Source organism: Xiphophorus maculatus, chromosome 15 (genome assembly GCF_002775205.1).
Source record: "Xiphophorus maculatus strain JP 163 A chromosome 15, X_maculatus-5.0-male, whole genome shotgun sequence".
Taxonomy (NCBI): domain Eukaryota; kingdom Metazoa; phylum Chordata; class Actinopteri; order Cyprinodontiformes; family Poeciliidae; genus Xiphophorus; species Xiphophorus maculatus.
The window spans coordinates 22,259,001-22,547,358 of NC_036457.1; the positions used below are offsets into that span (position 1 = coordinate 22,259,001).

The 288,358-nt window shown below is 40.4% G+C and overlaps 7 protein-coding genes and 1 long non-coding RNA gene across 17 annotated transcripts; 2 read left to right on the plus strand and 6 right to left on the minus strand.

Moving 5' to 3' along the window:
• Positions 1-3,215: 3,215 nt before the first annotated feature.
• On the minus strand, positions 3,216-8,749 carry traf3ip2 (TRAF3 interacting protein 2). Of its 6 annotated transcripts, none has more exons than XM_023347243.1 (10): positions 8,663-8,740; positions 8,186-8,216; positions 7,609-8,070; positions 6,581-6,677; positions 6,301-6,485; positions 6,139-6,227; positions 5,993-6,061; positions 5,810-5,914; positions 5,592-5,666; positions 3,216-4,093 (listed from the first exon to the last, which is right to left on the minus strand). In XM_023347243.1, the coding sequence occupies exons 2-10, from the start codon at positions 8,199-8,201 to the stop codon at positions 3,947-3,949; spliced, it is 1,245 nt and encodes a 414-aa protein (XP_023203011.1). In that variant the 5' UTR covers positions 8,202-8,216; positions 8,663-8,740; the 3' UTR covers positions 3,216-3,946. The 6 variants fall into 6 exon arrangements, with proteins under 6 accessions (XP_023203011.1, XP_023203010.1, XP_023203014.1 ...); XM_023347242.1 differs by having other exon boundaries at positions 8,186-8,219; XM_023347246.1 differs by having other exon boundaries at positions 7,609-7,978; positions 8,663-8,718.
• A 3,020-nt stretch (positions 8,750-11,769) lies between these two features.
• Positions 11,770-16,133, minus strand: LOC106699830 (probable G-protein coupled receptor 139). 2 transcript variants are annotated; one of them, XM_023348088.1, is made up of 3 exons: positions 15,798-16,133; positions 15,274-15,378; positions 11,770-14,474 (listed from the first exon to the last, which is right to left on the minus strand). In XM_023348088.1, the coding sequence occupies exons 2-3, from the start codon at positions 15,350-15,352 to the stop codon at positions 13,465-13,467; spliced, it is 1,089 nt and encodes a 362-aa protein (XP_023203856.1). In that variant the 5' UTR covers positions 15,353-15,378; positions 15,798-16,133; the 3' UTR covers positions 11,770-13,464. The 2 variants fall into 2 exon arrangements, with proteins under 2 accessions (XP_023203856.1, XP_014326884.1); XM_014471398.2 differs by lacking the exon at positions 15,798-16,133 and having other exon boundaries at positions 15,274-15,393.
• A 2,695-nt stretch (positions 16,134-18,828) lies between these two features.
• LOC102237794 (tyrosine-protein kinase Fyn) lies at positions 18,829-92,911 on the minus strand. Of its 4 annotated transcripts, none has more exons than XM_023347652.1 (13): positions 92,734-92,911; positions 73,740-73,819; positions 45,936-46,192; positions 37,425-37,521; positions 32,231-32,329; positions 31,890-31,993; positions 31,663-31,812; positions 27,266-27,421; positions 25,279-25,458; positions 24,488-24,564; positions 23,664-23,817; positions 21,596-21,727; positions 18,829-20,049 (listed from the first exon to the last, which is right to left on the minus strand). In XM_023347652.1, exons 3-13 carry the CDS (start codon positions 46,180-46,182, stop codon positions 19,841-19,843), a joined length of 1,605 nt encoding a protein of 534 aa, XP_023203420.1. In that variant the 5' UTR covers positions 46,183-46,192; positions 73,740-73,819; positions 92,734-92,911; the 3' UTR covers positions 18,829-19,840. The 4 variants fall into 4 exon arrangements, with proteins under 4 accessions (XP_023203420.1, XP_005806078.1, XP_023203418.1 ...); XM_005806021.3 differs by lacking the exon at positions 27,266-27,421 and adding an exon at positions 27,701-27,865 and having other exon boundaries at positions 92,734-92,910; XM_023347650.1 differs by lacking the exons at positions 27,266-27,421; positions 73,740-73,819 and adding an exon at positions 27,701-27,865 and having other exon boundaries at positions 92,734-92,910.
• Positions 92,912-96,272: 3,361 nt separating this feature from the next.
• On the minus strand, positions 96,273-115,146 carry LOC102220276 (organic cation transporter protein-like). Its single transcript, XM_005806039.2, has 10 exons — positions 114,532-115,146; positions 113,751-113,854; positions 113,479-113,633; positions 111,705-111,873; positions 111,199-111,322; positions 106,930-107,036; positions 100,130-100,341; positions 99,892-100,000; positions 98,904-99,142; positions 96,273-98,451 (listed from the first exon to the last, which is right to left on the minus strand). Exons 1-9 carry the CDS (start codon positions 114,904-114,906, stop codon positions 98,923-98,925), a joined length of 1,575 nt encoding a protein of 524 aa, XP_005806096.1. The 5' UTR covers positions 114,907-115,146; the 3' UTR covers positions 96,273-98,451; positions 98,904-98,922.
• Positions 115,147-128,131: 12,985 nt separating this feature from the next.
• On the plus strand, positions 128,132-139,157 carry wisp3 (WNT1 inducible signaling pathway protein 3). Its single transcript, XM_014471397.2, has 5 exons — positions 128,132-128,257; positions 131,315-131,594; positions 134,367-134,603; positions 136,462-136,634; positions 137,587-139,157. The coding sequence occupies exons 1-5, from the start codon at positions 128,210-128,212 to the stop codon at positions 137,866-137,868; spliced, it is 1,020 nt and encodes a 339-aa protein (XP_014326883.1). The 5' UTR covers positions 128,132-128,209; the 3' UTR covers positions 137,869-139,157.
• A 61-nt stretch (positions 139,158-139,218) lies between these two features.
• Positions 139,219-163,155, minus strand: tube1 (tubulin epsilon 1). The gene is made up of 12 exons (XM_005806041.2): positions 163,019-163,155; positions 162,798-162,871; positions 160,330-160,382; positions 160,196-160,253; positions 155,296-155,411; positions 152,995-153,116; positions 150,936-151,123; positions 150,662-150,834; positions 149,895-150,035; positions 144,900-145,040; positions 140,454-140,628; positions 139,219-139,692 (listed from the first exon to the last, which is right to left on the minus strand). The coding sequence occupies exons 1-12, from the start codon at positions 163,041-163,043 to the stop codon at positions 139,534-139,536; spliced, it is 1,425 nt and encodes a 474-aa protein (XP_005806098.1). The 5' UTR covers positions 163,044-163,155; the 3' UTR covers positions 139,219-139,533.
• A 1,096-nt stretch (positions 163,156-164,251) lies between these two features.
• Positions 164,252-204,741, minus strand: lama4 (laminin subunit alpha 4). The gene is made up of 40 exons (XM_014471392.2): positions 204,318-204,741; positions 196,831-196,929; positions 196,624-196,751; positions 195,664-195,744; positions 195,279-195,493; positions 193,552-193,652; positions 192,487-192,667; positions 191,088-191,168; positions 190,850-191,001; positions 189,818-189,928; positions 189,178-189,289; positions 187,805-187,969; positions 187,053-187,246; positions 184,064-184,180; positions 183,132-183,280; positions 182,360-182,501; positions 182,178-182,271; positions 181,977-182,093; positions 179,776-179,961; positions 179,526-179,665; positions 178,642-178,806; positions 178,000-178,145; positions 176,997-177,159; positions 176,770-176,903; positions 176,094-176,265; positions 174,580-174,711; positions 174,355-174,497; positions 174,122-174,251; positions 172,384-172,521; positions 171,952-172,085; positions 170,973-171,137; positions 170,678-170,828; positions 169,605-169,798; positions 169,301-169,490; positions 169,055-169,210; positions 167,780-167,939; positions 166,337-166,464; positions 166,162-166,255; positions 164,878-164,997; positions 164,252-164,805 (listed from the first exon to the last, which is right to left on the minus strand). Exons 1-40 carry the CDS (start codon positions 204,429-204,431, stop codon positions 164,660-164,662), a joined length of 5,640 nt encoding a protein of 1,879 aa, XP_014326878.1. The 5' UTR covers positions 204,432-204,741; the 3' UTR covers positions 164,252-164,659.
• Positions 204,742-245,934: 41,193 nt separating this feature from the next.
• LOC111611460 lies at positions 245,935-246,899 on the plus strand. Its single transcript, XR_002754059.1, has 3 exons — positions 245,935-245,966; positions 246,208-246,376; positions 246,508-246,899. It is a non-coding gene; the product is annotated as an uncharacterized LOC111611460 (long non-coding RNA).
• Positions 246,900-288,358: the final 41,459 nt, after the last annotated feature.

Here is a 288,358-nt window from a genome sequence, read left to right on the forward strand (position 1 = left end):
CACCCTGCTTGCATACACTTCTTCATCTCTTGTCCACACTCTCCATTGAACTGGACCGTTTAAATACTTAACATCTTCTCCCTTATTTACTTCTACCCATCCCACTTGTGCTGCTCCCATTTACACACATTATGTCTTTTGGCGACTAATCTTCATTCCTTGCTCTGCATTTAGTTCCATCCACTCTGATCAGCTTCAATGTCCCTGCTAGAGAAAAGGATGATGTGCAATGTTAGTGTTTCGCCTACACCTACAGTTCCATTGTTGTCTAATTTCAGTGCTCAGTGAAGATAATCAAAGTTTAAGATTATGCAATTTCACAAAGGTGCACTACACTGGATGTTAATTAGGGGCTTTCAGGGATTTTTATTAAGAACTAAACTAAACCACATACTCTTTTCCTTTTGCATCCAATTTGGGTACTGCTGAAGTTGGTCCATCATATAAAATTGGGGCAAAATGAATCAAAGTAATATACATTTAGAAAGCTCCATACATTGAGAGAATGTTAATGTAATGGCACCGTTTTAGAACATTTCTGGTCCTCCAACCTATTTTTTCAGTCTTGTAATTTACATGACCGATCCTGGGTGGCTTTAGAGGCTGCTTCCCTGGCACAGCTGCCTCTCTGCCTCTTCAAAATCCCACTCAGTCTAATGTAGCAGCCTGGAAGTGGCAGGAAGCAAAGCGGGGCGGGTTGGTCTCCCTACTCTCTCCCCTCTCCACTGGAGGAGCCGACCACCTCTCCAAACAGCTGCTTCATCCCGGGGACATCACGTTTAACGACTTCATGGCGATGAAAAATGCCTCATCAGCATCTTCACATTGATGGAAAGGGAATCTTAACCTGACAGAGAGTAGGCTGACCTTGAGTGAGAGCCCGGCTCTCTTAATGAGCCAATCAACAAGCATCTGCTCAGGTTTGCCGACAGCCAGTCTGAGGGCTGAGAGCGCATCTGAGGGACAAATTTACCATCAAACTAATCTAAAAAATATGATATATGCCACAGTTAATGCAGTGTTTGGTGTGAGCTTTTATCTAAAGTGTCTCATAGTACACCGAGTGCAGATGATTTTGGCATGGTTGGTCCCAGAGGGAGAGGAGCCATTTTCTGCTCAGATAAGCCTTTGGATTTAAAGAGCATGTCACAGTGATGGAGATGGAGATGAATCCAGGATGGAAAGGGGCAAAGTTCTGACTCATTGTCACAGTTTTTTCCTGAAATGAAAACTTGTGGATATGCTGATAGGGTGGAAGTTTACCAATAGTACCTGATCCAGAAATGAGAATAGGACAGGTAATTTGGATAACTTTGAGGCTATAATTGTACTAATCAAACTTTGTGAATTCCCATCTTTTGTTACAGTACAGGTCTTCTATTGTTTAAATGGGCAGTGTTAAGTATTTTCCAAGAATATAGTGCCTTTTTATAGCACATTTCAAATAACTATGTTACCTTCAGTTGTTATGAAAATGCTATATAAGTCAAATAAGACTTTTTTTTTTACTTTGCAATTCAATACATTGAAATTGGGCCTCTGTCTGTTTAAAAACTCCAGCTCTTTCTGAAACTCTGCCTTTAGGATGTCATCACAACATGGCTCCTTTAATAATGTTTTACCAGCGTCGCACTGAGAAGTAGCTTGATAATACGCTCAGCAGATGCACAATTCCACGAGTTGTTTGCTAATTGTTGCTGGTCGTCTGAAGGAGCTGAGTGGGGAAGTTGGGAGGAACCCAGCAGACAGGTTAAGGAAGAAGACATGAAGAAGTTTAAAGCAAGGTTAGGCTCTGAGACAATATGATCTGAATTTCTCAGAGAGCTCTGAACATGGAGAGCATAACAGAAAACCTTAAACTCACTCAAGACACGTAAACTCACAGATCAGGGCAAGAAGAGCATCACACAGAAAAGAGGATGGATGAACTCTAGCTTGACAACCTGTTGACAGTGTTACTATGAGTTATGCACTCCAAAAATATGGCTTTCATAAAAGAGGAGAACGGGTAAAACTATTTTCGAATGAAGTCCAATTTAAAGTTTGTAACAAGTCATGTAGGGGGCAAGAGTAAGAAGGTGTAGAAATGGAACTGTCTTACCTACTTATACAACTCTATGTGTGGCACAATAGTATTGCCACACATACTATGTTTCGCCGTTCCCACAGTGAAACATGATGGAGGAGGGGTCATGGTTTGGGAATACTTTCCTTCAGCAGGAACAGGGATGTTGGTCATAGCTGATGAAAGAATAGATGCAGATAAATGAAGGAAAACCCTACTAGAAAATTTATTTGACGGTACATAAAACTGAGTGAAAGTTTACCTTCCATGAATGGTTCACATCACTGCAGATTCATCTGCCAGAATGGTGCAGTCTAAGGACCAGGTTCTAAATCAAATTGAGAATAAATGCTTTCTGTTTGATCAAACTGAGTTCAACAAAATCTAAAAACAAACATATACAAGTTGTGATATGCAAGTTTGTGGGAAAAGCTGGAAGCAAGGTCCAGTTCAAAAATGGGAAAAATGACTGCGCCTGATAAGGCTGCGTGGAGCGTCCAGCAACACAATAACAAAGGCTGGATTTATTGGTTCTGGCTGCATTTGTGCTTACATTAAAAACACCTGGTGCTGATAACACCCACAGAAACACCCACATACATCCACACACACATACACACAATGTAGAAAGAAATAGGTCCCCACAAATATAAAAACCTGGTTCACACATCCTTATACTTCAATACAAAGTGAGGACTTTGTATTGACTTCCATTCATTTTAGTAACTGCATTTATGCCTAAACCTCTTTCTCTCTCACACACACACACACACACACACACACACACACACACACACACACACACACACACACACACACACACACACACACACACACACCCACGCCCCCCCACCCCCCCCACACACGCCCACACACAGAACAATAGCAGATGTAAGCAAATCATCCGTTGCTGGCAGATTTAACAACCTTCTGAGTGAGTCGGGGCACAGCGGCAGGGCAGGAGGATGAAGTCCAGGTCGTTGCAGGCTCCCCACACAATGCAGCCTTATCAGGGCGCTGGTGTGGAACATCTGGACCGGATGTGTGAGCTGTGGCTCGCCTACTGAACACGTTAACACGCTGATGCTTTACTAATCCACTTATGTTTATTTTTTTTCTTCTCCCGCAAAATAAAATCCAAACATTTAGCTTCCATTCATGATTTTATTACTACGGCAAAGCGAAACAGCACAACAGTTAAGTGGTTCTTAGTTGTTGTAGTGTTATCATTGATGCATACTGCCACCTACTGGTCAATCATCCCAAACATTGACAGAGTGTAAAATGAAGCTGATAAATCTATTAATGATGTTATCTATAATGACATAATAAACATGCATATGTAATCTGAGAAGTCTCAGAAATTTAACAGCAGAAAATGAACGACGTTGCTGCAGTTCCAGTAAAGGTGAGTTTATGCTCAGAGAGCTTCCTTGGACCTGAATGGTCAAATGTTTGATAAACAAAAGAAATAAAAATGACTCCACAGAAATATACTTGTTTGTAAATGCTGATACGTTTGAATGTATGCTTAACTGAAAAATTGTTTTACCAAAGAATGTTGTAAACTAATCAGATTTGAGCGTATAGGTTCTTCTGCTGCCCCCTGGTGGTCAAAAAAATAATTATTTCCAAGCATATCAATAATCAATGATAATAACAACAACTTTAAATGCTTAGGTTCTTGGATTTTCCTGTGCCTGCTTTCATCTGTTCTAAGAGCTGTATTGAGTAATACATACTGGAGGTGAAGCCACCTCAAATCAACAAAACTGTGAAAACAGAGGAACAGACGACAAAGATTCAATCTGAATTGTTTGATTTTCTATGTCTGGCTTCTGGGAAGGAAACTTGTTTTCTAAGAGTTCATTTCTTTCATCATCACAAAGGACGAACAGTGAGGGTGATGTCAGGGCCCCGCTGCGGGATGACGTAGCGCTCCTCCCTGAGCAGACGCAGCAGCAGGTCCTGGGTGTCGCTGGGCCAGCGGTAGATCCTGGTGTTCTGGAGCCAGCTGGGCACGTGTCCCTAACAGAAACAGAGGCAGCAGAAGACTCTTGAAGTCTCTTTATCTCAGCTCTACACACTCCCAACAGCTCAGTCCCCTTTTCATCCCAGCGCTCGTCTGTTTAGTATGGCTCAAACATAAAGAAGAACCAAACACATTTTAAATTAGGATGAAGACGCTATGTGGTCCAGAACAAAGACAGAGACCATCCATGCTGTTATCAGCTACAGTCCAAATTCCATTCTTTGTGGTGCTGTGGGAGTCCCCGGGTAGTGGTTTGAAAACCACATTTACTTCACTTTATTAAGTGACAGAAGAAGGGGAGGGTACTGGTCCAGTGCATCTGCAGTCCTGACATCCCTAAAGAAAGTATGTGTGGATTTTCAAAATTAAAAATAGATTTTACTTTACCATTGGTAGAATTGTACCATTAATAATTCTACCATTGGAAGATTAATTAGAGTATTTGCCCAGACAATGGGTATTCTAGGCAAATACAGTAGCAGACTTCTGCTATCTTCAACCAACCTTTTAGAAAATGATTTTATAAACCTCTAAATCATCACATTTGCAATGAATTGCCAATTGTCTGGTTCTTTTTGCCTGGCTAAGTGCTTTGAGAGGACTTTTGTTGTGAATTGATACTAAGTAAAAAGTGTCTATAATCAGAATATGCAGGCTGTGCACAGAGGTTGTTTTAAAATATACAACAGTGTTTAAATCAAAAAGGCACTAAATGTAATGTTTTCTCTGCTATGTCAGGTTAGATGGTGTCTCGGTTTTTAGAACTGTTGTCATGCAGTCAAGTCAAGTTTATTTGGCACATTTCATCAAGGCAGTTAAAAATGTGTGAACAACAGTTTTCATACGTTTTTATGAAAACTGTATGACGTTTTCATAAAAACGTCATACAGTCACCAAGTATGAAAAAAGCAATAAATGTTACATTTTGTCAAATGCCTTCATCAAAATCAGTAAACATGCAGTAAGAATCTCCTGGGTTGAATCCTAACCTGGGATCTTTCTGAGCTTATATGTTCTTCCTGTGCATTCATCGGTTCTCTTTGGGTATACCAGCTTCCTCTTATGGTCCATACAGAAACATGACTGTTGGGTCAATTGTTCACTCTGAATTGTCAATTGGTAAGAGTATGTGCGTTTCCGGTTGTCCTTTGTTTCCCTGTGTTGATCTGGCCAGTGTGTACTCTACCTCTTCAGAGTTCAGATCCTGGACTTTGTGTATAGAATTTGTAAGTTCTCCCTGTCCATGTTATTTGGTATTCAAGGTTAACTGGACAATCTAAATTTCTCATTGGTGTTCTCCTGATAGTTTGCTTTGAGTTCTTTGATGAATTGGCAACATGTCCAGGGTGCACATTGAACACTGACAACTTGATAAGGGCATTGGCTCCTCCTGACATGCAGGAGTTGTGCCGGTGTTAAAGCTGGATGGATCTTAGGAGATGTTTAATAGTCAGAAGGAACAACACAAAGATTTTTGTGAAAGTCTGTTCTTACCTTAGTTGCATTGGGAAACAGTACAGGAACCAGTCTGAAGTTTAGACAGCCTTGTTGGATGTACTCATTTTGAATCTGTGGAAGAGCAAAGGATAGATAGTGGTACACCACAACTTTCCCACAGGCTAACTAAGCTATCTATTTCTTGTTTTTTTTTTCTGTTAGGAGTATCACTGTCCAGCATGACTGGAATCAGATCCTGTGCACACCCAACTGACCTGGTTGTAAATGTACTTGGTGTGGAGGCCGTGGTCGTCGTCTCCGCCTCCCTCCACGTCCTCCTTATACTTGGGGCTGATGACCACGATGATGAGCACTGATTTCTGTCAAACACCACCGCTCTGTCAGCTTTTCGAAAGTACTGTTTGCACAGGTATTGACAGGCCATCAGACAGACTCACATCATTCAGGTAGCGATCCATCCACTTATTAATGCCCATTCTTCGGATCGGATTGTCAAAGATGTCGATCTGTGGAGATTCATGCAAGCTCAGTGTGTGAAACGTCGGATTGTCTCAAACGTTGATGGAAAGGTTAGGAGACTTACAGCTGGTTTGAAACCCTGGCTGGTCAAAAATCCGACAAAATTAATGATTTCACCAGCGGTATCCACAGAATATGTGATAAAAACATTCCCTGGAATAGAGAGGTGAGTGAAACGCCTTTTACCAGGAGAGTGTGACATATGCTATGTAAGGATGTAGCTTACTGCTCTCCTCAGGCAAGCTGATGGTCTTCCTGATCTCCCCAGTGACCGCTCCTGCACCTGCAGCAGCAGAACAACCCACGCTGACTTCACGCATCACATCAACAGGAGGTGGCGCGCACTGAGGCATTAAACCTCGAGCAACATATGGAGCTTCTTTCAGCTGAGGAGTGCTCTGTGGGGCATTCCTGCAGAGGAATACCAGACAAAATCCACCATGAAGACAAAGTGCAGAGAGTATTATATACCCAACTGCTAACTAAGTAGAAGTCCGAAAACAAACTGTTGTTGGTGGAGTGGAAGGTCCTGATCGTAACGACAGTAATTCTTCTGATGATGAGGTGCGGGATGGTGATACTGTCTGTGTACTGGAGCAGGGCCTGCAGGGTAGAATAGCAGAACAAATATGAGCCTCTTGTATATAGGCCTGTCACAATAAGCAATAAATCAATTAATCGCATAATAAATTAGAATAAACTCAGTCATTTACATTTGCATAATTTATCAATTTTCCCTTTTCTCTCTCTTGCCACGAAAAACTGGATGACAACAGTCGGTGCTTTGATTTCAACTATTCCTTTTTTTGAAGAATAACTTTGTTCACAGAGTCTTCATAATTTATTTTGTTTTGTTTTTTTAATTTTAGATATTTAAAGAGTTCCAGTGTTAAGTGTTTGTTCAAATTTACAGTTTATTGTTCTTTTAGAATGAGTTGTTGCATTATTATGCCATTAACATTATGCTACTTGAAAATGGTCTCAAATGAACAATGTTATTGTTTATCGCAATAACGTCTGGGACAATTTATCGTCCAGAAAAATCTGTTATCGTGACAGGCCTCCTTGTGTAGACAGTGTGTATTTCAGCCACAACAAAAGAACCTTTCACACAAACACAAAACTGTTTATCACAGATGGTAAACTTTTGAAAGCTGATACCAGATGTGTTCAGTAACCTTGAATTCATTTCTAGAGCAACGCAGAAGTGGCTGAATTACATGACAGACCATATAAATCTATCTCAACGTGGGTCTTCACTGAGAGTCTTTGTGTTTCATGATATGTTATCAAATTAACATCATCGATATCGAATTACATATGGGTAAATCGAGAACACGAGTTACTTTGGAAGGCACAGTATGCGTTGCCTTTTCCCAGACTTAATTTTCTTACTTACCTAAAAGGTTAATTATTCAAAATAAAGGATTGGAAAGAGGTGTAAACAAAAGGTTCTTCAGTAAATACAAGTGCACTGTGTTTACCCTTACTGTTAGAGTGGACATTATGTTGAATATACAGCAGTTCCACTGACCTGGCATACGTGGTTGGTGTTGTGGCACATTGTGGTGAACCCAGTTCATGTTTGACATGAGTGGTAATGGAGGCTCCAAGGATTCTGCTTCTTCAAAAGAACAGCCCAAGCCCCAGTCTGAAGGGCCTGTGAGGCCCTTCCTCTGACCATTCATGGGGTCCCGTTCGTAAAATGGCTGGCGCTCTCTGACAGGAGGACCTGGGTGAGCCGCATGTTGGGGCATAAAGCGAGGATCAGCACAAGCCTGAGAAGCTGCTCTTCCTTCATACTGGCACAGTCCCTCAGGGAGCCTAGAGGGGCCCACCCCACTCACTTCCCTATCACAGCCATGCTTCTCAACTTTCCTGATCCTCTCTTCATGTCCGCCACACTGGTCACAAGGAGGAAAAGAGACCAAGTCAATACCGGAGACTGTCATCTGCTCATCCGTCTCAACAGGAATGCTCCGATGAGAGCAAGGACCTAAGAGAACAAGCCAAACGGAAAATAAGTTTTCAGTTTACAGGGAATTACTTTCTGATCAACAAGACAGATCTTCCTCAGACACAACAAGACTGAGGAAGAAAGTGTTGCCTACCTTTGTGACTGTCCATTTTCTTCACAGGAAGCTACTTTAGGGGAAAGGAGAACAACATTTCAGCAATCAAAGAAAACAGAACACCCATCATACCTTTCTACCCAACACAGAGAGACAAACACAGAAAGTTGCTTAAGAACTGCCGTGACAGTTTTTCTGCTTACCCAGAGTCAAGATCAACAAACAGAAACTGCTGCTACTACTGAAAATATCACAGAACGTGGAAAAGCCTATCCCAGGAGCACCTTTACTAGGTTATTAATCATTGTCACTGAAGTGTGTGAAGCAACAACTCTACCTGTTCAGGCTGGCTGGAATGTAATGCGATCACACAGAAACTAGTACAAAGGTGAGAAATACTGATTTGAAGCTAAGGCAGGTGCTTCTCCCAAAGAAGAAGAAAATTTCACAAGTTCTCGTGTTCAGGACTACAAAACAAGAACAAAAAAGAACAAAGCCAAATGTGATCTTACCCACCTTAACTCCAGTCTTCCGATTCCTCAACTACTGAGCAGACCTGTTCTGAAGCAAACAGGAAACATTCCTTCTTCCTGGTTTATGTAAAGTTTTTCAGTCTCGTGACCCATTTATGCAAATGGCATTGGGCAATAAGTCCAGTACTGCCCATCAGGTTGTTTCTACAGCTACACTGTCAGGTGTAACTGTTTACACCAAAAAGTTTCACCTGATATTTAAACAGAAAAGAACAATTTAATAAAAACCAAACAAAAAAAACATACTTTTAAAACAACTTATTGGATATATCTTTCTCAGTGATACATTCAAAGAGAGTTTATTTTACTTCAACCTTCACTAAAAATATAAAAGTTTTACCGTATTAGAAAGATTAAAACAAAGTGCACAACATAAACTAACTGCTTTGGTTCAAAAAACAAACTTGCCAGTCAGCTTAGAGTTCGTCAACAACAATTTAAAAACAGGTTTACCTTAATAAGAATAATTTATGATTCTACTCCTGTCACACTGAGGCTGTGTGTCAGCCTCAGGAAAATAACTCACACAAGGCCTTCCTGAAGTTCACTGACTATTTACATTCTTGCAACACATGCTGCCGTTTTGAAGAGTTAGGAAATCTAAGCTTAAGGAGATTTTGAGGAACATTAAGAGCTGGCTTGTCTTTGAAGTAGGTATTGTAATGTTAAAAGCAGAATCAGCCAGAACCCAAAACGCAGCCACAACAAGAGGATGTTTCACCAAAGGTTTTATTACAAAAGTAATTGGTGTAGAAGGGTGTGGTCACACTGGTGGAGTCAGGGATGGGGGATCCACAGAGGTCAGGAGTCCAGCCAGGGGCAGGTAGGGTAAATGGACAAGGGGAGATCTGGGGGGGGCTCAGGGGACAAGCAGACGACAGGGACAAAATCCACCAACCAGAAGCTGAGTCTTGAAACGGTCCGGGGTCATGCACAGGAGGGTCTCAGGCAATAAAAATCCAGAAGGCAGGAGGCAGGGTCAGAGACAGGCAGGGTTCAGCAACAGGACTTTCAACAGCAGAAGGATTAGGCAAAACTCTGTGGTCAAAAACAGGCAGGACCACAAACCAGAAAACTCTTTGGAACATGGGACAACAAGGCTTGAAAGCTGTGACAGTGGCAACAGACGATCTTGCACTGAGCTGGTGACGAGCAGCTGTTTAAATAGGAACCAGCTCAGTGCAGGTGAGGGCAATGAGCAATCAGCACAGCTAAGGCAGAGCTGAAGGGCTGGAAACATGACAGGTATGTGGCCTTTTGCATGAGCCTGTTTTCAGCAGGGTGGAAATTACAGTATTCTGCTGTGTCAGAACTGGGTTCGTTACTCTTTATGGCCTTATCTTCAAGTTTAATAATATAATATAATTATAATATAGGCTCAGCTGACCATGTGGGAATAAAATACTATTCTGAGGCCTCCGAAATAGTCTGAAAATTGTAAATAAAATGAATAAGGCATTAAGCCACAGTTTGAAATTTCAGGCTTTCTGGTGAATAAAGCATTTTGATAACTTTGTGTGAGATTAAATGATGTTATCATTTGGATCTTTGCTGCAATGTTTGAGTCACAGTTTTGATGTGTGAGGGATGTAATACCTGTGTAGTGGTATTTTCTTTTGTATATATCCAGATAATCTATGACAGATTTGCAGTCGTCCTATGGTGATCAGATTGTATATGCTGTAGCATTAAATGCAAAAGTAGATGATGATATTTCCAGTGGCTTCATGTTAACTTAAGCTAAAGACTGGTATATGGGCATCAGATGTGACATTGGGTTCATGATTACCACATGAGCCAGACTGCAATGGAGCTTCTGGAATTGGTCAAATATTCCGGCACATCAGAGTTGCAGCTCTTACATAACACGTATGACACATGTACATCACTCTGATACGGACATGTAACAGACATGACTGACTGTAAGAGTTACTCCATTTAATCAAATAAGCATTTGATTATTTGAATCAAATGACTAAAACACAAGACAGTCTCACGTTATTCTTTCCAGATGCTTCACTGTATCTAGGATACCAATTCTTGAAAATGAAAATGAAAGAGATTTTTAAATTAATTTAACTCGTTGTGATCTGACCACACAGGTGTGTTCATTGAACCTTATTTACCAGTTTGCCAGATTGTAAGCTGGTCTGTTAATATGACAAAAGAAGCAAGATTGTAACCACATGGAAGAGTAACAAACTCTGTGACCACACAGCAGAACTCAAACATAAGATATACACACGTTAAGACGTTACAGGACTTGCTGTTTCACAAAACCCTCTTCCTATCCTCATTTATAGATCCACCAGACACATCATTTTCAGTCTACTGGCATACAGTCCACAGTAAGATGGTAAGATCAGTGTGACAGCAACTACAGTTTCTATATCATGGATAACTGTGCTTTTCATAAAAGGAAATATTTTTATTTTGGTCCTGTCTGTAAGTATGAGAAAAACGGAGCAGGATTCTTATGCCGACCAGCAGTGGGCAGCAACAGTACTGTGGTATTTTGTGTTATTATAACAATTTTTAAATATCTAACTTTTACAAACTATATATATATATATTTTTTACATATTTGATAAAGCTGTCACCATGTCATGACAGTATAATATGCAACACATAATCAATGAAAAAAAAAAATAAAGCAGAAATACACCACTCTCAATCAGAGCAAGAAGGAGGACATAAGCACTGGCAATCACCCTAGTGTATGCGCTACTAACACTCTCCCCCTTGCTCTATGGCTACAGCTAGTCCCCTCACCAGAGCCTGTTGTGAATGCTCAGACTAGATGATGATGGATAAACAGTTTTCCTGGAATGGTGAGTTTTTTCTGCCATTTACACAGCTGCAGAGAATACATGAGCGTGATTGACAGCGTGACAGCATTAAGACCCTCCTCCTGGCTCTGATTGGTTGTTTCTGATCAAGCTGTGCATGTCTGCAGAAGGCTGTAGAACCATATGGAGGAGCTCAATTTTTTCACATCTGTCTTGTGTTACACTACTGTGACATGTTGACAGTTTTAACAAATATGTAAAAACTCATATTGTTTATAAAAGTTACATACTGCAGCTTTAAAATATATGACAGAAATGTTTAAACTTTAAAATTGTAACATGTTAAAACTTTTGTATGCCTTCATACTGGTAACTGGCCCGTTTTAAGATGAATGGAAATTTCAACTTGGACAAAATGAAGTGACTGAAACCACGTTTTATTCAGCAACAAGACAATCTCCAGTTCCTTTTATTATGTTCAATGATCTACGGAAGAGCCTGAATAAACTCTTAACAACACACAGGTTAACAGTTTTAGCCATGCCAGATGTTACTATCAGAAATATTTCAGCTCACAGGGTTTCAAAGTGTGGGAGAGCTAGCGCCCTCTCAGAGAGCGAAGCTAACAGCTCCCCCCCCCAAACAATAAACTTTCTGCTGTTTGTATTCTAGATGCTCCAGGTTCCATTTGATGTTGTTGGGCACCACACAATGTTAAAAGCACTAAAAGTAGGAACTACTCTGATGTGACTGTAGTTCATTTAGCTTCCTGTAACAAAAAACAAACTCACTGCAGCAGTGGAGCATCTTCAGATCCCAGACATCAAAATCCCAACTTCACATAATTATCGTCATACTTCCTCCTTCATTTTTGCTTGGCCCAGACTGTGTCTCCTTAGTTATGATACTTCAGGTACTAAAAATTGTTTCATTTTTCTTCTGGTGTAGGCTTGGCGAAGTTGGCTAAATGCTTGCAGTTACTTTTTCTGGTTTATTTATTTTCCTCAAGTCCCTAAAGAACTCTCCCTCTCCTCTTACTTTCCCTTCATGCAGCGAGGCGTGCCCTACACTTTGAAAAGCCCTGCTTTAGCATATTATGCTAATATTTTCAAACTATAACTACACATAAAAACAGTGAAGTTAAACATATATGTTGTCATACACTTCAGACTGATTAAAGAAATTACCACCTGATCGAACAGTGAAGGCATCTACAAGACAAATGATTTGATTTGGACATAATTTGGTACATATGTAGACCAAGGATGGAGTATAGAAAGCCAGGATTAGAAAAGTACACCCGTTTGGAGGTTAATGCAACTTTCAACATTTTTCAGAAGTTGGAGGTTACATGTCTAGAACAAGAATCGGAGGGCAGAAAGAGGCAGCCAAAGACTCCAACAGTCAGTAAAAATCACACTGCTGGACTCAGTGTGATTTTCAGACGGTGCCACATGCTTGTTTGAGACTTCAATACTAGCACTTGACAAAGTTGGAAGATATTAGGAATGTGGGTCTACATGATGTCAGGACGCGGTGTTCAATAGCCTAGCATGTTGGATGCACAAGCAACATGGTGGCTCGATGTTGGAGCCAATGTTTGAGCTCATCCAGAAATATTAAGCAAATCTGCATTGCGCTGTAAGTCATTACATTTTTGGCATTACCTGGTACAGGCATCCTCAGGGCAACCCAAAGTGTAACCCCATCAAACTTTGTCAGGTGTTAACGAAGCATGCTCAGTGTCTGGTGGCCTTTACTCACTGTTTCACAGTCAGTCGGTCTCTCTAGCAACTGTCTGGCTATCATAATCCCATTGTGATACAACCATTCATCTTGTCTTGGGTCTACTAGATGTCCAAGCGTCTTGTAATTTAAGTTATTGCGTTATAGGACAAGATTGGAGGACTGGATAAAAACCATGTTAGCATACTAATGGTAGCATCATAGATATCGAGTCTATGAAGGCCAAAATTCAATGGAATTAAGTTCTATTCTATTCTGTCTGTTTCAGACTGGTTAACACCACAGTCACAGGGCTGCTGGATAGTGACGCCTTATGATTTACAACAGAGAAAACTTTCATTGTAGTGTGGTTCAGGAGAGTACTCAGCTCGCGGGCCTTTGCCTTGCAGGTCATAGCCTGTACCAGCTCCTGTCTGAAGCGGTGGCTGACCATGCAGTAGAGCAGGAAGTTGGTGGTAGAGTTGAGGTTCTGGAGCATGTTAGCTACGTCCCCGGCTACGTTGATTGGAATGCTGTAGTCGTTCCTGTTGAAGCTTTCATCATTGTACCTGGTCCTCAGGATGCAATATGTGACAAAGCGAGGAAGACTAAGCACGACAAAGGCCACAGAGACAGTCCCCAGGATGAAAATGGTTCTTGTCAGTGTACCTCTGGTGTTCCTTCCATACATGATGCGCCGTTCCTCCTTAGTGAAGAGGTTGCTGGCCCGGCACAGATGGTACCCAATGAGGTAGTTGAAGATGATGACCAGCACAATGGGGATTCCTCCAGAGAGGAAGGTAGCTATCCAGACTATAACTGTAGAATAGGTGTGATTGCGATATCGACAGCGAGGGAGTGTCATGTTCTCTCCATGCACGGTTAGGTTTACAGGTGTGACAATGTTGATCCAACCCATTGGCACTGACACCAGGTGGGACAGCAGCACTATAGCTGTGCAGAACATTTTAGTGTCCCATGTTTGAGAAAAATTCTGTTTGGAAGCCGTGCTTCTGAGGACAAGGTAGCGTTCAATGGTGAACACCACCACAATCCAAGAGGAGCTGTAGAGGGAGCCATACTGTAGGAATCCAAGAATACCACACCATGGGTTGGAGTGCCAGAAGGGCTGCACAGTCCAAAAGGTCAGAGTCAGGTCCAGAAGTATAACCCACACTACGTAGAAGGTGTCCACAATGGCCAGACAGCTCAGGTAAACGATGGCCGTGTTGGACATCCCACATTTACGAAAACAGATCATATAGAACGTAAAGAGGTTTGCTGGAAGAAAACACAAAACCAAAAAGCCGTGTTGTTTACCTCAGCTCATCAATGCCCTTTATTTTATTTCTGGAATTCTGTTGACCCTGTATTCAAAAGCAGATTGTTTTTTACTTTAAATGAATAATTCTTAAAATGGTTTTCAGGTTATTCTTTTCAATTTATATTTCTTGTTTTGACGCTATAACATTCTACAGCAATAACCTTGTAAATATTAGTTATAAATAATCTGTTTATGTCTGCAGTTAGAACAAAGTAATGTAGAGAGTAACATAATGTAAACTATTAGCTGGCAGTTATTCATATACTTCAAGCGTTTATTTTTTAAATGTTTTATTTAGCTGATCATAACTCAGTTAATGAAAATCCCCAAATTCCAACTTCCAATGAACAAACAATAAAATAATAAAATAGAATATTACATAATAAAAAAACCTTAACTGTCAAAACTCAAATTTCAGTTTGAATTTTAGCAACTATACGTCCCTTAACAGTCAGTTTCAGTTAAAGGGCCATCATGACACAATTAGCAACTGACTTGCATATCATTGACATGTAAGTCAATGGCATGAAATTATATTTATTCCCCATTTGAATTATTCTTCTGCTTAATACGATGCAATACTTTTCTTACAACAAGACAACTTAAATCATTATGGAATAATCACATTTTCTGTGGAACTGAAGTTTGAGTTTTGTTATCTATAAGCCACGATCATCAGATTAAAAAGAAGTAAACATTTGAAACACACCGCTCTGTGTGTAATAAATCTATAGGCTTTCAGAAATGACGACAAACCTGGAATACCCACGATGCAAAGCAACGGGTAGTAGATTTTCTGCATGGTGACAAACACAGAGATGCTGGCTCCCTCCATGATTCATCCACTTCATACAGTAATCCCTGCAATAAAGCCAGTAAGAATAAATGAACTACATACAGTCATATTACTGAAAAATTTAAATGCTAAATTTATGAACATAATCACGGGCTCTTACTGAGCCGTAATCTAAGACACTGTATATTCTTATGAATTGAAAGAATATTTAGCTGATGACTCATATGTAGTTTTGTAAATATGCTGATATTCTACTGTTAATTTCATCTGTCAGTGACTAATGAGGAGGAAGCAGTGGAGTAAATTCTCCTAGCAGATATTTTTGGCTGCTCTACCTGGGAATTTGATCACCTGGCTTTGTAACACAAAAACAGTAGAAAAATAGTCAAATAATACCGTTATTGTCACCTTAACCAAAGCTGGCTGATCAACCAAAAACAACATTCCTACTTTTTAATCTCTAATTGTTTTAAATCAGTCAAACCTGTTGGATCTCAGGCGGTGCTCCGTCTAGCTAAGCTCCTGCCATAAACGAGTCTTGCACAAAAGGTACAGCCAGGCTGACTATGGCTCCATATGGACCAGGCTTTGCTAAACAGAAGGAGGGATCTAACAGACTGAAGAAGGAGGGATTCATTCTCTTTATGAAATGTGAATGGAGGAGAATGTTCCTAAACTGATCCTCACCTGATGCTAATGACCATGGAGACAGAATGGTAGAGTGAGCCATGTGTTTATGGTGGAGGTTTTATTTGATACTGTGAGTCTGATGGATCCAGAGATTCTGGGGAGCTAGCCATATTTTTCCCAGGATACAGAAGGAAATGTTGCCACCTTCTTAAAATAACAGCCTAAGTATTTTTATTTATTTATTTTTTTTTTACCAAAAATGATTTTGGGGGAAAAAATCACCAATTTTTTTCTTGTCTAAAGATGATATTGGCAAAAAAGAAAAAAAAAATCACTTTGATATATATAGCACTATTGAAAACTATCCATCAATTATCTTCATCTTATCTTTGGTCGGGTTGCCAGGGCAGCAGTCTGAGCTGAGAGACCCAGACTCTCCCATACCTCTGGGCCAGCTCCATCGTCCCTCCAGGGTGACCTGGGTCTTGCTCTGGGTCTGTTCCAGGTGGGATGTACCTTAAACACCTCACCAGGGAGGCGTCCATGCAGCAGGCTAACAAGATGCCTCAGCCACCTCAACTGGCTCCTCTCGATGTGGAGAAGCAGCAGCTCTACTCCTGTTCCTCCTGCTGACTGAGCTTCTCATCCTAACTCTAAGGGAGAGCCCAGACACCCAGCAGAAAGCTCATTGTATCTGCAGTCTTGTTCTGTGATGACCCAGAGCTCGTAGCCATAGATGAGGGTAGAACACAGATTGACCGAATGGAGAGATTCACTTTTTGACTCAGCTCTCTCGTCTCCACCACAGACCGCTACAGCACTTGGAGCAACAATCCGCCTGCCTATCTACCGCTCTATGTTTTCCATAATTTATGAACAAGACCCAGACATACATAAACTCCTCCACTTGGGGTAGGACTTCTTCCAGAACCTGAAGAAGGAATTCTACCTTTTTCTGGCTCGAGACCACGGTCTCAGATTTAGAAACACAGATTCTGGTCACTTGACACTTGGCTGAAAACTATATCAGCGAAAGTTGTGAATCATAATCATCTGCACATCTGCAAAGAGACGTGCTCCTAAAGCCACCAAAGTGGGCTCCCTCAACTCCCTGTCTGTACCTAGAAATCTGTGGCAAAGAGCAATGTTGGTGGAGTCCAACTCTCATGATGGCCTGGTACCCCATGCTCCTGGTGGACCCCCACAGGATTACACAGGAAATGATTACTTCTCCTTAAGCTATTGGTCAGAGGAGGGCTGGCCAGGTTGAGAAAGACAAGCAAGTTGGAAACACATTGATTGGCCACTCTTGATTACATAGTGTGTTTCAACCAGAGAGCCTGATTCCCTGTTGCTTGGGAAACTTTGACTTTGGAATAGATACTGGAACAAGGTGTAAAGACGGCGCCGGTCAACAGGCTGTCAAACAAGGTCAAACAGTGCAGGAGGGAACCAGCATGCCTGACGAGTGGCAAAGCAGGGAAAATTTCCATTTTCTTTTATGACTCCTACAGCTTCAACACAGAAGCTTGGAGATTTATGCTAAATCATCGATATCATTTTCAAATAACTTGTATTTTGTTTTGACAAGAAACAAAACTGGTAGAAAGCCAAACCCAAGCAGTTCTGCAACAGTACCCAGGTAACAGGGTTGTCACTTAGCACATTCTGACCCTTCACACACATGGAAAATATCCTCATGGTGCATGTAGATAAGTGAGAGCAGGCTGTTATTCCACATGAATGGTGTTCTCAAACCATTGCATGAACGGTTTTATGACCCTTAAAGTGTTAAAATGCCTGCTTGCCTGATGACACTTATCTTTTAAATGAAGGATTTTATGTTACTAATTGAGAAATACAGAAAAGTCCCTTTAAGGACTCCATGATTATTAGTTTAGATGATTAATTGCTGTGATCGCAGGGTGTTTGAGGTTTGGGTTCAGGGTTAGAATAGTTTTGAGGTTTTTATTATGGTTTAGTTTTATTTCATTTTGACTTTTTGTTTGTCTAATTATCTTAGTTTTAGTTCATTTTAGAGTGTGTCAGTTATTAAATATTGTTTAGTTTTTTGTAGTTATAGTAGTTTTAGTTTAATCATACTTTGGTTAAATTTTAGCTGCAGAATTAGAAAAGGTTAAAGTATTACAATGTGATTATGTTTACAATAATTGGGTAATGAACAAGTAACAAAGAATAACAGTTTCAAAAAATGTATTTAGTTATTATTGAACAGCTGTTTTGAAAATGTGTGTGAGGGGAAAAGACTGCAGACTGATCAGAAAAGACTGTCAGCTTTTAATCTAAAGAAAGTTTAAGAAGATTCTCTGTCTGGTCATTTAGCAAAGCCAAATTATTTTGGTCATCCTTACTGAAATAAATTTGAGAAAGTTTAGTCCAATTTCATCTGAAATCATTTTGTTTTTATCCAGTATGTGCACAGATGTGGTTTCAGATGTAATTCCAGTCAGAAATGAGTCTCAGGAAGAGTGTAAAATGTTTATTCGTCTTTTCTGAATTTCAAACGCCAAAAAAAGAGAAAAGAAAAAAAAAATCACCGAATTAACAAAACAAGAAATGTTAAAAAATGGAAAGGTCAGATACAAAGGAGTGAGGTCAGCCACACTTATAAATCATTCAGCTGTACAACTGAAGATAAAAACAGAGGACTATTCAGCGTCTCTGGGCTGAATCCTCATTTCTACTGGTTCCACATTCAGACTTCCTCACACTTTACCTGAATTGGTCCCCGAGTTTTCCCGACTCAACATTACAACCACGTCTTTAAAGAACCACCTGGAACAAAGACTCTGAATAATACAAGGAGAGCAGAAAGAAGTAACTCAGCAGGTGAACTGGTCTGGGCTCAGCAGCTGGAGAAGATGGGACATCTCTCCCAGCTGTACCAAAAGAAGAAGAAGAAAAAAAAGAACACTTAAATAAGAAGAAGAACATGTGCAGACTCCTCTTTGCTCACACATGGTCCAAAGAGCAGAAAGAGAAGAAGCAGCACGGCCGAGCTGTGATTGGTAGAAACATAATCATCATTAAGGAGCGCACAGAACTTCTTGAAGCTCTGTGCGCTTCTACAAGAAAAAAAAAAATCAAAATACAAATAGGGATGAAGTACAAAGATTAGGCCCACTCAAAAAAATTGAAATAAAAAATTCTGACTTTAACCTCAAAATTCTGACTTTTTTCCTCAGAATTTCCATTTTAATCTAAAAAAAGTCAGAATGTTTTATTTTTTTATTTTTTCCACCGGCCCTAAATCCTCTTCTGTAATGAGGCCATGATTTACGGGAGGATTTTTTTCTTTCCAGACAGAAAAAAAATAGAATGAGGCATCAGATTTAATCTTAAAAAATAACACTGGAGCTTCTGCCTGATCCATGCGCTGCTCGCTGCTCCTCTCCCTGCTGTTTTTCTTTTCATAATTATTTTTGTGCAGGAGAAAATAAAATCTGGAACAGAGGCAGACAAACTAAAACAAGCTTTTCTTATTTACAGAGAATACAGGTTATTTCTTTGCATGAGCGCTCCCCTCTACTCAACCCCCTCACCTCCCACGTCCCACTTCAGTTTGTGAGCCTTCATCTGCCGGGTTCAGACACCCGGGGAGTCAGAGAGTCGGGTTTTTGTTTTGTTTTTTTTGCAGGAAGGAAAATCTGAGAGGCTCGAGTTGAGCTGAGGAAGCTGAACAGATCCCTGGAACTAGAAGCCTGGCTGCTCCACAGTCTGTTGGGTTTTCTTATCTAAACACAGCACTTCTGGAGTCAGCCCCGCCCCCAGCAGCAGTTCCACCTGAGCCCTGAAGGGCCGCAGGGTTGGAGGGGGAGGACATGGGGACAGCGGGTGTTTTTTTTTGTGTTTTTTTTGGGTGGGGACTGCGGGTGTTTAGAGGTTATCCCCAGGCTGGTACTGAGGCTCGGTGGCTGTGAAGTAGTCCTCCAAGAAGGCCTGCAGGTACTCGAAGGTGGGCCTCTCCTCGGCGTCCTTCTTCCAGCACTGCAGCATGAGCTCGTGCAGCGAGCTGGGGCAGTCCTGGGGGCACGGCATCCGGTAGCCCCGCTCCACCTGCTCCAGAACCTCACGGTTGTTCATGCCTGGGGAGCCAAACGAGAGCAGAGTGAGGCCAGACAAGGCTCCTGAGCTGATCCACATGTTAAGGCCGTTCAAACGGGCCGTTATCAGGTCTCCCGGGCAACCCGATTGCGTGAGCAAACACCCAGTCAGCAGTAAAACACACTAACATTCTCTGAATCCTGCAGATCAGGTGTTCAGAGGAGCAATATGATAGAAAGACATGAGGGAATATGAATCTGTGGTGTTGCAGAACTCGGTGTTCCTCTGCAAACTAGAGATGAACTGATCCACTGTTTCACTACCGATACAGATACAGATATCGGAGGTTTAGTATCAGCCGATACGACACAGAAAAACAGCTGAACTGACTGAAAATGTTTCTTTTTTTACATACATAAATACATAAATGTACTCAATTTCATTTATTTGATAACTGCACCAGCACAGCACACTGACACACACCAACAGCTTCACCAGTTTGGTCAAACATGTAAAAACAACTTTAATTTGTTCAGTCAGTGGAATTACAGCAGCCAACGGAAAATTCTATTTTCACTGATGGTCCAGAGCAGGGCACATCAAGGAGCAACACAACACACCTGTAGCTAATTATTAAGAATGTTCTCATTTAAAGGGACAGTGCACATTAATCAGTTTGACTGGAATGGCTTTGATTTGCCTGGGAAGATCTATGAATGGCGCCATGTCTGAGCTGATGTGCTAATTATTGTGGTGCTAACTACTGTTAGCATACCAGTCGATAGCAACACTCTCCATTATATGAGGGGCGTGGCCGAACCAGGACAAAAAAGAATTAGGGAGGAACCCCAAACCAACCAACAATAATAAAAAATATGTATTTGTTTTATTGATTGGACTTCACATTTATGTCCTGTGTGAGGGGTGGCCATGGCCCCCTGTGGGCCCCCTGAGGGAACCCTCTGTGTTTAGATTTAGATTATTCTTGTTTTTTCTGACTGGAAACGATAATAATTGAGTTGCATCAACATGTAGAACTCTGTGTAGAACTCTGTGTAGAACCGGACCTGCAGGGCTAGTCGGGTTCTACTGAATGATGGCTGGGTGTTTCATCACGTATCATCAGAGCCTCCTAATGAGCCAGTAGCTGTGTGTGCTAACCTTCATCACCTCAGCCTGTGGAACAGTCAGTCACACAACATTATCCAGACAAACATGACACCCCCCTCCCACAGACCTCCCAGAACCCCCAGGCCCACCAACCAACCCAGTCATCCAACCTTCCACCTCCCAGCTTGATTGACACTCAGCCAACCTCAGGACAGACTGTGCCATCTCCTCCTCTCTGTTGGACATGAGGTCATCTCAGAGGCCAGCGGCGCCAATTAGCCGTTATCTCCCCGTCTTCCTCTGGCACCGAGACAAAGGTTAGCCAGGCTGAAAGGAAGCTTTTACTCCCATAAAGAGCAGGAAGGGCCAGATGGACCAGTGTGTGCTTTAGAACCAGCTCTGTGTTCTGAACAGGACAGGCTTGTCCTTCATCACCACAGATCAGTGAAGGCGGCGCGGCAGGCTGAGAGTTCTCACCTGGGTACGGCACGCGGCCCTTTGTCACCAGCTCCGTCAGCAGGATGCCGAACGACCAAACGTCTGACTTGATGGTGAAGCGGCCGTACAGCGCCGCCTCCGGGGCCGTCCACTTGATGGGAAACTTTGCTCCTGAAAACAAAACAAAAACCCAACAGATCATATAAAATCGTTTTCACACAGAACTATCTTCCATCCCTTCAACCAACACGCTCCGATATGAGCAGCCGACACCAACTTTGACACAACTATTGCTGGAGAACTCCACAAATCTGACCTATAGGGAAGTAAGAAAGTCATTACTGAAGCAAAACTGGGAGAAGTCCCGTCTGCAGGAGACCGAGTTCCCTGAACGCACCGTCTCCATAGCGCAGCACGATGGTGGCAGCATCATGCTGTGGAGGAAGCTGCAGTTAGAAAAGCTGTTAGAGGCTCTAAACAACTCGAGAGTCTTTTACAGCATTCTATGTCACAGGATTCAGACAGGTTGCCATGGCAACGCAGAAAAAAAAGACTGATACCTCAGTGAAACTTAGAAAGACAAATGAAGCTGTGAGCATATGGACCTGGCTCTAGATGTAAAAATCAGGTGGTAAAGCATGAAAAGCTTCCAAAAGACCTGCAGCTGTTCTGCTAGTAAACGTTGGTTCTACGGACTGAACACGAATGTATGCCACACTTTTCAGATTTCTATCTGTAAAAACATTTTAAAAATAAAGAAAACCTAAGCTAATGCCCTACTTTGTTTTCACCCATCATACTGAAGCCTGTGAGGGTCACAAGAGGAAATGAGTAAAAGTTTAGTGGAATGCATAATTACCAAGGTGCTTTGTGATGGCAGAACAGCAGAGGTGAGAAGAACTTTAAAGAGGATGAAATGTATAGGAAGAGCAGACAGAAGGACAGAGCTCACTGACAGACTGAAGCTCAGTCTGATTCTACAAGCTGCTGCTCCATGGTCATCAATCACTTATCTATTTCTGATCAACAACGAAGGCGTAGCGTCTGCTGTGTGTTTTTGCACACTTGAGGCCAGACTGAAAAAAAATGAACACACTGATTTCTTAAAGAGGCAGAAGTCTGTATTTTCTAGGTACATTGTGCCATTTTATAACAGAATAAAGTAACTATGTTAAACTTCTATATATCAAATATGACTTAAAAGAAATTTACCTTTGGCTTCAAATTGGGCCTCTGTCCCTTTAAAACCTCCTGCTCTTTCTCCCACTCTGCCTTCAGGAAGTCATCACAACATGGCTCCTCTATTAACCCTTTAACAACGTTTTTACCAGCACTGCTCTGAGAAGCAGCTCTGCGGTTCCACCAGGTGTTTGCTAATTGCTGCTGGAGGAGCTGAGTGGAAGAAGAGCTGCTCTGTGAAGCGGAAGCTCAGAAGCTTGGAAACTGCAGCTCTGAGAAGGAGCCGCTGGGTTAAACTATGTGTTTTGCAGAGCTGAGTCGTTGCCATGGAGATTGAAGGATTCCTCAAACATGCATTAAAGGATCAAAGCAACATTCCAAGTATGATTTTGATGAGAGAATAACATGATGACATGATGAAAAACTCAAAAAAGTAGCTTTTATAGAATACCACCCCTTTAAGTTTCTGTTGCTTCCAACATGTCCAACATGTGGGCTGAATGCCAGCCGTGTTGTAGGTGGGAGTCTTCAGGATGAAGAACATGTGTTCAGCAAAATGACTTCATCTGTTTTAGGTTGTGTTTCCAGAAGCAGGACCGGATGTACTTTATGCTGCCAGTGTTAAACCTCTGTTTTCACCACCGCTTGTTCTTCTCCCTTATTCTAACAGCGTTCAGGAGAAAGACCTGATGACTAAAGCTAAAAAAGTTCATCCTACTAAAAGGCTTGTAAAATATGTTCATCAGCCAGATCCCTGGCATTCTGAGCTGAGGTAAGGAGGAGGTTCTGGTTCTGTGGAGCTGTGAGGAACTACTGAGATCTGCAGTGGGTGTGCTGTGTGTTTATCTCTCTAAGTGGATTTCCTGCACACAGTCAGGCTGCTGTGGTGTGTGTGACAGCGTGAGCGGGGTGGGGAGGGGAGCCCCACCTTGCCGGGCCGTGTACTCGTTGTCCTCGATTAGCCGGGCCAGGCCGAAGTCGGCGATCTTACACACCAGGTTGTCTCCCACCAGGATGTTAGCCGAGCGCAGGTCTCTGTGGATGTAGTTCATCCTCTCGATGTAGGCCATGCCTGCTGCCACCTGAAGAACAGAGGGGGAAAAATGCATTGGAAAGTTGAGTGGAAGGAAAAAAAACTGTGGTGGAAAGAGGTGCTAAAGCAACAGGGTTATCTGCATGACTTTGATTCTGGATTTGGAGCTTAAACAGTCGCCACACTGAGCGATTCAGGACATGCATTAGGAACTTCACAGCCAATATATTCAATATATTTTTAGCTGCAGATGAATCATTTCCAACAAATCATCAAGTGTTAGAGAACTGCTGTTGCATTTTTAATAAAATGTCTATTTTCTTATTTAACAAAGAAATTTCAGTATTTGTTCATTTCCATATTTTAATCCATTCCATAATATTGGATAGAAAAGGCTTAAATGAAAAATCAGCAGAATGTGCCACTTTGAAAAAAATGGGATTAATCGTCAGAATAATTGATGACTGAAATAGTGGTTGGTGGAGCTTTGCATTTACTGCAGAGGAGGACCCCAGCCTGTTTGGCGCCCTGGGTGAACTACCTTTTCGGCGCTCCATGAACATTGTTGGGGTTGTTGTTGGTTGGTGTGATGGTGTAAGAGCGGGTGGGGGGGGTGCAGAGCACTAAGCCACATGCCCATGTGGTCCATATCAGAAACCACCACTGATTTTATGATTAAAAGTACATGTAGAAATATGAGTGTTGAGGTCGATACACACCTGTGCTGCCATGTCCACCAGGTTGGGCAGCTTCAGCGCTCGTCCCTCTCCGTCCTTTAAGAAGTCCAGCAGGCTGCCTGCAGCACACAAACACATGCAGCTGAAAAAGGTTTCCTGTTTCCTGTTACCTTAACCCAAACTTGCTGTTCAGCCTCCACAAACCGCATCTAACAAATCTGACGGCCGACTGAGCCTGTGGGTTGAGACTGTCTGCTTCAGGTCATCAAAAGCAGCGACGGCTCAGAGGGACAAACAGGACTGGTGGCTTCACAAAGTTTACAGAGCTTCAGCTTGTTTTAAAGAGACACTCGAGCATTTCAGGCTGCAGAGATGGATGCTGATCAGATGCGGTGACATCAAAGCTTCCCTTCGTGCACGTCCTCGGCTCGCTCTGCGTTCTCTCTCTGAATTACTGCTCGGATCCTTGGCTTTGATGGTCTTAACGATCTGCAGTCCATTTCACCAGACCAGAGCGGTTGCTGCTCCGCAGAGGAACAGAAGCAGCTCAGACTAAAGGAAACAGACTTCACAGAAACTCCACTGGTTCACTGTTCTGGACTTTTTACTGGGCTGACGCGTCAGGCTGCAGGTCTGGGTAAAGGTCAGGCCAGTATGAACATCCGGATCAATTAAAAAGGTTGAACATTCATTATTTCATCTGTGAAAATCAGATCTTACAGAAACAAGACCTGAAACCAGCTAGTTCCATTTAACTGATATCTACTCTTGCAAACCATGTGATCCTCCCCAGCGCATCTCCATGACAACCAAGCTTTCCCATGTGGCGGTACCTTTGCTCATGTACTCTGTAACGATGTAGATGGGCTCCTCAGACACCACGGCGTACAGCTGCACCAGCTTGTCGTGGCGGAGCTTCTTCATGATCTGAGCCTCCTCCAGGAACGACTCGGGGGACATGGTGCCGGGCTTCAGCGTCTTCACCGCTACTTTGGTGGTGCCGTTCCACGTTCCTGCTCACACGCACACACATACACACACACATACACACACACACGCATACCAGCGTCAGCACAGCAGGAGCATCTGCTGCCATTCACACCGAGTCAGGTACACAGGCAGAGTCGACGGGAGGCAGGCATGCACATGGGGGGAGTCAGGAGGGCTTTTTTTTTTTTTTTTAAATGTCATGCAATACAGAGTGAGATCAGAGATGATGTGATTTACGTTGCTTTCTGATCACATAAACACAGAAAACTGAACCTTTACTTTGAGCTGGGGTTCCTACATGTTTTCCAAATCATCATTCCAGACTTTTGCTCACTCAGCAGGTCTTAATACTCAGTTCTTATTTTATGATATGATTTATTCATTCTCTTTTTATTAATTTTTTTGCTTGCTTGTTCATGTTTCTGAATGATGTGACCGCAACGAGGGTCCTGTGTGAGCAGTTTACGACCCGCATGATCAGAGGAGGAATGTAGACGTCACACAGCAGCTCTGTGAGCCGCCTGTGGATCAATGTTCAAGTTATTGAGCAGCGGGAGCTGATTGTATCATCACAAGAAGCTAATAAAAAGAAAGCACAACTAACAGTCTCTTCTGTAAAGATATGTTTAGATGTTTATTCAGAATCGGGAGTGTTGGGATTGCGATGAGATGATATGAGTTCAGAGTTTCCATAATTAGAATTTTTATCCTTCGTTTACGTCCAGATTTCCTGCGTCTGTCTTCTTCTGGTGCAAAATTATGATGCATGTCTCACATCAATGACAGAATGTGACATGATCATTCTGACTAACTGAATTAGTTCTATGGATGAAAATGGGACAGATCAGATTTTTTTTGTGAGGTTAAAATATGGGAATTGGGCTGTTCAGATTACCATGAAAAATTCGGCTCAGGCTTTTATAGGGCAAAAAAACCAACAACAAAATAAAAACACAGGTTTGGTTGCCATTTTCCTGCTGAGTGACTGCAGCCTGCTTCTCAGATGGGTTTAGAACCGCTTAATGTTGACGACCCGATCCACAGTCATGCATTAGAAACATGCCGCTATGTGAACCTGAACGTTTCAGTCAACTAATAAAAACATCGTCATGGATTTGAAAAATTCTCTTTTTTGCTTAAAATCCATAATTAAATTTACTTTTCATTTAATTTGGTCTAAAAATGAAACAGAAACCCAGATTTGTTCCAGACTTTAGGAACCCTACTGTCTGGAACTCACAGACCTTCTCCTCTGATCTCACTCTGAGTCAAACATACACACTGGAGTGGGGATGTTAGTGTGGCATGAACTGACTAACTGAGTCTGGAATGAGTTGGAGGAATTTATTCAGTAATCACAGTTAGCTGCTGTTAGCGGAGCAGCTGGGTGGAGGTCTCCTGCTGACCAACAGCTCACCGCCTGTCCTGCTGGGAGTGTCGACATTCAAACATCTGCAGTCCCCTGAAAAACTATTCACACCCCTTGAACATTTTTTGCATTTTGATTGACACAACCACCAACTTCAATGTGTGTTATTTAGCTACAATAGAATAGTTGGTAAAGAGAAATGGTGAAAAAAAAAGTCTTGGTCTTTAGGAGAGTAGAGTGTGAGGGAGGGGAGGCCTGCTGTGTGTTGGTGAATCATATAAAACTCATCTATACTAGATATAATTAGCTCCCCCCTAAAAGGAGAAAGAAAACAGTGCAGCTCATATTTGGATGTGTAGAAGTTGAGGAACAGATTTGCTGGTTGAATTGAGGAGCTGAAACTCTGTAAGGAATATTCCAGACACCCAGATCTCATTTGGATTTTTTTCAGGTTTTCTTACCGTAGAACACTTCGGCAAAGCATCCCGTCCCCAGCTGCTCCTCCAGGTTCAGGGCGTCTCTGCTGATCTCCCAGGCATCGTGGCTCAAGCCCACAGTGTCGGGGATGTAGTTCATGCACACGCCCGTTAAATTAAAGCACAAACCATCCGCACTCTCTACATGGTTGGGGGGGGGGAAGGGAGGCAAGGCACAAGGGTTAACTACGGGGAGAGGAGCATGCATGGAGGCGCACATGGAGGGAGGCCATGTTGGTGGGGGAAGCAGAGTCTCCTGACACACTCTGTGTTTTTGTGATTTAGAGTCTTTGCTTTATGATTCTCTCAGCTTCCACATTATTCATGATTCTCCTGTTTGGATTTCAAGGTGTGTCTGGAGTCTCTGCTCCCGTCCCCACGCCCCCCCGGTGTGACCTCCGGAGACGGCTGGGTCCGTACCCATCCAGACCTCCCCAAACTGCCCGTTCCCCAGGCGCTTGATGAGCTGCAGCGACTCCCGTGGGATCTCCCACACATCTTTGGTTTTCACCGACAGGTCGGCGAGGCGGGGCATCCCCTTGTGGCAGGGAACCACCAAGCGACAGCAGAGGCCCGCAGCACGGTCTGCAGCGCCACGCAGCAGCAAAGACGAGCAGAGGGAGACATGTGCAGAGAGTTAGCAAAGAGTCTGGCCGGGCGGAGAGGACAGAGGATACAGAAGACATGGAGGCAGAGGGGGGGGAAAAACACGCAGCAGGACGGAGATAAAAAGGTTTCTGTTGAAGGAACCTGGGAAAAAATATCCAGATCAGAGAAACAAACAGGACAAAGATGAACCAAGAAGAATTTATTTCACAATTCAACAGGAGCAGAAGCTGTGGATCAGTTCAGATCACCAAACTGGTATTGAGACCAGATACAAATGATCTGAGGAACCACAAAAAGGAGATTTCAGGAAGGAAATCTTTCCAAACCAACCTGATTCTATGTGAAAACGTAACGGCCCAACAAACCCAGCCACCAAGCATTACCCAACAACCAGAGCCTTACACTGGACTGGTTTAAATAACCTGCTGTACAGAACAGTTCTTATTGGGTCTAACTCCAGACTTTGACTAGGGCGTTTTCATGAGGCTTTTAGAGTTAGAGTTATGTCGTGGCTTCACTTCACTACATAAACTAAGACACCCTAAATTATTATTATTATGTATTTTCCATTTTATATCACAATCAAGTAACAATTAGGCCTGTCAGGATAACAAACTTTGCTGGATGATAAATTATCCCAGAAATTATTGCAATAAATGATAATATTGTTGTTTTCAGAGCATTTTCAAGTTATTTACTGGTTATGGCATAATATGGCACATTGTCGAAGATCAATAAACTTTCAATTGTAATGAGCATCTAGCATTTAACACTGGAATTGTTAAATATGTCCCACTGTTTATTTATTTCATTTATTTATCCAAAATAAATAAACAAAAAAACAACAGAACTAACTAATAAAAACAGACACTTTATAAAATGAATTATAAAGTGCCTGTAAACAAAATTGTCCTAAAAAAGGGTCTGGTTGAGACCAAAGCACCAGACTGAAGACTTTTATCATCCAGTTTTTAGTAAAAAGAGAAAAACGTTAAATTATGCCAACAGAAATTATTGAGCTTGCAATTTAATTTTAGTAATTTTTTCCTATTTATTATGCGATTAGTTGATTTATTGTTTATTGTGACAGGCCTAGTAACTATGATACCTTCGGTTGTTATACAAAATGCTGAATGTATCAAACATGATTTTTTTAAAATTAACTCAGGATTGTTTAATCATTTAATTTAAACCCTGAAAATACATTTGATCTGACATTTTTAGACGTTTAAAACTTTAAACATTCTGCTCCTGTGGCGTTTTCCTCTCTCATATCGGCTCTCAGCCTCATATGCATTTTATGGTATTTCCTGCTCTTTGTGCCAGTGGAACATTGCGTCCTGGTTTGGGTCAAACATGAAGCATTAGCTTCATGTTTGTTTCCATCCCACTGACCTCACATCAGCTGACGACACCACGCTGCCCCGGATCATGGAACCAAAACACCACAGAGCTCTGCTGTTTGCTCAGCATTGATTAAAGCAGTGGATTGGAGCAGAGTTTCCGCCGGTCCCTTCATGCTGATATGTAGAGGACGCCCCCCCCATCAGCCCCCCGCCCATAATAAGGCCCTCAGGTGTTTGCACACAGCAGTAAAGACAAGATAAAGGGCTGGATGTCTCCTGTGGGAGGATTAATGCTGCGGACCGGACCATCAGAGCCCATCTGGGCCACCTCAGCTCCACGCAGTGATCGATACATCGACACGCCGCTGCGTTCACTCCACTCATAAAACCCGTCAATGAGAGGCGGGTTGCTACGCAGCGAGAGTGAAAGCAGAGCCCAGGGAGAGATCAATCTGAGATTAGCTCTGAACTCTGATAACTGCTCTGAAAAAACAAGAGTCACTCAAAACGATCTTTAGGTAGGAAAAAGTCCAAAAGAATCATGGAATTTTAAAGGTAATGAAAGAAAACAAATTAAAAAATCCAAGCTGATTGCTTCAAGTCATTTTGATCAGAGTCTGAGTGGAGCTGGAAATAAAAAACTAAATACTGCAAATGATCCGTCGTGTTTATTAATCCTGAAACATTTAGAAGGACATAAACTTAGTCCCAGGACATCACTGCCATGCAGAACTGCCTTTACTATGGGGGATGGGGCTCTCTGTCCAGGGCGGCACAGCTGGTGGGGTCAGCTGAACCCACAGCGAATGTTTGTTACTTATCTACATGTCCAGTGGACAGTATCAGAACTTTAAAAAAAAAAGACAAAAAAGAAAAACAAACAAAAAGAAAAATACAACTCTCTATACAGGTGGCTGATGATGCTGAAGCTGGCATCTGATTTGAAGCTGATGTCAATTGGTGAAAAATGTAAAAGCTACTTCAGTTTTTAAAGGCATCTCAACTGAAGGCATTTCCTTAACTACCAGGATTAATACATATTGATAAATGGACCTGGTTTGATGTGGATTGGCAGAAAGACGGGCCTACCCACAGTCCTACATTAAAAACATCTGCTGAACACCAAAAATAAACCGTTGTTCCAACAGATCTGCTGCAGGTACAGTTCTGATCCTAAATCACAGGAAATGTTTGAAACATGCCAAGCTTGATAGTTTTAAACCTGAGTATTTTGAGCATTTGGTTTTATTTACTTTCAGTTTTACTACATAGGCCAAACAACAAGTATGTTGTTGCTTCTGAAAGGTTTAAAGAACGGTGTCTGTATGTGACTGTCACAGAAGAAAAGCCAATTAACAGCAAGATGCCAAACAAGCAGAAGCCCTGAAAAGAGTCAAGGTCATAACTTCGTCTGATGTGGATCCAGGGGTCACCTAAAGTCGATAAGATGCAGAAGGATGGTTAGAGAATCAATGGGGTTGACCGTACGGGTCGATGAGCCAACGTGCCAACTAGAGCGAGTCAGAAAGAATCTCCCTTTTCCCCATGAGGGGGAGCCAGTGGGTGGGGATGAGAGACAGTAACCAGCTTAAGACAAACAGTCACATCAGTGACTCCAGCTGGATGGACATATAGGAACAGAACAGAGTGAAAAGGATGAATGAAGACTAAAGCAGTGAAGGTCTAATACTCCATCTCTGAGCAGCTCACAGCGATGGAGCAGGAGAACCTTTATAGTCTACCACAGTGAATATTGTCAAAGAAGAAGAAGAAGCTGACGTGGAGCCGTTTGTAAAGTTACAGTCAAAAATTAACAGCAATAATCTGGGTTACTTTACGGTGGCTGACAGGTCCAAACGAGCTGCAGACACATGTATGGTGCCAACTCCAGAACACGAAAACACAAAAAACAGATGCAACAGAAAAACGCTGCAAGCACAAAAAAATATGCTGCAACAAGATAAAATAGAAGTAAAAAACTTCAATCGACAGTTTTGATGATGCTGGAATCACAGGAGAAAGGAAAAAGGGGGGGAAGTACTGCAAATAGTAAAAAAACAACTTTTAATGCAAAGTTGCTCTAAAAGTTGCATTGAAAGTCCATTAAAAGTGCCAACTTTGCATTAAAAGTGTCACTATTTACCGAATGACACTTCATGACAACAGTCAGACATTCATAAATACTCCTTCATGTTCATGACAGTGTCAGGTCACTCTGTCAAATAAAGTGTTACTGAGTTTATTTATTCAGTGGTTGAAAATAACCAGTGGAACAATTACTGGTTCTATTACTAAAAACCCGAGTAGAGAAAGTTTTAATCCCCAGTTCTTAATGTGTCATACTGCGCTGAATACATCAAACATTTACTGTACACTGAACAGTTTCCTAATAAACTGTAAACATGGAAGAAATGCTCTTCGTTTTACCTGAGTAGTGCTGAACCAGCTGCTGCAGCGTGTCAAACTGAGCCCTGGTGGTGATGTAATATCCTCCGCTGTCCAGCTTACGAATCTTATAGTGCTTGACGTGATCTCCTTTCTCATCATCCCAGTCCCGTATGGACAGGGAGAAGGCCCCTGGAGGACAGTGGGAGTTAGGAGGGAGGAAAGGCTCAGTGTGTGTGTGGGCGTGTGTGTGTGTGTGCTCGCTTTACCCTTAGTGGTTTCGCTCTCTCGGATCAGATAGGTGCCCCGAGGATTGCTGGTGGACAGCAGCTGTCTCTCTGCATCCTTGCGGCCCAGTTTACCAAAGTACCAGCTGCAAGAAAACAGTCAGCTCAAACGGTCTGGATAACTTTTCCTTAATTCATTCCTTTAATTGTATAAAATTCTAGACTAATAAACTCTGATTCACTGATTGATAAGGTGGGTGGAGCCTAATCTAACACCTCTCTGAGTGGCCTCACAGTGCAGGCTACCCTAACTGATTCAAACCAGTCACATTCCTCCATTCTATTACAGCCTCCCATTAAAACCATTAAAGACCAGAACTTACTCTTCAGCTTGGATGGAGTCTACTGGAGCCACGTAGTTACTGGGGATGTAACCGCTGCCCCCGGTGGTCAGCGAGCGCGCGTCCCACCAGTCCCCCTCACTGAAAAACACAGACATCATTGTCATTGGTCGGTTTGGAATGCAAAATGAAGCAACAAAGATTCAACATGTGTATAAGTCAGATTTCCATATGACCTAGCATGACTTTCTTACAAACTTCTGTCAGAAATGATTATATTGTTACATTCCATCCTCTCAGTCCTTCTCCTGTATTGTTCTTAAAGTCCTACTTCCTCCTATTTCCTAATAGTTAGTCTTCAGTCTATACTGGAGAACTCCAAGTAAAAAACATGGTGCTGTTTATCTTGAAGCTCTTTCGGCTTAAAACAAAACAAAGATGCAATTGTCGTCTGAAATCTGCCTAAGTTATTACATTGATAGATGTTTTAGCAGAAGATACGGGGCTGGATGATAAAAATAAAACACCATGTAAAGGCGGCTGACTGACGCTCAGACACTCTCTCAGGATGTTGCACCAACAGGGTAAAAGCAGGAAGGAGTCTCAGCTGATGGAGGAACATCTTTCCAGAACAACACGGCCGGGTTTTAGTGTCTCTTTCTCAGATTTTAAAACACTGCTTCCTTGTGCTGCACGTCTCTGTCAGAAAGGTCTTCACGCCAATCATGTTGCTCAGAACTTCCTCCAGTTCTAAAGGAGGAAAACACATTTGAATAATGTGCATCTCTGTCTCCATCTCAGGTCAGGCTCTAAAAGAAGCATTAACAGGGTTTGCTTCATCCAGAGCAGCTAAACAATAAGCTGCTTCACTTGTCTCTGGAATAATGTCCACCTGATGGGTCACATGTGACCCAGTGGGTCACATGTGTTCCTGTGCAGACAGTAATGAGCTCAGTGAGAACTGCTGGCTCTTCTCCAGAACCTAGCAAAGTGCACAAACCACCTTCACTTCTCAGTAGTAACTCCAAACTCAACATTCCAGATGTCAGTCACACATCCATTCTAACAGAGATATTTACACTGGATATGAAATTATCCAGGACTGTTTGTGTTTTGTTTTTGTGTTTCCTTTTCGATCATTATTAACATTAAGGTTTTTCCGTATGCCGTTCAGTTTTGTGTTCATTATCGTCATCAGGGTCTTACTATATTTTATTATTATTACTTCTTTCATCTACGTGTTTTGGTTCAGGCCTTTCTGTTTTCAGTTTTCTGTTGCTGCTGATCACTTTGTGTTAATCAATCTCCATTCCTCAGTTTCTTTTCTGTCATCATATGTCTGTCTCATCATGTTCCTTTGTCTTTCTCCACTCCTATATATTATTTTTCATATATTCTCTGTAACTGTACGCGGATTCAGTGGGTTCGTCCTCATGTTTGATCCGTGGTGTGAGAGATGATGACAGACTCGATCGGGACAAACCGGGGAAACTTTGACTTTACCCTCTAACAGTCAGATCATAGAAGGTTTTATTTCAGGGACACTTTTCGGTTTTGTTGTTGTATGGACTACTGCATGAGTTGTTTCATGGTGATGGAGTGCATAAAGATGAATGGAAGTAAGGAAGACCTCAAAGACCTCAAAGAATAAAAGTAAGTAGGAAACAATGGGAGAAAGAAATGAAGGAGACGAGGAAAGAAATAATGGTTAAAAAAAGACGGGATAAACATTAACAGAAGGAATCAAGGAATAAAAGACAGAAGGATACAAAGAAAAATGAAGAGGAGAAAAGAAGGAAGAACATCAGAGAGTGAGGGAGGAAGGTAAGCTAGAGGGAAGTTGGATAGCGGCAAAAAAGAAAAGACAAATGGATCCAGTTAGATGATGGGATATGAAAGAGTTTTCTCTACTTTTCCCAAACTGGTCTAAACTGCAGAAACACTTAAACTCTGATTGCTCTCCAGACAGTGCAGGACGTGGGGCGACCTGAGCAGGTGGAGCAGAGTAGAGCTCTTTCCCCTTCAACCATCTCTGCAGCACCACAAACAGAAAACAACAACAGCAGTGAACCAGCAGCCTCCTGCTGCCTCTGATGGACCCAGAGCCTCTGCAGACCTCAGGGCTGCAGACTGGGACAGGCCATCACAGCACCGCTGTGTTTGTCCACAGCAGCCAGTCAGACCAGAGCAGCTCCGGCTGAGCAGCAAACAGCTCAGATGTTTTTGCTTCAACAGGCAGGCTGAGAGCCGAACGCAGCAAACGCCTCAACCTCTCCAGGGACGCAGGTCTGCTTCCTAAAGGATGTCAGCACGCAGCAAAACCAAACATCAACACGTCTGAGGCTCTGCCTCACTTCCTCACACAAGGGTGGTCCCTTCCTACCAGCTCTCACAGCCTGGAGCAGAGGAGTTCTAACTTTTTTTCTTTTTTTTTTGGTTGCTGTTTTCCCACAGCTGTCCAGCAGGTGGCAGTGGAGGGCAGCTCGACGAAGCCCGGCATTTGGGCAGAGAGTGGGTGGAGGGGAGAGGGAGCAAAAGATGCAACTCTGTCTGGCTCCTGCTGAGGAAGAGGAGGATGAGGAATGACAGAGAGGAGGAGGAAGAGCAAGTTTTCCTGTCTCGGCTGAGGTTGGCTGGGGGGAGCAGTGTGTATACGGGGGGCAGCTGGGACTGAGGCGTGTAGGAATGTGAAAGACGGCAGCTGAGCTGGGACAGGATGCTAACTGGGTGTGGTGACCTTGCAGAGCTAAAGGCTGAGGTGGCGAGGCGGTCAGAAGGAAAGTGTGAAGTCTACAGCAGGCTGATGGACTCACATTTAGTATTCAGTGTGCACCAGCTCAGGAGATAAACACAGCAGAAATATTAGCAAAAGTATTCAGTCCCTAGAATATTGTCACATCACAGGAGGGGTGGCAGATATGAAGTTTAAAGTTTTATCACAATGTTTTGTGGTATTATTGTGATAACAATAAAAGTGACAGTAAGAACTACTCATTAGTTCTCTTTTAGGTAACTGTATCACTAACACAGCAATCACAGCACAAATGCTCCTCTTGAAAAACAAGAACATTTGTAATGCACTTCTGCAGGACACCAGTCACATAAAGAAATGTCATTTGTATCACTAAACTGCATTGAATCATATCTTCAATTCAACTGGAACTTATAGTGACGATAAATCTTAATTCTTATGATTCTAAGAAATTTATCACGATAAATGCTAAACGATACGATATGCCTACATTACAGCCATAATTTGAAGTGAACTGTTTATGTGTGTGGGGGAAATAAATAGATTCATAAACACAAAAAAACTGAGCATATACTATGTATTATTTCAGTATGTTTTCTGTTAGTTTCATTACAGCAAGACATAGTTCCAAAAACTTACTGTTTTTTCCCATCAATTAACATTATTTATTTATTTATTTCAGCTAACAAAAAAGTGATCTCAATTTTCAGTTTTCATTATTTCGTTCGTTTTAGCTAACTACGATAAACTTGATATAGACGCGGCGTTTTTTTTGTGTTTTTTTTTACAGCAACTGCAGCAGAGGTTAGACGGCACCTCAGCGTTCTCAGGGTACAGCGGAACAGAAAGGAGAGCAGGGTGACAACGCTGCCCCTGAAACTTCCCCCCTGCCTCCTCAAATGTCACTGCACTGCTGCAGAGTGCTGCGCAGACAGAGAGACACGCGCTCCGACTCAGCCTGCTGGAGTGAAAAGCATCCCTGGACTGGAACAGCATGGGGGATGATGGTGCATCCACTCTGAAACACACACACACACACACACACACACACACACACACACACACACACACACACACACACACACACACACACACACACACACACACACACACACACACACACACACGCAAGGTCTGCACTTCTGCCGACTGGAAGGAAGACGAGCCAACATCCCTGTGGGTGTAACTGGGCACTTCCTGCTGGCGTTCAGATGGAAGCCTGCAGCACTCTCCTCTGCTCCACCCTCTGCAGGCCCAGAATAAACTTTGTTTACTCCACGTTGTCATAAAGGGTGTGCAGGCTGTCAGTTTAGCCTCATGAAAATCGCCAGTGGATTCAGTGAAGCCGGAGCCAGTACTGTTTTAGATTTAAGTCTTTTTTTTGTTTTTACATGCGTAAACCTGAAAATACCCTGGCGATTTGAACCAAACTGAATAAGCTCCACTTTGTTCCAAATGCTACAAAACCACCAGGTTTAACAACAAAAGGCCATTTAGAATCCTTTGAATGTCTATGGGAGATGGGAATTTTTTTTTTTTTTTTTTGCATTTTCTCATAATAATGTATTTGGTAGTCAGTTCATGCAGCATCTTAAATACTGAAGGTTTTTCTGCTGCAATAAAAAGGCTTTAGTTAGGTTTGCCCATGTATATTAATATCTTATGAGATATCTCAAGTTTTTATATACTTTTTCATTAAGTCCAGTTTATTTGCCTATTTCAGCAACAGTCTGGAAGGTTGCTACGACAACAGCAGCAGATCTGTGATGTATTGTTGTGCTTAAGCCGTTCAGTGATTTATAAACTAACAAAAGAATTTTAAAATCTGTTCTTTAGGATATAAACCCACAAATCAATGTTGAAAATGTGGGAGCAGAACCGGTCAAACATGGGCTTCTGTCCCGACTCAGAGACATAAACATACATACAAACTATTTAGAGTATTTAGAGTTAGTGACAGTTTTGCTGGTGTCTTTTTCGTGTCGGTAGTTAATAGATCGATTCTCTACCTGCATCTGCACCAAAGAGTTAAGAATGTACAAACATGTTCTCACTGAGGCTTGTACAGATGTGCAGTTTTTAATTGACATTTATCATCCCTATGACTCTACATTTGCTCATTTATGGCCTCTAGGGGTTTCCATACACGTCTCTCTGCCTGACATATGGCAGTGAAACACAACAACAGTGTTTTCCTTGTGGGGCCTCTCGTCCTAGGCTGGTGTTATAGTTAAACATGACATTTATGGTTTTCCAGCTCCACAAACAGCGGCAGGCTTATTCTGGGCTCTGTCCTGTCCCAGATCATGAAAGGAAAACCTCGGCCTGCCTGGTGCAAGCCGCCGCTTTGACCCCAGCTCAGTCGGGGAGCACGCCCGCTCTCCTCCCAGCCGCCTCCACTAACTCCTTCAGCTAAGAGATAAGGGGTCGTATTTGCATCCCGCCTGCATGCGGACGCCATGATAAGCAGCTGCCGGGACTTACGTGCTGTTGAGGATTTGGAACCTTTCTCCTTTCCTGAAGCTCAGGTCATCCTCTGTCCGCGCCTCGTAGTCGTAAAGTGCCACAAAGAGAGTGACTCCTGCAGCGGGGGAAAGCAGAGAAAAACACAGAGTCAGCTCTTGGAAGATTAGCAAGAGAAAATGAAGCTGAAGAAGTGAAATGAGCTCCAGGACACTGAGCAAACAGCAGCGTATCTGCTCTGGACCAACAGGAAGGCAGTCATGGTGAATGTTCCGGCAAATCATTCTGGTTAGCAGGGAGAAGAGCCGTGCTATGTCAGCAAATGAAACAAATATAACACTATGTATGACTGATGGGAGGAGTGTATCAGTTGTGATTAACCTGCATTTTCTGTTGTTTTTTTTTCTATCATCACAAAATTTCCACCTATGACATCACATCAGGTTGGCTGAATGGCAGGCAGAGAAATACATGACGCAAGAAATATTATAGCCTCTCAGATTCTCAGGTTCCTGACGGCCTCCATCCAGGTGTCCCATCTTCTTCCCCCTGTGAATTAGCCAGACTGATCAGCCTGCAGCCAACTAGTTTCACAGAGCACACCTGTTAACGGTCGCTCCTTCTCTATTTTACAACGTGCATTTGTTATTGAACCAGGTAGGTTTTAGTGACTCAGCGAGTCCCAAGGATGATGTTTTACATTTGGGCTACCAACAACCTTTAAAACATTTTCCACTTTTTCCTCTCCAGAATCAAACATCACAGCTATTTTACAACCATCAAAGAACCTTAAGGTGACTCATTAACTGAATGTCCACAACATCTTTTAGATTTTCTTTATGCTAAATATTTTATTAGTAAGGCATTTTTGCAAGGGTCAGTACAGCTTAATTCAGTAGCAGAAATAATCAAATAAGTAAAATCAATCATCTAGTCTATCTTTCCCTAATGCTGACACTGAGAACTAAAAAGGGAACCTTTGAGAGAGACGGACGGAGTTTGACGTTTTGAACCCCAGACCTGGCTTGATGATGAAGAAGGTGAGGTAGCAGGAGGAGGAAGTTGATCGACGAAGGCAGGCCACTTCTTCTTCTTTGTCTTTGGGGTCTGATTGCAGCTGATGAGAGAAGTGTGATTTGAAGAAAACATGTTGTGGGCCTGACCGGTTGGTCCCCATACGCAGGACAGTCTTCGGCTCTGTGGCCCCGGCTCTTCTTCAGCTGCAGAGTTCTTTGTCCATCTCGATCTTGGCTCGAAGCTGCCTGGAGGATCCAACCAAAAGTTCCTCTTTTGCACCCACCTTTTTTAGGATTTATCCACCTTTTGGTGCGTTTGCATTGGCTAGCACTGATGCTGTGTTTATTTCATTGGCTGTCTGCTTAGACAGATGAACTCATATCCATCACTGTCTTAAAGACATTCTGTCCTGATGTCTGTGCTAATGTCTCAGGGTTGCTCAACGTTCCTCCTACGTGAATTGCTTGCACAACCTTTTCTCTGAAATGTTTAAGTTGTCCAACAATCTGCTTCCAAATAAGGCGTTGGTCATTTCTGCTCTCCTGTTAGTTCCCCTTCTTCCCCTAACCTTCCACCTACCATCTACCTCCAACATATCAGTGATCTTTAATTGCAGTTACACCTTTTCCACCATCTCAAGTTCAATGTCGAAATCACATTTATAACTTCTTTAGCTTCTCTGATTTAGCATTCATTTATAATTTTATGACAACCATAACTTATTAGTTACTCTTATTATAATCTTAATGTGAGTTATTACAGATGTTTTCTGAAAAGAAACCAAGAATAATCCATGATTTTCATACAAGCATACAAGGCCTTTGACTATTTCAGGGAAAAACGTGTCCTTTATGGTTGACTCTGGAGCAACATCTTCAATTATGAGGAAAAAAAGAATGCAATATTCCACCAAAACTTAGTGGGAACTATGTCTATTCAGCGTCTGCCTCAGGTCATGTAGTAAAGGAGAGAATTACTACTCCTATTGCATGTAAAACTTCTCAAGGATTCTCTTTCAAACATTCATTTTTGTTGACAGATATGCCCATTAAATCTTATTGGACGAGATCTGATGTGCCGCTTAGGGATTGATCTTGTCTCAACACTCGAGGGTGTAAAAGTTGCATCACATTCTGATTGGACTCACACAGCTGTGCAATTTGACTCGTCTGCTCTTGAATGGAAGCTTCCAAATTCATCTCTTTCACAAAAACTTCTTGCAGAAGTGAAAACAACACGATGAATTAAGCTGCATTTCAAATGTTTCATTGGGAGCGGATTGTGATTGTGAGAAGCGATGGTTCCGAGCTCCTTCTGAGAAACTGTCAACATCTGCTTTGTTTTGGAACACACACACACACACACACAGCGGGCTTGGTTGTCTCTCTCTCTCTCTCTCAGCTGAGCAGAGAGTTTTTTGTGTTCCTAACTCTTACCCACACATTCCTTTGGCAAAATTGCAAAATTTGGAGTGGAATGATGTAGGGTCATTTATTCATGTGTGTAAACATGAGACTAATTGGATTATTTCACCTGCTGACCCAAATGTAATGTTTTCTGAGCGCATGTCAGAATTCAAAAAGGTGTTTCATTGTATAGAGCACTGTAAAAAAAACTGTGGAATTGGTTCCTACCACAGATCTAAATTTTGAAGCATGCTTTTTATCTCACAGATCTGTCTTCACTACCAAAAGCGCTATCTAAAGTTCCTGATGACTTACAGTTACTCGTTTTACTTGTAAGTGTGCCCACAAATCTAAGTGTAAATGCAAGTATTCTTACAAGTAAATCAATATTAATATAAGTATTTTAATTAGAATTTTATCAAATTACTCAAAAATGTTTAGATTTCATTATTTAAAACTTTCATGCTTTGAAATAAGGAATAGTCTCAACTATTTTTATAAATCTGCAGGCTGGAAACTTACTTCCTCTTTTTCCAGGAAACCTGCTCTTCATGTTTCATGACTCTCTCTGTCTGACTATGATTTCTGATGATTAGATAAAAAAAAGAAGTAGAATTAAAGCAAAGTTTGCAGGAGACAAGAACAACACACACAAAAGGATTGACTTTATTGAAGTTTAAGTCTACTGTTGGGCCTATATGTCACTTGAGTGATTAATTTTAATGGTAACTTTATTTATTGTTACTGTTAGACTAAAATCTCCAGCATAGGGAAGTGGAATGAGCTTGGGTTTTCTTGACAGGAATGATTTTTTTTTGCACTTTGACAGTTCATCAGGACCGGATTTAATGTGTATTAAAGGAATATGAAAATGTTTTTTACAGTTTAAATATTAACCAGGTTAAAATGCTGCCTCTTTGTTAAAGGTTATGTGCAGCAATTTTGACTTCTTTATAACATCTTACGGCACAGGTAAAGCTTGAAAGAAAATTTCATCTTTGGCCGTCATGTTTTGAGAAAGTTGCTGCAAAATCAATTTTAGGCTGCAACAATCACAAAACAGCATCGCAACAGCCTGGAGCGACGACATAATGTGAACCATCAGCGTCTTTGACAACAGACTGAGAACATCTTGAAAATGCTACATACATCTTTTAATGTATGTAGAAATATTATTTCTTTAAGTTAAACAAATCTGCTTTAACTATTTTTTGCACTGGATAAACACTTTGGTCAGGTTTAGTGGAGAGTAATAGTATTTCTAATGTATAACAAATGGCTTACATGAAAAATGTTTTATATGCGATTAATTGTCTGTATAAGTAACAGAATCTGCAGAATGTGTCAAATTTTTTTTATTTGATTAAAAGATTAATCGTCAGAATAATAGATAGAACAATCGACTACTAATATAATCATTAGTTGCAACCCTACTTGTGTTAAATCTGAAACAAAGTCTAAAATAATACAGTATTTGATCCATAACAAGGTGATTTCCAAAGAGTTACAAAGTCAAAACCTGGTTAGAGGAGATGACCTAACTAAAGAACCTCACAGCTCTCCGCTCTTTGCTGGATGATCAAAAACATCACAATACTTTCAGTTATTGATCATCTTGATGTAGACAGTTATTGGAAGTCTTCTGTTATTCTTGCATCCTCCCCTCTCCATCTTCCAGTCAGGTCTGATAAAAACTGGACAGAGTGTAAACGAAGACGTACTCAGAGACTAAAGCAAATCCTCAGGCCTGGACGCTATGAAACTGCTGAGCACTGCCAGCTTTCAGTGGGGTTTAAGACACAGGCCCACTGAAACCGATAAACTGTGACAAAGTTGCAGCAGGTTGCAGTGATGCAGAGGGGCAGTGGTTAGCACCCTGCAAGCATTTACAATAAGAAGCTGAGTGTGTTCTCCAACACATCTTCAACAAGCTTTCATTTTTACACATAGCCTTGCTAAGATGGAGCATTTTTAGTTTCTAAATTTTTCACCAGAATTTTATTTCATTTATGTTTTTTTATTTCAGTACTAAATAATAAATATAAAAAGTTCATGCAACAACTAGAAGAAATCATGAAGGAGCAGAAAAATGTATAAACTTATAATATCTGACACCTTTTCAAGTAAAAAGAAAATTTGTTTTTCAACTCAGAAAACTATTACAGATGTTTCACATACACAAAAATACACACAAAAAACACAACATGATCTTATTTAAGGCTGTATCGCTTCATCATAATAATTTTCAAATTTCTTTGAAATGCAGAAAGAGATTTTGATTGTTTTCTCTCTGTCAGGATAGTTCTATAAACTGACATCTTTAGATGAAATGCATTATTCTTGCCGTCCTGAATCCAATTTCTTTTAAATTCCAGTTTCTTTTAAGTTGCATTTGCTTCATCTCTTTACAAATCTGCTTTGAAAAGCTCAGTCTATCTATGTATAAATTTTTTACAATATGTTGTGGTTTTTAATCTAAAACTGAGCTGCATATGTCTCCGTTCATGTGAAGAGTCCAGCCTGCTTGGAATAAAATCCTGACCTGGGCTGGAGAGAGTCTATCCTTACAGGACAGACGCTGAGTCAGTGCGGCCTGAATTCGATCACCCCGGGCACAAATGTTTCAGATAAAGAGCAGTGGCCTGAAAAAAAACCTTTTCAGTCACTCCAGCATTATCCAAGTCTGGCTGAAATAGAGCAAGATTGTCCCCCACAAAGCCTCCAACGGCAGAAAGACTGTGCTGACAGAGACGAACTGCGCCAGCCGCATTTAGGAAGAGTCTGACAGCAAACTCTTAGTAAGACTCCATGTGAGGAGGTCGTGTGAGGCTAAAGGGACTGCACAGACTGGAGCTGATGCTGAAGCAGGATGATGGAAACCCTTTAGGGTGCAGCGCTCCAAATGTTCTGAAACTCATTCATTGATTGGCTTCTGTGTTGGAATGTCAGTCAATGCGTTGCATAACGTCGTGGCACTGGCTCCGTATTCCAGTTTGGGAAAATGACATCAGCAAATCCGCTGGTCATCGATAAGATGGTGGACACACACAGGAGCGTGGAGGCAGCCTCCTGCTTACGAACTGGAGTGAAGCCAAGGTTTACGTCTAAACGTCTCCCACCAGGATGAAGCTAAAATAAAGAATAAAAAAAAAACTCAGCTCAGCTCTTCTGCCTCTCTGTGGATTTACATCACAGAGAGGCGAAAATCATCCACACCTTGAGTTCAAGGTGTTGTGTTAGGATAAGTTCAATAGAAATGCTGAGTTCCTCTGCAGAGCAGCTCGGCTCAGTCAAACAGAAAGGATTTCCTGAGTAAGACAATTCTCTCCCTAAACAATGAGCTCAGAGCACAAAGACGTGCGCTGATGTCAACTGACAGGACCGGTCTGGGGTCAGGGAGAGAGAGAAACCATCATGTGATCACACCAACATGAAACTCTGTAGTGACAGGAAGGAAACCTCAAAAATGCAACTTTATCCGACGTCTCAAAAGGTACCACTAAAATAAAACACTGGAATTGTATTTCCTAAAATATTTTCATCATATTTATGTGACAGGACATTTGCATTTCATCGAGGAGTCAAAGAGATTGGCTTTCTTTTCACCTAGTGGTGGAATTTGTTTAAAAAGCAGTTCGGCATACCTCAGGCAACCGTAACCATGGCAACAAGAACTACGTTCTTTATAATGGTCAGCATCAGATTCCATGATGGACCAGATACCTGTTACTGGTGGAAATTCTGTTTCAGCTGCACTCCCAGTGTTTTGTTTTGGGGGTGTAGAGGGGGGGGGGGGGGGGGGGGGTACCAGTTTACAAAGTAATATACAAATATAACTATAAACAAAGTCATTTATGAATCAGCTAGGACTTTAAGCTTTGTCTACACATGATTAATTCAATTCCATTGTCCTGTTACAAGCCGAACTATCAACAAGTCATATCAAAACATGCTAGCGTTAGCCTAGCATTTCCACAATCTGCTTCATCTCCCATAAGGCAGCCATTCAGGGGGCCTAATCTCTTGCTCTCACAAAGCACCAGATATGTCTACAAAGCTCCTTCATTGAGCAGACTCCATCTTTGCTTCCTCCTCAGCCCTCCACCATGCATCCCCGACTCAGCTCCTCCTTTTTCCTTTGTCGTTTGAGTTCTAATGGCAGCTTTATAAATTCAGCTAACATGTGATCTGTACATCAAAGCCGTTCTGCAGAGTCTCTGGTTGGGACAAAATACCAGTCACTATGAAAAAAACTACAACGGACACTCCGGCAGAGACTGAACATTGTTGGTAAAGACTCACGTGATCCCACTAATAATGTACCCCATGTAATACTGGAGAATAGATATAATATTGTTATACTTTTTTACTTTGTTTACATAACATTAGATTTAATGAAGGATCAAATTTAGAGTTGGCAACCAAATCTCCATTGACAACTTGACCATCACTGTGAGCGTCCATCTTTGATCCATCAGTTTAATCCTTTGGCTCTCACAGTGTTGGGACAATTGCTGTAGTCACATTGCCTTGTGACTTGGAATAGGACGTTCTGAGTCAGACTCCCAGTCTGTGTAATCCTGTCTTCATCTTCACAGTTTGCTTTTTGTTGCTTAAATGAGCTGAATTAATTCACAATAAATCATTCTGCTGCAGATGTTTATCTTTTGGTTTCTCCACTGGGCCTGGTGCCTGAGTGGATTCAGGTCAGTCTTCCTTAGGTTGAGTCATAAAGCTTAGGTGGGCTTCTAGCAGTGTGAATTGTGTTAAAGCCACGCAATGCGCCACGGTGACTCATCGTTTTCTGTTAAAAGTAAAATACTCGACATTTGAGGCAGCGCTGCTTCAGATGTTGCGTCCCGCTTAACGCTGGAAGGCTCGCTGCTGCTGAGCTTACTTTGACTTTGCTACTAAAAATCCAGTTTGCTAATAAAATCTGCGAGTCCTGAGAGGAACCCAAAAGTGATAAAATGATATAAATTATATAAAATTATACAATTATAAAATTATAATTATGCTACTTCCAGTCAGCCTCAGGGTTTCTATAGGAATGCTTTAACAGAGAAACCCCAGATGACCTGCAAAATGTATTTTATCAGGGTTTTAAATAGCAGATCACTAAATGCAGAGCAGAAGAAAAAATAAACAGTTTCAACATAAGAAACTAATCTGAAACTGTTGCATGTGTTTGGATTCAGCTCGCCTGAGTCAATACTTTGTTGAACCACTATTCCTGCAGTTAATAGCCACAGACTGACATTTATCTGACAGCTTAAACTCAGATCTAACAAAAAGAATCTGTGAAGATTCCTTTTAAAGTCTTGCCTTATGTTAGTTTTGGACTTTAACTGGTCCAGGATTAATAGGTATTCTTCCTTTGTTTACTGTTTCATCTTCATCAACTCTGACCGGCCTGCTGAAGAACACCATGATGCTGCCACCACCACATTTTAATACGAGGACTGTGTGATGTGCAGCGTTATTTTTGTTTTTCTACCCACCATAAAGGTTCAGTTTTAGTTTCTTAATGTTCAGTATTTTTCTTTGCCCTCCAATGGCTGATACTTTTAAAACAGGCAACATTTGGCAATTAAAAAAAAATAAAATCCATTATTAACTTTGGTAATCCTAACTAATCCAAAACAAGATAGGTTTGGTCTGATTTAACTTCAAGTGTATTTATCTTTTTATTTGGTGTAAACTTCAGCTTTCAACTGTACATACAATAACCAAACAGCAGTAGCAGCAGCAGGAATACGTCAAATCAATTAGCTAAAATTATAGATTTTGTTTTGAAAATTTCAGGCAAATAAAATGATTCAGTGGAATTTTTACTCAGGGTCATCTATTCCGAGAATCTCACACTCTCCGACAAGCAGACGTCAGTAATTCGCCGTCTTCTGAAGGAAATTGGTTACATTAGCCAAAGAGGGCTGAATAAAAATGTATACAAAACAATGTAATTTAAAAACAGAACCCTTCTACCCTAAAATGTGCTACTTTTTGTTGGTTTATGTCATAAAAAAATCAAACAAAAACCACTTTAGTTTGTGGTGGCAAGGTGATGTGGGCTATGAATACATGTGGAAGGTGCTGCCGGGTCCCTTACCTGTCCCTCCACGGGTCCGCAGGGTCCCGGTGTGAGAGGAAGTGTTGACCCCCCCAAAGACGGTCACCCCCTGTCCGACGGGGGCGTGGAAGTTGTTGTAGTTGGGAATGGCAGTGACCCCGAAGCTGGGATAGTGCTGCGGCGTGGGGTCGGCCCCATAGCAGTACCCGGCTCCCTGGGAGATGCTGGTGTCTCGGTCGTCTGTGAGTTTGGTTGCCTCCTTATCCTTGCATTGCACACAGCCCATTATCTATAATCTGGTGGCAACAAACACACAGAGACAGAAAGTTAGGCAGCTGAATGAAGACATGAAATAAATAGGAGTGTGTGCTTGTGGCTTAACGAAAAGAGTCAGGGGGAAGTTCACATCAATGATGTCAGATGATCAAAAGGTTGGAAGTGAAAAAGATGCAAGTCAGCTGATAATGTCAACCTGAGTCCTCCCAGGCCAACAGGTGCAGGAGAGGGAGCCAAACAACGTCAAGGTTACTTTTTACACTGATTCCTCTACAGTTGGCACCTTCCACTGATCCTTGGCTCAGAGAGACAGGGATCTGCCTCTGAGAACTCGTCCACACGTATATCGAACACAAATATTGTTTGAACAAACGAATATCGTGTGAGCAAATAACATCGTACACACAGGATCGGTTTGAGAAAAGTTTTCATCCACATGAAGCCAAACAAATCCACCTCTCAGTGTTGTTAAAAATATGCCAAACCCATATGGGGCAGTGCAGCGCCCCCTATGGGCCAGCCAATCAGATTGCTTCAAAACAATCATCACTTCCTGTTAGAAATTAAACATGGTTCATTTGTGTGGACAAATGTATATGTTGAACTACTTATAAATAGCATGTTAGAATGTAAAGTTAATAAAACACAAGGCGATGTTGATAAAGAATCATGTTAAAGCAAATATGTGGATATTATAGAATTATTTGTCACAGACTGTAATGAGCGGGATCCTAAGACTCCATCCACACTGGAGACGATTTTTGGTGAATCTGCAAAGGTTTTTGCAGATTCACCAAGGTGTGTGTCTACACGGATTTCTTGTCTTGCGAGATAAAAAACTATCATTTTTTAAAACCGAGTTCCAGAGCAGATAAATTTGGTTTTATCTTTCCATTTGACCATGCGAGCTGCGTCTTTTTGTTGTTTTAAATGATGATGTTACAGCTCTGCCTCACTGTCACCACCAACAAACAAGGTTCCATTCTGTGTTCTGCATCATTCTCTGGCAGTGTTACAGCGCCACCGCTTGGCCCGGCAGACCTACTACATCATGTTCTACGCCGCTGCTACCCGTCAGCAGATGCAAATTTTTTCTAAATCATTCTACAAAAATATAATGTGTTCTTCTCTGGATTAAATCTCTTATTTGTTAAATATCCACTTTAGTTGGGGTTTTTATGAATAATTGCTTTTAGCAATATTAAAGAGAGATAATGTGTGGATGAGAGGGCAAAACGCATAAACATGTATTTGTTTGATATCTGGCTAAGTGTGGACCAGACCCTCTTCTCTATGTGACTCACATAAACCCATAAAAATCTGGGCACCACTGTGTGGCGGTGCAGTGACGCACATCAGCGCTGTCAGACCCTTCAGGCAATGGCTGCAAGCAGAAAACTGATTTCATCCCAGAACCCTGACCGGCCTTTTAATTAGAATCTGAACCAACGTCTTCCCTCTCTTTCACCCTCTCCACAGGTGTCCTATAGCAAGTCAGGGCTAAGTTCCAGCGCCAGAAAAGACCCAGCAGGAAGTGGAACCAACAGGCTTCTTTAAAGATCCAACTTATGAGTCAATACAGATTCACCAGAGACACATTAGGAAATGACAACTCAATATCTGGGCAGCAGTGGACTCCCAAAGGACCTGATAGCATCTAATTGTGAGCATGTAAAATGAAAACAGCCGCAGGAATGACAGAGGAGGTGACTTTCTTTCTCGCCATGTCGTCTCGCTCATCTGCCTGCAGTGAGCCGCTCATTACCCGCTGTGCAGAAAGTTAGAATGAAGCGTTCCCCTCTAACGGTGTCATCTATGAACAAGTGGAGTGTTGGACGAAGCTTCCGTCTTATCAAAACGATAAGATCACAGGACAACCTCCTGAGAAGCAGGTGAAGCCGTCAGACTGCAGGACAAATACAACCCAGCATGCCTTACCAGATGGAACCCCTCATTAGCATCCATAACTGTCTTCTTTGGTGCCAGAAACCTCCTTGCGCTAATTATTACAATATTTAGGCATAATTACTTCTAGAGCAAAGAAGAAGAGATACAATTTAGTCAAGAAGTTGACAAATATTGGCTGCTGACCAGAATCAGCTCGGTGAACGGATTATTGAAGGCGTAAAAACAGTAGGAAGTAGAAACGTTGGCCTTTTGTAAAACTCAGCCGAGGTAAACCTTTTACATTCTCTAGGGAATATACAAAGAAAATACAGTTGTAGTTATGATAGCAGAAACCATCTCCTATGTAAAAAAAACTTCACATATAAACAACATAATCATGCCTCTTCATAAAACTGGTCAACCCTGTGTAATAACGCCCTAATACACAGATGATGCATCCACGCCTATTATATTATTATTACAAAGAGTGAAAATCTCACTTTTGATGCTCTCTTATGTCATAGATCTTGAAGAAAATCCGAATTTGAAACTTGAATCTGCCACAATTGGTACTAAAAGATAATAATGATATTTAGGAAAAGTAGGTAAAAATAAAGAAATCAGAAATATGGTGGACAAAATGAAAGAGTAAATTATTATAGATTTATTCGGGTCATTATGATGATAAAGTAGCATGGAAATCTAAAAATATATAAAAGTCTATTTATTTTACTGTTCTCTTACCATATTTCAGTTATTGTGGTAATTGAAATGTTAATGACAACTTCACTACAGTCATTAAAACACTGCTAACATGAACAATAACAGTAATCAATACGGTTGGTTATCTGGATCATACAGACACATTATTCATAAAATCTAAACTGCTCAAATTTGCTGACATAGTGGAATTACAAAGAGCTATTTTCTTGTTTAAAGCCAAAATAATTTATTACTGGAAAAATTCAAGAGCTTTTCTTATGGAAGGACTTCATAATTTAAGAGAAAATGCACATAGGAATGCATTGTATCAGTTATAGATATGTAAATAGAAAATACTAATTAAGAAAAATTTTTATAACTAAGTTAAGATGAATAATCATTTATTAGATGATTCTGTAGATGTAAGAAGGTTGGGTGTAAAAATAAGCTTCTCTGAATGTGTAAATACACTTCACTATTGTTTGCCTTTGTTTTAAATGCACTTTGTATATGTAACTTTGTTTATTCTTTTATTATATGTTTAATGAAATCAAACTTCAAACCTAAAAGACAGAGGAAATCAGAAATCAATCATAAAATCGATCAGTGTCAGATTTTGTTTCTTGTTTTTACTTCTTCTCTTCATTTGGTGTCTTAAGTTAGAATCAGTGATTGAAGATCATTTAGTTTAATCCAGATCAGAGGCCACTGGCACTCTGTTAGCGGCCGTTGCTAGAGAATTAGCCCCACACTGAATAAGCCGCCATCACAGTGTTTCAATGTGATTACATGCTGATCTCCCAGGCAGGAGAGTTCAACTAGTGGAGAAATCCTGCCTCTTTATTTACATGTTTTTACTGTAGTGAAAGATTAGGGACTTTCAAACTTTTCACTTCATATTTCATGTGTCATTTTTGACGTTTTTGGCTTTTTAATCGAGAAAATGTAAGATTTGTTGTGCAATATAAAGTCTGAAATGTCAGCGCGCGTCATTGCACTTGCATAAGGACTTAGTGGATCCATCTCAGGCAGAACAGACGCAATCATGAGGAGTGCGGTCAGAGCTTTGTGCTCGCTCTAATCAATTTGGTTTTGATCTGTGTCAAAGCCATGAAACAAGCAGGCAGAGTGAAAAGCAAAACTCACACTCCCAGTCAGGGTGTTGCATACCCAGATATCTCTGTCAATAAACTCTGTAATCATCTGTGACAGGATGAGGGGAATGCATGGTGTGTGTGTGTGGAGGGGGGAGGGGGGGCAACAACAGCAGCAATGCTACGATCAGTCCAAAACTGCAGAGCATAATCGCGTCTGCTCTCAGCAGAAGCCGACAACTTGCTGAGAAAACAAACTGCTTCTGCGTTCAGACTATTTCTATAATCCTTAACCGGCAGAGACGGACTGGAGCCGCTTTTAAAAAGATGGGGAACTGTTCTATTGATTCTTCTGAACGCATGCAAAGCTGCTCCTTTACTGCTTCTGCGATGTTAACCTGGGACGGATTGGATCAGAACCGTCAGTGCAGATCTCACAACTCCTCTCGGTGTCACCCACAGCGACAGCATGCAGGGGCTTCAGGTCGCCTACGTGAAGCGTTCCTGTCCTGCTCTGCCTCAGATCTAACGCAGGTGGACCAGAGAGAAAAACCTGACAGTAACCATTTAGTTTCCCATCACAGGGCAGCCATGGAAAAACACAACTTCCTCAGTTAGATCGCTTGTGATTTCATTGGTTTAAATTGGTGCAGTCAATCGATTGAAAAATATGATCAGAATAATTACATTCTGGCACATTAATCATGATTAATCACAATGCTTAACTTTGTAAGCTTGAAATATAAATATGTGCACAGCTGTTCAAGCCCCTCCTGCGGCACTCCAACCAATAAAATGCAAGAACTGATTTGATTTTGCTGAGGGAAACTTTCTCCACTACTACATGAAAACAAGTAATAGCAACTTTTTCAGGGAACACCTGACAGACAAAATATATATTCTATTTTCTGGTTCTTGGGTGCCCCGCCCCTCACTGACGCCGCCCTGGGCAACTGGCAATACAGCCAATATCAAAAACCGCCACTGTATGCACAACTTCAAAGAATGTTTCAGTGTCTAAAACCAAACATGTCTGAAGACTCTCGGTTTTCCAGGTTTTAATATTCAGGAAGATACAACCACTAAACAGAGATGCTCAGAGAAATCAGCAGGCGGTGAAATCACCTCTACCAGACCTGGATACTGAGCATTCATCCACAAACACAAAAATCTGACCTTTTTTTGATCAGAGAATGCAACAAACCACACCATTAACAACCCTCTTAGAAAATAAAATATATCTTATCTCATCTCTTGGTTGTTGCAGCTACACTAGTGTTTATGAAGCTTTGTACTATTATTGCTACTATTTGTTGCTCAGTTTTCCTCCAAAACTAGACTCAGGTTCTAAAACAAAAGAACAATGACTTCTTATAAGGTCAACAAAAGCAGTGGTGTGCATCACTAAGTAAAATGTTAGTTGCCATAAAGCACTAATTATAAACACTAGTTCTGCTAACTGTAAGAGACTACAACAGTATTCATCAGAAGCTAATGCTAAAGCACTAATTTCAATTCATGTCATCTCTGCCAGAGAAAGACTACAAGCTTTGGGCACCAATTTAATTTTGACATTATAATTTACATGCTCTGTAATGTACTTCAATACAGTATTTATGTTATATAAATAACTGTTATTTATCTCTACCGTCTGTTTTCATTTCTTCCTGTATGTTTCTTGTTAGAAATAAAGTTATTAGGGGAAAAAAGAATGAGAAGTGAGGAGAGGAAACGGAATTGCTACACATTTCAAAGTAAGAGCATGAATATAAGTGTGTAATATAAGTGTGCTCAGCATTTTCAAAGCTAGCAGAAGTGATAAAGGAAACATTTGCTCTGCTCTTAGCATATTAGCATTATAGCAGTAGTGTGCCCACCACTGCTGAGGAGCCCTGATGTCACCAGAATCAGGCAGTTCTGAGGTTTGATTGGCTACCTGTGCATCAGACAGGAAGGGACAAAACAACTCAAGGATTTGATAAATGACACAAAAAGCTCTTGAACAAAAATCAATATGTGATGAGTGATGACAGGTTGCAAACACATTTTCTCATTTGATGAAGTGATGGGGGAGCTTGGTGTAGAATCATTTAACAAGCACCGACATAATCCTAAAAAAAATCACCACACAGTATCAATCATTTCTCATATTTCTGCTGTAGATGAAAGCAATCGCTAAAGTTGTCTGATTCTTAAAGTGGCAAAGTCTGCGCTCATAAAGCCGGATTCCTCTCAGGCTGCTGCGGGTCCAGTAAGGGCCGGGGTAATCACTGGCTGCTCTCTTTGAACTGAAGCCTCTTTCATCTCCTCTCTCCCCACTTCCTGCCCTCTCCTCTCTGCTGATTAATTATTCTTCCCTTGCAGAAAGAGCTGGCACCTGCTGGCTGGAGGGGCCGTTCAGCTGCACGCTCCCCCGCAGGGAAGCCTCGACAGAGGCCAGTTTATCACCCCCTAACTTCCAGCATAGTACAAACATTTCAGGTCAGTGTGAATCATTCCCTTGACATTAGAAAAAAAAAAATGAAAGAATGCCTAAGACATCTTTCAGATTCACAGCAGACCTGGAATCTTCTCACGGTTCATCCGTTCTCAACATGAAATCAATCAACACTAAACCAAAACCCATTAAAACAGCAGCATAGAGCTGGGGCCAGAGCCGGGGCCAGAGCCACATGTACTATTAGTTACTGCAACAGGCAGCTCATATAACACTAGGGCGCTACGTTTATTAGCTTCTCTAATTAGAAGCAAAAACCTGAAGCACCTAAAGGACTAAGAGGTTAGGAAGAAGAAGACTTATTAAGTCAGAGCAAAATAAAGGGCTGTCAAGTAAAACAGTGGAGGGGGCTGATCAGAGCCCCCCGTCGCACCATGGCCGTGTGCCTGGATGAATTATTAATTGGCTGGTTCTGCTGACCAGAAGGTATGCTGCTGCATCTCAGGGGAAGATTTTAAAGGTGTGGGTGGGATTCCCTAAATGTAGGGGAGAGAAGGCTGAGAGTGGCTGATGGAGGAAAGAGGGTGGAAACAACGGATAAAAGCTGTGCTGCCTGTTGGAAGGCCTAATAAAAGAATGAAATTTGAGACTACTAAAAAGGAATGAACCGATGTGAAGATTTGGGGTAATATCAATTCCGATATTAATTATATTGTGCTGAGGCCAACTGATATTTACCAAATTTATATATAGGGGTAGGGATATACACTACTCCTACTGTGATACTATATATATATATATATATATATATATATATATATATATATATATATATATATATATATATATATATATATATATATGTGAAAAATGAAAATGAAAATGAAGAGCCCACTGCACTGAGCTCCACTGAAAACCTCCTGGTTCTTCCACCAAATATTGATTTCCGAGTTGAAACATTAGTATTGTTGTTTCTAAATGAATATAAATTTGTTTTCTTTGCATTATCTGAGGTCTGAAAGCACTGCACCTTTTTTGTTATTTTGACCATTTCACATTTTCTGCAAATAAATAAATACAAAATTTTTTGCTTGGAATTTCAGAGACATGTTGTCAATAGTTCATAGAATAAAAAAACAACGTTCCTTTTACTCAGACATATAACTATAAAAAGTCAAATCAGAGAAACTGGTAACTTTAATTATTCTCTTAATTTTTTCCAGAGCTGTATAAAATAAATATCTGCTATCAATATCTGCAAATTTTTACTTATCAGACCGATACTGAAATGTTAAAAAATGTCTGCCATTAGCCGACACCGATTGTAAAGCTAATATAATGTGTTATTTTCTATCAAATCCATAAAAGTTTGGAATACAGGTTTATTTTAAAACTGAAAAAAGTGGTTGGCTGAATAATTGCTTCCTGTGGTAAGAGCACAAGAAAAGCAGTTTAAAGAAAAAACTTACAAAAAGATGTACCTTTCTAAAATCTAAAACATGATGCACAGGGAGAACATGCAAGCGTCATGCAGAAAGACTCCAGTTCAGGACACAAACGACTTGACCTGAACGTCCAACCAGAACCGCTGCTCTGTAACCCAACAGCTGACGGTTTCTGCTGATGCAGGAGGGTTAGCCGTCTTCCATTTGAACAAACTTCCAGGGTAAAACTGTGCTGCACACTCGCTAGAACTGTCACTACCCGCTTAGAAAAAGTTAGTGAATTATTGAGCCGCTTTGACAAAACTGACCTTTGAGAAACCAGAGAGAACCAGAATCCACTATCATGACAGCTGGGGGACGCCTCCCACCGGTGGTCAAAATGTCAAGAGACAAAGCGTCCAGCGCTGCAGATTTCTGCCCCGGCTGTGTCTGCAGTGTCCTTGTTTGGCTTGTTCGCCCAGCAGGACTGCGGACAGCGCAACCAAAGCTGCCGTTTCTCACCGCGCTGTCAAACAGGCATTAATTATTCTCTTCAGTCTGTATCCGTGCTGTGTCCTTCATCACATGATGAACAGGAGCAGAGGAGGAGGAGGAGGAGGAGGAAGGCAGTTTGCAGTAATAATGATGTAAAATGAAGAGAAAAGCAACACGGGGATGTATCTGTGGCAGGAGCAGTGAAGGTTTAAGACACTCTGAGATTTGATTTTTGTTGGAAATTGTTAAAAGAAAATACTAGGTACCATTTAGTCATAAGATTATGACTATCTGCTTCAATTCTTTAACATAAAGTACTACTTCCACTTGCAGATTATTTCACTTATACGATATCTCCCATGTTTTATGTGAAAATATCTGCCAATGTAAATGATACTTTTTATTTACACTATATTAAAGAATTATTGACGTTAGAACAGGCTCGTCTAATTAGCAGAAAAGTTACTTGTAACTTAGTTTTGTCTTATTTTAAGTCTTCAGAGAAAATTGCACTAGAAAATAGACCAAAATACTTGGTATGATTTTGTGTTTTTGCAGGGGGTGCTATGCTAGGTTATAGTTAACTAAAACTAATGAAATTACAACAACTTTTGTTATGGATATATGATTGTGTGTCTTTCCTCTGTCTCGTTTATTGGCTCACATGCACACTGCTGCACCCTCACATAACCATAACATATCAGACTGGTGACAGTCACAGTAAACAAAGACTGATGAAGCAGGCCAACACCCCGAAGAGGAGCTGCAGAATGAGGAGAAGATCAAAGCAGAACTCTCGCTACAATCTTTGCTTCACTTGGTGTGACCCTTGGTGTGACCCTTGGTGTGAGCTGAGTGAAGTGACGGCGGATGTCCCTCTGCATCTGTTCCATGTATGACTTGTAACATTTGACCATTTTTGGCATTAAACCAAATCTCATTACTCCTCAAAGTTATGAGTCTGATTGGTTTTAGTCAGGTCCAGGAACTGCTAAACGGACCTGAGTGTTGCACAGAGGGGACAATGAGTGCATTACAGAATTTTAATTCAGGAAACATTTTTGTTAACTGAAATAAATAAGAATGTAATTAATATGGAAAACTAACTGGAATATTGTTGTGCATTTATAAAACTAAAATATACAGAAATGACAGATATAATGTCCTTAGATTTCATGTTTTTGAATCCATTTATTAGCCTTTCAAATTGAGGCCTTTCAGATTTTCCCCCCACTCAAAAAGTTTACATCAGCTGTCAGCAAGTTACCAAACTCCATATTCCTCCTAGCGGCGCTGAAGCTAGTCCATGAAATTGTGACACAAAGCTGTTCAACAATAATTGAATACATTTTTGAAAATGTTATCTTCTGTTGAGTTTTCATAACCCAGTCAATGCAAACAAACACAATAAAATACTTTTCTTCACCTAAAATTAACCAAAGTATGAAAAAACTAAAACTAATAAAATCTAAACTATAACTAAACAATATTTAAATAATAATCACTTATAAAAACTAGCAAACATGTTCTAAAGACTAACTAAGACTAATGAATTAGTCAAACAAATAGTCACAAATAAATAAAACGAAACTATAATGAAAAACCCCAAAACCATTCTAACCCTGGTGCTATGATGGAGAGAAATGATCCGTGTTTATTTTGCCTGTCAGTGGTCATAATGTTATGCCTGATCACTGTACTATACTATGAACCTCTGAGTGTCACGCTGTGCTTGTTGTAGGCCACTTCTTAGAGACCGTTCTTGTGTTATGACAACAGAAGAGGATTCTCCTTGACTCCTGTCAGAGCGCGGGGCCCGGGTTCCGCCCGGGGGCCCCGCTCCACTCGGCAGGGGTCAGTGAGGGCCACCTGGCAAAGAACGGAGGAAACGCTGCGGGCTCGGCAGCAGCACCTGCAGCCGGTCCTGCCTGGTTCTCCTTCACCTACACAGCGGAACGGAGCCGCTCGGGTCTGCGAACCGACCCCGGCTGGTTGGGAGCGAGCGGGGAAACGGTTCTATTTACGGCTGCCCTGGAAACTGGCAACAGCTGCTGCAACTGTGGGATATGATTTACGACCAAAGGACGGTATTAATAAAACAGAATAAAAACATTTCCACAGCCTCTCTGTCTGGAGCGTCTCTAGAGCAGATGGAGCCGGCTGGGCGGAGCTACTGGTGTGACGTTCAGGAACCATCCGATTCTTTTGAAACTGCTCTTTACCCTGAAAGGCAGGGCTGCTGTCTCAGTTAATCACTTACAAAACGCAGTAGTTGTTATTCTGTTTAATTTATAAATATATTTATTTCATGTGGGATAAAGTAAAGTAGGAGAAAGGAGCTGGAATTTTATATTTTATGAAAATACATTTTTTCTTTCTGTACTGCGGTTATTTACGTGATAGGTTAATCAACTTTTTTTTGTTAACTTCACTCGCAAAAACAATTAAAATAAAATAAAACTGTTTTTTAAGAATGGCTTGTTCTTAGAAAAACATACATTTTCAAAACCTGATCATTTGACCGGCTCCTTGATGTGAACAGGTCCTTCACAAGTCCCACCACTAGGTGGAGCAGAGTGTGGGAGGCTGACGTTCTCAGTGTGTCACCCTCTTCTCTGCTCCCCAGAGCCCCAACAGGAGGGCGCCTCAAACAGCCGTCATTAAGAGTCAAAGAGTGGATCCTCCGTCTTTCATCCCCGCCCTGAATGTCAGCTTGCTGCTTTCAGACTAGCAGCCAGAAAGCACAGAGGAGGGGAAGAAGTCAAATTTGGCTGTTATGGATCTATGTTTTTAAGATGCTCCCCATATTTTAGTGCACAGCATGTGGTTTCTGGTTGAGATTACAGGCTTCAAGCTGTCAAAGCTGGAACAATCCGTCCTGCCGCTCTGTTTAAGCGTAGCTCAGCTGGAGGAAGCGGCGAAGTCGAGCTGAGATCACAGAAACACAGACCTCCTCATCTTTATCTGCTCCAAACTTTCTCTCCTACCCTGTTTGCAGCTCTTCCCGGATGATGCCCAGGGTACGGTGGTGGTGGTGGTGGTGGTGGGCGGGGGGGTCTGTGGCTTCCAGCTCCTGCCAGTCAAAACAAGGCGAGGTGGAGTCAACCATGACACCATTGTGTCAGGATGGCTCAGTGTCAGAAACAGCAGCAGAGGGGTGAAGAGTTCACATGTGGACAATAGAAAAGAAAACTCCTCCAAGGTGGAGACTCCAAGAACTCCTTATAACAGAGTCAGCCGCAGGACCAAGACTTTAACAGGACAGAAGCACAATGTCCTTGATGACTTTGGAGTGAAAATAACTCTTGATGATGGCTCCTACAGGAACAGCTCCAATCTGGCTCTGCCTTAGACTTCCAGGTGAAGGAACAGGTGAAATAACAGAATCCTGATAAATGAAAACACATCTCATGTAATCCCTTGCAAGTCTTACCAGGGGTGCACCGATTTATCAACCTGCCGATTTCCTTTTGTTTGGGGAGCTCAGTGATTGGCTGATACTTCCATGTGAAGCCGATCTTATTTACCTCACCAAAGGTCTAAAAATGAATGACTGTCCTATTTTCCTTTGCTGTGAGACAAGTTTGTCTGACAGACCAGCCCACCAGGTCATGTCTGCACCTTCGCATTTAATACTTATCCCAGTGTTGCCAACTTGGCTACTTTCTTGCTGTATTTAGCTACATTTCAGACCAAAGAAAATTGGTATCGGCCAAAATCAGAATCGACAGGTCAGGTTTTTTACAGATCGGTAATCAGGGATTGGTCGAAAAACTGCAATTGGTGCAGCCCTATATGACACCGATCTTATCTTCCTCCACAAATAATCAGCCACTGTCCTTTAGCTCAGCAGAGAGAGAGCTGACTGACTTAATCCCCTGACCCACGTCTACACAACCGTGGCTAATGATAGTCAAACACAGACTTAGTGACTTTTCAAATGAAAAAAAATCAGAATCAGCAAGTCAGGCTTTTTAAAGATAGGTAATCTTTACTACTGATCAACTGTAAGACAAAGTTAGATCAGGTCAGATTTAATACTGAGAGCTGAAGAGCATCACCAACTCCAGAGTGACTTCATCAGACTCTTAATGCGTTTATTACTCATTATTTTTAATGCATCAACATCAGTTCAATATTGTGGCATTAAGGACTAATTCCATTTGATTCCTACACTGTGTGGTGATGATAAGCCATGTTAATAGAAAATCTGTCCATCTCATAACCATTAAAACTGTAAACTCCATGCTGTTCCAATGGATGAAATCTTTCTCAATAAAAGATGTTCCTCTGATTCTGAGAAAACCGGGGTGTACCACAAAGCTACGGTCTTAGAACTTTTCTTTTTTTCTTAAAAAATAAAAAAAAACAGCAGTCTGGAGACAGTATTCCATGTTTTTGTCACATCCCTGCTTGGAATAGAAGTGCTATGAATATGACAGCAAACACTCAGGCTATTTTAAAAGATAATGAAAGTATTTAGACTCAGACTAAGACTCAGGTTAATTTTGAGTTTTCTGCTTTTATTCAAGTTTAATTTGAAAGAAACAAGAAAGCCCATGAAGAATTTGACATTGCTTAGAACTATATCAGCAATGTGATCAGAAATAGAGCTGGAGTCTGAAAGGAGGAAGAAAGTTATTAAGATAATTGTTTGCTTTATATGTTTTAAAATGATTCTGAAGAGACTAATTCACTTACTTAATCAATAAACATATTTTTTATGCCGTTGTCCTTCAGGTTGTCCTTATCTTTAGTAAAGGTTTTCCTCTGTGTGGCTCTCTGTTATTAAAGCTAAAAGTGTGAAATGTGAGGGGAAGCTCTCCAGGCCTTCATTAAACGGCCTAAACCAAGTCAGCCGGAGAGCCAGAAATGGCCCGAGCTGCTTGATGTGAGCCCTGCAGACGTGTGCTGACAGCTGACCTTCTGTTCTTCTGTTAATAATGCAGCTGTGTCCAAGACTTGACCTGGCAGCCCCCGCACTCCAGCGTCCCCCTGGGCGCCCGATGAATCAACACCAACACTAATGGCTTCCTCCTCCCTCTTCATTGCAACGAAAATACAGACAATTATCATTTTATTACAGTCAATTGCTTTTGAAAGTTTGCCTCAGAGGCAACAAGAGACTACGCTCTAACCTCACTTTGAGGTCTGCTGTAAGACTTAATTCTTCATTGTCAACTAGGGATGCACAGCGTATCAGCACTAACATCTCCCAATATTAGTCGTTTTTTAATATCGGTCCAATATATTAACAATTGATGTGTATTTCCGTCTTGTTGCCATTTGTTTGTGGACAGGACAGGAGGAGGCTGGTTATTATGTGACAGTAGTAGTGCAAAGGATTGTGGGAAGTTTAACAGAAGCAGAGAAGCAGTGGTGAAGTCTGCCATGTGGCTAGAAATTCTGCTGGACGATAAAATTGTCTCAGTAATTATTAAGATAAACGATAATCTTAAGCTTTGAGAAAATTTCAAGCAATATATTGATAATGGCATCATAAAGCAAGTTTGCCCTCTCAAATACCAACAAACTTTAATTTAGTAAACAACACTTAACACTGGAACTGGAGAATATTCGGAATATCCCAAAAGAAAACAAACGCAAAACCAGAAATAAAATGGATTATTGATGTATCTGTAAACAAAACTACCATTCAAAAATATGAATTATCAGAATGGACATTTCTGAGCTCTTTTTAATTTATTATGCGATTCATTCATTGGTTAATTAATTGCTTATTGTGACAGGGTTAAGTGTGGCTGTTTATTTCAAGGTGTGGTATTGAAATATTGATCATATCTCTTATCAGCAATAACAATAACATTAATATTGAACATCAATATTGACCCTAATTTTCATATGGGTCACCTACTGTCACCAGGACAGCTCAGAGAAAATGATGGAAAGATCATGATATCTCAATACACTATTCATTTTGTTTTTGCAAAAAAGAATGCAAATATTTAAATTAAAAAAATTATAAGTGTAATTCCCAAGTAACTACAGGGAGTCTGACTTTTACAAGATGCCTGTTTAAAAAAAACATAAAGGTGTTGGTGAAAATGCCAGACTGAAGACTACAAACGGTCGTCTCTGGGACAAAACGGTCAGGATCGTTTCAAAAAATCCCCTCAGAGGGAAAAGGAGACATTTTCAGTTTTATATTATCTGCACCAAACAGGAGAGGGCAAACGGAGAGGTTGAACATCTGCTGATATGACTTGCTAAGAAAGACGACTGCTGGACTAACATTTGAAAATGCCAAAATGATTTGAGGTCAAGGCTGTTCATCTTCTGGAAGTCTGGATGGACAAAACGAAGATTTTAAATCGGCTTTGGAAGTAAAATCAGAATCATGCATGGCACATGCATGGTAAACCAACTGCAATGCAGAGATGTTCACTTCAGGTTGCAGACTCCAGGTGAAAGCTCAAGTCTCTGGGGCTCGAGTCTGAGTCTGAGTCTGAGTCAAAGTCAAAGTCCGGGCCAAGTCCGGGTCGCAGCCTACTTATATGTTGTGTCTGCTGCCATGATCCAGACACAGCATATAAGTAGGAACTGGAGGTATTATTAGATTTTCAAACCTTTGCAGAGGAAGATAAGATCGGTTTTACATGCAGGTATCAGACTATGGCCAGAATGAAGGAAATTGGGGCCAATTTATGGGGGCACGACTATGAGCTATACTGGTATTACTCTAAACAGAGTATCAAAAACATAATATTCTGCTCAAAAAATCATTTAAAAAGTTATATGAATACATTTAGTGGGTGATAATTCTGTATTTTCACTTTGGTCCATGAATCACATTTTAAATAATCAGACGTTACTGGATTTTGTTAAAAACCTTGTTCTTGCAAATATACCAGCAGAAATATGTATTCCATAATTTTAACAGAATAACAGGGAGATACCACACATAAACACAACGCTCTTTTTTTACTATTAAAACACAGGAGAGGTTTTACTAGGAACTTTTGCTTTATTGGCCACTAACTTTATGTCCCCAGCTGTAACCTTTCCAGAAGAAAACAAATGAAAGAAGATTATAGGCGTTCAGAGGTTGTTTCATGTGCAGCCCTGTGTGGAAAAAGCTAGAGGGAGGAGAATCTCCAACAGACTAACAACACCATTCATTAAAACTAAATTCTGACAGCAGACTCTACTGGAACGTATCACTGAGTGAATGGAGAGAGAGAGACGAGTGACAGCAGCATGCCTGCTGATCAACATCACAAGTGCCGCTTTTCAATTCACTTCAGTGAAAAACAAAGGGGAAGCCGCCTGTCAGGAAGACGTCCTCTGATTACAGAGAGTCTCCTGAGGCGGCTGCCGCGCTGCAGGAAACGGAGCAAATAAAGAGCCGGTGCAGTTTCCCCGACATTCAGGGCAGAAGAATCACAGTGGGAGCTTTCAGGGTTGCAGGTTCTGTTTCGTCAGTCAGTAGAGACAGACAGTGATGGACGGAACCAGGAGCCTTTTCTGGCTCTCCACTCTGTTGACTGTGAGTCAGTACTTTCTAGAACTGCACCTACTCACATCAACAGTTAGGTCTTATCACAGATTCTCATTTAGATTTTGCTCTGGACTTTGACTGGACCATATTAACACGTGACTATGCAGTGATTCAAACTGCTCCTTTGTAGCTCTGGCTGCATGTTAAAGGTCTTCCTGCTACCTCAGCTCCAGTTCTATGTCTTCTGTTTCCTCCAACAGATTATCTTCCAAGATTGTCCTCCTTGAATGATCCAGTCACCCTATCTGCTGACGTAAACCATCCCCACACCATGATACTTCCACCCCCATGTCTGATGGTGTGGATGGTGTTTTCTGTTTCTTCCACAAAAAAGGTTTTGCAAAAAAAAATTATTTTAGTTTCCTCTGACCAGAACACCTTCTTCCACATATTTGCTGTGTAATTATTTTTAACGATCAATAGATTAGTCTGATGATTAATCAATTAGTCTGACGATTAGTCAATTATTTTGATTAGTCGATTATTCTGACAATTAATCAACTAAATTGTTTAAGTCTTCAAATAAGAAAATACTCTTTTTTTAGCTTAAAATTAGATAATACAGCATTCCTTTAGTGCAGCGTTTCTCATTCAGGTCCTCAGGCCGCCCCGCCCTGCAAGTTTTAGGTGTTTCCCTTCTGCTACACACCTGGATTGAATCTGTGGGTGATCAAAAGGTTTCTGCAGCACTTGATGGTCATGCAAACATTTGAATCAGCTGTTCTGGAATAGAGGCACATCTAAAACATGCAGAGCAGGGGGCCTGAGGACTGGAATTGAGAAGCACTGCTTTAGTGGAATGCATCACAATTCAGGACGCATCATGTGAAAAGTTCGGCCCATTCTGTAGCATCAATACAGTTTAGGATTGTGCTGGGGATCTTTTATTTCTTATTAACCCAATAATAATTGAACAGTAACAGGAGATTATTTTGCAGAGTTTGAAACAGGTGAAGCTAAATCTGCCTCTTGAGTAGTTCTGGGTAGGACAGATTTACAGACAAAAATATAACTTTTGTCTGTAAATTTTTATCTCAAATATAAAGTGGATGTATTTTATTGTACAGTTTTGCCTTAGTTACTACTGAGTGTTTTGTTCTTGCAGCAAATGGCCTGTTTTAGAGTCTATACTCCCAGACTCTCCTCACTTAGTGATGATTAATTGAATACTAAATTAGTTAACAGTTCAATAATTGTTTCATCACAATTAATGCAAACAATTGTTTCATCCCTACAACAAACATAACTTCTTATAGCCTTCCTTTAATGTCTTTCTGCTGAGTTCCTTGTGTTGGTCTATTAAATAAAACACGTGAAGAAATTAGAAAGCTTTTCTAAGGCACTAATTATTTAGTTTGTGTGTGTGGGACTCATCTATAATAGAGCTGATGTTTGATGAAAAAAAAGACAAAAGAGAAGAAAGGGGGTTATAATTCAGCTAGTGGGTGATGCATCTTCCAGCGTGCAAATGCAAATGCAAAAAAAAAAAAAAAGGTGCAACCCTGTGCTCTACAAGCTGACAGCCATGTCAGCGTCATCACGGCCTGCAGGATGTGGTTAGAAGCTTCAGATGCTAAGTTTCCATTCAGCTCAGAGAGCCTGGCTGCTGAACTGAACCGGGTTTCAGCGGTCCTCATCATGAAGGGTCCTACTCCAAAACCAGATTCAGCTTCACCTGCTTCAAATTATGTAAAATAAAAAACTCATATTTAGCTTCTTCTGCCTCTGTCTATGAATAGTCTGAGGAGGCCTCTGGACTGGCCAGGGTTCAGTTCCATTTCAGGTCACTTATTTATATTATGATTCACAATTCACAACAAATAATATGTCAGAGTACTCCGACATGTTGTGTTTTATTTCGGATGTTTTAAACAGCTTCCAGTTTCAGTGTTCTTTACAAAATTAACTTGCATTGTTATGCCTTTGTCATTATATTACTTCAAAATGACGTCAAAGCAACAATATCATTGTCTATCGTAATGATTACTGGGACAATTTATCGCCCAGCAGAACGTGTCATCATGACAGGCCGACTCAGTCGTCACGTTGCTCTGTACAGCAACAGCCAACTAAAAGCTCGGTGTGACTGAAGCCTTGATGTCTGCAGTCGCAGGTTAAACACCTGAGAGAAAGCAGAAGCAGAGGTCAAAGTGCCGGGTTAAAGAGCAGGAAGCAGGGCTAGCTATGACTGACAGCATGTGAGACACTCGTCACTGACCTAATGCACTGATCTGTCTCTCCGAGCCCGTTGCTAGGTTACCATGTTCCCGAGCACAGAGCTATAAGAACGCTTTGTGTGCCCGAGCAGCTAGACCCGAGCTGGCAGAGCGGGGGGTGCAGGTGCGATGCAGCGGGTGGGCTGATTTAAGGGCCCATCGAGAATCAAATACAAGAAAGTGGAATATAAATGACATGTTGGAGCAGGAGGGTCCAGGGCCACGATGCTGAGAATCAGAAAAGATGCAACTACTTGTCCCAGTGAGCAGACTGACCTGCAGCTCCAGGAAATACTCTGATCCAGTAGAGTATTACTGACTATTACTGTTTGTATTTTTACATGGCAGCCCTGTGTAGGCTCCAGCATACAGCATGAACAAGCTGGGAAAACCCCTAAAGACCATCAGCTCTGCACAAATAATAATGTTTTGTTTTGTTTTGTTTTCAGAAAATCAGCCCCAACAAATGTGTTATATATGATACATGCATATAGGATATAATGTAAACAGCACTGTCAGAGATGTTCAGACAGTGCTGAACAGTGAGTGTATAACAGGTGTGTGAATGATCTAATCATCCGAGTGTTGATTTCAGCAATGCCCCAAAACCAAATATCTCCACCGAGAGAAAGCATGAGACGACAGTGGAGAGAAACAACTTCCCTTTAACAGCATCGTATGGCTGGGACTGCAGAGGACAGAAGAGGTTCAGCAGTGTTTGAACTAGTCACCCTCTCATTTCTCCTCATTTCTTCTGTTGTTGCCGTGGTGACTGCCTGTAGGTGGAGCCTCTGGAAAGATGTTCGCAGTTCCATAGAGTATGAGGATGATTAACCCGCCTTCAACAGGTGCGTGTTGAACTTGCATCCGTTGTCATTTTTACAGTTTCCCACATATTGAATAACAAAAAACAAACTAGCCTGAAAAGGAACACTTTTGTGATTATAACAGGAGTTATCACCTCCATCCAGAGAAAGCGTTAGGTGAGGTAAGGCAACATAAAAGTTTTCTATGCAACTTTTTCCACAACTCTTGGTCAGATTAAAACACGTCTGGAAACCAATCCCCCCCCCCCCCCCCCCCCGCCATTGTCTCCATGAAATCTAAACATCTCCCATGTTGGCAGCTGCTACAAACACTTAAGTTTTGCAGCCTCAAAACTGGAGTGACTGGAGCTGATTCCAGTCAGTAATGACTGGAATCAGCTCCAGTCAGTAATGAAAGCTTGAGGAAGAAAGAGCTCAAATAACATGGCAACATCTTTACTGCCTGGAAGCAGCAAGAGGCGGTAAGAGCTCTCTGGTCTGTATATGAACATGCAGACTTTTTATGGACTGTTTACAATAAAATCAAGCTCATTTGAAGGAACTATAATTTTCTGAATCTGTTATTATGCTTGTAACAGCATACTGTGACGACCTATCACTTCGTTTGTTTATGTGCTCAGGTAAGTTTCTTTTCTGTTGAAGAGCAGAATTTAGATCTATAACAGAATCAAAACTCCCCCATGTGTCCTGAAAACAGCCACCAGTGAGCAGAAAACGGACTAAAACTGTGCTCTCAGTTTCCGCCAGCGCCCCACTGGGATGACGTGTTGCACCTTTGGCATGGTTTGACAGATTGTTTGTTTCCTGTGCTCAAGTGGGGCGACACGAAGAAACCTCAGACTGTATCACTAGGGCTATATTTATATATATATAAAAAGCAGAGCCTCTAATTATAGCAGTAGTGGGCCTGAGATATGGGGCCGTATCTAATTTGTCTCCTGCTGTTTACTCTTTTGTTTTCATCAAAGCTATAGAAACAGCACGGCGGGCGGGCGCCTTTAAAGTCAGTCAATAAATTACTGTGAACTGGAGCAGCATGACGACGGCCAGTCAGCTTCCAGGACTACATGCTGAAGGCATTTATTGGATTCTGTTACAAAACCGAATAAAAAGCTTTATTTCCGAATAAAAACAAATACAAAATGCATACGTCTTTTATTTTTCTTTTTTTTTTATGAGTTTTATTTCCTTCATTAACAAAAAAAAGAACATATACAGCTCTGGAAAAAAAATTAAGAGACCACTTAAAATGATCAGTTTTTCTGATTTTACTCTTTATGGTTATATGTCAGATTAAAATGAACATTTTTCTTTTATTTCTATGAACTACTGACAAAATTTAGTATTTTTTTTTTTTTTGCAGAAAATGTGAAATAGTCAAAATAACAAAAAAGATGCTTTCAGACCTCAAATAACGCAAAGAAAACAAGTTGATATTTATTTAGAAACAACAACACTAATGTTTCAACTCAGGAAGATTTCAGAAATCAATATTTGTTGGAAGAACCTGGAGGTTTTCAGTGGGGCTCAGTGCAGCGGGCTCTTCATTTTTTTTCAGAACTATATGATTACAAAGAGAAAAATAGAAACAGAGTGATGGCAGATCTTATTATAATCTGAAGGTTGCATGTTAAAACTGGTAGGATAGAAACAAAAGAAGTTGAAAAGAAAATGAGATTTCTAGATCAAACTTACTACAAAGGTGAACCAAAAGCTACTAAATCCTTAGGAAATCAAATTGATAGAATTTGTTGCTTTCCCATCAGTAAAGACAATTTAATAAGAACAAGCAGCTGCATGAACAGACGACAAACAGTTGCAGGGAAGGTTACATTGATAGAAAGATAAGGTTGTGGTAATCGGGTCATGCTGCCTTCCTCCTGAAAGCGTCACATAAAAACTGTGCATGTGGCTGAGTGCAAAACACAAATCACTACCACAGTTTTTGCAAGATTTTTAAGGATATTATTTCAACAGTTTTGAAGTTGAGAAAATGGAATCACCTAACAGGGCTGCAACTAATGTTTATTTTAGTTATTGATCATTCTGATAATTAATTGGTTTAAAATTCTGCAATTCTTTATTTAACCACCCAAGTCTTTTTTGTGCAATACTAAAAGTACATTAAAAAACTACAAATAAATAATTCAGATTCTATTTTAAACAATAAAAGGAGCATTTTATGACATAGAATGCAGTAACACAGATTATTCACGGAGTTTCTCAGCCAAATTCAGTGCAGTCGGCTTCTGCTGCTTACACACTTCTGCTTCCAAAGTTCACACTTTGATCGCTAGACAGGCTTTAAAAAAAACTTTGAAATCAGCCTTATATGAAGCATATGTGTAAACCAACATTGAAGATTTCCCCGTGGATGCAAGAACAACACAGCCATGAAGCGAACTAGGGACGTATGATATTATTGGCATGGTATCGGCAACGGCCAATATCGGCTGTAAAATATAATGGGACATCGGCCATTCCATTAAAATAACAGGTGCTGTTTTTATATGACAAACCAGTGACAATGATGCCTGCAGCACAGAATGTCAAATTTGTGTTGTCATTGTCTTAGAGAGAGCAGATGTCATGAGTAAATTTGACATTATGCAATAATGCATAATGCAAGTTGAAAGTGTTGCATCATTTTCAGCTTCCTTTTTAGCACTTAAATTTGGTGCTAAAAAGCACCAAAAATTTGGTGCAGGCTAAATTGACAAAGACAAGGCAGTATTTTAATTCCACAGCCGAGAGGGCCACAAAGTTTCAGTAGTTAGGGACAGGAAAAAAATATTGGTATTGGTATCTGTTACTGACCAAAAATCTAACATCGTGAATCCCTAAAGCTAACTAGCTTCACTAGTCCATACGGGGTTCAAAGTTTAACAGTATGAGTGAGCAAATGAAAATAAGCCTGAAAGATCTTGGAACTGTTAGACGTTAAAGGACCGTCAGGGAAGTAAGACGTGTTTCTGTTTTCTCTGGCTGAAGAGCGGCAGACGTGTGCAGGGCAGAGACAACCCGTGGCGGTCTGGACGTCCCAGCTGAGAGTCAGACGTGGTTTCTGTGCGGCGGTCAAGATCATCTCTTTGTTTACCAGACTGAGTCAACACCAGGACGCTCAGCAGTTTAATGAACGGCCCACCAGTTTTATTTATAGGCCACAGCAGTGAAACGGCACACATTTCTGACTTCTATTTTGAAAAAAATGTTGAAAAGTATAGCTTTGTAGCAGAAAATGGTTGTGCTGTTTATTTATTTTTTGCCTCATTTCTGACTGGCTCCTGGGATTCAGTCTCTCGATTTTTTTTTCTGCTTCTGCAGCATTCTTAAAATAAACAAGGAAGCCATTGTGTTATTTGTCCCCTCCATCCATCCCCTCCATTGCTCTCTGGAAGCAACATGCACACAGAAATGTGAGCCTTTCCTTTTCCACACTCGTATAGAAATGTTACAGCCAAGCCAACCGTGTTTGTTTTTATCTCCAAGTGATAAACTGTGGTCTGAAATCCCTCTTGAGTGGATGAATTGTACATAATCTGTAATTAAAGTTTGGTGAGAAATATTTTGTGGGACTGCATAGACTGAAATAATCCAAGTTATGTCTGGGCCTGAATCTCAGGGGTGACCAAGATGGAGTCTGGGGTGGGATGCCCGTCTCCTCCCCCCCTACAGGCTACACTCTGCGGCGAAATAAAGCAGCATTAAATCCTGGTGGGACATTCATTAAGCTGCTGCTTTAGCCCCAGGGGACCGGAGGCGGCATATGGCTGCAGCCCCACCCCAATTAGAATTAAAGCCACAGTACCGCTAAACCTCCAACATGTGGGGGGCTGATGGAGGCTGTGGCTGATTACTGACAGGCCGAAGTTATCTCCTGTTGGTGTTCAACTGTGGTGAACCACTCTGCAGCCCTGTGTGGTGTAACTGGTAAATAAACCTTTATGACGAAGCAGAGCGTGAACAGAGACAGCTTGGACCAAAGCGTCTGCTGCATTCAGAAAGCTGAACCTCAGTCACTACATCTGCTCAGATAACCTTACGGTGACCCTGAAAGTTTAAGAGCTCTCCTTCAGTCAGGAGATCTTTCCCTTCTTAAGGAAAGTTGGTTTTAAAATCGTGATGAAATAAATAACTGATGCAAAAATGAACCGATAAGAATCATCAGAGGAAGCAGCAGAGAAGTGATCAAACACACTGAACGGATCCTGTGAGTTTCTCCACAGTGTGAAAAGTGTCAGGTCTTAATTAGGGGTGAAACTAACAATTATTTTAATAATTGATTACTCTGATGATTTAATAAAAAAATCTCTTTCTGCTGATTTTTCATGTAACCACTTAAGATTTATTTTTTGTACAATATGACTATGAAATCTCGGTTTGAACACACACACAGTGCGCCCGAGTATGTGAGAGTTGTAAAGGTGATCCGATGTAGTCCAGGTTTCCCACAAACCGTGAAGTAGCCCTTTTGTTTACTGGAGATTAGAAACGACAAACTTTGTTGTCATTAGCGGCTGATAGTTTTCTAGTGTTGGTATTTTCATCCTGCTCATAAATCATTTGAATCTTATCTGTCAGCATTTGTCTCTTCTCTAAAAATAGATGAGATCAATGATAAAAATCAAACCCATTATCTCATCAGAAACACCTCAAATTAACCCAAAAGCCCAGCAGTGGAGGGGTGATGATGAGGACCAGGAGCTCCTCTGTATGCTGAAGTAGTTGTCCACAACGTTATCGATGTGAAAGATCAGAAACTCTAAGCAGCAGCAAGCCGACCACAGAACAGCTGAAAAATCTCAGAGCGAGTCGCCACCCAAACGGCGGCGAGTTCCCTGCTGATCTCAGCAGAAGTTAGCATGGAAGATAACAGCAGCGACGCAAAGAGAACAAGGAGCGCCTCCGCTTTACAAGGAAGCGTCTGCCGTCTCCTGCCTGTGTTAAAGGGAGGGCAGGTTGAGAGGGTAACACAGGAAGAGGTTAGGGTGCTGCACCATCTGCACAGTCACACACCAACATGAGCCTCACACCGCCACTTACAGCCTGGATGCTACCCAGAAACACAGGCGGAGCTCTGCAGTAGTCGGCTGTTTGTGAGCTGCAGCTGAACTCTAAACACTCTCAGCCAAACAGCAGCTAAAATCAGCACCAGCAGATGACACACTCCACAAACATCCAACCTCGGCCGGCTGAGTGCTTTGCTTTCTGCAGGACAACCTTCCTGCGTTTCGGGCGACGCTGGGGATTCAAAGACACACCGTTGACCTGGTGTCGGGAGTAAAAACCGGATCAAATCCTTCTCTGTGGATGTGAGGGTTGAACTCAGGAGGAACATTTCCTCTGCTGTGTTGGACAGAAACACATGGGCTGTTGCTCCAAACAAATCTGCAGCAACTGAGTGAGGATCATAGGCCGCCTCGTCTCACATGGCTGTTTGTATCTGCGTACAGCAGGACAGATGAGCGAGTTTTATCCTCAGGAGCCTGAAGGTGCCAGGAGGCTGCACCAGCCCTGTGGAGCTCCACAGAGCTCCCCCTGTTATCTCGCCTGATTCCTTTTCATTTTTCCATGATGTCAAAAAAGTTGTAGCCCTAAAATGCATCCAGCAGTGTGCCTCCACTGGCCTCAAAAGCTGGAAATGAGCCCACAGACTGATGACATCATCACCTGGCCTCTCCAGAGGCAGTGCTGTCCAAACCTTTAGCAGCTCGTTAAAGGAACACACAAATTGTCTGATCATGTTTTTCCTTGCGCAACAATAAAATAAACACAATATTTTAATGAAAGCTCATTGTTAATAGAAAGTAGAGAATAAATTATTGCAGGTTCCAAAAAAAAAAAAAAAAAACAGGGCTTGCCTTGATAAAAACAAAGGCAGACAGTTTCCTGATTTCTTGGATACAATGTCTTGTAATGTTTAGTTTATTCCCCAACTTGCTCTTTTTGCTATTTGCACCATTTTCCCTTTAGATTCTATTTATGGTGGTGGCAGAATTATTTTTCCTTCCTTCCTGCTCCTGTTTCGTCCAGCTTTCATATTAAAAGCCTTCCCACTTCACAGATATCTGATATAACTCCACCATAGATATTACAAACATACGTTTCAAAACACAGGTGAAAATGACTGAGAGCTCGCTCCGTCTCTGTCTCTCCTTTGATAGTCGTAGTTAGCAAAGACAGAAATAATCTTTGTGACTTTGTTCAGAGCCAGCATGCAGTGACAGTCATATAATGAGTGTGGAGGAACAGGAAGGTGTCAGCAGACAGATCATTTCGGTTCATGTTGTGGGGGGAGAGAGACGGTAGCACATGAAAAAGCCATACTCTGTGACAGCATAATGTTGCAACGCTTAACAAGGTTCATTAGTGCTGCTCTTTCTGCATCTCGGTACCATGAGGCAAACTGGGTTACAACAACAGCGACACATGGGCCTGGAGCTGCTAACATCCAGTTGACGCTGAGCCAGTGTGTGTTGGTAGAATCACCAGGCCTGGGATGAAACCAGGATAATTACCTCTGCTGTCTGCTGATTTTCTCCTGCGCGCAGCGGAAACTCTCAGAGACACCAAGAAGCGTCTGAGTCGTACAAGATGATTGGAATCTGTGACTCATTTGCTGCTTCTCAACAGCTTTGCTACATTGCAGCCCACACACACACTCACTCACACACTCGGGCCCAGGTTCCCACAGAAGGGCTGCATTTGATGTGCCAACGCTGCAAAGCCCCGTTAGGCTTCCTCTGTCACACGTCTTTTCCTTTCACTGTGGCACGGCGAAGGCCGGCGCTCTGAAAAAGTCTGAATCACACTCAGAACGGCGACCAGCCCACACTGCAGCGCCGCTCACCGACACACATGCACCCCCCCACACACACCGCATTATGAATACACCTTCTGAGAGTGGAAGACAGAGTTGGAACCCCTCCATCAAGTTACTAACACTCAGTTCTAATTCCTATCACCACGAATAATTGTCCCAGGAATTAATGCAATAAATGATAATGTTATTGCTTTGAGACCATGCACAATATTAGTAAATTAATTAATGATAACCATATTATTGTCATTAACTAAAAAATTGTCTGCAGTTTTTTGACTATTTTAGGGTCATGTTGATGAGCTGAATCCAAAAATCACATTGGTTTTTCTCAGTCAGGTCAACTTTCTGAACTATGGAACAACATGAGCATCAAAATGCAGGACTTGTTCTCACATCTGGAGAATCTGGATCAATGATGAACAGGAGGAGAGACAGAAAACAAACGGAGAATTTTACACAATGAAGACAAAATGTTCAATTTACATGTACTTTCTCCTGTCAGTATTATTCAATTTACAGAAATACAAGTTTATAACATTTAATTAATACATTCTGTTAGAAAACATTTTTTTTCTCCTAAAACCTTTTTTTGGATGAGAAATATTAACGGAAATGAACTGATAATGTCACAAAAATCTAATCAGAAGGTCAGATTTCTCTAAGTCAAATTATAATAAAAACCTGACTGAGAAAAATGGATCATTTTTTGATTCAGCAGTGCAAAATAATCCTAATTCAGTTGAAAAAACAAAGACAGCTTCCAAAAAATAGTTTTTGTAGCCCAGTGTTATTGGTCTTTGAGAGTTTGCTCTCTTAAAGACCAAGACATTTTTGTAGAGAGTAGTTAACTAGAAGAGATTTTAAATATCCAAAATAAAACACAACCAAAAACAAAAAACAAAGTGTTAAAAAACCCCCAACAACTTACAACCAAAATCATAAATAAAATGGATGATGATTTCTGTTTTGCATTAATAAATTATTCTTATTTTTCGGGCTGGTGCCCAGGGACCCACCACCTTCTAGATCTGGCCCGGTTTAGACCTGATGTTTACAGAGCAGAGCAGAGTCGGCATTGCATCCTGGTGATTAGTAGGGATGGGAATTATCATATCGTTTATAAATTTCTTGAGAATTTTGATGTATCATTGTTAATAAGGTTTAAAACCTTCTGAAACTATCTGTACTGATAGTTTTACTATTTTCTCCACTGTTTGTTCAATGGGAGAAGCAATGAATATCTGTATGTCTGAAGATATGATTAAATGGAGTTATTGTGTGCAGCTAAGTGATACAAATCATACTTTATGTGTCCTAAAGAAAACGAATGGAGTGTTTTCCTTCCTGGAGTACACAGGAAGAAAGATATGATGACTTTTATCAAAAGTACCATAAAATACTGTGATAAAGTTTTAAGTCCATGTCTCCTGCCCCTGGTTATCAGTGTAGAATTACAGTAGCTCAATAGAATTCAAATGATGTCCAAATCAGAGGGAGCTTGTAATGTCCACACAGATTTCCAATAATTAAAGTCTGCACTTTGTGTTCCAAAGGAGCATTAACCACAATCCCAGAGCATTCACTCGGAGAACACACTACCCCGTTCCCTCAAACAGATTTGGATCATTTTCCTTTCTGCCTCCGTTTATTCCTCAGACTGGTTTTTATCTAGTGAGGAAGTCAGAGTGGACGGGAGCTGAGGATAAAATCCAGACAGCCTGCGGCAGAGGAGGGATGGAGTGCGTTGCTCACTGCTAACCTCACATCAGGTCTCCGGGCAGCGGGACAGGTTGACCTTTCTGACCTTTACCAAAGGCAGCGGGAAAGCATGGAGCTCCAGGTCACAAAGGAATACAACGCCTGAGCTTTTAGCTGCTCGCATCTGCTGACCTGTGAGTGAGACCTCATGAAAGCCACTTCAGTAAGAGGAACGAACCTTTTGTGAAGCACACCCTCCTCAAACACACTAACATCCAACAGGTATGGAGGGAGCAACAGACCAACAATCTCTGACCAACATCCCTTTAAAAAATAACACAGACTCTCCCCAGAAGGAGCGGCATGACCGTCTCCTGCTGCTCGCCATATCAGTCAGATCACATCTGGATGGGGTGTGTATTTGTGTGTGTGTTAAGAGTCATACCTCTGGTTTATGCGCCGTATCACGATCTTTATTTCCTCCACATTGCTTTGTGCACCGCCAAAAAAAAAAACACACAGGCCCTGCGGAGCACAGAGGAGATCAATTATTCATCGCTGCATTCAATAAAATATGAAAAATCATCCCGCGTGTGCCTGTAGCAGCTACTCGTCGCTTCTTTGTGAAAACGGAACGTGCTAATTTCTTTTTGCCCCAGAATGCTTTGGGAAGGCCAGGGCCTGTCGGAGCTGCTGCTCCAGCCTTGTATCGGTGGATTACAGAGTTTCCATGTTACACAGGAGAAGACAGACATGGAAGCTCAGTGAAGGCAGATTAGAGCAGCTGGGATGAATAATCCCATCCACAGGGGAGAATCAAAAAAAATCCCACCAACATGGAAACATGTCAGCACCAATGATTCTGCCGGATTTCATCTGGTAAACAACAGGTAGCAGCAGAGCATGCACCGGTTGTTAAAACCTCGTCCAATATTCAAAAAGATCAGTGCAACATGGTGCGCACCCAGACAGCAGTTTATTTATCACTGAAGAGGAGAGAGAGGAGAGCATTTTGAAAAACAATACTAAAGTTTATGCTTTTTTGTCATGAACGTCCTACCTGGAGGCTGTGCCTGTTTCCCTGTCTGAGCCTAATGATGAATGTATTTAGAAGAACATGTTCGTTTACAGACTTCATAGTCTGTTTTATTTGTCTTTGGTTTATTTACTTATTTTGGATATTTAAAATGTGCAAATATCTTTTCACTTGAAGTAAAAGAAACTGACGAGTAACGTTTCAGCAAAATAAAACCTTGTTTTAAGCCAATAATTATTTAATATAAAGAGTACCGTAGTTCCACTGGCATACCATTTCACTTATATCATCAGAAAAATGCTTTGATCAACATTGAAGAATTATGGACTTAAAACAACCTCCTATATCTTTTTGCAGTGTGGTTGGTTTGCCCTTCGTCTCTATCCTTTATCTACCCGTCCAGAAGACAACGCTTCAAAAGTCTTGTGGTTCATTCAGGTACAACGTTGCAACCCTCTGTCGTGCTGCTACATACAGTAGTTCTACATGGTCAGAGGACTTTTAATTTTTCTGCCATTAGTTTGATCTGACCCATGACCATCAGGGAAATTTACTGGGACGCACTTCTTGGAGGAAGTTCAGTGTTTTGCACAATCTATTGAGTGATAAAGAAACTGAAACTACACTGAGTGATGCAGTTCTGACGCATTTTGAGCTTCAAAAATGTAGTGAAAGTGACCCACTGTGTTCTGGATAGTTTCAATCAGAATGAGAATCAAATGTTTATTATATAATCTGTATTCCAGCGTAACTTGTACACATATTATTCTCCAAAAAGCTTAAGTTAAGCTTTGAGTTAATTATTCCAGTCCAGCAGGATCCCTGACTGCTTCCACAAACTCCCTGGAACAAAGTGGCAAAAAAAGAGAAATTTATGATGTGAACACATGGCAACTTTTGTTCAGAAGATAAATAAAGTTTTCAGTCGCTGCCAGCTAAGTGGGCACAGTGGAGACATTGTATGGCAGAAGGGCCAGGGTCAACTGCACAGCCTGCCACCCAGCTGACCTTTATTTACAAAAGATGCGCTGTCACTGCTGCCAAATATGCTCAAAGTCATTAGCCACTGATTTGACTTTAAAGATCAGCGTCGCTAATCTACTTTAATCTGCCTCTGTAGATTCACCGTTAGCCGGAGCAGAGCATTAATGGAGGCGAGATTACGAGCAGGCTTTGCTGTAATGCAGTAGCAGACACCTGCACAGAGCTGCTGCTGCTGCTGCTGCAGCTGGTTTGTTTGTGAGGGTCTTTCACATGAGCACATAAGGCCGGAGGAACTCACTCACACTGAGGACACGAGAGAGAGAGAGAAAACACAGATATAAGGAGGACAACAGGATGAGGTGGTGTGAATTTGGTTTGACAAGTTTCCTCTCCAGACGGTGGTGAAGTGTTCTCACATATCAGAATCAGACATGTGGACTGCAGAGCGGCAACGCGCCACAGCAGAGCCATCTGAAAGCTTTCCAGACTTTACAAATTAAAATCTGAAAGGTGTGACGTACATTAACTTGACAATTGTCTTCCTATCCAATTCCACCCGATTCTCATCTCCCTTCAGTTTACCATCTGGGCTTTCTTCCATTGACATGGATTTCTATTGCAGATTTACTTTTTTACAGGGCCAATCAGCGAACGGAAGGAGAAGTTGTGATCGATGACGCCGATTTTTAGAACTGTAGTCTGCCTGTAGTTTTAGCAGCGGCAGCAGTGAACAAAGCCGTTCAGTCCATGATGGCCATGCTTATAAATATTGAATTAACATTAACAGCCACTTCGTTCAGCTCTGCACTTTTCACAGTGGAGAATGACTGTTGACATCTCGGGGGATTTCTCGTCAGCTTCACAGTGTCAAACTGCTGCTTTACATACGTCATAGCCAAACGCTAGCGATTGGAAGCAATTGTATCTCAATATCCGGGGGTTCAGACACTTTGTATGAAGCAAAGTACAGAACAAGGGGTTGCTTTTTACCAGGCTAAGCATACATTTGTAGTCAGTCTGAGGGCTCGAAACATGGAAGGCAACAACGGTTCCTCTCTTGTGTGATGAGGCGACAATCTCTTTCCCTCCTCAAGCCAAACTACCGGCAAAACTGGTGCATATAAAATTTGGAGCTGGTATATGGGAGCTAGTGTTGCAACACAAGAAAGTTGAAAAGGATGTCACTGCTGTCACCATCATGTCCCATATGTTTGGCAGAACCCACCACCGTTTCCCGACTGTTGAAACCACAGAATGTCCGCTTCAAGTACCTCTGCAGGGTGAAGTATGCCTGAGTATGTAGGGGCCTTTAGAGATCATTGATGAGCAAAAAGCATCATAAAACCCAAGGAACACAGCAGGCAGGTCAGAGTGGAAGATGTGGAGAAGCTTAAAGTCAACAACCAAAGCTCTGACCCATCTCCCAGAGTTCTGTCCAATCCATCATCTGAACATGGAGGGAGGACGGAGCAACTGGGGACCTACCACAGCATGGACCACCTCAACTGAAGCACTGAGCGTGGAAAACACTAGCCTGTATGTAAAACTCTTAGTGGTGGAAAACTATCGCCACACATCAATCCTGAACACTTCACCCCCCTGACAAAGCATGGTAGGGGCAGCTTCAGGCTTTTGGTTAGCAGGGATATTCGTCTGAGCTAGGAACAGCTGAGTCCTGGAAGAAAATCTGTGAAACTTTGGCAGAGGTTCACATTCCAGTGGGAAGCATTTTAAAATGGCCTAGTTAAAGTCCACACCCAAATGCAATTAGAGGGCCTGAATAAAAATATAAAAGCCTCATAAAACAAATAAATAAAAAAGATAATCATCATCTATTTCCTCTCACTTCACAATCATGCACTGAAGTTGAACATTTGGATACTGTTCTTATTCAGAGGCTTTCTAGCCTCAGTGATTGAAGTCTTCATTAGCATTAGAAAAGCATCGCTGTTATTTGTCTGCTTCTCGCCTGTGTTCTCACTGTGTCGGTCCGGACAGACATGGTGAGGGGCCGCTGCGCCGACTCCTTTCAGAAGCAGACCCCTCTGGTTAAACATAAAGGCAGAGCAGCTGCGGGAGGGGCCGCGGGTAAGAGGAGGGGGCTGAGGTTTATAGTTCTTCATCCTCAGAGCCGTCACAAGGCAGTCCACGCCACAACAAGCCGTCTCATTCTGTCCTGCTGCAGATCCAGTCAGATGTGTGGGCTGCTCAAATGGCTGAACACAGCAGGACTCAGAGAACAGAGCCCAGACTCTAGGTGTTGAGGGGCCAGCAGGTTCCAAACATTTTCGGTTTCTAAAGGCACCTTGTATTAAAAGAATTTCAATGATGTTAGATACATTTGATGGATGAAAGGTGGAGTATCTGGTCATTTCTATGTGTTAAAAAGAATTCCGTTTATCAAAAACAATTTTTTTTTTCTCCTGGAAAAAAATTGAATCACCATCAGACCAAACTTTATTGGGGTGGGGGTTTCTAGCAAACAGAAACCAATTAAATGACATTAGTCACAGTTTTTTTTCATCCTGACCTTTAACCAGATTGGACATCTGGCGTTCTGAACTGTGTGGTAGATGGTTGGTTGCTACAACCTTGGTTTGTTTAACCAAAACCAGCGTTTGAGAAGAAGTCCAAAGCTTTTCATATGGAGTCAGCGTTCCAGAGAAACGGAGCAGTCATCTGAATTCCTGGAGGCAGAATTAACGGAGAAACATTTCAGTCACAAGATGAGCTGGAACTTCTGTATTTCTGTAATCTGACGGAAAAGTGAGTCACAAATAACTGAATAAGCTCTTTGTAAAACACATCCTTACCAAGCACTGGTGCAACATTTCTTTATAATATGTGAGCAACACTGAATCTTTTTTTTTTTTTTACATGGAAACAATCATTTGAAACTTTAATATGACAGACAAGCATTCAACCAACTCTGTAGCCAGTCTGTCAGACAACAGCAGCAGAGAAGCCCATATGAAAATTTGAGATCGCCATCTGATATTAATAGTGCTGCTCTGGCTGATAAAATATATTTACCAATATTACATATTTATTTCAGTTCTTCCAGGATGTTACATTGTTTGTTATTTTTGCGGCCTAAGATGACTGATTCAGTGGCACCTTTTTCATAAAGGTGTCAAAGTTGTGATTTTTTTAAGCTTTATTTTTGTCACAACATGGTCCAACAAAAAAGATTAAAGTGCAGAACATATGTTTCCCAGAAAGACACAATTTCAATAATTGTTGATATTTAAAACGTAAATGACATTTTGTAGCACCTTATTGAAATAGCAGCTTTAATAAAAAGAATTCCATATTGGTCATTAAGGTTAATATGAACTGTATGTGCAGTATAAGCAAATCCTACAAAACAGTTTTATTTATCAGATAATTACAAACATGTAAAAAAAAAGCTAATATCAGAAGATATTATCCATTTTTGTGCTGATTTGCATCTCTTTTTTAAAGAGCTTTAATCCTCTGCCCCCTGGACATCCAGTGGGTCCAGACTCCAAGCTTATATTAAGAATGTAATGCAGAAAAACGGAGAATTCGCCAAACAACAGAAAATCACACTAGGAAAGTAGATTCTGAGATGGTTTGACTACTGAAAAAACACACATGTTCAGTCTGACACTCTGCACAGCTTCCTCCCGTCTCTTTTCACTTTCTGTGTTTCCCCATCTCATTTCCTCTCAGGTCCTTCAGTGAGCCAATGCAGCAAACGATGAAACACGCAGGAAATCTAGAAGTCACCATCCCTTTTTCGACCTACAAAAATTACAACACTAGCTGTTCTCTTGTGAGGATTCTGGCTGATTCTGAGGCTTCCCTGCTGGGAAATGAACCTCAGTCTGCAGGCTGGTGGGTGGCTGATCAGTTAAACATCAAGGTTAGTCTCTGAAGAACAAGTCGGGCCACTTCAACACCAGCTAGACGTGTAAGACATCCAGGCTGCAGCGCTCCTGTGGATTTCCAGTAACCCTGCAGACTGTGTGCTGGAAGAGGCGTGTTAGAATAATCAGCATCTTTATATCTTTCTCTAAAACTGGGACGCAGCGTGAAGCTATTACATGCTCCCGTGAGCCCAGATCAGCTGTGATTTGATTGACACATCACCCGCTCCTGAGGGCGGCCAGCTCTGAGTGGAATACTGAGCAGCAGCGGCTGCTGAGGAGCGGATTAATCCTCACTACACTGGGGGGGATTTGCAAGTCGATTAAAGGAAGGCCTTGCTCCGGATCAGGAGTTCAAATCCAGAATTCCCAACGTCTTTGGTTATATAACCTCCCTGTCCCTCTGGTTGAGCGCTTTTATGTAATGATGAGATCTTTATAGTTCATACAAATATGTGTAATCTAAGGCCTGGATCAGTCCAGTGACGGTGGTGTCATCTGCAAACTTTCGGAGTATCACAGATGTGTGAGGACAGAAGACACCACTAGGGGGCAGTGGTTCTGATAGTTGTTGCGAGGAGTGTACAATAGGACAGGTCAACTCCAAAGTTGGAAGACACGTGAATGTTTATATCTTCTAATAAGGGGTGACGCTAACCAAATATTTTCCATCTTTGACTGACTTTTTTAAAATGATGACGAAAAAATCTTAAGTTTGTCATTTTGAGAGATTAGAATTCACACCCCAGATCACTTTGTACTAATCTGGTAAAAACCAGCAGCTCGTTCTATGCTTTGCTTTGTACAGACGGTCTGGGCTATAAACTATTGAGAAACAACAACTTGCTGGAAGCATGGACTCTGTTGAAGTTTGAAATTTCACACAATTGCTAACGAATATCCGTGACATATTTATAATTCACCAGTTAGATGTTATGAAGCTTATTAGAAATTTCCTGCACTGAATGGAGATGAGAATTGAGTAGAATCGTGTAGGAAGGCAATGGCTTTGGTGCAGACATTTTAAACTGTTTTCAAAGACCATATGTAATTAAATCGCACAAAATAAGATTCCCGCAAGTGCTTGCAGAATCAGTAATCGCCTCGTTCTGAAAGTGCTCTGATCACTTCAACTGAAAAATTGTTCCCCGATTTCAAAACTTTGGATGAAGTGGTGCTTGTAACTCCAGGCCCCAGTGTGGCAGCAGAACCTGCATTCTGCCTCCTGATCAACATCAACACCCCCATGAGAAGTCATCTGTAAAATTGAATTGTTCATAATTTAATTGCAATTGGTTATTTTCATTATTCATATGAGGTTATTGAGACCACAGTCAGTGGTGTTTTGTCACTGCGGAAGAAAAGTTACATGTAGCCTACAGTAGTCATCTGACTGACGTATGATGGATTCTCTGTTCAGCTGGAATATTAATTAAGATTAATGAAAATGAAATACCGTTGAATATATTATATATATATATATATATATATTTTTTTTTTTTAAAGATTAAGATCTGATTCTTTGGACCCCATGAGTCAAAATGACACACAATGAAAAAGTCTGGATCAACATTTACTTCAAATAGAGATTTTGTAAATTCTAAAATTTCTAACTTCATTCAACACAATTTTAGTCCAGATGTAATAAATTAAAATGGTCCATTTCGACTAGTTTCTGCAGTCTGTGAAAAACATTGATGAAAAATGTTTGGGTATAATAGGAAACAATAACCTAAAGCTTTAATATGACATTTCAGCATTCTGTAGCCTAGCCATTACATTACAATGGGGGGGGGGGAAATCATATATTCATATCAAATATTAATGAGTACTTTAAGTCCTCTTATTGCCACTGTGTTGTCTTTTGGGCACATAAATACACCTCTGTGTTAAACCACCTTCGAGCCGCTGTGGTAATTCTTTTGACCAAACAGAAGCAGCTCGGTTTCACATCGGTGTGTTAAAATCCACACTTCCTCTGATCTCTACAATCATCCCGGAATGAGAGCCGCTTGGGACCAAAACGAGTGTGTGTTCAGTCCTCCATGAATCTGTGTGTGATCTAGGCAAGTCTGTACAATCGGTCAGGGAGGATGGTTCAGTAAGCTTCTGCAACCAAGCAAACGCTGGAAAAAAAGACGTCTCTCAGCAGCTCAAAAAAGGTTAAGATTTAAACAATCTGTACTTAGATAATGTTCAGTACTCTTAAAGTTGAAGGTGCATCAATTGCAGTTTTCTTGACAATCATCGATCTTTAAAAAAAACTCACCTGCTGATTCCAATTTTGGTTGATATCGTTTTTCTTATTATTTAAAAAAAAAAATCTGGGCAAATAAATCAGCTGGATAATCAATCGGTGCATCCCTACTTAAAATATTACTGTCATGTCTTTTCTAATCAATTAATTAGCTAGTTCCACTTTGAATACTCAAGTCAAGTGCATTCAGTCACTTGGCATTCACCAGTGCATTGGGACTGCCATCCTGAGCTATGATTTTCTTCGTCTGCATCTTAAATCCGAGTTGGGCAATGCAGAGAAAAGAGGCTGCAGTCAAAGTGAGGAGCTGAGAACACACAGACCACGAGGCGGGACGCTGCAGAGGGAGCCGGCTGCGACATGCTGCTGAGACACGGCTCATTTCAGAGGTGAGACGCCGGTTAAAGCCTCGCTCTGCTCAAGCTACAGCTCAACATGCATCCATAAGATTACAGGAAGCACATTGGCTCGTCTGTCACATCCAGGCGTTGTTCAGTCAGACTGCAGCGCTCGTCACTCCCCCTCACACTGTTAATCACTGGCGCAAAAAAACCCCAACAACCTCACAGCAGGTTAATTATGGATGAAATCTCTCTGAGCGATAAACATGCACGCATAAAGCACTGTTGTTTTCCCCTCCAAACCCAAACAGCAGCCATCAGCCCACCTCCCACAGCATAAACATATCATCAATAAGTAATGAAACAGCCAGATGTACGATATAACCCACCTGTTTGAGCAAACACAAGAAAGAACTGCAAAACACAGAGAACAGGGAGGTTACCATGTGCTGCTGGAGAGATGGATTATGAATCTAAAACCCAGATATCAGCTGACCCATAACTGCCCTTTGACCCATCAACAGCTTGACCCCATAGCAGTTAATGATTTAAAACACTTCCAAGAAGACTGATTGAGATTCTTTGAGGGTTGTAGTCAAGTGGAAAGCTATGGCAGCTATGTGTGGGCATGGCATTATTACATTTAACATGCTTCAACCTCTCATCGCTTGCATTGGAGTTAGGCTTATTAGTTTCCACAAACATGAGCATGAATGTCATCTAAATGTTATTTTTGGAAGATTTACTTGAGTTGTTCTTCCAGGGTGGAGCGAACACGGGACATCGTTTTAAAAGAGTCGCAGTTTTAAAAGTCATGGTGCTCAACTTCAAGGAATGCCACCGTCACTGCTTTTCTAAAGCACAGCTAGCCTGCACTAGATAGACTCAACTGGATTGGCTAGTTATGGCTTCTTTGGGTGACTAAAACCAGGAAGATAGAGCACATGTAGTACCAATGCAACAACTCAACCACAAAAACTTAGAAGAAATGATAAAACAATTAAGCTCCTCCCCCTGCCGTCTTGATATACTACACACAGCTTTCCTTAAGAAAGTTCTGCCCATCACTGCATAAGACCTCATTCAAATGAAGAACTCATCCCTCTCAGTTATCAGTCATCTTGCTGTCTAGTTGCTGATTGTTTGCTGTTTAGTAAAAGCAAACAATCTGGACAAATCAGTACTGCAGATTTACAGGCCAATCTCACCTGTGGTGGCGCTGCACCAAGAACCACTGAAGGTAATGACACAAAAGTGTCTCTGAAGAAGACAACTTCCTTCTTCACACAATGTAAACTAAAATGGAGTGTCAGACTTTAGCGGTTGTAAGATTTCTCTTTGGCATAAGACCATAAGCCATTTCTACCGCTATCAAATTTATTTACCCAGAATGCCTTGTGCCGTAGTCCACTTTCTGGTTTTGGTGCGGTCTCTGGTCTGCATGGCGTTTGTATATGCATTCAAACAAAACCAGAGTTCAACCGCATCAGAGTTTGATCGACCATTCACACTTCCCAAAACCAACCGGAGTTTGTAGGTAAACAAACTAGAGTTTAATTGGAGCGGACTAAACAGGCGGCTGGTGTGAATGTGAATGGATGACATCTATTTTACCTTCTACCCCACCAGAAGAACAGGTTCAGGTTCAACAGAGTCACCTAGTAGATTATTTGCCTGAGAAATACACCAGTCAAATTTATGTTATAGTTTTTTTTCCCAACATAAATATGCACTGTAGGATTTTTCCTCCATTTTCATCAGGCTGCTGCAGTGTGACATTTAACAATAAAAAAATATGTTTTATGTCTGCTAAAATGTACTTAACGCAAGCACAGAAATGTATCCCACAAAGCTCCCAATCAACTTACAGTTTATAAACTAAGACAGAGGTTTCATCTGCAGTTCAAACATCTAATTATATCTTTGTCCAGTTCAGACGCCCAGAAGAAGCAACTGTAGCTGCAGCTAATTACCACAAGTGAGCTCTTGAGTAAAATGTCTAAGCTTCTGGTAAGTTAATCCAAAACACCTGAGTTACATGTCGGGTCAACGTGGATGTGTTTTAATGTAACATTCTGTACGCGACATCATGGGACTTTCAGAGGAAATGAGAATGGATACAAAAGGAGAAGTGTTGAGCTTGATTCATTCGTAGGAGCAACTTCCAGATCCAGTCATCTGTTCAAATAGCTTCACACAAATATAAGTGCGATGGGAATGTCTGGCCATCACACCCAGGAAGGAGAGAGGTTCTGCATCCCAGAGATGAATGTGTTTTAGGGTGACATGAATTTATCAATCCCCAAACCATGTTGCCTTTAACACTGCAGTTTAAAGTGTTCTCATTAAAAGAAAAAAAACAACTTGTAAATGGCTAAACAACTACGTAAACATAAAGTTGTTTATCTGAGACAGAATCATAGAAAGCAGGTAACTGCCTGAAAAAGCGTTTTGAGTCAATCTGCTGAAATTTTAACTGAAAAACCTCCAGATAAAAAAATGTTTTAAATAAAATAATGAGATAAATTATGAGTGAAAATGTTATAAGGGTTATGAACATCTCAAATCAAACATGTCATCATGCTCAAGAATATTTCTTATGAAAAAATGCCCTCAGATAGTCTATTTTTTTGGATTAACTGGTTAATAATTGGATAGGAAAAGGTGCTTCATTGGAAGATTTTTTTTTTTTATACACGATTTGAATCATGTGAAGTTAAAACTTTCACTCAAAGAGTTCTGGGTAGAGCATATTAATGAATCACTGCTCTGTTATTTCAGCACATTACCTTTTTAGAGTCTGTACACTCCCGCTAACAATTCATAAATTATTAAATTACTTGACGGTTATTTCAAAAATCGATTCAGGCCTATTTACAATCGAAGATCGTAGGTTTTTACTCCAGAATATTGAAGAACGGATGGAAAAAAGGTAGAAATGTGAGACATCGCCAGTGATGCTGATTTTAATCTAATTTTTCTTCCTATACTTCAATGCAAATCAATCTCTAACATGTAAAGTACCTACAATAAGAAAGGTTTAACACTGCTGTCCACTATGGTGACCACTAAGTGCATTAAGGTGTCAGCGTTCTTCCTTCAGGTCTTTTCAGACACTAAGAGCTGTCCATTAATTTTCCATCTGTTTTTTATTTTCTAAAGTCTTAGAAAAATCAGCAGTAATCACAGATTTGCAGAGCCCAGCCTCCAACATGTGGCTGAAACATGTCTCCATAACCTAGCATTAGCTCTCCTCTGCCTCAGCAGCGGTACAAACTTTCAAGCCAAATTAAAAGACTTCTGCTCAATTTATTCAGCTTTTAAATATAGAACGAGGCGCTCCAGTGCACTGCTGAACTCCTGAATACGGGCTAAATGGACTTGAGAGCAAAACGGAATTGGAGCGATTAAGTGGGAGGAGAAGACAAAAAAAAGAAAGCAAAGGGAGATTAAAAATGGAAAAATGTTGGGCAGGGTATGAGAGGAAGCTCGGCTTGCCTGTGCACCAGATGCAAACGAGCAACTCTGATTCCTTTCAGAGGAAATGAAGCCGCAATCGAAAAGCTCTGACTGACTTTGCACGCGTAGAGCACGTCGTAATCAAGCAAGAAGCCGAGCTGTGGCAGGTGGAAGTGCAGGGCCGACGATAAGTGAGCGCGCAAACAGGATGTGTGTCAGCTTTTGAAGCAAGACAAAAGGCTAATTGAATTGAGAGAAAAGAAAAATGAAAGAAATGCTTACATCACAAACATCATTCACTCATTCCTCCCTGGATATCACTGTGACACTACAAGCGTGTTTTTAGTAATTGTAAAAGTAACTTTTAATCAGCAGCCACTTTAGAGGCAAGATGGAGAAAATGAAGGAACTGCAGTCCAACATAAGTCCAGTTATTATAGTTAACTAAAAAGTACAAAATAACGAAAACTGAAACTGAGAAAACATTTTTGTAACTGAAATAAATAAAAACGGTAATTAATGGGGGAAAATGAAAACTAACTGGAACTACTGTACATCATGCATTTTTAAAGCTAACTAAAGCATACTGAAAGTATGCAGTATACTGTACGTTGTTTATGAATCTATATATTAGCTTTTTACACCAGCTGTTGGTAAATTATGACACTTATTAATCCTCCTGGTGGAACTGAAGCTGGTCCTTAAAAAAGGCAACAGCAAAAGTTGGGAGAAAACACCAATCAGTTATTGTTTGACAATAGATGAATACATTTGTTGAAAATAGTCTCATCTGCTGAGTCTTCATTAATCCTACTGATGTATCCATAATTACAATAAAATACTGTGACCTTTTCAAATTCTGCCACTAAAAATTTACCAAGGTATGAAAAAACTAAAACTAGAACTAATAAGAACTAAATTGAAGCTAAACAATAACTAATAAAAACTAGCTAGCCCACTCTAAAAACTCATTAAAACTAACTCAATTAGACAGAACGTCACAACTAAATCAAATTAAACTATACTGAAAAGCCCAAAACAATTGTAACCCTGCTGCAGAGTCAGAGATGGTCATATGATGGTAGCTCTCCAGCAGCTCTGTGACAGCTCGCATTCATCCGCGGCGCACTATTTACTCGAGTGTAACAATAACTTCTCTTGAGCCTGAGCGCGGACCATGACTCAGCAGGAACGACAGAGAAAGAGAGACGGATGGAGAGCGACTTTCCCCTCCACTGTAAGCCTGACTCAAAGAGCAGCATTGTAGCGGTCCCTGTCTGACGTCGAGCGGCTGACCGGACCTCCAGTTGTGAGCGCGCGAGTCGGGTTCGTCTGACGCCACGCCGGCTCTGCGTGACGACATCACGGCTCGTTAAGGGAACAAATTTTCATCTGCAGAAGGACTTGAGCTGGAAGCCACATCTGAAGGAGTCGTCTATGAAAGCGTTCTTTGATGTGGAAATGATCGTATTTCTGAGAAAAGCTCCGACGTGATATTATCCAGCTGGTTTTGTAGTTCTGCGCTTCAGGCTGGGACCATAGAAAGGTTCCTGATGAACAGAGTCATTTAGCCAAAATAACTGAGCCATGCTTGCTTGTCAGCTTGGCCTTGTTGACTCTATTTATTCGATATCTAATTTTTAGTTTCTAGAGTTTCTATGTATTCTACCCTCTTCGGAAATGCATATAAAAATGTATGTCACAAGGAATATTCCAGAGTTTGCTCCACCACTTAGAGAGAATTCATGAGCACTCCACAAGTCCGGACTTTACAAAGACGGCAAGATGGAGGCTAATATTGAAAGGAAAGCAGACGATGTTTGTCACATCCAGGACACAACAGACTTGCTGTGAACACAAAGACCTAAAACTGAAAAGTTTGCATGACCCTGACTGCAGGTGAAGAATGAGGCAAATTTGGTCATCAGGCATATGGAGTCGACTCCTGTGAAGACTTTTGGTAATTATTTTAGGGTTTATAATTTAAACCTCAAATGAAATGTGAACAACACAAAAAAGCTTTTCTTTTTTGGTTTTTATTTAATTGAAATAAGCACACGTTGCCTCTGAACGTGGGTCGCGTCACCACGGCACGCCCAACTAAAACATTTTTATAGACCAAGAAAATAGAAACTAAATGGCCCAAAAGATTAAACTAATGTGAACATTAAGGCAAATATACTAATTTATTTAATTCATTGTTGTGCAGGTAAAGGAGAAATAATTCCCAATAATACTATTTTTGCATTTTTTATGGTCAGGAAAAAGCTCATTTTGGTCCTGGACTGTCAGATTGGGGTTTTTAACCCTTTGTCCAAAAAGTTTGGACACCGCTGCTCTAAATATTCACATAGTGAAACATGGTGGAGGCGGCATCATGCTGTGGAGGTGCTTCTAGTTGCCAGGGTTTGTGTTCAGATGGAAGGACATAGACACAGGGGAATAACAACTGGTTAGAGGCTGAAAATGACTTCTGACTGGCGCAGGACAAACAGCCAAAACATCCAACCAGAGCTCTGACAGAACGGCTCAGATCAAGATTCTGCACAGAGCTGACTCAGCGGGCTGGATGCACATGTACGTCACTGTCTGCAGAAACGTTTGACACAGCTTGGAAATAAATTCAGGGGCAGCATCTCGTTATAGTGAGAGAGTTTTTTACTAAAAGAACGTTTTTGCCAAAATAAGAAATTTCTTCTTAAAACAAGAAGTTTCTCACTATGAGATGCAAAGTTTGTAAAAAAGAGGAGGATTCTTGCTTTAGTGAGTTTTATATCTAGTTATTATGGAAAACTTTCTCATAATAAGATAGAAAAATACACCCCTCATACAGATTACAACTTGTTCAAAAGGCGTAAAGCGGCTCACTACGTTCATTCCTCTAACCTGATTCTTTTAGACAACAGCAGAAACTCGCCAGAGGTGTTTCCATTTTACGCTTACGACATTTCTTATTTAAACGAGAAGATATTTTTGTTTAAATAATATCTCATTGTAACAGTTAAAAAAAAATCTCATTAAGGCAAAAAAAAGCCTTCTATTTCTAGGGAGTTTTGCATCTTGATATGACGAGAACGTTTTGTCGTTTGGCCTAGACGCTGCTCCTGAATCCATTTCCCAGCACTGGCAGTTAAAATGCTTCTGTACTTTCAGATTTGTATTTGCAGAACATTTTGAAACATCCTGCATCATTTTACCTCTGCCAACTTTGTGTCGCTCTGTCACATAAAATCCAGATAAAATGAACACGTTTGGACACGTAATGTGAAAGAAATGAGAATATTTTTTTAACAAACTGTAGGTGTGAAGAAGTTCCAAGAAACACAACTTGCCTTGATTATAAAAATGTATCTTGTTAGTATCTAAAGCTATCCAAGCAGAAAGCTTTAGAAATACTCTGACTGCCAGGGGAACTGATGGAGTCGCATGATGCCAGTTCTTGCCATCATGCATCTTCCCTCACAATTTACTAAATTTGACCTCTATCAAGTGTGTTCACATTGATTTGACCCCTGCTTCAGAAAGATTACCAAGCAAGGAACAGGCCTGATGCCTTCATCACCAAGGCAACCGTCACCGTACTGTGTGTCAGCTGTTCCGTGTTCACATGACTGAATGAAGTTCATTATCAGCCCTTGAAGTGGGTTCTGGTATATTTCATAATCACGGCAACATTTTTATCATTCTTCTCATCGCTGGTAGAGACTTATTCATATTGCTACAGGACTAATTAAAGTGGAGCAGCTCCTCCCTGTTGATCGGGGGGTGGAGGAGGAGGATAGCAGAGATTGTTTGGAAGAAAAGACTGACCGCTGATGAAAACAGGGAAAACCACAAGAACATGACAGCAAACACACTGCAGACTATATCTGCTCTGGTTTATTATCTAAGCCTTTCATCTCAGCTCAACATGTTCTCCTGTTTCTCTCCATCACGGCTGGCAGAATGATGTGGAAAACCTGAGATGTAGAGATGAACTGACCAATCAGACGGATGGAAACTTTCAATTTACTCTTGATTTAGTCATAGGAGATGAAAAATCTTTTTCTATATATTTACTAGATACATCAAAACTAACAGCTCCCATCGACTCATTAACAAACAGGAAGTGTTTTATTGAGAAATGTTGCTGATGGTTTTTGGTGTGCTCCTAGCTAAAAGGCTAATTTTGCTAACATTAAAGCACTAATAATAAACACTAGTTCCACTAACGGTAAAGAACTACACCAACATGGTGTTTAGCAGAAGCTAATGCTACAGCGTTAACGTCAAAATATACCTGCTCTTTAAAAAGAAACCACTCTTGATCAACAGTTTTATTTTGACATTAGAATTTCCATGTGTCATAAAAAAAGAGAACAGGAGGAGAGGAAGTTGAGCTGGTCCATAAACAGACTTCACCAACTTCAAAATAAGAGCATGAATATAAATATCTAACTACTTAAACAATTCCTGACAGTCGATGACCAACACTTCACCACACATGTTGAACTATATTCAACTGAAACTTTACAAAACAACCAAGTAAATTTGTGTCATTTAGGGAATTTTAAGTGTGCTAAACGTTTTCAAAGTTAGTGAAAGTGCTAAAGAGCTAAATGAAAAATTAATTCTGCTCTTAGCGCGTTAGTAGAAGTTTTCCCACCTTTGGTTTCAAGCATAGATGGGGAGAATTCTAGAATTTATTTTTAATTAGGTTGAAATTAAAATGAGTGAATATATAAGTAGAAAAATTTGCTGCACAAGTTGGGAATCAGTATTGGACAGGAAACATGTAAACATGACATGTTTACTGACATGAGAGGATTTTATTTCAGACAAAAAACATAAAATGACTATGTATCTGCAACGTTTTACAAAACCTGTTTAATAATAATTAATGCCGCCATTTCACATGGAATAATGAATGCATAGCTTTAAAGCATAAACTCCTGTTCTGCTGTACAGGTCTGCTGGTTGTGCGCAGAGCTCACCCTGCCGATGAATCCACCTCACCGATACCCGCTGCACCTACAGCACCTGAACTCAGCGTGCTTCACCGCCACATGGCTGGACACCACAACCTGCTTACACTCTCTGCAGCGAGAGGACTCTGTAAAACTTTGCAAGAAGCCGGTAAAGCCGAGTGACCTTCTAGTTTTTCTGCAAACCCAGCTCCTTGAACAAAATGGCTGTGATCCAGACCTGGTGGGGTTTTATCCGCTAAGACAATAGATGGGGGAACACCCAGCACTGTTCTCACAGGAAACGGAGGTGATGAGAATGTTTAACCCCAATTAGAAACTGTAGAAAAAAGTGCTGCTGTATGATGGAAAGATAACAGGAAATAATATGTTTACTCGCGGTTTACCCTCCTTCAAGTGTAGGAAGGAAATAGAAAGTCAGGTATTACATTTTAAAACACAAACTAACTCAAATGAGAGACGCAAATGCTGACAACCAATCCCAGCAGATAAGGTGGTGATTAACAGCCTGTAAGTGTCAGCCCTGCTGCAGATGAAGAACAAACTAAACACAAAGACTCTCACACTAACGATAAAGCACGGGAGAGAAGGGATGATGGCTTTGATCATTTGAAGCGACAATATATGTGCAACATGCTAGAAAAAGAAAAAATATATAGATCATCACACAAATAATATTTAGTTAGAATTTATTTGCTCAAGTGGTTTCGCTACAGACCACAGCATAAATATAGATACTCCTGCTAAGTTTAGCTGCATGGACTGAAATAACTTCATCGCCTTTTATAGAGCCTCTAGTTTCGCTGAAGAGTTTTGTGAAAATGAAGCCGAATGCAAAGCTAATTAGCACAAACAGCCAGAAGATTTCACACTTCTAGAGTATTCTAAACCCACCGATAATTGTGAAGAGTATTAAAATAAAAACAGACACAAAACAAAAGAAAATGAAGAGAGAAAAAGTGCAAGGTATACTGACTGACATTTACTTGTGAAGTCAGGAGTTTCATCCAGAATAAATAACCAACATGCAAGTCCAGAAATCAGTAGGATTTATCTGTTGTACTCAACGATGCACATATTTACTGTACAGAAAAATCCTATAAAAACATGTTCACAGGGTTTCTGCACGTGTTTGTGTGTAGAATCAATATAATGAACGATGAGAAATGCAGATAAACTGTTCAGTAATAAAGTTATTGCTATATTTTAAACACACATCAGCCATGAGGTTGCGGTCGGTGTGCCACCTCCGACTTTCCCTCTTGGAAGCAGCCAGTTAGCATCTGAAAAGCTCATTTAATATCTGACCTATGACCCCAAATCCCAGAGGAGTTCAACAGGAGGCTTCATGGATGCAGAGCAGAGAGAGGAGAAAGTTCAATATCCCCAACTCCAACATCTCTGAGCTGAGCCATGAGACTATCACACAGAAACAATCTTCAGTCAGAGGCCTCTGTCGATTAGTTGCAAGGCTGACTGCTAGTGGAGATCCTTCCTGCGCACAGCATCCCATCCACAGCGACTCTTTGTGGATGGAGTTACCATAACATTTCATTTAACTTTGAGGTAAATCATTTTGAACTGAATTACACTGAACAAACTATAGGCTTTTCCAATATTAGGAAAACTTTCAATACCAACTACAATTAAATTGAATTTCTTGCTTTTCATAATCACAACGTCCTGTTCTTTCTCAGGTTTAGCGTCTAGGTCAGTATAATCCACTGGAAATGTTCATCTGATTGAACATTAAAAAAAAGAAGAAGAAGAAGACAGATATTAGCCAGTCAAACACAGGATCCAAAACTATCCTTTGGGGCCGCGGTTAAGTACTATTAATGTGGGGATGGCAACTGGAAGCTGGACCACAAACTGGTTGAGAGGAGTTGAGCAGCAGCGTGGTGTTCCAGCCTCATATGATTCACGCACAGACACATTTAAAGCTGCACTGCACCGACCGTGGATCCAGACTGCTGCCCCCACCCCCCCAAAAAAACCTGCAGCATCACCAGAAACACACAGCAGCCGAATTATGTGTCCTTCATCTGACTCCACCAAGCATCGATATGAGATGTTGATGGTTTGATGGGAGGAAAGCCGGGGATGGAGGGGGGAGAGGGAGGGGTGGTAAATAAGAGGATCAAAATGCGTCAGTGCTTGGAGAACTAAGAGCCCCCCCTCCACCCCCTTCAAACCCCCACCAGCACCAGCAGCTTAATTAGCTTCGTGTCGATTCTTCCATTAAGTCACAAAGAGGATGGGAGCCGCTGGAGCAGCGACCAGGGCATCACGTTCAAACCAGGACGACGCCTCAGCTCCACAGCCCCGCTGGGGCAGCAGCAGCAGGAAAACACTGTCCGAGAGAGCTAACGCTGCCTAAGTGCCTTCATGTTTAAAGAAACGCCAATAAAAAAGAAACACTGTCTTAAATCCCAGCCATTCACTCCGCTTTGGAGGCAGGACAGAGCAGAATGATGTGGAAAACCAGAGCAGAGCGTCACTTACCGATATAAGCGGCTCTAATGTCCCACAGCTCCGTATTCCATCGCTTTAAGCTGAACGAATGTGTCGGTAATAAAGGCTGAGCGGCGGCGGCGGCCCTGTTGTTCCGTCGCCCTGCTGCTCCGTAGTAGCCGCTGCGTGTGATGGCGTTAGATCTACAGGGCCACAATGAGACTGGCGATGCCTTCACGAGCTGTCGGAAATATTCCCATAGATAGCAACGGGTAAGCAAAAGTCGGCTCCAGAGGTCTTTAGGGGAGGGTTGGGAAGGGAGAAGCGAACTTGTTTTTCCCCTTATTAAGACGTGGTAAGTAATGATGTACACAAATACTCCGAAAATTGCTTTACAACGTTTTATAGTGAGCAAACTTATTCAAACTGGAGTCAATTTAAATCGGTCCCATACAACTAGACATATCCTAGTAAGTTATTAGCTTAAGCATGTTTCCAAATATTGTGACCAACTTATAACGCAGTTCACCTTGGAGTATTAACTTTCCAGACCCTTTTTGGATGATTACCTGTACGCTCTCACTTGCAGCTGGAAAACCCGAGCTGTATAAAACTAAACAACCAAGTCGTGACGTTTGAGTGGCAGCTGGTCTGTCCAATCATTGCTGGTGCTCGAGTGAAGCTCTGGATGTAAATACACAGATTTCTATATCACAGATGTCGGGTAAATTTGGAGATAATGCTATTTATAAGTCGAGGAAAGCAGTAGCCAAAAGCACGTGTTTGTTGTAGTAACTTATATGCATTTTTTTAAAGTCTGAATTTGTCTAAAGTGCCGAATGAGATGCTGTTGTTACCTCTGTCTGTTAACCAGCTAATAAACAGGTGTGTGGACCGCAGTGTGGGCTTTCCGCCATCTCCTGTCTGCTTTGAGTACTGCACTTTTCTGCTTTTGTTTAGCCACAAACCACAATCTCGCTGAAAGAACGTCCGCATCAATCTAAAGTCATTTAAAACACTACCACAGCATGATGCTGTCACCACCATGCCTCACTGTATGAATGCAGTGTTCAGGGTGTAGTGGCGTGTGTTTGTTTTGCCTCATATTTAGCGCTTTTCTAAAAGCGTTGCTCTCATCTGACCAGAGCAGCTTTTAACTTGTTTTCTGTAGCAAACTGCGCTGTTAGTGTGTTCGTCTCGTCATTTCCCCCCCGGAACATGTTTTTTAACACTTGATCCCATCTGAGCAGCAGAGCTATGTAGCTCTCCCAGGGTGACCATGCAGGGACTTCTTGGCTGCTTTAACACAAACCTTACAATCCAACGAGCCATTTCTTTCTTTGTTCATAGTCTGCCTGTCATACTCTGCATTTATTCTGAGATATAGTTAACCGACATTTAAACAAAATCGTTTGCACTGAAGCTGGTAACATTTGTAACATGACATTTGTGAGTGCATGGTGACTTCTGGACATCGGCTCAAGGCCCCTGAACTGAGTGTGTAGAAAAAGAACGGATAGATAGGCGGGTGGACTCGTTTTACAGGTTATAACATTTGGGCGCCATCTTCTGTCTACATTTAGAATAACACTTTTCTGCTTTGTAGAAGCACAGTATGCAGGTGTTACTTCTGGACAATATTCGGGCATTTTCAAACTTACTTAAAAAATATTGTAATTACAAGCATTTATTCAGATAAAAGCTGTAGTAGGCTATGTAACTTTTTTAAACAATATGTATCTTTCCCCCTATTTGCAAAAAAAGTGCCACTATGTTGAGCGAGTACGTTCTGAGACAGATAATCTGTGAAAAAAATCGAGTTTCTCTACCTCCTCTCTCTGGTCCTACAGCTGTCTGCAGAAATACACCGCTCACGGTCAGAATTGACCAATTAGAGCCAAAGGGAGGGTCTTAGCACTGTCAATCAAGCTTGTGTCTCTGCTGCAGTTGTGCTAATGGTGAAGTAATAACATTACAGGAAAGCTAACAGAGCTAATCAGGCTCTGTTGTGTGTTAATAGTTGTTGAATAATTTACCTGTTATCCTTTTTACTAAGCAGGATAAATTATGACAGCAGTGCACTGACAGCCCACCAGTGGGTGGTGTTGTGGCTCTGTGGCCCCTCTGAGCCTCAGTGTCAGCTGCTGTGTGATGTCTGTTTCAGTAATGACAGACACATTTAGCCTTTGCCAGCTAACCACGGCTCAGAAGCTAAAGCGGTTCCCACTTGGCATCAGAGAGCACCTCCCATTGATTACTTGCCAGCATGTAAGCAACCCCCGTCTCATACAAGGTCTGTCTGCTAAAAACTCGGCGGGAGTCGAGGAATTACAGTGCCTTGCAAAAATATTCATACCTCTTGACTGCGTTTTATCTTGTTGCAGCTACAGACTATTTTCTACAGGTTTCTTTGGAATTTTATCCAATAGACCAACAGAGGGTGGTACAAAACTGTAAAGTCAAAGTTCAGCCCAAAATTATTGATATCCCTGGGGATATTTTATCTTGGCAAACAAGTTTCTCCTTACTGCAAATGACATACAGTAGGTGTGTGTTAAAATATAAGAGAAAAAAAATTCTGTTCAACTTACTTTACCCATAAAGAGCATGTCTTGATGTTTACTCCTACCACTAAAAGTGGCTTTTGGTAGGAAGCCAAAAGTGACACATGTAAGACTGATGATACGAGAGACGATGAAGAGTCATAGGATCCAAGCCATCCTGAAGAATTAGGCCATGCTGGTGGCGACATCTTAATGCACACAGCCCAGCAGATGCATCAGACTGCTGGTTACCATGGAATCAGACCAAGGAGGAAGCCACTTCTCTGAATAAGGCAATGTGTATACCCAAATTGGGTATGTTAATGCAACCTTGATTTAGCAATAAATTGAAGAATCGTTCAATCCCAAGAACACCACCTCATTTATCAAGCACGGTGGTAGGAACGTCATGCTTTGGGGATTTTTTCAGCCAATGAGAAAGGTGATCTCATCAATGTGAACAAAGACAACTCCACAAAGATTCTTAGCAACAACACTGGACAGACCGCAGAGAAACCTGGGCTTGGGGAACACCAGAGACTCCAGCAGGATCATGAACCAAACCACAGATAAAATGATTAAGACATGCTTAGCAGAGAAACAACTGAACATTTTGGAGCAGCCTAGCCAGATGCTGAGTTCAATCTTACAGAGAGGAATGTATCTATAGATTAGACTAATGGCAAAGAGCAGATGTGCTGGTTGAATTAAAAGATTAATTAAACCCTAAACCTGCCTGGGACATAAATAATTAGGCTCATCTGTTACTGAAAGAACAACATATCCCTCCAGGCCTAGAATTCCTTTGGATCCTGAGGGAAACTAATGTTGGGCTTATAGATAAATTCTATTTAGATAACAGATAAAGTTTCTTTTAGATAAAATCTATATTTTGTAGTCTTAAAACAGTTGCTTCTGATTATATAAAGCCCTGTTCCTACAAAATATATCACATTGGACTTTTTACACGCCTAAGCTTTAAAACGACTGGAGTACATTCTCAAATTATCCAAAGGATTTCCACACAAATACCCAGTGACACACGCATGCTCTCAGACGACCTTTATTTCGCAAAGTCAGTAAAAATATACAGTATCAACAATATAATCTGAAAAATAATGTGAACGTTCATAAATGCATGGATGAGATGTAAAGCACATTTTTCACACATCAGATACTGGTTGAGCTGCCAGAGAGGAGGTGACATCCTCTATCCACCAGAGAGTGTTTCCTCAAAGATATGTTTTGCTGCGAGTTATCACTGTAAACATGGAAGAGCTTCCCACTCCCACCTGCCTTTAAGTGGGCCAATGGGAGGCAGCAGCGATGCGCCAGCCGTAGCTCAACTGACCTTTAGGTCTGCAAATGTAGCAGCAAACCCTTCAGCAAAACTACATGCTGAGGCAAAACAAAGACAAAACTAACTCTGGCTGATAAGTCCTCCAGCTGCTGGATGCTTTGAAGATTAGAACTCCCAACAAGCCGGAAAAAGTCCTTCACAACAGTCTGGGAAAGCAGTTTCTTCACAGAGACGGCTTTGTTCACAGGCTAACAGCCATGATTAGTGAGGAAGGCGCCGATAAATTACTGACAGCGAACTGGGAGAACAATACTGAATAAAATGTCTCTTGATCCCTTTATTTTAACCATATAACCTTCAGACAAAATAATGCAAAAAACAAACAAGAAAATCTAATTGCACAAATACCATCTGATTGATACTGTCAGATGAGAACCGTTTGCTTTCACACAATCAGAACCGAGCTGTGAGGTGAAAGTGTCTCAGGATGAAGGGCTCAGTTAAAGTCTGCTCTCCATGTAGCTTCAGGCACCACCAACTCATCATCAGGCAGAACTTCTTGCATTGCCTGACAACAAGTACTGCCTGATACTTAAATAAAACTCTTACAAAGTATAATACCTTACCAAATAAAATGCCCTGCTTTGTAAAGATGTGTTAAAAAAGATGAAATTATCTTTTGAAGCAGCCAAATAATATCACAAAAAAAATACAGTCTGTTATAAGTGCATTAATTCAGTGGGGTAAAAATCCCATGATGAGGAATAATTATATTTAATAAAATTAGCTGTGGCAAAATTATTGGTTCCCCAAACATCTACTGTCTACATTCCTTTCATTGGTACTTAGTTCAAATGGTGGTTTAGTGAGAGACGTGGAGAAACCTGGACACATCGCTGGTCCATCACTGGACAACACAGGACAAACAGCAACACACACATGCGCACCCTCACAAGAACAATTAGAGAGACTAATTAACCTGACAGTCATGTTTTTGAACAGTGGGAGGAAGTCGGAGTACCCAGAGCAAATCCATGCATGCACAGGCAGAAAATGCAAACTTCACACAGAAAGACCCCTGCTCAGGATTCCAACCCAGGACCTTTTTGTTGCCATCAACTGTGCAGATAATTCTAAAATCAACAACAAAAAAACCCTCTTTAAATTAAAAGCAACAAACGCAATGTTGAAAACCCAACATTAATCATTTCTACATTGATCAGAGTATAGGAACTCCAATAAGTTTCAGTTTCTCTAGGGAAAAATATGATGTGACACAAAGGCCAATTTCTTTTAGCCAGTAGGCAAAACAAGGAGCCAGCAAAACGTGACATTCTGGCTCCATGGCAACCATTAGGCTAGTTTGGGAATGGTGCCAGAAAAAAAGAACCTTCCTGTCTTACATCACAAATGTAAACTCGGTCGTCCAAAAGTGTGCCACCGAGGAGATTGTAAAAACAATTATTCCTCAGAGAATTTACTTTCAGACTGAATAAACACACTTTACATTAGAAATTTGAGTTTTCTACATTCTTCTGTGATGATATGCTGCTGCACTGGAATCATTTATTATAAGAATTTTACACATCTTTACCAGAATGACACTTTCTATATTCACTAAATTTACCACGCTGGAACAAGAGAAATTACTCCATAAAAAAACATACAAAATTGATCAAGAAGGAATAAAAACACTTTCATAAATACCATTATTTAAAGAGTTTGGGCAGCTTGTAAAGACCCATAAACACAAAGTCTAACTGAAACTTCCACTGGAAGTAAAGACTTATAGAGACATAAACTGAAATATACTGAATGTCACATGACATATGCCAGCCAGTGCTGAGATGTTAATCCTTCCTGGGGGTGTCCATGGTAACATTCCTCGGATCAAAGATGGCCGCCTTCACACCTTCCTCCTAATCACTAATGAAAGGAGAGGGAAAAAATAAAGAAGTTTTGTACATCAGATCTTTGGAGCAAAACTTTGCTACTTTTTTCTGCTACTATTTTTATTTGATCACATACAGCGCCTTGCTAAGGTAATCAGAACTCTAACTTTTACACATTTTGTCAAAATCACTCACTAAAAAATACCTTATTGCTTCTATGCTACTAATGAAACAATTAGTCGGATGAATCGTGATGAATCAATCTTTGAAATAATCGTCAACTAATTTAGCAATTGATTAATCATTAACTGGAGTATTCAGTCTCAAAAAGGCCATTTGCTGAAAGAACAATTAACTCAGAGTGATAAGGAAGATAACACTATAAAAAAAATCTATGTTTTGCATTTAGGATAGAAAAAAAACAACCTTTGACCGGAAAAAAATATTTTACCTAAAACTCCTCAAGTGGCATAGTTTTAATCCCACCTGAACAGAAGAGTAAAACCTATGAAGTCAGACTTTCTCCCTCGACGTCCTCGATTGTGTCCGGTAGAGGCTTGTTGGCCGTCTCAGGCAGCAGCAGGGTCAGTCCAGCGCCCAGCAGCGGGCACAGGCCAGAGAGGATCATGGGAGCATGAGGATTGATGTTCTTCAGAAGGTGCATCATTGGAGCCAGGACACCGCCGATCCGCGCACACATGGAGCCTATGCCAATCCCATTTTGCCTGTAGATCAGAGCAGTGAGGGAGCAGACCGTCTGGTTAGACAGGCTGTTCACAAAGGAACTTCATTAGCATATGGCAGCGGTTCCCAAAGTATGGGGTGCGCACCCCCAGGGCGCGCGCCCCATACTTTGGGCCCTGGTATGTCAACACTGAGGTAAGACAGCACTACAGCTGAAAGATTCCCTTGATAAGGAAGATGTAATGTGAATAAATTTTAACTGACATTTGCAGGTAATAAAAAACTGGACACACTTTACTGCCTTAAACAATCAGATAAAAACCACATGTCCACATCATGACTCCTCCACCACCATAAAAGCAAACTAAATGTTTATGCTTTTATGTGTTTGGTTTTCTTCCAGTGTGCTGATGAACAGAATTACTAAACACACCACTTTCATGTATTATCTGATAGTAATAAGAAGGATGTTAGACTATTGGCCTCTCAATCAAATTTAATGGTGACTTTAGATAAATTGGTTGTTTTGACAAAACCTCACAGCCGAGCTGCCATAAACGTTTTTCATTTCTACTTATCCAAAACAGTTCCCATTAAGTAAAGACTGGCTGGACTGGATCAAACATCTGTGTGAGCGTCTGGTTTCTCTTACAACACACTGGCAGCTGGCTGTCTTTCAATGTAAATCCTAGATGGCATTGTTAAAACAGATCTGGTTTGCTGAGCAAAGGGTTTTAGGATCTTTTTTCACCAAACAACACACAGAAATGCACTGCAGGGCAACACCCACCTGATCACTGTTGGAAATATTTCAGCTGAGTAGACATAAATGATAGACAGAGAGGCTGTAATCCCAAACTTCCCAATCATGGCCAGGACCGTTCGGACAACGGACAGGTCTAAAGAAAAAAACAGATGACACAACAGGTTGTCACCACTCAAAAAACAGTGTTTAAAAGGACTCGTCTTTTTTAATTTTATTTGACTAGACAGATTAAGTAGAGTCTGTTTGCACTGTATCTATGTACCGCTGGGGATGCAGGTGGTCAGCAGGCAGGCAGAACCTCCCACTGCTAGGAAAGCCAGCTGAGAGAACTTGCGTGAGCGGTTGAGGGTGAACAGTGTGATGGTGCGTGCCGGCATCTCCACCAGGCCGAAGATCATCTGGGTCAGGTAGATGTTCATTCCGAAGTCAGAAATGTTGAGGGACAAGCCGTAGTACACCAGGACGTTGACGAACCTGGAACATGAAAGATGACGTTAGGACGCTTCTTTGTGACCAGCGAACAGAAAGAGACACGTTAGCACACAATCATTCTAGATGGAGATTGTTCCAAAATGACATGAAGTCCTGTGCTTAGGTTCTGGCTGTTAAGCAACTGTTTATTGCTTTCATGTCTCTTGCTCTGTTTTATGTTTCTGCAGTCTAAACAAGAGCAATTTTAAGAGGTTGTTTTATCAGCCAGTTCAGAATATTTCAAATCTTATGTAATTTTCCAGCTGGATATCGTCTTCTGGACCTGATCAGTTCTTACTGTGGCTTAGGATCATTGGAGTTTCCTGAGTGCTGATCTAAAACATCACACAGTCATTGTGATTGAATTATTTATGGATTGTTAGAAGATATTTCTCTTGGAAGGGGTTTGATTCCACTTTTCATCATAGCAGTGCTTTTGGACAGAAATGATGTTTGAACATGCGGCGCTGCTGTGATCGGATCAGGACTGTTCTGTTGGTAGGATTCGTCTTTCCTTCTCTGGGCAAATGGGTTTAAAAAACCCCTTCTTTATTCTCTTGTCATTTCCTAACAGCGTGGTTTTTTTGTTGGAAAAAAATTTGTTTCTCATTTTATTCAAAATGTCATTCCTGATATGACCACAGGATGGCGACAGAGAAGGAAATTATGAAACCCTACATGTAAGAACTTTCATAAGCGTATTTTGTAAGGTGTTTTTTGTGGCTTTCATAAATAGTAGTTCATTCAGCTACTGCTTTGGTCATTTTGTTGTTTCATTCTCTTTCATAATGCAGAGGGGGAAAAGTTTTAATGCAAATCAAATATAAAAAAGGCATATTACACAAAATTTTCCTCATTTTTCTTGACACTTGTAATTTTGAAGGTAAGCAATGTCATACTTTCTATTAAAGATATTACATAGTGTAAGAACAATAGATTGCTATCACTCTGCCAGATCACAGAATCCAAATTCAGAGCCGTGGTCTGAAACTGAAGCTACTTTTTTCTTTACATTCAGGTTTCATTCAAACTGTTGTGTTTCCAAAAGGAGTTCTTGCTCTTTTTATTTTTGGGCAACATGTTCTGTGAATTTATCAAAGAGAATAACGTTATCAAAGAGATTATAACTCAGCTAAACTTGAATGTTAATTTTAGTTTACTAATTTATCGTATGCAATTATGAGTTTTTCAGTTCAGAGAACAACAACCCACCTGGTTATGCACTAGTCACTTGTGGGCGTGGCAGAGAGATCCCAGGGCTTTCTGGCACTAAATGTTCTGGCACCAAATGTTGCTAAATGTGGCACATTTTGTGTCACATTTAGCAACATTTAGAAAAACTAAATATGACAGAGTTACATTTAGACCAGTTTTACTTAGAGCCTACCGTGTAAAGAAGGTCCTTATGCAGCTCAGAGCTCCCATTTTAACAGCTGAACAAAGGGACGTTTCAAAACACACCCTAACCTTGGGATGGAAGTATTCCACTTAATAAAAATAACCATCTAGTGACTTCGTTTTTCCAACTTTTCTTAGCGTGTCATCTGTGTAAGGACAGATAGCAGGTCACAGGAAAGTGTTTGCGACCCCATCACTTCCCGCCTGCTACTCTAATGAGTATTTCACGCACACTCTGTTTGAATTGGCAGAGAGGTAAAGGAACAGGCTGCGAGGAAAAAGATACAATAATCCAGATCTCGGCTAACTGGATGGGACGCCAGGCGTGAAGTCTGGTTCACTTGTGAACACCTAAAAAGTCTACAGTAACAAGCTTCGGCTTACAAGCTGTATTTTCCTGGGAAACTGGTTCTTTCTAAAGCTTTGTGAGAGCAGGTCTGGCAGGTTGAGACTGTTCACTTCTGTTTACGTTACCATAAGTACTCAGAATCAGAGTTAGACATCTGAAGTGGTGCCACAGCACATCCAGTGGATTCTAGTACAGAGCATATAGTTAGTCTGACCAAACATTATCCTGGCTGACTGTTCCAACACTCACTGTCCATGAAAGTGATATTGGATGGAATTATATGAGTTGGATTGCAGGTCACTGGATATGAAGTAGGCCTGCTTATTTTTTGCACCAAGAGCATTTCAACTTTCTATGATATTATTTCAGTAATGTAACGTTTCTTTTAATGAGAGCATTGATAATTTCTCAGGCTGCAAAGAATAATGCAGTGCTCCCGATTAGCCCTAAAGATGGCTGCTTGTTGCTCTTGAGCTCACAAGGCAGATGAATTTGCCTAAACAAACATTCGCTCATGGTGTGGAAGCAAACTTCAGTAAGCTAAAAGTTTATTGAAGTTTGCACTCTTGTGCATTTTCTATAAAAAATCTCCCAGCAGGCAGAACACAAAACTCAGATAGTTCAACCAGCTAATTGCTAGCTAGTTCATTGGCTAAAGGAACTGACAGAAATATGGGGTGGTCAAGAAACCTTGGTGTTGGGAACTTGAAATTTGTACAGCCACATAAGGTCTGTTTCTACATCAGATATCTTCATCTAAATAAAGCCAGAATAAAACTGGTTTCCTGACAAAAACAAGACACAGAAGAACTAGTGCTAAATCCTGAGCAACACCAGACAAACAGGTCATATATGATCCATGTTGATGCCTCAGCTCTTCAGAGCTTCCAGAACCAAATCTAAACAAAGTCAGACAACATTTAGTTGTGATACTTTCCTGGTCTGAACAAAAGGAAGTAGTTTGATGTTTGTGTGAATCTCCTGTTATATAATACGTTAAAATATTATTTTTAACCACAGTTGTCATACAGTGAGGATCTCATACCTGCTAAAGATCAGGAATGTTTTTCAGAATAAATAAAGTGTTTCCCACCCGGCCATGTGTGCTCAGTTCTGTCTGATCTACCGTTGACTAGGACATGCTTCAAAGAGTGTTGAGAGTCATTTGGAATCAAGTTTCAGTTTGTATGGTGCAGAGGGGCCAGGGGTCATGGGGCCTATGCAACCAGTAAAGAACCCGTCTGTGGCAAACACTCACAATGTTTTGGAACTGCATTCACACCCAATTAGGTTTTTGTCTCATATAGTCTTGAAATAAATAAAAGTTTCCACGTTTGCTCATTAGGATTTTATGAGGCAAAATAACACAGAAGGCAAAATTTCAGTAAATAACTTTTCAATAGAACATACTGTCAACTTCCTAAAATAATGGCTTGCGTCAGTTATTGCCAGAAGTGTTTTTTGTCCAGAACATCTTTTGGAAAGATGGCAAAAAAATGACTTGTGTCATTTACTTTAGGAAGGTGATATTACAAAATGTGACAAAAGTAGCTTCTAGATCATTAAAAATGACTAGAACTCTGCAAACTTTTCATGACTTTTTAGAGAAATGTGAAGCAAAAACTAAAAATGAATCAAAATTACAAAGTGAAACCCAAAAGAAGGGAATTTTCTTTCTGTGCCCTACTCTCTCTGCTGGTTCTGTCACTTTGATTTGTTTTGCTACTGCTCTTTTGCACTCAATTTGATTTTCCTGCAGCGGTCCAGAACCTGACCCAGTTGGGGGGAAAGCGAGTAGATGGGAGACGCTTCCAGACTGAGAGGAATGTTGGAAGGTCATAAAACTCCAAGAGCTTCCTTCTCTTTTTCATAGCAGAGCCAGAGAACTCCTGCTGTTTGGCTTGGAAATTTTAAAATGCAGAAGAGACTGAAAAATGAGTTCACGTCCAGAAGAAAGCTTCTAATGCAAGGTCAAATATGAACTTTCCAACATTTATATTTTATTCCTGTCTGTTTTCTTACATATTAATAAGATTACTGTATTAGAGTCTGGTTAGTTTGAAACCACGGCTGTAAAATCAAGATGTTGTTCGATAAGCAGAAAAACATCCTGCTGGTGGTGTGACATTCCGGTCCGCTGAATATGCTGAATGCAGACGGAACAAGGAAATACTTTAAGAGGCAAAAAGTATCACAGCATCGCTGCGTTTCACCGTCACAAACAAATATTCTGTTTCCTCAGAACAACCCAAGAAAGCAAATACAGACCCAGATCACACAACCAAAGAATATTCAAACCCACATCTTGTGAAATATTTAATGTGTCATCTTGCAACCATATTTCATGAATCAAATTATTTCTGACAGTTATTGCTTTCTCTTGGCACCCTGCTGTTTTCAGCATCAAGTTACAGTGAATGGAGGTCTTGTTAGCGTAGAGTATAGAGGCGAGATAGAGAGAGAAAATATGTGATCCAGTTAGACAGAAATCACTCTCTGCTTCGATTGCATAGCACACCGTGGCACAACGCTCTAAAGCGTGTCAGATCCATCAGCTTATCCATTCATTCATTCTTCTTCTAGGCTTCTAGTTTTAATACACCTACTAATTATAAGACTAGTGTAAACCTAAGATCCACTGCTGGATCACTTTCAGAGGAAACGTTTTGGAATGAGTGTTAAAGTCAGAGCAGATATGACATGAAAAACTGGTTCTGTTCTGTGACCACTGGGGTCCAAATGGCCGTGTTTCTGAACTGTGGGAGGAAGCTGGAGTACCCAGAGAGAACATGCAACCTAAATGCAGACAGAGCCTGGACTGTCCTGCTGCTAGCCAACAGAGTTAGCATCTGCTCCACCATGCAGCCAGGAAGGAAGGAAGGAAATCAATCACTAGATGTTTCCCTCTTTAGGTAAGAAATCTGATATGGAGAGCCGCTTCAATCAAAATGAAACAATTAGACAAATACAGTTATTAATTTTTCAGAAATATTTTATGAACGAAGCTAAAACATAAAAGTCCATAAAATACGGAGAGTAGCTTAACAAAAAAGTCACAAAATCAAACACCATTATGAAATGAATAATTCACAAATAAAGAAATAAATAAGAAATAAATAAATACAAGAAACAAATACATTTGAAAATAAATAAAAAATAGATAAAAAGATAAATTCTATTTGAAAATATTTATTTTGCTTTATTTAACGGAGTCATGTATTTATTTCATGGAATACTTATTATCAGTATTTGTTAATTTTTTTCATTTTGAATGAAACAGCTCTGCTTTGACTTGTTAAAGATCTCAACACTACAGAAGAAAAACAGCAACAGGTCTGTGTCACTCCAGGAAGAAGTGAGGACTGGGAAACAAAACAACTTCACACCCTCTGGCAGAATACCAGTTGCTGGTTTTGTTTTTTAACAATATTTCAAAAAGGAAATGAATGATGACATAGGAATGCTTCCTTCCTCCTTGGTGAGGCTTTTTATTTCAAGCAACTAAGTTTGCTTTCTTGAAATCAGAATGAAAAGAGAAACTTGACTCCTGGATTAGCATTCTGAGCATTTCGACAACTTGAGTACACATTCTTGCTGTAAACAGGGTGAGACAAGAAGCTCCCTGCTAGAATTTCCTGCACACATAAAAATATATATTGTAATCTATACTGCAGGCTATAACATCCACCTAACACTCACCATGCAAAGCTTTTATTGAAAACCACTAAAGCAAATATTCAACAGTAAGTGAGCAACTTTCTACTCATCTGACAGAAGCGTGTGATGGAGGGACTCATTCACGATTATACTGCTGGGGTTTTTCTTAAAGTGCATTTAAAACAACAAGGCAGAAAAATCTAAAATTTTTTGCTTTATAACCAAATTTCACAGTGATCTACATCTGGAAGCTAATATCTGGTAACTGGTAATGGAAAAGTGTTCAAAGCAGTCCGTTTCCCACAGCGCCCCCTGGAAGGCATGTGGGAATTTTCTTTTCCTGTTATGATACCTCGCAAAAGTATTGAATTCCTTTACAATAAATTAGCAAATACAACCTGTTCTAGTTTGCATACAGTCACAGTCATAATAAAAGTTTATTTAGAATTAGAATTGCTTATATATTCTTAAACTCTTTGGTGCAGAAAACTGGTTGAAAATTGATCCATTAACTGTGAGTTTATGTTTGTTTGTGTAAGGTGGAGATGGGACTGCCCATGAAAACCACTCAGACTGCCAACATGAAAAAGACGTGAGCAAAACTGTCACTAACTCTAAATACTCCAAATACTTTGGATGTATTTTTTCTATCCTTTCTTTCTTCCAGAAAGTTTCTGTCGTCTTCATGTCTCAGAGAAGGGATGTAGACCATGTTTGACCGATTTTTCTCTCACATTTTGCACATCAGGTTGCGGTGCGCTTGCATCCTGATATCTCAAAAATGAGATATTAACATACATGGACAAACCTTACAAAAACTTTTATTGTAGCAGGAAAACTTTCAGTATTCAAGATGCATTAAAAGCTGAGGAGAAAACACAAAAGGAAAAAAATCCCCCCATGACCCTCAGGGGTTTCTGAAGTTTTCTCTCTAACAAACTCAGTAATATTATTTTCAGTATGGTTTTCTATTGTTTCTGGCTTCAACGCAACCAAGAATAAACTCCTTACATGACGACGAGTTTAAGACAATCTAAAAGGTGCTCTAGTAAGACGGCCCAGCCTTGTACATGACCTGACCTTGTCTGGTTTGGAAGTACAGCGTCCCAGTTTTGATCAGACCAAGGCTGTTTCAGATAAATCCTTCTGTAGAGGAGATAAAGAGGTAAAGTTCTGCGAGTACTCACCAAAGATAAAAGACGATCAGGGACTGCTTCCTCATTGTCGGGGTTCGAACGAGGTCAACCAGGGAGTGCTTTTTCTTCAGCTCGGTTTTCTCGTCAGCCTGATAAACCTGGTGAAAAGACAAACGGGGGGCGACTGAAACATCCAGCTCTCAGAATGGTTTGCATGTTCAAATGAGAGCCTGTTATCAAACGAATTTATTCAAAGTCAGAACAGAAGCCACTACGGTGTGCAGTAGCAGTGCCACACGGTGAACGAGCCGTCGCTACAGCAACACTGTCAAGAGTATGCTGCTGATTTATGTTTGGTAGCAGTTTATTTAGGTCATCTTCTCTAATGGATCTACCTCATTTCATGCACTTCCACTCTGCAGCCCCACTGAGTGAATGCACAGAGTCTGGACTGGGAATGTAACCCGAGTAGAACCAGATCCACACACCTGTGTGTGTGTGTGTGTGTGTCTAGACTGGAGATGGTCAGGTACTGCTGGTCACAGGCAAACTGGCAGAATTGATCACATATTAAGCGCAGCTTTGCTCATAAATCACAGAGAAACCGAGTTGAGGCATAAAAATACATGGTTTAGTGGGTCGTAGGCAAACCACGACCCACGTATGGAGGCCTTAGTCCTCGTGGCGGTGGTTGCAGGTTTGATTCCCGGCCTGGTGACATTTGCCGCATGTCTTCCCCCTCTCTCATTACCCTGTTTCCTGTCGAACTACTTTCAAATAAAGAATAAAGGCCACTAGAGCCAACAAAACCTTAAAAAAAATACATGGTGCATTTAGTTCATGGACCAATCTAGTGGTGGATTTATTTGGAGCAAATATTTGACTTGAAATAAATGTGCTGTCAGAATGAAGTCAGAGATGTTTAGGATAACAGCAGCGCCCCCTCTGGCAGAGAAAATTCACCTGTCTGACTCTGGATTCCATTCACTGGAAAAGAACCTGCCTGAATTCTCTTTTTTTTGTGTGTGTAAGCAGGAGAATGATTGGTTCTGCTGAGAAAACGCTATGGCAAACATTTGGCCGTGCTAAAAAAAACGGAAAGAAGAGGGAGGGAGGCTAACCATCGCCTGTAGGATGAGGCCTGATGTGGAGGAGAGAACCAGATGTTTCAAACACAGGACACCTTTCTGACTATTCACACTGAACTCTGATAACTCCAGGATCGTAAGTTGTCAGGTGTAAAGTGTCATCCTGTCTCTCTTTTCTCCCACCTCTGAATTTTTACTCTCAACAGCATCTTACAGAAAATGTTTTTACAGTTACACCTTTCTATGGAGTTCGCAGTGAATTGTAAATTGGTTCTGTGACAGAATCAATAGCTGTAGTTTTATTGTGAAATTATGCCTTTTAATTTTCAACTGGACTTTACCTTCTACTCTTAAAGGGGCAGTATTATGTAAAATCAATTTCTTTGAGCTTTGCATCATGTTACGATGTTATTCCCTCATCAAAATATACCTGGAGTATTGCTGTGATTCTTTCAAACATGTTTGAGAAATCCTTTAATCTCCATGGCAACCATCCAGGTGTACAAAATGCCAACTCCTTCAGACTAGCCAGCAGCAATTAGCAAATACCAGGTGGAACTGTAAATCAGCTGAGTTCATCATAGGAGCTACTTCTTTGTGCAGCGCTGGTAAAAAAAATGTTTAAAAGGTTAACAGAGGAGCCATGTTGTGATGACTTCCTACAGGTGGAGTTTCAGAAAGAGAAGGAGATTTTAAAGAGACAGAGGCCCAATTTCAAAATGTTAAATTACAAAGTCAAATTTCTTTTAAAACATATTTGATATACACAGCATTTACATAAAAACTGAAAGTCACTGAAACTGAAAGTTACTTGACTGTGCTATAAAATGCCATTATGTGGCTGGAAAATACATAATACTGTCCCTTTAATCACTAAACAAGACCTAGACTGAAGTGGATACAGTGGGAGGCGTTACTGCTGAGAGTCACTGACTCTGTTTTCACTTCACTGAGGAAAGGCTCAGAAAAAATCCTCCAGGGTCACTGACAGTTCCAGGGAAAAAAACGAACCAGGTGCCATTGCTGAATTATGTCTAAAATGTGAAGTGAAAGCGGAGGGACTTGAGGGCTTGCTCAATTTTGCTAAACTGTATGAACCGTTACTGTCAGCTCCAGCAGTGAAAATTACCCTGAAAGTCTTCTCTCTGCAAACATATAAGCTTGGTCACGGGTTTTATGAAAAGAAAACTTTGTTTACAGCTCCTGTGTCCTTCCCTTCTGGATCAAAACCACTAGTTGCTAATTTGAGCTAAGGCTAACATTGGCAGCTGAACACCAACCTGCTGCCATTAGCCACTAGTTGTTCAGTCCAACAAACCAAAGACATCTCTGGTCATTTGAAACAGCAGCTTTAAAGGAAATGTGGATCTACACTATACCTGTGTGTCATTTACTTCTGCTGTATGTTTTCATTTATGGAAGCAGAGTCAGAGTTGAGATGACATCACATGTTGCTAGGGTAAGGGTTAGGGTAATCACTTGATTGCTACATTAAGAGAGGAAACCCCAGTACACTGCAGGTGGGACGCGTCTCCCTGTTCTTCTTTTTGATTTGAAATCCTGCAGTTCAGTCTGATCTACTGATGTCCCATGATTGATACTTTGCAAAGAAGGAAGCTAATACACACATCATACACACATCACATGAGTGAGGGAGTGCTTAGTCACCAGTGTGGATTATAAAGTTACACAATCTGAGACCACAAAGGGAAGAACAACTTCCTCCTTGGATTAAAAACATGTCGCCAGTTGTATTGTTTTTAATTTGTGGAATGAACAAAATGTCTTAAATGTTACCTAAATGCAGCTTGACACCCCTTGAATTTTTTCACATTGTTATTTTACAACAAACTTCCTTGTAATCTACTGGGATCTAATTTCATTGACCAAAACAAACCAGTGCAGAATTGCACAGTAAAAGAAAAGCGGTGCGTGATTTGCAAAAACGTATAGTGTCGCATATAGAAATCAGACAAGTGGTGTTCACTTGTAAAATCTCCAAAAAGCTTTGTACATCTAGAGACTGAAATGATTCTGTTTGCAAAAGTCTGCATGCTCAAATTGGATGGAGAACATCTGTTAGCATCAGCTTTTAACTATTGGCAAAAAAAATTCTCATTTGGATTTAGATCTGGACTTTGACTGACCAGTTCTATCCTACAAACATGCTTTGTTCTTAGTAGCTCTGACTGAATGTTTGAAGTCAAAATTATGCACTACTTTGAGTTTATCACATAAAATCCCAATAATTCACAGTGAGGTTTGTGGTTGTAGTGCCATTTGTAGCGGTAGGAGTATTTGTGCATGAACTCATTCAGAACCAACCACATGGAAAAAATCAGCAACGAGCTAATGTGAAACCTTTTTGAGCATTGTAACATTTGGTGTTTTGTTCATTACTGATTATTTATTAAAGTTGCAGTAGGTTTTATAACAATATGTTGTTTTTTTACATATCTGTTAAGACTATCACTATGTAATATGAGAATATGAATCTGTGAAAAGACTGAGCTCCTCTGCATTCTCCCTGTGGTCCTACTGACATATGACGAAATACACCGCTTACAGTCAGAAACAACCAATCAGAGCCAGGAGGAGGGTCTTAGCGCTGTCAATCATCTCATGTAGACGCTGCTCACACCCTACCACATGTTTTCTGCTGAGTGAATGCTGAGTGAAGGATAGTTAGCATGAACGCTGATAATGGTGGATAAACAGCTACCTTAAAACGTTAGGTTGTTTCTCCATCATTAGCCCAGCTGCAGCAAACAGGCAAATTTGCATACATGAGCATGATTAACTTTGTTAAGACCCACCTCCTGACTCTGATTGGTTGTATCTGACTGATTGTTGTATTTCTGCAGATGGCAGATGGCAGTAGGACCACAGCGAGAATGCAGAGGGGATCTATTTTTTCACAAATTATCTGTCTCATGTTATACTGTCACAACAAGGTGACAGCTTTACCATATGTGAAAAAAATGTAATAAAAGTTACCTACAGCAACTTTAATAGAAACATTTCCAGTCCAAAAAAAAGAAAAGAAAAGCGGATTATCATGCCATACAATTAAAAGTCAGAGACTGACAGCTTCTAACAAAAAAAGGTTGGACTTGGTTACAGTTGGTAATTTCTCAGCGCAGGTTGTGACACATTTTATGTCAGTATTCTGTCAACATAGAATGAATTGTGACTCTGGTAGAAGGAAGAATCACTGAAGCCACATTCCTACCTGACACATCTCCATGTCCTTACTGATGGGCTTCCCATTCATCTCGGCTGCCTTCTGGATCACGTCCCATGCTTCCTCCTTCCTGTCATTGGCCATCAACCAGCGGGCCGACTTTGGCAAAACCCTGGAAGGAAAAACACTCTATGTCAAACATTTATCTTAAACATCACCTCAAAGTCCTTTAGGGCATTTTCTGACTGACTTGTTCCAGAAACTCACACCTTTACTGGAAGGAAGCCATTACTCTGTTTATCTCTCTCTCTCTCTTCCACTCTCTAGCTTTCTCTCTCTGCTTTTGCATATGTCAAATGTAAATGAGAATCATAAATAACTTGCATGGCAAGAGGCATGCGAGGCAACCTCAAAGAAGGTCAGCACATTTCCTCTGGTCTGAGGAATGCCTTGTAGACAGAGAATGAATCGCCATAATTCACAAGCAGAAAACAAGTCAGACAATCAGCTTGTTTTTTTATTTTCTATGCTTGTGCAGTCTGCAGCAAACTCACCAAATGTAGACGATGAAGAGGAAGCCAGGTGCAGATATAGCCAGCTGCAGCTTGCGCCAGTCCCTTATGAGGTACGCCACCCCGGCCAGGAGGATGTACCCGAATCCGAAGAAGTAGTCTGTGATAATCCCGGCCAGCATGCGCTGTCTCAGGCCCGTCCATTCAGTACCTGGGAGGAAGGGACTGATGAGCACACAGCAAAGCACGCGCTGACCTCTCAACCTTCACCTGTGTTTCTCAGTTCTGGTCATCAGGGAGAACAGCTCTGTGTGTTTTAGATGTGTCTCTGCTCCAGAACACCTGATTCAAATGACGGCATGACCTCCTCTGCAGATGTTAGGGTGTTGTACCTGGTAGTCCAGTAGACTGGGTTCGGTTGACATGTGTTACATTTTTAGGTAGTGCACTTTGCTTTCACACTGCACTTTGTCAAATGATCCAAACCCTTTGAAAAACTAGTTCCCCACCCTCACCTGTGGGGGCGCTGCACCAAGTACCACTGGAGGAATGACATGAAAACCTCAGAAGACGACACAGAGCGCAACTTCCATCTTTATGAAATGTAAACAAAATGGAGTGGCGACAGATTTTAGCAGTTAGCATTTTCTATTTTGGCAAAAAAAAAAAAAAAAAAGTAAGCCATTCCTTCTGCTAGCGCTAGTTTCTCGTATTTGTTTTGTTGTATTTACCCAGAATGCCCTGCGGTGTAGTCCACTTTCTGCTTTTAAAGCAGTCTCCAGTCTGCTTGGTGATTCACAAAGAGTTGAACTCTTCACTCTTATTCAGGTCAGGTGTGGCAGAAGGGAAACTAACCTAAAAGTTACATGGCAGTGGCTCATGAGGACCGAAACTGAGAAACCGTTACCTACACAATGACATCTAGCCAATTTTTCAACATACCCCTTGTCAAACTCTTGGTTCTGGTATTTTTGACAGCGACCAACCCATTGACCTCGCTAATAAACCTATTGAGTCTCAGTCTGACCTCTGAGGCCCCAGTCTACACCCCACAGCACCTAGACAGTCCAAAACAAACACCCCAGTGCCAGAAACACACAAAGGTCCTGAGACCGTGACCCAAAAGGTCATGGATTCATGATTGAGTTACTACTTCATGGCCGACATTAGATCAGTAATTTTAGTCTTCATAACCATCTACAATTGTTAAAGCTCTTTAAATACAAGTATTTTTGCCGTTCCAAAACATTTACCTGGAGGTTTCTGTGCTACAGCATTGATATAAAGAGGAACAATTTGTTCCGTGTTGGTTTAGAAAAGCATTAGTTTGGAATGCTGATTGCGTTGGTTGGTATCTGTAGTTATCTATGATGTACGTAGGAAGAATCAGCAGAGTTCTGGAACATCTTATCGTGGGTTAACCTTGTAGGCGTCATCAAGGATTTGTTCTCTTTAAATGCACCAAGCGAACTTTTCCTCTAGACAGAAGGAACGGATAAAACTTTCCTCTCCAATGGGCCACACATTATCTCTGAAGATTGTCAACAATACACACCACGTTTTTTAATTCTGATATCAGGTTTTTCAGTGGGTGCACTCATCAAGAAGATCCTGAATCTTGAACAGGTTCTTTCCACATGGATTCTTCTATGCATTCATGGTTCCTCCCAAAGTCCACAAACATGCAAGTGAGTTTAATTGACCTGTCCAGGGTGTACCCGCCTCTCTCCCACTGATTACTGGAGATATGAACCAAACTCCTGTGATCCTGACTGGATCAACCAGCCAACAAGCTGAGGTTCTGCAAGATACTAACCCAAAACAAAGGCGTTCATGATAACAGCGGAGATGGACGTTCCCACCATGAAGCGAAGGGCTGTGTAGACGTAGAAATTGGGAGCGAAAGCAGCAGCCACGCCAAAGGTCACTTGAATAGCCAGGCCAATGAGGATGATGATCCGGCGACCATATCTGACAAACACAAAAAGACAAAAACTGTTCTAGAAATCAATACATAAAGGACTAATACCACTCATCAGGGATGACCTAGTTTTTTTCAAGGAAATATTTGAATGGTTATCAACTTACTTATCAGCCAAGTAACCAAATAAAACAGCGCCGACGAGGAGTCCGAACATGTAGACGGACGAGCCGAGGTTGTTGAGGCTGGAGTTGGAACAGACCAGGTTCCACTGGAACACAGAAAGACAGATGTAGGTGAAAAAGTCTGAAGCTTTCTGCAGCGGCTCTTTAACTGGAGCAGGGCTGGAGGGCATTAGTGATGAAATCTGTAACTGATTTCTGTTTGAGCGAAAGGACAGTGAACTAACAGCAGCAACACAGAAAAACAGGTTTAGGTTTTCATGTTTTTGTGAAAACTCAAGAGATATAAGGTCAGAGTTGAAGCTCTCCAGTTCCTCCCTTTGGTGGCTATTACACTTTTAGTGTTAAAGTGTGTATAAGTGTGAATAACTGGTGCAGAATTCTGAAATACATTTGTAATTCAGAACAAATATGTCTGTATTTAAAATAAGAAACGATTTAAGTCAGTCCAGATGTTTTTCTGTGTCGGATCGGTATCGGTAACCTCAGATATCGGTACCGGTATGGGAAGCGAATAAAGTGGATTGGTGCGTCCCTATCCAGGACGAACATCCGTCACCGTCACGGGTCATAATCACACTCTGTCTGAACTGCATGTGTCCGTCTCCTCTCCCCACCCACTGTCAGATATCACACAGTCGTCTGTGGTAAAAACCTTCCACATTCCAGAGCTGCACCACTTCTTATGTTAAAGACATTAATGGAAACTGGATGATCAGAACCCTGAGGACGCATCTCCAGCTGCTCTGCATGGTGTTCCACTCACCTCTGTGACAGTGGTGCTTTGGAACGTCTCCTTGCTGTACTCCCAGCCGTCCTGGCAGCTCGTGGTGGGGTGCCTGTCTCCGGGGGCCGCAGCTCCTCCAGGGGCCACGGTGACGCCGCTGCTATGATTGAGGGCCATGTTGCAGGACAGCTCAGATCGGCCGTCTGGCTCGCTCAGAAGGCTGAAGTTCAAAGCGGCAGGGGTGGCCCCTGAGGGCCAAGCGGAGCGGCACAGATGAGGGGGAACGGCCCCGGTGAACACGGACACCAGCATGTGGAACGCCAGGAATATCTGAGGCACACAGATCCACACATACAGGAGCTTCTGGAACTTCCCAAAGCCTCCAATTTTACTCAAAATGTCATCGAAGTTCATTGTGCTGGTCGGCTGGAGATGCACACCTCAAATGTTTCTAACCAGTCTGCTCTGACAGAGATTATCCCCAGATGATAATACACTCAAACTGGCAAACAGGAGAGCTCAACAGCAGACAAACGTCTGGAATAGAAGTCTGCAGCAGGCAGGTGATTAGCAGCCAGTCGGCATGCAGACGCAGTCGCACCTGCTGGGCTCTGACAGCGACCTGTAGCTGTGCAGCGCGGGACGCTCTGAGGCTGCTCTGACCTCAGAGTGATGGGGGAGAGCTTAAAGCAGGAGGGAGGGGCCTGCAGCTGCTGGGAGGAGCCAGTGGAGGATGCTCCGCTGTCCCTCCGCCCTCCCTGAAAGAGTTTCATAAGATTAAATTAAGTAACTGGCTTGGAGGTGAAACCGGGAGTTTGTCATCATGTGGGGGGAAATGGAGGTAGAGAGGAGGGCAGGTCCGTTCTGACGAGGATAAAAGCAGAAGCATCAGATGACTTGTGTGTAGTTTCTGAGATTACACTCCAGTTGTTCTCTGGAGATTCCTCCTGGTGTTACGTTCTGAATGTTGCTGGGTGGAGTGAGGCCAAGACATAAAGACAGCAGAGAGATAGCAGGGCGAGATTAGGACTGCATTCACTTCTTCAGTCATCACATCCCGACCTGCCTTGGTCAGAGTGGGTACTCCTGCATGCTGCTGGGTTTAAAGTGACTCCTGTAAGAAGCATTCAGAAAAGTGGAGCAGAGCCCCCGGGGTAATCTGAGAGCTGTGGTGTGTGTCAGGATCAGGGATCCTGCCTCCATGTGCTTTAAAGAAAATTCTACAAATCTTACAGAAAAGAGTTCCAAGAGTTGGGGAACCAAAGTAGAAAAGGACGAGGTGGTGAGGAGTGGGGGGTCATGAGGAAGAGACAACTCACCACAAACTTTCTGTTGAAATTAAAAGCAGGAAATGGAAAAGCGAGGGCAGAAAATAAATGTTTATCTCCCAGCCTCCTGAAACACAGGAACATGTCGGCTAAAGACATTTTAAAATAAGTTTCCATCTTATTTTATCTCAACACTCGGGGAGTTGTGGATAAGACCTGCAGCGTGTTGATTTGAAACAAAAAGATGTTTTCACTACTTTGACTACAGCAGATGGATCAGGGCCGTGTGCAGCCTGAGCGCGGCTCTGACCGCAACATTCCTGAAGGAAAACCTCTTGAAATTTCACCAGATTCCTGTCAGCACGCTGATATGAAAATGACGTTCAACTTCCCATGAATGCGCCAACACGGTGGCAGCCACCGTGGCGTCATCACAGCAGCTGGCACACAGCAGGCTCCGCCCCCAACAAGGTCCTTTAAGTAACCAGCGCATGTTACACAAGGGCTCACGTGTGTGTCTGCATCAATGATGTAGGCTCTGGGGTGATCAGATAACAAAGCTTAAACCGTACTTTGACGAAAATGGCAGATGAAGTTCTACTGTATGTTAAAATGCAAAATGTATTCCTAAAAATAATATGAAATAAAAACCACAGCATCTAAAAGAAACGCTTAGAAATGTCAGTGTCGAAAACTTTGCACTGCTTTGAATCAGTTTGTGATGAAACATTTAGAATCAGACAGCTTAGATAACCAGCAGCTGCTGCTAATGAATATTTTAATTATCAATTATTTTATCGATTTGTTGGAGTAAAAAAAAATGCTGTACGGATTTAACCTCTTAAGCTTTTTTAAGGCAATATTAGAAATGCAGAAGAAAATGCAAATATACAAACAATCAAATAAGAAAGTAAACAGATTATTGCCTAAAATCCAGTAACAGCATTTCTGTAGTGAAGACTGGATCATTTGTAGCAGAAAAGGCATCCGCAGCTCAAAAAATATTTCAAACATCAACATGTCAAAAACTCAGTTTTATCTGCTGGACTTAACATCAATACGGCGTAGAGCTGATCTGGTGATTAGTTTTTTGATTATTTGATTACTGGATAACAAAAGGTGACCAACAAGAGAAAATCTATGACAATGAGGAGTTCTGGTAGAACATAGTTACAGTTTGTCATATCAAAATGCAGAATGCCAATATTCTTTGTATAGTTCTGGATTAATGACTTTGTTCCTTCAGCAAACAGTTAGAGCAGTGGTCCCCAAACTACGGTCCGCGGGCCAGATGCGGCCCGCCTCCACATTTGGTCCGGCCCCCTGAACAATACCAGAGTATTTTCATATATGTGCATTTTTATTTGATAAGTTGGACTTTTGCAATAAAATAAATGTTAGTAATGAACTTTATTTATTATTAACTACTAGTTAGTAACTATTTTATACATGCATATAATTGATCCTATCCCTTTTTGTTATGTGGAGAACCCAGTGTTATTTGGTTATTATTTATTTCATAAATAGTGTTATTTACTGACTTTTGTTCTCTGAAGAATCCAGAAAAGGTTATTTGATTGTGCTTTCTGAAAAACAATACATTTTTATGTTTAGCACTCTTACAATCGTCACACTTTTTCTGTTACAAACTGACCCCGGCCCCCCATCAGAGAAGGGACAAGTTATGTGGCCCTCACAGGAGAAAGTTTGGGGACCCCTGAGTTAGAGTCTATACACTCCAGTTAACAGTTAATACATTTGTTGATGATTATTTCAAAAAGCAATTAATAATGACTGATTTGATCAATCATTTCAGCCCTAAAAAATATAAATGCCTTTCTATGTTTTTTATAAATAAAATTGTGTCTCTAAACTGCCTAAATAAAATCCAGTGCCTCCCTTTGTAAATAAAGAAACCCAATTTTGTGTCAGCAACAACTTTTGCCCCTAACTAAATATTTATTCCATTAAGTTGTTTCTTTTTGACAAAGATGCTCACAGATATTATGAACTACTGCTAAATGCCATTCAGACTCTGGGCAGAGGTCACTGCCCACAGTGATGCTCTCCTTTCTGACCTCTGCAGGCTCTGCCACAAGTCAATGATTTCAGGTCTCAGCTTTTATTCATTTATACTAGTGTGGAAAAACTGTAGGGGGAGATAGAGTCTTTTTCACATGCAGAGCTCAAAGTTTAGGGAGTTCAACATTTATAAGGCTTTCAACTTGTGTTGGCCACATGGAGGTCCTTTCAGTTTATATGCAAATGAGTTGAGAATGAGCAGAGGCAGTCACATATAAATTCTAGTTGGTCTGCTGGTTTTGCTCTGAAAAATGCACAAATGCTGAAAAATACCAAACCAGCTTAGACAAGCAGCAGCTGGAGAAAAAGATCATTCTGACCAAATCTGAAGGGATTTCTCCAAGGACCAGAGGAACCGTTCAGCCTGAATAGGAGGAGAAAGCACAGCAGTACAAGTTTTTGATGAACCCGCATTGAGTGAAGTGGACTCAATTCACTTCACTTTACTTATACATAGTGCAAATTCACAACACATGCTGTCTCAAACATAAAAATAAATAAAAATCATTTGAATTCAATCAAACACACATCCCAATAAAATTCTGTAAAATCAGATGATCTGAAAAGACACTTGAGATTTATAATGCATCATAAGCAAAAGGAGAGGGTGGATGGTCAAGACAAAACCTTTAAAGTATGGCTCAGACTTATTCTCACTAACAAATTACATAGATTTTAACGCGTAATTTTTTTTAAAACAATTAATCTCGGGAATATGAAGGTTCCAGGGGAACCTTTGTATTTCCGTGTTTCTGGTACTCCTGTAAATGTGACACACAAGCGACGTCCTCAAACAGCGACGGACGCTAAAGCTGCTTCTCAAAAATACAGTAAACCATGCTACAAGTTTGCTGAGCCTCTAAAATACACTAAGTTAAAACACACGTTCTACTTCGTGTTAAAACTCTTAACATTTGTTCGGTGTGACGAAGTGTTGCTCACCTTCTCTGTGAATGAATCCGTGTCGTCTGAAAGTGGAGTCCTCCACAAGAAACGTGGAAACATTGCGTCGGCTCGTGTCCTGTGTGGTCACAGAAGTTTGGAAAATCGGCCTACAATCCTTAAATCGTGTGAACCAGACTTACAACTCCAACCGCTGCCCTAACGCGCTGACTCTGTTCGCTATGGTAACGTTTACATATCCCTTCAAAATAAGATACAGATGCGCCACAAAAACAAACATTTTATTTTCGTGAAAATTTTAACTCACGATAACGACGAATAATGGACAATGTGGGAAATCACCTCATATCCACTGTTTAGCATGATGCCAGTTTCTCTCCCAGCACACTAGGGGGCAGTGTCTCAAGAACTCTGAAATGAGTGTACATTTTAATTAGAAATCTGATGGATTTTACTAGAAAATTTAAACAGGGTGATTAAGTGTGGCATCTTTTTTTTAGAATAAGAAAATGCACACTGAAAAAAGAAAATATGTGATCCAATCCAATCCAAATAAAATGAACTTTAACATCTCCATTTTTGTGTTCCCTCGCAATATGCTTACTGCAATATTTGCTGGTCTGTATCGTATACAGTCACAAATGTCAATTTAACATTTCAAATACAGTAAAGAGCCTCAGTGTTTATTCTTAACTCTTTGGTGCAAAATGTTTTATTGAAAATCGATTTATACGCTGCATGTCTGCGTCTGTCTGTGTAAGGTTGAGATGGAACTGCACATGAAAACAATCCTGCACCATTCAGAAAACCAACACAAAAGAGACACAATCAAACCTGTCATCTGTCTCACCACGCCATCATAACTCAGAAATAGTCCAAATAACTTGGATGCATGTTTTCTTTCTTTCCTACTTACGGAAAGTTTCTGTTTATATCATAGGTCTGTAACGCTTTTCTGTCCTAAAGAAAAATATATATAACACTTCAGATATTTCACAACGAGATATAGCATGCATAGAAAAACCTTACATTATAGCAGAAAGTACCATGTACACCGTAAGAAAGGCTTACAGTATTCAATTATATCGCATGAATTCCAAGGACATATTGTATTTGACGATATTACATAAAATGAAACATCTCTGTGTGACATTAAATCAGACTATAAACAAGTGCGGCGTATGTAAACGTCACTTCACAAGGGAAGGAAACGAGTTTTTTAGATTTCTATTGAATGTAAGCTGGACAATATAGCTGAAAAACTCATAGCAGTATAAGTATTTCACATCAGTCTGCCAATAATTGTTCATATTGATAATTATTTATTAGTCTTTTGTTTTAATTATCCAAAATACTACCAAACTGGTGGCGTGAAATGTCCTGTTTTATCCAGTTTTCACTCCACGTTTGTTTTTTAAATTTTTTGCCAGTTAGGAGGCACAGTGGCCAAACCTGAAACTGTTGCTGCGCAAGTTACGCGAAAGGTCGTTGCTAGGTAACCAAAGAATCACTAAGTTGCTAGGTAACCAAATAGAGAGCGAGGAAGAGCTGCTAAAGTCATGCCTCTGCCTACATCTCCCAGAATGCTGTGCGGTTCTGGATCTGAGTTCAGATTCAAAACTGCTTGGGGTTTTTTTGTGACTCACACTTTTTCCATATCTAAATGTGACTGTGCAGTGAAGCTAAAAATTGAACAAAATTTTTTTTGTGTAACAGACACAAAAATGTTTTGTGACATCAGCCTTGATGTGGTCCAGCTCCTCTGGGAGGGCGTTATTTTTTTCTGTGTCATGAACTCTTCCTCGCTGACATTATCAGCTACCTGTAAGTGCTGTTGCAGTTGCTTTTTCGTCATGTCAGAAGCAATAACAGCAGGGCTGAGAGTCGCTGGACTGTTAAACTTTTCTACTGCCTGTAGTTCTGTCTGCAACTCTATGGTCCTGTTCATAAAAATCTTCTTGATGGCTTTCTGCATCTGCAACTAATTTTTTGTGTCCTCCAGTTCTCTTTGGGTGGTCTCCAGCTTTTGGGTCTCGTCAAACAATCTCGCTCTCTCCTTTTCCAAAAGAGATCCAAGTCTTTGGATCTCTCTCTGGAGCTCAATGGGAGATGGTCTGTTCTCTACCCAGCCTTGTTCAGCTTTCTCACTGTTGGAGTAATGTTGCCTTGACATGTTTTCACAAAACAATGCTTGTTTAAATCCGTCGTTATCTGCAAACAATCTCCCTTTGAAAGCGCTACATCAGTACTACATCCACCTATGATGGCAGCTGTTAGTTTATAAAATATATCAAGACTTTCCAGAAATGTAACATTGGTGTACAAAACATATTTTAAACATATATTAAAAAAGATTAACCTTTAAAAATAAAAGAAAAACACTAGAAAACTGTTAAGTATGTAAAAAATACTTGTAAAAAATGTTTTTTTATTTTTCAAGTGTAGTTATACATACCGTTATGTTGAACCATAGCAGTTTGTGCTGTATGGTTCTGTACCTTGTATTAGCAAAGGGAACAGCAATATTTATGTTCATGCAATACGGAAGAATCTTCTCTCCATTCCGAATGTTGCAAATAGATACGTGGATCTATATAATAAGAATAAAAAACAAAGTTTGAGCATAAAATACATTTCTCAATTATACATGTTATCTACTTTTCTATTTTTATCTAATGGTGCCCAGCAGGAAAATAATTAGCTATGCTACATGCTAAAATTAGCCTTCCCCTGTATGAATTACGAATTTTACTAGTTTGCAGCTGTTAATTGTATTTTCAACCTAATCTAGAAAAGCGTATTGATTTACTATGTGAAAAAAAAAATTAAGATGGAAAAAATACCTTTTGTTGACTTTGTGGGTCTTACATTGTTGATCGTGTGCCGAACATCAAAGAAGAACCTCTCAACCCCGCTTCTTTAAGGTATTTATACTAGTGATTATGAAAATAGCGCCCCCTTCATTTCCGGAGTGCAAAAGTCCCATTTCCAAACGGACGGAAAGGTCCGTCCCGCCCCTTTCTGTTTGCTGCAGCGAGGTCCTTCTCGCTTCTCTTGTTTCATTTTTACCTCAAAACTTGATCTGATGGAACGCTGGAAAAGAATGTTGTTGTGTTCAAGTTGTGCTAAAAGGAGGTAGCCTACAGGTGAAGCTATTCAAACCTAAAATAGCATCTCAATGCTAAACATGTAGCAGCAGCACAGACGAATGCTAACGTCAGCGCCCACTGCATTTCTAAAGAAGCTCCATGAATGATCAGGAGTTTCTGAAACTTTGGAAAGACGAATGTGTATTAAAACACTCTGCACCGATCTGATGGTTGTATATGACATAAATAACTGATTAAAAACAATAAATATATTTGTTGTTGAGCTAACAACAAAGGTATGCTAGATATTTTAGCAGCAGAAAGGCTTTCTGAATATAAAATGTTGCCTATTTTGTTGACACATGAACAGCTTGCGATTAACTAATCGCAAATTAACTGAGTGGTAGAACTGAGTTTAACTACTTCTCAAAATATAAATCCATTAGTAGGATGTCCACACAGGACATAATGTATTCTCAATTGCTTTTTTATGACACTTTACACAAACATACTGCAACCAGTCTTATGTAAAAGCACTGTTTTAGGCATCACCTCAAAATAACACAGGCCGAGCTAAGTGTGATTAATACCATCATCTGCATGGGTTTGTTTCCCCACTTATGACTAAAGAAAGGTAATAATTGTAACATATATTGCCGAATGTGCTCATTGTGTGGCTATTGAGTCACATCATTTCATTCTTGTTGTGTTAGTTACTCTGACTGTCTCAGTATTGGAGGAAGAATTGCTTATGATGCATTTTTTTATTGCCCTAAAAGGTTTTGATGTCCAACTGTGCAACTATTCATCCTTTGGAAGCAAATCTTGATTTTGAAATGTGGAATTCTTGGTGGGGTTTGAAATATGCCCAAGCTTGCACTAACATAATTAGACACAGCACAGAGCGCAGTATGTGTTGTTTATCCTGCTCCAGAAACACCAGCTTTGATGGCAGCTTGCTTAACTTTAGAAGCTGATCATCCAATTATCTGAATTTGGCTTTCTGCTGTTTGAACTCTTCCTTCCTGTGTCTCTCTCTGTGTGAATAACTAATATTTGTTATGAATCTGAGTGAAAGGACAAGCTGATCCCTGCCCTTCTAGAGTATCCCAAAAAAATAGACCTGCAGCAATCCCAGACAGGTTAGAAATGTAATCTTAGGTCAACTATGTGGATCAGAGTTTTCTAAATGGAGCTTCACTACAAGTCTCTGCTAAAACTGGGAGAAATGCAGACACAACACACAGAGCAGACAGTAAGCCCTCTCTTATCCAACCAAACACACAACCAGGAAGTGGAACATCAAAAAGAGAAAACAACAACAACAGAAGCATTATACCTGTGGCTAAAAGTACAGTTGCTAAAATAAAGTAAAAAGTATCTGTTCCAGAAATGTGTGTGTGCATGGTGGTGTGTCCTGTCTGTCTCTGTGTTGCCTTGCGACAGACAGGTGACCTGTCCAGGGTGACCCCGCCTCTCGCCTGGAACGTTAGCTGGAGATAGACACCAGCAACCCTCCTGACCCCAACAGGGACAAGAGTGTTAGAAAATTGATGGATGGATGGATGGATGGATGGATGTTCCAAGTATAGCACGTTTTCAGCAACAAATCACTTAAAAGTGCTTTACATGAGGAAAGAGCAAAGAGAGAGAGAGAGAAAAAAAGCTAAATGTTGATCTATAGTATATAAACTAAATGTTTCTGTTCTGGTATTAGAAAATGATGTAATAAGTGAGAAAAAAGAAGAACATTATGTGCAAAGTTTGGTATTTTGAAGACTAAAACGATAAAAAATTATGAAACTGTGGCAACACTTCAAGATTTCTCTATAAATGTTCTGATTGTATGAGACAGACATGATCACAGCTTGTTCCAGAGACGAAATGATAACAGTATTAAGCTTATTGAAATATTAATAACTTATGACTGATTAATATGTTAAGGAGCTTTTATGAATTTATATTGTGTGGTTCTGATTTCATTTTTGTGATTTCTATACAATAAAACTATTGATCTATTGATAGATCTACATAAAAATATCACCCTTGTTTCTGTCCCATGTCTGTATAACATTAGGAGGGTATTTCTTTACAGCTAAAGTATTGAGTGAATATATTTACAAAACATTCTAAACATTAAAATGTTAAATATATATCTGAATGTAAGTTAAGATAAGGTCATTTTATTTGTATAGCACATTTTCAGCAACAAGGCAGTTCAAAGTGCTTTACATGAACAGAACAACAAACCAAAGGAAAGAACAAAAGAAGAAAGAAGAAAAAAAATATATAACCCCCGTTTAAGAATAAGTAGTCTGTCATTTATAAACTAATAGTATCCCTGGAAACCCCTACTAGGTTTCAAGCAGGATGTCCTGAAGCAAACTTTGACCCCGGACCCCAGGGGTCACGCCAGTCACAGAGACTCAGCCGTACTGTCAGGTGAGAAGAAACGTCCTGACAAAGCTGGAATGCGAAACCAACGCTCCTGTTTAAGCATGAGCATGACAGATCACAGAAAAGTAGTAATTATGCATCTAAAAGGTGTGATGAGCCTGAGGCAGTTCCCGCGAGCTCAAAGAGAACGTACGCGCAGGATTGAGACGCTTCGACTTCACATACCGATTATTCCACATGGCTTGTAGTGCGGCCGTTTGGAAGAAATGCTTTCATCCTTTCAGCTGCTATTAAAATCAGCAAAAATGATTTGGGACCCTAAAAGTGAGCTGCACATGGGAATGCTGTGTTCTAAAACACTGATATGAGGCGTGCAGCTGACTGAGCGTGTTCAGCCTTCCTGTCTCAAAGCATCTGGGAATTATGTTTGGTAATCCGGTCCAGAATTCTTGTATTCAAACAAACGGTCTCATGCAGGGCTAACACAGTTAGCACATAGGAACATCAGTGTTTACACTCTAGAGCTGGAAGAGCTAACTTTTACCAAAATATGCTTCTTAATGTTTTTGCTAAATCTATCACAATGTAATGACAATATTAACTCAGATATATAATGGATGAAAAATGTAAAATTTCTCTGCCTCCTCCCTGTGGTCGTGCTGCCATTTGCAGAAATACACAACTCAGTCAGAAGCAACCAATCAGAGCGAGGCTGAGGGTCTTAGTGCTGCCAATCATCCTTGGGTTTACAACGCTCAACCCCAGTGCACAGCAGCAGGTAGGGAGGGGCAACACAACGCTGCTCTATGCTCAACTCTGGCTTCTCATTAATATGACTTCAAATGACAATAAGGTCTTCAATCTGCACTGCAGTAATCTTACACAAACAACCTTTCAGTGTTAGATATCGTGCATTCTAAAATGTATTTCTGCTTGCTTGTAAAAAAAACACGAGGCGTTTCAGTCATTTCATTGAACAGTTGTGATGTGGTGTTGGGTTTGGAAGTGATGAGTGGGCACAAACATGTGGGAGCGGTCCCTGCTCATAAAAGAAGCAACTAGAGGAAGGAAAATGGGGCCAAACGGTTCATTCCTCACAGCCAGCATACATGTTGTTCTGAGCTGATGAAAATGACAAAGGAAAAAAAAAGACCTGGAATAAATAAGTCGGCTGGTCCAGCAGGCTTAAAGGAACATTCTGTGCTTTTCTGCGTGTAAATATTAAAAGTATATGCTCAGTCCCTTCACAAGTCCAGATGACAGGATGTTATAATCAGGAGCACGGATCTGCATGCGAAGTCCCAATCACTGGGAAGCTGAGAAAAGCCCAGTGGATGAAAAGTTTCAGAAATCTGACCAAAAGAATTTATATTTCCGGTTGTTTATGGAGCCTATCTTTCGGCCTTGAATCCAGAGGTTCTCGTGTCCCTGCTGGTAAAAACAAACAAACAAACAAACAAACTCCAGCCGAGGCTTCGGATGACGTCTGATATAATCATCACCAACACATGTTGGTATCCAGGAGATCATCTGGATGAAGTCTCAGTCTGAAAATCTCAATAAATCCTACAATAAATACTCTCAATAAATATTGAGAGTATTTATTGTTTTATTTTCAGATATGAAGCCTAGGCGCAAATTCAAACTGGAAGACTCTTTTATCCCCACCGGGACCCGTTAATTGAAGCGACCAGCCCACAATCGTCGACCTATCAACGCCGGACCAAGCCACGTCACGTCCGATCATCGACCAAGTCCCAGCTGATAAGGACCTTCATTCATGGTGTCCTTCGCTCTCCAGCCGAGCTCAACCCACCACCACCCCTTCTGCTCCATTCGCCCGGTCTTGAGGCCCGCACCCTTCTTCAACCTCCACCACCAGTGCTGGGCCCTGGGGGATGACGTTCCTAACAGCATCAGGAATGCTCATCTGAAGCCTATAGCTAACGCGGCGATAACCGTTATCCCCAGCCGGGGCCCGAGAGCCAAAGACTTTAAATTCTGTTTGTCAATAAACTCTTCTAATTGTCTTCTTATCTCCGTCTGAGTCTCTCCAGATTGAAACTTCAGCTTGTGTCCACAGCCTCATCTACTCTAAATACAGCATTCAAAATAAAATAACATTTTGTTTTACTCTAATATCATTAAACTATTTAATAATTTTTGATTCACTTTTAGGACCATCCTAAATTTGGTGGAGTTCATAATTTCCCAAGTGAGCTCATGAAAGCCAGCAGAAGAGAGAAGGTGTTATTGATCCTAACTTTGAGATCCAGAAGGTCTCATCAGATCTCTGGGATCTGATGATCTGATGATCTGATGCCATGTGAGTGCAGGTTTGCAGCCGGTCCTGAGTGACGGCGTCACAGAGGAGGAGTCACGTTTCACTGCAGCAGTTATGAAAATCCTTAGCTCTGCATAACTTTACGCTTCATGAAGTTATGCATCAACAGAAATTTGTGAACGGTACAAAACCAGTGTCTGACAGGCTGATTTATCACAGGTTCAATCACTGCTAATAATCGTCACATCAGTAATAAAACAATTTTAGTCGGCGGCAGCTTTTGGAGATGGTATGTGTGTCATAAAAAACAAGGCTACTACATGAACATGCTATGGTTACATGTTTGGTTGACAAATCTACACGTGACAGCGTGGTGCGTTGTTTCGTTCTGCCAATAAAAACAGCTGTGGGGTGAACATGAACAAGTACGGAGCTGGGTGTGTCCGCTGACTTCTCATTTCGTGGTAAGAAATTTTTACGCTCCCCTGTTCACCTCACCTGGCTGTAATGACCCGGGGAGAGCAACATTCTCTGCACTTTTCACTTTTATGTCCTAAACAAAGCCTTGCTGGAATAAAATCACAATGTAAAATGGGTTTTATTTTGATTTTACACGATAGAGCAACACAATGTAGTGTAAATTTGTGAAGTGGAGGGAAAGTGACGCATTCATTTTCAAGTCTTCCAGTAGATTTGATTTTGAATTCAGTTCTATACTTTGACTTGACTGTTGTAACAAATCTACTTTATTCTGAACCGTCTTGGTAGCACTGCAGCTTAATGCTTAGGGTCGTGACCCCGCTGGAAGGTAACCTACACCTTATCATGACGGAGTGGGATACAAAACAGTTCCATGTGAACATGACTTCCTGCCAAACGGTTTACTGTGACAGAGTACACACACAGCGTTGAAAAAATGGACCTTTGAGTGGATGTGCTACATGGAGTCTGTGTTGGTTCTCTATTGACTGTGTATTAACTCTGCGTTGAGTATGCATGGGCCTCTGAGGAGTGAAGTGTTTGGCCTTTACTGTAAGAGGAAGCTGCTCCCTCCTGCATCCTTCCATGTGAAGCTTCAAAGGCGTTTTGGCTCAACAGATTGATGTCGTGTCACATGGAGCTCTTTACTCAGTGTGAATACAAAGAAAATATGATTTCAAGTACATTCCACATTAAGTCGGCTTTAGCACCAAATCGACCAAACCAGAAAAGACTGAATGGCTTTAATGAGAAGAACTTTGCTCATGACATCAGGTTTGTTCAGCACCTTCTCCTGAAAACAGGCCTCTCTCTTCTCTGCTGAAATATTCCTGGGTGTATGCATGTGCAGCCTTGCGACGTGGATTACAGATTTAGCTCTTTCACCAAGCTCAATCTGAGCGAGGTCCACAGACATAGAATAAACAAGTGGACCAGGCTGGACGGCCCGGGTGCCACCCAGCAGTTATGAAGACAAATATTTCCCTTCTGGATCGGCAGAACGAGGAAAGGTGTGTTTGCAGAGGAGACAGAGAGGCGCTTTGTCCCCTTCCCCAACAGGTCGGCTCTCCAATCTCTCCCCGCCCGACCCGACCTGACCCCACCCCATTCCACTCTCCCTCTCCCAGTCTGTCCACCCTGAAGCTCACTGTCCGACTCCCTCAGCGCCCTGTGAGTCCTCCTCTGGCGCTCACCACAGCCTTCACACTGAAGAGATGCTATCACTTCTCTGCTGCTCTCTCGTGCTCATCTTTGCTCAGCAGGTAAGAAGAAAAATCTTTTTCTGCTCTCAGGTCACTGACAGAGTGGATCTCTGATGGGTGATACAGGGCGTCACTCAGCATTCATCTTTGAAGAAAAAAGATCAGCTTAAAGACGCTTTGGTGCTCTGCATAGCATCAGAACCTGATCATCATCCAGAAAGCCATAGACATGCTAACATGTTGTTTGCATGCAGGCTGTATTCAGGGACCGGGTTCAGTCTTTCAACAGACTAAGCGGGCAAAAGCCGTTTTCTAAGGTCTGTGTAGTAAAAGCTCATGGAGATCCGTTTTCACAACCATCAAATGAGCTCTTTCAGTGAAGTCGGCAGACAGGCTTCAGATTTTTGGCATAGCCCTCAGTGACCTTTGGAAAATTGACAGCAGAAGTGGAGCCCAAGCAGCAGCAGCAGCAGCAGCAGCAGCAGCAGCAGCAGCAGCAGCAGCAGCAGCAGCAGCAGCAGCAGCAGCAGCAGCAGCAGCAGCAGCAGCAGCAGCAGCAGCAGCAGCAGCATGCCGGACCACAACCACGCAGCGCCGCAAATGTTGAAAAGCTGCTGAGAAGTCAGCGGTCTGCTGCAGCAGTCTGTGTTGCTGCAGGTCCAAACCCTCTGAGCAGTCAGGGCGATGCTGCAGGGTGTAACCATTGGTGGAGGTGCTATACCTCAGCCAGCATGCTGTCTCTGATTTGTTTAGACAAGGAGACTGACAGGAAGTGGACTATGAGGGAACAATAGCAAGGACTAGGACGGACATGAGTCTCAGTTTTGCATATTCACCGTAATAATAGCAAAATATGAATGACAGACGTATAGTCCGACACCCATCTGGAACAATATCATTAAGTAAACAGAAGAATTTATATTTCCGGTTGGATGGAAGGATGGAGAACTCAGCTGCAGTATCCAGCTCCGTACTTTATCTTTGACTGTTTCAGAAATATAATATAATATATTACAAAAAAATCTCAATACCGCTGTAAAGGGATTTGACTGTGTTGAACTTTCATCCAGATAACCAATATGGATGTATTTTCATTACTGCTGGGACTTGATTAAGATTTTAATCAAGCTAATTAGAGGGAAATGAATTAGTCTTTAGAGATATCCTCATATTTTTTAAACAAATATTTTCTTCTCAGGGTAGAGAAGTAAAGTCAGAGTTTCTTTCTTCCTTACAAAGTTATCATTAAGATTTGTTTATAAATCAGCCATTCATAATCAAAAATGATCTTTTGGGCTTAACAGCTGAATATTTAGTCACATGTTTAATTAGCTGAATCATAGCAGGAGGAACTGCTTTTAAGACACGTTTGGACTGGATTGTAGTACACTTTAGTACATGTGCATCTTTTGACAAAATCATCATGTGATGAAAAGTTGTCATCTTGGAAATATGAGCAAGCTGTCACAAAAAAACTGTTTTCAAATGTAAAGTATTGAAATAATAACGTGAATAACATTAAATTCTGTCATTGTGTCACAACAAAACACATTTTCAGCAGCCAAATATCTCCTGAAAGGACTTTGGAAAGCAGGAAATATCTACAGTGTACATTTAAAATCGATTGCTTGTTGTAGCTGTGCTGCCACTTTTGGCAGTACAGATGCCTAAACAGCAACTGGTCTGCCATTTTGGACTTCAGGTTGCGACACAGAGGCATGTTTTTCCGATTCTCTGATGTTTGCACACTTGTAACCTGGCACCGAAACCCTTATGTTCACTCTGAGTACACACTTCGTAGAGGGCGTAGTGCGAGTATTGGGGTTGGGCTGTCACCCATCGCTCAGTTTGTGGATGTTGCTTGTGCATCAGATTTACAGGCGTACCAGGAACACTCAAATACAAAGGTTCTGACAGGAACAAAAATAAGATGAATTGCCTTCAAAATTTTTTACCTGTTCAGATCTATGTAATTAACTAATCAAAATGAACGCATTTATGTCCCGGCCCTAATTCAAACCCTTTCTCCAGATGCTTTTGGTTTGGCAATGAGGGAACATTTTCATTGACACCGCATAGCAAAATAATAATAATAATAACATAAAATACATTTAATAATATATAATAATAATATATTTATTTATTTATTGTGTAGTAAATTTTCTTAATCTGGGACCTGAGTCTGAATTGTGTACCACAAACAAGCAAAGGTGGTATGACAATAAGAAATCCTTCAATCCTAGTGTATTGTATATCAAAAGACCTGGAATACATCTTCTGGGAAAAAGAATTGTTCTATCAAAGTATATAGAAAGCCAGACTTTTGAAATTTTCCTAATAAAAAAAACAACAACAAAAAAACCAGAAAAAGACAAGAAAATACTAAATGGATGCTTCCATGCCTGTTTTGAGTCTTTGCATGTAAGGCCTGAAAATCTCTTGGCCATGCAGCTATCTGCTGTGGAAACTTAAACCTTCAGTAGATTTACTGAACAAAAGCAAGGGATCTTCAATAAACTGTACAGAGCAATCTGCAGTTGCTCTCTCTTTGTAGTGTTACTTTCTGACTGACAGGCTGAGCATCAGGCATGTAGTAGCAGAGTTTACAGATGTACAGTGAAATGTTCTGTCACATGATGATTTCAGATCAGAGGCTCTTAGCACGTTTAATTACACTCACTGACAAACTAGTTAATCACCCGGACAGAATGATGGGATCAAAGCGAGGTGTGTTAAAGGTCATAAAAATGTGTTGGAAAAGATATTACAACATTAGATCAGCTCAGTAGTAGATTCAGATGCTACACTACAGTGTAGGAAACTTTCACCTAGTCAACTCCAGTATCTGAGCCACAATCTGGCTCAGATTGAGGTTAGTTTGTATTCACACCAGAAGCAAACTGCACCAGCGTTTGCTTGGAAGTGGACAGAAACCACCTCAGGTCCAGTTGTTTGGTTCACACAGGATTCACAAGTATTCACACTTGTACAAAAGATCCAAACCAACAGGGCGGAAAGATGTGAACACACACGTAGTGTGTACGTCTGAAGGAAGTGTTGTGTTGAAAAACTGACTCAAACCAGTTCTTAATGAATGTTTTGTCCCTCTTTACACAGCCCACCAGTGATGCTCAGAGGAACGGGCAACAGCCGGCTCCCAGAGGAGGACGGGAGCCGGCCGAAAGGCGGCAGTTCTGCCAGTGGCCTTGCAAGTGTGCTGAGAGGAAGTACTGTGCCCCGGGAGTGAGCTCCGTCCTTGACGGCTGCGGCTGCTGCAAAAGCTGTGCGCGGCAGATAGGGGAGCGCTGCAATGAGAGGGATGTGTGTGACCCACACAAGGGCATGTACTGTGACTTCTCAGCAGACAAGCCTAGATATGAGGTTGGAGTGTGTGCATGTAAGTGTCTCTCCTTTAATTTAGTCAGAGCTCTACACAGTTACATCAGAAAGATCATTCTTGATTGAATAGTGCAACATTTGTTTTTCCCACATTCAAGACAGCTTCAGAGCCAAAAGTATTCACTCCTCAAAGTTTTTTTTCTTGTTGTTTGTGACAATACAACCACAAACTTCAATGTGTTTTCTTGGGATTTTATGTCAAAGACCAACACACAGTGGTAGGAAAAGAAGAGAAGTGGAAAATGCAACATTTCAGTTTAGTCCATTTTACTCCAGTGGAATCAATTGTCCTGTTTAAAAGAGGCAGCATCATGTAAAAAGCAACTTTTTTGAGCTTTACATCAGGTTATAAAGTTATTCCATCATCACAAACATACATGGAGTGTTGTCTTGATTCTTTCAGGAGAAATCCTTTAATCTCCAAGGCGACCAGCTGTGCAAAACACCTGGTTGGACCTAGCGCTGCCTTCTAACGGCTCCTCCACTTCCTGAAGGCGGAGTTTCAGAAAGAGCGAAATTGTCTTAAACGGAGAGAGGCCCAATTTCAAAGTGTTAAATTACAAAGTCAAATTTCTTTTAAATCATGTTTGATATATGCAGTATTTTTATAACAACTGAAGCTAGCCATAACTTCATTGTGCTGTAAAAATGGCAAACATGATACTGTCCCTTTAAGTCACTTAAATGACAGAAGAACACAGCAAATCAGTCAGGAAGAACTGAAGGAGCTGCAGAGTCACAGTAAAAAAAGAAAACTCTGCTGCTAAGATAACTTTTAGTTTCACCCCAAATATGACCTTTATGAATAACTGGCAAGAAGAAAGCCATGAGAAGTTCACTTCCAGTTCTTCACAAGCAATGAATCATTTGTGCATCACAATTCAGATGCACACCACACTATTCAGATTCTAAGTTGTAAATAATTTAGTGAACAAAGTATCACTTGTCCTCCACTTCACAGTTATATAACTTTGTGTTGGTTGATCCCTTAGTTGTATTTTATATATGAATATTTCCATACACATGAACACACAGTCTGACACAGGTTTTGTGGGAATGTCAAGATGAAAACCGTCAAGAGCGAAAAGCACAGGTGAAGCCCAAACAGAGCTGGGCCCCGGGCAGCTCAGCTGGAAACCAATGCAAAAACAAGCTGGCGTGAAAAAAACCTGCGGGGATTTTTTTTTTTTAGATATATTACTCTGTGGGGAGTTTCAAAGAAGCTCTCTGCTATCTTTACATCAGACACATTCCAGAGATGTTTGTTGTTCACATGCATGTGATAAAGATCTACTGTGTAATCAGACTGTTAAACTCATCTAATCCTGCCATGTCAGTCACAGATTAATTGTTTCCATCATAAAATCAGATTGAAATCAGATTTTTGGGGGTGATGCATAGGAGGGCTCATATTGATCATGTAAAAGCTAAAATGTCAACACCTATTGCATTATCGAATACAATAACATATTTTGTAAATAAGAAATCCCTTAAATGTTATGGTCTTCCATATATGAGTTATAGTGTGGAGATCTGGAGAAACTCGTATGAAACTAACACAGAAGAGAGCTGTATGAATTAGAACTGCATCAATTATTTTTATCCAACTAATGAAATATTTCTCACACTGCATGCTTTAAAATATTACGAATTAGTCACATAACTAATTATGTGACTAATTCTTAATTAGTAACTAATTCGTAACTCACACGAATTGTAACTCACACCGGATAAGGAGAAGGACATGTGAGTCACTGAACTGTGTGGAGCGCGCTCCCTGAATCAGAGGCAAAAACGACGGATGGTTGGGTGAATGAATGTGATATCATGTGTTTCCGGATGCAGTAAAAGGATCTTTTTCTTTTTTCAACAACGCGTTGTTGATTATGTACAACACTGATTGATAACGTACATCCTGTAATAAACTCCTTCCCAGGTGTACAGACAGTGAAAAAACAAACAAGAAAATAGAAACTTTTTAAATAAAAAAACTAAAGGTCAGGATGAATATGAAAAACAAATGTTCTTCAGTCTGAGGGGTGCAGGTGGGAATAATTGTTGTGTCGAGTTAAAACATTTTTCACTCTTTAAAAAATATATATTTAAGTCATTTGCTAAACAAATATAATAAGGTCTGATTATGTTTACTCTCATGAGTTTGTCTGCAGACTCAGCTGGAGTTCTTTGCAGTTATGTTTTAGAAAAATATACAGGAAAGAATGTGATGATGCTTTATGCATCACAAAGTGAATGGAGAATAAGCTACACTTTTTTCAGCCTACACTTTGTGTTCTTGCCATCAATGGAATCTAAATAGTCTTTACCTATTTTTGTACTGGTTTCATCTTGTGTTTTCAGTATTATATTTTTTCTTTTTAGACTTGTGTATGGAAAGGTTGAAAATGGCTGAAAAAAAAGAAAGAAAAGTGGCCCATACCAGCGTCCGCCCTGCAGTTTTGACAAATAATGCAACAGCGTAACATAATGTGTGTTGAGGATTCTCTAAAGTTGCATTTTCTAAAACTTTAATCCCAAATGAGGATTAAATAATTTGTTAAAACAAACACTGAAATGATTGGAGACTAACTTTATATCCTCATAAGTAATGAAACTCAGTCTGGTCTTTATGTGTATGCTGGAGAACATTAAGTGTGGAAAACCTCATTCCATATTTTCAAAGGATCGTATTTATCAAGAGAAAAATGAACTGGCCCTGAGCTCAAAGGCAAAACCACATGAGGAGTCCTGACGCATTTCCCCTCTCTAACAGACATGATGGCGGTTGGCTGCGACCTGAATGGGCTCCACTATGAGAACGGGGAAACCTTCCAGCCCAGCCCCCTCTATAAGTGCACATGCATCGCCGGAGCCATCGGCTGCACGCCTGCTTTCATCCAGAAGCCTGCTGGCCTGCTGGGCCCCGCGCCGCTGATGGGCAACAGACCGGCCGGCCTCCGCAACGGCCCAAACCCCGGCAAACACCAGCAGGAGACCACATACATGACAGGTGTGTGTTCAGAGTAACTGGCCTGGAACAGGCTGGAGATGATTGGAGCTGGATTTCCAACGTTGAGGAAATGATCATAATGACGAAGATTGATCGTTTTCTGAAGCGATGGTAATCCTGGGACTTCTATTTAATATCTACATTCTCCCACTAGTTCAGGTTACGACAACACTGCAAAAACACAAAATCCTACCCAGTTAGTCTTGTGTCTAATATATCTTAGTGCACTTGAAATAAGACAAAACGAACTTACAAGTAATTTTTCAGCAAGATATAGGAATTTGTTTTCAGTCAATAATTCCTTAATATTGATCAGTTTCATTGGCAGATTATTTCACTTATAACAAGACATTTTTGACATATTATGAGTGAAATAATCTGACAGTGGAACTAGATTTATTTTAATAAATATTCAAGAATTATTAACTTAAAACAACATCCTATATCTTTTTGAAAAGTTTCTTCTACGTTAGTTTTGTCTTATTTCAGGTCAACTAAGATATTTGCACTAGAAACCAAACCAAACATATTGGGTAAGATTTTGTGTTTTTGGAGTGAAGAAATAAGAGTAGTGACCATAAATACGCAGATGACACACAGTTCTACATTCTGATGTCACCAGGTGATTGAACTCATCCAAATCAATTAGATCAAATCAATATGTGGACGAGTCATAACTTCCTCCAGCTGAAGAGAAACAAAACTGCAGTTTTTCCAGCTAGAAACTAGAAATCAGGCCCGAAATCTGGATGATGGAGTCAGACATAATGATATTTGAGGGCTTCTGGAAACTGCTTTCAGCATCTTGTGGTCTCCTTGGAACATACTTGGGTATGTTGAAAGTTGTCCCCCATTTGTAGGTTATCTTTGTAAAATAGAATGGTTGATTTAAAATGAGTTTGAGCCTATTTAAATCCCCTGTCAGACTCATGAGCAGCTAGTATCTCCTACTCAGCAACGTATCTATTGACGAGAAGTCTGAGCTTTAAATACACAAAAGTCCATCAAAATGCTAAGAAATAATCCTCTAACCACGTAGACATGGTGGTGCCACAGCTTGCGATTATTTTAGTAATCAATTATTATATCAATTATTCTGATGATTAGAGTCGTGGCAAAAACAAGGCAAAAGCACATTCTGCAGACTTTTCATTTAGCCACTAAGGCTTATTTTGTACAATATTAGAAATACATTCAAAAATGCAAATAAACATTTCAATAATAATAATAATAATAATAATAATCATGGTCTTGCCTAAAATGTAACAGCATTTGTTTAGTGAACACTTGAACATTTGGAGCTAAAAAGAAAAATACTTCTAACATCAACATGTGAAAAGATCAGCCGTTTCTGCTTGACTTAACATCAACGCAGTGTACAGCTGGTGACTTTTAAAAAAAGATTCATAATTGGATAGCAGCTTAAATGCAAAATATATATTTTTGTACAGTTTGATGTAATTACTGCTCTGAGTGAGCCATTCTTTCAGCAGAGGGCCTTTTTTCAACCTGTATACTCCAGTTAACGACTATTCAATTACTAAATTAGTTGACAATTATAGATTAATCACAGTTAATATTATTAATTTTTCAGCCCTAAAACTGATTAGTCTTCTCACTATTTTCAACTGGTCGAAGTTAAGAAAAAATGCCTACAAGTCCAAATATTTTACAAAGATAAAAATGGCCGTCTTGCAATGTTCTAATTTTCTCACCTGACTGTATTACAAAGAAACATTCCCAAGCCTAAGTTGCCATCTCTGTTGTAATTATAATCAGACCAGCGCCCCCTACAGGGTGCTGGTGACACAGCACCCTTTAACTATAACACTGAAGGCTTACAGGGATCCTCCTTTAGCTTGGAAGAAGAGCTGTCTGGTCCAGACGACCCCCTGGAGCCCCTGCTCCAACACCTGCGGACTGGGCATCTCCGTCCGCGTCAACAACGACAACGCAAAATGTGAGATGAGGAAAGATCGGCGCCTCTGTCTGCTGCGGCCTTGTGAAAAAAATCTGCTGAAGAGCATCAAGGTGACGACTTCGTCTCAGTTAACGTGTGTTTTCATTGTGACGATGTTGGGGTGCACTGATAAGAACATTTGGCTTATCAGTGCCAATATTGATTGGTCAACAATCAATATTATATATGTTTCATTCCTACTTCCACGGTCACACCACTGACTTCACACTGCTTCAGTTAGACTCCCCACAATCCTTTGCTGCATTACTGACACATGACCAAACAAATACCACACCACCGACCTCCTTCTCTCCCCCTCCAGTAAAAAAACAAAAACAAGATGGAGATAAATATTGGCTTTATGTATTTGACTGATATCGATATGTTAGAAAATGCCTGATATCGGTAGATACCGATGTTGGTGCCGATACATCATAAATTCCAACACCGATGCATCTCAGGGTGTTACAGCATCATTGAACAGTGTGGGTGTTTCAGCAATTCAACTTAAAAGGTGAAATTCATGACATATTTAGAGAAGAATTAATCAAACGTTTATATTGATTAATGTATGTTGATTATGGCTAAAAGATTATGAAAACCTGAAACGGATCTTCTCAGGAAACTTAAATATCCACTCTGACTAATAAATCATTCTCTGATAAAAAATGTGGGTTATCAGAAACTCAAGTTAACTTATTAGCAGAACTCCAGTGAAAAATCACTAAATATTACCAAGCTTCTTTGTCAATTTTCTTGAGCAAACATTACAGTATACTTTACATAAAACTGAACTAACTTACAAATAACTTTTCGGCAACATATAAGAGCTTGTCTTATGTCAAGGAATCTTAACACAAGAAAACTGGAGTCAGCAGTTTTCACCATTAATGTGTAGGACCAACAAAATATTTCTGCAATAAAAACCAGTTTCACTTTTTATATTGAATTACTGAAAGTAGCTTATGAAGAATATTGCTCCTGTAATACTCATAAAGACACCAACTAGAGTTTTTCATCCAGGTGCCAAAGGGGAAGACGTGCAGACCAAAGTTCCAGGCGAAGAAGGCAGAGAAACTGCGCCTGTCGGGCTGCACCAGCACCAAGAAGTTCAGACCCACGTACTGTGGTGTTTGCAAGGATAAACGCTGCTGTGTCCCCAACAAGTCCCACATGATCAAAGTGAACTTCACCTGCAAAACGGGCTCCAGCGTTCAGTGGAAGATGCAATGGATCTCGTCCTGCGTGTGCCAGAAGAAGTGCACGGATCCAGGAGACATGTTTTCTGACCTGCAGTTACTTTAAAAAGCCCCAGAGACGATCAGCCCGAAGAAATTCTACAAGAACGAAAACAAAAGAAATAAAAAATGTTTGAAATCAGTCATCAAATGAAGGAAAAAATGTTATGTTGAAAGATTTTATGAGCTCTGTCTTTAAGACAGGTGTGTGCAATAGGAGGGAGAGGCAGATGTAAAGCTGGAACTCCAACAGGAGATGAATAAAACTCTGTGGCTTCATGACTGAACCCAACTGCTTGTTGACCTGATTTTCAGCTTCCCAGTTTCAACTTCTGAACTTCCTTTACTCTCAATTTTACTTTCTATTTAATGTAATATGCATCTAAATCTCAGGCAGAATTTAGTGAATTTAGCAACAAAATTTCCTTTTGGGATAAAAAAAAAGAAGTTCTGATTCTGATTCCTCAAACCCAGGAAGAGGTTTAAACGCCTCATTAATCAGATTCATGATATAAAGTGATATTTGGATTTTTTGAACAATAATGGTCCTGATAACCCATGACTCACTGAAACAATGTTTCTGTTCTTTTCAGGTGAAACGGTCACATGTAGAGGCATTAAAATGTCTCCAGGTGATTTATAAGCTGGCAGGTGGAGTTCAGATGAGCAATATGAGCGACATTAAACCTTTCATCAGGCTCTTTATTTAAGAAATTATAGTAAGAATGTTTTGGGGCATGTCATGTATAGAAAATGTCTTGCAATATCTTGACATTTGCATTTGTAAGCTCAACCAAATAAATGTTTCAGATGTCCTTATATGAGTGAAGGTTTTGTCAGCTGATGTGCATGAAAAAAATGTATTTAAAAAAAGATTAAACTCCTTTTGAAGCAGCTCACAGTGCTTTGAACATAATCCTCACAAAGTATTACAGCAACAGAAAAGATGTGAATCCCTGCAGCGTCGTTCAGAAAAATCCCCACATTAAACATGGCATCCAGAACAGGAGAAAACCAAACAGAGACATCATTACCCAGACCAAGTAAAATTGTAGCTACTGCTTCATAATGGATATAACTGACATGACCTGCAATCGTTCATCGAGAGATTTTAGAAGACATGAAAACCTGGTAACTTCTACTGAGGAATGGGGAAGTAGCTGTGAAGCATCAGGCTGGACTTGAGTTTCCACAGAGATGAACGTTATCAAAGGGGAACGTTTTATCGCTTTGGAATTTTGTAATAATACGTAGGCCTAACATATTTGCTTTCTCTTTATACAGTAAAAACAATATACAAAACAATTGGTTTTGCATGAATTTGAAATATAAAATTTGGTAGAGAAAAATACATCTCTGATTTTATTTTTAAAACCCCCCAAAAAACAAGCAAAATATTAAAATGAAGAAACATAAGCACAGAAATGTAGTTTTAAGCAAAATCCAAAGTAAAAAAAGAGAGAATTAAAAATGATATTTTCTATCCATTCAGACCAGAACATCAGGAGATCCTTCCTCACATCCAGCTGTGGACCCGTTCAGATTAGCTAATAGGAGTCACAGATCCTTAAAACGCTGCCAATACTGACCAAGTCACACTCAACCTCACATGTTCTTTTTAAGTCCAACAGAAAATTTCACTTTATTCACATCATAAATTAAATATATCAAAATTACAAAAGGTGCGTGTGTTGTTATTGGGAAGGATTTTGTGAAATGTCCGAGTGGATCTTCATCTGGCGATGGAGAGTCTGGGTGCGTCCGGTATGAGTCGGGCTTTTGTGGCGTCCAGATGATGATACTCCTCAATCAGTGCACTGAGAGAGGACAGCGACTCAGAGAAGGCGCTCTGCTCCATGCCATCTATGTGCAGATAGTGGTGTAAGTGAGCCTACACACACAGGCAGAGACAAAAAACAAAAACAAAACAAGGATGTTAGGGGAAAAGAGCAGGTTCAAAGGAACGCATATTAGATCCTGATGTTGAACAGGAAATCAGTGCTGCTTTCAGCAAAACAGAAGAACCATGCTGCCTCTGCCATGCTTGGCTCAAACTGCATTTCCACTGACCTTAAAATTGTGCAAGTTGGAATTACGAAAATAAATTCAATGGAACCACGAAAATAAAATAAAAATTTTTAAAAGTGTCTCACAATGAAGGACATCAAACCTCCAGAAGCAGAAGTGGCTGAAGCTCATTGTTCAATCTGCATGGAGACACTATCTGTGTCTACACTGGAGTCACCTCGTGACTTCATCAGCTGCACATTACAGCTGAAAACCGATTGGTGAGTTCGAGATCTTTCTGCTTTCTTGGATGTTTCTAGGTCTGAAGCTTCACTTCGGTTTCCATGACACAATGTGAGCTTGGAGGAGTCAAATAGATCAGTCTTTATTTTGCTTGACTGGAAAACATTCCCTCCAGAATACACATAGCTTCTAGATGTGGGCTGTCAGTCTTAAAGTCTTTGTTTATGTTGGACGCAGTGTGGATTTGATGCAAACCATATCAACCTTAAATGTCTTGTACATTAAAGTTGCATACTGTACCTATCTAGACAGAATTTCACTGATAAATGAATAAAAGCCTAAAATAAATGTAACATTCATTTCTATGACAGGTGTAACGATAAAGGTTTATGCAATAATCACCTTCTTCTTGTAGAGCTTTGTGAAGCGCTCTCTCAGCTCCATGAAGGTGGGCTTCACACAGGTGTTGTTGGCCAGCGCCAGCAGGGAGTGGGTGTGTCCTACAGGGGGGACGGAGCACAGGCCCGTCTTCCAGCCCTCCTGATTCCACGACACGAAGGGCAGCGATGGTCTCAGCCTGAGAACAGACACACAGAAGATGACCACTGCAGCTCTGATGCTCACATGGTTCGCTTAAAGCAGTCGGTTAATAAAGCAAAAAAAAAAACTGACAAATACCTGGAATGTACAGATCAAGATTCAAAAATGCAGACTGTTCACAGTTTTAATATTAGTGAAATTAAAAATGCACCAATCCGATATCTGTATCGTTCCCGATATTGAAAAAAATCTAGATCAGGTATTGTGACAATGTGACCGATCCGTAAGGGCAGATCTATTCAGTCTAATTCTATGCTTTATTATTTTATTTGTTTTAGTCAGTTTCAGTTTCTTTATTATTTATTTTCCATTGGCTGTTATTCTACTTGCACTGACTGAAGAAACTCATGTTGTTTTAACATGTTGACCAAGCTGATGAAGCTGTTGCTGTATGTCAGTGTGCTGTACTGGTGCAGAGTTATCACATAAATGTGTAATTCAGTACATTTATGTCTGTGTTTAAAAAAAAGACACATTTTAAGTCAATTCAGCTATTTTTCAGTATCGGCTTGTTATCAGCCGATACTAAATCTCAGGTTATTGGTATCGGTATTGGAAGTGAAAAAATCTTTTAGCATTGCAGCATTGAAAAAGAGTCGCAATGTAAGTAGTACTAGTAGTGAACACAGAATCTGGACAGGTTCTGTGTTTCAGACACAGAACCTGTCCAGTCGAAACAGGTTCTATAGAACCATGTTAGCAGATGGATGAACTTGCTAACAGCTTCACAGATACCTCTTCTTTAGAGGTTAAGAGAAGCTTGACCCAGTGAAGACCAGGGGTTGGATGGTTTAGCTTTGAAAAAAGGTTTCTGGACAAACCAGGCCAGTAGTGGTAGTGGTGTACTGGAAAAGCAGTTGCCGTGACAGCAGGAACAACTAGAAGCCAGCTTCACCTTCTCCAGACTGCCAACCACAGTGGAGTCCAGATAACAGGTGAGATTTTTGAGTTATGACTGAAAGGAAGTGTTGACATGACAGTCGTGATCAGATGACATGGTTTCCATAACAACAGACAATGTTGTCACAGTTCTGCAGATATGCAGCGGTCAATAAGTATTCCTATCAGTGGAGGAGCAATCTTGTTTTCTGTTGAGGTTTAGATCTAAAAAATTTGACTGACTCATTTGAAAATGAGAAGATCTGCTTTTTGTCATGTGAGCACATGGGTGATCAGACTGAGGACGATTCACTTTTCATCAAAAACTGGAAATTAATTTAAACTCTAATTGCCGAGTTTAATAGTTGTATATTCATATCTAAAAGTCACATGACAATATCCAAAAATGTTTTATTAATGAAGTTATTGAGTAATAACTTTTTACAGGTTTTAAGATAATGTGAAGGACATAAATTTCACCAGAATTTCAACATTTAAAATGCTGTAGATGTAGAAGTTTTTATGCAGTTGTTGACTTACCTGCTAGGCAAATCTGGCTTGTTTCTGACAAAAAGTAAATATTACTATTTAGAAAATCTTACCATGGTGCTAATTCTGGTACATATTGCAATGATGATATAAGTTCCATCACTCTGTGACCTTTAGCCTTTTGTGGGCTAAAGTTGCTGTTGCAAGACTCTGTCAAAGCGGTTAAATATTATGTTAGCATGCAATAAAAAGCTAATTCATAACACTTGGAATATATTGGCTAAAAATTATTGCACTCTAAACAGTCCTATGAATATTGCAACAATGAGTAATAATATTCATTAGTTAATGTCATTGATATTGGCAAAAAGTTACCAAAACCAAAATTCAGTTTTTCAGAAATTTAAAATATTAATTTGGAGCAATACAAAAATACATTTGTGTTTTGATCTACACAATCACGAGGTAGACCGCTGACTCAGCAGTTCTACCCACAGAGTGGTAAGCCAAAAATTGATCATGATTTAACTTCCCTTTGGGATTAATAATGCACTTTAAATGCAGCGTGTATTGACACAGTGCTGTCTCCAAGCACATTAATGGAAAACTGAGTGGAAGGAAAAGGTGTGATAGTGAAGGTGCACATGCATTGTTAAGTTTGAGAAGCAAAACCAATGTAAGAGTGTGTGGAATATTTATGAAGTGTGGACAGCTGAGTCTGAGTTTCAACAGGCTTGTAATTTACTTGGGCGAAGGCTGAAGAGGAAAGCCTTTAGTAGGGCTGCACCCACAAATCAGCCCCAAATTACTTGATCTTAGCAGATCGGTGATTGGTTAGTGCCTACATGTGAACCTGAGCTTATCCACTGATCTTATCTAAAAAGGTTCTAAAAATCAGACACAATCCTCTTTGCGCTGTTATGAGAAAGGTTTGACTGACAGACCAACCCACCAGGTCAGGTCTGCACAGGCATGGTTAACAGTAATCACTCTACTGTTGCCAACTATTTAGCGACTTTCCAGACCAAAACTAAAAATCTAATCTGCAGGTCAGGCTTATAAAAGACCAGAAAGCTGCAAACGGTGTACTTTATAGCTATTTATTCTATTAATGTGTCAAAATGAATCTGCATCAGAACCCCATAATGTGATTGGGCATCTCAAAGACTATTCAAACAACAGTATGCAAACGCAGACAACAAATCACACACTGACATTATTTAATCTCAGCTTTTCCATTTTGGAGAAACACCAAGAGCAGCACAGAGTGAGGAACTGGTAGAACCACCTGTAAGCAGCAGCAGCAGCAGCTTTAATTGGCCCTTTCTCCTCAACTTTAATCAGCCGCTCAGATCTTCATGGAGGAATTTCAGTTCACTCTTCTTAAAAATCGGTTTGCGGTTTAACTAGGCCAGGTTGGTCGCTGCTGTGTGGAATCATTCAAGTTTGAGTCGGGCTTCAGTCATTTAGTTTCACTAAATATTATTTAATTCAGGAACAATCCTGCAGACCTAAGCAGAGGCAGAGAGAGAATAACCCTTCCAAACAAACCACACCTGTTCAAACTTGCTCTGGTGGTGGAGATAAAGATCTGGGCTCTGTGGTAATTTCACTGAAGACTAGGTGATCCACCCTCAGGGTGAATTAGCAGAGATATGAAGCAGGTGATTGTAGGACTGGTACTAGTGCAGACAGCCTGATTAATTCACCAGCTAGTATCAGCTGGGGACACTTGAACAATAAAAGGCTGTTAATTATTAATCAATCTAAGAAATAGCTGCTTTCAGAGAATTTCTGTATATAAAGTCTACATATAATATCTACAACAGGCTTTTAAAAGTAACTAGCTTCAAACTATGATCCACATCCCTCTTCATTTACTTCAACAGAAAAGGCTCATCCAATAAAATAGTCTTTTTCCTTTTGGAAAAGAGAATTCAGTTTGTTTTAAAATAAGAATCAATTTCAGTTAATTTTGTTGGCTTTCAAAATAAAATATTTTACATAGTACAAATTTATAAAATTGTTTTTGTTTTGCCAGGCTAGGAGAGTTTTATTTTGTAGCAGCGGAGATAAAAGTGGCTCTTTGAATGGACCTCTGGGCTATAGTACAGGATACTCTGCACCCACATCTACACAAGTCAACAAATGTTTTTTAAGCATTGCTGACAAACTCAGTATGTGTATCATTGCACAGCGGAGGGAGCAAACTGCAAAAACACAAAATCTTACAAAGTATTTTTTGTCTAGTTTCTGGTGCAAATATATCAGTAGACTCAAAATAAGACAAAACTAACTTGCAAGTATCTTTTCAGCAATAGGAGCCTGTTTTAATTAAATAATTCCTTAATATTAATATAAAAAAGAGTACCATAAGCAGATTATTTCACTTATAAGAAGAGATATTTCCCTTGATAAAAGAAACATTCTGTCAATGGAGCTAGTGAAGGACATATGGACTTGAAACAAGCTCCTATATCAGGTGCACTAAGATATTTGCACTAGAAACTAGACCAAAAATACTTGGCATGGGAACAAGGAGAACACACACATCCCAGAGACAGACCCCTGCTGAGATTCCAAGCAGGAACCTTCTTGTATGCCAACACCTGACCTCTCCCTTCCCTCTCAACTCTTTTTAATAGAAACTTCACACAGATATGTGCTCTGACACCAGTCTGTGCTTCGATTTGTCAGGAAAACGAGCTCAGGGCAGCAGAAGGGAGGCAGTCATGAGTCGGTGCTGCCGCTGCTGAATGGGGGTATTATAGGAACACATGGGGGTCATGGTGGAGTTTCTAAGGGAGGGTGAAGAAACTCCTGGCCTGTTTTGGTGAGGAAATGGAGGGGAGAGGGAGGAGTGAGGTCTGATATTCTGACCTCTCGATGTTCCTGCGGAGGTCAGACACCTGCACGTTGCCCCGGACCATCAGAGCACAGGCCAAGTAGAGGCTGTGCTTTGGGTCGGCCCGGATCAGCTGGTGCTCCTTACTGAAGGCGTCGCTGAACATCTGATCCAATCTGGAGTACAAGAGGGAAAATATACAGATTATCTGAAAAATGTTTTTAGGAAAGGTCAGTCCATGTAACAACAAACTCATTTTTAAAGCCTCTTTTCTTTAGATACTGTAAATGTCTTTAAGAGACGCTGAGTGAAGTCTTGTTAAACTAGGAAGGTTTTCTATAACGTTATTTATTAAAGGGGCAGTATTATGTAAAATATACTTTTTTGAGCTTTACATCATGTCATCATGTTATTCCTTCATCAAAAACATACCAGGAGTGTTGCTGTAATGAAGACTGAAGCTGGTTTGGTTATGGATAAACAATCACTCCAGGGTTAGAACAGCTGATATATATGTTCAGGTGAGTTAGTGAAAGAAGAGAATGTCCGAGTCCAGAATTGAGCTTTACTTGCTTTTAATTAGCTCTTGAGGTTCAGCCATACATATAAAGGCACGTGTGGTGGGCGTGTGTTGGGGTGTGTGTGTGTGTGTGTGTGTGGTTTCCTATAAAGAGAAACAAATACAAATTATGAGAATTTGCCTGTAAATCCTTTCACCAATAAACCAAATGTCCACAAATGAATAAATGTGTTTAAGGATTACTATAGACTAATAACTGGTTAATGTCTGACTATGAGAATGTAAATAATAATTATACATAAATGATAATAATAAACCCTGCTAATAATAGTGTCACACCATAAAACATACAAGAGAAATAAGGCATTTCAATTGGAAATGGTAACACAAATAACAGCTGCAACTAATTAACCGAGCTTAATGGGCTCTTTGCACCTCAGCTTCCGCCTTTGGGGCAAAGCGGCTCAATCTTTTCCGATCTATTGAAAAAGGCTCTTTACACTGGGCGTCTGCAGGGCTTGTCCAAGATAACGATTAATGATGAACATCGATCCGAAGCCCCGACAATAAGCTGGAGAAAGGTTTTAAAATGTTCGCCTCGTTATAGTGAGTTTTACTTTCTTTAAACTTTGTGGCTAACATTAGCTTTAGCTTATGCTAGACATTTTTCTTGTAAAAATGTGCTATTTAAGTATCTAAACATTTTTCATCCATTCTAGCGGACAATGTTTTTACCTTGTTTTCAAGTATATTACGTGGTTTATTGTTGTTGGTGTCAGAGACCAAGTAACGGGGATTTTAGGTTCAGGCTTTTTGCTTCTGAAGCCTGAGGAACAAGGAGCCCATAGTTTAACAGTAAAGCAGCTCTGGTGTCGGAGTTCTAGTTCAGCTGACTGTTCAGGTTCAGAGTTGTTGCTTTTAGAAAAATATGGCCGTGTTCCTTAAGGTCTCCATGTTACTTCGCTTTATTAGTTTAGCATGCTTCTTGTGAAGCAGGACGGTGTTTACAGCAGTGTGTACAGGCGGGTCAGTAGCTCGGCTGTCTGGCTCTGGTCTGCTCTCTGGTTCCCATAAACTCTCTTTCAGGCTGAATACAGAAGTGATTCCATGGAAATAACAAAGGAGGCTCCTTAACCTTCTGCTTTAGGCTGAAGAAGTTGATCCGGAGTGAAGTGAAGCCTGTAAACTTTGCTGTGCAGTGTTAGCTTTAACTGGTAGTGATGAATATTTACAAGCCACCGTCTTCTTAATTCAGGACCGCTTGGAAATCCATGAAAAGCTTAAAAGCCCATTATATTAGGAAGACAGCAATATTCACAGTATTGTTTTATTTGCGTCTGAAATAAGACTTTGTCTTTTCTAGCTGTCATGGTAACTCAAAGCGGAAAAAAGAGAGCTGCATATGCGCATGCGGTTGTGACGTCAGTGCGGCAGGTGCAAAGAGCCCATAGCTTAATGCTAAACGGCTAACTTCTAGCTCTCAACAATACAAGTAAACCACACCAAACGACCATAATATTCAACGGGACAAAGTACAAATACAACTCTTAGACATTTACGAAACCGAACTAAATCAACAACAGTATTACTTACATTCAATGGACGCACACAATAAAAAGAGGTACTAAACGAAGTCGACCTTGAGAACACCACTCAATACTCGGATCCATAAGCAAGATGTAACAAATATGAACGTGAAGCCACCCAGTGGCTGAAATAAAATACTACATCTAAAACACCTTGAAGAAAACCTAAACTAGAGGGCTGAAAAACAAATAATTAACAGTCTTTTGTACAGTTGCCTTGATTCTTTCATGCATGTTTCAGAAATCCTTTAATCTCCATAGCAACCACGCAACTGTGCAAAACACCTAGCTCCACCTTTGAGATGAAGCTCCTCTGCAAAGCTGCAGATTCCATGTTACCAAGCTTCTGCCTCACAAAGCAGACTGACCCCGCGATTCCCCCACTCAGCACCTTCAGACTAGTCAGCAGAAATTAGCAAACACTTGTTAGAACTTAGAACTGTCTGCTGAGCTCATTATAGAAGCTAGTTCTCAGAGCAACACCAGTAAAAATGTTGTTAAAGGGTTAATAGACTAGCTATGTTGTAATGACTTCCTGAAGGCGGAGTTTCAGAAAGAGCAGAATGTTTTAAAGAGACAGAGAATTAAATTAGGAAGTAATTCTCTTTTAAGTCATATTTGATACACAGGGTTTCCCCAGTATATTATAGGCCTGGCGCCCGCCATGCTATACGAGCCTCACTGCCAGGCTAAGCCTTTCTTGTTTATGTTTTCAAGAAAATAAAAAAAAAATAAAAAAAATTGGGACACTCTACGGGTTTTCTCCGTAGGGTGTCTGGGCTCTCCCTTAGAGATTGGGTGAGAAGCTCAGTCATCCGGGAGAGACTCAGAGTAGAGCCACTGCTCCTTCACGTGGAGAGGAGCCAGTTGAGGCTTGGGCATCTGGTCAGGATGCCTCCTGGACGCCTCCCTGGTGAGGTGTTCCGGGCATGTCCCACCGGGAGGAGGCCCCGGGGAAGACCCAGGACACTCTGGAGGGATTATGTCTCTCGGCAGGCCTGCGAACGGCTTGGGATTCCCTCGGAGGAGCTGGAACAAGTGGCTGGGGAGAGAGAAGTCTGGGCCTCCCTTCTGAAGCTGCTACCCCCGCGACCCGACCCCAGATAAGCGTAAGAGAATGGATGGATGGAAAAAAAAAATCGCTTTCTTTTTTTTTTTAAGCCGGATTGCAAGCGTCTCTGTTGCGCTGAGCGTTTCATTGGCGAACAGATTTATTCCTAAAAGATATGTTTGTAGTTTATGCATTTAAAGCCGGATCAATCACACCGCTGGCGCTTCTGCGCGTTGCCTCGCGCGCTCCAGCAGTTGGATGTCTGAAGTTTACCTCAGCACAGATCGCGCGCCTCCTTTCACTCAAACTGGACACAGGCTGACCTGTATGGATATTTACATCAACCCACTGTGAGGAATTATGATTCTTTCCAGAGTTTCTGATCAAGGTAAGAGTTTAAAACCCACCGTGTTAGCTCTGGTTGCGTAGCTCTATGTGAACCACAGGAATAACTTGTAGTCGCGCTTTCAAAGGTGCGTTAAGCGAGCGGTGAGAATGATTTATATTTGTGAAAAAAGAATTTTGTACTGTGTCCCCGGTTGGTCAGTGCGTTAGTGGTTAACGAACCAGGCTAACCTCATCATTCAGGTTCAACCCGGTGAGGAGCTTTCCCGCTCTCTTCGTAGTCACGCATCACGCTGGTTTTATATTATTTTATTATTATTTTTCCGGTTACACGAAGCATCAAACCATATCAAATGCTTTGTCCACTTAGAGTTAATGTGTGCGGCTTCGCGGAGATCTCAGAAACTCGTCCCATAAACTGGACCAAACCAAATTAGTTTTTGTGTCCCCTTGTAAAAAACTCAAAATGGAAGAGCTACTAAAGCCACATTAGCAGCATTAAATTAAATCTCTCCTTTGTTGCGCATCTCTGCGCAGTGCAGCAGCTTTAACTCATCATGTAGCGCCGGTCCATGGCTGTATGAAGCCTGGAGCAGAATCTGACTTAGGGGCCCCTCTTGCTGCTAAAAACATCAGCAACTCTAACAGCTTCTGTGTTAGATTTAGTGAAATCTGGCAGAAGGGGAGTAGTTTAATTGGCCAACCTAAAAAGCAATAAGTTATAATTGCAGTTTACTAAATTGTATTTGTGGGCAAACATAACTCAAACTCAAAGATTAAACTCACAGCATCAGATTGTTGCTATGGTAAAAAAAAACAATTTAACTATGAATATTGTTCTTTGAACTTTTACAAAGTAAACTTGCCAGCTCCTTGAAATCTTACATATAAATGTTAAACAATTTAAAATCTTTTAATTTATATATGCTGAAACCATTAAATCAAATTTAGAGTGGAGCTGGAAATCTTTTCAGTTTACTAAACAAAGTCATTTTACAAGATAATTTAAAATGCAAGGGTATGTAAAAGACAAAAGCCTTGCAACTCACCTGCTTTCAAGCTTTTAATTTTTGTACCTTCTGTTTAAAACGTAACTCCTCTGCAGCTTTATCTTCCACTGTGTCCGACATCGTTACTAAAATGAAAACCTTTCGTTCAGGCAGCCAATAGTCTTGGTTGGACTCACCAGACACATCAAACAAAGTAGTACGTAATTTTAAATATATAGTTCTGAAGGTTTTTTTGTTTTTTTTTTCACAAATAAAACCTGAACTTTGGCTTTCGTTTGCATCCAGCCCTCTTGGGTTATGAAGATTTTGCAAGCCATTGTCTATTGGAATATTAACTCTAACTGTAGTTATCTTTCATAACGCAGGGAGGGAAGCATCTGTTGCTGAGCTTGCTGCTACCTTTTCATGTTCTAGATAAACACTATGGATGCCATCAGTGAGGACTTAATGTGAGCTCAACTCCCAGAGCTCAGTGGGTGGGAAGTAAAAATATCTGCCCTGACAGTATGAAAGCAGACCTTCTAGTAGGAATGTTGACATCCGCCAGTGTGTACAGGGGCGTGAGGCTGGGCACTAGGTAATGTAAACGAGGGAAGGGGACCAGATTCATGGCGATCTCATTCAAATCCATGTTGAGAGAACCCTCAAAACGTGAAGAACTGAAATCAAAAAGAAACCATTGTGAGTCACCAATCCCCCAATTTCAACAACTTTAACATATGAAATATAAACCAACCTTCACCAATTCCACTGGAAATTACATTAGGAATAATAAACATTCATCTCATTGAAACAATCCAAACAAATCTGTTTAAGGTAAATGACATTCCTGCTCAAATTAAAAGCACAAGCAGTTGCACAAAAAAAAATCAGTCATGACAGTTTCCATTAATTTTGGATAACTCAAGTTTGTTCATAGTTTGAATAAATAGATATTATGTTTCCTTTTTAGTGTGTCAAAAACGTACTTTTATTTGCGAACTATAACAGTTGATCTTGGGTGATATGAAAATGTTTTTATCACTAGTTGCAAAACAAATGTCGATTAAATAGAATTTAGATGAACATGTTTGTTTTCAGCTTGAATACTTTACAAGTTGGTTTGATACAACCATTGTAAAAAGAAAGGATGTTTCAGTAAGTCAACCACAATCATTTAGCATAAATCAAAAATAACATCTCCAGTATATAATCCGTTTTATGCTAAATGTCTATGGGACATTAAACTGTATTCTTAGAAGTTGATTAAACCCCAAATGTTCATTAATTAAATGCAGCTTCATACCTGGTGATGTTGAGCAGCAGGTTAGCTACTATGTTATTCATGGCATCAAATGGCCTCTCTGTTGGACTGACCCCCCCCTGTCCAGAGGTGACTGTGCTTTCTTTCTTTAGCACACATCCAGGTTTTGCATTATGAGACATGAGACTGATCTTGTTCACGATGTCCACCAGAGACTGTAATAGAAAAAAGCAATGGAAAACATAAAAGAAAAAAAAATAATCAGGGTTTTGTTTTATATGTAACCTGTGAGTTTCTGAAAGAAGAAAAGTGAAACCTGGTTTTCAACAGGCAGGACACAATCTGCATGCTCTGTCAGCTCTCTCATAGCAAGGACACTGTTATAGGGAGAAGTGATGACATCATCTTCTGCTGATGGATACATGGCAGTGACAATGCGACAAACATCAGGAAACTCCTCCTCCAGCAGGCTGAGCACTCTGGTCCCCAGACCGGACCCTGTACCTTAAAGTCAGAGTCAAAGTTACTGCAGTTTACAGGCACAAAGGAAACTGTGGGAACATCCTTCAGTCACTGACAGGAGTACAAAAAAAGGTTTCCAAAGACTAAAAACTTCTATCCAGGTTGGAGTGCCATCTCGGTTAGATATATTTTTACTGTTTGTGAAGCCACTGTTCTTACTTCATCAGAGGAAGACACACAGGACTAGGTCCAAACCCTGAAGCTTTTATTTAGTTGATATGAAATACTTGGAAATTGAAGTAGAATATGCCAAAAAATTTGGTCTTCAGTTTTTCTGCAGTTGTTTATAAGTGACTTAATGATGGATTCACTAAATAAGGATTTCTGCAGGAAATGCACTCTGACTGAAATCAGATCCAAACTGTCCAAGAATTTGTAAAGCTGAGACATTAATGCACCAAAACTGCTAAAATAACTTTTACAATAGAATGTAAGTATTCTGACAAAGTATTGCATGCATCTTATTAATTACATTGCAAAAAACAATTCAATCTCCTGCTGGTTTTGCTCACAAAGAAGTTAACCATCTGTAATTTTCTAGCAGTTTCAGTTTAATGTAATCATAATATGAAACAATACATAAAAGTCACTGTTTTAAAGGTTTTGTTGTAGACTACATTGTGAAGATGTTTCACCTGGTTTGCAGAGGTCTCTGGGATTCTGACCCACTTTTCGTTACAGAAACACTATGACATCCTTTCAGTTTCTTGGAGTTGATGACAAAAATGTCAGAAATTTCTCCCAAATCTTCTCTGAATCATTAAGATGTTTAAGCTTAATATTAATAGAGACATTTCATACACATTCAGAAAACGGATTAAATTTAACACAATGTATGTAGTAATACTGCCTCCGTGCAGTTATAAGGTCAATGAATAAGGACAAGTCTGTAGAAATGTCATTTTTACCAGGGACTATTTATTCCAATACAGTGTAATGATGTTCTTGCCTCAAACTTAAAGATCCTTAACAACTGGTTGTGGGCTTATTTGGCCTGCAACTTTCACATGATCCACCCATGAGGCAAGATCCTGCATGGAGCTCCAGACAGAGCATAAACAGTATTTCTTTCATTTGTGAATGCTTAAAAGCACAGTTGCCACCGTCTCTCCAAGAGTCTTGCTAGTAATCTTGTAGTCAGTTACAGCCACATGCAGATCGACCACCATGTCCCTGATATGCAGGCAGCTCTTTGGTCCGGCACATGTTGGGTGGAGAAGTTGCAATGGAAGACACTGATTCTGTGTACAGGTGTGCTTAAAATGTAGTAAGTTGGGGTCACTAGTTGGTCTGAGGGAATATGACATGGAACATAAGCAGTCTGGAAGAGACATAAACCTGCATGGGTTGTAGAAGGTCATATTTGAAATGTGTTTCTTTTCCAAATTTGGATATTATGTAAAATTAACAGCATTGTCATTCTCAATTTTTAAAAAAAAGCTAAAATTCTACATCTTTGGTCCGTGTTAAAATGTTAGCATTTATGGGGCCCCTGAAGGTCTGAGCCTTAAGCAGCTGCTTAATTCATCTATGTCTTGTGTTTCCTCTAAATTTGACCAGTATCGCGTTGTGTTTTCGGTCACACTGGCTGGCTACCTAACTGAAATGAAAAGACAAAAAGAAACACCGTCTTGATATACAAGGTGTGTAAATATCAAGTTTCATCTGAATGTTTTGATGCAGAAATGAAAATAAACATAGGAATAGATAGGTCAGAGGTCAAAGAAAACTACAAACAGGCATCAGCCAAGAAAAGCTAAGAAATGCAGGGAAGGTAGGAACACATGGAGATCCTCTGAACAGTAAATTAACTCATTTGTACAACAGGGGGTCAGAGTGTGTGTGTGGCTTACCTCCTCCCATTGAGTGAATGAGGAAGAAGCACTGGAGACAGTCACAGTGTTCGGCTGCCTTTCTCAGTTTGTTCACTATGGAATCCCTGTAGGCCGAGCCGTACGTCAGGTTTCCAACAGCCCTGAGTGGATAAAGATTAATATAATGGGACCAATGGTTATTGATTAATAAGAAATAGTAAATGGAATACAATACATTCTTTACTTTTTTTTTGCAAATACATGTCTGACACCTTGAAATAAAATCCAAAGTTGTCGATTACCTCCAGAAGTCACCTAATTAACAAACACCTGTATGTAGTTTGAGTTCAGTATGAATTCAGATGTGCCATTTTTGTATTTAAAGGGGCAGTACACCATGTGTTTTCCAGGCACATGGTGCCATTTTATAACATTATCAAGTAACTAAGTTAACTTCAGTTATTATAAATTGCTGTACATATCAAATATGACTCAAAAGACATTAGACTTCCTAATTTGACACCTTGAAATTGGGCATTTGTCTCTTCAAAACCTCTGAAACTTCTCTTTCAGGAAGTCATCAGAACGTCACTCCTCTCTTGACCCTTTAACAACATTTTTACCAGCATTACACTGAGAAGTAGCTCCTATAATGAGCACAGTAGATGTGCATTTCCACCATATGTTTGCTCATTGCTGCTGGCTAGTCTGAAGGAGCTGGGTGGGGGAGGCTAAGGGCTGGGCTGCTCTGTGAGGCAGAAGTTCATAAGATTGGAAGCAACAGTTCTGAGGAGGAGTTGCCCCTCAAAGGCATGGGTAGGTCCACCCAGGAGTTTTGCACAGCTGAATAGTTGCCATGGAGATCTAAGTATTTCTCAAACATGAAAAAAATCAAGGCAACACTCCAGGTATGTTTTGGATGAGGGGATAACATTAGAAGATGATGTGAAGATAAAAACAGTTGAATTTACATTTTGTTTTGTTTGGGCATGTGGCAGAGTTCATGCTTCAGCACAGAATTGCAGAGGATTTAACAGGAGCTGAGAAGCAGTGTAAGCAGTGGGCAGGGAAATATACACGAAACAATTAAATATTGGTTATCAGACATAAGAGCAAAATTAACAACAGACATTAGTATTGGCCAAAATTTTCAGATAGGTGCGTTCCTAATAAAAACCTGACAAAATGTGAAATGTAAATTGTTTTTCCAAGGCAGTGAAACTGTTGCTGTGTTAAGGAGATTATGTGACACTGAGTGTTACACTTTTCATAATTGTTTTCACCGGATTTTCTCGAGCCTGCCCCCTGGAAGCGGAATGAATGACAGCCAAGATATTAGCGTGCGCTTTGACACGAGATACAGAGATTAAGATTACAGGATGAGCTTCTTCCCAGTGTACAGCTACAGGTTAAACAGGCCAATTGTTCTAGAAGAATAAGACATTAAAGAGGTTTTGGGTGTCTTGTGGGAACTCCCCTTTAATATGCCTCAAATTCTTTTCTCAGTGAGTCACTAGCAGCTCTGGTTCAAGTGCATCTTTTCTTTTGTTTTTAACAGTAACTGTCACGCGGCAGAACACATGCAGAGAACATTTTCACACGTTCCATAATTGAATCACTTTAGTCTTTTACTACAAGTAACAGAATGTGTGTGGCCTTGTATTTCATCCAGGGTAAGGACCATTTTGTTAACAAATACTACTTGGGGACTACAAAAGGTCCCCTAAGAGGGTTTTTTTTTTGGTTAGGGGTCAGGTTTAGGATTAAGGTGTGAATTGAGTTCATGTCAGACTTAGGGTTATGTGTGTACTAGCAATGGCTATGTTGAGGGTAAAAATCGGAGTCAGGGTAGGCTGTAGAAATGAATGAAAAACCAATGGAACTCAATGCAAAGTCCCTGTGAAGATAGAAAGACTTACAGTGTGTGTGCGTGTGTGTATTGTCGGTCTTAAGTGTTTCTGTGTTGCCCTGTGATGGACTGACGACCTCTCCAGGGTATACTACCCTTTCACCCTGAAGATAGACACCAGCCCCTACATGACCCTGCAAGGATAAACGGATATAGACGATGGTTTGTAAAATGAAATTACAGATTAGTTTGGTGTTATAATGTAGTTGTCCTTTCAAAAAGTATCATAAAATTCTGTTTTAGCAAAATGTTTCACTTCCTTGAACCAAAACAACAACCACCAAACTACCCCTGAGCACAGCGCCTTGAGAAATCAGTGTGTCGTAACAGAATGTGTGAGTGGTTGTAAAATAGCTTTAGCATGATAAGAATGATGGTGCGCCACAGTTGCTCCACCCTGACGGAACTCCTGTGGCGTGTCTGTCTCTCACCAGTTGTTGCCTGAACCCGAAACGTCCGTGAGGAGCTGAGCGCTGTCAAACACTTCCCTCAGTGGGCCCTGCAGGATCCCGTGGACCACGCCCTCCTCCATGTCGATCAAGACCGCCTGAGAATGTGGCAAATCTCTGAGAATGTGGACGCCTTAATACTATCACACACGGGCACTTTCCTTCAGTCACTGCAGGCAACTCATAGCTAAGTTTTAACTGATACTTATTGTCCAGTAGACTCCCCAGAACCAGAACCAAACATTGAGAAGCAGCATTCAGCTTCTACACACCACAAGTCTGGAACAAACTTTCAGAAAACTGCAAAACAGTCAAAACACTGAGTTCCTTTAAATCTAGACTAAAAAAAAAATCACCTGCTTAGAGTTGCTTTTGAAACATTATTAACATTTTTAAACATTCTGATATGTATCAGTGGCACTTGACAAAATGTAATGCTTCAATTGTTGACTGTGTTCTGTGACTTTGTATTTTTATAATGTTAAGCATGTTGAACTGCCTCGTCGCTAAAATATGCTATACAAAAAAAACTTGATTGATTAATTGATTGATGACCAAGATTCCAATGTTCTTGTGTTTTCAGCTGCTGTGGTTTGCTTTCACACTGCATTGTCTCAAATAAACCAAACCCTTTGAAAAACCTGTTCCTCCTCTCGCCTGTGGTGGTGCTACACCAAGAACCACTGAAGGAAACAGAAAACCTCTGAAGAAGACCCCGAGCGTAACTTCCTCCTTCACAAAATGTAAACTAAAATGGTTTAGTGTTGGATTTTAATGGCTGTAGGCTTTAGAGTTTCTTGGTTTTTACATTTCAAAGCACAATTGAAAAATAAAACAACCATGTCTTCCTGTTTTATAAAGCCAAATGTAAAAATGTGAAACCAAAATAATTGAAAATCCACAGTGTGGTTGTTTGTGATATCTTTAGCCAGAATGAAATATGTGGTGGTTGTTTTATATGTAACTTTTCAGAACCGGGCAAGACAAAAAAAATAGAGGTTACAACTAACCAACATTTTATATGTCATTCTGATGATTAATCAGATAAAAATTGGTAGATTCTGTAAGTTTTTCATTCAACCACTAAGGGCTGTAATGTACAATCTTAGAATCATATTAAACACAAAAAATTTACACATTTTTAAATAATAAAAATATTGTATTGTACTTGGATATTTTTGAACCATTTTAGCATCATCACTTCTCAGGATATTTTTGTTTTAGCAAATTGCCTTTTTCTGAGTCTGCATGCTCCATTTAATGACTCTTAGTAAATTTGATTTCAATAAATCAATTTATCGTGATTAATTCAATCTATGGTTTCAGGCCTATTCTCCAGCTGTTTGGTCACCCTTACACGAAAATCCCATAAATTTCACATATAAAAATCACATGTGAAAACCATGTTGCAAAGGAAAAATGAACATGTGGCTGAAGTCATCAGAAGTGCAGCAAGCTGAACAGGAGGCAATGTCAGAAGAAGAGAAGCCATCCTACAAACAACACCTCTAACATCTACAGCCGATGCTGCAAAGTCGCATACAGAAGTTGCAAGCTATAAATAATTTTATTATCCTAACTATAAATAGTGTAAACAGTTAGAATAATATATTTTTGTTTTAAAACATGCCCAGTACAGTGGGTGCTGACATGGCGTGACATAAGCGTGCCAACATTGTTAGGTAATTAGGAATAATTGCAACAGTTCATTGAAAAGAAGACAAAGCAGCCTTCCGCCTAACAAAAACATGAAGGACGGGGCAAAATTCACAAGAAATTAACAGAATGGACAAAACAATAAGGCATTTTCTCTGAATGGTCTGACTGTTGGAGACATTTATAGAAAATCTTCTGTCAAGAGAAGAATAGAGACACCATGAGTGCAGTGAAACATCAGGGTACAACCCATGAGTGGAGTTCCCTTTCACCAAAAGGAGTAGGCTAAATTGCAATTCTACCAAAGAACACTGCAATGAATGAGATCAAGACACTTTCCATGAGTAACTTATTCTAAAAATGGAACAATAATTCAATGGTGATAGGTGCACTTTGCAATGAAAGATAAAACTAGCTCAAAGATCAGAACCTTGCAAGTCAGGAGCTGTAGTGAGGGTTTGAACCCAACTTGGAGCCTGTGGTCTGTGGCCAAAAGCAACTGAATACAAAGGAGGAAACAACTTCAACTAACTACATCTGTAATGAAACAAGAACAGGGAAGATCTTCTTGAAACATTACATATTTGCTCTTCATTCATTTGAACTGACTGATGAGTCTCTTCCAACATATTGAGAGATGAGACATAACTCATTTCTGTTCTGAAAAGATGGATCTGAAGTTACACATGGCTAGCTGTCCAGTGAGCACCAATACCAAACAAGTATTAAAGATTCAATGCATACATAGAATTATAAGCTTTTAAGTATGCATTGTATAAGATATGCTAACCAAAAAAGCATACAACTTATTATGGTCCTAATGGCAGCAAAACCCCCAATAGTGGAGCTCCATGAGTGACACGATTAATATGAACAGCAGAAAATGACAACATGTGATAGTTTGAGGCATACTGCTATCGTTAGAAGATGAAAGCTAAAAAAGACCCTGCTTGACAGGAACATCTGGTACAGTAAGAACTAAACGACTTGGTTGTGTTATTATAATAATGACTCAAATTAATGTGCTTAGTCATAAATAATAAGTTGATTCTGTTCAATAAAAAAAATTATTTATTGAAAAAGGACATTAAATGTTGTTGTACTTCATTATGGAATTTTCTTCAAAGAGCCGTCAGAATAGCTAGAGGACTACACAAGCAAGAGAGTAAAAGTTTTGTCACAGTCTTCCTAAAGCAGACAGACTGTTTCTATCCTTGAGAACTCTCAAGCTATTAAAAATAACACACAAATATATCTCCAAGATCATCTAAGTTACATAAAGAGGTGTTTTCTTTTGATACATGTGTTCTTGCAAAATAAAAAGCGGGAGTTGGTTGATTATTTTCAGTGCATCAGCAAAAGTTCTACTATAACTTACAGGAAACCTAAAGTAGGGAGATAATGGGTTTCATATGACAGCATTGAGAAAACTAATAAAAAGTTAGTTTTGTTCCCTACTTGCCCTACAGACCATATGTGAGGTAAATGGCTTATGTATAAAACTTAAAAATGTATGAAAATGGCACAAAATCATAAATTAAATTAAATGTTTCTTTCAATTAAATTTGCCATCCCCTTATGCAAAATAACTGAATAAAGTCTAGAGCAGGGGTCCCCAAACTTTCTCCTGTGAGGGCCACATAACTTGTCCCTTCTCTGATGGGGGGCCGGGGTCAGTTTGTAACAGAAAAAGTGTGACGATTGTAAGAGTGCTAAACATAAAAATTTATTGTTTTTCAGAAAGCACAATCAAATAACCTTTTCTGGATTCTTCAGAGAACAAAAGTCAGTAAATAACACTATTTATGAAATAAATAATAACCAAATAACACTGGGTTCTCCACATAAGAAAAAAGGGATAGGGTCAATTATATGCATGTATAAAATAGTTACTAACTAATAGTTAATAATAAATAAAGTTCATTACTAAGGAACATTTTATTGCAAAAGTCCAACTTATCAAATAAAAATGCACATATATGAAAATACTCTGGTATTGTTCAGGGGGCCGGACCAAATGTGGAGGCGGGCCGCATCTGGCCCGCGGACCGTAGTTTGGGGACCACTGGTCTAGAGCCATTGGTCCATTATTTCTAGCCTCTCACCAGTGGTCTCTCTGGAAAAGCTGCCAGGCCTGAACAACTTCTTCTACAGTACAAATAAAAGAATAATTACAGCATTAGACACTCAGCCCACACTTGTTTTGACACTTTTAGAGTACCAGATGGCGCTTGTTAAATGGTGCTTGATGGTAATTTTTTTTAATCATGGGACAGTGCTTAACAATGTATTTAACTGGTTATTGAACTTCAAAAGGGCTGCAAAACATGCTACCACATTTTTGTTTCAAAACATCTATCACTTATTGATTTGTCATAACTTGCTAAAGTTTTTGCACTGTTTTAGTGTGAAATGCTTCAGACAGATGTACAGTAGTCTTGCAATTGTAAAGTTGTGGGTTTGATTCCAGCTTTCTCCCATCACATATCAATGTGCCTCAGTTTGCCTCCCAAACATTGAAAGCAGTGTTTCAGTGTATGATTGTGTGCAGTTTTTTTTAGGTGAATGTGGTTGTAGTGTTACCTATACATTCAAATGATCTTTATGGACCTGTTTTGTGTTGTAGCTGGTTGCCTGTGAATAATGTATCCTTTGACTGACTGGATACCCCAGTGTGATATCTGTTCCTCGATGGCTTGAGATGAAGAAATCTACCTAGAAACCTTTCATACAAAAACATCCGTATAAATATTGTGCTTTTTTGTGCACTCTATTAACTCAACCTCTCAGCTGAACCTTTCTTTCAATTGGATGGAGTAAGCTATTTTTAATAATGGTGTTTTTTTCCATACTCTACAACAAGTTTTTGTTTTTATAATTTTATTTTGTGTAAATCTACATGCTTTAACTTTCCTGCCACTTTGCTGCTGTTGGACCTGAAATTCCCCACTTACGGACAAAAAGGTCGTTTCTCTTCTGTTCTGTCCTTTTACACAGGTGAGTTTGTCACCAGGTAACAAACTCACTGGAATTATTTATAAACGCCTCCTTTTCTCTAATCTGTCTTCCACTTTTTGTTGAGCATGTTGGGGCCACTTCTTATAGTAATTTAATTAATTGAAAAACATGTCATAATACTTAAATCTTGTAAAATGCTGTTTGGGATTTCTTTTCTTTTTGTGCCATTTTAGGAACATCATTGTTACCTGGGTGGGGCAGGACTTACTCTAGCCTTCAGGTGTTGGATCCTCCCTCCAACATAACACGCTCCACCACCACTTTTCCTGGAAACATGTGTCAAACATCAAAATAGCTACAGCTATTCCGTCTCCACCTTTCTGTGAATTAAGGTGCAATTACCTTGGATCCACATTACGGAAGAAGCTGCTGAGGGCCTCGTCGTACAATCCTCTCTGAGGAAGGAGGAAAACACAAGATGTTAGGACGAGCTTTAGGGCCAAACAACTTCTAGGATTCTCTTTGAAAAAAAGTTAGACAGATGTTTAGGTTGTTGCTCTGATCTGCATACTTCATTAAGGTGCAGCAGTTTTGTTTCCTGGTACAGTGTTACTGTAACTGAAAGGTATGAAGGATGAATTATTAATGATGCAAGGTATTTTTACCTAACAGAATAACGTGAAAACAGTTCACTGCAATTTCCTTTACTTCAGATACTTTAAGCGGCATCGTAGAGAAGGTTAAAACCAAAATTTATATTTAATTATTGTTTGATCTAGAGCAATAATCACATTCTCTGGGGAGAAGAAGAAGTGCTGCTGAAAATGAATAAGGCTAAATCTCTGCATGTAGTGAAAACAATCCATTGATAAGGAGAAAATAAAGAGATTAATTGAAATTGTTTATAGTGCTTACATTCAGAAAAGTTTAAGTCAATAAGAGGTTACAACTACAACCATTAAAAAAAAAAAACATACGGTTCCTCATTCTTCATGTGTTAGTAAAACGAATCACATTTTACCATCCAAGCCTTTTGGAGCCAGCATGTTCATGCAAGAGTATAACTGTATCTGACTGCGCCCCCAGTGTTGCTAGTGTTTAGGAGTCTTAGCATTAACATAACCAAATTTAAGATTTATTCATCTTTTCAGTTTGTCTCCACATGTTCCCTGGATGTAGGTGTGTACAAGGAGAGAAACATCCAAAACATGCAGGAAGTTACAAAGGACAACCATTTTAGCTTTAATAGGAGCCAATAATGAGTCCAAACAATAACATAGAAGCCTTTATTATAAGCCATTTCCAAAACGAGAGCCATAAATGACTCACAATGGAAAACAGCAGATCCCTCCTCACTACAGTTCTTATTAAATATGTTCATATTCTTCTGTTGATGATCTGGTGAATATCTGGCGCCATCCTCTGACTGAGACCATTATTGGCCCTGCTGGCAGAGACTACCAATTTTGGACATTTAAATCTGGACTTCATAGTTATTCAGATAGTCACAGTCTCTTTTGGCCTCTTGGATGAGATGCTGATACACTCAGAGTAATTTTGGTTGACCAGTCACTTCTGGAAAGGTTCACCACTCTTCCATGTTTTCACCTTTAGTGGATAATGGCTCTCTGTAGTTCACTGAAGACCCAACACCTTGGAAGTTACTGTAACCCTTTCCACACTGATAGGTGTCAACGACTGTCTCTCATCTGTTCATAAATTTCTTTAAATCATGGACTAATGTTTTACTTTTTAAAATCTTTTAGCCTACTTCATGTTGTTAAAGGTTCTATTGAAATAATTTCTTGATTCTACACTCCAGATAAAGGGTAAAACCATACGACTCCAAACCAGACAGACCTTGAGAGGAACACCTGTTCCCTCAGGCCTAGGAACAGGAATGAACTGCCAGAAATCCTATTTGGACATTGTGGTGACAAAACTTTGGTTTATTCACTGGGCAAACGGAAGCTGATAACAGAAGACTTCTGAGAAGTTGTTTTTGTTGTGAACTTACTGAACTGCTCTGTGCAAGGTCACATGTGCATGTGAAAAGACTGTCTCTTTTGTTATAAGCTGATGGAAGTCCCATAGTACATAACTGGTGGATATTAAAGAGCGATGTATCTACTTCTTTCTTTTCTCTTGGATTTGCCAAAAGTCTCAACCGTCATTCTTTTCTTTGACTCTTAAATAAAATGATGACAGAACACATTCGGTGTTATTCTTGATTCAATGTTAAGTGGAACAGTGTCTCATATCAAAATAAGATTGATTGATCTCCTTAACAACAAATCGGTGTACCGCTAGTAACTCTAGCTAATTTGGCTGTATGCTTAAGGTCACTATCCATTTGGAAGATCAGACATTGAACTTCCTGGCTTAGGTCTTTAGATGTTGCATTAATATATTCACATTGTTCTCTCCTTATGATGCCATCTATTTTGTGAAGTTAACCAGTCTTTCCTGCAGCAAAACACTCCTCCTACAAGGTGATGCTGCCACCCCACACTGTCATTATGCCCCAACACATTTTGTTACAACAGGTGACACCACTAAGGCTTTGTCCCTGAACATATTTCATAACTGTATTCTGCCTTTTTATGTTGCTTTTGGGTGAATGGCTTTTTCCTGAAGGAGTGCTGTGATAGTTGAATATTCCCATGTATTTAATGCTTCAATTCAACACATATTCAAGAATACAAATCCAACAAGAATATGGTATTATTTATGGTACTTTTGATGTAAAAGAAATATTTTTGTATTATAACTTGCAAGAAACAGATCAGGTAAGAAGCTTATATGTATTCTACTGATGCTTTTAAGTAAATCTGAAAGCGCAGTTGAACGGGTCGTACGTGCGCGCCTACCTTGTTGACGTGTGCGTGCTCGCGCAGAGCCAGATCCCAGAATCTGCAACCGACCTGGTTTCCACACTGCCCGACTGGAAGAGAACATTTCAGCTTAGCTAGCAGCCGTTCTTCCGAGGTTATGTATTAAATTGGCGACATATAAGAAACCATTTAAAGCAATTTCCCAGAAAACCAAACCAAACCAAACCAAACCACAGTTTTTCAGGAGTTCAGCTTACCTTGAACAACAACTGACTGAGTCATAAGAGCAGCGAACCAGAGACAGCAGCACCAGCTATACTGGTTAATGCTTCAGCACCGAGAAAGCAGCGGTGTACACAGGACTTTTGAAGGCTGTGTTAAGTCGCGCCTTCACTGTGTTTGGTCCGGTGTTGATGACGTAATTGCCATAGTAACAACATGGGCGGTGCAGCCGTACGTAGAAAACGTAAGTCTGTAAGCCGATATCCCGTTATGTGAAATGGTGGAAGTTATTTTTGTTATTCACTTATAATGTACATAAATTGGAATCTTAAGGTTACAGGCGTTTCATAGCAATGGTTCACGAAATGTACTTTCTAAACTATTAGCTTTTTCACAGCCCGAGTTACGTATTACACAAATCAAGTGGTAGACAGACAGACAAATTATGTCTGTCTTTTAAAAAGAAGTTTAGACAATTTCTCCATCTCTGAAATCTGCCAAAATTGGAAATAAACTGGACAATTTATTGCTGGCCAGTAATTATTTATAACAGTCATTCTTTTTCGTAAAAAACACACACAAAAAAAACAACTCACATCTCTATATACGTAGAGGGCGCTGTTTCTGGTTCCCCAGCCTGTCCTTAGAACCTTGTTTATCACAGAAATGCGTTCATTGGTAGAATCTATAACAATTAAAATGCAGCCTTGTCATTCTTTCAACCATCTTCTTCTTTAGAAGAAGACGATCCACTGCCTTAGATCCACTTTCTAAGGCAGTGGATCATCTGCCTTAGAAATTTGTTGTTCGCTCCAAGCTGAGCTATTTTATTCTTTTCCCCATCAGGTGCTGCTCTATCCCTCGTACCCTTCTCTCGTCTTCTTCTCTTGCCTCTAATTTGTTGTCCAGAGTACATGACCTGGTTGTCCGTCAGATAAGCTCACTTCACATTTTTTATTGCCCTCATAAATCATAGTAGATCACACTAGCAACTTGTTCAGCTGTTCTTCTGTCATAAATATCTCCTCATGTCCATTCATCTCCATCCCTTCCTCCTGGTCTGGACTTTCCTCTTCACCTCTCTTGTGGGCTGGTTGCTGCTTTGGATGGTTGATCCCAGGAAGTGATCCGTCTGCAGAGTGTTTGTTCCTCCCTGTGTCCATGTCATTATACTTGTAAATGAACAAATTTGAGCAGTACTTTAATAGAAAATAACCAACCTTCTCCTAATTATGTAAATAAGCTAAAAAAAATAGATAAGCTTTTAATTGGATGTAAAAGAAAGTTTATTATCAGATATAAACAGTACAGACAAAATCAAGATTTTAGGTAGACCATGTTAATAAAAATGTGCCTAGAAAGAGACATTGTGGACACTAAACCTTGCAATGATGCAATGTTTATGTGTTTTCTGCACTGGTGAGTGTGAATAAAGGAAGTCTACATTCTAAATAAATTCCACAGGATATATTTTATCTTAAAATGTTTTTACTCGTCAGATTTTAAACTTTGACATGGAGGCTTTGGTCATTTTCTTGGTGGAAAACAAAAACGGTGACTTAGACCAAGAAGCAAGCAGTGGCGCGAATGAACACAATCTTAGTGGGTATTATTAAATAAAAGAAATTCTAAAATGAGTTTGGTCAGTGCTGTGATGGGGCTACTGATAAATAGCATTATGCTCCAGGACAGCTCCCCACACTGACGGCTCCAATCACCAAAACCGTCTTGCTGAAGCTTGCTGGGCTCTTGTTGATGGTCAGGTTCTTCATGCAGCCCATGTAGGGCTTCCTGGTGGCAACGCTGTCTGGGAGGAAGTCATCTGAGAAGAACAGGAAGTCGGTTAGGAAATGTGTGACTTTGCTCCAAGGAGCTGTTGCCAGTGCTTTCTCACCTGGAGCTCCACCGATAAATATCGGCTTCCTGGTGTCTGTGGAGCGGCGGTTCACAGGGCCCACAACGTGTTTAATCTCAGAGTCCACATCCAGCTGGACAACGTTGGCATCCCGGATCACTGTGGGCACAATGATCATTGGACTACATTTATATAGAGGTTGATTTATACAGAAAACACTTTAGGAAAAGAAAAACTATTCAGTACAGAAAGTAGGAGAAACACAGAGTTCCACTGGAATGGAGCAAATGGAACAACAACCTGACAGATTCAGTTTTAAAATGATCTTCTCATTTCAATTTCAGTTCAGTTTATTTATATAGCGCTTATTAACACATGTCAGCTCAAGGTACTTTACAAAGAGGAAAAAAAGTTTCAGTCCAGTTATACAAACATTCCAACTGATCTTAGTTTCTCAAACAATGCATCTTATTATTTCTTTAATATTAATGTTTAGGAGTGACCCAGCCAGAGTCTGGATTCTGTCTGAGAATGTGTAGGGAGTGCTAAAATTAGGGCGATGGTGAAAGTTTACTATGCTTCTAAAAAACATTTTTCTACTGATTATTGAGAAGGTTGTAAATATTATCTGACACTGCATTATTTAATCAAATGTGAAACACAAAATGCCAGGTATATATAATTTTGGGTTTAACTGTAAAAGAACAATGACGAGTAAAAATCTGAAAAGTGTGGCCTCTTGAGTATTTTGCCATTTTTACAAGTTGTAAATGTTGTTATTGAGTTCTGTCAGATATGATGGAAACTGTCTGTAAGCACAAAGCTTTAACTTTTACCACAAAGTCTCAATTGAAAAGAAAATATTTTGCTCGTGTTTAAGGTAAAATAATCTGCCAGTGAAACTACTACTTTTTCATCAACATTTAGGAATTACTGACTTAAAATAAGCTCCTACATCTTGCTGAAAAGTTATTAGTTAGTATTGACTTATTTTAATCGTACTAAGATATATGTACTAGAAATTAAGCAAAATATTTGGTAATATTTGGTGCTTTTGCAGTGTATGCAGTTGGTAAAACTGTATTTAGTTAAGGGGAACTGGAGTAAACAGCATTGAATACAATTGCACATTTTGTTTCCTAAAAAGATAAAATATGAAACCATGCATGATTCTTTTTCCACCTCATTGGACAGTTAGTCAACAAAATACTTTTGAAGTTCATGCTTGCATAGTAATAATTTGTGAAATTGCAAAGGGCCGTGAATAGTACCGTTACCCAGATCATCCATTTTAACCGTGCTGCCCTGTTGTGTGATTCTGACCTGTTATTCTGTGCCAGGAGCCGTCACACACACCGTGTCTCGGTGACACCTTCGTAGAGAACTCATGTTTCCCATCATGAACAACAACAACCACCTGGGAGGAGAAAAAGGAAATAGTTTGACTGACTGGTCAGAAAGAGTCTGTCCTATTCTCGTTATGCCTGCTAAGACTCACCGCTCCTTGATGGATGTACATTATGAAATAACCCCCTGCCGTGCGCACATGCAGTAGCACAGCTGAGGCCACACGAGGGCGCACCTCCATTGTTAACTCGAACCTCAGTCCCAGCTCAAAGGATTCATCTGAAGGAAGGAAGAATCACAGAAACATGTAACAGATGTTTTGGATATCTGTTCCTAATCTTATCTTTTCACCACACAGGCCCATAACTCTGGATGTTCAGCATGTGTTATATCGGTCAGGCAGAGATGGAGATGTGATCAAAGCAACGTTTTCCCTGTCAGCAGTCCCCACCTCCCTCTTCTACTGAAACAAGTTGCCTGCAGCTGCTAAAGAGATGAGGTCATTTTACCTAGCTACATATTTTTCCATTGCACACCGGTCTGAGAGACACAGGGGAACTTATGACCTGATGAACTAGCAACATAACAGATGGTCAGCTGAAATAATGTTCTGCATATTAGAAAATATCAGGTGGTTAAAATGTGGAGGATAAATGAACAAAATCAGCATCTAGGTAGCATCTAAATAGATCTATAACATCATATTAGGCTGTGTTTAAAGCTGCAAGGAAACTTTTATAATAATAGTTTTTTATATACGTATATATATTTGTTAAAAATGACACTATGTTGACTGTCACTGTCAGATAAATTGTGAAAAGAAATCAAGTTCCATTGCCTCAAGCACCTCTCTGGTCCTACTGCCATCTGCAGAAATACACAGCTCAGTCAGAAACAACCAATCAGAGCCAGGTGGAGGGTCTTAGCGCTGTCAAGCATCCTCATGTACGCGCTGCTCAAGATTGCCAGTTTGCTACAGCTGTGCAAACTATAGTTGTTCCTGGTGGAGGAACAACTTAACTTTTGACCCGTCATAATCGGTGGCCATGCTAACTAGCCTGAGCATTCACAGGAAACTAGCTGTTGGAAACCAGCTGTAGCATAGCAGAGAGCAAGGTGGAGGGTGTGAGCAGCATGTACACAAGAGTGATTGACAGTGATAAGACCCTATTCCTGGCTCTGATTGGTTGTTTCTGACCAAGTGGTGTATTTCTGGAGAAAGCAGTAGATCCACAGAGAGAAGTCAGAGAAGCTTGAGTGTTTTTACACTCATACTATGAAGACAGTGATGGTTTTTACAAATATGTAAAAAAAAAAAAACAATATATTTTTAAGCGGCTTTAACTATAGCACTCGGATAGGCTGATGGGAGGAGAGTGCAAGTAGTGGGTGGAGCTTTGGCAAAGGTTGGACTTGCTAGGTCGGGCTTGGATTGGATTGGTAACTGAAGTTCCATTGGGTACCAACCAAGTTTGATCTGATTTAACTTCAGACAGTGAGACAAAAAAAGTTGTATGTGACATTTTATTTTCTCTTTGTAAAATTCTGGTTTCAACTGTATACATAGGGAAACTGCATTTTTGAAACAACATACCCAAAACCACATATCCTCCCTCCTCTGAGAAGTACGTTCCATCCTCAGAGAGTCCTTCAAAGCATGGACCGACCCCGAAACTCTCAGCCACAGAGGACAGCCTTTGTCCATCAAGCTGAAGGTTCTTCAAACAGCCAGTGAAGCTGTAAGCCGAGTTTCTCTGCAGGAAATACAAACACACTGGACCTTTATTTCCAAAACAGAGACACAAGCTACTAAAAAGTTCATGTTAAGCACACAACAAGAAAGGAATCTTCCAGTAAGTTTTCTCTCTTTCCTCCAGCTCCAGAAGATGTTCTGCCAATACTGATGTCCATTTCCCGGGCAGGAAAGTGGAGAGGACAGAAGGAGCAACGTATGAAGTTTTTCTTTTACTATCCATCGTCTCAATGTGGCTGCACAGAAACTGATCATTACTTGATTCTGTTTAGCAAAAAGCTCAAAGTGATATTCCTAACTATTTGCTAATGTTAACTTAGGTGTATAACTATAGTTACTTTACAGTGGAAAATTATCCATAATTTATGAATATTTTCACAGTTTTTGATATTTTAACTGCAAAAATTGATTTGTTTTAAAAGGATTTTATTCAAATAACTAGAGGTAGTGAATAGAAATAGGACAAGGATAATACATGATCAACTAACAAAATAAATCTGAAAAGTGTGGCATGCATTTGTATTTCTCCCCCCTGAGAATGTACTTTGTAGAACCACCTTTCTGATGCATTTCAGCTGCAAGTCCTGTGAAGTTCTACACATATAGTTATAAATATGCAAATTCTTCATAAAATAGCTCAACCTCTGTTCGATTGGCTGGAGATTATCTCAACAGCAACTTTCAAGCCTTGCGACAGATTTCAGTTGGGTTCAGGTATGGACTTTTGTCTGGATGTTTCAGTAAGTCCAACTTATTTGTGAAAAATATTCAAAATAAAATGCTATTTGCGGAGCTGAAATATGTAGGTCCAATTTTACTTGACATGTTATAGGCTGACATTTGCAAAACAGCCAATTCAGAGGCACCATTTATTTTCCTTTGTGCTGACTGGCTGTGTCCCCAACAGTGGGGATAAGACTGTAGATGTTAGCTTCTGCATTAGCGGTAAGATGTTTTGCACTGTGCTTATTAATGCACATTGAGTGATATTTGACATTTGAACAGTTAAAATAGGAAGTTAAAAGCAATTTTGAGAGGGGTCCTCAAGTGTTAGCTACTTGCAGGCAGTTCTGGTCCCCATTTCCACTGAATACCAGCGTACACTGTAACTCGTACCTGAATATTCCTTTGTGCTTTTCCAGGTGGAACTCCTCCAACAAAGAGGGAGTCGCTGACACGCCAGGCGACGTTGTTTGCCTGAGCTACGTCCTCAAACTCTGTCAGCCTGTCAATAGTTAGTCGCCCCATGCTCCCATCACGAACACAAACAATCTGAAGCAAAAAAAAAAACAAGTTATCAGTTTGAAACACAAGAGAACATATGCCGCCAACATACAAGAAAAACTCGCACTGTGAACTTACACTGTGCCATGCGCCGTCATCATATTTCTCTTCACTCCTAATTTGAACTTTCTGGTCTCCCACACTGAAACTAAACACGAGTTTTCCATCGGCCACAAACAGAGCCATAAAGTTGTCCTCTTGGACATCTGATGCATAAAAGATGAGGCCAAAAGGTGACTCCATCTTCAGGGACAGAGACAAGTGGCACCTGGAAGACGAAACATGGATCCCATTATGGATGTAGAAACAAAAGCATGCATGTACACAGCAAGCTTTGAGCAGACACCTGGCTTACTACGAGCAGGTTGTGGGCCTGACAAACCTTTCAGACAGAGAGTCAGGGATTCCCTCGTAGTGCTGCCTGCTGTTGGCAACGCCACCATAGTGGAAGGCTTGGCGTGTTGATCTAGGTCTGGGGGAGAGGTGGCAAGACTGGCTCTGATGACTGTTTGGCTCTGATGACTCCAGATTAGAGCTGGGGAGTTCTGGAAGATGACTGGACTTATCTCTGGCAACCTGTGAAAAGCATTGTTGGGTAAGAATTGATCCTTCTAGGGTTCACTATGGGCAGGAATAGATTCCCAATGATCTCAAGTAGATATGTCCGCAGATGAAGCAAGGATAAAGGCAACACCTGATTGAACGAACAAAATCAAGTGTAACACAATTGGACGAGCATGGCATTTTGGAAGGACCATGTCTGATTGGATGAAATTAATGTCTTTCGTTGGACTATTTTCTTTGTTTAAAACATTGCTACCTGACATCTCTGACAACAGGCTTTCATTTATTTATTTGGTTTCACGAGCTTGCTGTTGTAACCTGGAGTATCAGAAAACTTGTTAGTAGGGATGCACGATATTATCTGCATGGTATCAGTACCAGCCGGTATTAGAACAGCTGGTACTGATATGACAAATCATATTACATTCCAAAATATGAGCATCAATGTAGATCACACTGTTTTAATAACTGATAGTAGTGATTTTTTAGAGATGTCTATGAAGAGGGAAGGCTAAAGGTTGATGCTTTGGTACAAAATCAGTTTTGGTTACTGAAGTAATGTTAAATTGACATAATTAGTTAAAACAAATAATGAAGAAATAAAACTAAAATTATAATTCAAAACATAATGTTACTTAAACAGGCCCTGACACAAAGGATTGAACCTATGATTTCTTATTTTCTTGTTCAACTTTTTGATCCAGTCACCAGAGATGACATATTTCTGCCAGATTCTGTAAGATTTCTGCTGGAACTAACCAATCATATTTTGCGCTGTAGAAATGAGCTTTTTTGAGTCTGCAGAGAACCTGCTCTCATTGGTCTAGGCAGCTGACTGAGCAGAAGATGCGGAGCAGACATGACCTAACCGACCCGCTGTGTTTGTGTTACCTTTTGAGACAGGCTCTGTTTGGCTTTAGAAGACCCCCTGTGGTGAGACATCAGTGCAGCGGGAGGTCGCTGTATTGGACAGTTCTCCAGGGAAACATTCACCTTCTCGGTGTACTTCTGGAAGTCCTCACCCTCAATGTCTCGGTCTTGTCTACAGACACAGAGTGACAGGAAAAGAATACAAATTGCATTAGAATACAGCAAAAACTCTTCATTCTCATGGTCCTTAGTATAGAACAGAAGGAGGCCTGTGGAGCCAGATGGAAGGTGTGTTCACAGCGTGGTGGAGACTTACCTGCTGATGTACGCATGGCTGATGCAACCAGTGAAGTTCTTTAAGCTGCTGCTTGGAGAGCCTCCATAGTAAAAGGTCTTTATGGGAGAATCAGAGGAGGACTTTGCAGTTGGTGGTGATCGCTTTAACTCCTTTTTGTCTTTGTCGTCCACTAGCAGTAAATTCCTGAGGTGAAGCAGAATGAGGTAGTTAGAAACTTTTGCTTCAATGCTGCAGTATTTAACTTTAATTTTTTACATAGTGTTGAAATTGTCACCATGGTGTGACAGCTTAATATGAGACAAATCTGTGAAAAAATGGAGCTCCTCTGCCTTATCCCGGTGCTAACTAGAAACAATCAATCAGAGTCAGAGTCAGGAGGTACTCCACCTCATGCTCTCTGCTACCCTGTAAGTAGCATAGCCTCTTGTGAATGCTCAGGCTAATTATGGTGGCCACATATGACACTGGATAAACAGTTTTCCTGTAGCGGTAAGTTGTTTCTCCACCATTAACACATTTTAGCAGTGAGTACATGAGGTTGATTGACAGTTCAAAGACTCTCTTTCTGGCTCTGACTGGCTGTTTGTTAAACTAAATTTAACAAACAGCCAGTATGAGAAATTGAAACAAACAGTATGAGAAATTGAAAAATGAGGAAAAAACATAAACAAGAAAATGTAATTATAGCTGCATTAAACTGAAATTAATGTTAGATATCAGAATATTAATATGCTGACAAATGTTTAGGTTTTCATATTCTTTCATTGTTTTCAGAGAATCTCCTCCAGCATTCCTGAAAATCTCAAAGACCATCTTGAAAAGTGATCACAATAGAAAAACACCAAAAAGCTTAAAGATATGTTTGATTTATGTTTTCAGCACGAGGCAGCTTTCCTCTAGCTGTTCTGTTTGGGTTCGTCATGGTAACCCAGTGGTCTTTCTTTCATCCCAGCCATCCTTCCCCTAATAAATAAAAACATCATTTGAAACCTCCTACCTCTGCTTGTTCACTGAAGCCAGTAAGAAGTGTGTCCTTCCATCGTTGTATTGCTTCTTCTGTAATTTGACCTTTGACCCTCTGTGGTTCAGTGTGACCGCTCCGTTCTCCAGGGCGATGCTAAACTCATCAGACTGAGGAGGAATGTCTTCCAGTTAGTCAGGCAGCAGAACTTGTTTCTTTAATACTCATCAGATGTGATGCATTAAAAAAAATCATTCAACAACATTTGAACAACTTTATAGTATTTTGCAGTGTTTTTCTACCATGGACAACCTGTTCCCAGGATTACACGGGTTATAAAACTCAAATTGATCATTACTTTGAAAGGAAATGTCACTTTCACAGAATTTTAAGGATGTGAGAAAATGAGACAAAAATGTGACATGGAAATGTAGAAATTTGTGGAATGTGTGTGTAAGGTGTTCTTACCCCTTGAGCGTGGTAGAACAGCAGTCCACTGGGCTGCAGCGTTCTGAAGTTGAGCCCTCCTTCGAAGTTGTCGAAGGGTGAAATTTTTGCGGTGGATCCCAGGTAGCTGTGGCCACTGAACGAAGCTTCACGGGACATCTGGCACAGAAACACACACTGCAGTTTCAGAAACCCTTCATTTCTTAGAACATTTAGAGGCTATTTAGAAATCGCTTATGTGACTCTGACCGCGCCTCCCCCACTCAGCTCCTCCAATTAGCAAACACCTGGTGGAACTGCTCTTATGAGCTACTTCTCAATCCTAAGAATGATTGTTAACGGCATCATAAAGACGAATTGTTGAGATGACATGCTAAAGGGAGAGTGTTAGAAAGAGTAGCAGCTTCTTAACGAGACAGAAGGCAATTTCAAGTCAAAAAGTCAAATTTCTCTTAAGTTGTTTTCAATATGTACAGCTTTTTCATTGCAGCTGAAGGTAACACAAGCTGCATTTCCATTGACCTTATAATTTCTAAACTAGATTTCCAAAAATAAATTAGCTTAACGGAAACACACCAATTTGGAAAAAACTCTCAGTTTTAAATAAAACTTTTTGGTTGGCAGGATAAGGTGTTGTTTTTTTTCCGTATCGAAGTTAGTGTATTTCGCAAAACTGCAATTGAAACTTTTCATGTGTGAGTCATGTGATCAACAACAGGATGTTACTACTGGTGGAAAAGACAAAGAAGACAACAGGAAGTGGTGGTAGAAGGTTGGCACAGCAAGTTTTTTAATGTCTTATTGTATGTACAAACTTATTCATATGTGATTTTAATCGTGTTTCTTATTTAATGGAAACACCACAATTGCAAATCCTTTTTTTTGAATTAGCAGAATACTGGAAAAGCTTTATGCATTTTTGTAATAGAAACAGCTGCAGTTACTTTATTGTACCCTAAAATGGCACTTTGTCCTTGGAAAATACATAATACTGCCCCTTTAACATCAGGGCCAGTAAAAGTGGCACCAATGTTTTTGTGATAAATTATCTTGTTTTATTGTCAGATCACTTTTTGTCTCTCTGAATAAATGTACTTGAATTAGAAGTTGAGTTTTTTGTCTGAATTTTCAGTGTGTGAATAAACTACTTAAAATTTTTTTTGATTTATTTTAGGGCTAATTTTACATCGTTACCAGGGATGCCAAAAAAGTAAACATTAGCTTCTAAAAGAACCCACTTGCACACCCACAGACAATGCAACAAAACATGTCAAGAAACCTCACGTTCTAGTTTTTGTTTTTTCTTCACACTTTTATTCACTGTTTAATAATCTTTAAATTTGTTTATCAAAAATGCTGCCTCATGCCTTCTGATTTTAATTGGCAATTGGCTTTTTCTTGGGGGAAACGTGGCCATTTTGAACTTGCTTTGCTAGCTTGAGGAGCAAAATAGCTTGATAAATTTGACTGGCAGCCAATCAGAAAGATGAGCATGGCCTTTTAACTTATGTTGTGTAATATTGATTGAAAAACAGACTATAGTTTATTATACAAAATACACTCAAAAATGCATTAAATTATTATTATTTTTTGTAATTTTAATTTTTCTCAACTTCGCTCCAGCTTTCTGAGACCCTCATACGGCCCACTTTGAAAAACACTGTCTTAGTCCCTGGCTTAAATGTGCTTCGGATTACTGCCAGAGATAAGCACTCTGTCCATCGAGGGTAGGAGTGTGAGTTGGTAAATGGGCTCTTACAACCAACTCCTCAGGGCAGCCGCTGCTGATCCCAACAGTACCAGGCTCCTCCAGCAGGTTAAAGTCTTTTTTCTGGAACAGGAATCCTTTGACACAACCCTTCAGGCCAACCACAGAAGACAGCTCCGGCCTGTGTGGATACATCTTGTCAAACCATTTCCTTTGTGAAACTACAGATGTTCAACTTCTTATCGACAGTATTTCTTTGGATGCAGGTCTACTTAGCGACTCACCTGGATTTGAGGACGCTGGAGGGAGCTCCACCGATGTAGATATCTGAGAAAGGCAGGGGGGTTTGGGGATTCTCGACAGTTTTAACAAGGGTCTTGTCCACCAGTAGAATAACTTTCTTTAACATATGGTAGATCACTGACACCTGTTAAACAAAGACAGTTGTAACAATATTTTTGGATCACAGGAACATTATTAAAAAAAAATAAAATAAGAGGATGATCTACCTCATGGTATTTTGCATCGTTTATTTGAAACTTAGGTGAGTTATTCTCCAGAAGTTTAGGTCCATTACTGAAGCTAAAGTCGTATGTTAGGCGCAGGAAGCCATTCTTCATCTCTAAAAGGAAAAAATTTTTCTGGAAAGAAAGAACATTTTTCAGGACTCATATTTTAAATCATGTTTAAATCATGTTAATCGAAATTAACTTTTCCAAAAAGAGGCAACATGGATGCTAACAAGTCTGTCTTTCATTAATAAGCCCAGCAGCAGGTCTTCAATATGACACTAGACTGAACTTAACAATCTTTTATTATTGGTCTAAGATTACCAAACCAAATGGAGTCTATCACTAAGAAACACAATAAATAAAACAGCTTATTTAGGTGCAAATCATCTTTCCATCCACCCATCGCTTATAGCCACTTGTCCATGCAGGGTCGAGGTGGGGTCAGGGGTTGTGAGGTAAACCCTGGACCAATAGATGCCAGTCAGTACATCTCAAATAATGTTCTTATTTGAACATGATAATTTTTTTAGGCTCAGTAAACTCTTAGAATGAAAATATTTCTGGCAATTCCTGTACAGACAACCTTAGTGCTCTGTGTTAGACCTTGAGTAAGAATTGTTCGACTATTTATAATTTTCTGGATTTCACAAAATATCTTTAAAAAAAGGACCCTAACAATCTTCTTCTTAGACAGAGTGTCTTTAGTCAGAAGCTTCTTCAAGTCTGCTGTAATACAGACTGCTACATGAACCACCAAGATGTCCATGGTGTACCACAGAACCAACATCCTCCCAACCTCAGAAAAACAGCCTTTTGGCCAAACTTAGATATTCTCTCATCTTGTTCTATGGTGGTACTGATTGAAAAATGATAATTTCTTCTATCTTTTAACCTCAGATTCTAAACAGACATGCAAAACAAGTTAATGTTTGAATTTCAGAGACAGAGACATTAGAACTGGTGATAAAGTTCAGTCTTGAATCAGCTCAGTTCTGTAGGAATTTTCTCTATAGGTATTTTTTTTCACATTTGTTTGTTTTCTTAAAGGAGAAAAACAAATGTGTAGAGATGTAGTGCAGTTTTATAGCACAACCAAAACACTATGTTAACTTCAGTTGTTATAAAAATGCTTTATACATCAAATATGATTTATAAGAAATTTACTTCCTAATTTAACACCTTGAAATGTGTTTGTCTCCTTTTCAGAAAGGAGGAGTTTCTGAAACTCCTCCTTCAGGAAGTCATTACAACATGGCTCCTTTATTAACCCTTTAACAATGTTTTTACCAGCACTGCACTCAGAAATGGACTGCTGGAGACAGACCCCAGTCCAGCGTAAACCCTACATGGATTAGCGGTATAGACAATGAATGGATGGATTAATTGCTGCAATGTGAAGTAAAAGCTTAAAAGTTGCTGCATTGAAGTTGGAAACTCCATCTGGGTCAAGTAGAGATAACAGCTCAGAAGATGGGCAGAACTGAAGCAAGCGGCCTCCGTTTCAGACGTACCCCGTTGACCATGAGGAAAATGGTGCAGTTGTTTGTGATCGTTCGTACAGAAATATCAAATCTTATGACTTGACCAAACTTGGCTCTCCTCTCAATGTTACTGACGAGTCCGTAGCCCGTTCCATCAAACAGATAGCTGGCAATGCGACTCTGGGAGAAGGCCAACTTGTACCTGACAACAGAGGAGAACGTGTGATCAGAACCTGAACGTGATTTTACACCATATGAGTGTTTTTATATTCTGTACCCCTGGAAGCAAAAATACAACAAAAATATGACGTGGGGAAAATTGCCATATTCATATGATTTTAAAATGCTTTTAAAATGCATGAAGTTATTCTATCTACTACTTTTCATCTATGAAAGCAATCTCTGTGTCACTGACTCCTAAATCTGTCCCTGCAGGAAGAGCTAAAGCCCTAAAAACTTGCAGCTGTATTTGCAGAGAAAAGTAGTTCTATATTGAGCTGAATGCAAATGCACAACTAATTTTAGATGTTTATATGTCAAACATTTTGAAATTCATGCATTCTCCTCCTTCCATTTCACAGGTCTACACTGCTTTGTGTTGGTCTATCACTTAAAATCCACATGAAACAACTTGAATCAATGGCTGCAACATAAGAAGTGTACTGTAAGGAGTGTGAATCCTCCCTGGAGGAGCTGTAATGAGTACCTGGGGCAGGGAGGAGAATCAGCTATATTTAAAAAGTGAGTCTCTTTGAAGTTGTACAGACTGATGACGTCGTTGTTGATTGAAGCCAACTCGATGCAGCCCACAAACGGGGCCAGGCTCAGAGGAGGAGGTAGCTAGTTTAGAGACAAAAAAAACAACAACAAAAAACAATTGTCAACATTCAGGAAAGGCTGGGATTACAGGAGGATTAGGATTAAACTCACTACCTTGATGTCTGGTGGGACACCTCCGATGAAGAACACCAGATTCTTGGGGTCGATATCAAACAGTGAGTCTGCGATGGGAGCTTCGCCTTTCTGGATGAATTTCTGCTCATCTGTGGAGCCCTGACTGGGAATAGTCAGGAAGACTTTTCCATGCCTCCCCAACCTGCAAGAAGAAAATCATGAATAACAATACATCTGATATTCATAATTCATAGAATTAGTCTGATCATGTTAGGTTTTACTGTAAACCATTTTTGCTACAAACTACCACAAGTTTTGCATGACTTAAACATGTGTAGTCCTTTAGTGCCAATTCCCCAATTACAGCTGCAGTATGTAACTTTTATGAAAGATATGTTTTTGCAGATTTATTAAAACTTTCACTATGTTGTGACTGTATGAGACAGAGAAAAGATAAAAAGGATGAAAAGATAAATCTCCTCCTCCTTCTTGTACTACTATTGTTGTCTGAAGAAATACATCGCTTCAAAAGCAACCAATCAGAGCGAGGAGGGTCTTAGTGCTGTCAATCAACCTCAGGTACCTACTACTCATTGTGCTAATGACAGACCAACTCAGTTATGGGAAACCCCATTTATCTGCCATCATCAGTGGCTATGCTAACTAGCCTGAGCATTCACAACACACTCTCTTATCAACACAGCAGAGAGAAAAGGAGCAATGGGAGGTAGAGATAAGCAATCCTGTCTCTGATTGGTTGTTTCTAGTTAACAATGGAAGAAGGCACAGATTATCTGTGTCATAGCAAACTGTCACAACATGGTGACAGTTTCAACAAATACTTAAAAAGTGCTTTTTTAATAAAAGTTACATACTGCAGCTTTAATGAAATCGAAGAAAATAAGCTTCACATTAAACTGATTGGATTTCTTCAACATGATTTTTGTGACAAATATAAATGCTAACTGCCAGAGAATATTAATGATAGCTAAGGATTCTAAGGTAGTAAATGCTCTGAGTTTTACTCTTAAAGGTCCTTTACCTTTCTACTTTGATATAGTTAAAGACTGCTGGCCACTGACTGACTGGCTTGGAGGTCAGAGGGATTTCCACATCGTCTCTCCCGAGGTTGTACACAAACACAAGTTTGTCATTCTTGATGGCCAAACCCATGTAGTCCTTCCTGCCCTGAAAACAGAAATAAAGTTTATTTCCACACTGTGAGTTTTTACATGGCTTTACCATCTTATATCAAGCTGGGAAAGATCATTTTAATTCTGTATTTTACTCATTTTAAATATCTGACTCTCATGTGTGCATACCATTAAGGTTTATACATGGGCTATTATTCCAAATAATACGAAATTGAACAGACAACTCCATGGAAAACAACAGACTCCCAGAGAAACCACACTGACTGGCTGAGAGTTGGAACAGTCATGAGATGAACAGATGAACTCCAAGTTGAATGGAAACAATTGCACTTTTGTCTCAGGCGTCTCCTGGAAACCCTCAGTCTGGGCCAACTGGCTTGCTTCAAAGCTTTTCACACTAACTGCCAAGATTACAACAAACGCTCCCCGTCTCTTCGCTGCTCTTTCTCTTTGCCATGACCACCGGCTTCAAGTCAGGGTAAATAGCTTTTCCCTAACCCTAAAAAATGCAATCTGCCTGGATTCCTCACACTTCTGTCTCCCAAATACAGGATGAAGCGGTCCTCTATGGGGTCTTTGTCTGGGTCCACCCTCATGAACAGGCTGATGGATGTCACCGTCTTCAGCTCCTCTGGGTTGCTGGGCGGATGAACCTCAACTGAAGACCGTCCAGTGAACTTCATGGACACCTGAACCTGAAGCCAAATGAAAACCATGTGTTAGAGCTTCTTGTAATATGAACACTTTATACCCTAACCCACAAGAAAGAAACAAAGAAAAGACGTATAAGTGGATAACTGAAGTCACAGGTAGTTACATCTTGGATTATTTGATACACATATCTCTGTCCAAAGTCATCAGCATTTTCAGACTTGTGTTTTTTCTGTTTGTCAATGTTCATTTATATGTGTCTTCTAAAAGAAAAATAGTTGGGAGACACTGCCTTCAGTAGCTGTTCTGAATAATTTAAAAGTTTTATACAATGTTTGTTCACAATCATCAAATCACACATAGCACTAATTACTACAAATGTCAGATGTCCGAACACAATAAACACAGACGAACAAAGATGATTAAGCCCTGTTGGGACTTTAACTGGAACTGAATGCTTTGGTCAGATCTAACAAGACGACTCTTCTCCAGGTTAAATTTGGCATAAACAAAAAATAGCATGTAGAAAGGCACCTAGTATCCACTCCCAGTAAATGTGGTCTTTATTTTTTATTTTTTCAATCACTGAATATTTGAATTCAAATTCAAGGTGGGATTTTCTAATATTATTTAGAGATTATTTTACTGCAGTGGAGTAATATGGCTCAGTAAACTGGATGGATCGAGGTTATCAAGTAGATCCCATGTTCTTCACTGTGACTGTGAAGTGGTTTGAAGTCAAACATAAATGTAACAAACTAACTTTCTTGGCCACACTTCTGGCTTGAGCGATGAGCTCTCTGATCCTCAGGATGTTGGTGGTCACGTTGTTCACAGGCTTCTTCTCTTCAACCACCTTCAGCTTGTCCAGCAGCTCAGGAACAAGCACATTCAGGTTTTCCACTGCAGGACAGATCCGGGAACATGAGCAGAAATTAACTTATGATTTTTATTTTTTTTTAACTGTTTTCACAACTTTCACACAGAAACTGTTTTAAACACAAACTTTTCACCTGCTTCCTTGGCAGATGCAACAGCATTTTCGTATGCAGCAGCAGAGTACTCGTTGTTTCTCATGTTGTGAGCCCACTGCTGCACTTTGTTGTTGATGGGAGTGACGGTCTCAAGCACCTCTGCTGAGCGGTTCAGAGTCTCTTCTGCCACTTCCAAGGAAAAGTTCAGACGCTGCGGGGTTCGGTCTGAAAACGGTTGCAAATTGACGAGAAACAGAAAAACAGAGAACTGAACTCAGTCAGTGAATATTTCAGTTTGATGAAGGAGGACTATTGGAGGTTAAAAACTGATTCAGACATGGTTAATAAAAGTATGACAATTTGAAATACAGAAAAGAGACAGTTCAGTTTTGTAGATCGTATTCGGTTAAAGGGGCAGAATTATGTATTTTTGAGGCACACGGGGGCATTTTGTAGCACAGCACTACGTTATCTCCAGTTGTTATAAAAATGTTATATATATCAAATATGACTCAAAAGAAATTTTACTTTGTAATATAACGCCTTAAAATTGGGCCTCTGTGGCTTTAAAAACTCCTGCTCACAACGTTTTTACCAGGGTTTCACTGGGAAGTGATTCTATAATGAGTTAGCTAATTGTTGCTGGCTAGTCTGAAGGAGGGGGATCAAAGAGGTCAGATATGTGAGGCAGAAGCCTGGAAACTGCAGCTCTGAGGAGGAGCTGCATTGCGAAGGCGGAGATTGGTCCACCCAGGCATTTTGCACAGCTGAATGGTTGCCATGGAAATTAGAGGATTTCTTAAACATGCATGAAAGAATCAAGGCAGCATCCAGGTATGTTTGTGATGAGGGAACAGAACAGAGTCGAAAAGGTTCTTAAATCGAATCTCAACTAATGAGTCACGTAGTTCGTTTTGTGATTGTCATTGTGTACAAAAACGGGACTTGTTCGGAAGGCTAATTGGAGCTAATGCTAGCGTACTTCTACACGTGTGTGTGAGCTAGCTGAAGGACTGTGGCGTTCATTTGAACTTGTGTTTTGCACTTTTTGAGAGAGTTTTCACTCAAAGAACATTATTTTGGTTTCTTTATTTTATTTTATTTGATGCTTCTTTATGGGTTTGTTACAAAAACCAGATATGCCATCTATTTAGGACATATGTGAAGCTGAGTACCGAGGCACAATATTAAAGGAGTATTGCGCCTTTTTCAGTTCTATATTAAGAGTAGAGTTTATATGAGATGTAAAATATTATTCTATTGAAACAATGAACATTGTTTATAGCTGAGGTGATTAAAAATGGTAAAAGCTATTAGATTAGTTAAAAGCCATTTTATATACTTCTACTTTGATAGTTAAATAGAAAAGGTCTCAGAAAAAGGGACAAGGTATTGGATTTAAAGCACTAACTGCAAAGTTAACATGGTTTAGAGAAGTAAAGGCTATTTGTGAATTAATTTTGTCATTTGATGGAATTCATAATGTTAAATGGAGCATGTTAAAAGAATGATTGTTTGGTTTACAGCTATTTCTTATGTAATGAAGCTAATGGTTCTCTACTGAAGTATGCGATACCTGAAGTATGAAGTATGTTTATAACACAGAAGTAGAATAAATCTTCCAGTTGAATGTGAAGGAAGCTCAACGTGTGTCTCGTCTTTCTCATACCACAGCATCACACGAAGAGGGAAGATCATTCTCTACATTACCCTCAGCCATCCGCACACACACACACACACACACACACACACACACACACACACACACACACACATATATATGCATATGTATATACACACTATATCTATCTATCAATAGATAGATAGATAGATAGATAGATAGATAGATAGATAGATAGATAGATAGATAGATAGATAGATAGATAGATAGATAGATAGATAGATAGATAGATAGATAGATAGATAGATAGATAGATAGATAGATAGATAGATAGATAGATAGATAGATAGATAGATAGATAGATAGATAGATAGATAGATAGATAGATAGATAGATAGATAGATAGATAGATAGATAGATAGATAGATAGATAGATAGATAGATAGATAGATAGATAGATAGATAGATAGATAGATAGATAGATAGATAGATAGATAGATAGATAGATATCCTGCCCCTTTAAGAGGTCATGAACAATCAGTATCTATTTTGCGGCTCCAGGCTCAGTTTCTACTAGTTCCCCAAACAGATGAACAAAGACACCCAGACATATTCTTACCTGTCTGAATCACCCGGATGTCATTCACTATCTCTTCTAGTTTTTTCTGATTTTTTTCCATGGTCCTCTGAGTCTCCTCGATATATAGCATACCATCAGCCACTTTCGTATCTACATCTGTGAAAGAACAACGAGTTGAGCAGCAGAAGCACACCACACAGTACAGACAGTGAAGGCGCCGGACACTTGGACTTTTCCTACCATACTGTTCTGATCTCAGTGTAACAGATTGCCGGAAGGCATTTTCACTCTGTGTCACCAGATATCCAAGCTGGGTTTTAATCGTGCCAATGGCCTAAAACACAAAAGAAAACTGTCACTAAAGTCACACTGACTCACAAAGGTAGAACACTGTGGAAGGCGAACAGTGACGGGCAGCATACGTCTTCTGCTCTCTGAGATAAGTTGAGCGTGGTGAGGGAAGTGATGTTGGCATCGTCGATGTATTTCACTATGTTGTTATAGACGTTGGCAGCACTTATTGCTCTCTGAACAAAACCATTGGCATCGCCTTCTTTCAGATCCCTGGAGAAGATAAATGTATAAATCATTTAAAGTGGATAGAAAAAACAATTCACTTGGAAGCACAGACAGGAAAATTTGGGCTGATATTGATATCGATGACGTCCCCGCTGCTTTGCTGTTTCAGTTAAACTCCCCACAGTCCTGCACTGTCACTGTCACATGACCAACTCCTCCCTGTTCCCCCCAGAAACAAAATGCAACAAGATGGAAATAAATATCAATTGTTAATATTGGTTGGTTTTGCTCAGGATAGTTGGGGAGCGGTGCATTTCTTCAGCCACTAATAATAGCTCGGGTTCCATCTTTTCACAGATTATTTGTTTCAAACTATCATGACATGGTGATAGTTTTAACATATATGTAAAAACGTTTTTTAAATTAAAGTTACACACTGCACCTTTCACTTGCTATTGTGTAACATAAAACCATCCAAATTGCAATAGAGCGGCATTGCTAAAAAAAACAAAACAGAATCTTTTCATTATCACAAAAGCATCTCCACAAGTTAGCTTTTTGGACTGATTGCCTGCGGGGTGCCAAAGTGTTCACACGGCAAAACTACTTCCTGTTTCAGCAACATGATATGTGTGTGTACAGAGGTTTCTGTCCGGTTGCAGAGAGGTTTCTCACTCCTCCAGCTCGTAGGCTAGCCTCTCCAGCTCCGCAGCGTGATCATCGGCCTTCTGGACCAGGTCTCTGTCGACCTGCGACAGACGCTCCGTCTTCTCAGTCAGCTTCTGGCTGGCGCCGTCGATCTCGGCGTGGTACTCTGTCACATTCTGTAGAGGTTAACACACAGCTCAAGCCAGACATTTACATATTCTGTATAGAAAGAAGCATTTTGGGGTTTTTTGTTCTGGCTCTGTGACACCAAAGCAGACTCCAGCGTTCCTGTTTCAGGTCAATTAGTATCAATACATTCCAGATTAAAGAGATAGAATTTATTTTAACCTCAAACTTTAACTGATAATTTTACTAAGAACCAAGCAAATGTATGTTAACTTCTGACTTTGAAGAAAGCTTATGACTTGAGTCAGGTTCTTTCCAATTTGTTGGAATTTTGGTCCATTCCTCCTGACAGAACTGGGTCAGATCGGTACGTCACTCAAATGCACATTTTCAGATCTCCATTCAAGCTTGTCAATTGGACAGAAGTCATAGCTTTGTGATGGCCAGGCCAAAACATTAGCCACTTCCTTACTTGAACCTATGCTGAAGGTCATTGAACATTAGGAGGAGCCAGTTGGGACCAATTTACACTGATTGGCTGATGTTTCAAGGAGATGCCCAAATATTTCCACAAAATATTCTTTAATTATGGAGTGCTATTTTATCAAGTGCTCCAGTCTTCACTCTCCTTTGTATGAATGGATTGCACTGGATAACTAAACATAAAATCACAGTTTGCTCTTTGCAGGTTAATACTGAGCAGACAATTGTGCAGTTGTAATTTTTAACACAGCTAAAGTTTAAAGAATAAAAGCACCAAAATGTGAATAAAGTGTTTAATTATCACTATGTAGAGATAGCTAAACATTATATTTAGCTTTCCACCATCTTACCTGCACCATAGCATCCACCTCAGCCACCATCCTCTCAGCATCAGAGATGAAGGCTCTGCTGGTCTCCAGTGTGCCGTTGATGGCCAGCTGGTCCTCTGTCAGCCTCTGCTGTTCTGTCTGGAGACAGAAAAACAACACTGGGGTCATTTAGAATTATTGTATGTTGATGCTGGGTGGGGTTGTCCTTTTCGTTAAGTCAAAGAAAATGACTTTTTTAAACCCCTGAGTATTTTACCTGAATAGATAAATGTGTTTCCAAAAACAGAGTAAAGGCTGCTTAATATCATATGTCAGGAAATATGAAATGGTTTCCATTTAATAATGTGAATAGGACTACATCTACAGAGAGGCTTGGAGAAAAAAATTGGAGGCGAGGCAGAGATGGTTTAGACATGCAGAGGAGGTAAACTGGACATAGTGCTCACTTTGTACAGTTAAACTTATTGGTTGACGTCTCCCTAATATTTCCACAAAATGGTCTTTCATCATGAGGCCATTATGAAAGAACATTATGACATCATTATGGCATTGGTTAAATGTGAAGATGCCAGATGGGAGTAAATGAGGAAGATCACAGAATTCCTGTGTGTAGTGATGAAGAACATGAAGGCGTCTGGTGTGACAGAGGAAGAAGTTTGAGACATGATTGGATGGAAGTAGGCCTGTCACGATGACAAATTTTGCTGAATGACTAATTGTCTCAAAAATTATTGCGATAAATGATAATATTGTTTGAAGACCCTTTAACACTGATGTAATGTAAATGACGTAATAATGCATGTGATTTCCTGCCAAAGATAGATACACTTTATTTTCAAAAGAATATTTAACACTGGAGCTGATAAACAAAATAAACAAAACAACCAAAAACAAAAATAAAATGGATTCTCAGTCTCCATTAACAAAAAACGCACTTGGAAAAAAAAACTAAACAACGTAAAGCCAAAGTGGAAATAAATACTGCATTCAACCTAAAGACTGCAGATTATGAAGTGTGTATACTATGTTGCCCTTCAGTAATAATTAGATTTAAATAGAGAAAATGGGCACATCGACTACCTGATGCAATAATTCACACTACATGATTTTTTGCTCCTATTTTTCCCCATACAACAATCTTAGAACGTTGGTCTTTCTAAGATTGTGTGGTGTGTTATGGTAGATCGTCGTTGCCGCTCCGATCCAAATCAGGGGTTTTCCCCGACTGGGAGCTTTAACGCTTCCTGTTGAATGTGACAGGCAGCCAATCAGAAAGCGCTGATTCTCCTCAGCGTTTTCTGAGGGGAAATTACGTCGGGGAATCCCAAACAGCTGACACGGCGCAACCCGAAGTCTAGCGGACATTGGAGATGATATGTGGAAACAACATTAATGTTTATTCAACATGCAAAGAAAATAGAAATGACAAGGGGAGGAGTTGGAGCGAAATTGCTACCGCAGTTGATAAACCCAGTAACTTTTCAGCTGTTCTTCGTTAACGTGACGTAAATAAGTTATAATGATTTTCATTCAGTCAGGACTTTACACTGACACCAGCCACATGCATTGCAGGTAGACTGTAGGAAAGCATTGATTAATGCCTGGTTTTAAAATTAGTTCACTGGACTTGTAGCCATTATTTTGTGCCCATTGTTGGACACCACACGGCAGGACCGAACCCGATCGAACCGTTATACCTAGGATTTCTGTCGGCTAATGTGTGGTCTGTCAGGTTTTGAAAATGGGCCGACAATCGGCCGACAGCTCTAAGATCGTGTAGTGTCCGCTGGGCTTTACACTAAGAAAATGAGGAAGGAGGGTCAGTGGAGAGCACCGGAGTTGAGCCTTTTTTCATTCGGTGTCATCAACAGAAAGAGAAAAAGGCCGGAAGAGACGATAATGCCGATAATTGAAATGACGTTGATAGTTTTCATTTATGGTACGATTAATTGATTTATCGTTTATCGCAACAGGCCTAGATGGAAACAGATGATCCACTGTGGGAGGCAGAAAGAAGAAGTTGGGGTTATGCCGGAAGCCTCAGAGCGATCTGTGGGGTTTATTGCACATTCAGTCTGATGTTTTTCAACTAAAAAAAAAAAAAAGAAGAAAAAAATGTAAAATCCCACCCCACATTCCAGACTTCCCAGTGGAATCCGCTTAGAAAGACACAAAACGGGCAAAAACAAAGTTCTCATTTCTAGACTTATTTAACAGAAGAGTAAAATTCAACAGGCATTCCAGTTTTCCTTTTACTATCAAAAGAAATGATCTCCTTTGGTTTCTGCCTTGGATGCGGTTCCTGAAGTGTAATTCTCCCTCAGTCTTCTGAGCTGCAGATGTTCAGAGGCATGCGCCCTGTGAAGCTTCCATGCAGGCTTTTAATTTGAAATGTGGTTAACTGGAACGTTTTAAAGCCAGAAATAAGAACTAGCTGTAGATGTTAGTGAACGGGGAGAGATTTTACCCTCCTGATGTTTGGTTGTTGCAGTAGTCCAGGAGTCCTAATGAGTCTGTTTTCCTTTATCTTGATTTAGTCTTTTATTTTAAACAAAAATAACAAGAAAAAAATTTAAGATATCCCTATTTTTGACTTGGAGGACTCCAAACCATTAACTGGTACTGTTTTAATTAGAAATTTCCCCCCACAAAGAAGAAATATGTCTGTCAAAATAAGTTACTGTACTGTGGGAATCTAAAGTTCTTCTCATGTGGAGATGATATCATGAGAGCAAGCGCTGCCTCTCCCCCTTTTAACGTAATGCTCCCAAACTCCCACAGATGGTTTTGCGTTTCTGTTCTCACCGCTAAAAAACATGAGGACCAGACCGACCAAACATGCGTGACCGAGTCCAAAATCGAGATAAGAATCAGCAGACGCCACCTGGAGTGACTTCACGTTGGAACCTTTTCTAACGGCGGAGTCGTGGGGAATTGACTCCACCAGTGCATTCTGATCAAAAAGTAGCGACAAAGTGTGGCTCCAAGAGCACAATGCTGGGGAAATCACCTCTTTCCTCTGGAATTTGAGGAGGCTGGCTCTGTTCTTGTCCTCTGCTTCCTGCACGGTGCCGGCTGCGCTCAGCAGAAAGTCCCGGGCCTCAGAGAGTCTGGAGGAGAAACGGGACAGGATCTCCTGGACGGACGGGACTCGGCCCTGTGAGATCATCAGCTTCTTCTCTAACTGACGGACGCGCGTCAGCACTGGAAACAAGAATCAAATGTTGATTCGTTACGACTGGAGGTGCTAATGATCTCATAGCTTTGAATTTCACAGGCACTGTGTGCTTTCAGAGCAAGCTGTTGAGACCAGGGAGCCAAAGGGGCGTGGCTTAGACCATGCAACATTCACCTGAGCGATGGCTTTCCTGAGGGGAAAATATGATTTAGGCCAGGGGTGTCAAACTCCAGTCCTCAAGGGCCACTGTCCTGTAGATTTTAGATGTGCCACAGGTACAAAACACTGGAATGAAATGGCTTAATTACCTCTTCCTTGTGTAGATCAGATCAGAGCCTTTCAAATGACCTAATTATTCTTTTCAGGTGTGGTGCAGCAGAGGCACATCTAAAAGTTGCAGGGTTTAAAGTCTCAGTATGAGTTTGTCTGCCCTCTGTTTGACTGGGAAGTTACCCAGGACAGAACAGGATCTGGTTTAATAAATGAACCAATGCAGAGCAGAACCAATCACAGCTCGGCTTCAGGAAGTCATCACTGTATATGTGCAGAATCCTGCTTTGCAATGAATAAATAGTTTTCCTCACAGCCGTGAGCTTCGGTTGTTTCGTCCGTGGCGATGGGTTCCCGTGGCGACAAGTTGAGCTGTCTCATCCATGACACCATTTCCTGTGCGACCTCTGTGTTACGCCTGACGGTCTCTGGATCCATCTCCCGCTGGACGTTGTACAGTTCCCAGTCGTGGATCATATCTGTGGACACACACACACGCACCAACACACACATGGGCTCCAATGAGAACTCTATGGGCCTTTGTCTAATCAAGTTAACAGACACTCAAGCACCTGCAAAGGACGTTATTAAACACTTTAATTTCAATATTTGTCTGTACGGTGTAGTATCAGGTGGACATTTTAAAAAGACGCGGGTTGATAGCTGCTCACTGCGGCTGCGTAGCAACCGTCTCTAAGCAACCGTGACAGTTGTTGAGATGTGTGTGATAGGTGTGTCTATCAGACATTTATAGCAATACGGAATAAACCGTGTCCCGTATTGAACCAGTACGGGGTGGAGACAACAACCACCTGTCATTTTAGCCTAGCTTAAGATAACCTGAATATTTACAATTCTCTTGTTGATACACTAACATTTCTTACCTTCTGTCTTTCAACCAGTTTGAAAAGCTTTTCTTTGTCTCTCCAACATCTTTATCCCTCCCCCTCTTCCGTTTTCTGTTTTGTGCCCCGGACTTTTTTTTTCTGCTGCCCCATCTTTAGCTCCCTGTTGTAGAGGCATTACTACAATTCAAATAAAAAAAACAACAACAAAAAACGCGCCTCAGCACGTTCTCGAAGGGACGCTGCCCAAGCTACCTGTATGGGAGGGGAGAGCGGCTGGCAGGAGGGGAGGGGGGCCTAATCAGTGCTGTTCCTCTGTTATTGATCATTTCATACACAAATAGCTGTTAAGTACATAAAATGCTGACTAGGAAAAAAAAAATCAAAAGTGTTTCACTGTAAAGATGGTTTGTAGTTTGTTTTGTTGCAACCTGAAGTGTGAAATAAACTTCAGTGGAGTTTGAAAACAAAATATGTGTTTAGGTTCATGTCTGGTTGAACGATGTGTCCAGTTGATTTTTATTTTCTTTTTTCGGGGGGATTTTATTGTAATCTTTAGGGGGGCCAGAAAATCTTTGGGAAGCACTGGGCTAGAACAGCATCAAATTCCACCACAAAAAAGAACAGGATTTATTTCTCCTCAGTTGGTTGGCAAACTGTTGTTTAGTCTGCGTTTACACATTCATTGGTGGTGATATCTTCAACATATCCTTTTTCATTTCAAATCATTGTTTATCACCTGCAAGTTCAGTTTTTATGAAAGCTCTACTAGTTAAACATGTCTTTCTCATCCACCAAAACTGACAGAATATATCTGGAGACTGAACAGCCCGTGTTGGTACCTTCGATGCGTTTGTTGAGATCTGTGAGGTTGGTGTCGAGCTGCTCAGCCATGGCCAACATGTCCGCCGTCTCAGTTTCCAACTGAGCCCCCCGTCTGTTCACCTGGCTCTCCTGAACACAAACACAAACACACAGCAGATTCTACAGGAGCTCATTAGGTCAATTCATGTCTCATCAGGGCTAACAAAACTGGACTTGAGTTGTTTTTAAAAGAAAATATTTACAATATTTGGACAGCGCCATCTACTAATTATCAAACAGCTCTTCTTCTGCACTGAGCCACAGATGCCGTCATATTGCTTTTTGTTTTTGACCTTCAGTAAGTGGTTTATTCTTTGAGTCTTCCTAAAAAGTTTACATTTTCCAAAGCACCTTACAGGTTATAGAATACAATTGAAAATTAAACCAAACAACTTTTATTAACAAATGAAACTTGCCTCTAACAATGGAATTCCATCGACACAAAGGCCAAACTACTTTATTGAAATATAGTTCATTTAACTGAATAATAACACACATGGTAAGAGATTTGAGCTGGAATAGGATTAATTCATTTTTGAAGGAGAAAAGAACAATACGACTCATAATAACCAGCTGTCTCTTTTCTTTAATCCAACAGAAGACGAAGACTTTACTGACCGACTCTCCGAGCGCGTTGATGTCCACCACCACAGCGTCTGCAGAATCTTCCAGCTCACCAGTCTTTCCTTTCATTACAGACAACTTATTCCTCCAGACTTCAAACTGCCTCTGAAAGGAAAGCAGTGAAGCTTCTTTACTCCAAAACGTTCCAGGAAGTTAAAAATAGGGAAATGTCATTGTACTGTGAAAAAGGTTTGAAACGATGTTAAGACATCATTTGTTTGACTGCCGTCCCCAAAAGTGGGAGTAAAAACTATCTTTCTTTAGCAAATAGTCTTTGCAATAATTTACATTATTTATGAGTAAAAGTTCACAGATTGCTATAATCTTTTCAAATAAACTGTTGTCTGAATATATACTCAGCAAAAATGGAGCCATAAAAACACCCAATAAGAGCCACACAGCAAAAATTCAATAACCTTCAATTCTATTCAATTGTTGATTAATTAAGTCTTTAACTTTCAGTTGGATGTGATGTAAATATGAATACCATTTTCCCTTCAATATTTAAGATAAAAGCATTATCATATTCAGCCAGACTAAAACTGCAAACATTACAAAAGTATTAAATACTACACTTAAATTAAGAATACATTTTTTTATCTTTGGCATTTTCATCCTGCATGTCAACAAATTTGAGTAATTTGCTGAGAATATGGGCCAGAAATACAAACGTGCCAATCTTGATCCCAATATCAATACTCACCTTATTACAGTTAGTATTGATATTTAGATCAGTATTTATATTGACAGCGCTAAGACCTGCCTCCTGGCTGTGATTGGTAGTTTCTAGTTAGCCCGAGACAAGGCAGAGGAGCTCGATTTTTTCACAGAATATCTGTTTCATCCAACACTATCATCACACAGCGATAACAGGGTGATTTTACATAAATTTGTAAAAAAAGAAAAATTAAATGCTGCAGCTTTAAGGCATTTTGTGAAAACAGCTACAAAGTGATGTTAAAATAAAATCTCACTGTTGTTGCTACGAGATAAAAATAAAAACAGGACCACCTATTGCTGGTTCACCTGCAGGTGGTGAGCGGTGTAGTTGTAGTACTTGAGCCTGTCGTTGGCGGCGGCCCCCGTGGAGATGTTCAGCACTCCGACCTTCAGCTGGTCCAGCGTCTTATTGGACAACGTCAGGTCTCTGATCAGCTGCCAGATGCAGTCATCACAGTCTGGAAGCAGAGAAATATCCACAGAGACGTTGAAGCGCTTCTCCTCCTGTCTGCTGGGTGGTGAGCTGAGGCTCAGCTCCACTCACCGTTGTAGCAGAGGTTGACAGTGGCCTCTGCCAGGCATTCTCCTGTGTGCATGTTGCAGTGGCCGCTCTCGCAGTCACACTCTGCAGACAAACACACGTCCAGTCAGGATCCGATGAAACACTTCAGAGCTCTCATTGTGTATGCTGTACTGAAGGTGGGTGATATCGGCAAAACAGAATATCGCAGTACATTTTTTCAAATACTTTGATAATGATATCACAGACAATACTCCACATTTGACGCTTTTTTTCAAATTGAATTTGGCCGAATATGTAATTTTAAACTTAAAAACAAATTTTCTATTACAGTCACCAGAATAAAAAATGTATTCATATAAAGGTATACAAAATCACACAATATGTTTATGTGTATCAAAGAAAATATAAAATAGGTAAATAAATATATGTAAACTAATTTTGGCCATCGAAAACATTCTGAAATCCTCCACCAAGTTTAAATAAAAATACTTAAATGCACAAATGACAACGCTGTGTTTCAGAACATCAGTTTTACAAGATGTGAAGTGTTTTTTTAAGAACTCAAACATTGTGTGCAAGACTAAAAATCTTGTTTTAATATAAAAGGAAAACTTACTTTTAGAAACCCATCAAAATATGTCGCATAAAACCCCCACAAAAAGTAAAACTTGTGCACTTTGTAATGATCAGGATTTTTGTTCATTTTTTCCATGTGTGACGGACATCTCCACTGAAGCAATGATGGTCTGTCGGTGTTCTGGTTTTTAGCTTTCATGTTCCTGCAACTGCACCAGCAGCTACAGAAACTATTAGACATCAGTCCCTTATCACAGATATCAGCGAATTCTGTGGTAGTTAGTCCAGACCGTGGACCAGCTGTCCAGCTTGGTGGATGGCAAACAACTATAGGAAGCATTGCTATAGTTGGAGTGTAAGGAGTGTGGACCACATAGAGCCGCACGCTGCACAGGTTCACTTAACTGGTGTCATCTTTTGATTTTGCATTATTAATTTTTATACCAGTGTCAAAAAAATCCACCTCTATTACCACAAACAAGACGATATGGCATACACTTATGCTGTCCATATAAATATCAGGAGCTGCAGAGGGTGGTTTGGCAGGAGACCTGAACATCTGCCTTGTGGTCTCCCTGCTGAGGGATTAATGGTTTTAGCAGCTGGACAATGTATACATGTTTAAGCTGCATGGTGATGTCATCCGGCTCTCTGCAGAGAGTCTTCAGGCTAAGGGTCACAGCTCTTAATGCATTCTCCTCTGATAACACCAGTGCTGCTGCAGTTCTGGGAATGGAAGGCTGAGTTCATCCTGTTCCAACACACGGCATTCTTCAACAAGCTCTTCTAATTCTCTGTCTTCTAATTTGCAGACAGAGAAGGAACATTTGGTCTCCTGACTTACTCCGGCAGCCGGACGAACTGTAATCCCAGTATCCTGAGAGGCAGCGCTCGCAGTAGCGGCCTCCGGCCCCCGGGCGGCAGGGACAGCTGTGGGTGAGCGGATGGCACGTTGTGCGGAGGGAAGCTGGCCCACATTCACACCTCCTGCAGCCCTGACAGCTGGAGAAGCCAAAGTAACCCTCCTGGATTAAGAAAGCCCCCAAAAACAAACAAGTCAAGTTATATTGAATCTGGGAACTGTGGGATCATTTTCCCTTTCTGTTCGTGCAGTGACTGAATAAATGCTACAGCTCATCATTTGACAGGAAATGTAACCACAGTGCAGTTTTAGCTGCCATGCACAATCCTTTTGCCTCCATGTTTTTATTAATTTGCCAGAGCTACTGTTACTTTCACTGGAGTATTATATGATAGTCCAGTTGGGATGGAGGTGTGGAGCTGAGTTATTCATTATTTTGGTAGCAGTCGATGTAAAATGAATTGTATCAAATATCTACATAATCCATATTTGTAATTATAAATTATTGTTACATACTGTAAAAAGAAAACGGGGGGTAGTTCCTGAGTGTGACATTTTTGACAAGGTTGTGTATGATGCAATCAGCAGGTCTTTTTGTTTAGTCGTTGATCATCCTGTGGAAAATAATTCATACGCATATTGACTGTGTTGATGATTTTCCATTGATACTATGGTAAACTTGTTTATGCCGGATGAGGATCAGAAAGCATATTCTGAACCTCAGGTTGAGATTCAGATTAATAAATCAGAGTTCAAGTATTTAAGATTTGTTGCTCAATTTTATTTTTACATATGTCATTCTTACAATATTACTGAGGTCAAAATTAAGTTCAGATAGTTTAGAAATTAATATTTTATTCCAGCATGAATATGTTGTATGTTTTGTCAAGATATTTAATGAAGGCCTTGGAGAAACATTGATTTAGTGATTAATGTGTTAGAAAACTTTCATTCTGTCCTTCAACATTTTCATGAAATACAACAATTTGTTTTCTCTAACCACCGATTTACAGCATTAGTGAGCAGAAGAGCTGTGGTCAGTCTCACCTCACACTGGTCACAGAGACGACCTTTGACTCCGGGCTTGCAGTGACACACTCCTGTCCGGTCGTCACATGACGAGGTGCCGCATTTGTCACACTCGCACACTGGGACAGACAAGGACAAACACACACACACACCGATGAGAACCTGCGACGTCGCAACACACACCGTGCAAAGTGGAAGGGGTTTGTTCTAGAATTAGCCGTACAGTAATCTGTTAACCAGAGCGGTGGCCTCGACTTGTTTTTCCACAGAGCAGCTTTCCCTCTGTGGGACACGCAGTTGTACACACCTGTTAATCTGAAGTAGTCAGGACTTAAAGGTTATTGTGGCACCAGAGGTCTTTATTTATTGGTAGCTGGACAGGAAGAGAAGTGGACCAGGAATCGCACCAGCGACAGCCATGCTGAGGACTGCAGCCTCTGCATGTGGTGCGCCTGGGACAGAACAATCACATTACGACGCTGCCACTACAGAAACGCCCAACTGCTGTCACTGAAACAGACCACAGCTAATGACAGCTGTGTCCACAAGCTTCCCTCCTGTCCCCATCCTGCAGACAGCTGACTCACTGACGTTACCCCATGACTTCTTCAAAGATTAAAGATGCACCTATAAAACGGATTTATAGATTATTATACCCTTTTATTGCTTCTACAAATCAATCGTGATCAACAAAATCAGGCATTTTTAATCAATAAAAAAATACAATAAAAACCTTTAATGTGAAAATAAAATTGACTGCGACAAAATAAAGACAATTAAAGGGGCGGCACTGTGTATTTTCCAGACACTTGGTAAAATTTTATAGCATAATCAAGTAGCTTTGTTACCTTCAGTTGTTATGAAAATGATGTAAATATTAAACATGACTTAAAAGAAATTTGACTTTGTAATTTAATGCCTTAAAATTGGGAAAATGATGTGTTTAAGAAGCTCCCGCTTTTTCTGAAAATCCGCTTTTGGGAAGTCATCACAACATGTCTCCTCTATTAAACCTTTAACAACGTTTTTACCAGTGTTGCACTAAAAGGTAGCTCATATTATGAACTCAGAAGATGTGCATTTTAACCAGGTGTTTGCTAATTGCTGCCGGCTAGTCTGAAGGAGCAGGTGGAGGGTTGTTCTGTGAGGCAGAACCTTGGAAGCTTAGAAACTGCAGCTCCAAGGAGGAGCTTTGTCCTCGAAGGCGGGGCTAAGTCCAACCAGGCGTTTTGCACAGCTGATTGGTTGCCATGGAGATTAAAGGATTTCTCAAACATGCATGAAAGAATCAAGGCAAAACCCCAGGTATGATTTAGATGATGACAAAACATCTTAAGATGAGGTAAAGCTCATTTTAATACTGCATAATACTGACAGTTTAAATAAAAAATATGAAACATAAAATAAGTGACTGCATAAATATTCAGGTGATTTCCATTCCACTCAATGTGACCTCAATGTGACCTCTGGACCTTTGCAGAATTAGCTTAGTTACTTCAAAGGAGGTGAATCTTTAAGCTATCACTTATTATATGCTAAATGTTTTTATTTAACTGTCATTATATCATAGAAATCAGTTTTCACTATTGAATTTCTTTTGTAAATGTTTTTGGTCAAAAAGGTCATATTTTGTTGATAATGGTGGATTATCAACAAAAAAGCAACATCTAAGCCAGTGAATGTTTTTAATAGGCACTGTATTTTCATGCGACATCCACCCCCCCTTCCCAAACCATTCTCCCTACCTCTGCAGTTCTTGGCACTGATGGCATCGCCATAGAAACCGGGGGCACAGCGCTCGCAGCTGGCGCCGGCCGTGTTTCCCCAGCAGTGCTGGCAGCGGCCCGTCACGTTGTGGCACTCGTTGAAGATCAGGTTAGGGTCCGTGTTGCCGTTGCAGTCGCACCTCTTACAAGATGAACCAATCAGCATTGGGTTGCCATAGTAACCTGGGGCACACCTGTAGCGTGGTGTGGACAGTGTAGAATGCAAGGTTATAATGACTGCTTTTGACAGGAAAGTGATGCAGTTAATGCTGAACACTACATATTACTGATTTTAAAAATAAATCACTTTAATCAAAGAGCGAAGAAACAATGTGGACAAAGAGAAAGTCTGATCAGCTCTGACCTCTCACAGTGATTTCCAGCGTAGCCCTCTTTGCACTTGCACTGCACAGTGCTAATCCCTTTTTTGCAGTACACAGCGAAGCTGCCCGGAAACACACACGCACACACACACACACACACACACACGCACAAGAAAGTATGTCAAAGAATAGACATCACTAGCCAATACTCAACCTTGACAGAGAGGCACAAAATATTATCCATTTTTTAAAATCTAATTTCTTGTTCAAATTTCTTAGTTCACTTGAAAAAGACAAAACAAATTTACAAGTAAATTTTCAGCAAGACATAGGAACTTATTTTATGTCAGTAAATCCTTAATATAAATAAGAAAGTACTAGTTCAGTTTAAGGGTGCAGCGATTGCAGTTTTCTGGCCGATCTTTTAAAAAGCTTATCTTGCCCATTCCAATTTTGGCCAATACCATTTTTTTTTCTGAAATGTTGCTTAATATAGCAAGAAAGTTCCTGAGTTGGCAACACTGGGGTCATTATTGTTAATTATAAACGTGCAGACATTGATGGGCAGGTCTGTTAGTCAAACCTTTCTCACCGGAGAGCAAAAGAAGACAGTGGTTGATTCTTCGACCTTTGCCAAGTTAGATAAGATCACTGGATAAGATCGGCTTCACATGTAAAAATCGACCAATCACCGATTTCCCAAAATTAAGGAAATCGTTACCAATTAATTAACCCCTAGTTCAGTTATAACATGGGCCAAATGTCTTGTTATAAAATTAAATAATCTGCCAGTGGACCTAGTACTTATCAATTTTTAAGAATTATTAACTTCAAACAAGTTCTTATATCTGGCTAAAAAGTTACTTGTAAGTTAGTTTTGTCTTATTTAAAATGTCCTAAGATATTTGAACTGGAAATTAGACCAAAAAAAAATAAATACTTGATAAGATTTAGTGTTTTTGCAATGTTGAGACCACCTCAGGAAGAGCAAAGCAGCTTACTTATTGGATGGGGCAGAGAGGGGGCAGGAGCAAGGGACGCAGGCATGGAGCCCTTCCTGTCTGGAGCTCAGGATGTAGCCGTCTTCACACATTTCACAAAAATCCCCTGTGCTGTGATCCTTACAGTTCTGGAGGTGGCAGGCAGGGGTCATATATTACAACTGGCACCAAGGTGATTACCCAGGACAGTCTAAAAGCGATACTCACAATACAGATGCCAGTGATGTCTTCACAGTAGTCGGCGTGGCCCTTGCAGTTGCATGGCAGACAGGCGTTTTGTTGACTGACGAAGGAACCTCTTGGACACTGAAAAAGAAAAAAGAAATTCACCCACTATAGCAACATTGCCCATGTTTCTATTATCTGGTTCTTGTATTTTCAGAAGACAACGTTTACCCAACATGGGGAGAAATGATGTACTTTTTTAATGATTCTTTATGAAATAACGAAAGACTGTGTGGCAGTCTCTCTGTGGCCGTTTTGAGAATGCATGGAGGGACGGGTTCCTTCTAAGCATGCATAATATTTACAATTTAATACATGTGAGAAAGACACTTTTATGTCTCCATTTGTCATTCTCCTTTCCAAAGAGGACTGGATCACGAGAATAAATTACAGCAGAAATGTTTTTTTTATCAAAAATTGATATATGATCGAATCTTGACCCAAAGAATCAGAATCAAATTGTGAGGCAGTAAAAGATTCCCACCCCTAATGTTCTCTCCTCAGGGTGACTGCCCCCAACACGATGCTGCCATGCCGTCCTTTATGACTAGGATGGTGATGTCAGGCTGAGTTTTTACATTTTTTCCTCTAACTGTAACTGACATTATGGTCAAACATTTAAACTTTGGTTCCATTAAGATATAGAGTGTACTTCCAAATGTCAGTGATTTTATCCCCGAGAGAATTTGCCAAGTGATTTGGTGTGTTTCAAACAGGTTTTTGAATCAAAGGGGCGTGGCTTCCAACTCTGAGCTTTACCTATTGGGTGTTACCGGACATCGATTCACACACTATGTCCGTGTGTATGATGAGAGCACAGTTGCAAAAAAGCGAAGAAAAAAAAAAGTGGAACAACTTCGCTGAAACACCTTGTTTGAGCTTTCGCGGTGTGTGTAGAGCTGTGTCAGCTTCACTCAGCTTGTGTGTAGTTCTCTATAGACAAGAGAACTGAACAAGCGCGTGCTTGTTATGAGCGCTGAACAAGCACGGTCGCGCGCGCTACCTTGCCACCTGAGGAGCAACAGAATCTGATGGGGAACGCGAATGGTCGTAACACCGGCAGATCTTTAAAATAAGAGCAGCCTGGCTGTGCCTCATTCCCATGGAAACTGTTACTATCAGTTTCAGTTGATTTCTCAGCTCATCTTCTTCTGGTTCTTCTCACCACAGACTGAGCGACTGCGGCTGCCGCGGTCTTTGTGCTCCTTCACACTGGTTGGCTGATCCCATCTCAGATGGATCAGTCATCATATTAGTGGGCGGGGCTTATATGACTTCGCATTTTTTGCAGTGTGATTGATTTGTTCATAGCTACCACCAGATGATGCTTTGTTGTTTTTTTGAGTTTTAACACTATTGTGATTTATGACATGTCATGTTGATTTTCATCACCGATAATAAATGTTTAATGATTTGTTTGTGTTTTGGGGAAAGTGTGGAGCGGGAGGGAAAAGGAAGGCCGTTCTTTTGACAGAAAGGGAATAATAATAATAATAATAATAATAATAATAATAATAATAATAATAATAATAATAATAATAATAAATACATATTTGCATCTTTAGCAGCTTTTTAACATTCTGATTGGCTGGTTGGTTCAATCCCAGCTATTCTAGAGGACTCTTCATGCCTGGTGAATAATTTCTCATTTTAAACACACAGAGCACATGTTAGTGTCCATGTAATGTCTGTCTGCCTTACATCCAACAGACACACATGGATTTTCTTTCTTGCTTCCCCTCCTGATTGCTCCCTGTGGCTTTGCTCTGGTTTGTTTATTGGCCTCCACTTGCAGACTTCCAGCTCTGCTCCTCCTGCTCTTGAGAAATCAACTGACTGACCTTCTCCACAGTATATTCCTGCAGTATATTCTCCTCGGCTCTCGAACCATGTCTCACCAGACTGTTGTTGCAACCACTGCGGTGGGGAACGCTCCACCTCGCTCCTCTCAGCTCGCCCTGATTGCCTCACAGCTTTCAAAATAAATTCCACCGCCTCCTGCTCTGCTTCTCTCCTTCTTATGATTCTCCATTGGGCCTTCTCTCTTTTCAAACGCCTCGCAGTAGCGTTGATACCCCTTAAACGTTTGAAGGTCAACATTTTTAAAGTTGGATGTTTGGCTTTTCTTTACTGCAATTGTATCATGTGCCAACACAAACTGGTGGAGGAACTGCCAGAGAAAACTTAAGCACCCTGAGCAGAGAAGCGCGAGGCGTGGGAACCAGGAGAGGCAGCTGACTCAGCCTGCACGGATGCACCTATTTGAAAATTTGGTCAGATGTCAATATTCGATATTACTATTGCTATTATACCCGATAACTGGTATTATATTATTATATGCATTTTGATACCTCGAAAAAAACACAGTCACATGACTTCCTCTCTGCTTTGGTTTAACTCCCCATAATCCTTTGCTGTATCACTATTGCATGATCAAACAAATACCACGTCGCTGTTCCCCCATCCCTCCCCACCACCACAACCATCTGAGAAGCAAATAGCAGCAAGATGGAAATAAATATTTACTAATATCAAACTAAAACTAATGTGTTAAATGATGACTAATATAACAACGTTAGTCCCGTTATATTGTAATCCTTTGCTTTCCAATCATTCTCCTAAATCTGTTGAAAAAAAGTCTCTTTCATATCAGCGTGTTGTTCTGAGGAAGCAGGTCTGAGCTGAAGCTTCCTGTCTCATGATGCTCCACACCGCCTCTCTCCGTGTCTCAGATCATCTTTGAACTTCAGCAGCTGCAGCTCCCAGTGATGCCTACAATGGCACTTTGTGAGCTCAACGTTTGACCTCCCTGCTGCATGCAGCCAGCCGGACGTTGACATTCAGAGGGTGGAACGTTCCACAGACGCTCCAGCTGTTAATGCTTGTGATTCACACTGCGTTCAATCCACAGATGGACTGTGAGACAAAGATGAATTTGTGGCCAGCTCATGTTAAACATCCTGAAAAACAGAACGCTGTCTCCCACACAGGACAGTTTTCCTGTGGGTTTCCCTCACTATCAGTATGCACAGAGCGACATTACGTTATTCAGGTGTCATGCTGCCATGCGAAAACATCCTGAGATAGTTTTAAATGTTCTCAGTTAACTCGGCTAAAATAAAAAATAAATACCACAAGTTTATAGAAAAGGCAATTAAAGCAATAGAAAACAACTGGAAGATGACAGATGACTCTGTGCAAACAGCTGCAGGGGGCCAGGGCTTCTGGGGGGCTTTAAGGATTAAGGGTTGGGATGGCACATGGCACGGACTTCTCTAAAACTTTATCTTTGCCCATTAAATTGTCAAAGGTTTAATGCAAAATTACTTTTGTGCAGGTAGGCTTCAGCTCAAGCGTTGGAATGTTTTAATAGCCGAGTTACCTTTGATGATTAGGCTGAAAAATATGAACAAGAACCAAGAAAAATAAAGCTCGAACTAATTATGAAGGGAAGTAGCATCCTGTAGAAAGCCGTATCTAATTTAATGCTCAGCACATATTAAAGTTGTTTTTCCTTTGTGCTTTAACCAGAACCAGAAGGGACCCGCTAGTTGGCGGAGCTGCAGAATACTTTCTATTTTCTCACCAAGAATCTGCGTTCTTGTGTTTTTTTTTTCTGTCCTCACGAATAAAGTATCCCTTTGTGGCTAACAGAAAAGCTATTCACACAGCATTTCTTTTAAAAAATGTCAGTTTATTTCTCCTCTGCACATGTTTTCAGCTGGTTGTTGTGGCTTTGGAATGAACATTCGAGTGAGAATTAGCTTGTTGCGCCACCGTCATAAAAAGGTTTTCATTTAGCTGGAAATCATTTAGATGGTTGTTATTTTGTCACATACTTGTTTCCTTTATGAGTTAATTCTAAACATCCAGGTCTGTTGAAATCTTACTTTAACTTTTTTCTTCTTCACATCCCTTCTTTTTCAGTCCATGCAACGTTTTTGTTAAACAATGTGGTCAAACAAGAGCTTAGTGCTTGTTTTGTGCCTTAAAATGACCCTTCTGACAACCTGACCAACACAACCCAGTGAAACATAACAGATGACATCTAGATGGAAAAATAAATGCTGCTAAAAATCATGTGCAGATCAATACTGTCCAGACTGACTCAAGACCTACAAGCTATTACCGCTTTTCTACTTTCAGAAAGAATTTGGAAATATTTGTTCCACTTTTTATTAATTCATTCATTTCTGAGGTAGGTGTCTTTCTTTTAAGGATTAGGATTTCCCCGGAACCTGCAGCACATGGCCAAAAAGGTATCCTGTAGTTCACCCAACCTGTTGGATAATGAGAGACGGGGACCTCCTGGCCTGATGACCTTTGCTGGTGCACCAGGATTCGAACCTGTGACGTCCGCCTCTGTATGTGAGTTGTGCTCTGTGTCACCACAACAAACCACACCCAGTCCATCTTATAGCCAGAACAAAAACACATGTGTCCCTTTGTCTGATACCACTTTGTCATGATCTCATGGTGAGCCTGGCCTTGGCACCAGTGAGCTCTGTAACTGGCCTCAGCAACTGTGCGAAGAAAATTGGAACTGGCAGCAGATTGGTTAATTAATTTTGATGACTGGTGTATGTTAGACAAGAAATTGTTTGGTATGTCATCTAAAAAGTGCGTCATCTTGGTCATGACTAGATCTTTTTGATGCAAACAGATACCCATTTTTTTTAAGATTGCTGCAAACCTAAAAAAGAAAAACTTTTCATACCGCATTGATTCAACCAGCACATGGTGACACTTTCAGTGGTTGAAAGTCAGTCTAAACCGGTCAGCAACAGGAATGAAAACTGCAACAGAGTCTGTGATGTTTAATCTCAAATGCGTAGTATGACTAAACCAGAGTCTCCGCTTCTCTTTTGTTTTCTTTCTTTGTTTTCTTACATTTTTGACCTCAGATTCCCCTGAGAGGAAACGCCGCCTGAGACTTTCAGGCCGGGTGAGATTCTCATGACCTGGGAACTGTGTTTTCCTGAGGATGTTCACCAGACTTGAATCTTGTGTCTGATACCCCCCAACCTCCACCATCCACTTCTCCAAGTGATTATAATGACAGCACAGCACAAACCGATGGGAGGAGACAAGTCAGGCTGTCTTACTCCAGATTTACTCCTCATTGCAGGAAAAACTAACCAAACAAACAGATGATAAAGAGATGTGACGGAAGGTTTATTCACCCAAACTTACTGTGCACACTCAGCAGAAATAAAGGTTTCCCGCAAAACTATAGGATGATGGTGTGGCTGCACAGGCATGAAACTGCAGTGCCAGAGAGAGTATTTACTTTACAAACCGCTCATCTGTAGAACCAGATCCTGTTGGTGTGTTTGAGGGCAACTCTGCAGAACTTTCTGAAGGCAGTTCAAGCTGAACTGATGCATTGTAAATGCTGGAATGCCACATCAGAAAGCGTCTGGTGTGGACCGGCTGAGAGGCAGCTTTGTGTATTGTAGTGGATGCAGTGGGAAGACCGACAGTGGCAGACATGACAGAGGGTGTTTGTGATGTCACTGCTAAAAAATGAAAGCTGCTTCTTAGGATATGACTGAGAAACATATCACAATATAAGTCAATATTGATAATTATTGATTGATTTTAGGTTTTAACCATCTCAAATGTTGCCAAAGTGGTAGCATGACCTGTTCTGCTTTATCCACAGTTTTCACTCCACACTGCTGTTATTTTTAAAGGGATAGTCTTATGTGTTTTCCAACAACATAGAATCATTTCATAGCACAATCAAGTAACCATGTAACCTTCAGATGTTATAAAATGCTGAATATATCAAATGTAAGGAGGAGGAGCTGCGTCTCATAGGCGGAGCTAGGTCCACTCAGACATTTTGCACAGGTCAATGGTTGCCATGGAGATTAAAGAATTTCTCAAACATGCATAACAAATCAAGTCAACAGTCCAGGTATGTTTGTGATGAGGGAATAACATTATAACATGATGCAAAGCTACAAAAAAGTCAATTTTACATAACACTGCCACTTTAAGCAGTTATGAGGCATCGTGCTGCTGTTGCTTGGTAACAGATGAGTGAGTGCTTAGCATTGCTTAGCTGGTTGTGAAAGGTTGAGCAGCTGAAACCTCTCCTCTGACTATATCCCCCAGAATGCTGTGCAGTTCTGTATAGCAGAAATGATTGATTATTCTGTCAGACAAATGATCTATTGCTATAGATCATGAGTTGTGATATGTATTATTATATTGTTATTGTTCATCCTCACTGATTCTGCTCCCATTGCTGACTATCATCCATATCATCACCTTCCTAAATAATGGCCAAAGTTATTTTTTATCTAAAGTGATTTTTGAAAAGTAAAATTGCCACGTCTTTTGGCAAAAATGACTTCGACTATTATTTAAGGAAGTTGATATTAAATTCAGTCACTCACTGCTACAAATGAAAATGGCTGCAAACAGAATATTAAATGTCCAGAAGTAGAAGAAGAGCCTCCTGCACAACCATCAAAGATGTAGGGATTTCTGGATGGTAAGTCAACCAAAAATGCTTGGATTTTCCAGCAGCCATTGTACAGCTCGGACAGCAGTAAAACTAGCTGAGCAAATGTGTTCGTCTTCTAATAATATAGTGGGTGGAGCTCAACTTGGGTGGCTAGTTGGCCGAGGTTGCTAGGTGAAGGGCAATGCCCACTCTTTGTGACTTTATAACCAGGAAGTTTTTAAATGACTTGTTTTCTAGAAATCAAAAACATTAACAAGAAAAAACTTGCTGGATGTTATTTTTGGCATTTTGTTTCCAAATGAAAGTACAAAAATGTGCCTAAAGCAAATTTTGCATAATGCGCCCCCTTCATAAACAAACAAGAAAGAAATAGTTTTCTGATTCTATTTGTGACTTGACTTTAACCAACAACCAACTATAGCCTATTGTGGTTCAACTTCACATCTCTGCATATCCCTACAGGGTCTGCCTTTCTAAGTCAAGTGTGAAGAAATGAGGGCGGTTCTATAAACTTCTTAAAAGGTCCTCTGTGTTCATGACATATCACACTTCGTTCATCTGGTAAGGCTAAGCTAAGCCAGTGGGACTAAAGCTGTTTACTCATAATGGTTTCTCATGTACTGCCTCTTGGTTTTCTTTCCCTCGACCGTCGCTCACAGACTGGCAGCTTGTTTCCATTAAGAAACTGTCAGGGAGGGGCAGCAGGCACATGACAGCAGGGAGACAGTATCTCCAGAGATTATCTGAGCTCCATTCTCAGGGTAACCCTAATGCAAACACGTACCCACATGGACATAATGCACTACCAGCACAGGGCAGAGTCTTTGTAAAGTTTCAAACAGACAATGTTTTACTCACTTAGAAAGCAGACCTATTGCCTACAAGTCAAAATGATGTATGGATCATGTCAGGAGCAGGTCAGGACAGTCAGACCAAGCAAAGTACTAGATAACATGAACAGCGGACCAGTCAAAAGCTATAAGATTCTTACTTTCATGAGAATTTGTTGCTGTTCCTCGTACCGCAACCGGCTGGCAGAAGTTGAACAGATAATTCCTGAGAGGATGGAGACAAGGCAAAGGCAGGGCAAGGGTTTTGCAGCCATATTTAGTTTTATCCAGCGTCTCCCCCCTCCCGTCTTTGTCTCAGTCACAGAAGTGTCCTGTGGGCCTCTTCAGCCTTTAACTTCACTTCTCCACTCCTCCTGATGTCCAGATCCAGCGCTGCCCCTTGTACCGGCCCGAGCTGAATCCTGTAAAACTAACTTTTGTGGACTTCCTCTCTTCTCTCTCCTCCCTCCCTGCCCTTGTGGGCTTGCTTCTTCCCTGAGCCAGGCCCAAATCACATACAGATGGGAAGCTGAGCGAAACAGAGAGAGAGAGACACACACACAAAGAGAAAGAGAGAGAAAGGAGCAAGAGAAAGATTTCTGTCTCCTGACGGCTCATGGCAGACAGTGCACTCATCCAAACTGCTCACCCCACCCCCAACCCAACTGGCAGAGTCATACTGAGTGCTCTCACCTCGTCTCCATTTCCAGGACCATGGCACCCTTTTCACCTTGGTTTGAGCAGGCAGTGAGTACCCCTCCCCCTCTACTCAGCCAGGGTGGGCAGAAGGTCTAAAGCTTCAACACTCACTCTTCAGTCAGAAACCAAACAGCTGCTCTTATATCTTGGTCTTGCTCCTTTTCTCAGCCCTGGACATTAGCGTTCTGTTTGTTTACCCTGGTCAGGAGCCTGAAAGCGGCTGAATTTACAGGGACTGTGTCAGGCTGCTACACAGGAAGAGCCTGAATGCCAGACATCCTGGATATTGTTAGAAAATGGAGTGCGAAAGCTCCTGTTTCGTGCTTCGTGCGACTCCAAATGCTTGAACGGCATGCAGTGTTAGCCTGTGGGGCCACGAGGAGGCTGTGTCTCAAATGACTAATAAACAGGAAGTTACATTCCATACGTGTATGGTAGAGATATCACACACAGACACAATGCACTTAACACTTCTGACTAAAATAGATTACTAGCTTACTAGTTTCTAGATTTCAGAAGGGTGATGATAATGGAAAGGATTAATTTGCTTCTACTACCATAGCAAAGTATTGGTAGTTATTGTAATGTCAGGGAGCATGCTTGATTTGGAAGACAAACATTTGTCAGGACAGTTTCCTTCTCTTCCAGTACTGTGAAAGACATGTGGTATAGATACTGGTTGGTTTAAAGGTGATTCACACCAGCCCTGTTTAGTCGTCTTTAATCCAGCTCTGGCTTGTTATCCTCTAAAGTCTGATTCATTTGAAAAGATGTGAATGGGAAATCAAACTCTGACCAAAAAAAAACAAACAAAAAAAACTGTGTCTGGTCCAAACCTCAAGCACAAAAAAACTGTCGGTTAGAGTGGCCAGTGAGAGGCTCTCTCACTCTCCACTGGAGGGTCTGTGCCTTACCAGAGGCATCGAGCAGTTCAGACCTCCAGCCCAGCGAGAGAAGTGCCTCCATTTTTCTGAGGTGTGTGGTCCATGCTAGTGTGCAGACCCTACTTCCTGTTTACAACAGTCATGCACAGTACCAACATCTGATGAAATTAAGCTCTGCGGAGCCTGGCTGATTCACTCCAAACTAGCAGATTGAAACACACATATTCCGCAATTTTGTTTTTTCTCTCTCTTTTTTTTGCCACATTTGAAAAGTTTCTTTAAATTCCTATGACAATTAGATGGAAACATTGCTCCTGTTCTGTTGTGAAATTGTAGACCTTTGTGTTGTTTTGAGCAGTTTGAAAAACAAAGCATGGGATCATCAATCATTTTATCCTGAGCTACTTCTCCAATGTAACATTGAAAATCACATCTGATCAGTTCACACAATAATAAACAAGTTGAGTTGACTTCAGCACATTCCCATATAAAGCAACTGTTTGCCTCACTTTTCTCCTGCAAAAAATGTGGATTCAAGTTATGCATCTTTGAACTCTGTTCGGTGGCCTATAAAACCTTTAAAATGTCAGTAATAATCAATAATCAACCAGTAATCAATTAGATATGGACAACACAAAGCACCACAAACATTATGTTGGGTCTCCAGTTAATCAGTTAGCTCAGGGACACAAACGAGAATTTCTTCTTCATGTTTGTTGAGCATCACATGGGTAGTGTGAGCACAGGCCCAGTAGAAACATCGCAGATCGGTTGTCCTGGATCCTTCCTGGGTGGTCCTGAATCCTGAATCCTGAATCTTAGGCCAGTTTGATCCAATGCCATTACTGGATCTGGTAGCAGAGTGATAGATACAGAAGGCAACCAGTGCAACACAGCCCTCTGTTCCAAGTCCAGCAAGACCGCATCAACCGCTGCAGCACGGTGGATCAATAAATCAGTCATTGACTGTCTGAGAGATTAAACAAGAACGCACAAATTTTATTTTCTTGTTTGTTCTACAGTATTCTGTGCTGTTCTCACTGGTGGAGGGTCAGTGAGAGCAGGACATCAGGCTCACCCCTCAGCCCGGGGTGTCTTCTTACGCTCTCCACACATACCAGAGAAAAGTAGAACCTCTGTCACAACAAATGTTTCCACAGTTTAACGCTGCACTCCTGCTGGTAGCTAACAGTTCAATGTAGAGAACACAAAGGATAAATGCTAACATAAATGATTACATAACAGAATGATGCAGAAATTTTTAAAAAAGGAGAAAAATCACATTGTCTTTAAATGTATAAAAAAAATCCTTCCTTTGCCAGTTAAGTTACTAGAAGCTATATGCTAAGGGCATTGTTATAATTATACTGTGAAAAGAAAAGAAATCCAACGAGTATTACGTAATTTACTTTAATTTACTTTATTTATTTCTAATTAAGTAAATTGTTATTCACTTAATTATAGATAAACTGGTGGATAAATTAGTGCAGGCCTGTGGGGGCGCTGCACCAACAGCTGCTGAGGAAAACGACAGGAAAACCTCTGGAGTAGACACTGAGAGAAATTTCCTTCTTCACAAAATGGAAACAAAAATGGAGTGGAGACAGATTCTAGTGGTTTTAGGATTTCTATTTTGTCTCTGGCAAAACACCACAAGCTAATTTTCCCACTAGCCCTAGACTCACACATTTGTTTTGGTTGTATTTACCCAGAATGCTCTGTGCTTTAATCTACTTCCTGCGTTTGGAGCCTTCTCTGGTCTGCTTGATGTTCACATATACATTCAAGTCACACCAGAGTTCACTTCAACCGAACAGAGGCCGACGTTTGTAGGTGGATCAGAGTTTATTTGGTTTGCATCAGTTTGATTATTCGTTCACACCTCCCCAAACCAATCAGAGTTTATAGGCAAACAGCCTGGAGTTGGATTAAAGTGGAATCAACAGGGCTGGTGTGAATGCACCCAAGATTGACAGCAAAACTTTATATAAATATCGAATAAGTAAAAAGTATGTATATGTGTACTTATTTAATACATTTATTACACGGTCTGCTAAAAGTCAAAGATAAACTAGCTGTTAGTAGTGGTGGCAGTGTGGAAGTAAAGTTCTTCAGAACCGTTTAAATCCTAAAAGTTTTGTAAGCTTTACTTTTCCTGTGGGATCGCTCGCTAACTGTTGAGGTTACTAACAGTATGACTTTTGTTGGTGTGCGAGCTGGCTCTTAGTGGGGAAGTATATCTTTGTTTTGGCAGTGAGTGTTGATTGGAAACAGATGGAAGGAAGAGGGGAGATGTGGAGGAGGGGGGTTAAAATGCAGTGCAGCGGTCAGTCAGGCTTGGTGGGAAAATGAAATGGTTCTGTCTCCACAAACTGGAGTCACCTTCACTGAAAACCAAAAGTAGAAAGCTGGACGTCTCCTGTGGACCTGCTGGCTGAGTCTATGTCATGCTGTCCAGGTTTAGTCTGGACTCAGATTGTGACCAGTCACTACACCTCCAACGTCTCCCTGTCCCTGCCTTAGCCTTCAAAGTTCAACTCAAATACAGGAAAATACAACTGACGTGCAGTTTTGATTAATGTAAGACAGCATTTAAATTTTCCAGGCTTTCCAGATGTTTTCAGCACAAATCTCCTAAATCACAGAGAAAGACAAAAAAGAAAAATGGTGAAGGGAGGACTGCAGCAACTATTTGCAGAGCGGTTAGAGTTGATGAGAAGATGGACGGGTCTAAATACATGGAGATCCTTGAAGACAACATGTGGACATGATCAGGTCAGGCTGAGGCCAGATGAAGGCTCAGCCTTGCTGTGCTCCCAGTCACACATTTGGCTGCAGAAATGAGCTCAATTAGTTGACAGAGAGAGAGAGCTGGTGTTACACTGAGATGAGACCAAACAGCAGATGATCACTCTTCTCTGTGTGTCCTGCAGTTTTCCCCATCATTCCTCATACTTTGCTCTGACTCTTCCCTCGGCCACCTGGACTGTCCCTGTGTTTGGTCAGTCAGATCTGCTGCTGTTCTCTTTACTGACGTTCATCTCCTACCATGCTGATTTTTCTCACAGTTCAGAACTTATGAAACATTAATGAACCTCTTCTTTTGATGTTTCATTTTCATCCAAAGAAAAGCCTTGTCAGTTTTAAACAGGAGTTTTATGCCTGTAAGTTCTAGTCACTAAGGATCTATGTCAAAATGTAATGTTGTAATTATAGATGCTGTTCTTTCTTTACCTGTAAGTAATAAATTCTCATGTTTAACAGAAATAAAAGCTTCCAAACATTTACCTGTGTGTAATTAATCCATATAATGTGTTTCACTCAATGACAAAGTCCCTGAAATTAATCAGTTTTTCAATAATATTGTAACATTGTTAGTGTTAATATTGTATATGTATATATATAAACACTTCAATATTGTACAGGAGGCTCTTTGAATAACTATAAATTGGACTGAGCCAACAGTTTGGGAGTATTATTGAGCAACTGAGTGTTTATGACACAGGTGATCAGTTATTTAATAACAGTTCTAATGTACAGACTTCACAACATAATGCAAGATATTATCAGAGCATTCTTATTTTTGATCATCATAACACCTCTGCCTTTCCCAACAAACAGACATTTTGTGATTCCATATTCATGTTGCCATTAGTTACATGGATATATGACACTAAAACCCCTCAGGTAATCATTCAGACTGATAATTCAGTCCAAGTCACCTGAACAGACTTGTTGCTGAAAATGTGCTATATAAATAAAATGACCCCACCTTAACTTACCAAGGATCTGCAGACACACTCCGTGACGGAGACTTCCTCCAGCTCTGAGTCTCCGCAGCTGCAGCACCAGACGCTCCAGAGGGCAGTGTTGTTCTCACAAAGAAAGCAGCAGCAGCGTGTCCTTCATGGATGACGGAGCTGTTCCTCCTCCTTTGTCTCAGAGTTGCTGCTGGATAAAGGAACCTGGGAATAAATGTGTGGCAGAGCGAGTACCATACAAGAATTATAGCCTTTGTTGATGAATCAATAAAGCCTTTTATTTCCTCTTAGTTTGTAATAGAAGTTAAATGCTCACCAGGTCAGAGTGTCACATTACTGCTTCACAAAGAAATGGGAGCTAGATGAAAACAAGCAGGTGGGAAAACAGGAAGGAAACCTTTGAATGAATTCCACCAGGTGATTGTACTCACGGATTGGGAATTCTTTGGGATTCCTGTTCCCATAAAAAAACAAAAAAAAAAACACCCTTTTTTGTCAATGAACCAGGATGCTTTTCTCTGCAGCAGACTCTGCAGGGTTGACATAACCTGTACTACATACTGTAAGTCTTTATGAGGTCTGGGGAAGTGAATCATTAATCCTCCCTTTATGAGAACCAGAGGTGGGTAGAGTATACAAATATCACACACAAGTTAGGCTGTGTTCACACATAAGCCAGTGCTGTCCCATAAATGCAGTCTGCATATCAGAGGTGGGTAAAGTGTCTACAAGTTGTACTCCAGTAGGAGACGCGTCATTTAACATATTTATACTCAAGTATAAATAAACTGTAACCGTACAAGAAATTACTCAAGTGAGAGTTAAAAAGTAAAGGCCAGTGAACAACAAACTGATCAGATCATTTGATTTGATATTTTAAAACAATGGCATCGGACAGACAAAAATGTGAAGTTTTTGTCTGTCTGAGATCATTTGAGTCAGCTGTGTTGGAGCAGGGATGCATGTAGATCCTGTGCTCATCCACACATTCCTCCTTATGTCACTTTGAAATAATTTATTTCACTTAGGAAGGCTCCTGGGAGACTAAATGTTCAAACATGATATAAATGAAAACTGAAAACGACTGAGTACACATAAACCGGGTCTTTGGAGCTCAGTCAGAAATTTCAAAGCATCCAGTGGTGAGCAAAGCTCTTGGAAGAACTTGAACCTGTTTGAGTTCTTTGGAAGGTTTTGCCATCACCTCAGGCTGACAGGAACTCTTCTCCAATACTGCCAACACTCACATTCTGCCAGTCAGTCATTAGGCATAGTAATAAAATGCAAGTTGATTCTTTACTCCTTAATTTTTACATATTTGTATTTGGCTGCCATTTTGTAGAACTCAGCTTTCATTTCAACATTAAAATTGGTTTTCGAAATTTGTTTTTGTCAAAATTGGAAAAGCAATGAAACAGTAAAACATCCCAGGGATTGAATACTTTTCACAGAAAGCAAAACATGGTGATTTATAAACACCTTACACTAGAGAAGAAAAATCCTTCTGAGATTTAATGAATTCTCCTTCATGACAGTTTGTTCATTTCAGACCAACAGCACCTCAGCAGCATCTCCTCTATCAAAGTGCTCTGCTTTGCTTTGCTGGTCTGATCACGTCCTCACTGATGTTTTGGTGTTTCAGCTGCTTTCACACAAACTGAAATTCAATTCCTCATTGCTACCATGACCTTTAACCTTCTGGGTTAATGTTACATCAATTTCCAAACTGTTCTCCATAAAAACATTAGAAAAGTTTCCTTCAAAAGCTAATTACATCTTATTGGCTTTTAGCAGACAGTAGAAAAACAGCCTGAGTTTTACTCTGCAAAATTCATTTATTGGTTCAGTTGTTTACTTTTCAGATTACTTTTGTTTTGTTGAAGGTTCTTCCTTGAGGTTTGGATGCTGTGCAGCTGGAAGGATTTTTGCTCTTTTTTTTAAAATTTGCCGTTTTGACGCATAACCATGGCAACAACAAGGTATCGTGTTTACAGCTGGGAGCAACTGATTCGCATCTCAAAGCACAAAAAATACCAAACTATGTCCACAAAATTTGAAGTTTTAACTTTTCCTCTTAACATTTAAATTACAGGTTTCAATGGCAGAAACTGAACTGGAAATGAAAGATTTGCTGAGTTCCATGAGTTCCACATGAAATTCTCTCTGGTCCTGTGAGCACACACCTGCTTAAATAACAACAACCAAATTGGATAGCAGTGGTGAAATCATGCAATAGCCACATTTATCAGATATTCAGGACTTCAGTGTCAATTTTACTCATAATAGCCATGTGATGCAGTTAATCTGAATAGTTCCCATATAAAATGGATCCTTACAGAACTCCTGTGGTGAAATGTCAGGTTATTATCCTGGTGTAGAGAGCAGCAGAGGAGACAGACAGCAGCGATTAGCCACGTGTTGCTGCTCAGTCTGGCTACTAATCATGAGATCAGGAGGAGGGCAGAGGGGAGGACAGTCTTCTCCACAAGATGAGCCTGGGAGGTGCTGGAGCTTCACTGCAGGATGAGCAGAGGACGACAACTGTAATCAGGCAGCTGTGATGTGGAGGAGCTGTCATGCAGCTGGGCAGAGAGCAGGCTGCACCACTGAGTTCAGGAGAAAACAGATCTGTTCCTCGCCTCCAGTGAGTCATCTACATTTTCTGCTCCTCGCCAGATTTTTAAATATTCCGAGTAAAAAAAAAATAATAGAAAAACAGATTTCATACAGTCAGTTAGGCAAAAATGGGGAACCTCAGTAAACTGAGCATGTCTTTGAAATCTTCACAAAATGCAGGAGATAAGGAGGCATCCAGGTGTAGATCTAAGTCTAAAGCACCTGATGCAGTAATCATCCTCAGTTTGATCACCCATGTAAAAGCTGAGGACCAGACAGTCTGCAGGTCTGGGCCACACAGGTGTGTATTACTTCAGAAATCACCAGAGAAGCAATTGTTTATGATAGAATTTTAAAACAAGTTTAACATTCTTATCCAGCGGTGAGAAAAATTATTCAAACAATGAAATACAAAGATAGCCTCTAATCTTCCCAGGAATCAATGTTGCAGTAAATCCAGCTCAGACCCTGAACTGTGTGCTTTGACAAGCAACCAGGTAGCATTGTTAATCTGTAATACAAAATATGAACACTGCAATTAAACTCATGTGTCCAGGGGTAGCAGGAGAAATGGCACAGGACCTGGCAGTCACTAAAAAGTCAGGTAGAGGATAGATACATGAACTCTTTGCTGTTGTGATTCAGTGGATTTGAACTGAACCGAGTTAAACAGCCAGTGAAAACAAAAGCAGATCAAAAGGGATGGAAACCTCTAAAGGTTAATGTATGGAATGTGTTGCAGGAAGTAAATTACTGGTAGGAAATGCTTCCATGATATTCTGTAAGAGCCTTCCTGTGATCCTCTTCATTCAGTCCTGCAGCTGTCATCCAGGGGCCCTGGCAGGAACTGTCCTCCAGGGGCCCTGGCAGAAACCCTCCTCTGCTGTGTCCTCCTCCAGACCTCATTGTACAGTAAGTGGCAGTTGGTGCAGCACTCTCAGCACAGCGTTGTCCAGTAATGCCAATGCCAGCACCACACATGAATAATAGGAACCCTGTGCAGCAGCCCAGCTGCTCTAGTCGGGCCCTGAAGAAGTCAAAATCAGACCCCCCCGCACCCCCCGTCCCAATCCCCCCCCCCCCCCCCCCGGTCCCCCGGTCCCCCGGTCCCCCGTCCCACCCCTGCCCTTCAGCTCTGATAACACTCTCACATCCAGCTACACAGGAACTGGGCCAATCACAACCAAACCCAGGAGGAGGGCCCAAACCCACCCTGTGGTGAGAAAGCAGACCTGCCCATCTGCTTTCTGACCTTGGAGGTTGCTATGACAACGAAGGAGAGGCTGGTGAGGATGACCTCTGCTGGAGCCTGTCTGACCTTTGCTGATAGGACAGTAAAGGGTTTAGAAGAGACAACAGTTACCCTTCACAAAACAAAAGTATATATTGCAGCAAGTTGGAAAATATGTAATACATTATCATACATTCCCATATATGAGATTATATATATATATATAAGCGACTGCAACATCAGGAAAAAGGAGCACGAGAAACTAGAGAAATACCAGGGCCTCAGGGAGGAACTGGAGAGGGCCTGGAAGGTGAAGACCACAGTGGTGCATGTGGTCATCGGGGCCCTCGGGGCAGTCACCCCCAAACTGGACCAATGGCTACAACAGATCCCAGGAACAACATCAGACATCTCAGTCCAGAAATGTGCAGTCCTTGGCACAGCCAAGATACTGCGCAGAACCCTCAAGCTCCCAGGCCTCTGGTAGAGGACCTGAGCTCAGAGGATAAGAACCACCCGGGGTGGGTGAGAAGGGAATTTTATATATATATATATATATATATATATATATATATATATATATATATATATATATATACACAGTATATACAGTATATATATATAATCAATAATATCTATTGATTAGTGTGGATGATTGTGATCTTATATCAGGCGACACACGCAGAACTGGTGTGTTTCAGTGTTTTTTGTGTTTCTGCTGCGTCGCTCAGCTCTCACTCTCAGCGCTCAGACGGCTCCCCTTCTCCAGCCACCATGCAGCAGCCATGGCCAGGCTGTGCCGTCCCCCTCCCCTCTGTCTGCTGGTCACTTTCATGCTGTCAGCTTCCTGATAACCAGAGCGAGTTGCTGCTTTCAAACAGCTGAGCTCTTATTTACAGAACAACTAAAGAAAATAATTCAGAAGTGCTTTTATGCTAACATTCCTCATAAGTTCCTCCATTCACCTACTTTTTGGTTGTCAGGTATGATCTTGTTGCAATAAGCAATAAGTCAACTAATGAAGTGATAAATTAAGATGAGCTAAACTGACGTTCTGATGATTAACAGTTTTCAAAGAGGATCACAATCCATTTATTTATGGATAAATGGATTATTTTTTATCCTCAATATTTTTTTATCATTAAAAATATTCAGGATAAAAATATCCTGAATATTAGAAATATTCAGGGTATTAAAAATATCTTCTAGTTCCAGTTTTAAGTGTTCTTTACAGAATTACAGTTTATTGATCTGTGGGCATTATTAATCCATTGCCAATACATTATTTAAATATTGCCTCAAAACAACAATTAGATAACAATGTTATTGTTTATCACAATAATTTCTGGGACAATTAATTTAGATATAAATTATCCAGAAAAATGTATTATTGCACATATAGACTGATCTACTACTTTTCATTATGAGATATGAGATGTGATCATATCTCCATAGTTCAAATAAAAACAGTCCAGTTGTCTTCATCCCTTCACTACTCCAGTCTGGTCTTAATCATTAGTTGTAAAGTACCAGCAGCCGGCCGTGGGTCGGACAGTAGCCTGGTTCTTCGTGGCTCTTTTTTTGTCCAGGCAGCTTTTTGAAAATAGTTTGAATTATTACATTTCAACCTCCTGGAGCTCTCTAAAACACACTCAGATGCTCCGAGGTACTGGAGGATCGTTCTGTAACGGTGGAGCTCTTCCTACCTTTGGAGGGATGGAAGCTTCCATGGGAAAGCATTAAGCAGAGGGGAAAGTGGCTGGATGTGTGTTTGTGAGGGGAGGGGGAGTGGGGTGGGGGGTCACTGACAGGAAGCAGACCCCGTCTCCATTCCCACATTCCTCTAACAGATGTTTGACAGGGAAACTATTTTCTCAGCTGGGGGGGGGGGGGGGGGGGGTAAGTTTTACGATGTATTACACAATAGGGGCAGAAAATAAAAAAAACTAACCTGATGATTTCTACATGAGAATTTCTAATGTGTTAATGATGCTCAGTGGCGTTCCTCCTCCACAACATCTACAACACTTCTCTAGTTTTATCTGTGGAGGATGACACATCTATCAGTTACTCTCTAACTGGGAGTGGAATGTGAGCTAAAGCTCGTAATGATTAATGAAGGAGAAACAGCCTCTAGTGGCTCCACTATGACCTTCCTCTGATAACAGTGAATATGATGACAGTGTAAGAGGAAAAACAAGCAGTGAAGGAAACCAACAGCCAGAAAACAGTTAATGTGAACTGAAGATCTGCTTGAATGACAGGAAGCAGAAATTTGGGGATGGAATTTAGGAATCTAAGAGCAGGAACACAAAGTGCTCATTATTGTAGCACTTTACAATAAGGCTGCACTTATAGATGACTAATAAATCATACAGACCCTAATGGTTTAACTCTACAATGAAAATCAGAGGACAGATAATGTGCAGTTGCCTGACCATCCAACGGTGAGTTGAGGTCACCAGTCACCCAAAGTCCCCCCAAAGCACTAAAAGACTATAAAACCTGCACTTGTATCAGTTTCATGTATACTTCATTTTTATACATCTTGGATAAAAACTGCTAAGAACTCAAGCTTCCAAACACGGCCATTTTTTTTATTTTAATCGCAAACGAGTTTACCTCAGTCAGAAATGAAAAAAAAAACAAAAACAAAAACCCCCCCTTTCAAATATGATCTCGTCAGATCATGCATATTTGATACATGTTTCAGGAACTCTAAACTAACTAACTTTACCCAATTGCCTCAGACTGAACCCTTCACTCAGTCCTTTGTGTTTTTACAGCTGGAAGGTCTGAATTTGAAGCTCCACTCAGTGGAAGGAAACCGCAGCATGAAGAGGATCAAAATCCCTCCAGGTGTCACGGCTGTGGTCAGGTTCAGACCAGATGAAGGTGTGTGGCTTCAACATTAAAATCCAAACTGAGTCTTTTAGAGAAACTGTTGTACAGTAACAGACACAGTCAGCTAGTAACAATGAAAAGCCCTTAAACAGCTAACATGCTTTTATTTGGTTAAAAAGGAAAAAAAGTCTTGCTGACATTTTTGGTTAATAAGGATTAAAAGCTAAATTACCCACAGATTTCAGCCACCAGACCTACAGGAGCATCTCCACCAAAGCTAGAGCAGCTCCTCTATGGGAAGTCCGTTCCAGGAAGGGAACGTCACCACCAGGGTGAAATGAAATCACTCACCCACTGTGAAATATCTGCAAAGTATTAGTATTGCTCAGCCACAATGGCACACAATGCTGGGAAGTTCTGCACTGCGGTGCAAGATGACACATCCGGTGTGGGTCAAAAGAACACATCATCCCATTGTACACTGCCATTATTCTGTAGCATGGAGTGGAGGGATGGAGGGGGAGGGCAGCAGTGTTGCTCTTTGTATTTATTCCCAACTGTCTCAACTCTTACTCCTTTCGTAGAGGGTTTATGTTCCAGACTTAGTCTTTGGAGCAGAGAGAAAAACCCCATCTGAGCCTGTGGCAAACTGGCTTTTAGTCCCTGCCGTGGATTCCACTTTAAACTTTCAGTCTGACTCAAAGTCAGCCTGGATTTCATCTCTCTTCTGGCTCAGGAAAACCACTACACTACAGATTCTCCAAATCTGAAGCTGAAGATGAAAATTTGGACTGTGATCGTGTCAGAAACACTCCAAATTCAAGGCAGGTCATACTGTAGTGAAAATCGTAAAGGGTCATGTTGCACTCCCATTTTTTCTTAAGCTTTTCACATCAGTAAGATCCAATTTGAATATGGAGAGTGTTTCTAACATCTACTTTCCTTTACCCCGTGTGGAGGGGGAGCGGTGTCATGTAAAAAGAAATGTTTTTGAGTTGCATATGATGTAATAATGTTATTCCGTCATCAAAAACGGGCCTGGAGTGTTACTTTGAGTCTTCCATGAATGTTTGAGGAATTCTTTAATCTCCCATGGCAACCAGTCAGAACGACTAAGCACTTGCTCACACAGAGCACCGCCTATTTCCACAAAGCTCCTCCTTGGAGCTGCACACTCAGATCCTTCAGACTCAGCGGCAGCATAAATGAACAAACACCTGGTTGAACTGTGAGTCTGCTGAGCTCCTCATATGAACTACTTCTCAATCAAATGCACCTAAGGACAGTTTGTACGCAGCACAATGAGAAGCAATGTTGTGAAAAAGTGCTGAAAGAGCAGGAGCTCCTTAAAGAGACAGAGACCAATTTCAAGGCGTAAAATTGCAAAGTCCAGTTTCTTAACTCACGGTTGATATGTAGAGCATTTTTACAACAACTGAAGGTGATTGTGCTATACTACTATAATGCTGCCTCTTTGACCCACAGCAAGAAAAAAAAAAACGAAACTGCACTCTAACTTTCCAAAGAACAAAACTTTCTTATTAACCTTTTTTTTACATAAACATATCAGGCCTGTCCACCAGAAGACAGAACATACCTGTAGTTTACTTCAACAGCTGCCAAACCAGCTCTAATAAAAGTGTGGGAACGGCATGCGTGTGCTTTCTATGAGGCTGTCTGCATTGTATGTAGCAGGCTTCCACATGCTAAAGTTTGCATGTATGAGCATGTATGCAGCTTTGATGTCTATTTTTTTTTTTTCATTGTGTGCATGTGTAGTAACTGGAACACTAACAGGAAGAAAACTGTAAAGTTCTCCTTTCAGCAGCAGCACAGCCCAGTCTGCTGCTGAAATCCAACCTGACAAACTGGAGCAAACAGAGACGCTACAGGCAGCACAGACCCGGCAGCACAGACCCGGCAGCACAGACCCGGCAGCACAGACCCGGCAGCACAGACCCGGCAGCACAGACCCGGCAGCACAGACCCGGCAGCACAGACCCGGCAGCAGAGCGCTACGTCTGCTTAACGTGACATCCTGGGAAGAAGAAAAACACAGTTTCTCACTGTTTATAAGAAATGATATTATTAACTGCAGAGTATTGCACTTTAATAAAAACAACACTGACTTGTTGGCTAATAAATTTTGCATGTCTAATTGTTCTACACTGAATCATTTATCTCCCCAAAAAACCCTGTTAGAGTATAGAAAAAAGAGTATAGAATGGTTGGTCACAGCAGCAGCTTCCACAGCCTGCAGCGCTCTGGAAATTTATTCACATCCCATAAACTTTTGCACATTTTGTCGTGCCACCATTATCCATGACACTCATGCAATTTTACCAGAAGCCCTGGAAATGAACCACTTATGAAATGCTTTGAGGAGGACAATATTGCAGATTTTCCTGTCAGTCTGAATTTATGATGAATCCTGTCTGGAGTAAAGTTCATGGAGAATTCTCAGGAGAAAAGGTTAGTCTGCTTAGGGCCATCGATGCTCTCAATAAATGTCATTGGATTCCTTCCATCAGACCGCTTCATGTCTGAAGAAAATAGAAAATATTATGTGAGCACTCGTAGTCATGTAGTGGTTTGTTAGGTTAATGTGCATAGCCTTCACTTTAGCCTTGATGCTGTCATACGTTATTTTAATAAATTACATTTGTTGCCTCAGTGTAGATCTTGCTAGATTAGATGTAAGAACTAGTCATCAGGAGAGGAGTGTGTTTAAAACCTTCTGGTCAGTTCTACTGTTAGCCTAGTCGTTTTTAGAGAACACAATAAAAGTTGAAGCAGGAGCTGTGGAGATGCAGATACAACGTTTGTCATTGTGAGCATTTGTACCGTCTGCCGAGACGAGACGAGACGAGACCAGTGAGGAACAGAGGGAAGTGACTGTGTGAGAGCCGTTAAAGGATCACTGTCTAGAGCTTATGAGAGGACATGTTTCACCAGAACCATGGAGTTTTCTCTTTCTAATGAGCTGGGTTCATGGGCCATCAAGTACCCCTAGAACCAGGAAAGTCAAAGACTGTTTTCTTCTAACGACACACATTGTGAACATCCACTTTGACTATGGCAAAGTGCTGAGCTGACATCCATCCATCTATCCATTTTCTTTACATGTTTGTCCCTAGTGGGGTCAGGAGGGGTGCTGGTTCCTATCTTCAGTGAACTTTTCAGGCAAGAGACGGGGTCACCCTGGACAGGTCACCAGTCTGTCGCAGGGCAACACAGAGACAGACAGGACAAACAACCATGCACACACACACTCACACCTAGGGAAAATTTAGAGAGACCATGTTTTTGGACTGTGGGAGGAAGCCGGAGAAAACCAACAATGCACTGGGAGAACATGCAAACTCCATGCAGAAAGACCCAGGCCGGGAATCGAACCCAGGACCTTCTTGCTGCAAGGCAACAGTGCTACCAACTGCACTGAGCAACCCACATTTAGATGGATAATCAGATATTATTTTGGTTTGTTCACAGGCTTATTAACAATTAGGCAATGAAGTCATTTTAGCTGAATAATGCCTGGTTTCTCCTGCCCAGTTCCAGATACATCTCCATATTTCATGGCCAACTCTTATATATTCCTTTATTTAACCAGGTAAACCCCGTTGAGATCTAGATCTTGGACGATGGCCTTGTATGCAGCGTGTCAGGGTGGCAGACGTCTTTAGGCCTCAACATAGTCGGCCATATTTCACTCTGCGGAGGTTCATGTGGGCGCCTGCAGACACATCCATGCAAAGTCACATTTTTATAACCGTGTACCCAGTGTCATACAGCAAACTGCTGGGTGGGTAACGGTGTTTCTTATTCAACTGTTTTGTATGCAAGAGTCAGTCAGACTGCCACTCTGTGCAGCACTAACATGGTGACTGCTCTGGTGCCCAACTAGCTCATCACCCTTGCTAGTATCCATTTGGTGGTCGGTAAGCTCCACTATGAAATCTTCATCCATCTGCTAACATTTTGAACAGCGGTATGTTGGAGCCTTTACCCTGCGTCTGCTTGGCCTGATGGTGGCTGCTCCTTTGCGGCGCTGGTGATCTGCCTCTGGGTGTCTGCCTGCCTGGGCTGTTGTAGCCACCAATCCTTCCCTGCTCCTCTGTGCTGCTAACAACTATCCACCTCCAGGTGGCAAACTTGCTCACATGCACCCACTCCAAAACTTCTAAAATCAGAGACATAAAGAGGAAAGATTGCTAAAACTTTAGAAACCATGCAACAGAGCATCCAGCAAGGTGAGAGTCTGTTGCATACAGACACATTTAACAAAAAGTAAAAGGTAAGTCCGAATAAACTACAGAAGAGTAGTAGTTTGAACTGAAGCACTGAGGGAAGATGACATGAAGATACAAAAAAGGTAAACTCAATAAAAATCAAAAGACAATCCCAAATCTAAATCAGTACATAAATAAGATCTGGAGCATCAACTATGACAAAACCCAAAACTAATCTCAAAAATAAAATCTAATTATTGAGGATCATTAAAGTCGGAGTCTCTCAGGTATTAATTAGGTGAAAGCCATGAATGGATCCAGGAAATGGAAAATATCTTCCTTCAATGGAAGTTTTCAAAGAAAGACAGTTACAGTTATGTCTTCATTATATCACAGAGAACACTCCATCCAGGAAGGAATTACACCTACAGTTGGTTCGTGGGAAGATGGTTGAATTGTTCATCCTGGAAGAAAAAAAACAAAGACAGACATTAATCTTTCATTTAACTCCCAAAATGAAAAACTGACAGGTCATGACAAATTAACATGAATGAATGAAAATACTGTTAGGTATTGACATGAAGCCATCAGACTGCATCCCCTGTTTTGATCCTGTTCACCTATTTACAGAGGAGAGCAAAAGGATGGAAGGAAAGGTTTCTAGGTTCTTGGCTCAGTAAGTTTCTTTCAAGTCCAACATGAAAGCTGTTGTGGTTTAGTGGCTGAACGCTTTGAGAGGAGAAAGAGAGGCTTTGCACAAAAGCAAAACTTAACAGCTGTTTTAGAAATGCACCAGTGTGAATGCAACTAGCTTTGCTTTTTAAACGGCTGGTCCAACAGATAAAACGTTCCTTTCAGTCTGGAAGTCAGGGGAGGTGCCTTCAGGTGGACTCCCAAAATCTCAACAAAGCGGTGAATCACTCAAACGTGCAAGAAGCTTGGCCAGAGTAAAAACGAGCTTAGAGGAGTCTCGAACACACTTCCTGAAGAATATTTTCTCACATGTGGTTTCAAGTGTTTGAAGCAAAATAAGACAGGGGGCTCTGCCAGAGGAGGCGGCGCTGTGCCGTCACGCTGCAGCGCTGCTGCACTCCATGTCTCTCAGTTCAAAGCGGATCGCTTCCAGAAGAGTCAGGCCACACAGAGGAGCTTCATTTAGGACAGTCTGATGATGCATCTTCGTTTCAGCCGCACAGTTCTGGTTCTGCGGAACACAACCGTCTGAAAAGCGCAGACACTGCAACAACGACAGCATCCTGGCTGAAATTTCAGACTGAGCCACATCTGTTCCCAGTCTGTAAGAACACAGCGAGGCTTACGTTTGTTCCTGCTGGAGTCAGACCAGAGCGCGTAAAGACTGGGGGACGTTTGAAAGCCTGACCTGGAATTCATTTAGCTGCTTTCAGTGGCAGCAAACTTTATCAGCAGGAAGACATTTAATCTGCATCCATCTGAGTTAAAACATCATTTTATGCTTTCATGTTCCTCTTCTGGACTGTTTCAAATCATGCTTCTTCTGCAGATCAGAGCCACAAAACATTTACTTGAACTATGCTTCACATAATTCAACCATGTCTGAGATTTTGGTATACTTTTCTATTTATCATAAATTTGCATAGCATTGTGAGTGTTGGTCAACATTTAGTTGACCAACACTCTAAATGTGTATGGGTCAACAAACATTTAGAACTGCTACACCTGAATTTTCCCTCTGTTGGACCGAAACGGCTACTTCTATTCTATTCTATTCTATTCTATTCTATTCTATTCTATTCTATTCTATTCTATTCTATTCTATTCTATTCTATTCTATTCTATTCACACCCTTTACTAAATAATTTGAAGCAATAGCAATAATCCTAATCTCATGTTTCTCTAGGTTGCAATGTGTAAAGTTACACAGTAAAACATTAGCAGCATTAACTAATAAACTACATAAATATTTACTTTGCAAATTAAATAATTAGTTTTGGAAATGAAATGTTTAGTTCTGTGCACCATTCTATCCTCGCATCTTTTACACACTGCTGTGTGTGTTGATGTTTTACACAAAGTCCAATTAAAATACATTGAAATCTACTGTTCTGATGTGATGAAATTCAAATTTAAAAATACCTTATTAGGGAAATTAAATGTTGTTGTAGCTCATTAATTTAGATTCTTCAAAGAGTTATTAAAGATGGTGATGGATGTTGGCAGAAAAGATCTTCTCCAGCAGTCTGTGCTGCAGAAATGATCTGAATCTGAAGAAGCCTCTGACTGAAGACGCTCTGCCTTCCCAAAACAGCCTCGAGAAGAGGATGGTCAGGGTTATCCATTATTTGTTCGATCCTATGAAGAATCCTTCTTTGCATCATCATCTCCAGGGATTCTACAGTTGGCACCTCAGTCGTTGCGGCACTGTGTTTTCGTTTTTATTTCCTGTATGTGAAAACCTCAGAAACGTGGAAAAAAATACATAATAACTTCCTGTGGCTCGTCATGTAGCTTCTGTGACCATGGAAACAAAGGGTTTTGAGAACTCATCTTTCACCAGAACTGCTAAAGGCAGAGAGGCAGAGCTGCCTCTCTTTCCCTCAGTCAGTTTCAGGAGAACACAGTGAGAATCGATGAGGTGATGTAATCCTGCGTTCAGCGCCACATCCAGGCAGATCTCTGTCTGACAGCCATCTTAAACTTCTACTAGTCACGGGACCCGTTTCCACATCAGTGAGCTCATAGCTCCTTCAACTCACTCTGTTGCCACAGCAACTACGTACCACCTCTGGCTTCCATTGTGTCTGAAGGGCAGTAGCCCCTAAAACACCCCCCACACCCTCCAAACAAAACAGACTGTCGTTTTTGATTCTTTAGTAAGTGGTTGTAAAAAAAAACCCTCTGGAGTTTTTTTTTGTTTGTAAATCTGTCATACAATGTGAACAGATCTTAATATTTTGATCCATCCTGCCAGAGTTTACCTGAAGAGGGCAGTGTTGAGTCTTTTCTCACAGCTCCAGAGAGAAATCTACACAAACCTGCTGTGTCACAACCAGCAGTATGAATGCTGGACCACCCATCCACCATTAAAGGACCTGGCTAGGTTCTAAACCTCACTGACCCTCACCCCAGAGGAAAAACATCTCTGTATGTGTGTGTGCAGGCGTGTGCATTTGCGTGTGTTCTCTGGTATGTACGCATGAATGTGTGGAGCAGCCAGAAAGGGAAGGAAGGTGAAAGAGGAGGAGGCCAGGGAGCAGCTCTCTCTCATCACTGAGTAATGTTTGGTGCTAGCTTCTTTCTTTTTTCTTTCTTCTTTTTCCACTTTCAGAAAAGAGTGGAGCGCCATTGTTCGTTCAGCTGCTCCATATGTGTCTGTTCTCCTTCTGCCCTCTTCTCTTTCTCTGACCATCCCTCTCTTTTGTCACCCTAAACCCTCCCCGCCTTTTTAAAGTCGCTCCTCAACCCCACCCAGTTAAACCCCTCTGAAGTCCCCACACTTCATCCAGAAAGGCATCACACAGTGGTGTTTGTGGGTGTGGGTGTGTGTGTGTGTGTTGTAACCTGGGGGAGGGACACAGTGAGGTTGTATTCTGTGATTGTTACAGTCTGGGACCTTGCAACGCTGTCACCATCCCGAATTGATTCCACCATCAATGGTCGTGGCCCTTTAAGGCTCCCGGTGCGCTGGCTCCCTGGCTGCCCGGGTCCTGCTGAATGTGCAGGGAGCCCCCTTCTTTTCTCCCTTCTTTTCTGTTGTTCCCACCACTGCTTACCAAAGCCTATTGTGTCCAGAGAAAGTGGAGGGGTCACCAGTTTACCCCCCACAGGTCAACCACGAGCTGGGACAGAGACGAGAGTAGCTGGCAGAGCCGGAGCAACGTCAAGGAAGGGGCGGGGCTCCTGACAGGGTCCTTCAGCCTACAGGAGGGGCGGGTTCGCACGGACCCCTGACGTCAAAGCAGTCGCTCAGTATGAGCCACTGAAAACATTTGGAATCCAAGGCATCTGCCTGCTGGAGTTTCCTCTTTGAGTTCACTGGCTTCTTCACTGAGTCAATGTCTGTTGGCTTCTGCTTAAGGAAGCAAAACTTTAACCCTGATGCGTTTCTGATTGTTTTGTGTGTGTTTGATTTGGATCCACACAATTCTGTGCTTCTCTTCTTGTATTATTTCTGGAAGAAACACAGACTTGTGTTCATTAGCAGTGAGCTGGGAGGAGGAAATCTAACAGAGCGTAGTGAGATGATAAATGTCCAAAGTTCAAACGTTTAGAACTCGGATTTTGGTGCTTTGATGATAGAGACAATTCGGCCTCTTGTCTTGAATCTCTGAAAGAAAATCTAACAGAAAAAGCTGGTAATTAAACGGAGTCACCTATTTGAGAACCTTAAAGATCCCAGTTATCCCGGGTTCTGGTGCTTAGAGTTATTTCTTTACTGCTAATATTTCAACTTCTTCTTATGTGTCTTAGTTGTATTTTATTTCATGCTCAGCAGTTGTTCCTCTGTCTCTTGTATTTTTTTCATACCTATAGTATTTCGCCTTTTCAGGCTCCTCTCAGCTGCCATTGGTTCTGTCTATTAGACTCGCCTGGACCTGGTTTCCACTAATCACCTCTACAGCATTTTGAAGCCAGTCTGTTTCTTCCTATCCTTACTACACTGTTTATTACCCATGATTTGGTTCCATTTTACCTCCAGCTTCAGCAACCTTCTTAATTTTGTTGCATGGCCTCGTTCAGTGTGATGTAATCACTCTGCATTTGGGTCCACAACAAACTCGGGAACAAGAAAGCCGTCCTTGAAACAATGCCAGATAAAGTCCTAATGGTCACAAAACAGACACTAAAACACTTTGATTTATTCAGAAATTCAACATTGACAGATTTTATTTAAGGCTTCTTACTTTTTTTTTTTTTAGAGTTTTCAAATGATTACAGATCAGTCTTTTTCACTCGTTTAATATGAATAAAATGTTTGTGAAATAATTAAAAGATAAATGCAATAATTATATATAAAAAATTGAAAGACAATTGTCAAATGTTCATGTAACAGTTTGGTCTAGTCTGGAATCCTGACTTGCAAAAGTGCAAGATTATAGCAGCACTAGATGATATACTGTATGTCTGATTTGAAAAATGTCTATTTAAGTCATTAGAGATTGAGACTGGACTCTGATCAGGGGTGAAAGATTTGACGCCTGACCTGGACTTGAATAAAGGATTTGTGAACCTCTCTGATAGCTACTGGTTTAAAGTGAATGTGTTTGCATCTGTAACACTTCATGTAGTGAACAAAGGTTTAGTGAAAGTGAGAATAAATATGGTGCATCAATGCTTAAACTAGACAATAATTTGAAAAATGAGCCAGTTTAACCAGTGAAGACAACCTGAGTAGTTGCAGCTGATTTGTTGTAACTACGTTAACTAAGTTAGCCATCTTGGCTAATCAAGAGTTTCTGATCATGGAGTTGATGAAGCCTCGGGGCTGTGTGACTCAGATCCAGCTGATAATAACTCTGATCCTGTTGAGCTGAACATGTATCATCCAGCACATGAACAAATTATTATTTCATGTCTTCATATGCGCCCTGGTGTCAGCTGAAGCTGTGTTTTATTTGGTGACACGCTTCAGTTGTGTACACTGTGCTGAGCTAACGGTCAAAGCTCAGGTGGACAATGTGCTGTAACACAGGACAGGAAGCGTCTTATATTCTTTTTTTTTATTTAAAAAAATCCATTAATTCTCTGTCACCTGGCAAGCCTTTGCACTTTTTCTCTGTTTTCTCTATCAGATTCTCCTCCTGATGTTTCCATGGTTACCAGAATACTATTTACCCTTCTCTGGAAATAGTATTGCAGGTGGCTGTTTGTAAGAGTAAAGGATGCTATGAATGTGACTTCCTGAAAATAATCAGGGCGTTTTCTTCGACCTCCTCTGCCTCAGATGCTAGTTTCTACCAGCTGATTAATGGTTAAGATTAATAACTGAAAAGCTGCATCTTTAGCTCTAACAGCCGAGTCACGACTGCAGGTTGAAATGTTTATGTGCCGCCGGATCTGGAGGAGATGAGCTTCTTAACGACCTGTTGGAATATTTTCCTCGGTATAAAACGGTGGGGGAGGGGAGAGGTTGGGATATGAGACTGATGTAACACTAGTGTTTCTATGTAGAGCTTGTCGCTGAGTAACCAGTTGCCTTGGTAACCCTCTATTACTCCACCACTACTACTTCTAGGCCACACACATACCTCTCTCCCTGTGTTCAGCGCTGTGTGACCACCATGCTGGTTGTGCAGCTCCGGTCCAGATGACGGACTCGGCTCCAGAGTCTCCTACCATCCGGTCCAGAGCTGCTGTCAGGAGAACGGCCGCTGCCTCTGACACCGGCTCTGCACAGAGAGATGAAACCTGCAGGCTGCAGCGCAGCACACACACCTCTGCTTCAGAGGAACCAGAACACACCAGTTTGGTAGCATGTGGGAACATATTTATAGTAGTCAGTTGTTTTATGACTAACATGGGATCAGAACGCTTTGATTCCAGGTCCAATCCTGCTGATATCAACTCCATAAAATGTTTAATGAACATCCACTTCATTTATAAAGGCCTGCCAGCTGAACAGATACTTACAGTCTGAGTTATAGTGCCATCCAAATATATTTGTAACCTTTGATCTTTTCCATGTTTTCTTTGAAGCTATAACCATAAAATCATCAGCCTAATAACATAATTGGCTAAGTTCTATTTTGGGACTTAGCCAATTATGCTATCAGGCTGACGAAATGTATTTACTTTACAGAGGAGTTAGTTAGTTAGTTTTTAAGTGAAAAACTCAAGTTAACACATAATTCTGACTGCTATCAACTGCACCACCATGCAGACATTTTTTAAATTTTTTATTGTTTACAGCAAAATTGCCTTACCTTTTCCCAGCCTTATACTTAGCAAGAGAAAACTATTAACTCCCAAATGACTGAACATTGTAACTAATTATTATACTTTTAACAGCACAGTTAATAATAATACTGTAAAAATCAGTGCACTGAACAAAACAAAAACATTTTTTAATGTAATTGGGAGCGTTGTTCCTGTTCCTGAGTGTTCAGTGGTTTTATGCATCAGATCAGATAACAGCCATCATAACTCTGCTCTGGTTGGCCCGTTGACAGCGTGGTGCCGACTCACACTGCACCGCGCTTCACCAACTGTACAACTGTGGTTACTGGTGAGAATGCTGGGTCTGTTGCTCACACACAGCTACATGCCTCTTTCATGATGTGCTGTAATTAAGAAGTGGGATTACAAGAACGTACTTCATCACAGCAGACACATCTGTCTGCGTTACAAAATGGATTTCTTGTTTCCTGACACAGACCTCTGGCTCAAAGTCACACCACTGCTACAAACAGGAAGGTATTTATTCTGTTCTGCTGAAGCAGTGCTGAATGAATTATTACAAAAGAAAGTACATTTTTATTTGTAATAGAAAAATGTTAGATTTTAAAGAGTTTAGTTTTAATTAGTTTCTTCAGCTGGAGGGGTTTGTGTGTGTTGGTTTCTTGTTCATGACTGACTGCATGAACGTTAATCTGGTTAATATGGTTAATCTAACATGGGACCCATATGGGCTGACCCATTTGGGCTAAATGTATGGGCCCTACTCAGCAATAATGTGGGCTAACTGGGGATGGGACAGAAATGGGCAAACCCATGTGGGGCCACCATGGAAACCGTGGACAAACCCACTTGTTACCCATATTTTAGCCCAGTTCAGACCCAATTGGGGCCCAGGTAAATATTACTGAAAGCACCCTAGTGGGCCACAGATGGGCCTCATGTAAATTAACCATCTGGGCCCCACTGAAAACCCAGTCAGAGCCCATTGAAATCTACTTGGGCAAACCCATGTGGGGCCACCATGGAAACCATGGACAAACCCTTTTAGGACCCATATTGTCTGCCCTCTTTTATCCCATGTGGGGCCCACCTAGGTATGCTGGCTGGGATAGTGCAGCTTTAACTACATCCAACGTACATCTTCTCATGCAGCTATAGCACCGATGGAAAGATGAGCCAATAAAAACTTTGTCAATGTTTTTTACCACCAATAAGGTACATAGAGTTGCTGCTTTACACCAAACTCATAATTATTTTATTATAAAAATTCTAATATTCCCGGTGCTACCTGGTGAGGTGGAGAAAAACACTTTCTAGGGTAGCACTAAGAGATGTGTTTGTGTTTCTCTCCTCTGTGCCTGGTAGAACCGGTAAGGATGCTGATTTGTTTGTGATGAAGAGGCGGGAACATGGTGCACCCCTCTGAGCCCTGTTTGATTACAGTACCAGGCGCTCCTTGGGGTTCAGGTCGAGAAAAGAAGAGGTTCTGTTCATTTATTCTGCTCACAGAAACAAAACCAACCCTGAACAGGCAGAGTTCCCCCAGGCTGCACAGATCAACAGGATGAGGGTAGTTCTGTGTTCTTCTTAAGGTTCAGAATGTTTCAGCACCATTCAGAATATGTTTGACAACAACATACATTAGTTTCTATTTACTTTTTAATGAGCTGAAGACAGTTTCATTACGGGAGTTTCCTGCTGCTTCCTGGCCTACCATGCTCTGAGGAGATGTAATCTCAGTAACATGATGCTAATTTTAAAAAAACATAGAATCAGAACAACATGAGCTCCTCCAAATCAATGAATCCTGATAGAATCAACAGAGGAAATGACTGTTTTATGTTTAACAAATGCAGAATACAAAAAGATTATCTATGCAGTCTGAGATGTCAGAATTGCTGCAACTGAATTAATTGAATTCTAATTTCATCTCCTTCCCAGACATTTTATTCTGAGATATTCAACCTAATATTCTATTGAAGATGCCAAGCAGGGCTGGCCCTAGGCTCTGTGGGGCCCCGAGCAGAATTTCCATCCAGATTTGGTGGAATCTAGGAGAGCAGGACGAGTTGAATTGGTTCAGCTTAAAAGCAATCATGGAGAATTGGTCAGAATTTGTAGACAAACCAACCTCAAAATATGAAAAACATCACATACTACATATAGATTTTAGACAAAGTCAGGAATCCAGCTGAAGGCATAAATACATCTAAACAAAGATAAGCTCCAAGTGCTTTCAGTTTTGCCTTGGAGGTGTAAAAACTAAAGGTGGGACTTGATTAAAATTTTTATCACATGAATTGCAGGGTCTGTAAGCAATTAATAACATTTTAATCAAAAACCACATACTGATAAAATATCCAGTATTTTTAATTCAAAAAGTCTTTTTTTCTGCAAAATTATTGAATAAATAAATATACAAGCTCAACAACAAAGATATTTATAGTTTTTAATCTGTTTTTTAGATTATTCAACCAACACATTGGTCCAAATACAGCATGGTTAGCATTAAGATGTTATTTTAGGTTCTAATAGTGTCGCTGATAGGCTAACTCCTTTCAGCACAATTTGAACACATCAACATTCTTTTCCTCCACCTCATCAGATCGTTTCTAGAAGCAGGAGTGAATCCCCAGTGGGACAAGAGAAGCGGCTTATTTACAGAGGCCAGATTTACAGGCGTAGCAGAAACACAACACAATGGCTGCGGCTCGGGACTTTTGCATGGAAAAAAGAAAATGAGATTAATTGCATTAAAGTTAACTCATTCAAGTCCCAGCTCTTGTAAAAACAGCAAAAGTGAAAGAAATTGGAGAAAGTGAAGTCAGCTTACAGTTGGAACAGAAAACAAGCTCAGCAGTTTATTTATCACTCATGGGAGGTTAGAGACGGTACAAAAGCCTGCTTGTCCTGCAGCTGATTCATGCGTGCAGCTGGGATCGGTGATTTACAGTGGCTGAAGCCACACTGAAGCTGCTTTCTGTGCTTGATACCAAAACTAATGGCTCAGACTGAAGGAATGTAGAAAAAGACAAAAACTGCACAAGTTGCGACTCAGAAGACTTTCTAGCAGGTCAGAGAATGTGGATCTGGGTTTTTAGGTTCAGTGATCAGAGTCAGCAGGTCTGCTGGGATCAAACACAGGCGACAATCTGATAACATCTATAAGGAAACATCAGGTGATATTCATATGAACACCAAATTGTAATTAGTTTTTGATGATGATATCATGTTTAATGCTCTCTCCTGCACAGGTGCACTAACAAAAAAAAATCTTTTTTTTCACACTAAAAGACTAAAGAAATAGAGTAAAAACATCTGCTTAGCAGACACAGTACCTTACAAAAGGATCCGTACCAACTGAGTTTTACTGCATAACCACAAAGTTCACTGTTTTTTACTGTGATTTTTTGCTAAAAGTCAAACGAAGCCTCCAGCCTTGAAAAAGCTTTTGCAGTTGTCCCTGGAAGTCTCTTGTGTCCTACATGTTGTAATTCCTGATTATTTTCAGTAATAACTCAGCTTCCCCTGCACTGCTCAAAGCACAGAGCACTGAGGGTTATTTTTTAACAATGATTTTCTTCATGCCAGTTTCCCTTAAAGGTCAGATTTGTGAGGTTGAAGCTAAATGTGTTCCTGTTGACAGATTCACCCACCCTCAAATTTATGAAAATAATTTATTAAACACAGCACGTTTCTCTTGTCCAGTAGTATCTTCCTACAGCAGAGCCTACATCATCTCTCCTCATCCAAGCAGCGACTAACTTCTCAATAAGTCAGTGGGACTTTTCCATCAGCAGTGTCTCTCCACCAGCTTATATCCAGTTTCCTTGATAACCAGTACTCTAAGTGGCCAGTGGGTGGCAGCAGGCTCTATCATTTCCAGTACTGCTGCAGGTTAAATTCAGTGACCAACCACAGAACAAGTTGTGTTTGTGAATGAGAGAACATTTATTGTGAAGTCAGCCATGTTACCATATAGAATAAAAGACAACTGAAATGATTTCAGAAGGCTCACTGAAACAATACTGTAAACAATACAACAATAATATCAATATGTTAATTGACATTATCAGAAAACCTTCCAACCATGAACAGTTTGTGGAATATTTGATGATTTACGTTTTTGAACTTTCACCTCTCGTCCAAAGCATTCCTGACCAGTAAATGTTTCTCCACCCAGGAAACACGAATGTTATTTGACTTTCCTCAGCTAAGCTCTGCTTGCTGACCTGGTTTCACTCTTTTGATGTAGAGAAATCAGCTTTCAGACAAGCTAGGCTACAATTCTACCAACAATGATTCATGCGTGCAGTGAATCATTGAGTTATTATCTTAACTCATAAGGAAAAATATTCAATATTCCATATCCAAAACAATAAATATTACAGTTTTTTTTCAGAACCTAACAGGATTCTAACTGAAGCACATGCTTATAGTACTCAACTTAACTTTGATTCATTTGCTGAAATCAGCTCACAATAAGTTTTCAGTCGTTCTTTTAGTAAAGTTTTAAATATTTTCCCCTGCTGCTCGTTCAAAATGTACTTTGCTAACCTGCAGATAAAAGAACCACTTAGTCATTTTTCAGTCCTGTCTATTATTCCTGTGTGTGTGTGTGTGTGTGTGTGTGTGTGCCATCATCCACATGGCCCAGTCCGTGTCACTTAAAGGGGACTCGGCGCCCCCGACAGAGAGGACGACAGATGAAGAACACTGGCAGCCCGGGCTGGAGCCATTACTGTTAATAAATGAGAGTTACTCAGTGAAGCAAGGAGAGGGAAGAAAAGAAACCCTCGTATTTAATTAAGAAGGGAAGCTCAGACTGACAGTGATTGGCAGCACTGGGGGACTTCTTTTCTCCTCACCTAAACAGATTTGACGCCTGATTCTTCAGGATGATGAGAGTATACACATTTAGGGAAGCATTTGTAGAATAGTTCATCAGTAAAGAGAAAGCAGGATAGTTTGGTTTAAAACAGGGTGAGGTTCAAACTCCTAACGTCGAAGCACACCTCTAAATGAGATGGCTTCGGCAGTAAAACGCTGACTCCCTTTAAACACGGCCCTCTGTCAAACACACCTGAATGTTTTGTGTGACATTAACTTGAAAAGCATGGCCATATGCCTGGGGTCAGAGGTCACTGAGGAAAGGAAGCCTGTTGGTACAGTATTAGTTAGCACACGGACCTCATAAAGAAGTCATCGGTTAAGGAACAGATGCTGGATGTCAGAAGGCCCCCACCCACACCTCCACCCCCTCCACTCAGACAGAAGGGAGATGAGGAGGGACAGACGGCCTCTGGGCCACTTTGAAGGCCAAAACAAAAACCTTTCTTTGAGGCTTTATCTGCCTCTAGACTCTTTTCCTGGATTGCTAGTTGACTTTGTCTGGGGATACTGAAGGGAACGAGGCTGAAATGTTTTCTGTAGATTCTCTGACTTTGTTACTTTTAATCATTTTTGTTCAGCCGGGTGGAGAGCTTCAAAGTCAGTGGCTGCTTTTCCATTAACCACAGAATTGGCAGAAAAGGCGGGGCTAGGTCCAGCCAGGCGTTTTGACTGGTTGCCACGGGAGATTAAAGGATTTCTCAAACATGCATGAAAGAATCAAGGGCGATGAGAGAATAACATTATAATATGCAAAGTTTAAAAAACGAGTTTACGTAACGCTGCCCCTTTAATGAACCTAGTAATTTAAATAGAAATGATCATGTCGGGGTCCAAGAGGAAGTTGGCCTGTCAGTCTTTTCTTATACGCTTATTGCTGAGTCTACTGAGTTCCTATGAAGCTAAAACTTTGTCTAATCACTGGACTTTGGCCTTGTAGTTTTTCACTATTTTCTAAGAAAACGATTTGCTTGAATTTTTGTCGATATCTTAAAAACCCTTGGAAAATATTATTAAAAATGTTCCTCCATGAACACATTATTATTAATGAAGTTCAACTGGACAAACAACATGGTTGTTTTGCAGTGTTCTGCCCTTGACTTAACTCCTGGTTTTCTGCTGTGTGTGGTGCCTCACTTTGAGGATTTTATTCTCACCGTCGTCTTTTGTGTAAAAACTCAGCATAACTTTTATGATTTGGGTTAATGGAGACGTCAGGATGAACATTTGAATCATTAACCCGAACACTTCAGGAACCCAAACCTTCAGGACATTTTCCGGTTTTTATGAATTGGCACTTATATTTCAGCTCCCACACGGCTTTTTATCTACGCAGGTAAAACAAAGATCAGGATATACACAATTAACTCAACTAGCCAGGTGAGAATATCTGATTATTATTTACAACTAATAAAATTAACAGAAAATGTATGCTGATTTGAGTATTGGCTTCAAGAACAATGTTGTCTTGTTGAAACATCTCTTGTTTCCGGTCACATCAGGATATTTTAGTCTCTACAGCTTCTTACTAGTTTGACACAATATGATTCTTTGTAATTTGAATTTCACTACGACATCCAAACCAACTTTCATTTCCAGGCATGAGTCAGAGTCAGGTTATACTTTATTTCCCACTCACCATAAAATTCATTGGATTTACCCAAGCTGTATTTCATCTTAAGTGCTTCTGTTATCAGCACAGTTACTGTTAATTACACCATCTGGTTACACAAAGTGTGATATGGGAACTGATGGACGGCCTGTGTTTCAGGAAGTAAAGAAAGAGGTGGTCAATTATTGGGAGAGAACGTGCAGGGCTGAGCAGAAAAGTAAACTGAGGATTTCCATCCTGCTGCATCTTCACACACTGAAAGAAATTTGTTTTAAAATGTTAATAAAGATTTCTGTTAATCTACTGTGAAAAAAAAAACACAGTAGTTCCCTGTGTGTTCTGGAAGGATGTCAAACAGTGAGGTTGTTAGGAATGAAAGCACATCTGCAGACAGACAGAAAGAGGGGCGTGGAAACAGCAGCACGGATCATAACAACCATCCACCAGAGGATCCCAGCGCTGCCACTCTCCCAGTTACTTAGGCACAAATTCCAGTCAGTCAATGCTGCACTCTTATATTTTACCAACATTTTTGCTTCCTTACAAGAAAAACACAAGAAAAACATGCAAAGTCATGGCTTAAAAGTTAAGCTGCACCTCTCATCCCGTTTATCCAGGTGTTGCTGTTTCACAGCTAGCAAGCTGCTAGCATACATGCAGCTAGCTAACCAGATGATCAAGCTTGTTTTTCTGAGTTATAGACAATAACTAATAATAAGACTTGCTTTAAAGTTTTTGCTGTTGCGTAATACTTTGAAATTGAGGTAGTTAATAATAATAATAATAATAATAATAATACTGTATACAGACGCCTGTAAAAACACCTGTGGACACATACCAGACAAAGCAGTAGAACAAGAGAATGAAACAGAACAACGCTCTGACTGAGGCTGTACTGGATCTGAACCGAGGGAGGCCGTCTATGCCTCAAATGTCCCACACAACCATAGGAAGCAGTCAGTTTTCTGAGAATGTGTTTCACTCAGGAAGATCACTGCTGGTGCACCACCTCCAACCTTCATTTCCTGTGTAAATAATTGTTAGGTGTAAAAGTCTTACCATAAAAAAACAGAAATTGTTATTTTGCAACCAAGAAATATGCCTGATATGAAACGGTGTGATTCTGTTGTTCTAAATTATGACACGAAAAGTTGGAGACCCCATCGAACCCATTTCAGATCATAAGTTTAGAAAACAGTTGAGGACATTCCATGTGTTCTGTAGTGTGGGGCTCAGACTGACCGCCCTGACTGGACAGGTGTTAACTCAAGGCAAGAATCCGAGAAGTAAATCTGTGGATATTTAATGTACAGCAGGTGGTATTTTGGTGAGTCCATGGTAAAGCTAATAGTAGCTCACAAAATCTTGAGGATAACACTTTGTAAGATATTCAGCATAAACTTTGAGAACAAGATGAAACTTTTTCATATAAGATCCTAATCATTATAGAAATTCTCAGTTTGCTCATTTGAACAGCAAGTATAGTTGAAAGATTAAAGTGGGTTATTAAACATTCACTCTTGGGCAAACAACTTTATTATAACTGCTACATTCAAATCAAATATAAAAACAATTATTGAAATACATAAATGGTTTTAATTTAACTTGGGCATGTTGACTGGGCTCTTAGATCAGCCATGGCTGAGTTCTTGGCTGTGTTTTTGGATCTTTTCCACCAAAATAAGAATCATGAACACATCTGTAACAAATTCCATCTCGCATCTCCCATCAGCCTCTGACCGGCTGCCCCAGATTCTCATAAGTCATGTTGCAGCTGTCATAAGAAAAGAAAAGTGTCTGCTTGGAGCGTGGATAAAACTGAACAACAATCCAGAAGATATTCAACATATGTTGTTTCTTTTTATCTTAAACTTACAAGCAAGACGTATGAAGAAAGCACAGCCAGCTGGGCTATTCAATTAGGCACAAGATGATAGAACATGAATATATTTTCTTATCTTACTCCACTGATCATAATTGTCCTATAACACAAAGGAAAATCTGTTTGTATGTCTGGATGTGCCAGAAATGCTTCATAATGTTTCAGATAGTCTGAGGTTTACCCAGAGAAAAAGATTAAGAAAAGAAAGACAAAAACATTTAAATAATGGCAGTAATCTCTAGAAATGCAGGAGCAGCTTTGTTTCTTTTATTCTTATTTATTCTTTTTGAGAAACTTTTTTTTTTGGCAGAAATATGGCTTTAAAAAATGATTACTTTCCTGTTTTGGATGCTGTGCAGCTGGATGAATGTCTGATGTTTTGATCCAGTCAGAGCAGTAGGAATGCGGTCTTTGTGTTTTTCACGCGATCAGATCCCCAACTTCAACATCTCTCTGTTGGGCTTTCTGAGCAGAAGATCTAACATGGATTTAAAGAAGGGCAACAAAAGCTTATAATTAAGCTGTTTCATTTCAGTGTGTTTGACCAAGGACACAATTAGAAGTTCCTCAAGGACTGGAGTTGTCCACCTCTGATGAACTGAAAAATTGGCTCATGGTAAGGGGTAATTCCTGTTGCATGTGCATCTTTTTTGAAAAACGTTTTTTTTCTTTTACTTAACTTTCTAATAACATTCTTGCATACAACTCTGAGTAAACTGGTTTTATGCTGTTGTGGGGAATGTAAACTTTATACACTGATAAAAAGCCTGATCAGAGTCTGCATGAACAGAGGGAAGTGTAGCAGATTTAATCTCAGCGAGCAAAGACTGTGGAAAGCTTTCAGGGTTATGTCATCACACAGCATCTGAGCAGCGGAGGAAGATAACATCAAGGTGAGACGAGAACCAAGGGAAGTGGAAGAGTGGAGTGCCAGAGATGAAAAGAACGTGACCCAAGAGGATGTTTTGTTGTCAAGTTCGGAGATATAAGAAGTGGCTGCTTGAGGCTGCACACAGAACCACATCCTCATTAGCACTGAGCCTGACAAAAGCCACCCTTTTAATTATTCTGTTCATTTCTGTAAATGCCAGAAGAGTGTGCAATGTGGGGATTCCCTTTTCTTTGATGTGTGGAGAACGGTTGCTCTCTACCCATCTGCCTTGGCCTGACAATGAAAGTCCAACATCAAATCTCATTAGTGGTGACTAATATTCCTTTTATCTTCCACAAAAGGCTTCCATTGTGTTTGTGCTAAAGTGGATTGCTGAGCTCCTTCTTGTCTTCTCAGTGCTGCAGAGGGAGGAGCAGAGCGGGAGGTGAACTGAGGCAGGCAGAAAGAAATGATTACTGTCAGTTGAACTGCAACTCTATGTAGAAGGAGATCACATTCTGACTGTATACAAGATTCAGTTCAGTTGATTTTTGCAACGCCAATTCACCGCATGTCTTCTTAAGGCATTTTGCAAAAAATCATCAATCAAAACCTCATCCTAGCACCAAAACCTTTTAACAAAATAAGAATTTTTTTTTTAAATTGGCAAGTTTCCATTAAGCAAATTTATTTTCATAATTCCAATGACACAATTTTATGGCTAATGGAAACGCAGCTATTCAGTCCTCCTGGATGATCATGTAGAATAGAATAGAAGCATATTTTCTTTGGGCTCTGTTTGGGATATATACTGTATATACAGTATATATATATATATATATATATATATATATATATATATATATATATATATATATATATATATATATATATATATATATATAATATAAAAACACAACAAGCATGTTCATTGAAATATGTTACTCTATAAAATAAATGTATTAATGCGTCCAGAGTAAATTTTGACTTAAAGAAGCTCAGAGTTGTAAAGATGGCTGCATGCAGGAATGTTGTCCTGGCGCTTTGGGTGTAGCCATTTGCTTGCACTGTGTTGTTGACTTGTGAGCTTACCCACAAAAAAAGAAGAGAAGCGCTGACCCAAGAGTTCTTTCAATGTTAGAGAAAAGTAAGAAGCAGCTGAGCTCAGTGACTGTTGGATTTCCAGACCTGGTACCATGGCAGGGGTGTCTGGGTGGTCCCTAGTGGGTGGTGTGTGTCTGAGGCTGATGGTTCTCGTTGTGTCCCTGCAGATGTACAGAGGAGTGGTGGTGTCGCTGTTTCTGTGGCGTTACTTGCCTTGACTGTTGTTGCCGCTTGTTTGGCCTGGATGTTGGTGGTTCTGGGTCTGTAGGCGCTGCTGCAGGATCGTGGTGTGTGCTGTGGCTTTACTACGGCTCCTGTTGGTTTGGTGCATCTGCCTCTTTCCTTCGGTGCTGTGGTGGGCGCTGTGGTTCGTTGTGTCGTGAGGCAGCAGGTTTTTATTTAAACTCTGGACAAGTCAATGACCGGTGTTTCAGCTGCTGCCTTCACAACATTCCCTGCACAACCAGCAGCCAGACCTCTGTGAGCGGAGCACATGGTGAAACCCAGATAAGTTCAACCAACAAACTTATCTGGGATTGCCTGTTATTATTATTATTGAGAACACATTCAGTTTTAACTTGTAATCCGAACTTAAAAATAAACATTTATGACATCCATGATTGCAGACCACTATTTTCTGAACAGATTCATCAGGGAACCACATTTTGGAACCAGAAAGACAACCTTCTTGTGTGCGTAGCCTGCCAGTGTTCCACACTGTAAACACATTGAAGCTGATCTGTTTTGTTTCCGGTTCCTTCCCGGGGCGGATCATAAATCTTCCATCTGAAATGTGCTGACCTGTTAAATCCCAGCTGTGGGTCCCGCGGCGCCCAACACAAACTGGGTCTTTCCCAGCGAAACTGAACACCTAGGGTAACGAGCCACGTCTTGCTGCATCAAACCGAAGAATGTTGGACCACTGGGCCTGGCGTCTGGTGGCAGAGCGTGTTCGTTTGAAGTATTCCCATACCAAGTCTGCGGCCAAAGTAAATAGAAGCAGACCGCTCTCTCGACCTCCATCAAACACATCACTCTGTAACAGCTGTTACCATTTAACTGAGAAAAACACACCAACATTCCTCCACTCAGAATGTATATGGGACATGTGAGATAGAAATCAACACACACATTCTTTGGCCGCTGCCACACTTGAAACTTCTTCCTCCTCCAATTGTAAACAGAGCGAGCTGCTACGCTGACATTGTCAGTGTTATGACCTCTGAATATTGTTTTGCAGCTCTAAACATTTGCACACTGTGATTATGTTGTCGGAGCTGTTTTGCTTATTACCAGGAATCTGGGAAATTCTTCGAATGGCAGTTTACAGTTTTAGCTCAGAGACAATGCTCAGTCATGACTATTTACAGTAGAGGCAGCCGTGGCACACACACACGCACACACACGCCCACACGCCCGCCCAAGCACGCACACACACACACACACACACACACACAGCCCTGTTAGGTTAGACCATTTCAAAATGACAAGACTATAAACTCAGAAACAATAAAGGTTCATGGAATATTTCTAAACATGTTCAGGCTTTGAAATGTTTTTGTGTTTATGTTTCATGTAAAGTCATTTTTATCCACCAGCAACAGAAACATAATGGGATAGATTCTGGAGTGTGTGCTCTGATTACAACGGCTGCTTTTTCTTCCTGTTCCTGTAAATGCTGCTTCAAACTGGTTTAGAATAGTTTGGGATTTCATTGTAGTTTAGTTCTATTTCAAACTCTTCTACAATTCAAAAAGTATAGTATTATGATTATGTGTACATTGGGTGGGTAACAAATAATTAACGAAAGATACTATAAAAACATTTATTAAATTATTGTTGAACAATCAACTGACTCTGTTGATTCATCCCAACTTCTGCTGTTGCCATTTTGCAGGCTGACTCAAGCAGGAGGATGGAGGGCCCTAATGTGCCGACAGCTGAAGTAAACTGAATGTGTGGGGAAAAAATCTATTTCACATCAGTTTCAAAAACTAATAAATAGATTAATAAATACAAAAATGAATGATATACATATTATATCTACAATTTCAGTATGCTTTAATAAGTTTTATATTTGCAGGATACAACTCTAGTTAGTTACAGTTTTTTCCATTTAATTACCCTTTTTTTTCATTTCAGTTAAAAAGAAAAGTTTTCTCAATTTCAGTTTTCATTATTTTGGTAGCTTTAGTTAACCATAATAACCTTGGACTTGCCTTTCAGCCCTCTTAGCTACAATAGCCCTGAAAAAAGTCTAGTGCAGTAACTTACCTTCAGAGTATTCTAACTAGTAAACAATTTACTGGTGTGTAGTTTAATTTGTTTAGTGAAGGTACCAGAGGTTTATTAGAGAACATCAGAGAACAAACAGCATCATGAAGACTAAGGAGCTCAGCAGACAGTTCAGGAAGTTGTAAAGAGGCTTCCTGTGTTAACTTCTAAAAATTCCCAGCACCTCAAAGACTCTGTTCAAACTATCCTCTGGAAATAGCAGAGAGCATGACACAAATGCAAACCCAGCAAAAATCAGAGAGAAATAATAATGATATTAAAAATCATGTTCCATATTATCAAAGAATCGTAAGACTAAAAGTAGCTTCTAGTGAAAAACTGCTACAAATCAAAATAATGATGTTAATGTAAATAAGGTGTGATCCTAAATGTTAATGTTGTGTGGCAATTAAATCGATGTATTGTTTTATCATTGTGACTCACATTTTTAATCAAGTCTGGACTGTATGATTGATTATTTTCTATAAATTGTATTAACCAATCACACTCTGTAGAGGATTTGCTGTTTATAACTAAGCACAATTTAGGCTCAATTTAAAAGGTCAAAGAAGGTTGACCTTGAACCTGTTTGTAAAATGATTTAAAGCAAATGATGTTATTATTATTGGTGTTATTAAAGAGAACACCAAGTTTCTCTACATGACCACTGACTGGACAGCAACACTTTTCCATCAAGCAGCTGCATAAAACATAATAAATCTATTAAAACAGTTTCATTGTAGAAATAACGGTGTGTGTAGGCGAGTGTTATTGGTCAGCCAGTCAGTGTGAGCTCTAGCGGTGGGACGTGTTGTGGACACAGCTCAGTTCTCACCAGCTGTATTGGCTGGAGTGTGTCAGCAGTAGTCGGCCCCAACCAGCCAAGTGGCCTGTCAGTGACCCGCAGCACATTCCCTTCCATGGTCCACTGCTCAGGGCATTGATGTTTTACAGGCCCATCACACAGACACACACACACACACACACACACACACACACACACACACACACACACACACCCACACACACCCACACTTGGACAACATGCTGCTCACACTCATTGTCTTGGCTAGAATGGGAACCTGGATCCGTATTTAAAATCAGCCAGCTGTGGCAGTGCCAATAATTCTTTCTCTGTTTATTGCATTACAATGAGAGACACATGGGCAGAAATCAGTCAGACTGTTCATGAAATGATAAGAACAAAATTTAAAAAGTCAAACATTTGTTGTGCCTGTCAGAGGATGCAGTAGGAAGTACTGTATTATGGTACCCATCCATCCATCCATCCATCCATCCATCCATCCATCCATCCATCCATCCATCCATCCGCAAGATTCTCCTCCTTGTTCTGAAAAATCTCCTAATATTCACCAATCTTCTTCCTCCAGTAAATTCCTGGTTTGTCCCAGAATTCCCTCCCAGTAGATCCTGGTAAGATCAGCTCTTTGTTCTACACATTGCCTCCTACAGAGAGTCTGGAACCGGGGCTCTTGAGAAACGATTGCTTGCTGGAGGCATGGACTCTGTTGAAGTTTGGAACGATTGGATCTGACTTCACCCAATCTGAAACGTTAGACAGTGAAGTATCAAGCTTGTTCAGAAATGACTTGTGTTGTAAAAAAACACCCAGTGGGAAGTAAGCCCATATGCATCTTTGCTAGCAACAAAATCTCTTAAACATTTTCTTTAGTCGTTCACAACTCATCCTTCTGTTTGCTGATTGGCCAGGATGAAATGCATCATGGGAAATGGAGTTCAACGGGACAAAATGGAGTTCAACGGGACAAATCCCAGATGGAGTAGTATATGGAGATGAGAACCAAGCAGATGGAAGGTCAGTTCCAACAGGATCATCCTGAATAAAACACCAAAACTAAAAAAAGACTGAAATCACCTGAAGTGTTAAAAGTGTAGCATGATGTCTGACAAGACTTTAGTTTGTCTTATTTATGATTGAATCAAAGTGCTTCACTGCAAACCATAGAGATATTAAAACTAGATGAGAAAGAATTAAAAGACTTTAAAATACGTCCAAAAAACAAAGCCCAAGAACAAAATCAGGTTATCAAATTAAATTAGAGACAGTTAGTATAAGGGAGCAGTTAGAAGGTTTTTGAAATGATCGGTGTCCTGAACAGATCTAATGTTGTTCCAGAGCTAAGGGTCAGTTACTAAACATGCACAATCACCTCAGCTTTTTAATTTGGATCTGGGATCAGTAAGGACATGTGGGATTTTTAAGAAATGTCTTCTCTCTGATCTTTGTCTTGTGAAGTCCAAACATAAACAGAACCAAAGACATTTAGAAGTCAATTGAATTGTGATGGACATTTAGTTTAAAAATGGTCTAAAAACCTAAAAAAAAAAAATACAGTTTAGGCTTTTGGACCCAAAAGTCCTGTGTCACTGTTTTCCAAAGTAATAATCTCTGAAATAACTCAAAAAATAGTTTTCATTGATAGAAAAGTAGGAAACAGAACTCCAGCATGGCAGCGTATAGTAATGTTTCACTCACTTCAAAACTGAGAAGAAGGCTTTTACTGAGTTTTAAGTAGATTAAAGTGTTTATCATATGAGAGGACAGTTGAACCGGAGTTGGATTTCTGCCGTTCATACTGTCTGAGCCAGTCTTTTATTCCTGCTGGGTTTCTCACACGCTGCAGAAGGTGCTGGGCTCTTTTGTCACGTAGTTCTGCTGAGACTTGTGAAAGCGTGGTGGTATGTGGTGGGAGGAGGCTGCAGAGCAATGAATTAACTCACAGCCTCCAAGAGGGATCCTTTGTGCACTTGTTACCAAGGACACCTGACTTATATTTGGCGAACAAATAGCCATCCTACTCCATAATGGGAAACAGATGAAGCTCCAGAGGATAAGAGAATGAGATTTCCCTTTTGGGGGTTCAAGGATACAAAGAGCAGGGAAATGAATGCAGCTTTATATTCTGCTCAGTACTTATTGAAGCCTCCAACTTTGAACAGAAAAGCAACAGTAATAACTAAACAAGCACCAACAAACTTCCAGTTTGTAGAGGCTACTGAAGCTAAAATGCCAGCTCCTCCTATGGGATTTACACCAAACTGTTGAACAGGTGTTCCAATATAAATAATATAAATAATAATTTGTTTCTCTGTGAATGCCATGCAAAGCAGCTATTTTCATACAATTCTAGCCATATGAACTACCATGATGACTCTAAAGCTGTTAACGACAACAATAAAATCTGTTTCGGTCTCAAACTAGCCGTTAGCTGTAGCCTCCTGAACCAACCAATCTAGGTTTACTAAATGAGGCAAAAGAATCTAAAATCTAAACTTAAAAGTGAACAATAAAGGTTTTAGCTAAACTCATATTTTTTATTGTTTCAGGGTATTATTTGAAGGCGAAGAGAAGAAAACCTGTATTTTTTGGATCTGTTAAACCAGCCAGAGTATTGCTTGGGGAAAGATAGATTATTTGCTGCTTTTATTCATGGAAAAACTTCCTTCAAATCTTCAAACATAAACTGCACAACATCTCATTTCTCTCTAAAGAGTTGGCTTTCATCAGAAATGATAAACTTGTTTATGGGAGGGTTGAGTTCAGTTTGAAGTTTCCATCTGAGACAGGAACACACAGCTGATGAAGAGAGCAGAGGTTGCTGCCGTGGCAACTGGTTCAGCCACAGCCAGAAAGGAGCTGCTGGCTTTCCTGATACACTAACCTCATTCACAGAGATACGGCAAGCAGGAAGAAATGCCAACGACTGTCATGTCATACCAGCTCAGCATGTTTTCTTTTTTCTTTTTGCTCATACTTTGGAAAATAAAGTTGCAACATGGAGGAAAATAATTCCTTTCAATCTGCATTGTTTGTCTGTGGCAACAGCAGAAAACTGAGATTCTGTCTGAGACACATTATGTGGAGGAGCAGCTGCCATTCAGTGAAATCAGAGCAAAAATGAACAGATGCAGCAGATTGTTTGAGTTTACACTGTTTATATTCATGTGTGAAAATACATCATGGAGCTCCTCTCACTTGGTCTCTGGGGTTGTTTTAAACACGCCGTCTGTAAGTTATTCAAAGTTTCTGAGCAGCAGAGTAGGAAGTGGGACTGTGACTAGAATATTCAAATATTCTGCGGCATGATCTTTTGATTAAGTAATCACACTTATTATAATACTAGATATCTTCAACCTGTTCAGGAGGTTCTGGGATCTGGAGCAGGTCTGTATAGAGAGAACCTGAAACATCAGAGTGGAACTGTGAACCCATCCAGAACCCAAAAGCTTTTGTCTGCATTCCTGTTGAACCATTTCTTTGCTACACTGTAAAAAAAGTCTGTAAATTAAACAGTAAAAATCTGTGAAATCATGACAGAAAAATGTTGTAAAGAAAAACACAATGATATTTTGTTCATTTAACAGTATGATGTTGTATAATGTAGAACCGAAAATTATTGTAAATTTTAAAATAGAAAATTGCAAATAATACTGTATTTTGTTGTGGAAAACACACATTTTGTATGTTTAATGGAAAAAGTTGTATCCTTCACAACATTTTTACATTTCAGCAGTGAAAAACTAACATTTACATTCTGTGATTATTAAATCCAAATGAATTGGAAGCTAGCTTACCATTTTTTTTGCTAGGGAGAAGTAAGTTTGGGCTTCCCTGTTTAAGCTGTTGCCCCAACTCCAGATAAGTGGAAGATGGATGGATGGATGGACAATGAAATAAATGAATAAATTAATAGATTTGGAAATTAATGTGGAATTACGTAATTATGATTCCACATTGTTTACTTCCAATTTTGTTTACTAGTTATCTATTTATATTCACTTGTGTTTTCCCACTTCTTTAGATTGTCATTTCCTCTTTAATTCATTTACTTATTCTTTGCCAATTTTGATTGGATCATTTCTTCATATTTCACGACTAACGTGGAGGAAACACCTGAATTTTTCTCGAACCACACTCCATACTGGTAAGTGGCGGTAATGCTACTGTAAGTTTGTTGCCAACCGCCAATAAATACCAAGAAGAAGAAGAAGAAGAAGAAACACCTGAATCAACAAGGAAGTCATGTACTTGCTTATTGGTACATGTATTTTATTATTATTATTTTTTTTTTTTTGCTAACACTGGATTTTTTACCTTCACCGTTGCCATTATAAGCTCAAAGTTTGGCTACTAAGAAAGACAGAGATCACCGCTTTGTGCTCAACTTCTCCCATTCGCTGGACAGCGCGGTCTGTTCTGCTCTCTGATTGGTCCGCTTACCTGGCGCCTGAAAGCTGTTTTGAACAAGTTCGTTCAACGGTTCTCATCTCAGAAGAAGCTGAATTGTGCTCAAACCTCGACAAAGAAAAGAACTCTGTTTGGAGCTCGTCAGCTTTCAGCAAATGTAAGTTAAGCTTTATTTTCTTCAAACGTAAAAGGCACGGTAATTTGTGTTTCTGGGGAAATAATTTTGTTTTTAATGCGTCATATTGCTTCTTGGAACAATATGCAGTCGAATCATTTTTTGCTACACCTGCAACACGTGTAACTTGTTGGGTAGGCTGAAATTGTTTAAACATGATTACATGCACGTTTTGCTGTAAAACACTAGACTCATTGAGGGGCTATGTGTTGCATTGCATTGTGCACAGAAACGGGCCCAGTTGTGTATTCAAATGCCTCGGCACAGAATGTAAGCGGACATTTTGTACATATGCAGCGTTTAAAACTCATTTTTACCGAGTTCACAACGTGGCTTCACAACCCGAATCAGCCAAAGCCATTGTTGCTAAATTGAAATGCACCATTTCATTGTGTGGGCACCAAAGCCAAATGTGAAAGAAGTTGTTGCTCATTTAAAGGAGCATATAATGGAGGGGCGGCCTGTAGCATGTCCAGTAAAAGCCTGCAAAAAAGTTTTCAGTGTCAAATCATCATTCACAGCTCATATGTCCCGTAAACATAGAGATTTTTCTGTGGATAACATTGATGTTTTGTACCAGGAAACTACAAATAAGATCGTTAGTCTGACTCCCACTATCATTGTGTGTGGTGAGTTCATTTTTGTTTTTCCAGTTTCTTTGACCTGTTGTCTTTTTTGTTGTCTTGTCCCCTTTCTTTGCCCTTTTGTCCATCTGGCATTTTGTTTAATATTGTTTTTTTTCAATTATTTTCTTATGCTTTTACTATACTAATATTTTTTTTGTACTTTTTACTTAATTTGTTATTTTTCATATAAATGTCATTGTTTTGTTGTATCAGGAGTCTAAATTTGTTTGTTCTTTCTCCTTAGGTCAATCCTGCTTCCATGCTAAACGATTCATGCTGAGTGTGGATCAACAGATTGGAAACAACAACATCTCCTGTTTTATTTCTGCCCTCTGCATGATGTTTGGGAGCTATTATTGTTTTAACATACATTATCCATCGGGGCTGGCGTCTACACTGGAGTTTCTGCAGAGGTATGAGTTGTTTTTTTTAATTGTAGGGAGTTAAATTTGACTTTTGACAACTTTTATATCTTGAATAAAATGTTTATTTCTTTGTGAAGCACATTTTGATGTAGTTTTCTGTTTGTCCTCTTTATCTTAAGGTGTTTCTTCTCAATCAACCCAGACAAGGGCAGTAAGGTGGAAGAAACCCGTAAACCCAGACTGCGTGTGAACCCCCGTGTACTCACCTTGATCCAGGAACTTTCGGATCATGAGTGGCGTGATGTTTGAGAAAGGACTAAAGTCAGTGAGTTATCAAGACAGTGTTTAATCTTAACAGAGCTGAATAGATTTGTAAATGTATGTTGCATCTCACACCGTGTCTGCTGAAGTTAAAAAAGTTGAAAAGACATATTTATATTTGTTCAGTGGCTGAATTTTGCTCCATGTCAGAAAGGACAAATGAGAATTTCATTGAAAATATGTTTTCAATTAAAATGTTTATTTGTTTCTAAAAAAAAATGTGAATTATCATTATAGATACAGTTTATATTGGGCTTCCTTGTGTTTTAAATTTGCATTTAACTGGTAAATGTTTGTTGAAATTTGATGTTTATAGATATTTGAAAATAGAATTGTTTCTAAAAAAGAAAAACTTTTGAAGCAAACAAACATTATTATTAAAATGTATACTGGAAATATAAATGTATTGTATGTTATAATCTTCAAGCCCCCCCTCCAAAAAAAGGGGGTGAAAGTTGGTTCTCATACTGTTTCTGATAAAGTTAAAAAGGTTGGAGAAATTTATATCTATTCAGCAGGTGCATTTGCTTCATGTGCTTCATGATGTTCAGAAAAGACAAATGAGAAAATAAATATTTCAAAGGCATGTAAGTGTATGTTTATTTTTTTAAGATTATCATAGATACAATTTATATTGGGCTTCCTTGTGTTTTAAAGTTTCCTTTAAGTTGGAAATGTTTGTTGAAATTTGATGCTTATAGATATTTAAAAATATAATTATTAGTAAAAAGAAAAAAATTTAGAGCAAATTTCTGTTTTTCAGAAAGTATTAATAAAATGTTTTAAATTGATATTTTAACAGTTTTAATCTGTTATTTAAAGGTATTTTATCAGTAGGACTAAATGAAGTTTTTTGTACAACAAACAAAAACTGGGTAAATCTTACTGGAAAAAAGTGTAAAATAACAGCATTATTATGATAATTCATCAGAAAAAGTTGGTTAAAATTACTTGATAAAACTGTTTTATTACAAAAATAACCCTTTTCAAATCACAGTAAAAATTTGTGCAAAACTATGGGAAAATCTGTTCATTTCACAATTTAACACTGTTGTAATTACTGTTTGGTCAGTAAAACAGTTTACATGTTCACTGTGTTTTCTACAGAATTATTCTGGCAACCACAGCTGCCAGTTTTTTTTTGTAAAAACAACAGAATTTTTTTTACAGTGTACCAAATCAACCTGAAGGCAGATGTTAACAAAGAACTTTATTTTATGCCTGAGATTGTTAAAGCACTGGTAAAGATTTGTGTAAAAGTCACACAAATTATAAATATATCAGTCTCCAAAGTTAGAATGGAAGGTGTAATGCTAAGCTAACTGCAGCTTATATTTGCTTTTTTGTATATACTCTCAAACAATTATGGTTTGAGGTGTTTTTCTCTCCTTTCATTTTCTCCTGTCTTTGCTTATTTTACTGCATGGAAACAGAATCCAGGCGACAACTAGAAATACATGTTTCTGCACTCTAGAGAATGTATTTAGGTTGTAGTTCATGTTTGTGAGGGTTTTGCATGAACCAGCCAGAGAGACGTTGATGAAAATTCAAAATATAATCTTAATTTATTAACAAAAAGAATCCAAAAATGATAAATTGGGCCCAAACTGAGGTCAACATAACAAAGTACAACTCAGGTGGTAACAGAACAAACTCAAGCACAAACTGACCTAACAAACAACACATGAGGGGAACTTAAATAGTGGCTGATCAGACCATTAACACACACTAGGGGTTAAATAAACACACAAAAACCTAACAAATATTGGTCAGAATATTACTAAATCTATAAATGAAATAAATATCAGAATTTAACTAACTTTCCAAAAGAAGAAACATTAAATAAATGGTAAAATTAAACTAAAGACCAAATTTCCCCCTCCCCTGGTGAACAAATGGAATGGTCCGCTGAGGAAGTTTGACAACCATATATGGACACCAATCAGCTGGAGCTCATCTCTGATTTTCAGCCACAGGTCCAGAGGAAACTGGTAACTCAAAAGAAAAATAATTAATTTGTTGTATTTAACAAAATATACAAAGAACTGACACATAAAGTTAACTAAATGGGTGCACAACAAATAGTTAACTAAAGAGTCAGACTAATGAAAACAAATTTAAAGATAAAAATCTAAACTACTCACTAATCAATATATAAAGTAATATTAAGGGGAAACAAAAAACCATTACCAGCAGTGTCTGCTTGTGACAGTCGGGACAGCTGTCACATTCCCCCTCCCTTCAGAAGGGTCATCACACCAACGGGAGAGGTAGTCTGCGGTCACATTCAGTTTACCAGGTATGTGCTGCACTGTAAAGCGGAATGGTTGCATCGCAAGAGACCATCTTGTAATGCGACTATTTGTGTCCCTCATTCGCTGCAGCCACTGGAGAGCTTTGTGATCCGTCTGGAGGATAAACTCTCTTCCAAGCAGGTAATACTTCAGGGAGTCCAGGGCCCATTTTATTGCGAGGGCTTCCTTTTCCACCGTAGAATAACGGACTTCTCTGGGGTGTAGCTTACGGCTTATGAAAGCTACTGGCTGTAAAGACTCATCACCTTGTAGGAGAACTGCTCCAATACCTCTTTCTGAGGCGTCTGTTTGTAGAACAAAACCTTTGTCAAAGTCAGGACACTTCAGAACAGAACTCTGACCCAGCGTTTTTTTGAATGTCATGGAATGCTGCAATCGTCTTTTCCGTCCACTGGACTTTACTGGGACATTTAGATCCAGTCATATCTGTCAGAGGGGCAGCTCTGGCTGAAAAGTTTTTTATGAATCTATGATAAAAACCCGCCATCCCTAGAAATGACCTCAATTGTTTTTTGGTTTGAGGTAATGGGCAGGATTCAATAGCATGAATCTTGCGAACCTGTGGCTTGAGTTCACCATTTCCAATTATGAAACCCAGGTACTCTGTCTCAGATTGTGCAAAAACACATTTTGCTGGGTTAATGGTCAAACCTGCGTCTTGGAGGTGGCTCAAGATGACTTTTAAATGTTGAAGGTGCTCCTCCCATGAGTTACTATATATCACAATATCATCGAGATAGGCACAGGCATAGTCATCACATCCACGCAGTACCTGATCCATAAGCCTTTGGAAGGTAGCAGGTGCGCCATGCAGTCCAAAGGGCAAAACTGTAAACTGGAAGAGTCCCCAAGGGGTCCGAAAGGCCGTCAACTCCCTGGACTGCCTGGAAAGGGGCACTTGCCAGTAACCTTTGCACAAGTCGATAGTTGTCAGGTATTTAGCCTTGCCCAATCTACTGACCAAATCATCAAAGCGAGGAGTAGGGTAGGAGTCGAACTTCGATACAGAATTAAGGTACCTGAAGTCTATACAGAAGCGCATTGTTCCATCTTTCTTCGGCACCAAGACGACAGGATTACACCATTCACTTTTGGAAGATTCAATAATCCCGAGGGACTGCATCAATTCCATCTCTCTCTTCAGGGAACTGAGAAGGCGTTCTGGAATCCTGTAGCTCAGACGTTTAACTTTAGCATCACTTTTCAACACAATCTCATGTTCAAGAATGTCTGTACAACCTGGATATTCTTTAAATATCTGAGGATTACATAATGCTCTGACCTGAAGTTGTTGTTCCCTTGACAGATGTTTCAAGTCAAGCTCCATTGGTGTTGATGAGGGCAGGAACTGATCATCAACAGCTTCCTCCTCTTCCACAGCTCTAATCAGCATGACTTCTGCCCCCATTTTAGGCTGCTCTGTCCACTCCTTAAGGAGGTTTACATGCAGCACTTTGGTGGAATGTGGATGTCCCAATTTAACAACACGGTAAGTGGTAGGTCCAAGCTGTTTTGTTACCTCAAATGGCCCCTGCCACTTGGCCAGAAGCTTGCTCTCACTAGATGGTAGCATAACCAGAACCTTCTGGCCTGGGACAAAGGTCCTCTGCCGGGCTGACTTGTCGTACCAAGCCTTCTGGTACTTTTGTGCTTCTGCCATGTGCTGCTGGGCTAGAGCCGTCATCTTTTGTAGTCTCTCTCTCATCTGCATAACATAGGAGATAACATTAACAGGCTCCTCCCTCCCCTCTTCTCCAGCCCAGGTCTCCTTTAATAGCGCCAGAGGTCCCCTCACCTCATGACCGTATAAAAGTTCAAAGGGAGAGAACCCGGTGGAGGCCTGTGGTACTTCTCTGTAGGCGAAGAGGAGATACGGTAACCATTGATCCCAATCGGAGCCGGTTTCGTCCACAAACTTACGTAGCATTTGCTTCAGTGTTTGGTTGAATCTCTCCGTGAGCCCATCCGTCTGTGGATGATAAGGGGTAGTTCGAACACCCTTAATCCCCAGTAGCTGATATACCTGCTTTAGGAGAGCAGACATGAAGTTACTGCCTTGATCTGTCACAATTTCACAGGGAAATCCAACCCTTGAAAAATGTTGCACCAAGGAGACAGCCATGGCTCTTGCTTTAATTGTCTTTAAAGGGAACACTTCTGGGTACTTGGTTGCATAATCTGTTATCACCAACATATATCGGTATCCAGATTTGCTTCTTTCAAGTGGACCCACAATGTCCATGCCCAAGCGCTCAAAAGGCGTGTCAATTAGGGGAAGAGGCTGCAGTGGTGCTCTTGAAGGGAACTTATTGGAGGTTAATTGGCACTGAGAGCAGGTCCTACAAAACTGGGCAACATCAGTCCGTAATCCAGGCCAGTAGAAATGGCGCTTGATGCGAGCCAGAGTCTTACGTGTCCCTAGGTGGCCAGCCCAGGGAATTGAGTGGCCCAAAGTAAGCACCATCCCTCTTGCATCCTTAGGGACCACAAGCTGCCTAAATGCCCCCTGTTGGCGATAAAGGATATTTTTCTGTAGAACAAACTCGTCAGCACTACTCCTGTGGTTACCTTTCTGGGGTTCCTTGGCTTTCAGAAAAAGAGCAGCCAGACTGGAGTCATCGCGCTGGATTTGAGCCATATTTAAAGGCATCTTAAAACCTTGGGGCAGATCCTGAACCCCTTCTGTAGATGCAACAGGTGTATGCAGAAACTTCTCCCGTCGCTTTTGTCGACGTGATTTTCTAGATTTTCCAGGCTGCACATCTAAGTCTGCATCATAAAAAGGCAGCACACTCAGTATTGCAGGAGACTCTTCTGGCTTTTTTGCTTGAGAACGAGTTACTACATTACAGTTCTGTGGTTTGTGCAACAAGTCAAACAAAACGGGTAAGTCACTACCCAACACTACTGGAAAAGGAAGATTTTCTGCAACACCAACATTCAACAGGTATAATTGTCCTTGCACTTCAATATACATGTCTGCTGTGGGGTATTGCCTTTCATCACCATGCACACAGCGGATGAGGATGGTGTCTGATGTGCAGATTATATTGGATGGAACCAGCTCTCTATCAACAAGTGTCTGTACACTACCAGTGTCAATTAAGGCCTTTACACTTTTCCCATTGACTTTAACTTCACTCATTTTCACAGACTGTCCAACACTGATGCAATTCTCACTTTTGAATGGAATAACACAGTTGAGTGAGTTTAGGAGGGTTCTTTGGGCACATGGGTTTTGTATGGCCTTCTTGCCCACACAAATAACAAATAGGCACTTTATTGTATTGCTTGGGTGTTGTGCTTACTGCCTGGATTTCCCTTAGGGAGGCCTTACCCACAGCAGATACACCCCTTTGATGATGTTGTACAGGTGCAGCCCTGCGTGCATCTTTAAATGTCTTCCAAGAAGAGTAACTCCATGGTTGTCCTTTCCGTCTTGCAGCCACAAACACCTCAGCCAGAGAAGCAGCTTTGGAAGCTGTTGGAGGATCATGTTCCCGGACCCAAACCTGAAGCTCAGGAGACAGCATACGGAGATATTGCTCCAAGACAATAATTTCACCAATAGCCTTCACTGTTTTACCTTTAGGTTGGATCCACTTTTCATACAACTCTTTTAACCTTACATACAGCTCCTTAGGAGTTTCGCCAGGCTCCACTTCTGTAGAACGAAATCTCTGGCGATAGGTTTCTGGGTTAATGTCATATTTCTTAAGAATTGCATCTTTGACAGATATATAATCATTCACTTCATCAATGTCCATATGCACATAAGCACTTCTAGCTTTTCCAGTGAGCAATGGAACAAGACGAAAGACCCAGTCCTTCTCTGGCCAATTACATGAAATTGCAATCCTCTCAAAAGTCATTAAAAAATGTTCAATATCATCAGTTTCTGTTAACTTTTCTAGTTTAGGCTCCAGGTAGGAACGAAACTGACCTGAAGTTAAGATGACTTTACGGTCTCCTGGCAGCAGGTCTTTATCCCGTGGTTCTGGTTCCTCCGAGTCAGAGTTTTCCAGCTTAGCAGGTTCAGATGTTGGAGAAGTACGAGCTTGCACTTCTAACTGCAAAAGACTAAATTGGTGCTGGAGAGTCTTGAACCGTTGATCTTGGCGAGCTGTTTCCTCTCTCATCATTCTATTCTGTGCCTCCTGCTGGCTCATGTGGGCACGAAGAATACTGACCAGATCTGCGTAAGTTGGTTCTACTCCCCCTTCCTCCTCAGTGCCTACATGTCCTCCAGATGCTCCTGCTTCGGTGCAATCAGTCGGCTCATCAGGGCCTGCTGTTCCTTGAGACTCCACAAAATTGCCTCGTTTACTCCTTCCTCCACGCTGCATGTTGCATCAAGGTTGGTAATGGGAAAAAAAAACTTTGTACTCCTGGCTGGTAATATCCCACTTCTGACACCAAGTGTGAGGGTTTTGCATGAACCAGCCAGAGAGACGTTGATGAAAATTCAAAATATAATCTTAATTTATTAACAAAAAGAATCCAAAAATGATAAATTGGGCCCAAACTGAGGTCAACATAACAAAGTACAACTCAGGTGGTAACAGAACAAACTCAAGCACAAACTGACCTAACAAACAACACATGAGGGGAACTTAAATAGTGGCTGATCAGACCATTAACACACACTAGGGGTTAAATAAACACACAAAAACCTAACAAATATTGGTCAGAATATTACTAAATCTATAAATGAAATAAATATCAGAATTTAACTAACTTTCCAAAAGAAGAAACATTAAATAAATGGTAAAATTAAACTAAAGACCAAATTTCCCCCTCCCCTGGTGAACAAATGGAATGGTCCGCTGAGGAAGTTTGACAACCATATATGGACACCAATCAGCTGGAGCTCATCTCTGATTTTCAGCCACAGGTCCAGAGGAAACTGGTAACTCAAAAGAAAAATAATTAATTTGTTGTATTTAACAAAATATACAAAGAACTGACACATAAAGTTAACTAAATGGGTGCACAACAAATAGTTAACTAAAGAGTCAGACTAATGAAAACAAATTTAAAGATAAAAATCTAAACTACTCACTAATCAATATATAAAGTAATATTAAGGGGAAACAAAAAACCATTACCAGCAGTGTCTGCTTGTGACAGTCAGGACAGCTGTCACAGTTATGGAGATATTTACATTATTTACATTAATCTCACTTATTTGTTTTGGTTTAGTGACAACTTACTTTTTTGTGTTGAATTCACTTAAAAGTTATGAATCTTTAACTTAAAAGATTCAAGTTAAAGATTCATTAGTGAAACGATTAGCTAATCGTTTAACTAATCATTTCACTTTACTTAAACGATTAACTAAAGTGAAGTTAATCGTTTCACTTTACTTGAAACGATAAACTTCAAAGCGGAGTTCGTATCCTACGTCTAAGTAATCTAAATGATTTGAGTAAAACTGACTTAATTGTTTCAAGTTAAACCAACTTAATAAATTAAGTTGGATAAACTTAATTGAATTACTAGTTACCGATTGAAGCAATTCATTTTCATTGGTTCAACTATTTTCTTTTTTTCAGTGTGTTTCTGTTATTTGGTGAAAGTTTTTTTTTTTTTTTTTTACAATTTTTATGAATGGATTTTGAAAATGTCCAGACTTGAATAAATCAATAGAACTTTGTCTTTCTCATTTGGACTCTATAACATAATCATAATAAAAATAAAAAATTAAAATGCATAGACTTAAAAAAAGAACATTACAAACTTGACTTGACTTAGAAATGTTAAAAAGTTACAAAAATGTAAAAAAAAAAAGAAAAGAAAAAAGAGAGTATGTTACAGCAACTAATAATGTAATAATATAAAAACTTCATTAAATCAGTTGGGGCAACTTTTTAAAAATATCTCTTTACTAATCAGTTTTAGTTTAATATAATTGCTAGAGTCAACTTAATTGAAGTTGCAGCAAAATCTTTTATTTACTTGACAGGTAAGGTTGATACAACTTAACTGAGTCAAAGCAACAAGGAAACCAGATTAGTTGAGTCAGTCAGTTGTGTTTTACAGTGTAGCAGGGCTCAGCAGTAATAATAAACTACTGGATATTGCTCAGCCTTACTTCTCTCCTGCAAAACTAGTTTGTCTGTTACATCATCACAGGGTTATACAAAATTAGTATGTGTCCATGATTTAAATCTAAAATAAAATAATTATTGACAGTTTGTTGGTACAGCTGAAAACTGATGTTAATTTATATTTAAAAACTGGAACACACACTCCATCCTCCTGAGGATGTCAGCTTCATGTTCTTTCTTCTACGGGTGGATCATTTATTATTAGTTGAAGCAGAAAAAAACTCATGAGACTTGAGTATGAGTATGATCTGATGACTCTTCTGATCCAATCATCTGACGGCTTCCAGTCTGAATCTCGTTCATTGTGGAAACATGGCGGCTTTCTGACAGGGAGACGGGACGAGCCCTGAGGGGCCAACTGACGCAGAGACGGTGCATGAGACTTCACCCCTCACTCGACTCCCAAACCTTGGTCCTGACTCACGAACAAAGACCCATTTTGACATTTGAAAAAGAGCAGAGCTGACATTGGACAGGAAGCGTGCCCAGAACGAGTCCAGCTTTGCCCCGTGGTTTGAAGGAATCCTTCAGGATTCTGAGGAAAAGGTCAAAGAAAGTTCAATAATGGCACAATTTGCCAAAGCAGGTCTGGCTTTTTTCTGAGGAAGCCCACAAATAAAGATCAATCCATGGTACATGCATATCGGAGCTCCAGTGTGCATACTCCCTGATTCATTTCCAGTTTGCATTCTTGTTTCAGATCGAAGCTATGCTGAGCAGACATGGAAACATGGTGCAGATCTGTTAAATCCAAAAGAAACTAAAAGTATTTTAGTCTTTTAAAATGTTGTTTACATCAGTTAGAGGATGTTATTTTAATGCAACAGACCCATTTATACGTTTCTATGCTAAACTCCCGGTTGGGAATCACAGCCCATACCATGAATGTTGCTCATAATGTAACCCTAACACTAATGAATTTTGGTTAGTCATGGCTTTTTATTCTAACCCTGTAGTCTAAATAAAGTTTAGAAGTTAAAACTATTGCATGTTTGTCTAAAACCATCTGACTGTTGGCTTCAGCAATCATTTCCTACACAAAGGAGGAAGACATCTTGTGACCGAGTTATAATACAAAGTTAAACTATAAAGCAGATTGCTTATGAGTTTTACACACTCAGACACACAAGCTTGTATTTCTACCCATTTTCAGACTTTGTATTGCCTTTCATTCATTTTAGTAACTACATTTTTGCCTAACTCATACATTTTCCCTAACCGTAGCCTTAACTAAGTTATAATTCACATCCCAGTCTCTAAAACTAAGCCCTATCCCCAAAGTCAAATTCAATTCAAAAATACTTTATGTTTGAATAAAGTATTTATTTAAAAATAAAAGGGGCATTAAATAGACAGAGGTTCACAGCATTAGGACTGGGCCTTGGTCCTCTAGAGGTCAGTATGCCAGAAATGGTCCTAAGAAGAACAGGACCATTAAACTAAACTAGTACACGCCCACACACCCACACACACACACCTGCACGTTCACCTCCCACACATGCACACACACCTACACACACACTCAACTAAAAAGAAACAAAAAATAAAAATGGAAGCTGGACTTGACTATGAAAATTATTTCCACTATTGGATGTTTTAGCCCTTTACTGATTTTATAAATCAATCATAAATCAACAAAATGTGACTTTTTTGATCAAGGCTGGACTAGAGTTTACCGAAAGGCATGTGGGACACTGCATGGACGAAAGAACTTTTAGTCCATCAGACAAGACATGATGCACCTCACCACAAACACTCTGTGAAGCTTGGTGGTGGCAGCATCATGATGTCAACATGAGGAAAACTAATAGTTAAACTAAATTAACAAGAGACTATCTTTATTCTAAAGTCCCTTAAGAATTTGAAAACCAGTTCAAATGCTCAGACTAACGCCTAAGGGTCTGTGGACATAAAACCCTAAATCATAATACTGGTTTTATGGTTCTTCTATAAAGATCAGCTCAAAACTGAATTTTGCCACAAGGCCAAAATCCTTGTGTAAACACTAGTATAACAAGCTTAAAGTGAGTTTGGATCATTTAAAAATAACACATGCATATTTTATAATAGTCTAGAGGAGAACAGAGTGTTGCTCCTCAAAGCTGTAAAACACACCACTGAACCAAATGGAAATACAGTTTGGGACAAATACGGACACAACAGCCCAGAGTAACATACATCATGAGAAATGTGTCTTTGAAGCCATCTGTGTTCAATGTAAAATCATCAGACGGAACTCCTGGAAGCTCTCTTGTGTCAAGAGTTTACAAATGTGCCTCTGTCATGGTTTTCCGAAGCCACGTCTACAAGCAACATGCCAAATTGGAAAAGCAGAAGGACGGCTGATGCCAAGCAGAGCTTTTGAGCAGAGAGGCTTTAGAAAAAGGGGGGAAATATTCACTGTGAACTGCACTTTACCTTCAAATGGTCATCTGAGGACATGGAGATGTACTTGGTAGAAGGTATTAGTAGGAAAGAGATTTCTCTCCATAAAACTCCCTTCATGGTCTCTAGGGAACGTTGGCAACTACATTCCTAGCTCCAAAGTGATTAATTTGGCATTCATCCTTTCTAAAAAAGGCCTTGTTAGCAGTAATAGTCTGGCCTGTTCCACTCCGCAGTGCTAATATATAAAACAGCTTTAGTGAATTAACTCTTAAACACAGAGGTAGAAATGTGGCTATAAAACTGAAACAGTTACTTTAACTTCCTGCTTCTGGATCTCTGACTGGAAAATGACGACAATTGTAGCATTCAGGAGCTATAACATATTTAAGGCGTCCAGTGTTTCACTGCATGTTTTTGCCCCATCAGAAATATTTGAAAATAATAGTAATAAAAAGAAAAAACCCCGATAGACCTGGAATGATCTCAATGTCTCAGTCTCCAGCCGAGCTTCCACCTCCCCCACTGCACCCCAGCTCAGCTCCTCCAGACTAGCGGCAGCAGGAACTGGCAAACACCTGGGGAAATGCAGGTCTGCTGAGCTCTTTATACAAACTTCTCAGTCCAACGGTTATTAACAGTATCATGGAGGAGCACTGTTGTGATGAAGCGACAAAAGAGGATTGTTGGAAAAAAGTGGGATCTTCTTAAAGAGACACAGGCCCAATTTCAGGCCTCTGTAGTATAATTTTTGTACATATTATGAGATTCATCCTTCTCTTGAAACATGGTGGCTCATTCTTACTCCAAATGTATTTTCGGAGTAAGATGTATAGGTATTTGTATTTCCTCACTGACTTTTTTGTGCCTGTCCTCAGTCACAGCAAAGATGCATGGCTTTAATTCTAGTAGAATCATTTACTATGTTACTTTTGCATTGATGCTTCTACTTAATCATATATTATATGAGGATCAACTGATTATGCTATGATGATGTTCAGTAGTCTGTATAGCTCAGACTGCCGTTCAGCCTGCCAACATGAGGAATTGGAGTGGATATTTCTGACCATATTAAACTAATAACTAATAATCTAACCCTAAATCATCAAAGGTGCTCCATGTTAAGACCAGGCTTACTGGTCTTAATGGATACTGAATATATCACAAGAAAATCCTAAATACACAACATAAGCTAACACAATGAATGTGTTGATAAATATCTTAGTGTTATGTAGTTGCTCTGAATATACAATCTAAAAAAAACAACTCAGTTCAGAAGATGTGGGTATTTTTTTGTGAAATGTAAAATTAGAACAACACTTAGAACGGCAGAAAATGTGTTTCTTAGAATCTGTCTGACATGACAGAGCCATCAATGACAAGAGCTGGTTGAATTCTCTAAGTGCAGAAGGAAGGGACCTCCTTCAATCAAACAGGAGCACCATGTTTTAATCCCCTACTTTATAAAAAGCCCCAACTGTACTGTGTTGACTTAAAGACATTGGTCAAAGGTCAGCAAGCAACTAACAAAGTATTCAGGGAGTCAGTTTTCTACAGACCTCAGGAGCCGCAAGTCCAGGTTGTTCAGACCTGGACATCTCTGCCTTGATGTTTTCTGATAGACCAGAAGGGCTGACCACCAAACCTCCTGCCCAGAGCGCAGAGTAACAGCTGGAGGATGAGTCACACTGACCATTAGCCTGTCACTGGGCTCCCAGGGCATGACTGGTAATGACAGATGCTAGAGGACTGTGTCACCAGCCAATCAGGATCTCTCAAGGAGACATTGAGTCACTCAACCTTTTATTTTGAAGGTGTTGGATTTACAAAACATTTCAGCACAAACTCTGATCTGCCGCTTTTCACCTTTTCAGCTTTCCCTGCTCACACACACCTCAAGACAGTCAGTCAGTGTTGACTTAGTGTTTTCACGCTGCTATGTTTCACAAAGCTGGAGCCAATCTATTAATGGGTTTTCTACAATAATAACCTGGGCTGTTATGTTAAAAGGTTAAAAAATAAAGTTGTGCGTCTGTTTTCTTTAACCAACATGAGGTAAGCAAATAAATGATTAGCTGAATATTCATCTTTCAACTACAAGAATTTACTCTGTCATCAACTCTGCTGCTATGGAGAGAGAGAGAGGTAAAAAAATCTAGCATTGATTTTTTACATGAATTAAATAAAACAAACCTAATTAAATATATATTTGCTCACTTGTCTCTGTTTAATGTTAATGATGAACATTGTTTTCACTTTCCTCAACCACCAACAGGAGAAAGAGAGTCGTCTGCTTTTCAGACAATCAGCCTTTTAAATAATTAGCCTGCACCACTTCTAATAAAGAGGGGTGGAAACAACATTTACATTCTATATGAAAACATACACAAACACTTAGCTAGAAAAATCATTTACATATTTACAGTTAACTTTATCAGCTTTAGTTTAAAGTTAAGCAACAATATAAACCCAAACAGAGTCCTAAACATCTCCTCTCCCTCTCAGTCAGTGTGGATTGAAAACACCAGGTCCCTGTCAGCATCGCTCATGAGCCGCTTCCATGGCAACACATGACCAGGTGACCTCAAAGAGAAATCACCAGCTAAAACCTTCCCCCAAACACAAGCAAAAAGTGCATTTTTTGAATTACATTAGAGAACAAAAGTAGAAAAATACAAAACCTGTCAGTGAGGCTCAACAGAGCATGGCAGCTTTTACTAGCTGTTATATAAGACTTTATTAGAAACTGCTTTGGACTCATTTCAAATGTAAAGGACCCGGAGATGATAAAGAAAGGAAAATCGAAAGGTCGAAAGGTGGGAAAAAGTTTAAAGGCAAACGAGGAAATAGAATTAGAGAAACAGAGAAAACACATGCTGATGCCACAGAAGTCTGCTTCTACACCTGCAGAAAGAGAGAAAAAAGAGAAACCATAGCAACACACATATGCATATCAAATCATAACAATTATATAACACATTTATACAAGTTAACACAAGAGGTATTAAATGGCATCTGCAGCCCAACCTATCTGACCAACACCTGAACCTGAACATCAGTCTGATGATGTTAATGGAGTCACAGTCTGGCTGCTCCACTGCTGCTCGGCAACAACATGAACATCATCATTTTCTATGTCAACTAGAAAAAAGTCACAGGGTGAGATGAGTTTCTGAGCATTCTTCAACAGGTCTTATTATAGTTGGTCCAACCAAACCACTAAACACAGCCCAATTATGCTTTAGCAATAAGAAGGCAGTTTGGCATGTGGGGAAAAATATCTTCTAAAAGTCCTGATGTTTTATGTTATAAACAGACTTAGATCATTCTACTTCATTTCCCTGCTGCTGATAACAACGCTAACATGCGCCCTCTGCAGCCTTTATAGATTAAAACCTGCATAAAACAGTTTTCTCCAGCTGTGGTGACAAGACCAGCCATGAATATTAAATGACAATGCTTTAAAGGAATTTAAGACAGCTCCACCACCGCACAATCTCAGCCAGAAAGAAACCAATCAACACATTCTCCGATATGTAATGTGAAATTAATTAAAGATATGTACTTGTCTCTGGAGAATGCTCTCAACTTAACAAGCATTCCTGTGGGTTTGTGGCCACAGAAAGTGCTTTTCTAATGCTTGCTTTGTGGTTCTACGAGGTTCAGTGAAAGTTTACATCAGATTACAAAGTCCAAGTGCTGAATGTTAGGGGAGCGCTAATAAAGTCGAAAATTTTTATCTCAATTTGGTAAAATTAAGAACCCAAAGAAACATCTAGAAAGAACAAGGCTTGTGCCTCTTCAGTAAAAGCGGACTGCAGTGTTTTCTTCCCATGCTCATGGCTGTAATTTTACAGACATATTTGATTTTACAGCCAGGCCACAAATAAGTTACACAGGGACAGCCACAGGCCACAAGCCGATTTTATATATTGACTTGAGGTATTCTTTTTAAAAGAGGAGTTTAAATAGAAAACTGTATCACCTGAACACATCGATGAAAAAATTTACTTTTAATATTTTCAGATCTGCTAAAGGATGGGAGAGATTTTTCTCCAAATTGACATGGTAGAGTCACAGAGATGCATTGGCTGACTCTCTGACATGATGTTTTATCCCACTGGAGTATCAGTAATAGACTCTGGTGCTCATGGTCCAAAGATATACATAAAAAAAACACCCATCCTTCAAGGTTCAGCATTTCTGTTCAGAAATGTTAATAACCTGATGATAAAGTTGAGTTCCCCTCTGACCTCTGAGATCAACAAGAGATTTATTTACATTAATACAACCACAGCTTACAGGGGTTGTTGCCTTGTGATTGTCTGACTCATGATTTGTGATATCAACTAATAGAACAGCTGTACAAGAGTCAAGAACCTCCAGTGTGAATAATGAGAGACCTGCAGCAGAAGACCCAGCTGATTCCGACCTACTTATCATTATCAACCCATCTTGACTCTACATGAGTTTGTTTTTTTTCCCCTAAATTAACAAAATAGCTAAATTCTACTTCTTTAAGAGAAAATAGTATTCAGACCATCTCGATCATTTCTTTTTAAAAGTGGCAAAGAAAAAAAAAAATTCCGGAGACTCGGAGAGAGAGCCTCTGATTCTTGCTCTCAGATGTGACCCTGAGGCTCAGGAAGGTTTTTACAGCTGTACCACCTTTCCAACTGTGACAGCAGCTCTGAATGGGAGGATGTCCTGTCCTGACTTCCCCTGAGAGGCTCTGTCAGAGGTCAGCACCCCGGCAAGGTTCATCAGCTACAGGAAGGATGAGCTGGACCACAAAGCAGAATGGACACGCATGCACTTCTTACTGTCTAAATTTACCAGCAAATTAAGAATGCATCAGTATATTTTTGGCAGCTACTGGTAGCCAGATGAGCTTCCTGCATAATGGAGTCATACTTGACTTTTTCAGCTGATCAAAGCTGCAGCCTCTCATTTATCACCATTTATAATGCAGACGTTCACCCAACTCGTCTGAACAAAGGTATATTTTTATGACACACTGACTCACGCAGGATACAACAATCACATCAAACTGTTTTGTAAGCGATACTGAACTGATGAGGATGACAGTCAGTGTGACCAGTCGTAAGAATGTGTTGTGAGACTGACAGTTGACTGCTCTGGTCTTGAATAAACAGGGCAAGGCGCCCGGCTAGCTCATCAAACCTGTTATCCATTAAGATTGGCTGTCTTGGGAAGGCAGAGCATCTTCAGTCAGAGACTTCTTCAGATTCAGTGCAGCATAGACCGCTACAGAAAATCTTTCCTGCCATCAGCCATCACAATCTTCATTAACTCTTTGAAGAATCTAAATCACAGGTGTCAAACTCCAGTCCTGGAGGGCCACTGCCCTGCAACTTTTAGATGTCCCTCTGCCGCACCTCACCTGAATAGAATAATTAGGTCATTAGCAAGACACTGAAGAACTGATCTACACAAGGAGGAGGTAATTAAGCCATTTCATTCCAGTGTTTTGTACCTGTGGCACATCTAAAAACTGCAGGACACCAGCCCTTGAGGACCGGAGTTTGAGACCCCTGATCATTAATTTTAATGAGTTAACATTACAACATTTCATTTCAATTTTTATGCAAGACCTAAAGTTTAAGAAGGTGAAGTATATCATTTTAATTAGAAACACTTAGATGATCAACAACAGGTTAACTACTTTGTCCACTGTTAGTGTTTTAAACTGAAAGGTACGGTGAGTTATGATCTAGATGTCACAGTCATTCCCTGTCGTCTTCACTGCCATCATCATTTCTAAAAACTCACATCAGTGCAGAATGTTGCTGGATCCCCTTGTGATTTATATTTGGCCGGAGACAAACCAGAGGCAGTCCATCTTCATGGAGTTATGATGAAAATGTTTTGTGAAAAACATCCATGATCTTGATTTACAATCTAGAAAGCTAATCTGTGAAAATCAGTCCAATACAGCACTAATCCTGCTCTGTGGTACATGCTCCGGTCCATTGATGTTTACAAAAGCAGCCAGGAATCACATTAGCCTTATTCACCATGTGTTTAAATACAAGACAAACAATAAGTGTTTACACACAGATTCAGGTTTTTGTCTACAAACGTAGTACAATGCACTGACAGTTCTTTCTTGTCTTGGAGACAACTCTTCATTACTCCATCCATTTTGTGTAATTCATTTCAGTGGATGGAATCACTTGATACAGGAAGTGTGTATAGCTAATCTGCAGGGTTTTCCTGAGCATAGATTACCATCCTGCCTTGGAGGAATTCTTTTTACTCCACCTATCACCTCTGATGGAAGGTCACAGTTTCTTGGCACTCAGTAAGCCACCTTGCACAAAGAGTGATTCTTCACCAGCAAGTTCTCATGGCCCGAGATAGCAGACTCCCTCCTCCCCCTCTAATGTAGGATATGAATGTTACCCAGTCAGATGACATGTCTCGTTAGAGCTGTTTGACAAGGGAGGCCTGTGAGACGAGTCATCAGGATGACACCATGACTGCATCCCGACAGAATGTCAATGCCCCCTGCCCAGCTGAGGTCAGCTCACTTCCTGTGGATCAGGGCTTCCTCTCATGCTCCTTTGAATGGGAATGGTGTCGCACTGCTGAATTGGGTTCCTGTTTTTGCTCTCGAGTCAAAATGATCTGCTTGCCAAAGTTCTGCCCACTTTTCAACTGTTTACCCAGTGCAAAAAGAGAAATGAAAGTGGGAGAATCGGGGCACAAAAAAAATCCCTGAGTTAGGGGTATTTCCTCACCGACCAGAGAAGGTCAGGGATGCTTCTGTGCTAAAAAGCTTTTCACTTGAAGTCAGCTGGCAGAATTCTCTGTCAGTGATTTGTTTCATTTTTGAAGAGAAAGACAACATATTTCATATCAGTATTTTTGAATAATGAGTTAATAGCTGCGAAATCAAACTTCATTTAGTACCTCTGAGGAAGTGTCACACCACAGTTACTGGATCGAGGTTAAGTTTGATTTATTACTTCTTTTTTTTTTTACCCCTCCAGGGGGTCTTTTGTGGGCTCTAGTGTCCCTTATATGACAGTAGGCTGACAGGAAACAGGGAAGGAGAGGGGGGAAGACATGCGGCAAATATCATCGGGTCCGGGAGTCGAACCCGCGACGGCCGCGTCGAGGACTCAAGGCCTCCAAATATGGGTCGCGCTAACCACTACGCCACCACGGCACGCCCCGATTTATTACATTTTGTGTGAAAATGTGACGTATCACATAGAAAGCCCAGCCAGAACAATGGAACAGTTACGATGTCCCTGTCAAAGTCCAGATATAAATTTGGGGGAAGGATTGAAAAACTGATTTTGAAATAGCCTGAAGAGTCTGGGTAAATCAGTTGCATATTACCAACGGGCATCTTCAAATGCACATGAGTGCTGGTTGCCCTTCCTTTTATATGGCAAAGAATGAGATCTCAGGAGATTATGTAGTTGCACCTAATCAGGTTGTCATAGTGATGATGAAGCCCAGAGAGTGAACATCATGCTGTTTGAGATGCTGCCCTCTACTTCAGACAAGAAAGGACACATACATCTGTCAGTGTGAACTCACAATCCCCAGGAACACTGAGGAAACACACACAATAGGATGATTGGCTGTAAATATGTGTGCGGGCGTGGGCGTGGGGGTGTGTGTGTACAATGGTGGAATTTGCAGGGGAAGAGAATAAAGGGATATGTGCTTTAAATTGCATTTAAGGTCAACGGAAACCTGTTAAATCAAGTCTGAAAGGACAGACCACAAAGTTTGTCAGTAACAGCACATAGCATATATACTGAAATCAACATTTTTATTAAGACTTGATATTCCTTGATGAAATAGTACTAGTTCCACTGGCAGAAAATTGTACTTACAGCAAAGGAAAATTGTGTTTGTTATAAGTGAAATAATCTGCCAGAGGAAATAGTACATTTTGTCTCTATTGCTGGGTTGCAGACGTTGTACCGACATCACGCAACGCAGGTGGGGGTCAGGAAGCAAATACAGCCCATTTATTTCTGTTGATCCAGCTTCAAAATGCCTAAAGTCTCTGTTGGGTACAGCTGTTCTAACCATTCTAATAGAGAAAAAGATAAACATTATTTTCATGTTCCAAAGGTAGTTCATTTTAAAAATCTTACTGAAAAACGACTTAAAAAGTGGATCAACAATCTATGGCTTAAAACAGGCGGTGCTGAAGTTAACAATTCCAGAGTTTGCAGCAACCATTTCATAACAGGAAACAATCACATCGTTTAAATTGTATTTTCAGATATTTTTTTGGACAGTCACTTAGAAAGACAGGCATTCAATTGTAAGGTAAAATCTATTATTTTTACACCCCTAGCTTGGTTGTCCCCCAAAACCGTTTAAGTGCTAATGTTGTTAGCAGCTAGCTTAGTGCTGACATTGGGATTTTACATCTTACTTTACTATTTTTAGGTGTCCAAGCGCAACAGGTCATGTAGATTCCTAAGTCCATACAAGCACGTAGAAATAATATAAGTTAGCTTGTCATTAGCATTAGTGATAGCATTGTCATCGTAGACCAATTACTTAAAATAGCACAACTCACTACTCACCTGGGCAGAAACAAATTTACAGCCATTTAATGCTTCATTTGATTCTAAATGGTTGACTAAATAATTGTGAGCTTCCAGGATTTTGAAAGCTTTCATCTGGTTCATCGTCTGCAGCACCAGATAGTTAGTTATGTTAATCCCCTCAACACTGAGTAAATCCTCAGGATTAATTGACAAGTCTTTTTACTGAGACAATTTGGATCATATCCTAAATACACACATATGTTTTTGATACCTCGTCTGTTCCAGAGCATTTAGAGCATTAGCGTACTTGCTGGAATCCATTTTGCTCTGTTTTGAACCAGAGAAATCCACTTCCTGACCCCCATCTTAATTTTGCACGTCACCTGGATCACGTATTTGCTGAAAAGCTACGTTTCAGTTAGTTTTGTCTTATTTCAAGAGTACTAACATATTGGCATAACAAAAGAAAAAAGCAAACATCAAAAATAGATGGTATATTCAGTTTTATGTATCATCTTGAACACATTTGTTCACATCCCAGAAAGGCACCAAATATATCTGACTATCTGATGTTCAGATAGTCCCCTCTGCACGTGCCCGGTCCCCGTGGCAACAGTTGGACCGGCTTCCCATCTCTGTGCTTACATTGGCTCGCTCTGCAGTGTAGAGACCCGGATCCTGCTGGGCTGGACGGCACCAGCAGAGCTTGATTTACTGGGATTGTGTCACACAGCTGAGGGTTTGTTGTTATTCCAGCTTCCTGTCTGGAAAAAGAATGATGAACACTTTCAGAGTGCGCTGTCACATCTGTGCCTGATAAGAAGCGCCGCAGTAAAACAGACAGAGCAGTCTGACGTCTTCAGAGGAGACACAGTTACATGGCAGGTGTTCCAGCATAGGAGCCACTCCAGCTTGTCTTGCATTACAAACATTCCAGCTGCTTACTTTTATTCTCCTGCTGCTCTTCTTCCTTCAAAACGTGTCTGCCGCTTTGCAGAGAAAGTTGAAAGCTGACCTCATTTTACTTTGGCTGCACAGTACAACACCTGGCGAACAAAAGAGACAATTCATCTCTATATCTGCCGGTGCCTACATCTACATGTTTCTGAGTGCCATCATCCCTGGTGGGTACGAGGAACATAAACCTGGCTTCATCCTTTGTGGAACTCTGAGAAAATTCACACAAAGAACAGAGTTTCTGCTTCCACAGCATCTCTCTGTCTCTGACCAAGAATCCGGATGGTACAAGTCCATACGCCCCAGTATAATGTTCTTTCGTTGTCCATAGGCTTGTTAGATAGGATGTGAGGCCCTTTGTGCAAAGCCATTACAAAAGTACATTCACAGAGTGTAAAACCTCAGACACCACCGCCTGTGTCTCGTCTTAAGCAAGAGGACAGAACAGAGTCATTGTCTCTGGCTGTGGCCAGAGAGAGACACAGGCTGGTAAAAAGACATGTCATTAACTTTGTGCCCTCAATTTGGCAACAGAAATCCTTCTGTGACGACATGTCAAAGTCAGTGGCACGGTACGTGTACAAAGAACACAAGGCCTATAACTGATAAGAAGGAATGGATTGTAGAAGGGATTGAACATTATTGGCATACATGGCTGCTTCAGGCACTTCCTTTCATGTTTGTAAAAATGAGAAAAATGCAATTGTTCATCCATTTGGAGCAAAGCAAGTTAAGACTATGGGTCGTCTGAACCCAAATCTTTTATTGTGAAAGACACGTTCAAGTCCAGTAAGAATCCAGAAATCCCACATGATCCAGGCTTTAGTTAGTCTGTTGGGTCCAAAGACCAAAAAGAAGTCATCTTCCGTAATACATCTCATTTTATTACCCAAATGTTTTTACAATTCCACAATTTTTTCTCATTAACTAGAGTAGACATACATTTAGCCAGTTATGGACCAAATCTACCTGCCTGTGAGGCCAGTGTTTGTTCACAGAGGCACTGAACAAAAGAATGAAACAAAACAAAACAAAAAAAGGGGCCATATTTCATCATCCGTCTTAGAATGGGCTGTACTGAAACAAAATGTTGTGCTTCTGTACCATAACAATAAAAACATTATTCTAAAGGTGCTGATGAGGTTTCTGTGATCGTCTGAGTTGGTTTTCCCCTGCTGGTTTCCTCACTATCCGACCACAACACCACCACCATCACGGGCATCACATCTGCTCTATAGGTGACGACTTCAAAATCTGCAGAATTTCCCATCAGCATAGATTCCTCTGTCTCTGCTACCAGTTCCAGTCCTGCTCTAGAGGAAGAAGGACTGTTGATATTTCCATCCATGAGAGGATGGAGGTGGGGAATCTCTCTGTACACACAAATGTGACAAAATATCAATCTGTGCAAACCTCAGAGAGTCTAGTTAGGACAAATCATGGATTCATGTGAAAACTTTGCAGTCTGATATTTTTAATGAGTTGTGCTCCAACTGTTGTCAAATGACATTTTTTAACCTTTATTCCACCTCCTACTCATATTCCTCCTTCCTCTTTGGTAAATAGAATGTCAGACTTCTTCTTTTTCAACTAAAGAAACTGATTTTTCATTTTCACTGCTGCCTGTGGAACTCACCATTTCCTTTGGTCTCCCAGCAACTGGAAAAGCCGAGTATTTTTGCAGTTTGGAGGTGTTTTTTTTTTTTTTACAGGTGTGATTTTTCCACAGCTGGGATCCTAATTCACCAGAAAACTCAACAAATAGCAGCTTCCACGAAGGACAGATTTGAGGAAGGTATGGTATGGCATCATAAAGATTTGATTAGGTCTGGTGTGGACATGATGAGACTTTGACCTTTGCAGGATGTCAGCATGGTCAGCATCTCTACTGACCAATCCACACTGCTGCACTCTTAAATCAAAACTTTCAAACAGCTTCTTATTTCAAACACCAGCAGCTATAGGACAGAATGTTGAAAAGTAATCAAGGATAACTTGAAGTCTTTGGCCAAGTCAACGCCGATGATGGTTACAAAACAAGAATATTGAAAAGTGTCAGACAGCAACGTGTTCTGCAACACAGAAAGCAAAAATAGATGTGACATAAATGTAAGCTGCTGATTGTCGGAGCTTTTTGCTTTTCTTTTCTACTTTGCTCTGGACTATTGTTTAGCAATTACATCATCCTGATTTAAAGTGGAAATAAATTGAAAAATTTTAAGGTTTTGTGCATTTTCAGACATTTTCGTATTTTACGAAGATAACATTAGAAGACCTGGAAACATAGAGGGAAGCCCACACAAGCTGATTAAGTTTTAAAACACAATCACTGGCCTGTTTTTATGTATTGTGGTCTATTTTTTTTTTTAAGATATTAGTGAAAAAGTTTCCAAAGGACATGCAGATAGACAATGGACGGACGGATGGATGGACTCAGAAAGCCAATGACGAAATGTAACCTGGATGTGATTAAAGTTAAAACAATGAAGATAATTGAAATTAAAACAAAACAAGAAAAGAAAAGTGCAGAAGTGGAGTTTTTACCCAGAGCTGGTGTACATCAGATTAGCTCTTTGCTGTTCTCTGTTGTGTGGGTGTTTGTAGAACCACATTATCAATCTAATCCTGCCCTGCTTATGGATGCAGTTAAAAGATCTCCCCAGAGGACAGTTCGTCTCATTAAACCGTCTCCACTGGGATTTAGATGCCAAACACACAATCTGCTGGAATGAGTGTAAGCATAAAACTAAGAGTGTTTTCAATGTTACATAAATGTGGCAACACTCAAGAAAATGAATCACACGAAAAAGGTAAGTTATTTTTTAAAGTTTTAAAGTTTTCTCCAAGCATTTGTTGCCAGTGAATCTCATTTCCCTTTGCCCTTTCCTGTTCTGGTCAGCTGCGCTACACTCTGCCCATGGTACAGGAATGTCTAAAACAACTGAGCCTACAGAAAATTATAACCCAAAATGTTATAAGCCATTAATAAACATGCTGCTCCATGATCCCCCAAGTTCCTGTCTTCTTCTTTTCTGTATGGTGACATCAGGTTGTGGATCACGTGACTTGTAATGCGGAAAAAGGTTTCTATTGCAGTTTGGTGAAATAAACTAATGTTGATACAACCATGAAAGATTCATATCATCTTTGTGATAAAAAGAAATTGTTTTATTTTCCAAATTAAGCAAATTTATTTTTGAAATGTCAGCTATGATCTCCATGATCATGTATGCTGTAACATTACATAACATTTGCACATTAAGAAGGCTATTTAAAAAAAAACAAAAGAATTTATGTAATATTCACATTTTCAGAGAAACTGAAATTTTTTGTAAAGGACAATCATTAAAATGATAAGAAAAAGCTACCTGAAATGCATCACACTGTATTGAATATATGATTTTCACTTTATGACAATATTAAATATCTTCACAAAATTCCCATTTTTCCAGTATGGTGGGAACTCTGTGAGCTCTGGGAAGAGACCAAAGTTTTTCCTCAACATTCCAGCAGCATAAATGAGGCCATACAGCAGGACGGTTCCACAGGGAAGGCCTCCATTTTCCCACAGCAGCACCCAGTGTTGTGTCCGGCACATGTGGAGGACAAAGGACGCCTCTGTGCACCATCTGTCACTACATTTGATTTGCATGTTCTGGTCTTCACTGACGGCACTCTCATTAAGAAGCTGACAAGTTTTCCTGTCAGCCTGGCGACAGACTAGCAGTGCTACCACAGGGAGAGTCCTCGACTGTCCTGATCGGACTCTCCGCTAGGAGAAGGAACAATAAATGTGAGCCAAACCGGTTTGGGTCGGAGTGGATGTGCTGAGGAGGGCAGGTTCTGCCTGGAAACTTTTCTCCAGCCCATTTTCTTCTGTGTTTCTCCTGTTTATCTTGTGACCTACATGAAAAGATAAAAAGGTTACACCCTGATGTGAACACGTTCAATACGTCCCACTGAAAAATTATCCATTTCGTATATAGTTGCGTTTCCCCTAATCATAGACTTGTGGAAATTAAAATTACAGAATTAAATTTGCTTAATAAATACACAAAACTCACATTTTTCCATAAAAAACTTTTTATGCCAGGTGAGGTGGTTTTTTGGGAAATATGTGTTTTGCAAAACTGCAATGTCACATCACAGGAGTCACATGATCAACAGCCAGCTGTTACTACTGGTGGAAACGATGAAGACGATGACAGGAAGTGGTAGGAGGATGATGGTTTGTTTTGTTTTTTCAGACAGTGAGCAGATGGCTCCACCTGAGCTCTCACACCTCAAAAAAAGTTGTGTCATTCAAACATAGTGAATCCCTCACTAATGTGAAATCACAGACTATAGTTTCCCCAAAACGCTGCATACGCAGTCGCTCCCAGGTATAAGGAACGTGTTTCTCCTACGAGAAACGCTGACGTCTCCTCTGACAAGCTTATTCACATGTGATTTTAATTTAATTTCTTATTTTGTGGAAACCCTTCAAAATGTTGTTTTTTCCGACATCAGCCAAAAATACACAAAGCTTTTCGCTGATTTGTAGCGTAAACTCAGCTCATGTGGAATCATGTAAAGCGAGACTCGGCCCATCGCTGCTGTCGATAGAGGCTGCGGCTGCATCATTAATCTCTCTAAGCTCTGTGACAGCAGCTTGACTCTGAAACCTATGAGGAAGTGACCTCAACAGTGACAGCCTTAAGGACTTCAAGTGAAAGTCTCCAACATAAAAGCAAACAAATGGAGTCCAAGTCAGGCACAGATTAAATATGTAATGCTTTAAAGAGATACTTTAGACGTTCTGAAGTGAGCTCACATCAAGTTATTTCCTTACTTATAGTAAGTGGGCACCATGTCAGGGTGAGCTTGTCGGCGTGTGTGTGTGTGTGTGTGTGTGTGGGGGGGGGGGGTCTTCTTGACAGGGAGTTGTTCAGACTTAAAGCTCAAACAGTCTTCACCCAAAGTCCTGAAATCTGTTCTCCTTGACATCTGATGGAAATGATGTCCTGTTGTTTGACGAGATGCATGGTCCTGGTCCAGGTCTGGGTTGAACTATTTCTACAGAGCTCTGTGTGATTGTTAGGGTTAGGGTTTGTTAACATGCTTTAAGCAGAAGACAGCAATGTTGATATTTAACTTGAACTAATCTGCTTCCACTACCAGGTTTTTGTTAAGGCACGAAAACGTTTGAGTCACGTGCATCTGATGCAGAGAGGAATTATGGACATTTTTATGTTTTTTCACAAAGTAACTACTGTAAATACAAGACTGGGAAACAGCTAATAACTTCTTGATGGACATTGCTAAGAGACTCTAGAGAAGGGCCCATCAGAACCTCTTATCAGGTGCTGCAGGTGTGCTCCAGTACAGGAGGCGTCCCACCAGCAGTCAGTGGAAGGTGGCAGCCGTCCCGGAACCAAAGGAAATAAAGGCTGCAGGACAAATAAAAGGCAACAATGTGCTGCTGTATCTGCTGTGGCCGACCACCTTCCAACAAACAGAGTGAACGCCAAGGAAGACACGGCAACCGTGATAAAAATAAGTTGTAACCAGGCAACACAGGCGAGGAGAATGAAATCTTGTCAGGATGCATGGCAGGAGGCTGGAGGACAAGCTCCAATAAAGCTGTTTGGTTTTTTTTCCAACAGGTGTCCTGTGTGAATGTTGTACTGCAGCAGCTCAGAGTCCAGATCCATAGAACGGTTCTGTTCTCTGCAACACAGGATCACAATCAGTCAGAGATCACTTTACTTCTACTGCACCTCTGATTCTGTCATGTTTAACTTCTTCTTTTTTTCTCGGGCATCAGATAATTTGAGACATTTTAACATAATTCTTTCTGACGTAACTATTTCCGTCTCAAAAACTCACCCCACTCGTCTCCCAGTCAGGGGGTCGAACCGGGTCCAGGAAGGTACAGTACAGAAGGAGGGTGGAGTTAAGTAGTGTCATTATTAGCATTTAATCATTTGTGAATCACCTGAAAACAGATGAGTCAGCGTCAGCAGCAACCCCTCATCCTATCCTAATTCCTCCCTGCCCCTGTGAAAACGGTGAGCAATTGTTCATTCAAGTTCCAGTTTTGTTTTTGTTTTTTTTTATCTTTTATGACAGAATCAGTGCAGCCATTTTTGATCATTGTGCAGCAACATGTAGTTGGGCTTCCAGCACGATACCACTTTGATTTGATGCTTTTGCTTGCTAAACTACTATATATAGATTTGATTTTGAACATTTTGGTAAACAAACAGATGGTTAATATGGGCCCCGCCCCGGTCCACTTTGGACTAGAAAAATTGGGCCCCAAAGTTTAAAAGATTAAGAACACCAGAGAGATGTTTCTTTCTCTCTTGCTCTTTTTACCATTACACAACAAAACTGCATTATGTATTACTGATAGAAATGAAAACAGTCATTAGAAAAAGTATATCTCAAAAGCCTCCTGTCTGGACTGGAGGCTGGGCAGTTGAAACGGTGAGTACACGCTCTTAGATTGCCTTTAAGTTACAAACAACATTAAAAGAATCCAGTATGATGCGTTCTTTTACATTGAATTATGGCTATAAAATGACATACAGATTTTGTTATTCCTATCAATAACTTCAATGTATTTGAGAAGTATTCAGACACTCATAATAAATACAAGCATGGAATTAATTTGTTTTGATACAGAATTGTAGGTAATTTGGGTCAATTTGCTGTTCCACAGTATTAGTGTAATTTATAGGTATGACATACAGTATTTTAATATATTGTGTAAATCATATGAATTTTATACATCTTACAGAGCCTGGGCCCACTCAGGTAGGAGGATGTACAAGTGGATGGGAGTCACTGCTGTCTGAGGCAGAACTGACTGCAATAGATGTTGTGCCTCAAAGAACGCAGTAGGAAAAAAGGAAAAGATTCCATGATGAGCCAGGTCAAGAGGAGATAGCTCAGGACAGTGCTGCAACAGCGTGTAATCAGTGATCTCCACACCAGGTTGTACACCACTGCAGAAATAGTTGAAGAATTCTCTGCCATTTACAAAGTTTGGCAGATTAGTGAAAATAAATTCCCTTCTGTGTGCCAACCACTTATAAAAAAGTATACCAGAGATCTCACATCTGAGTTTGATAATGAGATAAGGCACCTGAACGTGGTATATTCTGCCACTTTCCCCCCAAACCTGTCCCCTATTGGTCTCCTAAATGCAATTTACAACATGCAACTACAAAGCATTTTTGGAGAAGTCTGCATTGCTTAATGTACATTTTGTACGTTGCCTGTGACAGTTGCTGGAGGGGAGAGAGCTTTTAGTCAGCTAAGACTGGTAAAAAAAAAACTATTTGAGGTCCACAATGTCTCAAGACAGGCTGTGCAGTCTTACCATGTTATCCACAGAAAGTGATCTGTCCAAAAAGCTAAACTTTGAGGACTTGATTGACAACTTTGCTAGTAAGAAGGCTCGGCGCTGGGCTCTTGGTGCGTCAGGCTGAACGAGCCAGATAGCTGTCTGATGTTAGAAGGGAGGGAAAAGTTTAGGTTTCCAGAACTTACTTGTTCTAGTTTTTATCTTCTGACCTTATATTGTTCTAAAATCATCTGTTTTCAATATGATAGGATGATGTTAATATACTTTGCTTTAGTTTGATTGTACGGTTATAAATGTTATAAGTTAGTTACAAAACACAATACAATATTGTATTCACTCTCTTGAAGTCAATTTAAACAGTATCATGTAGACTTTGTTTCTGCTAAGTCATATATAAAATGTCAGAACTGTTAGTAATTATTATACTGGCTTTTCACTAATTTATGATCTGTTAATCATTACATCAACCTCTCCAGGGAGACTGAAGGTGGAAATCAGCTTTTTTTTCTATAACCTGCTACAATGCATCTGTCCTTTTAAAATGTTAGCAAAATGTTGTAAAAAAGTCTCTGTGTGAATAAACAGCATAAACAATCTAATTATATAGTTATATAGTTATGAGTGTACTTTTAAGCATTTTATTCATCATTTAAGAAAATGTAGAGTACTTTTTGTTTTGAATTTTCGCAATGAAGAAAATTAAGTCAAATTTGCCGTTTGGCAGGTTTTCTTGTCTGCTTTGAACTTGCTTCTAATAATGACTCATGTACTGTATGCAGACTGTTGCATATATTAATCACTAGAGAAATTTTATCGTTTTTGCAGTCATAGTTGTGCTTGAACCAATGTTAGGCCAATGGAAGTGATACGGCTGCAAGCCTTTAAGTTTGCTATTTGAAGCTTTTAAATGGGTCAGATTCCAGAGATGTGGTTACAGCAGCTGCACGGGCGGGTAGGGGGCCCATTTGGATTTTTTGTCATGGGGCCCAAAATTCCTGGCAGCGCCCCTGTTTATAATTACATTGCATTAAAATGACACATGTTGCAGTATTTTGCAGGATAAACAATGGCTTGATGCTTCCGACTGTTCACTTTAACTCTCCAACAGGAACTATGCAGATACTGTGCAGTTATTAAAAGTGGTGTACTTCAATCAAATCTCACAACCTCCGATTACAAGACCACATCTCTTCCCAGTGAGTCACAGTCATTTCATATATATATATGTATGCATAATTTTTTTAATAAAACATAGAAAGATTGCAACCAAGTGAAAAAGGAAGGTGAAGTTAAAAAAAAAAAGAGCTACTAAAGTAGCTTGAATAAAACCATAAACATCTTCAGGCTTTTGGCCAAAGTAGAAATCACATTAGCAAAGCTGTTACTGATGTCCCGTCTTCCACCCACTCACGAAATAAAATCAAAAGAAAGCTGTCAGCTGTGGCTCTGTTATTTGTGATTCTAAGTCCAGTAAAGATGAAGTTTCTGGATCTCTGGCTCCCAGAGGAGCGCTCTGGTTAGGTAGGACGTAGCAACCTCGTGTCCGGAGGCGTTACGCTAATGAACTTGGCAGATGAGTGCTTTAGGGGCTGCCTTCACTCTGAAGACCAGGTTCAGACTCTGCATGTGAAGGAGACACTCACTACCTGATTAGAGTAAAACGGTCAGGCTTGGCTGCTTGACCTTTCACCATCAAGGAATCACTCTGAGGCTGAAACGGCTGAGTATCTGTAAATAAGTCAGAATTCCATTGTGTCAGGGGTCTGGTATTTGGCTAACACAAAGTTAACACAAGGCAAAGACAGAAGACCTGTGCTGACTGCCAGTAAATGATTTTATTAGCCTAATTGAAAACAGTTAGAATAATATACGCTTGCTTTCTTTCTGCAGGCAGCAGTACACTCTGTGTGCAGACACTGTGAGACGTCGACTGATCATCCCTCTATACTGAAAAGACAAGAGAAATATTATAGTTATCAGAGGTAGAAAATCAAACTCAGGATGTGGAAATAGGAAGATTGGAAAAGCTGAATAATGAAGGCCTTGATCAGAACATCCACATGTTGGAGCACACACAGAACTTGAACCAGAATTATTTGAATTAAACAAGAATTAACTATCATATGTATGAATCTGTTCATAACCACTCAGTGATCAGGAGGCGACAGACGTCCAGCTCCAGCCCTTCACCGTCAGACCCTTCCTCCCCAGAAACATTGGAGTCATCGTCGCTTCCTAAACTACATGGCTCAGTAAATATCAGTCCTTCAGCAGAACCACCTCCCTCCTCTTCATCACTCCATCTGGCTTCTTCCTTCAAAGCTGTAGATGAAATTGCTCAAATCTTCACTGAAACCTCCCACTGCTACGTACTTGTGTGTCCGTAGTTGTCCACGGTTTCACTTTCCCTGGTTACGTCACAGGATGGCGCTGACATTTGACCCAGTCGCTACAGATTAAAACAGCGAGCCTCTCTATTTACAGTATTCTTTGAGAAATATTTATTATCAAAAGCTTTTGTGTTCATCTTTTTAAATCATGTAAGAGGATTTATTGTGTTGGTGTCACTTTAAACACCTTTATGTCACCTAACAATGTTCAACCTTCAATGTCAGTGAATTTAATTTGTTGTACTTCTTGGAAAATGCTGATAAAAAGTTGAGGTTCTTCACCATCATCTCCTTACATTAACATTTTTGTAAGCATAAATGGAATTCCAATGCGCCACCACAGTTTCCATGCAGAAAGCTCAGGAGGCAGAACAGAGGGAAACACGACACCACGCTCAGAGAGGAAGGAGAGGAAGGAGAGGAGAGGAAGGAGTCCTCTCACCAGTTCAGCTGAGGGCATGCTGGGCATGGGATTATCAGGGGAAGAAGTCCCAGTTTTCCACATTCTGGAGGGCCAGAGGGGGGCGAGGGAAAGTTTCACGACCTACATAAAACACCTGCCTTGTTACACACTTTTCCTCATGCAGTGGGTGATTGTGTATGAACAAAGGTAAGTTTTCAACTCAGCACAAATGTAAAGGGTGAAGCAGACAGGATTATTTTTAACTTTACTGACACTTTATGGGTAAGACACAAACAGCACATCTCAGGGGCAAAATGAGCAAATAAGCCCCGCCCCCTTTTAAAAACCTTTTCTAATGATCTAATGCTGGATAAAACTGACAGCCTCACCTGAATCACTCACAAATGTTTCCACTTCTCTTCAATAGGCGGTTGACTGAAATACAGACACATTCAATACATTTATTTTAGGAACTTTAGCACTAAGTATATAAAATAATTACACACAAATGGATGTTTTGAAAGCCTCTATTTCTGCTTACTATCATGATTTTCCACTTATTAATGTAATGTAATGTTAATATTCTTGGTGAATATTACATCAGACCAATAAAATAAAGTATTTTTAAATAAAAGGAATGTGGGTTTAATGAAAAGTATGTTCAATAGATTCTTAAAGGTAGTTATTATCGAAAGGCTCTTTTAATCTGACAAACAAGACATCAAACATGCATAAGGAATCGGATTTTCAAAGGTAATTCTGTTGATTCATGACTTTGGATTTCTGTTAGGAGTTCGACATATCTGGGAAGAGCCAGACACTTAGGCTTCTGGGTCAGAAAGTGATTTATAGCATCATTTACACTTTTTCTTATTTGACTATGTGACAGTGTGTGTTGTGGTTGTTTTTGTGCAAAAGCTGCTCTTTTCCTGTTTGAGTTAAAGCTTCTCTGACTGGTTCTCTGCAGCCTGTCAGTGACACACTGCCTGCCTGGGCTGCCTGGGAAAATGAAAGCCATGTCTGCATAGCTGTGGTTTTGTAAGGAGTCAACACAGCCAGTCTTACTGTGCCACCACAGATGGCTGAGTTGGTTCCTCTGTGGAAACGCTGACTTCCCAGCATTCCTTGTCAACACCAAGTGATTGAAAAGTTTAAAAGTGGTAAACGGGAACACAAAACCGCGCTCCATTCCGTGAAGATGGCAGTAAACATGAGCTGATGGACGGCCTCGGTGTGGACGGCTTGGCACAATGAACTTTTACGTGTTCTCATTAACACTGCAGAGCTTCTCTCTCCTGCCACAAACAAAACGTTTCCTCCATCTTTTTCATCCTTTAGTTTGTGGCTTCCTTGTTTTTTCTCAATGGTCGTCTGCAATTTACCGATTTGCATTTATGTCATCACTAGATTGAATTGAATTCTATTCAACTCCATACATTTTGTATAGAGTTTGTTTGAATTGTGTATGTCCTGTAGTGCCTTCAGAATACGTCTGTTGTGAAGTTGTGGTGGATAACCAAACTGAAGAGCAGAAAGAGAGAGCCAGGCTCAACCTTGTTACCGACCCAGGAGCTGTGGAGGATATTTCCTGCAAACTAAGCACATTCAGTGAACAGCGGTTGCTGCTGGCTTTTGTACATCTTGTTAAAGGCTCCTTGTGCAGATGTGCTTCAGATCAGAGTGTGGGATGTAATTACAGATGCCAGGCACCAGAGACACAGCTGTTTCTTTCCACTGCTGCCAAGCTTCTTGTGCCAGCTCAGAGAAACAAGAATTGCCAGTTGAAGGTATTACAATATGAAACACTTTCCACTTTGACTTTATTGGAGCTTACATCAAAATTGTTTCAAAACTGCTTGACGTTCAAGTTAAAGGCTATTGGTGTGTTCACACCAAACGCATTTTGAACATCTAGCATAGACATTCAGAATCTATGTGGAGGCTCGTTGAGGGCCGTTGCGGGCCGTTGAGGGCCGTTGCGGCGCGTTTCTAGCGCGGAGCTATTTGAACCATTTGGATAGTTTTGAGCGATTGACGCGTCGAGAATGTCCAAACTCGTCTGACGCTCCACATAGACTTTGAATGTAAACCAGACGCGCCTGATGCTCAAAACGCATTTGGTGTGAACTCATCATAAGTTTGTTCCATTGTTTTGAAAAGCAAACTGAATTGCTGTACTGGCGACCAATTAGATTCCAGAACCAAATCAATGTCTGTCCCTGTCTTTAAACACATTGGGTAAAGCTCTCAGTTACTTGTTGATATGGGGAATATTACTGTCTTTTAATTCTCCATTATATGCTGCAAACCTGAATATAAGTGATCCCCTTTACAAGAAATATTAGTACAAATATTTACCCTACATGATTTTTCTTTTTTCACATTTTACAAGCACATTGTATTTTATTTAGGTTTTATTAAGATTTTACGTAAATCCTGTGAGGGAAACAATCCCCAGTAGAAGCATTTTCTGAGTTGCCAAAGAGGATCTTGGAAACCACCTCTGTGAAACACACAGAGGTGGAAACACACAGTCAATCATCTGCCTGTATTTCTTGTGAATCTGACTAAGAACCTGAAGACGAGCCTGCTGTACGTTTCCTGGGTTGTGCTCTGTGCTCTGAGTCTTAGTGACTCGTTTCACTTCCATAATGACAACTACTGGAATTTTATGTCCAACACAACTGAATCAAATAACTCAGTTACCTCCTCACCATGTCATGAGGCCTGGTACAGAGCTGTCCATTGGATTCAGGTGTATTGGACAAGGAATGAATCTAAAGGTTGCAGCATGTTCACTAACTGTTATGTTTTGTGCCTCATAATGTACAGAAAAACTGTTTGGCTTTTTCACAACTTTTCCTGAACCAGGAGAGCATCCAGAATGCCAGAATTTTTTCAGAATGCCATTAATGTTTCTCTAACATGCTCAATTCTTCATCCAACACAAGTTGACCTTTGACATCATAGTGCAGCTCTTCCTCTTGACCCTCCATTTCATTCAAAGCACAATGTTCTTGTCAACTCTTGTTGCCTGCCTGAGCAGGAGGAGCAGCAGCATTCAGAACGGAGAGCTGGGCCTCTGGACTCAACACGGAGCGTATCAGTTCACAGTCACGACCCGGTGGCCTCTATCTGTGGTAGGCCCTAGAAATATACATACACCACCTACACACTCCGTCTTTCTGTCTTTCTGCAACTTCACATTAACACTGAGACAATGTGAAGCAACAAGGGCAATTCTTGAAAACACTGTGAAGAAATTTGGGCGCAGGATTCTAGAAGTCACAAGTAGAATCTTAAAATTAACATTTAACTTTCAACATTGATTCAAAAAGTTTTCGTCATAAATGAAGAAACTAATTAAACTTAATTTACTAATATTAAATTAAATACTAATGAAATAAATAAAAATACTAATTAAAATTAGCCACTGTGTTTGGATTCAGGTCCACTATATCTTGGGCTGCAGTTGCCTCTAAATGCATCTTGAATTAATGAGTTCTTGTATGTATTTTTAGTGATGTTGTTATTGTAATGTATGTGTGTGTGTGTTGTTTGTCGCCGTGGCTTTCTCAGTTCTCTGTTTTTGCTTTTTGCAGGACTAGAAGCAGACTGCAGACTTCTATTCTCTTGTGTCCTTAACTCTTTTTCCTTTCTAACTTTTTGCCTCACAATGTCCTGCAATGTGTAGATGTGTCAAAACACATACAGGATTAGGGAGACAGAGCAAACTGAGTAGATGGATTAGAATTATCATAAGATAGTGAGAAATGTATGATTTCCTCACAATTTTGTTTTAAAAAAATTAAAATCCTCAACATGCTTATTTCTGCTTTTGGTCTCTAACATTTTAAAAGATGTTAGAGAGAATATGAGAATATTGTTCACATATTCTTTGTGTGGCCAAATGCAGGACAGAGACATTCCATACATTTAATATATTTTTTAAAACTTTTCTGAAATGTTAATTTTCGTGAAATAATTGTGTTATCAATTTTCATTGTTCAGTCCAGACAACCGAAGGTCAAACACAAGATCGCAAACGTTCAGGAAATTAATTTAAGAAAATAACTTATAATGTAAAGTAGCTACTAAAGAAAGACATTTCACAATGGAGAAGCTTACATTCAGTTTTGTAGCTAAACTGAACTTATTTTAAAGTTAATCAAATCTGAAACAAAACAAGGGAAATATTTAGGAAGTTCTTTCCCTCAGTTGAACTTCCTTTTTGTGCTGCATGTTTTGAAGCAGCAGCAGCCAGCAGTAACTAGTCATCTGGTAATTGGCCTTCCCTTTAGGCTTTATGTAGCTGCACAGTCCAAACATGAACGACGTGGCCAACTGCTCTCTGGAAATCCTCCTGGTAGACTTGAATTCGCTTGTTCTTACTTGCCAGTTGTTCGATTTCACTGAGTTGGTTTTTAGCACAAAGAATTGCCTCTAGGATGATCCTGGGTGTTCAGTGTAAAGACTCTTAATTATTGTGTGATAAGTTTCATTCAGCTCCTATTAATACTTTATAAATGCTTTATTGTGGCATTTCTCCTTGAGAAAGCCAGTTGTGAGTCACAGCCACTGATGCTGTAGAGTGGGATAATTCTGTATCAGCAGCTCTGTAACTAAATTAGTCTACAGCCACACAGCAGGCCTTAACGCTCAATTAAGAATTTGTGAAATCGGATTTTTTTTGTGTGGTCATTCACGTTTCCATATCCAGCTTGTATGTGATCTCCTGTGTGAACTGCAAATGTCCTAAAAGTGTCCCACATGTGCAGTACAGGACGCAGTAACATCACACGTAGTGTAGCTCAGTGTTTGAGGAAGTAAACATGGATGCTAGTGGTGTAGCGTATCTTGGGATTTTAAAGTTATTGTCCAAATGAACCCAGTACATTATCATCACCATTGTTGTTGTTGTTCCCATTTCCACGCATCGAGACACAGAACAGTGGCGTTTTCAGGTTCAGGTCAGATGAATGTGACCTGGCTGTGCAGACTCAGGTCACATTTGAGAAGATCAGATGCATTTCAGATTTAGGGACACATGTCCAAGTCTGGTCTGTGTTGCTCAGACTGTAATGAAACAATCATATACAGGTCATATAAGGGCAAAAAAATCTGATTTGTGTCACTTCAGGCTAAAGTGTGAATGTAGCCTTAATAATAGGTCAAATATTTGGTTCTTTGAGACTGGTCTGGAAAAATCCTCCAGAATCAGGGACCACCACTGCCTTCAGTGCGTTTTTTTAATAAACCAGTCATGGAAAATGGAAAGCACTTCCTGTTTCAGTTTTAGGTTTTATGTAAGAGGTCACAATAAGATTGATCTGGTCTGTGCCAGATTCAGAAGTTATATACATTTAACCTCAAACACACAACAAATTCCAGATGGAAACTGAAATAAGATAAAGCTGCAAGTAAAAATCCAGGTTTGCTGCTTCCAAGGTGAGTCAGAGCTGGAGCCAACAGCAGACACCAGCAGGGCACGGGCAAATTCTGGCATATTCATAAACAAGACGGTTTGAGCAGAAGCAGGGCATTTTTAAATGCAATATTTTTAAATTCAACTTTTGAAATGCATTATCTAAACTTAGATATGCATTCATGTTTGTGCCTGTTTGTTTTTATTTGTGTTGCGTTTGTCGTTAGGTTACATGTGTCATGATGTGGTTTTTACATGAGGATTTAGGCAGCAATCAGACTCAGGATGAAGTGGAAATAAATGAGTTTAATGATGTCTCACAAGTAACAAAACCAGGAAGCTCAGATAAGCAACAAGTACCAGATACAAATAACTACAGACTATGACAAGGATCCAGCAGGGAAACTAAGACACAGGTGAGTATAAATACACAGGAGCAAATAATTAAGAAAACACAAAACAGCTGGAACCAATAATGGGGTAGACAAGACAACACAGGAACTAGATCAATTAGAAATAACACACAAAACCCCAGATCCTTAGATGGATATCAAGAAATGAATTGCTCACCCTCAGCTATGGGAGAGTAAGAGATCTTCACTAACCAGAAACTCCTGCTCTGTCATCATGAGTAAATTAATGCACTGCCATTGGTTAGGTTCAGTTTCAATTCAGTTCACTTTATTCACAAATATCAACTAAAGGGACTTTACCAAAAAAATTCAATTCACTCAGTTTTGATCTATTGTCCACATTGGTTAAAGTTTTCTGTCTAAGGAAACCCAGCAAATCGCATCAAGTCACCGACTAGCAGTTGCTTGCAATAGGCCATCTTAGACTTGTTTACTCTGAGCAGTGAAATGATGCAGCCGAGTTTAGAAGCACACATACTATGCTGAGGAATTAGTATCTTTGAATTCACTTCTTCTTTTCACTTCTTTTTTTGTTGCTCGGTAAAAATAAAGTGAAGTTTGTTTGGATAAAAAAAATATGTCAGCCCTATGTGGGAGTCAAAAGCAAACTGAAATATATCAACTTTATCCAGTGATTATATCTCGGTCTGCATGCAGCATTCAAAGTTTTTGTCCCTGTATAGATTTCTATTGTTTTGACATTTTTAAGTAAGAATTACTGCAGTTCATCAAACCAGTTTCATTGTCAAAAATTACCTGAGTAAATATAGAAAGCAGTTTTCAAATAACAATTTCATTCATTAAACTTTTATAAACAAAATGTCTTTCACATATTTGTTAAAACTGTCACCATGTTGTGAAAGTACAACATGGGACAATCTGTGAAAAAATTGAAGTCCTCTGCCTCTTCCCTGTTGTGCTACTGCCATGAGCAGAAATGCCCCGCTTGGTAACAACCAACCTATCAGAGCCAGGAGGAGGGGCTTAGCAATGTCAATTACATTCATGTACAAGCTGCTCATTGTGCTAATGGCAGAGAAACAACTTACCATTCCAGGGAAACTGTTTACCTGCTGTCATGGGCAGCTATGCTAACTAGCCTTAGCATTCATTGCAGGCTGGGCTGTGGTGAACTAGCTGTGGCGTAGTTCAAACCATGTCTTGATTCTTCAGGTCAAACATTGATCAGGCCAGGTCAGTGGAGCTGAGCCACAAGATGTTCACTTAGGATTTAACCAAATTATAATTACAACTTGATTTAGATTTGCTTTCTTTACACAAGATCTTTCTCTGATGCTAAAATTAGACATGTTATGTGAGAGAAGGAAAACACATTTTAAACATCTGTAAAATTAAAATACTTTTCACTGAAACACTTTATCTATTTCTCACCTCTGGTTTCTTTAGAACTCTGCACTTTTTCTGGGGTCAAACACAAAAATAATTTCTGCGTCACACTGTTCCAGCAGAACATTTATAAACCAGGATGTTGTTGCCTTACACAGTAGCAGGTTTTACATGATATTCAAATTTTGTGACCACAAAAAAGTTTTTTTTTTTCCTTCCATTTCCTGGAAAGTTTCCTTTTTGAATATATAAGGTTTCTTGAGCCCAAACTGGTGTTGGCGGTTTATAAAATGGTTCAGACAGTTGATTACAGATCCAGCCTCTCCTCACGGCTCGGCTGTCTGACTTCAGGTAGATCAGCAAAAACCAAAATCAGCTTCATTCGCAGCCAGTCCTGCATGACTGAGGCAGACAGACTTTCATCTTCACTTTAAAGATTGAAGAAGGGCAACAAATAGCAGAAGTAAAACCCAGAAGCTTGCTGAGCAAATACTGGAACAAGAAGAAGTGAAAGTAAAGCCTGAAACTGGTCTGCTTCTGTCGCCCACAACTTCTGGGTTTTTATTGTTTTTATGGTTTAAAATGCTCCTTTTCAGTTGTCTGTTATTTAAACTTCATATACTGTATTGATGCACATATATCAGAGTGAGTAAACACTTAAGAATTTTTATTCAGCTTGAATTAAATTATTCCTAAATATGAATATTTAGTCTTTGACTAAAATCTTAGAAGAATTGTTTAATTTACCTTATAATAATTATAATATATTAATTATAATGACTGAAATAATTAATTACAATTACTTATTATTAATATATAAGAAGAGTGCTATTGTAAATCCAGAAAGAAAAGGGCATCTTAGAGATACCAAGCCTTCACAATAACTATCTAAACTGTGAGTTGCTTGTTTGGGAATTGGGAAGAGATCCAGAAACAGCCTTTTCTGTCCTACCATCACAAACAGAAAGGTAATATTTGGCTAAATCTATTGGGACTTAGCCAATAGTCCCAATAGATGACTATCTATTGGGACAGTAGATAGTAATCTACTGTTCCAGAAGGTTGAATTCTGTTCAGCCTTGAACAGAATTCTGTTGAAGGCTGAACAGAATTCTTACTATGTGGTGGTTTCTGTCAAGAAACAAAATAGCTCCTTTGACAGACAGGGCGATAAAGTTAAATCAACACAGAAATGTTTCACAATGTTGAACCTCAATCTTTTCCAAAGGTCAAGTGAACAGAACATCTGTGTGGTATGCTGAACAGAAGACTGCAAAAGAGAACCACGTTCTTTAAACAACTTGATGACACTGAGAATAGAGGAAAGGCTGAAGATCTCCCTCAATGTACGCTCCAACATTATAAAATGTTGTGGGAGATGTCTGAGAGCTGGCGGTTGGATAAACCAATGGCAGCACAAACACCATTAAAAAGATACGTTTTACAGAGTGACAATAACTGTAGGTCAGTCATTTTCTGTTACAACTTCTCAACAGAAAAGTCCTACAACAAAAATTCAGTTCTTGGATCACAGAATGGATGAAAAGATATCAGTTCAGATACTTTGATTAAAGGCCTGGGATCATACAAATACAAATAAAGGACAGGGGCAGAAAATCACCCAAGACATTTGCTGTTGTGACCAACAGGTTGCCATCTGCCACATGCCATGCTGACGGAGCTGAGGGTCTGAGCCAAAACTGCGCTATGGTAGAAACATCAAGGCTGCAAGTTCTTTAAGTGATTCAAATCCATTCAGCGTCCTCTCAAATTTCTCTCCACAGAGGCTGTGAGGTAGTTTAATGGACAAAGAGAGAGTTTAGGGTTTAGCCAGTGAGAAAATACTTTATCTGACATAGTGACAAGAAATAAGTTGGACAGTTTCAGAAATAACTTAAGAATTGCTCTAGAAATATTTCTGTTCAATAATTTAATAAAAGCTTTGATGTTCCTGGGCTCAGATCCAAGGCAACAAACTCTGACTAGGTCAAGATCATTGAAGATCATTTGAAAAATGTGAGAAGAGGTAATCTTAACCCAACCAACACAGTGAGCTCCTCTTGGAACGTATAACTTGGCGGAGGAAAGATGGCAAAGTGTCATTCAGAGGTTAAGCAAATCTTCAGGCGACATTTTAGATCATTTAGAGCTCTGGGCCCTGAAGTTACTCAAAAGACAGTTTCAAAGAGAATCTGGCAGTGGAGGACCGCTACTGGGAGTCACGTCAACCGAGACTCCCACCATTGGAAAAACAATACAGGATGAAAGATTCCAACATTTCCAGGGCACAAACAGTGTTACCTTGGTAACTGCACCAGACTGGTCAATGCCGCTCACAACTGTCACACAAGCAGCCTAATGTTGAGTTAGAGACCTAGGTCTTAGAGAGCCTGGGGATTTCTGTGTGTGTATTTGACACCTAGCCTGTGCTCATATCAGATTACACATCAGTGGACGATTATGGAGCTTACATGCAACAGCTGGGCTATAATTGGTTATTCAGGACTTATTAAAGGCTTAGAGGTGCAGTGGAGACGAAGAGGGGAGTGGACAGGGGGATACGGTCACGGTACAGATGTCCCAGTCTGCTGCATGGAATCAGATAGAAACTATGCTAGCAGTGATAGTCACTGTCTTATAGAAAAGGCTACTCACATGCTGTGTCAACATGAAACACGTGACGACCAGAACATTATGAGCAACTTCAAAAATGATGAAATTTTAATTCTAACTGAAGTATAACTGCATGAGATTTAATAGAATTTTTCCAGTACAGTTTTGGTGTCAACGTTACAGAAAAGAGGAGGGAAAAAAATGGTCACACTGCCTAATTTTTCTACTAAATGTCTGCATATGCTTATTTATTTGTCATATGAAAAGGCTAAATAGACTGAGTCTATCACACTGAAAAACTGTAGACTGTCAATTTAAACTTAACACAAAAGGCATGAGGTACACAATGTGAACGTTGCTGAAAGCACTCCACTCCAAAGCACTACAGTAATCCATGTGTTGGCAGTCACCTGCCTGCCTGCTTTGTTTGAATCAGCAGTGTGAACTTTCTGGTTTCTCAGAGACAGCAGCAGAAGAAAACAACTGGTTTTTGTTTGACAAGCAGAAAAGAGTCAAGGAACAGCATTAAATATGTCATAATAGATAATGAGCAGCTGCCTGCATTCATATAATGCCACACCAAAGCAATGCAACTGTCTCTGGTAGCGTGATCATCTGCCTGTTGGGTTTTGAAATGTTTGGGCTTTGTGATGATCTGCAGCAGCAGGGAGTGAAAGGTGGACGGGGGCCCCAGGGGCCAGTTGGTGAGCGGTGGAGGACAACCTGAGCAGATCACTGGTTCACCAGAGGAAACAAAACGGCAATCATTTGTGTTCACCTAAATTAACATTTATGAATTGCTCATAATAATTGTGAATATAAGAAATAATTACTTGCTCATGCCTGCCATGAAATAAGGAAACTTCACTAAACACGTACATCCAGGTGTCTTTGCTGTCAGTATTGTTTATGAGGTTATATGAATCCAGTTCTGTTTGTCTCAAGACATTTGACAATGGTGGGACTAGTTCACTGTAAACACAACTGAATCATCTCAGCCCAAACATCCAGTATTGTGTTTTTAGTAACTGACTGCATAGTTTCCCCTTTTCACCGTTTATGTTCCCCTTCTGGTGCTGGTAGGGTCAGACTGCAGACTGGAGCATCTTGCTTAGACCTTTTGACAAGAAGATTCTTTTTTTGACTCAGTTGCATTAAATTTGCTTGAGGCGGTTAAACTGTTATTCATTCACTTAAATTTTAAAAGAAATACATGTGGAAGAAAAGTATTGTTTGTACCTGACCCATTTGTTTGTTGGAGTGTTTTTTTTACTCCTCTCTCTTTGTTTAGTTGCTACAGAGCAAAGATAATAGACAGGAAAAGCTGGTTTTCCATGGAGAAAGAAGAGTCTGAGGTGAAATATCAGACTAACAGACCCAAGGCCAACAGGGGGTGGGATGTCTAACACTGACTCATTGTGAATGCCCCGCTGCATGGAGGTGGAAAA

Bases quoted from the DNA above. Each gene is read 5' to 3' on its own strand.
- traf3ip2 (XM_023347243.1), bottom strand. The intron at 6,486-6,580 runs GTTTGTTTTCGG...ATTCCTCTGCAG, and splicing joins CTTCCACTCCACCAACAACA to GAATGCCCCACAGAGCACTC. The intron at 6,228-6,300 runs GTAAGCTACATC...TCTCTATTCCAG, and splicing joins CAGCTTGCCTGAGGAGAGCA to GGAATGTTTTTATCACATAT.
- LOC106699830 (XM_023348088.1), bottom strand. From the start codon at position 15,352: ATGGAGGGAGCCAGCATCTCTGTGTTTGTCACCATGCAGAAAATCTAC. The intron at 14,475-15,273 runs GTTTGTCGTCAT...GTTTTCTTCCAG, and splicing joins TTGCATCGTGGGTATTCCAG to CAAACCTCTTTACGTTCTAT.
- LOC102237794 (XM_023347650.1), bottom strand. From the start codon at position 46,182: ATGGGCTGTGTGCAATGCAAGGATAAGGAGGCAACCAAACTCACAGAC. The intron at 25,459-27,700 runs GTACGGACCCAG...GCGTGTGAGCAG, and splicing joins GTTTGGGGAGGTCTGGATGG to GAACGTGGAACGGCACCACC. The intron at 20,050-21,595 runs GTGAGAACTCTC...TTGGCTCCCCAG, and splicing joins GGGCCGCGTGCCGTACCCAG to GCATGAACAACCGTGAGGTT.
- LOC102220276 (XM_005806039.2), bottom strand. From the start codon at position 114,906: ATGAACTTCGATGACATTTTGAGTAAAATTGGAGGCTTTGGGAAGTTC. The intron at 111,323-111,704 runs GTGAGTTTGCTG...TTTTCCTTCCAG, and splicing joins CTCTTCATCGTCTACATTTG to GGTTTTGCCAAAGTCGGCCC. The intron at 100,342-106,929 runs GTGAGTACTCGC...TTCATGTTCCAG, and splicing joins CTGATCGTCTTTTATCTTTG to GTTCGTCAACGTCCTGGTGT.
- wisp3 (XM_014471397.2), top strand. From the start codon at position 128,210: ATGCTATCACTTCTCTGCTGCTCTCTCGTGCTCATCTTTGCTCAGCAG. The intron at 128,258-131,314 runs GTAAGAAGAAAA...CTCTTTACACAG, and splicing joins TGCTCATCTTTGCTCAGCAG to CCCACCAGTGATGCTCAGAG. The intron at 134,604-136,461 runs GTGTGTGTTCAG...ATCCTCCTTTAG, and splicing joins GGAGACCACATACATGACAG to CTTGGAAGAAGAGCTGTCTG.
- tube1 (XM_005806041.2), bottom strand. From the start codon at position 163,043: ATGACTCAGTCAGTTGTTGTTCAAG. The intron at 160,254-160,329 runs GTAATTGCACCT...ACATGTTTCCAG, and splicing joins TTCCGTAATGTGGATCCAAG to GAAAAGTGGTGGTGGAGCGT. The intron at 153,117-155,295 runs GTGAGAGACAGA...TTATCCACTCAG, and splicing joins TCGGGTTCAGGCAACAACTG to GGCTGTTGGAAACCTGACGT.
- lama4 (XM_014471392.2), bottom strand. From the start codon at position 204,431: ATGGCTGCAAAACCCTTGCCCTGCCTTTGCCTTGTCTCCATCCTCTCA. The intron at 179,666-179,775 runs GTGAAAAGTTTG...TCTGTCCTGCAG, and splicing joins TGCATCTGCCAAGGAAGCAG to TGGAAAACCTGAATGTGCTT. The intron at 171,138-171,951 runs GTAGGAGGTTTC...GCTTCACCTCAG, and splicing joins GCTTCAGTGAACAAGCAGAG to GAATTTACTGCTAGTGGACG.